We start from the raw sequence: 285419 nt of genomic DNA, 5'->3' as shown, positions 1-285419 counted from the left end.
TTATAGTATCAGTTATACAGTAGTATTATTATGAATAGCTTCGTAGCGACAAAACTTTGACCGAGGACAACTTTGAAGACAATTCCAATTTAACTTGTCAAGTAATACTTAAACTTGGGGTCTAACTGTTTCGTGATGCTGGCTATTTTAATTCTAATTACGAAAATAATTATATAGGTTCGGGTATATATATCGAAAAGCTGCGAGCCCCGACTTCGTAAAGATAATATTAAATAAACTGAAATAGCATTTAAATATCCAATTCTTGGGCAAAGTGCTTTTCATATAGAAGAAGAATTAATTGAAATAAATTGCTTGATGCTTGATGAAAAAAAGAAAAATGCCTAAACCAGAAACAAATATTTTTTATAACAAATTTCAGCACGAAGTTAGAATTGATTTCGTAGACGTCAGCATTAATTGGATCTTTCGCACTATACACCATAAAAAGAAAAAAAACAAAGAAAAATAAAATATTTGGGACATCACAACGTTGTAGGGACTTAACGACAAAAATATTTATACTGAAAAAAAAAACAAGATAAATACTGTTAAATAAAAAAATCCATACAAACGTAATTATAAAAAGAGAAAAGTAAAAACTAAAGGAGGAAAAACAATCTAATCCAAAATTAAATAATAATAACAATATTTTAACAATGTCTACAATTATGTGTTGTGCAACAAAAAGGTGAATCGCTCAGCTTAAAATTGGGTTTGAGAATCCAACACTCCTATAACCAGTGTTAACATTCAGTGTTTATATACATATATTTATTATATAATACATATATTTATTATATAATACATATATTTATTACTTATTGAAATACACGTTGGCATATCAAAAATTATTAAACGTAATAATTTATTACGTTGCTACAATAATTGTGTTTGCAGGCAAACGAAAAAAAACCGACTTCAATTACATCGACTAGTAATATAACGTAGGTAGACGAAATAATTGTCAAGTAAATACGCATTATCAAAGATTACTCCAAAAGTTGTAATCATATCTCGATGAAATTTAAATGTGACCACATGATAAACATTGGGTTCCGATTAAATTAAAAATCATTAAAATCGGTACACCCAGTAAAAAGTTATGTGGATTTTCGAGAGTTTCCCTCGATTTCTCTGGGATCCCATCATCAGATCCTAGTTTCCTTATCATAGTACCACACTTAGGATATCATCTTTCCAACAAAAAAAAAAAATTATCAAAATTGGTTCATAAACAACGAAGTTATCCCCGAATATACATATATATATATATATATATATATATACACGGTCGAATTGAGTAACCTCCTCCTTTTTTGAAGTCGACTAAAAAATACGTGACAAGAACTGCCGAAATAAACTTGAGCTTTTTGTATATAAAAACAACGTTTCGTAACTTTTGGTCGAGTTTCTGAAACTTTCTTTCATACTAATCGCTTAATTGCCATGACTACTTATTACTGACAATTACTGGCATCGAAACGAGTGATCACCTAACATGCGATAATCGATTTTTAATTATATATAGACCTATTAACCTAATAAACTCATGTAACATAATAGTTTTAATGTAGTTTTAATAATATGACAGAGAATTAGGTTGAATAAAACATCTAACTTGCATTATATACTCGTATATTATGTGTATTTAAAAATAGTGTTATTATAAATGTATCTGTATTATAGGTTTCATTTTAATCGCTCGTTCACTCGACACCTTTGCTTCGTGTATCTATTGTTTATATCTCGTCAGTCGACTGCTGAAAGACGTTTTTGCAAATGGAATCAATATATAACCATATCAACAGAAGTTTACGCGATTATCATTCATTATAATGAAAAAACTTTTTCAGATTTTATCGCGGCTTATTAAGTTTGTTAAATGCCCGACGTTTCGGATACTTTACAGTAACCATGGTAACGAGAGGACTATATTAATAATATATATATGAACGAGCGCAGAGCGAATTCTCAGGATAGTCCGGACCCTCTTGCTCATGGTTATTCATAGCGGGTGCTTCCTCAGAATCGCCCATCATGGATGTTGTTTTACAAAGGTTTTAAAACAAATAATTATACCACTACGAAATATTATCGAACTAATTTTAATTGGCAAAATAATTTAAGAAACTGAATTTGAGAAGATTACCAAGAAACAAACTGATTTGGAGCTGATAGGTTTGCGAGTACATGTCATACGTCCGCTCACAATCCAAAAAGTGACCGCGACTGAACTGACACCTGACTGACAACTCCATCCGGTGTTTTCCCGCTCCAAAATACAATAATCGTAATAAAGTAAGTAATTCAATTTATTAACGTAAATGATTTCAAATGGCAACAGTATCAATGAAATCAAAATTTAATTATTTCCTTTAAAATATAGTATGCGCCGTATTATATGCAAATTTTCAGCCAGAAGAAAACGAGAAATGGTTATAATTTTGAAACGTTTTTTACTACATTTATAACATACTAGCTGCGCCACGCGGTTTCACCCGTTTAATTTTAGATTCCGTAAGAATGTCGGAATAAAAAGTAGCTGATATTAAACTTTTGTTTCGTTTGGTCATCGCTGGTACAATTTATGTTTAAAGAATTGCAAATAAATCTGATAGGAAATTCTTTGTACCGTGTCTTCAAGTTCTAACAAAAACAAAACATTTAACTAAAGAATTTACTAACCTAACTGTATGCACATATATTGTGAAACTAAAATAAAAATAAGCTGGACAATCAATTCGCTGTATTATTTTGAATCTTCAGCTAGCAATGTACAGTTTCTTTAAAATCAGTATAGTGGTTTTTGCGTGAAAGGGTAACAAACATACATCCATTCTCACAATCTTCCGCATTTAAATTATTTGTAGGATTTTTTTGTCTTGTTTCCATTATTTTTGTTATCTCTTGATCATACTTGATGGATCTGATTTAATTTTTGGAGCTTACTCCTAATGAATCGATAGTCATTTAAGGCGCCCGGTATGAAAAAAAAATATGAAGAGTAAAATCTACTGAACTAATGACCTCGTTACGTTTCTCGTAACGCCATCTATCGCGTAAAGTCTAAAGGCGTAACGACGTTTTCTAATAACGCCATCTCGCCGTAACTTATCATCGATAGATGGCATTATTTGATTTGTTTATTTACTCACATTTGATATCGTATTAATCTTTTTCTTAAAAGCCTTTTTTGTGCCTATTTAGACAACTGATCAGAAGGAGTAAACAGCAGTCATGCGTCGGAGCTGACCCACACACATTTTTTTACTTGTGACATCGTCATTAAGTTATTTTAATCTATACTTAGTAATCTGAATTTTCATTTTTTTTTGTCTGGTTTTCATTTTCAAGGCAGAGTTGCTTACCATTAGCCCAGCCATGCTCATGAAACAAACGTACGTGTATTATTGGACAATTTTTATTGCATGATCAGCAACCATTAGTGAAATAAATAAATACGTACCATATTTACTTACGTTGAATGGCAAAAACTCTGCAATCTCGCAGAGGAGTTGCGAGATTTAATAGTAGCAATATCAGTCATCCTCTTACTTGGAGTAAGAGACTCAGCCGTGGGATGAGTCATCAATATCAATATTAGTACATTAATAGTATTTAATTGCAACAAAAGGCTTGAATAAAACTTTCTTAATCTCGTATAGCTCGTAACCGAAGAAACAGATTAAGCTCTAATGTTTCCCCCACGTGGAATAAAGATTTTTGTCCTAATGTATGATTTTTTTAGTTCAGTAGATAATTCAATACATATATAGACTAAAAAAAGTGCGTGCGTTCAAAGTACACATGTCAGAAGTGAAACTTCTTTGGCAAACTAATTTCTAAGTCTCATTATATTTATACAAATCTAAAGCTTTAGATTTCCGTTCCAGCGCCATCGACAAACGTTGCCGTTTCATCACAACTTTGTCGTTTCATTCGTAAAAATTTTACCCTCATGGCCTAAACAAGTTTCACTCACTCAAATTTAAAAAAATTCTGTGAATGTTGAAGCGTTCTAATAAAAGTAAAATATATATTTGTTTAGAAGACGAGACTCAATTCGAGCTAAAAGCTTCATACATCGCTCTAAAACTTTATTTTATTTGTTTCTAAAATATTCGTTTGAGTCGAGTTTATTCGTTTATTCGTGTAAGTCGTAGAATTATTTTGTATATTTACTGAGAAATGTTATACGCACGGGACGTTATAAAAACCCACTCTACGACTGCAAGAAGCGCACCTATTAACTCCAGGAAATCAGAATTGAAATGAAGTAGAATGAATTGAAGTCATTTATTTCGCCACAAGATAATACATACATAACGATCGTCAAAAAATCTACACTTTAAAAATCACAAAATATTGTTACACAATAACATTAAGTACATAACATACTTAGGTAATACACCCAGTGTTATGCAATAATCTAATTGAAATACTATTGTGATTCAGGGAGGAAATAATGATATGAATGGAAATATTTCCATAATTCTTGTCATAACTTAAATATAATAAAGACGCCGCGTTGGCGCAATGGTCACAGCAATGGTTTGTGACTGTTGCGTTGGCGGTTGCGAGTTCGATCCCCGCATATAACAAACATTTGTATTGGCCATACAAATGTTCGCTGCGGTCTGAGTGTTTGTGCAGTCCTTGTGGGGTCTCCCCACCGTGCCTCGAAGAGCACGTCAAGCCGTCGGTCCCCGTTGTTATCATGTACACCTGATAACGTTCGTTACTCATAGTACGCAATTTATTCGCCAACCCGCATTTGAGAAGCGTGGTGGATTAAGAGGAAAGGGTACCGGCTCTTTCTCCATACAAACGTAGTCGACTGTTTTCTCCCTGGATAATGACACTAGATCAAATATTTTTGTGTCATAGAACTCTTTGCTGCCATGACCATGCCCCTATGTTTTGATTTTTTTCATATTCTTATTATCATAGGAATTAGGAGACTTCAAAAACTCGAAATCTTGCATAATTTTTTGTACATTTTCAGACACTCATTAAAAAAAATATATGCATATTTTCAAAAAAATGAGAACATAGGGGCATAGCAGAAGTCTTCTTTTATTTTCTAAAAAAAAATTAAAAAAAAATTGTCATGTTTTGAGGAGAAAACAGTCGACTACGAAACACTGTTTTGGTCAAAAATTATCTACCTAAAACGGTCTGAGCTGCAGTTGTCCCTTTCTTGCTTTTTGGGGGATAGGTCTGGGGGAGGGAAGGGTCAAAGCAATACGTATATACGCCAGCGAAGTGATGCCTCATAGTCGATAATTATATCGATACACTAGTGATGTAATTTTTAGTCGATATTTTCTAAAATTCGTATTAACAAAATTAAATAATTACTCTTTTCATAACTACAATAAAACCGTATTTGTATAAGCGGTTTTTATTGTAACACTGTGTAAACCTGGGCTAACGAAGGGTTTCGCTAACAAATAACAATGATAATTATGGTAAATAACTGTGTTGTTTGTTTTTGGTATCAAATTAGAGGGCTCAATACAAGGATTTCAAAAAAGTATATTATGATTATTATTACCGTAATACTAATAAAAAATAGAATAAGAAAGTTTAAAAAATTAGGACTCTGCTCTTTCCCATGCCTATGCCAAGCAAGCTGCGAGCCGCGCTTCTTCCTCGCCTACTAGGCGAAAAACAACTTCGGGGTTTACTCTTTCCAATATATTTTTTTATCAATTTCGGAATACTCTGTAAAAAGTTCATTCATTCATTACAGCCTATACAGTCCACTGTTGGACATAGGTTCAAGTTCACGCCAAAAACAACGTGAACCCATGTGTTTTGCCCATAGTCACCACGCTGGGCAGGCGGGTTGGTGACCGCAGGACTGGCTTTGTCGCACCGAAGACGCTGCTGCCCGTCTTCGGCCTGTGTATTTCAAAGCCAGCAGTTGGATTGTTATCCCGCCACCGGTCGGCTTTTTAAGTTCCAAGGTGGTAGTGGAACTGTGTTATCCCTTAGTCGCCTCTTACGACACCCACGGGAAGAGAGGGGGTGGCTGAATTCTATAGTACCGTAGCCACACAGTACACTGTAAAAAGTTATGCATGGTCAAACATAAATAAATATAGGTACGTAGCGACTTTAGAACCTTCTCTGTTTTTTTCATCGGTAAAAAATTGCTTAGTTGTTTTCTTGACATTACTGAGGAGCAGAGTATTAAATTAGGTCGAATCTATGTACCCATGCGATTCGTATTTGGACTTCGCAAATAGAATCATATTTCTGAATTGCGTAAAAAACTCAAGTGGTACCACTGGCGTAGCATTCCTTGGAACCCCGGGAACCTTGGGGCCCTGTATCAAAATTAGTGGGGGGGGGGCAGGCAAATGATGGGTAAAGATTTCTCACAAAAAAATGCTTGCATTGAATTAAAATAAATATTTATTGATTATAAGTTATTACTTCCTCCTAGAATAGACAATAGTGAGTGTAGTCTGCTGTAGCTGTTCCTGTTCCATCGAAATCCTTAGTTAATTTTTTATCAGTTTTAGTTTTGAAAAACATCAAGTTAATACCTCCGGAAAACTGGATGCAAGGTTATTGAATTTTATCAGTAATAATTCCACGAGTTCTTTAATGGAATGAATGTTTTGAATTTCGGATTTTAAGCTAATTTAAAGAGCTTGTAGTTCCAAGCTGGAGAGTTATTAGCCTTGACCTGCAGCAATAGATGCGGGGGATCGTTCGCTTCAGCCTGTGAGGCCAATACTATTAGTGAATTCCTATGAATCTTCCGCATCTATATGGGGGATTCACAGGCGCATAACCTGAAGAAGAGATTCAACGCTGCCCCCAGGTCTTACAGGTAGTAAATCGCTAGGGCAAAGTTCAAACACAGCAGAATTGGCGAGAGACTATTGGGCTTTCCAAATGGAACCCGTGCCTTTTGTTTCTTACAAAAGCTGTCGAAGGTAACGTTTTTTAGTCTACACTTCCATCATTGCGCGAACCTGAAGGCTCTCTGGCACATTATGCGAAAAAGTAAGCGAAAATTCTTTGCACTCTTTTTGCGTCGAATTCAACTCTTGACGATGAGGAAAAAGCACCATCGAGCATTCCACGGTGCGAGCACGCGATGCGTAATGTGCACTATGAGCAGTGTCGTTTGTCGTGTTCTGCATTCTTTCGATGCCAAGAAGTCTAGTGGTGCTAATAGTATCCACCAGTGGTTTGCAACCAATGTGTGAGCTTCGTGCGCATTCTTTCCGCGTACATTCAAAGTGTGGAATGACCTTACTAAAATTTGGGGGTTTTCAAGCGTCTAGTGTCTACATCTTTTCTCTAAAGGCCATGGGCGACGGTAGCCGTTATAAATCAGATGGCTTCGTCTGCTTGTGTGCCCCATTCTTATATAAAAAAAGATTAATTCATTGTTCATAATGATTAACTGAATCCCGAAATAAACGATACAGAATGTTATCCACAATTGGGCGCACGCTTGACTTGGATAAAAGGGGATTGCTTTTCAGACTTCAGTCATTTCTGAAGTGAAAACTCTATAGGTATGTATGCCATTTTTTTATTCTTTTTTCCAGGAAGCACAAGATTAAGTGACATTGTGGATAATATTTTACTAATTTTTGCTTACACACCTTACCTGTAATACCCTGTAAATAAGGGGCCCCGTATCATTGATACGGCTGATACGGCAGTAGTTACGCCCTGAGTGGCACCCAATTCCCTACTGCGGGAATACGTATATTCTCAACTTACTTTACTCTATTCTTTTTAACCCTGTTGTACCTGCTTATCTAAAACGACGATTTAAATTTCTTAGTGATTCCAATGAACGCAGTCTTCGTTCTGAGGAAAGCTTACTTCTTGAATTTCCCTCTCACTCCTCTTTCTTTTATACTAAATCTTTCACTGTTCAAGCTTGTCGACTTAGGAATTCTATAGACGTGTAAGATCGGTTTCTATTTTTAACCGACTTCCAAAAAAGGAGAAAGCTCTCAATTTAACTGTATTTTTTATGTATGTTACTTCAGAACTTTTGACTGAGTGGACCGATTTCAACAATTTTTTTTTAATCGAAAGGTGGTGTGTGTCATTTGGTCTCACTTAAGTTTATTTGAGATCTAACAACAACTTTTCGAGTTATATAAATAATACGTTTTTACTTGACTATTTTCGTCGACCTACGTTGTATTATACTGATTTTGATGATTTTTAATTTAATCGAAAGCTGATGTTTATCGTGTAGTCATATTTAAATTTTACCGAGATCTGATAAGAACTTTTTGAGTAATCTTTAATAACGCGTATTTACTTGACTATATTTTCGTCTACCTTTGTTGTATTACATGTCGATGTAATTGAAGTCGGCTTTTTTTCCTTTGCGTACAAGTCGAACTCGGTCCACCCAGTCAAAAGTTCTGAAGTAAAATATATACAAAAAAAAGAAAAATACAGTCGAATTAAGAACCTCCTCCTTTTTTGGAAGTCGGTTAAAAATCAATTTGATACGTATTATTATTTTCTGTTGGTGTACAATAAAGTGTATTGTTATGTTATGTCATGTTAATCAACCACTCTTTAAAAAAATTGAATAGATTACGTAATTTGCCTAACTAAAAAAACATAAATAAAATAATAATTGAAAAAGCCGCCTTCATGATTTTTGTGAGTGTACAGTACATAATGTGTGAAATTGTTGTGATTTATTTAGCTATCTTTGTGTAATTATTGAATTTTTATCTTGTTCAGGCCTTTTTAGTTGACTTTCTAATAGTTGTTCTTCACGCAGGCGGCTTTTCTTGTTTTTTTTTTTTCTTAAATTATAATATTATTTTTAACCATTGTTATATCGCCGCAATTATATGTTAATTAATACATATAACCTATACCTATGTACTAATAACTGCGACAAACATGAGACATTACAAATTATATAGGTACTAAGACAAACGTTTTATACTATGTATGTACTACATTACATAATATATATATTATTCTTACACTTATACTATATACTACATGTATACACTATAATTATGTATGTATCTCAATACCCATTCTTACACACACCTCAACCATGTAATTACATACCTAATCCATAAATAAAGTACCTAAGTATTTCGATAATTACCCACAAAAATATAGTAATGTATCAAGTCACAAAGAGTATCCAAGTCAAAATAATAAAACATAATAATTAGTAGTTTACGAAATCCAATAATAGTAAAGCCGAAACACAGCAATACGATGCAGAACAAATTCAATAAAACAAGCCAAATTCAGAAAAATAGCACTATGCGCTATATGTACTTACTCGTTATAGTCAATAAGAAACGAAAGATGCGAATACTCAAATATCGTCAACAATTAATAGCTGAATAGCACGCACGCACACTAAGAACGCGACAGTCACACGTAGAAAAAACGGAGCGGAGATGGTGCGGGGCGCGGTAGCGGCATGCAGCGCGACAGAAACATTTTATTCAAATACCTATTTTTGAAAAGTCTCTTCGGTACCCTTTCCTCTTAAGCTCTGATTACAGGCTGAAGCGCGTCATAATTTCTCCCAGAATTCGTACCACAATTATCCATAAATATGTTTAAAGTTTTTCATTATAAGCATGTATAATACTGTAAATAAGTGAAATGATAAATAATAATGTCACAAGAGTTAATTTAATGAGTCAATCAAAATATAATAATATAATATCAATACGAATAATATGATTTATTTTTCGTTCATTTTTTTTTTTTTTTTCTTTCTTTGTTTCTTTTAGTTGCAAAGAAAGATTATTTGTATTTGTATTGTAGAAGTATTGTTGTAGAAAAAATACAGTTACAAACATAAATGAAAACAAAAAAGTATGTATGTGTGTACCTTATGTAAGCACGTAAGGAGTTATACTTCATTGGCTAGCTAACTTCACGTTGCTAATTCTTCTTCGTTGACTGGCTAACTTCAGGGTGTCGGGTTTTTGTGACGGTGAAAAATTTACTCTCACCAGTTTTCCTTAACGCGCCAAATGAAGTAAAACTTCAAAAATAGTCGCTGTCAAACTTTTGATACTGAAAAAAGTCAGTATTAAGAGACCCTATTCATAACAAGACACACTTTTTTTTTTTTTTTTTTTTTTTCTTAATCTAATTATACAAGGCTATAATAGGAAATACAGTGGATGAGAAATATGAGAAAGGCAATGCGAGAGAGAAAGAAAATTTCAAAGTTATGGTAAAATCATTAACTCCCATGAGACACTCATCTGTATTGTGCATGTATGAGATAATTTTCAGAGTACTTGGCGGATGCATCATCAACTATATATGCAAATGTTCGCTCGTACGTTCGTATTACATCGCTGGGGGTCACGAACATTAATATTTATGACGTTACTAATGGCGTTGAATATTTGGATGTACTGTGTGCTTTTAGTCTGGTGGTCGACGAAGTAATAGCGCGTGGAATGATATCGCTTCACATATCTGCGGTAGTCATTAGAAATACAGTTGAATTTGATTGTCTAAATTCTGTGGTTAGTTTTTTTTTTTTTTTTTTTTTTTTTTTATTGCTGCTATTGCAATATATATGTATATATATATATATATATTGTGTGGCTACGGCAGTAAAGAATATAGCCACCCCATCTCTTACATCTCTTCTCGTGGGTGTTCCACAGTTCTACTATCACCTTGGAACTTATAAAGCCGACCAATGGCGGGATAACGACCCAACTGCTGGCTTTGAAATATACAGGCCAAAGACAGGCAGCGGCTTCTTCGGTGCGACAAAGCCAGCCCTGCGGTCACCAACCCGTCTGCCCAGCGTGATGACTATGGGCAAAACACATGAGTTCGCGCCATTTTCGGCGTGAACTTGTGGAGGCCTATGTCCAGCAGTGGACTGCGATAGGCTGAAGTGCTCACATATAAAAAGATCATTAATAATCATGATATTATATCTTTAACCTGCATGCACAAACAAATTAACAAAGTCAATAAAAGTAATGGTACACCCGTATAGTCGTTATACCCGGAATATTACACATTTTTCGGAATAAAAGATAGTTTATATCGCATTCTGGAGGTAAAGCTATGTGCGACCAAATTTTATGGCGATTTGTCAAACCGTTGAATATCAAACAAAATTATTTATATTCAAATTTATAATATGTGTTGACTCTGTACTTTGTGTTAAATCTAAATAGAAGTTCAAAGGTGGGTTGAAGTAGGGGATAAAAGATTTGTACGGGGCACCCATCTGGGCGGACGCCCTCGGTCGCGCCAACAAAATCCAGCTGCGACGGCCGCAGCGGGTCATCGCGACGAGGGTGATACGCGGTTACCGGACGGTGTCCTGGACGGCGGCGTGCGTGCTGGCCGGCGATCCCCCCTGGGAACTGCAGGCGGAGATCCTCGCCGAAACATATCATTTTGTGGCGGCGAGGAGATCCCGGGGGGAGTCTCCTACGTGGGAGGAGCTCGCACGCATGCAGAGGCTGGCGCAGGACACCCTGTTGCGGCGGTGGACGGAGGACTTGGCTTCGCCAGTCCCCGGGCAGTGGACGGTGGACGCAGTGAAGCCGGTCCTCCGGAAGTGGGTGAGGCGGCGGTTCGGGCCGCTGACCTTCCGTCTGGTGCAGGTGCTTTCCGGACATGGGTGCTTCGGTAAGTACCTGCACCAAATCGCGAGACGGGAGGCGACTCCAGCCTGCCACGAGTGTGGAGCGCCAGAAGATACGGCGCTCCACACGCTGGAGGCGTGCGCCACTTGGGAACCGCAGCGGCGCACGCTTTCAGCGGTTATCGGACGGGATCTCTCGCTGCCGAGTGTCGTAAAGGCCATGCTTGACAGCGAGAGATCGTGGCAGGCGGTGGTCTCCTTCTGCGAAGAGGTAATGACGCAGAAGGAGACCGCGGAGCGGGCCAGAGAGGAAGACGCCTCTGCTGGCCCACTCCGGCGCAGACGTACGGGGGCAAGGAGAAGGCGGTTTGCCCACCTCCTCCCCCCCTCGTAATAGTGGGGTCGGCGGCCGATAGTCGGGGGACTTCGGCCGGCCGGACGACACGACCCCATACGTCTGGGGGTGGCCTTGTTGTGAGCGAGGCCACCCCACCATCATGCCGGGGCCCGGAAGCTTTGTCCGGGCCTACCGCTGAGGCGAGGTGGCGAATGCTAGCGCGACCCCTCTCGCCCCACCCAGGCGGATGACTGCTAACACGTGGTGGTTTTTAGTCAGTAGGAGTCTGACATAACCCTCTGGCGCCCCTGCGCTGGAGGGTATCCATGATGGATTTTCCCCCCGGAAAAAAAAAAAAAAAAAAAAAAGGGGATAAAAGATTAGGTGGCGAATGGTAGTGCAACCCCATCTCGCCCCACCCAGGCAGATGACTGCTCAAATGTGGAGTTTTTGGTCAGTAAAAGTCTGATATAACCTTTCCAGTGCCCCCACGTTGGAGGAGTATCCATGAGGATTTTCCCCACGTAAAAAAAGGGTTTTAGAATTTTTGAAAATGAACAACCCACGAAAACTTTTACGTAGGAACAAGATAATAAGCAAGTTCATTACTTACAAATATTATTTATAAATTTATATGTAACGATTTCACGCAGAATAAATGTCGAAGGACGAAGAGCGATCGGCAGACCGAAAAAGCGATGGATGGATTGTGTGAGTGAGGATTTGAGAAAGAAAGGAGTAAGCGCTGAAGAGATGAATAACAGAGAGGAATGGAAGAGGAAAACATGTTGTGCCGACCCTACATAAGTGGGATAAGGGCAGGAAGATGATGATGATGATTTCACGCAGAATAAATCGCGGGAAAAAGCCAGTAAGGAATAAAATAAATAAATCTTGATATAGCGTCCTGTTTACAATGATGGCGATGCATTATGAATATGATAATATTTTTACGTAATAGCGAGAAAACTTATTTAGTATACGACTGGGATAAACCATTTATTAAATGATTGTAAATGTTGTTATTCTAAACTTCAAAAGTACAGGTTTATAAATCATATGCGACGCATTTGGAACGAACATAAAATATTTAACACGTAATTATCACAGTGAATAACGTTACGATGTTTACAAGGGTGAACACGGAGAGAAATTGGTAAGTATTATGTTTTTTTTTTTTATAAAATTACACTCCGCCAAATAGTAAGAAATTACCGTAACCTACAGATGCCGACAATAACCCTCTTTTTTTCTGACATTACGCTCGAACCTTACCACAACTTACTTACACACACACAAACTTACTTACCACAGGAACACAACAATACGACATTTGTCATTGATCTTCTGTAATAGTCTAATATAATAACAAGATGATCTTCGCCCATCTGCTTAATAGATAAATATGAAATAATTATCTTTTTTAGTTTGTTAAAGATAAATCGCGAAAAAGTTGGCTGCAAATTCCTGGCTGTGTTATATTATATTCGGCAAACGCCATTCAAACAAGACTTTTAGGACGCAACTCTATGTCATCGTATTCGCAGAGAAACAGCACTTATTTTGATGTAAGATTTATTTATTAAACAACTATTTAACTGTTATAATTTAGATTTATTTATTAATTAACTATTTAACAGTGCTCATTTCGATGCTAGATTTATTTATCAAATAGCTTGAAAGTAACTAGAACAATATATAATGTTAGAAGAAGTGAAGAACTTTCAAGTTAGAAGGGTGTGAAGCGAAGTGTACCTGTACATGTTGTGACGTGTTTTCTACGTCACAACATCACGCGATCATCAGGCGATCATTAGGCGATGCATGCAGGAAGTGAAGACTCAGGTCGACGACAACACATCAAACACGTTGGAACATCATTCTTTGGTGGCCTCTCGGCTAGTTAACTTTTGTCAGACTTTATCATTTTTCATTGATTTTTTTTTTGTAATTTGACAATTTTTCTTTGTCGATTATTTTTTATGAATTGTAATTATTTTGTGAATTTTAGTTTTTATTTATTTTAATAATCCGCTCGATTCATAAGATCAGAATTATAATTAATTTGTGAATTTTAGTTTTTATTTAAAAATCCGCTCGATTTATAAAAAAAAATATTTTAAACCTGCCAACTAAGTAGGTGGTTATGCCAGGAAAATAATAAAAACATAAGATTAGGTATTTTGCATTTCCTACAGGCTTCATACTGTTGGTAAGTATTAAATTTCCAAGCCAACCCTTACGCGATTACTTTTCGAATATACTAAAAGAAATATAAAATAACTGGCAACCTTCGTATCGCCTTATTTTTTTTCTTAAATATAATAATTACATATATCAAAATAAAATATACCCTATCTTTCAAGTTGGATAAAACTGCACACGGTGTGCAAATTTGATTAAAACCGGTTAAGTAGTTTAAGAGTTCATCGCGGACAAACATTGTGACACGAGATTTATATATATTAAGACTAGCAATACCCGTGCGAACAATTCGCACTAAATCCTACTAATATATAAACGCGAAAGTTTGTATGTATGGATGTTTCTTCCTCTTTCACCCAAAAACTACTGAATGGATTTTAATGAACGTTTACAGTAATATAGCTTAAATATTAAAATAACATATAGGCTATAATTTTTAAAGATAAGTGTGTGAATTGTCCAAAATACGAGTATAGTGATAATTGTCAAGTAAGTCGAAAAAAAAATCTGCAATCTGCGAGCTATTCTGGCGTGCGCTGCAAAAACTGTAGAATTTACACGTATATAATATATAAGAGAAATGTTTATCTTAATTAGTCCTACAAAACAAGTCCGCGACAGTATATATCTAACTTTTATGAGTACGCTATTATCGCAAAAACAGTGAACCATAAATACAATAAAAATTGATAATATATTTCTAATGTACATTTGGTAGTAACAAATTGATAAATTTTGCTATAAAGATAGATATTGAGAAGATATTAAGCTACTCGAAGTACTTACTAAGCCTGCGCAGACGAAGTCGCGGGTACCAGCTAGTGATTAAAAAAAATTACCGATCGTTAACCGAATCGTAATCAATTGAAACAACGTCAACATATGTCATTTTAATAATTAAGTAATTTACAAAAACAAAAGCAATAATATATTTTTTTAGTTGTGGATGCCGGTAGAGCAATTATCTATAAAATGATATACAATTCATGTGGAGTAATTGTGAGGTTTTTTCTAAAAAGGGAGGCAAACATGACAACCTTAGCGTAAATATATATGATGATTTTCATCCACTAAGCCGATGGGTGAATTTCGTCTCTAGTTCGAATTTCCTACTATAATGTTGAAGTTAGAGAAATCCCAGTTGTGCTTTTCCAAATTTTGAGCTTGCTTAAAATATGTCATGCTTTACCCTATCCAATCAAATGACAGTAAACTACATGTCGTAGAATTATTATATCGTAGAATTTGACGACGCGTTGGCGCAACGTCACAGCACTGGTTTATGGCTATTGCACTTGCGGTTTTGATCCTCATACATGAAAAACATTTTTAACGGCCATAAAAATGTTCGCCGTGGTCTGGGTTTTTGTGCAGTCCTTGTGGGTCTGCCCACCCTGCCTCGGAGAACACGTTAAGCCGTCGGTCCCGGTTGTTATCATGTACACCTAATAACGATCGTTACTCATAGTAGGGAATATATCCGCCAACCCTCATTGGAGCAGCGTGGTGGATTAAGCTCTGATCCTTTTCCTACACGGGGAAAGAGACCTATGCCCAGCAGTGGGCTACCACAGGCTGCAGCGAAGAGTTTGTACATAAAATTTGCTTAACCACTTGGCACCAAAACCACTCCATTACGATCAATATTCGGTATGCATCGAAAAGTTCGAATTTCATCCCTCAAATCATATTAAAACAACTGCTCTTGTGCACAGATGCTTGAAAACTTTTTTAGCTTCTACACAGCCAGAAAAGCAAGACTAGGCCTTAATCAAATTGTACTTGCGACAAAGGGATTGCCATTCAGAACTTTAAATTAAGAAAAGTCTGACAAACTTCTAAACAAGACACTTGAATGGTCCTAACGCTTAATACTCATTATTGAATGTTGCGCTAGCGGTGACTTATGAAAAATTCTGGGGTTATTTATAGATTATACAGGTAGTATGTTCAATATTCTGCCTATGTCTACTTCTTATGTATGATTGGTGACTGTTGATTTTTATACATTTTAAATATGTTTTTTTTTTATATTGGAATGTAACGCTTCTTTTTGCATGTGGTGTTCATCTTAATAAATTGTAACACTTAGCTCTAAAGTATTTATTAAGATTAGGTTTACGTTATTGTGTAATTAGTGTTAACAATTACTGGTGATCCTAAATAAATAAATAAATAAATAAATAAATGTCTATGACAAAAATTGAAAGCATTAAAGATAAAATATCCCTGAAATATTTTATTTTAAAACAAGTACTGGCAAAGTTAGGAGTTTTTTAAATAAAATTTTAAGCTTACTAAAATTAGCTGGTCAAAGAGACTTCCCGACGAAGGTAGACTAAAAATAAAGCAAAAAATTGAATTTTTAACTTTCAGTGGATGTCGATGTCCATTTAACAGATACTATTAAATAGTATTTGTTCTAACACAAAAAAGTCGACTTCAATAAACATCGATGAAAACATACATTTATTTTACTTAAAACTTTATTGCACTTTTGAGATTATATAAGGAAGTAACAATATTATAACTTCAGAAAAAGTAATATAACGTAGGTAGTGTATGGTAAAGTAAGTATGATAGTCAAATAAATATGCATTATGAGGTAAACTCAAAAAGTATTACGACAAGTATCAGCTTTTGAATAAATAAATAAAAAAGAATCGTTAAAATTGGTACATAATACCAGAAAAAAGTTATTTTATTTTATTTTTTTTAAATTTTTTTAATGTTTAATTTTTATATATATGGGGCAACACACGTAAACAAAATATAGTCGAATTGAGTACCTTTTTTGAAATCGTTTAATTAAAATAACAATTTTTCTAATATTTTTCCACGATAGTTTACTTAAGATCGATCACAGTACTGTATATTTGAAATCGTTGGTAATCTGATTAAATTATAAGCAAAAATACAGTCTGCAGAAGTTACACAACACATCACTAACACGTGACGATAATCTTCTAAGAAACTCGTAATATAATAAGAGACAACCAGGTAATAACAGAAACAATACAATAATACGGAATACATGTCTCAGTGTGATTCAGTTACAACCTTTGCTTCAATATTAGGTTGGGGATTTTTCTTCGTATTTTATATAGTAATTCAAGGTACGATTATTAAAGGTAGGTATGTACCTACCATTTTGTTCGATAACTTGCCGCTATCTAGTACTAGCAATGCTATTTATCTGTGTAATTCTGTAAGGTCAAGGTACTCCAACTGGGCTGCTCCAGATTTAAAGCAGAATATTTCCTGCTGTGCCCTACCTCAGGTAAATTCAAGTATTTAAATGTTTTAATGCTGGTCAAAGTTTCTTTTTTCTATACCTACACGAAAAGATTTTTAGATTTTGAACTCTCCACTTCTGGTCAGAAGTTAGGCGGCTAAGAAGCTGTAGGACTATTGTTGTCTAAATTATAATAACAACCAGAACCGACAACTTCTCGCGTTCACCGAGGCTACGTAGGAAAACCCAACACACACCATATTCGAATGAGAGAAGAATAGTACAAATATGAAATAAAACGAGAGATCATTGAGATTGATAATTTTTTTTATCACTACAGCAAGGGAATGGTGGTTGAAAAGGTGTTGTACGCAAAAAAGTAAATGATAAATAAAAAAGGAGGGAAATACAAAAAGAAGTACAGGTGGACAGAACTTACGAGCGTATACAACAGAAGAGAGTAGTGAGAGAAGAGTATTTAGAAAAGCATAGAGAAAGATTATTGGCTTCCAGCATTTTTAGCTTTTTAGCTATGATGCTATAGCAATGATTTGTGTATGTGTGTGTGTGTGTGTGTGAGAGAGAGAGCGAGACATTTTACTGACATTTGGCAAGCTTAGTTGTCTTATCATCTACTATTTAGGCTATTATCACAAAAATTTGTTAATTTGCCTCTTGGCAACGTCAAATTTGCCAACCTTTGCCTTGTCAGACAAGATGGCTTTTAGATTTCTTTTTTATTCGTCCAAAAACTCTAACACAGTCTATGGTTAAATAGTAAATATGGTATGAATAACGCGTTAAAAGCAAATTTGATTAACTCATTCGTAGCAAGTAAATAAAACCATTTTATAATTGTCGTTGGTGATCACTATTGACATTAATTTGGTAATTTAAAGGATAATTTAAAATAACAAATGAATGTTAATTTCATTTTAAAATAATTATTAATTTAAATTACGTTTTAGCTTCGATGGTTGAGCGTCAACAGTTTTTCCGCATATTAATTCTGGTAAGGACGTTCTGGGAATGCTTGACAGTAGCACAAAAAACTCGGAAATTGACTGAATTTTCAATTTACTACAGAAAATTTCGTATAGTAACGAGTTACATTCAAAGTTGTGTACGCATAACGACATTTGCTGTGATTAATCCCATTGGGAAATAGTAAATAATTATATGTAATTTTATCTATATACTGGTTAGTAGATTTTATTCATATATTTATTGGTGGCCAAGTAAGTTTATAGTTACACTAGCTGTGCTCGCGACTTCGTTCGCGTGGAACTTAGCAAAAAAGTTATTTTTCAGTTTGCAGATTTATAAAATAAATAAATTTCTAAAATAAAATTAGCCAAAGTTACTCCATATTACATCAGCTATCTGCCAGTGAAAGTCTCATGAAAATCGGTCCAGCCATTTTAGAGATTAGCCCGAACAAACAGACAGACAAACAAAAATCCATATCCGTTTAGTATAAAGCGGTTATTTTATTATTACAAACAGACACTCCACTTTTGTTTATTTGTATAGATTTCATATCATTTAAAATCGATCAAATTCAAATAAAACTTTTACTAGATTTAAAAAACTTTTTAATCTTTTTCTAATTAATTTAAAATTGAAAAGTCTTAAACAGAACAGAGAGACGTAGACAAGAAACTCGACTCGAACTAGAAGGACTTTTGGAACAAAACGTTAAGCCTCCACTCTGAAAGTTTGATAACTGACTAAACGAACCAACGCCTGTAATTTATAGCGGTGTGTTACTAAACGGCGGATCTGAACTCAAATTCATGAGGATATAACGACCTCATACATAACTATAATAAAACTATAAGTGCTATGTACGTAGGGATTATTTGATACAAAAATGTATATAGAATCTTCATTGGGTCAATAAAAAACTAAAATATTATTTTTAGAATTTTCCCGTCTGTCTATTTTTTCGCATTTTCTAGCAAAAACTAATGGAATTTGACGCAGTTTTCGCATTTGGACTACTAGAGTTCTAATATAAGAATTATAACTTAGTTCTTCATCATCATCATCATCATCACGAATTTGACGCAGTTTTCGCATTTGTACTACGAGAGTTCTACTATAAGAATTCTAACTTAGTTCTTAGAATCTGAGATTACATTTACAGCATTTCACACGAATGAAGTCGCTGGCACAACAGGTACTTAAATATACCCGTTTCTCCCCTCGTATTTTCAACTAGTTAAAAAAGAAGAAGATTCTCCATTCGATAATATTTTTATGCATGTTACGCTTACGCTTCAGCCTATATGATCCCACTGCAGGGCATAGATCTTTTTTCCCGTGTAGCAGAAGGATGTAATGAAGCATGTGTTTCCACACAATTTTTTTACTGAATGTACCGATTTAAAAAATTCTTTTGTTAATCGAAAGCTTATGCTAGTCGTGTGGTCAAGATCCAGCGAGTGGTTTTTGGATAATTTCTAATAAAACAATTTTAACTATCTACGTCGTGAGAGGCGACTAAGGGATAACACAGTTCCATTACCACCTTAAAACTTATAAAGCCGACCGATAGCGGCATAACCGTCCAACTACTGGCTTTGAAATACACAGGCCGAAGACGGGCAGCAGCGTCTTCGGTGCGACAAAGCCAGTCCTGCGGTCACCGACCCGCCTGCCCAGCGTGGTGACTATGGGAAACACACATGAGCTCGAGCCATTTTTGGCGCGAACTTGTGGAGGCCTATGTCCAGCAGTGGACTGCGATAGGCTGAAGTGATGACATCGTATTACTTGTCGATGTAAATGAAAGGCAGGTTTTTTCTCGTTTGCGAGCAAGCTCAATTATACGCTGAAAGTTTTCACCCATCAAATACTGCGACAGACATAACAGGAGGGACGGATTCTAGATTATTTCGTATCAAACGCACGGAAACCTAGACACTGTAGTTTACAAAAGGGACGTTGAACAAACAAAAAGCTTGCATAATGGAGCGACCTGACTTTAGGCCGGTTTTAAATTTCGTTTGAAAATGAACTTTACCGTTTTGTGTTAAGATTTAAAGTAGAACGAGTTTTAAATATCTGATTTGCCGATATGCAAATTCGTAGGTTTTGGAATTCATGAAGCCTTCACTCGTGCTTCGTTGTAGATGTTTGTCGAGTGTTTAAGTGCTGCGGTTCAGTTCCGGTTTGCTATCATTATTTTTATTATTTTTGGCCGAAATTTGCATGTTTGAATAAGCGTAAAGATCTATAAATTTTAAATATTTATAGAATAAAATAATGAAGCTAAAGTTTAAATTACTTAAAAACACATCCCTTCCATATATAATTTATTTATTTATTGATTTTTATATTTATTTATTTATGTAACACCAACAATATAAACACAGAAAATAGACAGTTATAACACAACTAAAGTCCTTACAAGCTAAGTCTGTCAGTCAGTCAGTCACTTTTAAAAGTTACTTACTTACTATTTGCTTTCGTGTTACACTCATTCTAATTAATTAAGCACATATAGATGAAATTACAGTAATAAACAATATTTATTTATTTATTCTTAATGTATACCGAAATACAGACACATATAAAGAAAGATACAATACAAGATGTACAAAGGCGATCTTATCGCTAAATAGCGATTTCTTCCAGATAACTATTTAAATATAGTTGAAAATCATTTCCAAAATAGTTTTAAAAAGTCTTTATCAATTGACCATACTATTAAATGGATAAATAAAATTTATGGCATTATTTGATAACAAAATTAAATTGATATTAATGATTGTTATTTTAAAACGAAATAAATAAAACTAATATAACTACTAACTACTAATATAATAAAAATTTGTTGGGGGTTGGTGGATATATTCCCTTCTATGAGTAACGATCGCTATCAGGTGTACATGATAACAACTAGGAAGGACAGCTTAACGTGCTTTCCGAGCTTCCGTGTCTGGAGACACACAAGGACCAACAACTCGACCGGAAATAAATATTAATAATATTTGTATAAACATATACACTCTGAGCGGGAATCAAACCCATAACCGTCGGTGTTTAGGTGACGCCGACACGGCTCACGCACCATTACACCAGAGCGGTCCTCGACGGCGGTGGTGGTAACTGAAAACCAAATTTTAATTTGGGTAATTGTTGTATGTTAATGGTTTCAATTACGGTTTTTTAATGTACATGCGTAGCGTGAGTATATATGAGAAGTGAAGGTCAAAAAGGTTGGCAATATTGACACCGGAATCAGCCATTCTATTGTCCAGTTCATTGAGGCGGGTAAATATGAATCTTCTCTTCTTAATAGTTTGAAGCTACAGAATTGATTGGAATTTAATAAATGTTTTACTCAGTTTTGCGTTAATATTCTTAACATAAATACTAGATCGTTCAATAAGTCCCGAGACTAACCTGGAAATGGCGCATATATTAAAAAGTACTGGCTATCAATACAAGAATATGTGTCAAATTTTTAAAAATGGGACAATAAAATTATTGATTTTGAAACATTTAAGTGACGCTACGGTTGTAATTTCGATACAATAGAAAAAAACGAGTTTCGCGTGTTAATAAAACATTGTTTTTTAATGGGAAAAAATACCGTTGAAGCACAGCAATGGCTTATAAAATGTTATGCAGGATCAGCTCCCTCTAAAGCAACCATTTGTCGGTGGTATGCCGACTTCAAACGCGGTCGCATGGACACCAATGATGGGGAACGCTCAGGTCGTCCAAATGAAGCAGTGACTCAACAAAATATTAACCAAGTCCTTAAAATCGTATTGGAAGATCGGAAGGTAAAAGTGCGAGAGATAGCCGAGATAGTGAAGATTTCAGCTGGTAGTGTTTTCACTATTTTACATAAAAATTTGGCCATGAAAAAGCTTTTTTCTAAGTGGGTGCCGCGTTTGCTTACAACTAATCAAAAGGAACAACGTATCAATGATTCAGAGCGATGTTTGGCGCTGATGAATCATAATAAAAAGATTTTTTTACGTCGGTATGTAACAATGGAGGAAACCTGGATATACCATTTCACTCCGGAATCCAATCGGCAGGCAGCGGAGTGGAGAGCGGCTGGTGAAAGCCGCCCGAAGCGTTCAAAGACTCAGAAATCGGCCGGTAAGGTTATGGCGTCTATATTTTGGGATGCGCATGGAATACTTTTCATCGACTACCTTGAAAAGGGGCAAAATATAAATAGTGACTATTACATGTGCTTATTGGAGCGATTGAAGTACGAAATTGCGGATAAACGGTCTCACATGAACAAAAAGAAAGTGGTGTTTCACCAGGACAACGCACCTTGTCACAAGTCCGTGAGAACGATGGCCAAAATTAACGAATTGGGCTTCGAATTGCTTCCTCATCCCCCTTATTCGCCAGACTTGGCCCCCAGCGATTACTGGCTGTTTGCAGACCTCAAAAAATGCCTCAGGGTAAGAAATTTGACTCAAATAGTGAAGTTATCGCAGCAACGGAGGCTTATTTTGAAGCCAAAGACAAATCGTTCTACACACATGGGATAGAAAAGTTAGAAAAGCGTTGGAGGGACTGTATCGCTCTTGGAGGAGACTATGTTGATGAATAAAAATTAATTTTATAAAAAAGACCTTTTTTTAGTACTTAGTCTCGGGACTTATTGAACCACGTGTTATAGTAGAGTTTGTAACAGCGTCTTTTGAATGATAAGACATGTAGTAAAAACTCTTGTTATAACTATATGCATACAATCGATGTGTTCTTTCGTTCGATGAAACTTTTTAGTGAAACATTTTTGGGTACATTTTAAAAGTAGCCTGAATATAGCTCACACTAATTAAACGCGCACGCACGGCCCACTCGACCTGAAATATGATAGAACAGAGCAGGGACCTGGCAGCGCTTTGCACACATATATTATTTAGTAAAGTATTCACTGATAGAACAATGCTGAAGATTTTGTTTTTATATGTTCATGTCAAATTATTCGCTAGCCCGCAATGGAGCAGCGTGGTGGATTAAGTTCCACTTTCTTCAATATGGCGAAAGAAGCCTATGCCCAGCTGTGGGATGTTACAGGCTGAATCGTTATCGTCATAGTCATCGTCATTTCGAATCCCTCAAGAATCTTCAAAAAGTTAATTAAGAAACTAGAGTACCCAATTCCTAAAACACTTATGTATAGAAAAATAATAAAATAATGATTTTCAAATTGGTCAAGCCGTGTTTAAGTTTGGCTAGATTTACTAACGACGATTTTCATTAGTGACAACTAACATTCGCAGCACCAGAAGAGCCACAGTACGTTGCTAGCTAAATAGAACAAGAAGGGAGTAAAGGATGTAGATTCGATTGGGTTTGATTCACCCTTTGACATCCCACTGCTGAGCCTAGGCCTCTTTTCCCATGTGCTCTGCTCCACTGGGGTTGACGGATATATTCCCTACAATGAGTAACGATCGCTATTCTGTGTCTATGATAACAACCGGGACCGACGACTTAGCGTGCTCTTCGAGGTACGCACATACAGACAACCAGAGCAGAAATAAATATTTGTAAAAATGAAAATATGCATCCCGAGATTGAATCGAACTTGCCATCGCCAGTGAGTGAGCACCCACACGGTGCACAAACCACCTCACCAGAGCGGTGGCAATAAAACCGGTACATATAGATAAAAGAAAAGTAATGTTGGCCTTAGCTCTCTTATTCATCATATAAACTTTTATGATTTACATTTTACTGATTTCGGCAGAACTTTAAATTGTAAATAATATATTACTAAGTAAAGTAAGAAAATGTTCTGTATTTCAAATATTATATAACTCATATACTTAAATATTTGTCGCAGTGTGGACATTTGTTTGTTTTGTATCCGTTTCGTGACTTCATACAGGATTTTCATCCCTCTGGGTACCATCGAGAATGAAACGCTTATCATTTATTATTTTAATTCATATAGACTAAACTGCTAATTTCTAGACCTAACGAGTACTATTTGAGTTATTCCTAATATGCGTATTTAATTGGTTATTTATTCCCACGTTGTATTACTTGTCGATGTAAAAAAGTCGATTTTTTTTTCGGTTGCGAGCAATAACACTTATCTATACTAATATTATAAAGAGGAAAGACTTAAAAATGGTCAGGCTCAACCAGATCATGTATCTGAACCAGATCAGGATAGAATGAGGCATGCCAGATCCGGCAAGCTCTATCAGGACCAGGTCTAGTCCAGACAAGAATAGCCTGATGTCAAATATAATCAAGTATGGTAAGGCATACTGGATCAGAACCCGGTCCGTTCCAGATAAGAACAGCCTGATGTAAAATATAATTAAGTTTGGTAAGGCATACTGAATCAGAACCCGGGCCGGTCCAGATCAGGATAGCCTGATGTAAAATATAGTCAAGTATGGTAAGGCATACTGGATCAGGACCCGGTCCGGTCCAGATCAGGATAGCTTGCAAGAAATTACGCGAGCCTGAATCGCGCTATCAATGTTTTAGAGTACACTTAGTGCACGTGTATACAGTTATCAGAAAGGTCTAACAGGGAGTCCATCTCTACACAGTGGAGCAGTCGTAAGTAGAAGGAAGTAGTTAATTAGTAGTTAATTATTAGAAGTTAATAAGTAAAATTTAATTAATAATAATAATATAAAAATAAATAAAAATAATTGATATTTAAAGTAAAAACATAAATAAATAATACATTTAAAGGCGAGGGGTCGCCATTATCAGGATCAGCCATGTTAACGTGGGCGTATATACAGAGAACAAAGTTCAAGTTCGATCTTTAATCACTTTAATACACAAAATAATTAGAGTTATGGTTTAATTTAAAATCAGTTCACTATAATTTAAATTATCACTTTCACTATAACAATCAGTAACAATTAACAATAGATATCAAAAGATTACGCGGAACAAAAGCGATTCGTCGACTCGGTACGTGGTGCGCTTGCGATGCGGTAACAAAAAGTAAAGTTGCCAACATGGCCGCGCTAACCAACGCTACGACGCTCCGCCAGACGACAGCACTGCAGCTTGTCAATCTAGTTCCGGCGTAATAAAACATATGACGTTTCGAATGCGCCGTCACGGCCGGACTGACTTGCGACCGTCCCCGGGCGATTCTAATTGCGGTCCTGTAACAAACGAACAAGCATCAGTCGTCCACACTACCACACCGCTCGTCCACCTTGACGTATGGCCCGGATGACACTGTCCTTTCGACCAACGCAAACCAACAGTATGGCCCGGACTGATGTATCCCTTCAACCAACCGCGCACGGTATGGCCCGGATGACATTGTCCTTACGACCAACGCAAACCAACAGTATGGCCCGGACTGATGTATCCCTTCAACCAACCGCGCACGGTATGGCCCGGATGACATTGTCCTTACAACCACCAACTCAATTGCATTTTGAAGACAAGGCATTCTCACCTACTAATCGGCTCTGTCTATTTCAGCATGAATTTCTACATCATGTTGGAAATCTTCTTGATGATCATTGGTAACAGAAAGCGTATCTGAATTAGTGTCAGATCCAGCAGTCATTGTGTCAGATCCAGCGGTCATAGTATCAGATCCAGCGGTCATAGTATCAGATCCAGCGGTCATGGTGTCAGTTTCGGAAGTCATACTATTCAGCCTGTCGAGGCGGTTAATGTCGAGTTCTACGTCATCTGGCGCCGTCTCGGCCTCCGCTTCATTGATTAAATTGTTGCTTATTTCAAGCAATCCTTCATGACCCGGGGGTACTGAACGCAAGTTCTCATGTGCATATTTATAAGTATGATGAGAATTACTAAGGCTTCTAAGTTCATATCGATCGTGCTCTAATACCGCGGTAATGATAAAGGGACCTCTAAACTTTTTATCTAATTTAGTTTGATTCCGTTCACTGTTTTTAATAAAGACAAAATCCCCCTTTGAGAATGGCTTAATAACAGCGCGACCCCTATTAAAGCGTTCAACTTCTGATGCAGCTGCTTTTCTTATATTTGCCGAAGCATCTTCCCTCACAGAATCTAGATCTAATCGGCTTCGATTTTCAGAGCTTGTAGGGCTAATCTTTGATAAACCTAAAGACTGTGCACGAATCCCAAACATTAATTCAGTTGGTGTATATTTTGTAACGGTAGATCGCGTACTATTGAGCGCTAGCTGAACATCACCTAAATGATCTCGCCACACTTTATTGGAGTCGTTCTCGATTATAGTTAGCAAGCTTTTAAGTGTCCGCATAACGCGTTCTACCTGGCCGTTTGCCCTGCTGGAGCCCGTGGCAATAAAATGCAAGTCAATTTTGTGTTCTGTGCAAAAGGATTTAAATTCTGAGCTAATGTAACATCGACCCTGATCGGCAATAATACGCTTTGGTGCTCCAAAAAGACATACAGCATTTTTGATGGCTTGTACGGCACTAGCGGCATCTAGTGAACACGTGTACTCCAATAAAACGTATTTACTAAAGGCATCGATTATTACTGAGCAATATTCCTTCTGATCACTCTTCCCGCTCAGCTTGCCAGTGAAATCTACATGGATAGTATGCCATGGAACGGAAACCTTCGGAATAGGGTGAAGCTGAACGGGTTGAGCTCCAGAGGGACCTTTCGAGGCTTTGCAAATTATGCAAGAATCGATAAACTTTCTAACACATTTGGCCATGTCAGGGAACCAATACTGCTCATACAGTTTGTCTAGAGTTTTATCAATACCTAGATGCTGTAATTCATTATGGACATGATTAATTAACGTCCAAATAAGGGAGCGAGGGACGATTGGTAGCCATGACACAATTTTATTTCTAACTACTTTTCTATACAGAATGCTATTCCTAACGTCATACGTACGGCCTACAGTATCAGGAAAGTCATTATTGGAGTGTTTCGTTATTAAATCTTGTATCTCACTATCACGCTTTTGTTCCACGGAGAGCCAACCTTGATATAATTCTACAAACTGGACCACTTTATGTGCTGGTGTTACAAGAGCTTTAGATGTAGATTTCTCGTCAGTAGCGGGTGAGAGATTTCTAGAAAGAAAATCCGCGTGTTCCATTGAACGACCTTCGCGGTAGACGATTTCAAAATCGTACGCTTGTAGGATTGCCCACCAGCGATATATGCGAGGTGTAAGATCCGTTTTGGACTTAGAGGCCTTAAGTGAGTTACAGTCCGTGAAAACTTTGAAACCTCTACCATATAAGTAGTGCCGAAAATGTTCTACCGCTCGTACGACTGCGAGTGTTTCCAGCTCGTACGAGTGGTAGCGAGATTCTACTTCAGACGTGCGTCGGCTAAAATATTCGACAACATGTGGGAGATCATTTTTCCTTTGAATAAGTATCGCCCCATATCCATCAGAACTGGCATCGCAATGCAACTCTACAGGCAAATCGGGGTTGAATGGAATGAGCTGAATTGTACTGGGGTTTGAATTACTACTGGCAGTTTTCATCTTCGACAACTCATATGCTTGTGTGAAAAGCGCTTGCATACTGTTTAGTAACTTAACTGCATTACTTTCTTCCGGTAACTGTTGTCTTTCTTCCTTTTGTTGCTCCGCGTTACATCCCACTTCTGATAAAGGCGAGGGGTCGCCATTATCAGGATCAGCCATGTTAACGTGGGCGTATATACAGAGAACAAAGTTCAAGTTCGATCTTTAATCACTTTAATACACAAAATAATTAGAGTTATGGTTTAATTTAAAATCAGTTCACTATAATTTAAATTATCACTTTCACTATAACAATCAGTAACAATTAACAATAGATATCAAAAGATTACGCGGAACAAAAGCGATTCGTCGACTCGGTACGTGGTGCGCTTGCGATGCGGTAACAAAAAGTAAAGTTGCCAACATGGCCGCGCTAACCAACGCTACGACGCTCCGCCAGACGACAGCACTGCAGCTTGTCAATCTAGTTCCGGCGTAATAAAACATATGACGTTTCGAATGCGCCGTCACATTAGAAAAAATAAACGGAAATAAATATCATAATAATTATGTTAAGTAACATATTTATAATATCAATTCGCTTATTTTATTTAACAAATTTTTCAAGAACATACATTCGTGTTTTTAAAAGGACCGGGTCGAACCGGCTGATCAGGATGAGATGAGATTTCCTGATCTGGACCCGATCAGGAAATCTCATCTCATCCTGATCAGGTCCGCACAAATCTTCTGCGTTACATACCTTACCCAGTCCAGATCAGGCATACCCGGTCGGGTCCTTCTAAGGAACACGAAAAAATTTCTACTCGGGTTTGTTTTTTTTTTTTATTTGAATAGGTTCCGAAACTACTGAACCAATTTGAAAATTTTTTTGACTGTTGGGGAGCTACACTGTCCGTGGATGACGTAGGCTTTATAATATTTTCAAAAAAATAAGAAAAAAAATAATTTGAAATTTTTGTTAAATTCCAGTGCGAAGCCGTAGGTAGGGTTGCTAGTAATTCATACATACAAAAGTGCTTGTTTCACGAACTATTTCGCTATATTCTTGTTTGTTTTGCATTTATTACTGAAATTATTCCACGGAGCTGGGATAATTCTAATTGCTTCTGACCCATCTGGACATTATATCGCGCTATAATTATTCGTACACATTAGTCTGTATTACCGTGTCATAAATCTTCAGCACTTTGGTCGTTTGTACTAACGCAAGTTAAACATACTGTAATTATATGTTATCTAGTAATGTTAGTGTGGGGAATTTCTTCGAAACGAGCGATTTACAAATACATAAATTAAGTCTGTTTGTAATATTAAAATAGCCGCTACAATATATAATACAATACATGCATATGGATGTATATATGGTACACATAACACAATACTATTTTTTACAATTTTTGCCTGTCTGTCTGTTTTTTGCTGGACCGATTTTGACGGGACTTACAACTGGCAGATAGCTGATGTAATAAGGAGTAACTTAGGCTACTTTTATTTAGAAATTTATTTATTTTATAATTGCGAACTGAACAATAACTTTTTTGTTAATTTCACGCGAACGAAGTCGCGGGCACAGCTAGTAATACATATAACATGGCATACGTTTGTGGTTATTTATTTAATTACGTACAAACGGAATATAATCAAGAGCATTTATTATAATTTGTTTAAAAATAATTCTCAGCTAGATTAATTTTTATAGAGATGTACGTGGTGAATACGATAATTTTATCAGATATTTTTCAGAAATAACTCACTAACAAATGAATATTTAATGTAGTAATAACATGATTAATCTATATTTATAATAAAACCGTTCTATTCTATAGATTGAATGTATTTCGAAAAACGTTTTTTGGGACACATAAATCAATATCGAAGCCTAAAATGTAATTATCTTTTTTCTGTCTGTATAATGGCGAGCCGCGTACGTCAAAACTACTGAATGCAGTTTAATAAAATTAAACACCATTTTATTTTATTTCATTTTATTTTATTTAGATAGCTTACAGCTTATTATAATTTTAGTTCATAATACGAGCTACACTGGGTACCCTTCTTTCATTGCAAATTACAACCGTTCTTAGTACTTACGCGCGCTCATTTGATGGCTTATGTTGAACTAACACACCTTAATTTATTATTCAATGTTGTCTGGATCAGATTTCATCAGGCGACATATCAGATATATGACGATATACTCGTATGTATTATCTTGCATATGTACTGGATCATTTTCTTTAAACGCGTGAGGGTATATATTTCTTATCGGCAGATCTCATACTATCCTGAAGAATGATACCGTGATATCTAAAAATATATAAATCGCTTTTTCGCAAGAGACGTTGTTTATTTATTAACCGACTTCCAAAAAAGGAGGAGGTTCTCAATTCTATTATATATTTTTTTAAAAGAGTACAGAGTATGTTACTTCAGAACTTTTGACTGGGTGGACCGATTTCGATAAATAAAAATTAATCGAATGGTGGTAAGTACGTGCCATTTGGTCCCATTTAAATTTGTTTGAAATCTAAAACACTTACTTTTCGAGTTATATCTAATAATGCGTTTTTAGCTGACCATTTTTTCGTCGACCTACGTTGCATTATACCGCATAACTTTTTACTGGGTGTACCGAATTTGATGATTTTCAATTTAATCGAAAGTTGATGTTTACCCTATGGTCACATTTAAATTTCATCGAGATCTGATTACAACTTTTGGAGTAATCTTTGATAATGCGTATTTACTTGACAATTTTTTCGTCTTCCTACGTTGTATTACTTGTCGAAGTCGGTTTTTTTTTTCATTTGCGAGCAAACAATTTTATTATTCTCACGCTATTTCACTCTTTGTATTTTCATGCCACGAGCCTCATATCGTTTTAAGGAGTAAACTCAAATAATTACCACATTAAAATAAATTCAGACTATCCTCATAGTCTAAAAAGTGTGGAATCGTAGGTATGTATCGCGTTTTTTAATTTATATTTATTAGTTTTAATTTTTTTTTAATTATGAAGTTTTTTACAAGTTTGTGAAATTCATACCAAATACATTTAAAAGGACGCTTTAAAAGCAGATCGTTGTAAATGTGGATTTGTATAGTAACGTGGTGTATTATTAATGTGAACAATGAGGGTGAAACTATTCAAATCAAGACAAAGCTATGTTATGTTAAGTAAAGGCATTCGGAGAGAATTATATTGTGTAAAATACGGTTATCTTACGTATATCTACTGCTATATTTATTTATTGCTACCATTCCATATTATACGATTTCGGCTGTTTTTTTTTAAATAAAAATATAGAAGTATAGTTTTTATATAACTAGGTCGGGAAACAAGCGTACGGCTCACCTGATGGTAAGAGATTACCGTAACTTATAGACAGACGTCTGCAACATCAGAAGCATCGCAAGCGCCTTGCTGACGGTATCCCTAATTCCCCCCAGGAGCTCTGGTCACCTTACTAACAGAAACACAACACTACTCGAAAACAGTATCATTTAGCTGTGATCTTCTGTGTAAGGTCGCGGTACTACCCCAGTCGGGCTGCTCCAAATTTTGAGCAGGAAATTTCCTGCTGTGCCCTACCTCAGTTAGCAAATATAGACTATGTCACTCTCAGTGATAGCGTAACATTCTTCTGGTAAAAGAATTGTTAAAATTGGTCAAGTGGTTTTTGAGTTTATCCTTTACAATCATTCAAAATATAAAAATACCAATATTATCTCGTTCTAACATAAATTATAGACGATGTTAGATATCTACGAACACGTTATCGCCTCGTAGTTATCAATATAAATAAACATACAAATAACAATAATGTTACAAAGTAGGTATATCACAATCACACGCTAACTTGACACGCAAGTATGATACTTCTTTTTAATGCTTATTGCTTACTAGTAAGTAGTAGTTTTAAAGAACAGTACAATTATTAAATAATTACTCAATAACCTAGAAAGTAAAAATACCAACAACTCAATTTCAATAACAGTGTTACGTATAATAATCGTGCTTGTTCTCAAACAAAAGAAAACTCATTAAATCGATTAAATCGACATTTAATATAATGAGGACATCATCGTTCAAGTAAATTAAAAACGCATTATCAGGTAAGTAATTAAAAATACTATAGCCGTATTGTAAACCTCCTTCTTTTTTGGACACGCTTTAGCCTGTTTCCCACTACTGGGCATAGACCTCTTTCCCCATGTAGGCGAAGGATTAGAGCTTAAATCCAACGGATATATTCTCTAATATGAGTAACGATCGCTATCAGGTGTACATTTAAACAACCGGGGCCGACGGCTTAACGTGCTCTCCGAGGCACGGTTGGGGGACCCACAAGGACTGCACAAACCCCCAGACCACAGCAAACATCTGTATGGCCAATACAAATGTTTGTCATGTGCGGGGATCGAACGCGCAACTGCCAGCGCAACAGCCACAAATCAGAACTGTGACCGTTGCGCCAACGCGTCGCGAGAAATAAAACAATAATAACTATAAATACTGATCGCATTGTATGTCACTGCCCTAACTGTAACTTAACAAGTGTAGCAGTGGCAGGCTGTGATTCCACTTACCACGAGAGCTCTCGTGACGTTTGCGAGATTTTACTTTTGTATTTTTTGAAAGTGACAGCGAAAAAGATTTTTTCATTTCATGTTGTCTTTTCTTATAAACGTTTCGCCCGTGCCTCGAGGGCTCCACGAGTGGACCGGTGGCCAGTTTGTGAGCTACGATTGCACTATCCACTTTATTTAGTTACCTATATTCTTTTTTTAAACTTCTTGTAGAGTTTAATTATGTACTAATTACATTCACAACGGCTATAATGTAATTTTCGATTTAATAGTAAAACACATTTTTTTAAATAGTAACTACGGAGTTTCTTGTCGCTCCTTCTCTGCATATTTTCACTCCGAACCTGTATTATATTTTTTTCTTTAATTAATTCTCTAATTTTATATTTTTAGGCCATTCACGTGTTGGCCGAGGTCTGGCCGTTTGACTTGTGTATCGCGTGAGTTTTTGGAATCCCGTCACAAGTTCCTTTCTCGTGGGTGTTGAGTGTGGCATACCCACAAATATATGAACTTTTTTTATATTACCCCGAGTAGAAATTTTTTCGACTTCCTGAGAAGGACCGGACCAGGCATGCCTGATCAGGATTAGATAAGGCATGTAACGCAGATGATTGGTCTGGACCCGATCAGGAAATCTCATCTCATCCTGATCAGCCGGTTCGGTCCGGTCCTTTTAAAAAACACGAATGTATATTCTTGAAAAAATTGTTTAACAAAAAAAAAACGACGATATTATAAATGTTACTTAACATAATTATTATGATATTTATTTCCGTTTATTTTTTCCAATGTATTATTTATTTATGTTTTTACTTTAGATATTAATTATTTATATTTATTTTTATGTTATTAATTAATTATTATTAATTAAATTTTATTTCTTAACTTCTAATATTTAACTACTAATTAACTATTTCCTATTACTTACGACTGCTCCACTGTGTAGAAATGGACTCCTTGCTAGACTGTCCTAATAACTGTATATATACTAAGTGCGCTTAAAAACTTTAATAGCGCGATTCAGGCTCAGTTCGCGTAATTTCTTTCAGGCTATCCTGATCTGGACCGGACCTGGTCCTGATGAAGTATGCCTTACCATACTTGGTTATATTTTACATCAGGCTATCTTTGTCTGGACCGGACCTGGTCCTGATCCAGTATGCCTTACCATACTTGATTATATTTTACATCAGGCTATCCTTGTCTGGACCGGACCTGGTCCTGATCCAGTATGCCTTACCATACTTGATTATATTTTACATCAGGCTATCTTTGTCTGGACCGGACCTGGTCCTGATAGAGCTTGCCGGATCAGGCGTACCTTATCCTATCCTGATCCGGTCCAGATACATGATCTGGTTGAGCCTGACCTTTTTTCTACTCGGGACGATGATATAAAACATCATTTTGTTTTTATTCTTTAATAAAAAGAATTTTTTTGATAGATTTCGACAATTTATATTTTTCATTGATTGATTCCCATTTATGTTTCGCTATGGTACTTTTTAGTTATTTTATCCCTTAATCAAAAGTTAGCAAATATTTTAAGAATATTTCATTATATTGCCACTAAAAGTATGAGGAGTTTATATATTTTATTTGTATAGTTAAAGTATATCCTGAACAAATAGTATGTATTATGTGTATATTTTTATTTTTATAAACAACATCGTACTAATGAACTAAACATCGTTCTTAGTTATTCAAGTTACAAGCGCCAAAGAGTTCGGAAAAAGTGATAATTAGGTTAAAATCCATGGTGTCGATTTTAAGTATTACATGTAGTGAATGGTAAAACATTGACGTTGATAAGGGATGTTTGAACGGTTTTAGAGTTTTTGCTAATGCATTTTTAATAATACTAGGTGCCAATAAGTGTATTTAGTCTACCTGGTAGGTAATATCGGGAGCTTTGCCAGCTCTATTCTATGCTGCTGGAGCGCTGACTGCTTTACTCACCATTAGAATTCCACACTGCTGAAGAACAGTATTTAGCTGTGATCTTTTATAAGGTCAAGCTACTTCTCCAGTCGGCCTGCTCCAGATTTTGAGAAGGATATTTCTCACTATGCCCTACCATAGTTGAATGTTATGTTTATTATGTGGTCCCATTTAAATTTAATCGAGATCTGATAAGTACTATTTGAGTTACCTCCAATTCCGCTGTGTACTTCAACAATATCTTTTCTTGACGTAGTTTTATCGCTTCAGCCTGTATATATCCCACTGTCAGGCATAGGCCTCCTTCCCCATGTAGGAGAAAGATCAGAGCTTAATCCACCACGCTGCTCCAATGCGGGTTGGCTGATATATCCCCCTATGAGTCACTATTATGAGTAAAGCTTGATGTAGGTTTGAAATACTTCATATTTGTTAACCGACTTACAAAAAAGGAGGAGGTTTTCAATTCGACTGTATTTTTTTTAATGTATGTTACTCCAGAACTTTTGACTGGGTGGACCAATTTCGACAATTTTTTTTAATCGAAAGGTGTTTCTTGCGTGTCATTTGGTCCCACTAAAATTTATTTGAGATCTAAGAACTAGTTTTCGAGTTACATCTAATAATGCGTTTTTAATTGACTATTTTTTCGTCGACCTACGTTGTGTTATACCACATAGCCTTTTACTGTGTGTACCGATTTTGATGATTTTTAATTTAATCGAAAGCTGATGTATCATGTAATTACATTTAAATTTCGTCAAGATCTAATTACGACTTTTTGAGTTATCATTCATAACGCGTATTTACGTGACTATTTTTTGTCTACCTACGTTGTATTACTTGGCGATGTAATTGAAGTCGGTTTTTTTTCGTTTGCGAGCAAATACAATTATTCCTTTTTCCGTTTGTTTGTCAAAATATTTCAAATAATAACTTATTCCATTTTCGATACGCAAATAAATATAATAAATATATTAAAGGTATCCGTAAAACATCTCTATTTCTATAAAGAAAATGAGTCAGTCCGATTTTAATTAAATTTAAAATGGAGGAAGTCCAAAGATACGACTGTTTAAAAATTAATTTCCAAGAATTTATAGGAGTTGTGAAATTCGAAATTTACTCCATAACATTTAAGATTAATTATGAAATTAATTGAGAAATATTTTGTTGTTTTACGGAACTGAATTCTCATTATTGGAAAAGTTACCGATCTTTAATATTCTTATTTCAGACTTTAAGCGCAAGTAATACTAATGTAGTAAGTAAATTTAGAAATCGCATTCTGTTATAATTTCCATTTTACAAAATTTAGCATTTATATTTTTTTTTTTACATTTATGTCATTTCAATGTTTTTTTTAATTATATGAACTCGAGTTAGTCCGCGGTAGCTTTACTTTAAAAAAATAATAAACACGTTAACATTTTAAATTGTAAAATGAAGATTCAAACGTGCTTTTGAAGCCTATTTTAATAAAGTTGTTTTTAACGGACTTCAAAAAAAGGAGGAATTTACTCAATTTAAAGAAAAAGAAAAAGAAAACTGACATTATTTTAAAATTTTCTGTTTTTTTCCCCGCAGATCTAAAAATAAAATCTATTTTGCTAATCGACAAATGCCCTCTTCAAAAGCATTTTTTATATATTGAAATATTTTTTTCATCAATATTTTTTCTACGCGACCAGTCGGCAAAACCATGCGACGCAGCTGAAATTAATATTAAATTTCAAGAGATCGTCGCTTTTATGTTATCGCCATCCTAAATACATAATTTTATGTGAGCCCGGGGTCGAGGATAATTGTCAGATGAATCTTTGACGTTTCTCCTTTGATCTGCGGCTCTCCATTGAGTGACGACGAGGAGCACGAATAAAAGAACAATTAAAAACACTGGTACCCTACATTTACCCGGATTGACTCAGTAAGTAATTGTCAAATGTATTTTGACCTCTATAGGTCTAAGCAGTTTATATGAAGATAATAAGTTCGAATCAGTTCCGATACGCGCTTGAAGTTTACTCCTTAATTATAATTACTTTAAAAAATAAAACTTTAAAATCAAAACATAAATTAAGTATTGCCATTTGAATCGGTACAGTAAATTCTGGAATACTATTATATAAAGCGCTAAAAGCGCTGTAAATGTCTGTAATCGTTGTAAATGCTGTTTCGTTATTTCACGCGATTTTATTCCCCTATTTTTTTTTTCACACCGAGCCCACAAAATTTACGTAAGATTTTAAGTCGGACCTCTAGGAACTGAGAAAACCGCATTCAATCTCGTTTCGCCGAATATTGACGCGGGCTTTGGCTTCATAAACATATTTCCTGTACAGATAATATCCGGTAACAATTTTATAATTCGTATTAATTTATGTAAAAAGTCCCCAATAAAGATATTAAAAAAATTAATTTATGTAACGTTTATAAACGGATTTATTGTACCTAAATAATAATGTATATATATATATATATATATATATATATTAATAGTCAGTAATAATAAAACTCGGAATCTGAAGAGGTCTCTTGGGAAATGTAATAACACATTAAAATAAGTTTCTATTATGACCGATAATTATTGTGTATTAATTTTGTGAGCGTATCTGTAACTGACATTTCAGACATGCTATTTGTGGCTAAGGACTTGTGGCGTTGACACCAATATGTGTAGACATCAAAAATCATGTCTATGAAAAAGATGTTAATTGGACGACAAAGACAAAAAAAAATAAAGTACTAGAAATATACAAAGTATATTTGGCTTCATACCGAGTTTTTAATATTACTACAACTACGTTTTCTTCATACCGAATTTTTAATATACTACAACTACGTTTTAACGTAAATTCATTGCATGCGTGCATCATCAAAATTTGTACGCTCAGTACAAAGTTATTTGAAACTCACATAAAACATCAATCGATTGAGAACCTCCATTTCTTGAAGTCATCATATTCATAGTTAAAAATCTTTATTCGGTGTAAATTCATATAAAAATATAGTATGGGTTATATCCGGGTCTATGATATAAACATTACTACGAAGTTTCGTTCCATACCGATTCCAAAGTGCAGCATGATTTATTGACAGATTTTCATTCCTTCAGACATTCAATGCATGTTTGAAAATTGGAACGCATTTTTTTTCTACAGAAACAGGCTTCTTACTCAAAACACAAAACTTTATTAATCGGTACTGTAGGTAGTTTTATGTTATACTAGTGGTCACCCAGTGATCGAGATTTAACCATAGTTAATTTGAATTCTAAGTTTGAACATTATTAGGCTCTTGTCAAAGACTATACTTCTATAGTAATAAAAAAAAAGTATATATGCGTGTGTGAGTCAAATACATGGTAGTGTGTTTAATGCTTTTTATTGATTAAATCTATTTTTTACACAAATATAGTAAGTATTCTGCAGTCCTTCTCTATAAATTATAAGCTATAAGTGTGCGAAAATTCAATTCATAGTCTTCAATCCGTGCAATTTTCGAAAAAAAATGGTACAAGGACTTTGCTTCACGTACTAATATATAGATAAACCAAAAACAACAAGTAACTGTCAAATCAATAACCTACACCAAGAATAACATCACCAGAGTAATATCCCTGAAGGGGCAATTAAGGTAGCACACAGCAGCAAATAGCTTATTTAAACTTCGGAAAGCTCGACTAGGGGCCTTAAAACCTTACAAACGATTTATTTATTTACAACTAGCGACCCGCCCCGGCTTCGCACGGGTGCAATGCGTATACGAAATACTATCATCAACACAAGATGCGTTAGAAATCTCTAAAGTCTAAAATTATCAGTGTTGCTCTATCATGTTAAGCATATATTGTACAAACAGACCTTCCTCTTGAATCACTTTATCTATTAAAAAAAACCGCATCGAAGTCCATTGCGTAGTTTTAAAGATCTAAGCATACAGACAGCGGGAAGCGACTTTATTTTATACTATGTATAGATTTAGCAATTTGCAATTTATATGTCTTACTAGCGATTGTGTTAGTAATAATGAAAGCAGTCAGTCGCTTTAGGAGATATATTAGGATAATTAAGTACCACTAGTAGTATATCGACATCAACAGTATTACTGAAATCAAGTAAAATTAATACTGTGATAAGTTGATTGTCCACAAGATCATAGCTAAATAATACTGTTCTCAATTAATGTTGTTTTCTATGGATAGTAAGATGGCCAGAGCTCCTAGGAAGGATATCGGGGAAGTTGGCAAGGCACATGCAATGTTCCTGATGCTATAAGCATCCATCAGAACGATCGTCACTCAACCTCATTAAGCAAAATTATTTGAGATATAAAATCCCAAAAAACCCTAATGGAGGTACTCGGCTAATTAGTATAAGTTTTATCGATTCAAAGTTGTATATCGGGATCTCTCAACTCATCTACGAATCAAAAGACGAAATTAAAAACATTTCTGAAATGAAAAGAAACGTCCCAATTTATATGGGCAAAGTTTTTATTAGATTATTGGTAGGAAATTCGTTTTGTAGCGGACGGCGGAATTAATTTATTTCGAAACTTATTTAAATGCTCGATTGATTTCGTTCGAAATACTGATCGTTGATTTGCTGTTACAAATCAAATTTCAACGTACGTTCTGATTTTGACTACTTTTTTTATTGGCAATTTCATCGGCATTTTGGAAACCATTAATCCAAATTGTCTATTTTTTGTTAGAATAGATTGTATTTTTTTGTACATGTTCATGATTCCTCCTCAGGACAAATATTTGTATTTTCACAAAACTTTGTTTCTGGTCTGAATAAATAATCAATTAACTCATTCATCTTATTTCACCAAACCCTTTTTATGAGAACGGTATGTCCCGAGGGATATAACTACTTTATAATTATTTTTATTATATGATAAAAAATATTATTATTTATAAATATTAAAACATAGACAAACATGCTATACTTCATATATAATACTCGTATACATTTTTTGAATAGTAAAAAATTGATCCATAGCTGTGACTATTGTAAGCTTAACTGAGGTAGGGCACAGCAGGAATTTCCTGCTCAAAATATGGAGCAGCCCGACTGGGGTAGTACCTCGACCTTACAGAAGATCACAGCAAAATAATACTGTTTTCAAGCAGTATTGTGTTCCTGTTGGTGAGTAAGGTGACCAGAGCTCCTGGGGGGATTGGGGATTGGGTCGGTAACGCGCTTGCGATGCTTCTGGTATTGCAGGCGTCTATAAGCTACGGTAATCGCTTACCACCAGGTGAGCCGTACGCTTGTTTGCCGACCTAGTGACATAAAAAAAAAGAAGCACGCCATCCCATTAGTCCGAATACAACAACGTATTTATAAGTATTATAAAGGCAAACCTGTTATTGGCCTTATTTTTTGTAATTACTTACAGTATGTAGTAACTGAAACGCTGTTGGTATTCTTAATTTAAAAAAAAAATTACAAGGTGATGGGTAAATTGTGCCATATTTTTGTGCTGATGTGAATTTCGATGAAAGTTTGTATTCAGAAGCAAATATTAAGTAACACGTTTAGATTTGACGTGTTGTCTAAGGTATTGTATAAAACCATTACTTTTAATATTATACCGTAATTTATACTTGAAATAAATTGATATGATTTTGTATACTTCAACTTAATTTGATTTAGTCAAATAACGTTAGATATTTTTCTTTTTTCTTAGTTTATCGGTCTTCGGAAAAGTAGATTTTAAAAAAGTTAACGAACGTTGACACTCCCAAGGTAATATAAAAATCTACGAAAATTTTCATTAGGACCTGAAAAAGTCTAAGAAAAAAGTTCGGCCAATTATTTTTTAAGGTCCATTAAAAGCTTTCTGGACACTCACTCTCACACTTGAAAATCTTATCTATACAAATAAATAAAATTGGAGTGTCTGTTTGTAATATTAAAATAGCTGCTTTTACTTAGTTCATATTATGTACACGGTACATATACCAAAATAAGTTTGTTTATAATTTTTGTCTGTTTGTCTGTCTGTCTGTTTGTCACGGCTAATCTCTGAAATGGCTGGACCGATTTTGACGGGACTTTCACTGGCAGATAGTTCATGTAATACGAAGTAACTTAAGCTACTTTTATTTCAGATTTTTTTATGACTCTGTGAACTGAACAATAACTATTTTGTTAAATTCCACTTGGTCGAAGTCGCGGGCACAGCTAAGTTATTAATATAGAAACTTTTAAATCTAGCAATAAGCTTCTTCATCGAAATTATATTCGCCTTAGCATTATTTATAATTGCTCAAAATTTTAAGTCAATTCAACTTGGAGCAAATTTGGAACCATCCAAATTTATTACGAATATCTTAAAAAGTAATTTGGCTATAGGATTTTTCCTTTAGAACTTTCGTTTTATGGGCACAAGCTTAACACGTGAATTTTTAATACACAATTTTCAAAAATTAAATGAAATAAAAAAACCATAGGCATTTGTACATCGGGCCAGCTATCGTTATTTAACATACTTCCAAAAAAGGAGGAGGTTCTCAATTCGATTGTATTTTTTTTTAAAAGATAGAAGTTCCCAATTTGACTGTATTTTTTTAAAGCGTTTTAATTATTCTTTTTTATTCGAAAGTTGGTGCTTGTTGTGTAGTAGAATTTAAATTACAGTGAGTTCTGACGAGCAGTTTTTGAGTTATTCCTAATAACGCTTATTTTATTAATTAATTTCTGACTACCTACATTGATGATGTTCTGTCAATGGAAATTGATTGATTGATTGAGGTTTTTTTGTTTGATAATTATAACAATAACTAGGTAATGTACATTTTACTTAAGGGGTAGTCCATGAATCAAGTGATGTTTTTTAAAAACTGTTTGAACCCCCTTGGTGATGATGGGTCCCTTTGTGATATTTGGTGAGGTTTTAAAGTAAATAACAAGATCACGTGTATTTTTTTCCGCTAAGTGAATTGTAATTCTCAGAATATTGTATTAAATACAAGTATAATCTGATTACATTTTGATAAATTAAGCAATTAAAAATCGCGCGTTTCACGAAAAATAAATACACCTGATATCTCAATGTAACCCCCTCCCTCCTCGTGATATTTCGTGACGTCTCGCCCCCCTCCCGTCCTTCGAGCTTCACGTGATTAATGGACGATCCGTAAGTCACTTAAATAATTCATTTAAATACCAAATGAATAAATGAAACGAATTAGTTTAAAAGAAACATTGAATACATGCTTAACTCCCTGAACGATCTAGATCACAGATCTCCATCAGTCTCGATCGCATTAGCTTTGATTAAAGACTTAAGGAAATTGAACCTTTCAAGATAAGAAAAATCATAAAATATGAATATTAGTACATTAAGATCGTTTTTAAAAAGTGAGGATAAAATATTTTAGCAATTGAAACGTTAAAAATTTTCCTTTGAAATAATATAAGTGATATTTTTCTTTTTACAGCTAGAAGACAAACTTGGTTTCACCCGTGTTTATGATAACGTACTAATTCACTATCGAAACGTAATATACCCACCCAACCAAATATAATGTTTAGCATTTAAAAAAAATATTTCATAAAATTAAATTAAAAGTTTGTGCGATTTAAATTTGTGATCATCCGTAAAAGTAAACACACACACACACACACACACACATATACTTCAGTCTATCGCACCTCCACAAGTAATGGCGCTAACTCATGTGTTTTGCCTATAGTCACCAAGCTGGGCAGGTGTTGGGTAGTTGACCACATGACTGGCTTTGTCGCGCCGAAGACGCTGCTGCAGACGCTTTGGCCTGTGTATTTCAAAGCCAGCAGTCGAATGGTTATCCCGCCATCGGTTGGCTTTTTAAGTTCCAAGGTGGTAGTGGAACTGTGGTATCCCTTAGTCACCTCTTACGACACCCACGGGAAGAGAGGGGGTGGCTGTATTCTGTACTGCCGTAACCACACAGCCTCGTATAGTAAAATTTTCAATTTATTCGTGATTTATTATAATTGAAAAAAAACGAATCCTCTCCACATTTTTAACCTGAATAAATAATAACATTTAACCTTACCCCATAATCATGTTGTTTTGTTGTTGTTTCGACTTCATATACGCATTATAAGGGATTAAAAAAGGACTCCTTAGATCTCGACCAAATTTAAATGAAATCACGTGAAATATCATGGAAATCGTTATTCACAGTAAAAGTTATATGTATAATATGGATAGTACCTGGGTGACGGAAATCGTGTGTTTTGGAAAGCATATTTAAATACTAATTGCATATTGATAAAATATAAATAATATTTTTCAATTTTATAGACATAATAATAAAAAATATGAAATGGCTATTTAAATAAAAAATAACGAGTGCCATTAGAAAAAAAAAGAAAAAATAATAATCGATCCATGTTTCCACATGAGGATTTGAACCGTTGTTTTTTCGGTCGATTGCGACCGGCCGATTTCCAACCTGAGCTCTTACAACTTTATGTAAAACTGAATCCTAGCTAGATTTATTTATCTCCTCCGAAATCCCCTGCATACCAAATTTCATGAAAATCGTTGGAGCCGTTTCCGAGATTCTTACATATATATAAATACATTAATTGAATATATTTAATAGTATTAGATATGAGACACATTATAAATACAGCCGAATTAAGAACCTCTTTCTTTTAAGTCAGTTAAATATTAAAACTTATTTCAGCCATAACACTAAGTAAAATTTTTAACAACATCAGTAGATTTAACTAACTAAATACATTCCTATATTAATGTGATCACAAATTGACGTATATAGGTTGATGCACATTATCTTATTATCTCGGTGGATTAAAATTACATGTTAAAATGTCTAACAAAGTATACTAATCTCCGGTTTACGATTTACTTAATAAACCTCTGAGGACTGATTGATTTTGATTTTTAAATATCTTTATTAAATCATACAAGTACACAAAATGTTTACAAAAGCATCACTTATTGTTAACATCATATTTATTAATACATTTTTAGGCTAACTCACCTTTACAAACATATACGTTGAACCACAAAAAGTAATTATAACATATTTACACAAAAAAACACTTCACATGTATGAGTAGTACAATTAGTACCTAATTTTAGGTATGTGCCGTTTGTAAAACGTTGCACATTTTTAAAATTTACACTTAATACTTATTACACTTAGAAAATGAGTGTAAAAATAAAAAATAAAGAATAGATTTACAAAAATATATGTACTTATTAGTTTACAATTTTATAATAGAAATAAAAATAAATCAATGTGGGTATGTAGAAATATTTACTGAGCTTTGGATCGACATACGCAACGCAAGCCGGTCGCTTGTTGATTCATTTGGTTATGATTCATCAAGAAAGTAGTGATGTGGTAACCTGTACCTGTTGTATGTATCGATATATGGTAATGTTCGAAGTTTGCTACGACAAATCGATGAGACCAGAATATTAGGGTGACCTGGGATTTTATTTTTATAGAAATTGCGAGATATTTTAAGTATATAATTTTTTAAACTTGGATAACTAATATGTTTATGTAATCTTTTGAGGTTAGTCCGAAATGGGGTATTATAGGCAATTTTAATAGCTTTATTTTGAATGGTTTGTAATTTATTGTATTTTGACTCTGGTATACTACACCAAACAGGAGCAGCGTATGTTAAGCATGGTCTTACCAACATTGAGTACATTTTCATCTTAGTGGACGAGCTAATTTTTGTCTTTCTGTTAAATATGGGCCGTAGTGCGTTTATAGCCTTGACACCCTTAAGAACCAGATTATCGGTGTTTTTACTCCAGTTAACTTTGTCGTCAATTATTGTACCAAGATATTTGACTTGACGACTCCAAGGGATGATATGATCATTTATTTTAATTTTCTTAGATGGTACCGAACGTCGTCTAGAGAACATTATACCTTCAGTTTTATTGGAGTTTAACTTTAGCTTCCACTTGGTAAAGAAGTCACTGAGTAGATCAATGGAAAGTTGTAGCCGACCGATCACCAAATCACAATCCTCCGATGTTGTATATGATGCTGTGTCATCAGCATAAATAGCGAGTTGTGTATGTGGCTGTTTGGGGATATCGTTTATATACAGTGAAAAGAGGTATGGACCCAAAATTGAGCCCTGAGGTACACCAGCTGGTATATGTTTAAGAGAAGATCTATGATCGCCAATGGCTACCGAAAACGAACGGTTGACCAGATATGACTGAACCAGTTTTACAAGTCCTGTTGGAACATTGTACATTAATAGCTTATGCAATAGTCCTTCATGCCACACCGTATCAAATGCCTTCTCAATATCTAATAAGACCATACCAGTACACTTCTTTTGATTCAAACCATGAGTTATTTGTTCACTTACTCTAGCTAATTGTTGCGTGGTCGAATGATTACGACGAAAACCAAACTGTTCCGATATAAGTAAATGATCCGTGAATTTTCGAAGGTGCATTAGGATTACTGATTCAAACAATTTGCCAAGGCTAGGTAGTAAACTAATGGGTCTATAACTTTTAGGACAGGAATCGCTTTTTGCCGGTTTTTTAATTGGTATCATTTTTGCGGTTTTCCAAGAAGATGGATAATAACCCAATATTAAACATCCATTAAATATTTTGGTTAGTAAGACAAGACCTTTTTGTGATATATTTTTTAGCAGGTAGTTTGTCAAATCATCTATACCAGGGGCCTTACGAGATTTGAGTTTGCTAAGTAATCTCTTTATTTGTGATGGCGTAACTAGTTTCTCAGGTATAAAGTTATGGGTAGATTCGAGACCCTTGACGGACTCAGCAACTCTGTGTTCAGTTTCGGAGTCACTGTACTAAGACTTTGTAAGGTTCATGTTTTCCAGGAATACATCTGCCAGCACTTCGCACTGTTCTTGTGTGGTGGAAGTAGTGTGACTATTGCTTATTTTCAATGGAGGTATGACATTTGGTCTAGGGTTAATTGATTTGACAAATCTCCAAAGATCGGATGAGGGATTATCTACGCTTGCTAATTTCCTGTCCCAGAGGCTATCATTAAACTCCTTTATTTTATTGTCGATTATATATTGCAAGTTATTAAATTTAGATAAGAGATATCGTCTTAATCCATTGTTGTCTGCCTTGAGAGAAGCTCTGCGGCAAGCATTCTTGAATTTAATTAGTTTTCGTATGTAACGAGGAAGCGAGATTTTACCGTAAGCTTTAGTTACAGGAATACTAAAATTACGGGCATTGATAAGGGTGTTAGACAAATGTTCTATGTTGTAATCTATTTCAGACACAGATTTGAATGGTAAATTATCAAGAGTGATATTTTGATTGATATAATTTCTATAATTATTCCAATTAGCCTTAGTATAGTTAAATGCGAGGTGAGATTTGCGAGTGTAGTTACTATTAATCATAAAGAAGACAGGAAGATGGTTCGATGATAAGGAGGTGTAGGCTTTTACTTCAGATATATCTTGAACGCCTTTAACCACGATTACGTCTGGTGTTGATTGGCTGTATAAAGCATTATAATGAACTAAAGTTGGAGTGTTAGGTGCAAAGATGTCATATTCATTGTTAATCATATGATTAAATAAAATATCGCCATGCAAATTCGCCGCAGAACAGTTCCAGTAAGGATGCTTTGTATTTAAATCACCCATTAGAACCACTGAAGTATAAGAATTCATTATAGCATCCAGGTCACTACACAACAACGGGAGGTTCGGAGACTGATAAGCAGCAATAAAGGTCACCTGGCCACAAGAAAGCTGTAACTGTAGTCCTATGCACTCTAGATTGTTTATTTGGGGGATTTTTATTGGAGTATGAGGAATATCGGTCTTTATTAAAATGGCCACCCCCTGCCCCCTCCCTTCGTCTGTCTTGTCCTGTCGGTAACAATGAAACCCAGGTGTTTTAAGATTAACATTGGGTGATATTCTGGTCTCGCATAAGGCAATAATGTCTATTTTAAGAGTACTTACCAAATCCCAGAGCTCAGTAATCTTTCTACGAATGCCATCAGCATTCCAAACTAGTAGGCGTAATGTATTCGCACTAAACATATTGACCTAGATGGGTTAGGATAAGAATAACCTTATCCATCATGTTCGTACATGCGACAAATTCATTTTTAATTGATTTAATTGCCTTAAAAATTATTAGCATATCTAAGGTTGCTTGATCATCTTTATTGGAGAATTGAGTACCAGTGGGATGTTTTTGGTTCTTTAAGGCTGCTACTTCATTCCAGGGGCGACCATCAACGTGTCCACCTATCAATGATTTAGGTAAAATTTTGGTAGTTTGAGATTTTAAATTTTTCTCCTGGATAAATCGAAGGTAGTTCATTCGTACACTGCACTGTCGATAATTTGCAGGATGACTTTCTCCACAATTACAACACTGAGCTGGTTGTGTGCGATCCTTTTTGGGCAGTCATTAGTAAGATGTTGTTCCTTACATTTGACACACCGGGGAGTAAGATTGCAGTTCTTCGATGAGTGTCCAAATCCCTGGCAACGAAAACATTGAGTTCCGTATAGGTTTTTAGATTGGTATTTACGTATTTGAATTACACAATTGCTAATGTATTTTATTTGCTTGAAGCGCTTAATATCACTACCAGGAGGGAGTTGAACAAAATAAGGTGGACATGTGGTATTACTTCCATTCGGTGTTTTCATTTTGCGAACAATGACATCAGCAAACCCAAGAGCGTTGAGCTCTTCCTGTAAGTACGGCTCAACGTAAGCTGGTAGTCCAAAAATCACTGCTTTAGAAGTTCTCTCATCTTTGCGTGAGAAAGTGTGGTAGGGAACATTTTCCGACTTGAGACCCTTTTTAACGGCTTCGTGACTTTCTGGGGAGTAACAACAAACTGCAACTCTGTTATTGCCTCTATATTGTAAATGAAAGGTTGTGCTATATCTACTGATAAGAACCCGAATATCTTCGTGACTCCATTCTTTTTTGAGTTCTATTACAATAGGTGGGGTCTTATGTATATTCTTACGGGCAGTAGTAGCATCTTGAAGTCGTTTGTTTGGGTTATCTGCCGATGAGTTATTGGTTTCCAAAGGGGTGAACCGATTTGTGGTGTTTGTTGGGACCGATGCATTTGCTTCCGCCAGACGTGCAGGTCTCTTTGGTATTTCCCAATGCGAGGTGTCACTGGGAAAATCGTTAGGTCGTTTCCCAAGTGAATTCGATCTTTGCAGAAAACGCTCCATGATAACAATAACCTAATCAAAAGTATCGATATCGAGGAGCGTGTTTCCCATCACTAAATTTTTTTTGTCACTAGTTTTAATAATTGGCTTAGCAAACACGTACGACTACGATGAGCGCGTACCATATACTGAGGACTGAATGACAGGCTACTACATAAGACTTATACATAATATATAATACTAGCTTGTACCCTGTGGTTGTTACACTTGTTAGTTTGAGGTTTCTAATTGAGGACTCGTTAATAAAAAAACCTATAGCCTTCCTTGGTAAATGGGCTATCAAACAAAAGAATAGTGTGTGCTTAAGACCGCACGGCAGAAGTGAAAACTTTATTGGGAATCGCAATCAAGCAATAACACAATAAGTCCCGAGTTCACCTGATCGAGCCTTTCACCCCAGAGCCTGACGGATCAGCTTAACTTACTACTAATAATTGTGTTTGCTCGCAAACGAAAAAAACCGACTTCAATTACATCGACGAGTAATATAACGTAGATCGACGAAAAAATAGTCAAGTAACTGCGCGTTATCAAAGATTACTCAAAAAGTAGTAATTAGATCTCAATAAAATTTATATGTGACCACATGACAAACATCAGCTTTCGATTAAATTAAAAATTATTAAAATCGGTATACCCAGTAAAAAGTTATTGCGGATTTTCAAGAAGTTCCCTCGATTTCTCTGGGATTCCATCATCAGATCCTGGTTTCCTTATCATGGTACTAAACTTGGGATATCTCTTTTCCAACAAAAAAATAATTATCGAAATCGGTACATCCAGTAGAAAGTTATGCGGTATAATACAACGTAGGTCGACGAAAAAAGCGTCAAGTAAAAACGCATTATTAGATATAACTCGAAAAGTAGTTGTTATATCTCAAATAAATTTAAATGGGACAAATTGGCACACGGCGCACGAAAACAACTTGGCTATTATGAACACCTTTTTCAAAAAAAATAACAAACAAAGATGGACTTGGAGATCACCTAACGGTATAATAAAGAACGAAATAGATTACATTCTAACAAACTTACACAGAAACATATACAATATACAGGTTTTAAACATTACCTACCCTTCGGATCACAGACCAGTGAGAGCAGCATTAAACATTCTTCCCAGAACAAAAAGTCGTAGTAAGTTCGGCCAATGCCTAAGATTCCAATTAAAGAACGAAGAAGAAACGCAAACATACAAAAGATCGCTTAACATCTGCTTAACAAACCTACTAGAGAGCTGGAGAGACGAGGACACCGTTCAGAAGCGCTATGACGACATAACTAACGCAATAGACATCAGCCTGAAAAGAACTCACGAGGTTTCATGCAGTACAAATCCAGGGAAAAACCAAGCACTTTCAACTCGCACAAAGGCGTTAATCTGTAGAAGACAAGAACTACAAAAGATAAAACCGAAATCAAGAGCCATGAAAAACGAACTAAAAGCACTTTACAAACTCATAAGTAAACGTATCCATCTAGACTATAAGGCGCACCGTACAAGAACAATCGAAAAACATCTCAATACAACAAATAGTGTCAAGAAAGCATACAAGGAACTGAGAACACATAAACTATGGATTGAAGAGTTGAAAGACAAAACGGAAAATACCCAAAATAGAACAGAAATATTGAAAATAGCAACAGAATTTTATAAGAAACTATATAGCGCACCAAATCAACATCCATATGAATTACCGAATATAAATAGAATAGAGGCGAGAGCAGTCATAGATGAATCAGAAGTGATCAAAGGGATTAAATCACTAAAATTGGAGAAAAGTCCAGGCCCTGACCGGATCACAAATGAAGTCATAAAGGCTGGATGTGCGTATCTAGTAAAACCACTAACTCTACTTTTCAATCTGATACTGAACAACTCGCACACTCCTCGTCAATGGTCCGAATCTGAAATCATCTTGCTCTATAAAAAAGGAAACCCAAATGACATAAGCAATTACAGACCAATAAGCTTACTACCTTCACTATATAAACTATTTTCCTCAATAATAGAGAAAAAAATAAAAGAACGCGCAGAGAAATACCAACCTATTGAACAGGCGGGCTTTAGAAGAGGTTTTTCAACAGTGGATCACATACACTCGCTAGAAATGTTGATTGAAAAATACCAAGAGTTCAAGAAACCACTCTACATTCTCTTTATCGACTACCAAAAAGCATTTGACTCTCTGCTCCACTCATCAATATGGGAAACATTACTCTCTCAAGAAGTGCCCCTAGACTACATCAAAGTCCTAAAAAATATCTATGAAAGCAGTACTAGCAGAGTGAAGCTGGAAACTAAAGGACCACCCATACAAATAAGTAGAGGTGTACGGCAGGGGGACCCACTCTCGCAAACTATCTTCATAGCGGTGCTAGAGGCCATCATTAACGAACTAAACTGGGAAAAATTTGGCATAAATATAAATGGATGTTACTTAAATCACTTGAGATTTGCCGACGACATAGTCCTTCTATCAGAAAGTACAAATCAACTGCAAGTAATGATAAACACTCTAAACGAAAAAAGTCGTAAAGTTGGCTTAATAATCAATCTAACCAAAACTAACATCATGACGAACCATACTAAAAGACCTATATATCTCGAAAATTCACCTTTAACATATGTCGATGCCTACATCTATCTGGGAAAGCAAGTCTCATTCAACCAAAAAAATCACGAACTGGAAGTGGAGAGAAGAATCAACATCACGTGGAAGAAGTTCTGGAGTCTCAAAGAAATACTCAAAAGCGATATGACGATACGGATGAAAACTAAAGTCATGAACACCTGCCTACTCCCCTCATTAACATATGCTTGCCAAACTTGGAAATTCACCAGAAAAACAAAAAATAAAATTACATCCTGCCAAAGGAGTATGGAGAGAAGCATTTTGAAAATTAGAAAAATTCAAAAGATCCGCCACACTGATATAAGACAAAAAACTAGAGCCATAGACGCTCTCAGCTATTCAAAGAAACTTAAATGGCGATGGGCTGGACATGTTGCGAGACTTAGCTATAATCGCTGGACTAAAAAGACAACAACATGGGTAGGTCCACAAGGACAGAGAAAAAGAGGAAGACCATACGCACGCTGGGTAGATGACATCATAAAAGTAGCAGGTACTCAATGGTTGCGAACGGCAGAGAATAGAGAGTACTGGTCATCTCTGGAGGAGGCCTTTACCTTTCATTGAGAGGGTTCTTGCCAGGAAAATTACTACTATTTTAATGAAATACTATGATCTAATAAACTAAAACAATACATACTAATATTTTTATTCTAAATTTACTATTTATTTAACCATATCAATTTGTGTTTAGGTACTTAACGGATATTTTCTTATTTTTTATTGTTTACTTTTTTTACTATTATTTTTTTTACTTTTTTTAAAAACGTTTTTTGTATTTGTGAATAATTTTGCATGCACATTGGTATTAAGATTGTAATATGAAAAAAGCAAGAAATAAAAGGCTTTTTTATTTTTATTTTTTATTTTTATTTTTATTTTATTTTAATTGGCACACACCATTGTGCTGTGTGGCTACGGCACTAAAGAATTTAGCCACCCCCTCTCTTCCCGTGGGTGTCGTAAGAGGCGACTAAGGGATAACAAGGTTCCACAACCACCTTGGAACTTAAGAAGCCGACCGATGGCGGGATAACCATCCAACTGCTGGCTTTGAAATACACAGGCCGAAGACGGGCAGCAGCGTCTTCGGTGCGACAAAGCCAGTACTGCGGTCACCAACCCGCCTGCCCAGCGTGGTGACTATGGGCAAAACACATGAGTTCACGTTATCTGTGGCGTAAACTTGTGGAGGCCTATGTCCAGCAGTGGACTGTATAGGCTGTAATGAATTGGCACACACCACCTTTCGATTAAAAGAAAATTTGTCGAAATCGCTTCACCCAGTCAAAAGTTCTGATGTAACATACATAAAAAAAATACAGTCGAATTGAGAACCTCCTCCTTTTTTGGAAGTCGGTTAAAAAATGTGTGTGCGCCAAAAGAAGTTTTCACTTTAAAAAGATTTTTAATATAAACCAGTAGCTACTAATATTAGTGCGTTTCAAAATCAAAACAAAACATATATTTATGCAAAAGGCTTCAAAAGCACCATCTAATCATCGTTTTAAAAATTAAAATTTTAATTATTTTTAAAAGATTAGCTAAGACCGGTACGGAATGAAGAAACTGCAGAAAAAAAATGGCAAGAAACTCTTCAGTTACTCTTTAAAAAAATTAAAACTGTGTTTTAATTTTAAAACGTTATAAATTTGGTAATTAATATCTTACATGAAATTCAGCGTAACGCACAAATGCTTTTCAGCTTTATAATATTAATATACATGTAGATATTTTGTATTTTAAATCGACTGCAAATAAAGGAAGAGGTTCTTAAAATGGGTGCTTTTTTTAAGTTGCTCCAAATTAGACTTCTGATTATCGTTAGATTATTTTTAATCAACTTCAAAAAAGGAGGGGGTTACTCAATTCGACCGTATATATTTTTTATGTATGTTCGGGGATAACTTCGTCGTTTATGAGCCGATTTTCATAATTCTTTTTTTTTTGTTGTAAAGGAGATATCCCAAGGGTGGTACCATGATAAGTAAACCAGGATCTGATGATGGAATCCCAGAGAAATCGAGAGACGACTAGTGCGTTTGTTAATTTTTTTCGTCTACTTACGTTGTATTAATTGTCGATGTAATTGAAGTTGGTTTTTTTCGTTTGCTAGCAAACACAATTATTCTAAATCAAAAACTTAACTGTTTCTGCTTAAGACTGTATTCAATATAGAAGTTTTGTAATTTTCCATGTAAGATGTTCGCATAATTTATTATACACAAGATATTAACTTAGCAAGATAGAGAACCAGAGTTTGTTAGGATAATGCATAATTTCTTAACTTTAAAACAGTTTTTCCTCTGTATATTTCCTGTATATATGTCACTTTAGGTTTTATTTCCTTTGAGGTGCAAAATAATGTATGAAGAATTTAATATTTATTCGGGCGTGTAATATGCAAGAACAGAAAAAAAAATACTCACAATACTCTCCTCTGTTAAATTTCAATAATTATTTTACACAAGAACAATTTAGTGTCGAAATACTATAGTTTCACACTCTTTTAATTGTACCTACATGGTGTTTTATAGCACACGACTTTTTTAATAAACGCATTTTTTATAATAAATTTATATTCGTTATTGGCCAAGTAAATTTAAGATTACCTCGATCAAACTAACTAAGGACGTAAAATTTAATATTTAAATTGGATAGGTGATGCAGTATCGATCTAGCACTTCGGGTGTGCAGTAACATCGTTCACCCACTGTTCCGTGTTGTTTGTTTCAGAGGGTGAGTAACAACCTACATGTACGAAACGTGATACACGGTCATGCGTATGTTACCGTTTATGCTGTTATTTTGTTGTTGACTGGAATCTATAAACTGCAAATCTATACTAATATTATAAAGCTGAAGAGTTTGTTTGTTTGTTTGAACGCGTTAATTTCAGGAACTGCTGGTCTAATTTGAAAAATTCTTTCAGTGTTAGATAGCCTATTTATTGAGGAAGGCTGTAGACTTTTTTTTTCAAATTATTGCATGTGAAACCGTGGGGCACAGCTAGTTGTCAATATTTTTTATAGTTTAGGAATTTTCAAAAGTTGTCATCTACAAATTTAACTTTTTTTTAACAATATTTTTCAGATTCTTCTACTGATTATTAGTCAATAGTAACAATTCGACAATTTTAAACAAAGTATAAGTTAATGCAAACTCCTTGAACATAACTTTAAGTTTGTCCCTATTCTGAAAAATCGCCTATCACAAAGGAATTTTCTTAATAGAAATGAAATTATAGAAAAATAAAGATGATTAGTTTTGAAAATTACGTACTGAACTTAATTATTATTTTTTTCTTTTGTACATACCATTAAAGACTCCAAAACCCTAATCAAATAAAAACCGGCCAGGTGCGAGTCGGACTCACGTTCCGAGGGTTCCGTACAAACAAATTAATAAAATTTATTAAAAATATTTTTATTGTATGATGTAACTTAAAATTTATGCTTTGTGCAATTTGTCCTTTATTTGTGCTATAAGACGTTGCTTCGTACCAAATTTCAGATATGAGTTCACGTAAATTACTCTTTGATTCCCTTGCGAGTGTCTAAAATTTGCAGCATAAACGGCTGTATCTTTTGATTGCGTTGGTTTAGAAGTTTGATTTTTTCACAGCTCCAAGGGACAGTAGATTTAAGTTTTTGATATGAATTTCAGCTTGATATCTTTACGCGTTCCTGAGAAAAAGGGTATTGACAGACAGACGGGCAACTAAGTGATCCCATAATGGTCCCGTTTCTTCCTTTTGAGGTACGGAACCGTAAAAACCACGGATTACTTCATCTGTTCACCAAGTAAGAACGATTCGTACAATATAAATATAGCATATCTAAACTACTTACCAAATTCAAAGGACAGATGATCGTTATATCCAACGCGACTGTCGTGAAATTATTTATGCTCTGTTAGCACCATTGAAAGCCTTTAAACCAAATAAATGAATGAAATGTACCTAAATATTTTTTTTTCATAATTGCTAAGAATTAAAGTAAATAAAATTAAGCTTGCTATTATATATTTATACAATTTGGAAGTCATGATCTGGCCAAAATTTAACAAGCATCTTCTTATCTTGTGTATACAATACTTGATCTTTACAAAAAGTACGCAATCGTTAAATCCGAGCTTGCATAACTAAACATTTAATCATTTAGGTTTCATATCGTTCACTGGTGGTGAGTTGGCAATGATTTCACCAATGTCGTTTAGAAAACACTAAATATTCAAACGCCTTATAGGCAAGATTAGAAAAAAGGTATCTTTATTGAGACATTTTTAAATTGCTCCTTAAATAATTGGGTATAATATGCTCCTGGGACAATATTTGTTTTGGGTAAGATCATAATATGTAACTTCTATAATGTGACTTAAGCCACTGGGTACCGTTGAAAACTAGTGTTGGATTCAATCCAACTAAGTGGTGTAACATTTGGGTCAAAGTGCAATTTTTTCGTATTGTTACAATGAGAGTTTTTATGCTTTCTCTTTTTCCTTCTACTAAATAAGGTTTACTCTATACATATCAGGCAAATATATCAGCGAGGTATAAATAAAAAAAGAATAAAGTAATTCATAACTTTTTTAAACACAGATAAAACCCTCAATATTCAATTTAGTTTGCAATCTCAACCATGCGGGTTATTCTCCTTTATGTTTTCTCTAACCTACGTGACATTGGCTACACAGCCTACTAATACAACGGAATGACGTACAAAAGAATTATACTCTTCTACCAATCAGCAGACAAAGTCACAACTATAACGGTGTGATTTTTTTAACATACACACATGGTCATCCACCTATATGGTTCCTATGGTAAGCAAATTAATGGTTGTGTAACAGCCGGCTGATATAGCTAAATAATTTTTTTAAGAAATATACATAGAAATATTACATATATAAATATAAATATTACCCATACTCAGGCGAGACTGAAACCCGCAACCCGCGGAGCAGAAAGCAGGGCCACTACAAACTGCGCCAACGAGCTAGTCAAAGAGCTAGAATTAATCATATAATGTACACAAGTTCCTTGTCATACAGACTTATATATATTGATTTTATTTAATATCTATACATATAATAAAATGGTAGGAAAGTCAAAACTGTACATTGAATATTTTTTTAAAAGAATACTTGGGGTGTGATCTACAATCGATAACGAAGCCAAAAATATAGTTTTTAGAATTTTTGTCTGCTTGCCTGTTTGTCTGTTTGTCTGTGTGTATGTCCGGTATGAACTCAAAAAGTACTGCACGGATTTACTTCAAATTTGGCACGAATATTATTAAGAAATCGGGTCAACATATAGGCTACATATTATCATGCTATCACCTACCAGGAACGAGCAGTGAACCTTTATTTCCTCAACGCATTCTATACCAACGTGTAATCTAACGACGCATATTTGAATGTTGTTGTTATTATGTTAATAACCATACTATATAAGCTAGCTTCACACTATAAATAAAGACATTCTGTAGTATATTTAGTATCAGCATTGCACCCGTGCGAAGCCGGGGCGGGTCGCTAGTAGAGAATGATAGTTCATCAGTTTTGATATTACGGATCACATTACGGATAGTAAATTCCTTTGGGAGTTCATTTATATAGGATGCTGAACTTGTGTATATATGTAATACTGGCAAATGCTCAACTTCATGATGACTTGCGAAGCGCACTGACGAACAATATGTATCGATTTATTATACTACACGTCCCTCTCGATTTCATCCACCTTGACATTTACGGCTTCTGTGCTACGACGAAATACAAACATTTTAAAGTTGAGCTGCATTTAACATGAATGATAACTGATATATATGTAAGTTCCGACTAGTGCGGGTACTATGAAAATGATTGTATTAAAATAATATTATGCTCAATGTAGGTAACTCAGTTCCGCATTAAATGTTAACTAGCAGCAAGTCTTTCCTTTGGTTCCTATTTTTTAATATTATTGAATACTTAAATATTTATCAATAACCATAATAAAATTTGTTACTTTTTATACCATTCGGTTAGTGACCACCATCTATACTAATATTATAAAGCTTCTAAACTTTATTCGTTTAAGCGTGTTAGTCTCAGGCACTACTGCTTCAAATCGAAAAATTATTTATACGAATAACGGAAGGTACATTCGCTGAGGAAGGATATAAGGCTATTTTTTTTTCTTAAATCAACGCGGGTAAACCCGCGGGGCACAGCTGGCCCTTTTATAAAGTGCCCATCAACTAGTATGACACAAGAGCGCTAATAACATGGCCATTTTCAAAAAATATTATTAATATTTTATATCGCACTGAATATAATTGAAGAAATAATAATCACTGAATAATATTCACTGAGCGCAAAAAAATGTAAATATGATACAGTATAACAATTTTAAGGATACAAGGACAGAAGAACCCGGATTCGCATACATATTAGTATAAAAAGAAAAACTTTTATTTTGAATTACTTAACAAAAAGTTATTCGCATCTTCAAAGCGTTTCGATAATTCGATAATTCGAAATGCGATCAGAATTTTAACTTTGTTCAGACAATTTCTGTGAAATTCTATAAATGGCGACACTAGTAATGTCGTTATAATGTTATATTGTTGTTGAAGTATTTCGTTAAGTGCTTTCGGGATTGAAATTCGTTTAAAGTCCTGTCTTGGGGCTCGTTGACTTTAGTGATTTTATGTCTTTCTACACTTAAGAATTTTATCGTTATTTTTCATCATCATAAATTCCAGTCGACGACGCGTTGACGCAACGGTCACAGTACTGGTTTGTAGCTGTTGCGCTGGCGGATGCGGGTTCGATCCCCGCACATGACAAACATTTGTATTGGCCATACAGATGGGGTGTGGGTGTTTGTGCTGTCCTCGTGGGTCTCCCCACCGTGCCCTGGAGAGCACGGTTGTTATTATCCACACCTAATAGCGATCGTTACTCTTAGTAGGGAATAAATCCGCCAACTCGCTTTGGAGCAGCGTGATATGTTTGTACACTACAAGGTACAAGCAAGGTACACTATAAGATGGAGGAGTCTATAGGCTACGGTAATCGGCTACCATCAGATGAGCCGTAGGTATGTTTCTGGCCTTTGTTGTGTAAAAAAAGTTATAGGTTTTCGTCCCAATAATATTCGTATTTCCCGTACCGGTAAATCCCGTACAATTCAAAGTGTTCATAGTGATCGTGAAAATTAAAAAACTTATACTATAGGATCCCCGAATACAATAGCCCGTGACTAGCCCGTTGGCGCAGTTTGTAGTGACCCTGCTTTGTGCTCCGAGGGTTTGTGGGTTTCGATTCCCACCCCAAGTCTGGGTGTAATATAAATATTTATTTATATATGTATTATTTATAAGTATGTTTATCGAAAAAAAAATGTAGCTATATACCAGTCGGTTGTTACCTATAACACAAGCATTAACTTGCTTACTTTAGGAACAGACGACCGTGTGTGTATTGTGTATATATAAAAAAAAAGTCAGCACCGTCCATCTGCCGCCCACCGCGTGGGTATCGTTAATCGAGTACGACTAACAACGCTGAGCCTCTGACGTAAAACAATGAACCCATCCTCATGGTGCAACGCTATAGTTATATTTAATCCAGTCGTTCTTATGGTAAATCTTTGAATTGTATCATTTGAAACTGTTTTTTATGCTAATTAATTTTTTTTTATTTTTTTCCATTTTTTGGAAACTGTTATGCCCTTTAAAACCTTGATGTTGGTTTTAAAATTTCAGATTTCAAGCTATCAAGTTACTCGTTAGGATGAGGCCAAACAAGCGTAATTTCTGCTGCATTCCGTTTCATACAAAACTGTGAGTCGGAACACAACTTATTTTGCGTCGCCGTGTGGCACGAACTGGACTTTAGTATGAAACCGAATGCAGCAGAAATTACGCGACCGAAATGACAACCCACAAAATTACTCTCGTTCGGCCTCACTCTTAGAGTTACTACTATAACTTTAACATTTAATTATTTATTTGAATAAAGTTAAATGACTAGCATTTCTTAAACTTTCTTGTAGTATTAATGTAATTATTAACAAGAAATTTTGTCCCAAATTTATTACCTTTTGCAAATTTGTACAGGACCTTTCTAAATATGCAAAGGAAGCTTTCTGGTAATGCTTACCTGTTTTAAGCGCTCCTTTCCTCTTTAGTTAATTTACCATAGTAGCTGAATTATTTGAAGGGCAAATTTATCAATAAAATATATCTATAAATTAAACAAAATCGGAGTGTCTGTTTGTAATATTAAAATAACCGTTTTTAGTAAATTCATATGTGTGTATACACGGTACATATACTAAAATATCATTTTTTATAATTTTTGTCTCTGTCTGTTTGTTCCGGCTAATCTCTGAAACGGCTGGACCGATTTTGACGTGACTTTCACTGGCAGACAGCTTATGTAATAAGGAGTAGCCTAGGCTACTTTTATTTTAGATTTTTTATTTTATTTTATAACTCTGCGAAGTGAACAATAACTATTTTGTTAAATATCGCGCGGCCGAAGTCGCGGGCACAGATAGTAATTCAATAAAATAAAAAGTTCATAAAACTAAATATAGGTAAGCTTTAATACTTTTGGTTATTTTTATATATTTTTTTTTTGAATTAAATGAATTTTTTGAATGAATGAAATAAGGCCTATCTTTAAGAAATGTGAGAGATAGAAGGCCATAACAAGACTAAAGAGTCTTAAATGTATTAAAACGAGACGAGATGATTCAGTGAACTTAACATCAGATGCAGTGAACATCTCAATTAAAATGTCAATGCTTTTTATTCTAGGCTAGCATGGAAATGACTACATTTATTTCAAGATTCATTCAATACAAGGTTAAGAAAAATATCGTTTAGAACCGTTGATTTTATTAGAGAAACCCTTTTATTTCTGGCCTTACTTGTTCCCGGTCTGGTTTGCCCTTGTCAGTATCTTTATGATATCTAAGAGAACTCTTAAATTTATGAATCAAAGCTATTGTTCGAAATATTAGGTATCCATCGTCACACCTGACAGTAAATGAAATAAGATAGAGTAGAAATATTCATCAATGGACCGTTTTCATAGCGGATATGGTATCAAGTTAAATAAATAAAATAAATAAATATCCACACAATACACACACGGTCGTCTCTTCCTAAAGTAAGCAACTTAATGCTTGTGTTGTAGGTAACAGCCGACTGGTATATAATAATAATAATATTCTTTATATAACTAAGCAGTGACTCATTTTGGTTAGTAAACAATATTTCTTACATACTATGTTAGTAGAATTACGAGTATAACAATTTTCTTTTAAATAAATAATTGTTACAAATAATTGTTACAATTAAATGTTACAATACACACGAATCACCGCTGCACTGTTCCATTTGCAACGGCACAGCAATGATTTATGTATATGCAATCCACTGTCTACTGGATATCATGCCCATAATTCTGTTAGCACTACCCCGTACACTACGCACCAGAGACCCACGTCTTTTTCTCATGAAGGCGTAAAAACAATCAACACGCGCTTCAGCGAACATCCCTGAGGCGCAGCAGTATCGAGGCAGCCTCAACAGCACCCTGAACGCGTTATTGTATTGAGCGCGGAGAGCACTAGAACATTTTTGAGTATATCCCGCCCCCACGTGTAAAAACATCTACAATATGCTAAATAATATGCTAAATTATCTTAACGTTGAGAGAACTACCGCAAAACTACGAGCATACTCGTTCTCGCCGACAATGCTCTCCGCTCCCGTTCAATATCAGTATCGTCTTTGAGATCGGAAGTCAGATAGTGTCCGAGATATTTGAAAATATGCAGCTATAAACTATATACTTATTATATTTTTTTAAATAAACATACTTATAAATAATACATATATAAATATATAAATAAATATTTATATTACATCCAGACTCGTGGTGGGAATCGAACAACCCTCGGAGCAGAAAGCAGGGTCACTACAAACTGCCAACGGGCTAGTCAAAGTCAAGTTATAGCTAATGATATAATAAGATTTAGAATTATCCAGTAGTGGGAAATGCTGTGGTGACAACTGTTCTAGTGTAATAGTGTGTATAATTGCCTAAACGCTGGTGGTCGCAGGCACGATGCTCGCTCGAGGCATATTAGTATCTTTGCAAGTATTAGTATTTGGTCTGGCCTATTTTCTTGTTAATCTTTTCGTCGTGCTTTGGAGAGCACGCAAAGCTGATGGCCCTAGTTTTTTTTTTTTTTTCATAGAACCTGATAGCGATCGTTACTTGGAAACTTGCAAACGTGCAGTAATGTAGCGTGACGGAATAACTCAACCTCTTCTCCTAAATGGAAAAGAGGCTTATGCGCTACGGTGGGACCTTTATACTAAATTAATATTAGGATAATGACTACCCAGTTAACCCCTACTACTGGTGACTACCTAGGTAAAGACGAATTTAGCGCTTGAAAACTCAACGGAGTTATCAAGTGCTAATTTTTTTTTTTAAATTCATTTTATCGTGTAAACAGATATTCGATCCGGTCTCGATAAAGCTGCGGCGCCGTCTGCACGTACCCATAAATGTCAAGGAGAAACTATGAGTGACGTATGGTGCCTTAAAATGCTGCACACGTATTTAGAACTAAAGCACCCGACCGGCTTCACAAGGGTACAAATTACGTTATTGATAGGACACGGCGGGAAAATTCCAACCAACTTTGTCATTGTTAACGTTTTTGTTTTTTATTCCTAGTTCGTTTTTAAAACGTGTATAATGCTAACTACAATATGCTTACACTTGTGCTATGTTTAATCTATACTAATACTAGCGCCCCACCCTGATTTCGCACGGTTGCAATACTGATACTAAATATAAAATATAAAATAAATATTTGCAATGTAAGCGCAAAAAAAAATTTTTATTTACGACATCACATTAGAAACCTCTAAAACTATCAGTGATCCTCTACTATATTATGCACGTATTAAACATATAAACCTTACTCTGGAATCACTCTTATTTACTTAAGAAAACCACATCAAAATCCGTTGCGTAATTTTAAAGCTCTTAGCATACAGACAGCGGGAAGCGACTTTGTTTTATACTATGTATGATTATAAAGCTGAAAAGTTTGTTTGTACTCTTTTTTTAAACCGCTTATCTCAGCAGTTACTAGTTGGATAGCCCATTCACCGTGGAAGGCTATAGGCTATATTTTCCTTAAACTAATGCATGTGAAACCGCAGGAATCAGCTAGTATATGTAATAAGATATTTAGATCTAATTAGATATCTCTCCACAATACATAAATGTAGTTTAAAAAATTTCATATTCTGTCATTCGAGTATCCCGCCAACCCGCAGTGGAGCATCATGGTGGATTAAGCTCCAATTCTTCTCCTACACGGAGAAAGAGGCCTATGCCCAGCTGTGGGATGTTACAGGCTGAATACGTGCGTGCATGCGTGTCATACGAGTGCAGGAGTCACTTTTGGTAACATTAGTTAATACAACATAATATTATTGTTATTTGAAAATTTAAAGCTGCTACTAAAATCAAATATCAATAAAACTATATTTAAACGCGTATACTTACATTATTTCTTATCAATCGTCAATTTTTACGAGCTAGCCATTTATTTGTAAACTTATAAAAATGTGAGTAAAGCATTCCCTGAAGCTGTTTGGCGTTAATTTAGCTTTTATTTATAATTATAAGTAAGTATTTTTGATATTATAGTTAAAGTCATAATAGAAAAGTGGTTTTTGCACGACTATTGATTTTGCCATATTTTAATAAAACATTTATAATATACTTTCGAAGTGAAAGAAAGAAACTTTCTAAAGGAAAAGACATCAATTAATTGAATGCACATAATTATTTGCCACATTAAAAATTAGTACACCCGAGACCTGTATCACATGGCTCTGTTCCAGATCAACAAATATTCTATCCTTAAATTTTCTATCCGTTTAGCTTATTTGTATGCCTGAACAGACTGAGGTGAAAAATGATTCATGATATTTTTTTGAGTTATACGTATATATTATATATGCTGTGTGGTTACTGTAAAAAAGAATATAGCCACACCCTCTCTTCCCGTGGGTGTCGTAAGAGGCGACAAAGTTATAACAAAGTTTCACTACCACCTTGGAAGTTATAAAGCCGACCGCTGGCGGGATAACCACCCAACTGCTGGCTTTGAAATACACAGGCCGAAAACGGGCAGCAGCGTCTTCAGTGCGACAAAACCAGCCCTGCGGTCACCAACCCGCCTGCCCAGCGTGGTGACTATGGGCAAAACACATGAATTAGCGCCATAATGTCTAGCGCGAACTTTGGGAAGCCTATGTCCAGCAGTGGACTACGATAGGCTGAAGAGAATTATTGTATTCACGAACAAGGCGGTACCAAAATCGCCAGGTCAGCTACTATAAATATAAAAACTATAAAATTGACGACCGTGTGTGTATGTTATAAAATATTTATTTATTTATTAAAAAAAGTAACGAATTTTGAAATAAATTAATTGTGTGCGATTTGAAACTTTTTTTTTTTTTGATAAAAATATATTATTTAGTTAATTCGAAATGGTAAGTATAAAGTACACATTACATTCACAGGAGTGAAGTGGAAATCACGATACCTCTAGTACGATACAAAGCTACGCTTCAGCCTGTATATATCCCACTGTCAGGCATAGGCCTCTTTTTCCATGTAGGAGAAGGATCAGAGCTTAATCCATCACGCTGCTTCAATGCGGGTTGGCGGATATATTCCCTACTATGAGTAACGATCGTTATCAGGCGTAGATGATAACAACCGGGACCGACGGCTTTACGTGCTCTCCGAGGTACGATGGAGAGACCCACAAGGACTGCACAAACACCCAGACCACGGCAAACACCTGTATGGCCAATAAAAATTTAGACGGTGTAAATAAATAATATTGTTCCTAAGTAGTGTTATGTTCCTGTGGTGAATGATCTCATTTCAGCTATCTAGCTAGAGCTCCTAAAGAGAGTCGAGGGAAGAGTCTGCTTGCAATGTAAATACTAGGGGTATTACAGGCATCGATAGGCTAAGATATTCGCTTACCATTAGGTAGTTCATAAGCCTGTTTGCCACCGTAGTAGTACAAAAACAAAAAATTAATAATTGTGTTTGCAGGCAAACGAAGAAAAACGGACTTTAGTTATATCGACAAGTAATACAACGTAGGTAGACGAAAAAATAGTCAAGTAAATACGCATTATCAAAGATGACTCCAAAAGTAGTAATCATATCTCGATGAAATTTAAATGTGACCACATGATAAACATCGGCTTTCGATTAAATTAAGAATCATTAAAATCGCTACACCCAGTAAAAAGTTATGTAGATTTTCGAGAGTTTCCCTCGATTTCTCTGGGATCCCATCATCAGATCCTGGTTTTCTTATCATGGTACCAAAAAATCCGATTGTACCGAAATATCTCCTTTCCAACAAAAAAAGAATTATCAAAATCGGTTTATAAACGACGGAGTTATCCCCGAATACGGTCGAATTGAGTAACCCTCTCCTTTTTTTTTGAAGTCGATTAAAAAAGAAAAGGAGAAATCATACTTCAGTTGTATTGTATAGAATAATTTCTTAACCCTAATCTTGCCATAATGCTACAAATGTGATTTACATTGTAATACGTTCACCAAGCAAATGGCTTAAGACTACTTTATATAATTGAATTTATAAGAAAAAAAAAAAAAAAACAGCAAGAAACAAATGATATAAAAAAGAATATGTCTCAATATAGCGCGTCTGTAAAGTCAGTAGCGAAATTCCTACGCCCTACAGAAACCATTCAAGTACCGTGTCGAATAACGCGGTCAATCCCTTTTTGATTATCAGCCGTACCTTGTAAACTATAAAACGCCACGTTAGATTGTAATATTGTAGGCTTGTTTTACTTATAACTAATCTGTACTATAATAGCCTATTAAGCCCACGGCTGGGCTTCTGAATAGTTTGAGTCGTTAATTTTTAGTTCCAAGTTCTTTGTAACATATATACGGTACACTGTAAACCATATTTAATGGCGCAAATATTATTTCACTCATAAATCTAAAATTCCTGTTGTCAAGCTACAACTACTACAACTCTCTAAGTAAGAATATTACAACAGTTCTTTAAAAATTTAAATCGGCGACAATAAATTAACCCGTGCGACCACCCGTGGCGGGCTTGTGTCGCTATCTGCGAGGAATACACATGGTACCCGGACTCCTGATTCTGCGTCACTTGGACTCATAAATAAACTTGAACCTAAATTCAGGGACTCACTAAATGGAAAATGAAAAACATTCTAATTTTAAACGCGCTGGACGGTAGCAATCGTCTAGAATTGTAACCTTAGTACAGTAGTGGTTTTTTGTTGTACTGAGTAGGTCTAATCTATTGTGAATGTTATTGGTAATAAATAAAAAGATCAGTTGTTTAATTGCTTATTTTTATATATATATTTTAACTGACTTTCAAAAAAGGAGGAGATTCGCAATTCGATTGTATTTTTTGTTTTTTTTTTTATGTATGTTACTTCAGAACTTTTGACTGGGTGGACTGATTTCGATAAAAAAAAATTAAGCGAAAAGTAGTACGTATCATTTGGTCCCATTTAAATTTATTTGAGATCTAACAACTATATTTACTTACAACAACACTATATTTACTATACTACTACACACCATATCAACTATATTTACTTACATACAACTTATATCTAACAACTACTTTTCGAGTTATATCTAATAATGCGTTTTTACTTGACAATTTTTTCGTCGATCTACGTTGTATTATACCGCATAACTTTTTACTGCGTATACCGATTTAGATGATTTTTAACCGACTTCCAAAAAAGGAGGAGGTTCTCAATTCGACTGTATTTTTTTTAATGTATGTTACATCAGAACTTTTGACCGGGTAGACCGATTTCGACAAAGTTTGTTTTAATCGAAAGGTGGTGTGTGCCAATTGGTCCCATTTAAATTTATTTGAGATCTAACAACTACTTTTCGAGTTATATCTAATAATGCGTTTTTACTTGACGCTTTTTTCGCCGACCTACGTTGTATTATACCGCATAACTTTCTACTGGATGTACCGATTTTGATATTTCTTTTTTTGTTGGAAAGGAATCCCTAGTTTGGTACCGTGATAAGGAAACCAGGATCTGATGATGGGATCCCAGAGAAATCGAGGGATACTCTCGAAAATCCGTAATAACTTTTTAATGGGTGTACCGATTTTGATAATTTTTAATTTAATCGAAAGCTGATGTTTATCATGTGGTCACATATAAATTTTATCGAGATCTGATAACTACTTTTTGAGTAATCTTTGATAACGCGTAGTTGCTTGACTATTTTTTCGTCGATCTACGTTGTATTACTTGTCGATGTAATTGAAGTCGGTTTTTTTTTTCCTTTGCGAGCAAACACAATTATTTAATCAAAAGCTGATATTTATCATCTCACATTTAAATTTCATCGAGATCTGATTACAACTTTTTGAGTTATCATTCATAACGCGTATTTACTTGACTATTTTTTGTCTACCTACGTTGTATTACTTGGGGATGTAATTAAAGTCGGTTTTTTTTCGTCGCAAAGACAATTATTTCTTTTTCCATTTGTTCGTCAAAATATTTCAAATAATAACTTATTCCATTTTCGATACGCAAATAAATATAATAAATATATGCGAGCAAACACAATTATTTCATACGTGTTATCACATAGATTTAATATATTATAACTTCCCGTGTTTAGCTATTAATTTCGTTTTTATTTTATTATTTCTTTCACCATCTGCCCCGACATACATATCTGCCACGATTATACGACATCTATGACATGACCAGTGGCTCCTTAGTGAGATTTTTAAATGGTATATCAAAAAACTAATATTATATAGCTGAAAAGTTTGTTTATATAAAAGTGTTAATTTCAGGAACAAGTGGTTCGACTTAAAAAAAATATTTTTGTATTTTTACGGCTTTAGAGTTTAGACTATTTTTTACTTTCAAATAACGCCTGTGAAACCGCGCAGACCAGCTAGTTATTATATATACTCAATGATGATGTTCGAATATCGCCAATATCACAAGATAAATACGTGAAATTCTATTAAAAATCCACAAGACCAAAATTCTATAGGACACAATGGACACGTTCCCGAGTACCCGACTTTAGAAAGCATCAAAGACTAAGCTCATTGCATATACGAAAGAGAATTTAGCTTTAGTGTAAGTCCGATAAGAATTGCTGAAAGGGTATAAAGAAAAGTTATTTTATTTACTTTATAATTTTTATATTTTTTGTCTGTACCTCCAATGTTCCTAGGCAGATATTGGCATCTGTCAGTCAATGTTTTTAATCATATATATTAATACGCTAAGGTTAAGATGTTTGCCTCCCTTTTTAGAGAAAACCTCACAATTACTGCACATAAATTATATATCATTTTATAGATAATTGCTTGCTCTACCAGCATCCACAACTAAAAATTTATTATTGCTTTTTTTGTAAAGTAATTAATTATTCAAATTATATATATGACGGCTTTAATTTTGAAACAAAGTCAACATGATTGACGGTCGGTAAATTTTTTACTTATTTAGTGCGAATTATTCGCACGGGTATTGCTAGTATTCTAAAATTCCGTATTATTTTTCATTATGTGACAAAAATTCAGATAACGGGCTTAAATCCACTTAACCGTAATTTAAAAAACATAATGAGTCGTATGTTACGCTATTTATTTATTTTAGTGTTAATATGATTTTTTCGGATGAAAATAGTAAATTTTCTTAATTCAAATAAGCTTCAAAATTAGGTTTAAATCGTTTACACTTCCTACATATAATACGCGAAAAGCGTTAAAAAACTTTTCATTTCATCGCTTTTCATTCCTCGCGAAACCCGTTTAGAAATTCTTTGTACAAATAAACTTGATACTTTGCCCAGAGTCGTCGCGTTTTATCAAACCTTGTAAAGAAAAAAATGTTTACCGAGCTTAAACTTTTGCCGGTACATTTGTTAAGTCATTTTATGAAAAGTTTATTAATAACATATAATTGGTTTCTCTTGAGTCTCGGAACTTATTAAATGATTTAAAAATTTTAAATAGATGAAACTGTATAAGTAAATAAATAAATAAAATAAAAATAGGTACATACACAATTATCTCTTTTCGAAGTGATAAACTTAACGCCAGCATTTTGGTAAAGACATGCTGATTTACCTATTTTACTAAAGACATGTAAATTAATAACCGACCCGCCTGCCCAGCGTGGTGACTATGGGCAAAACACACGAGTACACGCTATTTTTGGCGTGAGCTTGTGGAGGTCTGTGTCCAGTAGTGGACTGCGAAAGGCTGCTGTGATGTAAATTAATATATGTAGGAAACAGCCGTCAGGATTATGCTTGAACGTCTGTAAGGCCGAAGCCAACGCAGCTGAATCCGGCGAATATATTGTTCACTGTGAGGCAAACTTTTAAGCATTTATTCAGTAAATAAAGAAAAAACCTAATATCCACGCTTCCAAGATGTTTCCTTCTGACTTCTTCATAATCCACGATACCTCAACATCTAGTAAGAACGCGTCAGCCTGTAATATCCCACTTCTGGGCATAGGCCTCTTTCCCCATGTAGGAGAAGGATCAGAGCTTAATTCACCACGCTGCTCCAATGCGGGTTGGCGGATATATTCCTTACTATGAGTAACGACCAGGTGTACATGATAACAATCGGGACCGACAGCTTAACGTGCTCTCCGAAGCAACGGTGGGGAGACCCACACAAGGACTGCACAAACACCCAGAACACGACAAACACCTGTATGGCCAATACAAATGTCTGTTATGTGCGGGGATCCAACCCGCAACCGCCAGCGTAACAGGTACAATCCATGTCTGTCACCGTTGCGCCAACGCGGCGGTCTAGTAAGAACACGGTATCCGAATTATCGAGATAGTAGTAGATTAGTCCACCTCTCAATATTGGTAATTTTTTTGCCAATTAAGGTGCCCAATTAAGCATACTGACCACAAGATGAGAAGTGGTTACGGTAGCTTATTGTAGACGTCCCTGAAACAACAGAAGCATCGATAGCACGTTGCCGACACTATTCTCAACCCTTCTTAGGAGCATTGGCTTAATTGGCTTAATTGGCTACCTTACCACAGGAACACAACATTATTTGAGTACGATATTATTTGCCTGTGATCTTATGTAAGGTTGAGGCACTTCTCAAATCGGTTTGTACTCGATTTTGAGCAGGATATATTCAGTTGTGCCCTACCTCAACGAAATGTAATGAAAATATATGAAAATCATAATAGGAACGTCAAATCTAGGACTACACGTTAATCACTCTTCCATTGAGGTTCACTACGTGTTTGCCAGCTTTGTTTTTTTTTTACAATTTATAAGTCACCGATGACACCGTGCTTCATCGTCACTATTAAATATTTCCTACATCTAATACATTAGGACTGACTTCAGAGAGTAGGTGAATTCTCCAGCTTTTCTTAAAAACGTTTATTGGTTTGTTGGATCGGTTTAGGGAGTTCGTTCCAAAGAGTAGCAGCATGTACAGTGAAAGAGTTAAATAGGAAATTGGTGTTATGGGGGGCTAGGGACCTGGAGCATCGTTGTAATGCAAGGACGCCTAGAGCGTGATGAGGGGGGAAGTATCTGGAAGCAGGATCGAAGGTAAGAAGTTATCCCCGAACATACATAAAATATATATATACAGTCGAATTGAGTAACCTCCTCCTTTTTTAAAGTCGGCTAAAAAACAAAATTTTAAATTGTTTGACCAGTATATCTACTGTTCCTATGCTTACCTATTAGGTACATAGTAAAATATTCAGTCTTCTAAAAAAGATATATTTGTAAAAAAGGTTCGGCTAAGCAAGGAAACCGGATATCCGGGACAGCTCAAATTTTCAGTCGCCAATGCCAGGTAGGAAATTGATCCTTTGTTCAATGTCAATTGTTCACGGGCAAAGGTCCATTTTATATCGCGTACTTCCTCAATTACTTTTAAAAGAGTTTCAACTCAATAATAAAAATAATTCTATACACAATTCTTACAGCGTACTAGTAGGTACACAAATCTAAGAGTCTCTCTATATAAATAAAAATACAGCTAAATGTGTTGTAAGTACCAGAAGCAACGCAAGCGCATTGCCGACCCTATCCCTAGCCTTCCTGAGAGCTCTGGCTACCTTACTCGCCACAAGAATACACCACTTGATAGAGGAATAACTTGGCTCTGGTCTGTAAGGATGAGATATTGCTAGGATGCTTCCTATTGTGCCCTACTTATATTTTATATCAATTGATCATTGTTGAAACGCAGATGTAGCAAGTTAATTACTGTGATAACGACTGCAATCTGAGCTCGCTTTGCTTTACGAGCGACCTAGTGATATATTGGCTTAGAATAATCCCCTCATATAACCTTTACGGTTATTGTGTACGATAAAATGGAACGATGAATTAACAAAATCAAATAAAAAAACGAGTGTAATTAAACTACACGACTGAAAACTTCTTTAGCTCCATCTAACTTTTATCTCCCTTTCAACTTCCTCTCGCCTCATCCGGTCACACTTTTCGTAACGCTCTCGTCACACATCACCAACTTACTCCCCAAGTTATGCAAAGAAGTTTTACTTCAAAAATCCTTTATTCTCGCAGACTCTAAAAACATTTAAAAGTTGTGATTTTATAAAAATTAAAAATAAAATAAAAATCGACTTGTGACACATGCTGTTGTCTCTTCTATAAGTATTTAACTTCGTATAGCTGTATTTTTGGATACAGACACATATTTTATATTATATATACATACTAGCTGACTCGGCAAAGTTGTATTGCCGCTAAACGCTATTTAAAAAAAGGGGTTGGTGGTAGAAGGGTGAAAATTTAGGGTTGTATGTATTTTTCGACGCCAAATCATAATAAAATAAAAAATAAATAATTTATCAAAAAATTAAAAAAAATTAGGGGTGGACTACCCTTAACATTTAGGGGAATGAAAAATAGATGTTGTTCGATTCTCAGACCTACTCTATATCCACACAAAATTTCATGAGAATCGGTCAAGCTGTTTCGGAGGTGTTTAATTACAAACACCGCGACACGATGGCTATGCCCGCGACTTCATCCGCGTGGAATTTAACATAAAAGTTATTGTTCAGTTCGCAGAGTTATAAAATAAATAAATGTCTACAATGAAAGTAACCTAAGTTATTCTTTACTACATCAGCTTAATGTTTAAAGCGCGAGTGAACAGGCTTTTTCGCTCCATCTTCGACCTCGTCTGTGCTCTAGAGCTAGACTGAGGTCAAGAGTAAGCCCATAACATAATAAAAAAGAAAAAAAAGCTATCTGTCAGTAAAAGTCCCGTCAAAATTGGTCCAGCTATTTCAGAGATTAGCCAGAACAAACCGACAGACAGACAGTCAAAAGTTGCAATAAAATTTTATTTTGCATGTACCGTGTATACATCCATATGAATTTAGTAAAAGCGGTTATTTTAATGTTACAAACAGACACTCCAATTTTATTTATTTGTACAGACGGGAATCGAACTCACAGAGCCCGAAGCAGAAAGCAGATTCACTGCAAACTAAGCCAACGGGCTAGTAATTATTTATTTATTATTTATTTTATACTTTATTGTACACCACAAATATATTACAAACAAAGCATAAAGATAGTTACAGACAGTGAAGTACAATGGGCGGACTTATGGCTAATTATTTGAAAATATATTATATTACTTATTTGAAAATAAAATAAATAAAATAAAATAATTAGCCATTTATTATGTTATCCTTGATAGATTAATTAAGGGTAATGTGAAGCTACCGCCGATTTAAAATATAGATTTTGCAGAGAAGTATTCTAAAACCTTGTTAGCCGAGATCGAAAAAGGAAAGCAATTGATTTTTTTTTGTATTCATAACTTTTTACTGGTGCTTTTCGTGTGGTCCCATTCAAATTTGATCGAGACCTGTTAAATTCTAATTATGCTTTACAATGCTTTGACTGATTCGATCATAAGCTACGGTATCACGACCTATGGTAGAACCTTTAAAACTTATCTTAACACTATACAAAGTTTACAAGTAAGAATCCTAAAACAAATCGTAACTCCTAAAATAAAAGAACAATATAAAAATGATGACAATAAACTTTTTAAGCACTGCAACGTGTTACCGGTAGAATATAAATTTCAATATAACGTATTAAAAGAAAACTATTTTAATATGGACATACAGCACAAAATTCATCATAAAATTAATACACGACAAATAACAAAACAAAAACTTATAACAACTGCAACAAATAACGTATACGGTGAAAGGACCACTGAATATTTGAGTCCTCGCTTGTTGAATGTATTAGATGTGGCATTTAAGAAAAGAATCACTACAAAAAATTTAAGAAATGAATTGAAGTCGTATTATCTGAACATCTTGTAACTGTTTGTAACAAACCGGTTTTGCGTCTCGATCGCCTTCTCTGCGTACGCATTTACACCGAATCAAAAGACTACTTACTTTAATTTGTAGAACTACCCACTTAACACTCCGGACAAATCTCGGCGATTTTTGGAGTGTATTACTATAGAGTAATACATACATATTACTATAGAGTAATACATACATATTACTATAGAGTAATACACTCCATAAAAAATAGTTTTTTTTTTAATATATAAAATGAGTTTAAATAAATAAATAAAAAAAGTAATTTTTGAGTTATTCCTAATAGTGTGTATTTAATTGACTGTTTTATTGACTACCTACGTCGTACTTGTCGGTGTATTGAAGTCGGTTTTTTCTTGTTTGTGAGCAAATGATTGATTGATAGATCTACTCCTCATAAATATGCCTCAGCTATTGAGTACATTCGAAAATAGTATGCGATATTTCCAGTAATGTTAATAGAAAGCGCCATTATACAACATGTTATTAAACTACCGTCCTTTCGTTTAGAGACCTTTTTCATGAATTAAATTAACATGGGTAACTATGAGTAACGACCGCTATCAGATATTTACGATAAACGGGATCGACGGCTTAACGTACTCTCCGAGGCACGTACAAATACAAATATCCATCCCGAACGGGAATCGATCCCGCAAATTGTCGGTGTTTTGGGTTACTACACGGACGACTACACACAACACTGTACCAGAGCGATGTGTAAGTAATAATTATTTTATTATTTATTTTAATTATTTTTTTTTTAAAGTTGTGTATTGAGGCTTATACTATCGATTTTGATATCGCAGTTATATGGAAAGTTATCAGTTGAGTAATACGTTGTGTGTAGGTACACAGTTGCTTAATTTTCGAAATAATATAATCACAACAAAGAGGGGATGTAAGCCTTTAACAACTTTATATTCTGTTTACACCCTCATCAGCTCCGTACCGAAATTAATATCTATTATTGTGATACAGTATACAAATAAATAAAATTGGAGCGTCTGTTTGTAATTTTAAAATAACATATACCAAAATAACATTTTTAACAATTTTTGTCTGTTTGTCTGTCTGTCTGTCAGGCTACTTTTATTTTAGAAATTCATCTATTTCATAACTCTGCGAACTGAACAAAAACTTTTTTGTTAAATTCTACGCGGACGAAGTCGCGGGCACAGCTAGTTTTGTATAATTGTCATGTATATAGAAGCTATATATGTGATGTTTCTAAGTCGAGTCGAGTATGTCGAGTATAGAGTGTTTATAATTGGGTAACACAAACACATTGAAAAACAGGGTAGTGTTGTAACATTATCTCTATTTTTTAACCGACTTAAAAAAAAGGAGGAGGTTACTCAATTCGACCGTATATATATATATATTTTTTTATGTATGTTCAGGGATAACTCCGTCGTTTATGGACCGATTTCGATAATTCTTTTTTTGTTGGAAAGGAAGGAAAAGGAAAGTTTGGTACCATGATAAGGAAACCAGGATCTGATGATGGGGTCCCAGAGAAATCGAGGGAAACTCCCGAAAATCCGCATTACTTTTTACTGGGTGTACCGATTTTGATGATTTTTAATTTAATCGAAAGACGATGTTTATCATGTGGCCACATTTTAATTTCATCGAGATCTAATTACAACTTTTGGAGTACTTTGATAATGCGTATTAACTTGATATTTTTTTTGTCTACCTACGTTGTATTACTTGTCGATATAATTGAAGTCGGTTTTTCTTCGTTTGCCTGCAAACACAATTATCATACTAATATTCCCTTATAATATTATATAAATATGATAGTTAATCTGTATGGGTGTTTGGCTGTCTGTAGTGCTTAGTTTAGTTAGTGTCTAAGCCACTAAACAGATTTTGATAAAATTTGACTCAGAATTAAACTAGACTTTGGAAGAGAATATAGGGTAGAGAAGGGAGAACCAGTCGAAGAAAACCCATAAAACTTTGAGCACTTGATAAGACGTTAATGCTTATAGATTAAGTATTGTATTTGTGTGCTTGCAAATAAAAAAAATTCAACTTCAGTTTACGACGACAAGCAATAAATACTATGTTAGTAGTCAAAAAAATAAGCAATTAATAATGCATTATCAATTCTAGTATTATAAAGCTGAAAACTTTGTTTGTTTAAACACGATTATCTGACGAACTACCTGATCAAAATTTATTTTTGTGTTGTATAGCCCATTTATCGGAAGTCCATAGGCTATTTTTTTCCTCAAATTAACGCGTGTGAAACCGCAGAGTAGAGCTAGTTAGGGATAACTCAAAAATTCGTCAGATCTCGATCAAATTTAAATGGGACCGTGCGATTAGCTTTTGATTCAAGCTCTGTAAAAAGTTATGAGGTATCACGCATTAAAAAAAAATACCGATGAAATGAGAACCTCGTTTAATAATAAAAAACACTTCCCAGTCTAACTATTTCACTATTGGGAAGTCGTAAACAAAAACTAGTAATATGCCTATTATTTGATATCCCTACTAATATTATAAATGTGAATGTAAGTTTGTTTGTTACGTTTTTACGCGAACTAATTAACTGATCATCATGAATCTTTGTACACATATTCTGGAATGTATTAGAAGTAACATAGGATACTTTTTATTAAAACAAATTCAATGTGAACGAAGTCACGAGTAATAACCATTTTTTTATAAATATAGAACTTTAATAGACTAAATATTTTTTTCTTTTAAAAGTTACATTTTTTGCGATTTGTGATGGATTTTTACCCACAACACACAAGTGAAAATCTTATTTAATGCTACCTCATCATCATCATCATCATCATCATCATATCAGCTTACGGACACCCACACTTTAACTTTTAATATCCCAGTACTGGGCATAGGCCTCTTTCCCCATATTGGGGAAGGATCAGAGCTTAATCCACCACGCTGCTCCAATGCGGGTTGGCGGATATATTCCCTACTATGAGTAACGATCGCTATCGGATAACAACCGGGACCGATGGCTTAATGTGCTCTCCGAGGCACGGTGGGGAGACCCACAAGGACTGCACAAACACCCAGACCACGGCAAACTCCTGTATGGCCAATACAAATGTTTGTCATGTGCGGGGATCGAACCCGCAACCGCCAGCGCAACCGGCATAATCCATGGCTGTGATCGTTGCGCCAACGGACGCCCACTGCTGGGCATAAACCTCTCCTAATGCTATACACGACGCATCCAACGGCTTCCCGCGATCCTAACCAGATTCGTCGGTCCAACTCGTAGGGGCCAACGCTGCAGCGCCCGGTACGTGGTTGCCACTCGACCAACTTTTTCGCCCCATAGTCCATCTGTTCTTCGAGCTATGCATTGCCACTTCAGCTGTACGATCCTTCGAGCAATGTCGGTTATCTTGGTTCTCCTACAAATATCCTCATTTCTGACTCTATGACGTAGGGAACCTACTATCAAATAATGTTACTATTCGTTTCAACTACATTCAAACAGCACACAAACAACAAATAAATTGAATTCCACGAATAAATCGAACGACAGTAACACGCACACATTCAAACACTGAATGATTTTATATATGTCGCGTGATAACACTGAGTTTGTGTTACTGATACACATACGAAATCAATTATGATACGTGTGTATAACGTACAAAAGCTTGCTACAAGAAATATGGTGCGATCAAAGATGGCGGCATTTTCTCGATAAGAAAACGCGACTTTTCCTGTTTATTTAGTCTATTAGAATCCAATTTGTACAAAATACAAACAAATGCAAGATATATGGTATAAAAAACACGCTTTATTTTCTTAAGAAAAAACTTTGGTTACTTATTTCTTTCAGAATTTCGTGTCTACCATACTTTTTACGCTAGACTTAAGTACAAAGATACCTGGAAGAGATTGCTGTGTTAGCGATAAGGCCCCGTTTTGTATCCGATGCAAGTTAACTGTGTATATATATATATATATATATATATATATATATACGTGGTATATAGTATTGTGGTCTATAGCACATTCGTTTTTATTTAATTATTTGTTATTTACTACATTTCTTACTTTTAAAATGCGCTTTCAAACTCCACTTTTTGGTCCTACGCACAAGCATGTGATGCACAGTGTCCACTCCATTGTTTCGACTATCAGGACATAATATATAATTAAATCTCCAAGTAGATAAATTCAAAATAGCTGCCATCAGGTACACAAAGATATATTTATTATAAACATCACTATTTAAGAAACTCACCAAAGCAACATCATGATAATAATATACATATATAAATCCACCATTTTAATTGTTAGCACTGCCTTTAATTTTACTGGGATGTCGATATCATCGTGTTTGCTACGAAACAAAACAGACACTTCAATCTACATCGACAAATAATAAAATGAGAATACCATTGAGATAAGTAGTCGAAAAGATAATTAAATACGGATAATAATAATACACATTATTGTACACCAAAAACAGAAATAATACATAGCAATGAAAGATTTTTTTTTAACAATATATTCTTTAGGTACAAAGGGCAGCCTAATAATAATATACGCTAAAATAATAGACGCTAAAAAGATCATTATGGATAACTCAAAAAATACTCATGATATTTTGTTCAAACATCGGACAATTCAACAATCGGACTACACAACAAGCACCAGCGCCCAAATTACAATAATCAAAATCGGTACAACTAGCAAAAAAGTTACGAATTGAGAACCACCTTCTTTTTTGAAGTCAGTTAAAAACAGATTACAGTCTTAGTAAACATTAAATTGCTGGACAAGAATTTGAGTAAGTATAAAAGATTTTTATTTTTGTTTTATAAACTCAAAGAGGTAATTTTCAAAATGTTCATCTTCTAATTTAAACTTTTCGAATAAAATTCACCAAATGCTACTTCTGAGGATTGGAACCAATTTAATTTCTTTCAAAACAAGTCTAATGTAATGTAAATTCTTAAAAAATATAAGTTTGTTTATATTATCAAAAGTAGCATTAAGTACAAACGAGTTTACTTTCAAATGTCGTCGTGAAGGTGAAATTATGGACTTGATTACTTTAAAAATTATCTCCTCAACTTTTTTTTAAGGAAAAATCTTTTTTTATATAAAACTAGGTCGGTAAACAAGCGCACAGTTCACCTGATGGTAAGTGATTACCGTAGCGTGTAGACGCTTACAACACGAGAAGCATCGCAAGTGCGTTACTGACCCTACCCCCCCCTAGCCCAGGAGCTCGCTACCTCACCAGAGGAACACAACACTGCTTGAGAGCAATGTTATTTTAGCTGTAATCTTCTGTAGGGCACTTCCCTATTCGGGCTGCTCCAGATTTTTAGCAGGATATTTCCTGCCGTGTCCTAACCCAATGAAATTTATAGCTATCAAATATTAATGTTTCATTTCCCAAGCCATTATTTAAACTATTAAAAGCAAATTTAGCATTAAATAAAATATCATATCCGTCCTGGCTTTCTGTTAATGTTGAGGATTCTTTTAATAATAGAATACGTATAACTTTTGACATAAGTGATATTTGAACGGAAGAAAACAAAGCAGCTAAAATCATGTAACCCATGAAGGCACAGCCGCGGTCGAAAAATTAATAATGAATACGATATGATATCACATTTTTTCATAAGATCCGTGAAATTTTTCATTTGCATTCCTTTCTCGCATTCCTCGTTTGCAGTCTTGGAGACTTTCATTTGGTACCCATTTAATACTCTAACTTACACGTAGATTTCTGACGTAAGTAGAATGCGCTTATGACATCTTTAAATGGTAATTGTATATTGCGAGTATGTTTATATATTTATTAACTTAAAAATAAACCACTTGATCCTAACTAATTCATCATCATCATCATTACAGCCTATGGACATAGGCCTCCACAAGTCCCCGCCAAAAATAACGTGAACTCATGTGTTTTGCCCATAGTCACCACGCTGGGCAGGCGGGTTGGTGACCGCAGGGCTGGCTTTGTCGCACCGAAGACGCTGCTGCCCGTCTTCGGCCTGTGTATTTCAAAGCCAGCAGTTGGATGGTTATCCCGCCATCGGTCGGCTTTATAAGTTCCAAGGTAGTAGTGGAACTGTGCTATCCTTTAGTCGCCTCTTACGACACCCACGGGAAGAGATGGGACCAAACTAATTATCAATATTTAAATAAGGGTTTTCAGCTAAATCAACTAAATTCATCTCTTCTAAATTACAATAAAAACGCTGGTTTTATACTTGTATTTTTCTTATAGAACTACGGTAAACAAGCGTACAGCTTAACTGATGGTAAGCAAATGTTAATATGATAGATAAGGTTGTAAGTACCTGGATGACTAAGCTTAACTCGGTATTTTTTTTTTTTTTTAGTAAATCGTGTTTTTTGAAAATCATATTTAAATACGAATTACATACTGATGAAATATGAATAATATTTTTCAACGACTTACCGATATACCTAAGAATAAAAAACATTAACTGTTTTTTTTTTTTAATATACTTAGATACGAATTAAATGCGTTGATAAAGGGCTCCCAATAATAGTTTTTCTGACAAAAAAAAGGAACTTGATAAAAAGGGAAAAAGAATCGGACTGGAGACGTCCGGACTCGAACCGAGGTTTTCTCGTTTCGGGACCGCCAGATTTTCCACCTGATAAACTGGTAGGTGGTGGCGAAATTTACCTTCGTATTTTAATAATATTGTAGCGGTTTTTCATTGCCTGAAAACACGGATAAAACGACAGTTTCTACAAATGAATCCTAGCTAGATCGATTTATCGCCCCCGAAACCCCCTGCATACTAAATGTCATGACAATCGTTGAACCCGTTTCCGAGATTCAGATTATTGTATATTCTACGCAAACGAATGCGGTTCCTTTTAAATAATACAATGTCAATCTGCGTAGTCTGGATCGAGCATAAATATACACTCGCCGCTAAATAAACGGTACACGACTTGAATAGATGAACAAGAAAAATCATGCACAACTCACCATGCTCGACAGGAACGGAAGACGGAGTGGTTCTTGATACCTAATATCGTTGCGACTTTTAGGATGAATGCCGGCTGGCCACGTTTTACGTATGAATAGTCCACTAATCACGCCACACACAAACTTTACTCAAGAGGGAGTATATTTAAAACAGTCAGGTTTAATTTTCGGTTTCAACGGCCGCAACGGCGACGCGCGCGGTGTGATGATAGACGTTGTAGTTGTTGGCCGCCGCGGGCGCTGCTTGCTGCGTGAGGCTCGATTGCGCATGCGCGCCCGTGATTCGGGTGCTCTCATTGGTCAAATACACAAGAGGGCATCATTTGAGACGGCATTTTGATATTTCATTGGTTGAATTAATAAGTGCGCGGAAAGTTTAAAATTATATAACATTTAACGTTGAAAACGGAATATCTACGAGTATACATATATACAAGAATTGTTCGTTTAAAAGTAGGTGTGATAGATACGTAAGCAATAGTTATAGTAGTAGTAGTACCTAATAGTTATTTTGCTATTTATTACAAACAAACAATAATTGTGTTTGCTCACAAACGAACAAAAACCGACTTCAACTTAAATCGACAAGTAATGTAACATAGGTAGTAAAAAAAAAAATCAATAAAAAACGCATCGTTAGGGATCACTCAAATAGTACTAGTCGGATATCGATCAAATTTAAATAGGGCCACAGGACAAGCATTGCCTTTTGACTAAAAAAAAGTTTCATCAAAGTTTGTTGGTACACCTAGTTAAAATTATGATACCTCACTCATACACACGTAAAAAAATGAAAAAAAAGTACGATCTAACTGAGAATCTCCTCCTTTTTTGAAGTTGGTGATAAAATCTAATCTTTCCTTATCCTTGTAATAATACTTAGTATCTAATTATAGACATTTTGAACTATAGGTACATGTACTATACACGTTTTATCATCATTCATCATCATCATCATCATCATTTCAGCCTATCACAGTCCACTGTTGGACATAGGTCTCTACAAGTTCACGCCATTTGTAGCGTTAATTCATGTGTGTTTCCCATAGTCACCACGCTGGGCAGGCGGGTCGGTGACCGCAGGGCTGGCTTTGTCGCACCGAAGACGCTGCTGCCCGTCTTCGGCCTGTGTATTTCAAAACCAGCAGTTGGATGGTTATCCCGCCATCGGTCGGCTTTTTAAGTTCCAAGATGGTAGTGGAACTTTGTTATCCCTTAGTCGCCTCTTTTTATCAAATATGTTTTATTAATTAGTCTAAATTCAAACAACAAAAGAGCCGGTTTTTTTTGTTCTGTTATATTGCGAAAACTACTGAACCGATCGGAATAATACTTATATAGACACAGATACAGCGTGTTTTGCAGGAGGTTTTAGTAAATGATATGTTGTTGATTACTTATCGTGTAAAAATATAATACATACCAAAACAACGTTTCTATAAATAATAAAGCAACGAATACAACCGCATGTACTCGAACTATCTCTAAAAATATAAATAATAAAAATATTTTGCTTCCTTTAGTATTTGTTGATAAAGCACATTGTGCCCCGCAACAGGATAACTGGAGCAAAGCTTTTTTATCGCGCAACCTCAATTTTTAGAACAGTGCAATAATTTACATACAAATACGATGGCAACACTCATTCTTACCGAAGTATATTATTCAGTTCTAAAGTATGTCTAGTTATACTAATATTATATAGCTGGAAAGTTTGTTTGTTTGATAGTGCTTATTTCTGGTACTGTTAGTTCGAGTAAAACTTTACCGTTTTCTTTTTTAAATTTTTGTTGTATTGACTATCTTATCGTTTGAATATCATCTATAATATAAAAATGAGTCGCTGAATGTGTTGCTAAGCGCAAAACTCGAGAACGGTTGGACCGATTTCGCTAATTCTTTTTTTAAAATATTCCTTGAAGTACGAGGATGGTTCTTACGGAGAGAAAAATTATAGAAAAAAAAATAATAAAATTAAAGAATCGACTGTTAGGCGATACGAAGTTCGCCGGGTCAGCTAGTTGTTGATATTTTCAAATTTACATTACTTGTTACATATTGTTCTTTATTTGTAATAAATGTCGTCCAAAGAATATCATTTAAATAAACACTATTAAAATATAATATCTATTTTTATTTTAGTTACTGAATAATGGCTTTAAACAAGTAAATACACACAACAAATATTTTCACATATGTGGTCATGCATGTATATATTCACCCACCCCGTTGGAAATATGGCCGATTTCTATTTTTTTTAAACTGAACATTTTTTAATATCATATCAAAAATCGACCGTTCAAGCGGGGATCGAACCTGCATCTTGACTGACCGTGTCGGTGTTCTAGCCAATTAAGCTATGGAACGAGTCAGTCGGAGATTCAGATTCGATCCCCGCTGGAACGGTCGATTTTTGATATGATATTAAAAAATGTTTAGAATTTCCTAATGTGTGGGTAACGCAAAAATAAAATCCTTTAAAATAATATTTATCGTTTATTGTCTGTGTATTTTTTTTTTTACCTTTATTATAAAGATAAATAGCAACTCTTCATAAAAGAATGTTAAATCTTGCTTTTTTAGCTTTGTTATTATAAAAAAGCATAACAAACCTTAAGTTAGGCATATTCATACCCAGGTACCTTATTTGAATAATGATTAATATCCTGTTTATAAAAACACCTTCGCAAATAATGCATTATTTTAGAACAAATTTGGTTAGCATAAAAAAGTTATAATGAGCGAACCTTTAAAGTATTAAGTATATATACTATCGCAGACTTTTTTTAGAAATTCCGTCATACATGATTTTTGCGAAACTTTAACTGCTTACGCAGCGCACGCAGCGGAAGCTCACGAAATGAAAAAAAAAAAACCCGATTTTTAAACAATTTTCATTGGTGCTCCGCTCCTACTGGTCTTTGCGTGATGATATATTATAACCTTCCTCGATAAATGGGCTATCAAACACTGAAAGAATTTTTCAAATCGGACCAATAGTTCATGAGATTAGAGTGTTCAAGAAAACAAACAAACTAACTCTTTAGTTTTATAATATTAGTGTAAATAAAAATTCTGAAGAAATTTTGCCAAGTTATTCGTTACATAAATAAAAATGTTATAGATCGATATTTTGTGTAATGGTCCCTGTTACATTTGCGTCTTGTATTACTCACTTTTGATTTATTAATCAAAAACAGGGCAAAGCTATTTTCCTCAATAAAGATAAAGATACCAACTGAGCTTAATCCGAAGTTTTTCTTAGCTTTAGCTTTCAAACTAAAATACCAGATTTATAAGTATTATTTTAAGGATGATTAAATGGAGATATAATTATAGATTTAAATTTGTTTTTTTTTTTTTGTTGTTAAATAAACCCTTAATCATAAACAAAATTGTAATGGTACATCTTGGGAAAATTACCTTATGTTTACTCGACGCGTTGTGACAACAAAAAAATTGTAGTATACGAGACTATCATTAAACAATTTTTTATAACGATCTATCATTTACACTTCAATATATCTCGTTAAAATGTAAATTGATACCTAGCGTATACCTAAGGTAAAGAAAAAAATATTTTTAAACTATATATGAGCCAATTATCGTAATTAGCTAGCGCTTAAATCGAGATTTGAAATTGAAATAGATCACGTTAAAATCACATTTATTATCCGCGATGCTCGCCGTTGTGCACGTTCGTCAGAGAGGCTTGATATTATTACGAGCACCACTCGAACCAGCACTGCGTTCTGCGATGCGACAGCTGTCATTAACGCTGTAAATATCATCAAGCACATTGAAGTACCTATCTATCTGTCAGTTAGTAAAAATTTCACCTTTCATTTGTTGCCAAGGTCAAAATTTATTATTGTGGATACAAGCAGGTTCTACCATGATTTGTTAACGCTACATTAAATATTTGGTAAGTGCTGCAAATCAAGGATAGTTTTTGCTTCCTACTCTAGCACATACCGTATCGCTATTGTATGCGCTGAACAACGTGTATGCCAATTATATACATACCTATAAGTCATAATTTAATTGTCATAGCAAATTATTCTAGTGATACAGACTAAATATTGATTATTTAAGTAACCGTCAAAAATAACCTTCTATGGAGTAATTATCAAACGGCCCATTATAAAAAACGTACGTTTAAAAACTTCCAAAGTCCTCTTAGTTACCTCTACTAAGTCCTAAACTCTTTAATATCTATATTTGTTCTTAATTCAGTGCAACGTCAAAAATAATTAATTTAATCCATTTTATTAATATTAGTTTTTATTATTATAGATACTATACTTTATTGTACACCACAAATACATTACAAACAAAGGATAAAGATAGTTACAGACTGAAGTACAATGGGCGAACTTATGGCTAATTACCCATTTCTTCCAGACAACCCAGACATAAAATGAAAACTTATTATCTAATTAATAAATACGTCGAAATTGTATTACAAGTACTTTATTACGGTAAATATATATTCCTACAATGCACCATTAGCATGAATGTACTTATAATACTGCTGTGCACCTTCTTTTTTACAAAATAGAAAGATTGAATTGTAATTTGTCCCACTCTAGTTGGTCCCGCGTACTTTTTCTTTCGTAACATTTAAGATAGATGAATTTTAAAAACAAATACTTGAGATTATATAAATGATAAACGATGGCAGCACAGTTTTACTCCCACGAGCATTTGCTTCATTCATTTATTCACTTACAAATATACAGCAAAAATTAAATAAAGCCCTCTCCTTCGACAAGAACAACGACATACAATGTAGATTATGTATCTACATGCAACCTCACACATCCAAATGTATAGTAAACACTCTTTGGCAGCCTTAGAGTTGTTGTCTACAAATTAAATGGACATTTTCTTGGATCTTTGCCGAGTTTTTAACAAATTTGGCGCTTCGAGGGAAATTCTTTTAAGATGCAGGGTAACTGGTGATGATAATTTAAAAGTCATTCTATAACTGAATTACGTAGCTATAGTTAAATGGTGGGTAAAGCTTAGACGTGATGCAACTTAATTGAAGATCTGATCGCTAATCAAATTAATTGAATCTGGTTATCCAATTTTGTAAGGTCTAATTGTCCTATAAACGCACTAAGTACTCACATTAGCCGTGTAAAATGAAGATTTTAAATACAATTGATATAATTTCAATAAATTAATATTTTTGTTAAAAATAAAGCTTTTAGAGTCAGATAAACCAAAATCTGGAAAGCAAAAATAAGTTTCTTTTTCTAGATGACATACACTAAGGAAACACGGTTTTTTTAAGGAAAACCGACTTCATAAAAATGCAAAATAAAAAAAATAAAAAACAAAATAAAAATTTGCCACATTAAGTTTTTCGGGAAAAAATATTTGATTACCATTTCAAAAACCAACGTAACGTCTTTTATTGTAATACTAGCTGTACCCGCGACTTCGTCCGCGTGGAATTTAACAGAAAAGTTATTGTTCAGTTCGCAGAGTTATAAAATCAATAAATTTCTAAAATAAAAGTAGCCAAGTTACTCCTTATTACATCAGCTATGTGCTAGAGATTAGCCGGACCAAACAGACAGACAGACAAAAATTATAAAAAATGTTATTTTGGTATATGTAGCGTGTATCATAGCGCATGTATCATAGCGTGTATCATCCATATGCATGTAGTAAAAACAGTTATTATCAAAAGTGTTTAGGGCTTACTGTAACTCTTATTTTGAAGACATCAAAAGAGTTGTGGAAAGAATTTTACGGATAACTTTAAAATTAATTTTCGATAATATTTACTTAGGGACCTTTAAATCATAAACAATCGTTTACTACGTGAATGTGTTACATAATATTTTTTTTAGTACCTGACTCGATGATATTTTCTTTTTCGTAAATCGATTTATTTTGTGAAAGAATTTTTCAAATCGGTTTAGTAAATTCGGAGCCTATTCAGTGCAAACAAACAATCAAATCTTTCCTCTATAATATTAGTATAGATACTTAATATATAAATTATTCTAAAAATACTATTTTTAGTTTAAATTAATGAATATTTCAATAAAATTTTCCCTACATCTACGGATCTACGAGTATCGTAATAGTTTCTTTGTTTATAGCGAAAAGAAAAATTGGATAAGCTTAAAGATTTACTTTTTTCAAAGAACGATTTTCTCAAAATAAATCTAAGCCCAAGCAAACTGCGAATAGAAGATAATATAATATATTGACTTACACTATCGTTCAAATAAGCCTTTAAACCACATCTGCGCTTTGCTCCATTGTCTGACAGTGATCGATGTATCTTGGTGGGAGAAAGTGTGGAAGTTACAATTATTAATTTGTTTAATTAAAAACGGAGACGTGTGAACATTTGGAGTTAAAACTGTCTGTAGCATTCCTAATTAAATCTTTATCACAATATAAACGAACATTGGTTTTTTATAAAAATAATTGAAAACCATTTTTTTTCTACAACTGGATTGGGCAAACAAGCGTACAATCATTATGATGGTAAGCGGTTGCCGATCCAATTCGCCCCAGGAGCTCTAGTCACCTTACTCACCAACAACACAATACTGCTTGAAAGCTGTATTATTTAGCTGTGATCTTCTGTGAGGTCGAGGTACTACCCCAGTCGGGCTGCTCCATTTTTTGAGCAGTAAATTTCCTGCTGTGCCAGTGCTCAGTGATTACACCATTTTAGCACTACACCAGCGGTCCATTGAGTTCTGGCAAGTAAGGTGCTGTGTGGCTACGGCACTAAAGAATTTAGCCACCCCCTCTCTTCCCGTGGGTGTCGTAAGAGGCGACTAAGGGATAACAAGGTTCCACAACCACCTTGGAACTTAAGAAGCCGACCAATGGCGGGATAACCATCCAACTGCTGGCTTTGAAATACTCAGGCCCTAGACGGGCAGCAGCGTCTTCGGTGCGACAAAGCCAGTACTGCGGTCACCAACCCGCCTGCCCAGCGTGGTGACTATGGGCAAAACACATGAGTTCACGTTATTTTTGGCGTAAACTTGTGGAGGCCTATGTCCAGCAGTGGACTGTATAGGCTGTAATGATGTAATGATGAAGTAAGGTAGAGTGGAAAAAACGGCTGTAATTACGAAGCTATTCTTCACAGATATCCGCCTGATTCATTACACACTCAGGAAACTAAAAATTGATAATATTTACAAATTTTCACAGGCATAAGGCTAACGAAAACTTAATACTAATTTTATGTGAATGTCCTTTTTTTATACCCGTATCATAAAAGGATATAGGTATAATCATTACCCGTTACGCCTGTGTGAGCTTCTCGCCCAGTGAAACACTACTTGACCGCCCAAGATCTCCATGTTCTGTATTGCCTTTTTTATTTCCACAACTATCGGGTTAAGGTTGTTTGGATTTCCAATCGCTTCAATTGCTGAACGGGAATCTGAAAAAAATGTCACCACTTTTCTCGGTTATGGTCGTTTAGTGAGAAGTCTACAAGCCCCCAGTAAAGTCACCAGTTTCTATTGAAAGACGGAATATTTGTCGCCAAGTCTAAGTGTGGTGGTGGTGGATCTACTTCATTTTATAAAAGCTAAAGTTTCTCAGTGTACATTAGGAGTATATGAACATATTACAAAAACAATAATTATCATATTCGATTACATTTAAAATTATGTTTCGCTAGATGGAAGTGAGGAGCGTAAGGGCGTAATTATAAAACACATACTTGAAAACAAAATATAAAATGTAAATCGTCTAAATCTCTCGACGTATACCTCTTAACCTTTACATAACACCAAAATACACTTCCAACGCGAAGAAAATAAAACAAGAAAAACATAAATATAAGCAAATCTGATTGATTTTGTCGGCTTATTTAGACTCTTATTCAACCAAAAAAATATAAACCTCAGATAATCCTGCCCTTGATGTATATTTTATTTTAACTTTCAATTGCGTCGAAGCACGTTTTACTTAGAACAGAAAATTAAATACGAAATTTCGAAACTTGCGCAACAGAGAAAAAATGGCTACAAATTATAAAATATGCCTTTATGCTAAATACTATACTATTTATTTTATTACAGAATTTACAACCGCTCTGGTGTAGTAAAGCGGGTAGGTGCCTAATAATCGGGGATGCAGGTTCGTTTCCGCTCCATTCCAGTCTGGGTGTCTGATCTTGTGAGTCAACCCATAGTGTCTCGGAGAGCACGATATGCTCTGATTGTTTTCTAAACGGAAAAAGATTGCTATCCAGCAGTGGGTGGTTAACGGCTGAGTCAAACTATACTTTGATACCAGCGTCTTTTTGTCGTCTTCATCACGTGACTGCCTTCCCTTCCTTTCGGTGAACCTTCAAATGTTTACCAATCCCGCGTTAACGATAAATTACTTAAAATATAAAAATCTCGAATCACGGTGTTTTTCGTAGCAAACAGCGTGATGACGTCCGAAAAGGCTTGACCGATTTTTATCAATCTTTTTACTTATTTACTTTTGGTAGATATGATATGATGATATCTCATAAAATATATTTCAAACCGCTAGATGTCCATATCCATATTTTCTTATTTAAACTTCGCGCGTATGTATTTCAAAAGACAGGAAAAAGTCCGTCCGGTCAGAAAGTACTATTATAAAAATTGACAGTTACAACTTAACTTCCTCTATAATATTATTTACAAAGCGATCCCCCGACACGACAATGAGTGGAGACGTACAATTCACGAAATAGAAAGAAATTCATTAGGTGTACTAAAGTTTTATGGCGGACCGTATAATAAGGACTCCGTAATAGAGTCCTTGAACTGAGTAAGAGGCAAGTGTTTGCATTTCTGCGAGATTTTATTATGTAAAAAACGTTGATTTCGCATGGATGAAACATTGAAGTTATTAAGTTTTTCTTTCACGTGTCGCATTGATTGCGTATTTGTATTTGCGCTTTTTAATCCTTCTAAAAGATATCAATGAGATAATCTATACAGGTTGACTGGTGAATTACTATGAATATTTAAGGACGTGGATAATGGCGATTATATATGACAAAATAATAATACATATAATTGTGTTTGCAGGCAAACGAAGAAAAACCGACTTCAATTATATATCGACAGTAGGTAGACGAAAAAATAGTCAAGTAAATACGCATTATCAAAGATTACTCCAAAAGTTGTAATCAGATCTCGATGAAATTTAAATAGGTCAAGGCCGCACGCGCCGTCATTATGGCTGGAAATTAATGTGTTTACATTTCATTTATTTAAATTGAAATGTATGGGAAATTGGTAAAAAATTAAGTACCTTTTTTTTTTACATAAAAAATTCGAATGAGAATCATGTACCGAGCGAGTATCGTCCTTAAATATTGAAAGTAATTCACCTGTCACCTGTATACGCGAAACAAACTTTGTACCTCTTTTTACGAAAAATAGAACGGAGGAGAATAAAATTTCACACACACACACACACACACAAGCTCGTCAACACGCCAACACACCAAGACGCTTACAGACAAACATGCCAACTGGTCAACAAGCCAACACACCAACACACCAACAAGCTAACAAACAAACATGCCAACTGATCAACAGTCCAACACGCCAACACACCAACACGCTAACAGACAAACATGACAACTGGTCAACAGGCCAACATGCCAACAGGCCAACAGGCCAACGTGCCAACACACCAATAGGCCAACACGCCAACAGGCCAACATTCCAACATTCCAATACGTCAACATGTCAACACGCCAACATGCCAACAGGCCAACACACCAGCAGGCCAACATTCCAATACGCCAATACGCCAACAGGCCAACACACCAATAGGCCAACACGCCAACAGGCCAACATGTCAACACGCCAACGTGCCAAGAGGCCAACACACCAACAGGCCAACATTCCAATACGCCAATACGCCAACAGGCCAACACATCAATAGGCCAACACGCCAACAGGCCAACATTCCAACATTCCAATACGCCAACATGCCAATAGGCCAACACGCCAACAGGCCAACATTCCAACATTCCAATACGCCAACATGGCCAACACGCCAACGTACCAACAGGCCAACACACCAACAGCCAACATTCCAATACGCCAACAGGCCAACGCACCAATAGGCCAACACGCCAACAGGCCAACATTCCAACATTCCAATACGCCAACATGCTAACACGCCAACGTGCCAACAGGCCAACATACCAATAGGCCAACACGCCAACGTTCCAACATTCCAATACGCCAACATGGCCAAGACGCCAACATGCCAACAGGCCAACACATCAACAGCCAACATTCCAATACGCCAATACGCCAACAGGCCAACACACCAATAGGCCAACTCGCCAACAGGCCAACACACCAATAGGCCAACACGCCAACAGGCCAACATTCCAACATTCCAATACGCCAATACGCCAACATGCCAACACGCCAACGTGCCAACAAGCCAACACACCAACAGGCCAACATTCCAATACGCCAATACGCCAACAGGCCAACACTCCAATAGGCCAACACGCCAACAGACCAACAATTTAACATTCCAATACGCCAACATGCCAACACGCCAACGTGCCAACAGGCCAACAGGCCAACACACCAATAGGCCAAAACGCAAACAGGCCAACATTTCAACATTCCAATACGCCAACATGCCAACACGCCAACGTGCCAACATTCCAATACGCCAACACGCCAATAGGGCAACATGCCAACACATCAACGTGCCAACACGCCAACACGCCAACACGCCAACACGCCAACACGCCAACACGCCAACACGCCAACTCGCCAACATATCAACATGCCAAAGCCACAACACGCCAACACGCCATCACGCCAACGCGACAACACGCCAACAGTCCTAATTCCCCTAACCTCCCCTTCCCGCCTAATTGGTCTTTGTAAGAATCGACAATATTGTATATTGCTGTTTGTTTTAATGACATTATCAGACATAGCAAAGGCTACAAAATCAATAAATAGGTACTATACCAATCATTAAGTACCTAAATCGTCTGTCTACCTGTATGAATATAAATTAACTACTGACGGTACCAATGTCTGATATCTTAAGTGACCAAAAAGTTCAGTAGGAAACCGTACCGTGTACCTAGGAGTACCGCTAAAAAGTTTTGCTATCCTTATTGCATTACAGAATTGCACCCGTGTAAAGATAAGTAAAAGATAAAAGATAACTGAGGTAGGGCACAGCAGGAATTTCCTGCTCAAAATACGGAGCAGCCCGACTGGGGTAGTACCTCGACCTTACAGAAGATCACAGCTAAATAATACTGTTTTGTGTTCCTGTTGGCGAGTAAGGTGACCAGAGCTCCGGGGGGGGGATTGGGTATTTGGTCGGCAACGCGTTTGCGATGCTTCTGGTGTTGCAGGCGTCTATAAGCTACGGTAATCTCTTACCATCAGGTGAGCCGTAAGCTTGTCTGCTGACCTAGTGATATAAAAAAAAGGATCTTAGGTTTGCTATTTATCCTGTAGCTTCATTTTATAAAAGAGGTACACAATTAAGTTCTTTGATATTATAAAGTACTAAATATAATCACGCAAAGTTCTAGAACACCGGAAATCCTTTCTCTCGAGCTCAAAAGTTTCCGTTCATGTTATTGTCTTAAATGTAGAAAGGTTTTTCAAACTGGCAACCTCAATTTTCAAAGTTCAAATGTAGAACTACATTGAAACTTTGGATACAAAACGAAGGGAAGAAATATAAAAAAAGTTGCTCTTTTGACACGATTCATAGACAAAATGTTTATCTAGGGAATAAGAAGATACATTTTTCTTTTTCTTTGACATATTTCGAAGTCTGGAATTTAGCTCGATCCTTGTCGTTTTTTAACCGACTTCAAAAAGGAAGGAAGTTTCTCAATTCGACCGTATATTTTTTTTTAATATGTGTTCGCGAATAACTTTGTCGTTTATGAACTGATTTTGCTTATTTATTTATTTATTTTTTTGATAGAAAGTGGATATCCCAAAGGTGGTACCATGATAAGGAAACCAGGATCTGATGATGGATTCTCAGAGAAATCGAGGGGAACCCTCGAAAATCGTAGTGACGACTAGTGCGTTTGTTAATTTTTTTGGTCTTCTTACTTGTCGATGTAATTGAAGTCGGTTTTTTTTCGTTTGCTGACAAACATAATTATAATGGATTTATTGTGGATTCATATTAACAAACAGAAATATTATTTTATTAGCTAACTAAAAATACTTTAATACTTTTTTTGAGACTTTATAACACACAAGCTGTGTCCCTCGGCTTCACCCGCTTTAATCTGTAATATTTAATAGCCTTCCTTGGACTATTTATTCAACACAAGTTTTCAATTCGAATAATTAGTTTCTGAGATCAGCGCGTTTAAACAAACAAACTCTTCAGCTAACTAACTTTTATAAATTTATACATTATTGTTATACATTTTACAAAAATACACATATAAGTAAAATTTTATCGTTGTGTAAAATTCGAAAGCGACTGACTTTTTTTTTATTGTTTACAAATACTTTTTTCAGAATTCTTACGAAATTAAAAATTAGGAAAATACATAGAAATAGGGAAACGTTTAGAAAACGTACGCCTAAAACTTCACGCCTTTCAACCCATTCGAAAGATGTCGCAGGACAACCGATGTCGATTCGGCTAGTTATTTTTTTTAAACAACTAGATCGGCAAACAAGCGTAAGGCTCACCTGATGGTAAGCGTTACCGTATCCTATAGACGTCTGCAACACCAGAAGCGTCGCAAGTGCTATGCCGACTCTACCCCCAATCCCCCCAAGAGCTCTTTACCTTACTCCCCACCTTCACCTTCTGTAAGGTCGAGGTACTTTCCCTGTCGGGCTGCTCAAATTTTAAGCAGGATATATGCTGCTGTGCCCTAGCAGTTACCTACTTACCTTACCTTTACCTTACTTTTGTTAAACTATTTTTACGCACAACCACTCAAACAAACGATGATGATCATGTGATGATGATCGAAAAATTGACAACACAGAATTGATAGACTTAATTTAAGATACAAAGTTTATTATACTAATAGTTGAAAACCGATCATAATTAATTTAAACTAGCTATGCCTACGACTTCGTCCGCGTGTAATTTAATAAAAAAGTTATTTTTCAGTTCGCAGAGTTATAAAATAGATAAATTTCTAAAATAATAAGTAGCCAAGTTACTATCTGCCAGTGAAATTCCCGTTAAAATCGGGGTCAGCAGTTTAAGAGATTAGCCGGAACAAACAAACAGACGGACAGACAGACAAAAATTGTAAAAAATGTTATTCTGGTATATGTATCGTGTATACATCAATTTAGTCAAAAGCGCTTATTTTAATATTTTATAAACAAGACACTCCAATTTTATTTATTTGTATAGATTATAAGTTTGAAATTCATTAAGGTTTTCTTGTCAAAGACTTCTGTAATAATAAACGAAGAGTAGATATATATATGCATATAGTGTGTGTCAAATACATGGTAGTGTGTGTAATGTTTTTTTTATTACTTTAATAATTATAATAATATTTTTATTTGCAAGAACACGGTGTTGAAGTTATACAAGTAACATTAGTATAGTCCAAACATATTCTACCTTACGGTGTGCAAATATTTATGATCAAGGAGGTTCAATACAAAATATTTTTAACATTATTGAGAATAGATTATATTATTTATCATCGAATTATTTATACATTATTAATATATGATATAATATTTTCTTAAAACGATATAATTAATATTACCATGACTGAAATGTTTCTTAAATGTCACGTTTAATTAACTATCTTTAAGGTCATTAAATTTGTATTCTTTACTCCGTGTAATAAAAAATCATTAACATCGTAATACATTTTATCCAACAGCAGATCAAAATTTTTTCTCTTAAACATTGCAATAGTAAGATCTTTTAAGTCAGTCAATATATCCATCAAAATCTTAGGAACAGACGACCGTGGCTCTAATAATCTCTATATAAACCTCTATATAACTTGTCATGTCTTGCTAACTATCAAACGCGTGAAGTTAATCGTTAGTTTTTTCTTAAAATTCTTTGTTTATTTAATTTTTAATAATAATTATTAGGAAAAACTCTGGTCGATTCAGTGTTGCCGTTCTCGAGTTTATAAATTATTATAAAAATTACAAACATTATTATAAATAATGTACGTAAAAACAATTTATATTTGTTCTCTAACCATGTTAGGTCATGCATTAAAATAATATTTACTACTGTTCCATTCGACCCAGATACGAGCAGCGAACCGGCAGTTCCTAATATTACTCCTTGTAAATAGAGAGCGTTTGAAACGAAGCGACTTGAAAAATTCGTAAAAAGTATTGTATTTATTTTCAATAAAATGTACAGAAATGGGCACTTGCAAGCTTTCAATATTTTAAATATTATATTATATGAAAATAATTGTGTTTGCTGGCAAATGAAAAAAAAACGACTTCAATTACATCGACAAGTAATGCAACGTAGGTAGACGAAAAAATAGTCAAGTAAATACGCATTATCAAAGATTACTCCAAAACTTGTAATCAGATCTCGATGAAATTTAAATGTGACCACGTAATAAATACCGGCTTTCGATTAAATTAAAAATCATCAAAATCGTTACACCCAGTAAAAAGATATGCGGATTTTCGAGGGTTTCCCTCGATTTCTCTGGGATCCCATCATCAGATCCTGGTAGGATATTTCCTTGCCAACAAAAAAAGAATTATCAAAATCGGTTCATAAACGACGAAGAAATCCCCCGAACATACATTAAAATATATATATACACGGTCGAATTTTCGGCGCGAGCATGTGGAGGCCTATGTCTATGATGATGATGACTCGTGGTCTTTAAAAAAATCTTTTCAAGTATTATCTTAAAGATTTACTTATAGAAGGTCAAGTCTTTTTACTCTTCCATAAGAATTATTGGAACAATTTAGAATGTTTTGGGAGTTAACGGATTTTGAAACAAAATTGTTAATCGATCGCAATTGAATCGCAACTGTGAGCAATTCAACAATGATCGTATTATAGATATCGTGAACGATCCTGCCGCGGTTACGCCACAATAGAAGTAACTTAGCGATTGATCGAAAATTCAAATTCTGTAGAAATAATTATTTTAACTATAAGATCTGGAACGTTTAAACAATGTCTCCTTGAGCTTCTTATGTCACAAATCCAGATATTTGTTTAAAGAAAGTGAAATAGGCGTTATAATATAGAATATTGAAATGGATTTTTGGAGGTAGATTTGAAACAGGAAATAATAAAAAAAATTTTTAGCAAATTAATGGCCAGACTAATATTTATATGGCCTGTACAAATATTTATTATGTGGGGATTGAACCCGCGACTGCTTATTCGTGATCCACAATAGTTATATCATCGTGAATAATCACAAAAAATATATTTCCAGTCACACCCTATTTGTAGTCGCTCTTTTGCAGTCGGTTTTTCAAAAAAAAAGTATTTACGTTTTTCCATGACCAACTTTTACAACAAAATCAAAAAGAGTCATAATACAAAAGCCTTCTCCCATGACACAGTCAGACAGACGTCAAGAAATAGTGAAATGTGCTCTGAAAGTTGTACGTAACTTTTTCAAAGCTACCATTATGACAGTCACAAAGCTTTGATTTTCGTGACGGAATCTTTACAAGTTCCGACAATTGCAGTTTTGATATAAGGAAAATTAAGCATGGGTTTCATACGCCATATGTTGCTACTATTAAAAACTCGCTTTATTTTCTACGGCGCAAGGAATACTTTACGATTCAACCTGTAACATCCCATTGCTGGCAATTATTCTCTTTCCATCTAGGAAAAGGATCTGAGCTTAATCCTCCACGCTGCTCCACTATGGGTTGGTGGATACATATGTTCCCTACTCGTAAGTAACAATCTTTATCAGGTGTATATGATAACAACCAGGCAGCTGGGAACACATTACTCTCCGAGACATGGTGATGGTAGACACTCGCAAGGGCACACAATTTTAAAGTGTTTATTAAAAATAAATTAATAGATAAAACTTATTGTTCGGTGCACGATTACATAAATAATAAAGATGTGTGGACTTAGTGACACTGTATTTCACGCAAGATATTACTAATTTTGTACGAAAACACAGTTTTTATTATTTTCAAAAGAGTAACTGTGGAGTTTCTTGCTAATTCTTCTCTACATAATTTACATTCCGAATCGGCTGTAGTTTACTATATATAGTAAGCAAATTTAAAGTTAAATAGAATATTGAATAAGGCCGTTAATCTACATTAAAAACCTACAATTTTAGAGTTGGCAACGCACTTACAAAGATCCTGATGCCGCGGGCGTTTATAGGCTACCGTTTTACTATGACAGAGCGCAGCAGAACATATTTTACTCGACCCGACTACGGAAATACCTCAATCTTACGACGATCACAGCTAAATACAAACTCTCAACTTATTGCTGTGGTGAGTAAGGTTAAGGGTTGGGGTAGAAGTAAGCAGGCTACAGTCTGGTGTATCGTACACTTTTTTGCTTTTCTTGAGATATAAATCGGCTCTAAGTCACTATTGTTAATTTACCGACTTTAGGAGCACGCTCATATCTATTCAACAAAATACACCACAGCTGATTTTCATTTTTAACCGATTTATAAAAAGGAGGAGGTTTCTCCATTCGACCGTATATATACTTTTTTTAGGTGTATTCGCGGCATCCTTCGTCGTTTATGAAGAAATTTTGTTGATTATTTTTTTGTTAGAAAGGAGACAGATATGCCAAGGTTGGTGCAATGTTAAGGAAACCAAAATCTGATGACGGCATCTTAGAGAAATCGAGCGGCGACTAGTGCGTTTGTTAATTGTTTTCGTCTACTTACGTTGTATTACTTGTCGCTGTTATTGAAGTCGGTTTTTTTTTCGTTAGCGAGCAAACATATTTATCCTACATATAGTTACGCACCTAAAAAAACATGTCTTTAAAAAAATTTGCTTTTCGAAAAAAAAGGCATTTTTCTGTACGTTTTATCAAACGTGATTGGTCCATGAAAATAAACCTTAGATGAAGTTTTTTCGCATCAATCGATTCAGTTTTATGCGAGTATCATTGCATTGTATACCAGGAAAATCAGGATCAGTTACACTATTAGAGCACCACTCCTTTATTGAGTTTTACCAATTTCTTTGTTTTTAAGGAAAACTCCTCCTATGGTTTTTTTCTTATTATTTTCCTACTACTTACCACTATGAGGCTAGAGTAACTAAAATTTTATTTTATTTAATTTATTTTATTAATTTTTTATTTATAAGGAATCTTGTTCCAAAAAATATTCCAATATATAAAAATCTGTAAATTTTATGAAAATCGCTTAGACATACAGCAATTATCGAAACTTTTTTTTAAAGTTTTTCTATATACCAACGATAAATTGAGATGGCGTATAATTCCTACGAGGTGTCAGTTTACGACCCGTTGGCCCAGCGGTCACATCACTGGCTTGTCGCTGTCGCGCTGACGGGTTCTATTCCCGCATATGACAAACATTTGTATTGGCCATACAGATATTTGCCGTGGTCTGGGTGTTTGTGCAGTCGTTGTGAGTCTCCCCACCGTGCCTCAGAGAGCACGTTAAGCCGTCGGTCCCGGTTGTTATCATGTACATCTGATCATTACTCATAGTAGGGAATATATTCGTCAACACGCAGTGGATCAGCGTGGTGGATTAAACTCTGACCCTTCTCCTACATTGGGAAAGAGGCCTATGCCCAGGAGAGGAATATTACAGGTTGAAGCGCGCGTCAGTATTAGTTTTCCAATATTTTTTAGAACACAACGATTCCTCATAAATATAAATAATAGTTAACAAGTAGCCCGCGACTTCATTTACAATTATATATTTTGACTTCCTTTCTTCCACAAGAAATGTACCGAATTTCAGGATAAAAATTGAGTTCCCTACCTGGTAATCCATTCGTATTTTTGACATGATGAGACAATTAAAAAAAATGGTAGTTTTGTCTTCAGTATTGGTCATAAAGAGCCATCGAAAATAAAAATAATTATCGAATAATATAATAACAATATATAATCTGCAATAATAATAACATCACCGCGTAGACTATACATTAGATATTGTATAGTCATCATACATGAGTATACATAAAAATGTTACGCTTTTTTTAACTTTAATAAAAGAATCTTCGATGTTATGAATTTTACTTGTGTGTACATTAGATAAACAGCGCAAAATAGAGTATTTTAACTATTAAATTAGTTTAAGTTAATAATTCCTTCTCTTATGAACCACAACAAGATGTTTTATAGCCTATAAACTTCCTAATTAAACAGGTGTTTGAATTTAATCTCAATTACGTACATTTCGTAGTAAAGGCATTGATGGTCAATGTTAATAAGTAGTTTTATTACAACTGTTTATAGAGCAACAATTCTTAACCCAGACGGTTTAACATTTCAGTCTGAAACATCCCTCTGCTGAGCATTAGGCAATATATCGTGTACATGATAACAACCGGGACCGACAGCTTAACGTGCCTTCCAAGGCACGGTGGAAGACCACAAGGACGGACACCCAAACCGCAGAGAAATGTTTTGGTCGCATACAAATATCTAACCCGAGCGGGAATCGAACTCGCAAACTGCCGCTGTTTAGGCACGTACATGGCCCGAACTACTACACCAGAGCGATTATTCAACCGCATCTAATTTCTTAGACTTTATGTTAAGCCTTAACAAACATACGGTCATATAGACAGACAAAAATTACAAAAAATAATTGTTTCTGGCTTGATTTCCTCTTATAAAGACCATTATTCATTTTTCTTTAATATCTCATGTACAGACACCAGTCTGTTACGATTTCATTATACGCAGATTAGCATTTTAAAGTTAGTTTGCAAGTATCCACGCAAGATCTTTGCAATATAAACTCTTGATGCAAACTTTGCGGAGTTGGTCTATCAGTTAGTTTTTTTAGTTTAGACTTAGAATCTTTGCATATTTTGTAATATCATCCACCTCTGATCGCATAGATAACTATCTGTGCCCGCGACTTCGTCCGCGTGGAATTAAACTTAAAAGTTCAGATCATTTCGCATAACTATAAAATAAATAGATTTCTAAAATAAAAGTAGCCTAAGTTACTCCTTATTACATCAGTTGTCTGCCAGTGTAAATCTCGTCAAAAATCAGTAGAGCCGTTTCAAAGATTAGCCAGAACAATCAAACAGACAGACAAACAGACAAAAATTGTAAAAAATGTTATTTTGGTATATGTACCGTGCATACGTCCATATGCATTTAGTAAAAGCGGTTATTTTAATATTACAAACAGATACTCCAATTTTATTTATTTGTATAGATGTATTGATAAGGCGGATTAAAACTATTTAGTAGAGCGTTTTATTAATTTTTATAGATCCTTAGCTGTCATGGGCTGATAACGTAGGTAATAAAATAAATATTAAAATTAATACTTAGAGATAACTTGTAAAGTACTCGTCAGATCTCCACCAAGTTTAAATCGGAGCACAGAACAATCACCGCCTTTCGATTAAAATAAAGAATGACTAAATCTTACTATCGGTACACCCGTAAAAAATGACACGCGTACTCAGATAGAAAATACAGTCGAATTGAGAATCCCTTCCATTTTTGAAGTCGCTTAAAAAGTGAATGAAAGTAACTAGCACAAATAAAGAATTATTCAAATTATATCAATCGTTCAAATCAAGAACCTTTTCCTTTTTTAAAGTCTGTTAAAATGTATTCGCGAGTAATATAGCGGGAAAGAGTTAGTAGGTTATAAATTATCTACGGCTCATCCAAGCGAAGAGACCACAAAGATCAACCAACCAAGTATCAAAATTGAATATGGAATAAACGTGTATGATTTATTTACATTCAAAACACATAAACGGCTTCAACTTTATTTATTTTATATTTATTTGTAAAAAAAAAAAAATAATAGATTTAAACGACTTACCTGGTTTTTCTTATGTATTTTTTTTTTCATAATGCCAAGTAAACATTAAACCTTCGTGTTTATTATTAGTTTATACTTTACTTAATATATGAACTATAAATTAATGTTTGAGTACGTATCGATTTTTTTTTTTTTTATTAATATTTTTTTTATTTCGGCTAGTATATTTTAATTCTTTTTTTTTGTGCCTGTAAGCGTAGGATACTGTCTATTTAAGGAATAAAAATACCATCTATATTACCATTTGGTTGAAAATTATCATATAATTTTTTTTTTTGATAGTGTTTATTTTATTGTTGCATGGATTAGATAATTAATGAAAATAAACGTAGCGTTTTAAATGTCAATTTTTTTAAAATATATATCTACATATATATTTAATCGAAAGGCATTCAATATTTTATAATTTCTTTTTTATTATTATTTAATATGCTGCCTTGGTAATACTATAACGAAAATAACATTAAAATATATTTTAATTCATTTTATATATTTAATAGAATTTAAAAAATGATTATGATATTTCATCTAGGTGTACAATAAAACAAACAAGGCCAGACAACCCAGACATAGTGTTGCGCCAATCAAGAACTTACAAATCTAATTATCGTCGCTAATTATCAGACGAAAATCGGACAAAAAAATGACAATATTAAAAAATATGTTCTACTCAATTCAGTTATAATATACATATCATAGCTAACATACCATTAATAATCTTCCTTGTAATATCAGCGACATGAAATCATTAATTCTTCTCCATCACTACATTTTTCATACTCGAACCATTTTTACAACACACACATTTAAATAAATAACGCACACATTAAAAATCGTATATTTACACATTATTTCATATAAAACGTACACGAAAAATTGTCACTTTATTGCAATCACAGTTTTGAGGTTCGAAATCGCGTCAGAGATACAGTCCTGCGAGGCGGAGAAACTCCTACTGATTATTTCATAGAAATACATAGTTACGATTATGTAAAATAACATAAATGTATCATGTACAAGGGAATATAACTCTTAAACATAGACGTCTTAAGTTAATATTTATATGAACGTTGTCGGGTGGTGGTTCCTCGTCCTATGTAGGGGTGAGAGCGAGGGATGTTCTTGAAAATTTTGTTTGAACGTGACAGAAATACATTTTGACTTTACGTTATTCTTTTATATTGAAAATATTAACTGTTAATAAATAAATGCTTTGGAACGTTATTAATATAATAATAATAAATTACAAAACAAGTAAGTATAGTAACAGAAAAAGTTAATAATTCAATGATTAATTCTTTCGATTTTCATTGCCTAATAAAATGAATATCAACTGTTAAATTATATTTTAAAAAATAATTAAAAATTACTATTTACGACATAAAATGAAACCACTGACGAGTTATATAGTTGTCTTTTATTTTTTGATTGAGTAATAAATAATATTATTTCGTAACAATGTAGGTACACATTTAGTTTCACTAGCTAAACTATATTCAACTTTAATTATAAGAAAATGTCTAATAACATTTTAAAAACTGTTCAGTCATATAGGACATCACTATTGCGCTCGATGCTGCCATGTCATAAAATTTATTTTCGATTTAAATATTAGTAAAATACTCATACATTATAATAGTTTAATACGGTATGTCTGATATGATGTCGGTCTGATATGATATATTATTATTTCTAATAAATGGACCTATTGATCGAAAATAAATTAGCTTGTACTTTTGTTGTTTTATTCATTTTAAGCAAAAATTGGGGTGTTCCTACCCTAAGTTTTATGGGATTTTATAAAACGTGTTTCAATTTAAACTTTTCTTAGTGTTTCCATTAATTGTTTAGAGATTTGAAAAAATGTTCATTAACTTGAAAAATGTATAAGTAATTTCAAACTAACTTAATGTACTTATTATTTTATTGTGCTCTTTAATTAAGTAGTAAATTTTGTGATTATACTTGTGAACAAACTTATTACCTAATATTGTCTTGACATTACTGACAGTAATTTTAAACAACTTCCTACATAGAGATAAGGCCCAGACCCATCTATAGTTATAAGCTAAGTCCATATATAATACGCATTATATATATTATACGCATCTAGCTCAAATCTAAATGGAACCGCGTGTCAAGTAGGTACTAACTTTCAATAACAAAAAGAACCATCAAATTTGGTCCACCCGGTACAAAGCTATGAGATAATAAAAAATGGAATTGAGAACTTCCTCTTTTTTAGAAGTCGGTTAAAAACTATATTACATTACCTTCTTTTGGATTTATGGTTATCAATGGGGTTAAAAAGGCATAGATGATTTTACCAAAAATTACGTATAATGAAATAAAGCACATTGTGGCAATAACTATTTTCAAATGATAATATAGATACGTTCCATTCTTCATCACAATCACGCTCACGACCGCTGTTTTTCCCGCTCCACTTGCTTGTGCTCGTTATAATCATAACGAACCGAACCCGAGTGGAACTATGGAGCGTTTTAGCCGTTTATGTTATGTATGTTAAACACTCGAAATGGTGAGCTTCAAAATAAATCAGAAACGCCAGACACTTAAACAGGTTATGATTTAATTTGTTAGCCTTATAATAAACTTTAATAATTATTAATCAGATTTATTTATATTAAAAAGAATATGTGTATAGTGTTAGCAAAAATAATGACGTCATTGAAAGCGGCTGAAGGATTATTTTTGAGGATTTTTCTACGTGACATTGGCGAAATCACCTGTGCTCATTTGGCACTATTGAAAGCCATTTTAACCTGAAGAAGAAGAAGTACTATTTTGATCATTGTGATTGTCAAGTGGAACGCAGCCTTAGGTATAATGTCATTTAAATATGTCAAAATAACCTTCAATTTTCTAAATAAACTTATGTAAAAGAATAATGTTTTAAATGCTATAATTATTAATGTGTTACAAAATATTTCATAATCCAATTCTAAAGTAGTTCATTAAATATGAATATCGCTCGAAAATTATCGTCAGTAATACCCTACCAAAATGCCCGGAAGATGTTGTATAGGAAATTTCGGTTTTCCGCTGCAAATTTCGATACATCAGCTAAAACACAGCCACAAGTTCAAGAAGAAAAGTTCGATTTCGAAGATTTAAAAGTTCTAGAACGCGTTGAACGAAGAAAAGCAAAGATATCGCCTTTTATGAAAGACGTTTTCATGTCTATATTCAATCGAGAATTACTCGCGTATCCTGAAATAATAAATAAAGAAGAAGCGGCGGCTTTAGAGAACAGAGTTGCTGCGTTGGAAAAAGTGTTTTTTGACAGCAATAAAACGCAAAATGATCGTAGAAATATTTTGCGACAAACTGGAATGTACGGAGCTCCAACTAGTCTTACAGAAGGTGGGCTAGCGATGAATTACACAGAGAGCTTAAGGTATCTAGACGTGATATCGACAGATCTAGAACTAGCCCAAGAAATAAGTGACCATTGGGTCTCTTTAAATGTGCTAAAGTTGGGTTTAAATGCAGATATTTACCAGAAGCTAATAAATGATTTAGCGTCTGGTGAAGAGAGTATAAAGATATGTGTGCGAGAGAAGATTCCAGAGAGATTACTGCAAGCTGATTTTAGAACAACCGCTGAAATGGATGGAAAAGGTTTTATTTTTATTTTATTTTTTTTTCCATTAAATGTATAAAATAGATAAATCACAAATGAAACATTTAATTTATATGAATGTTTTAATATTAGAACTTGATAATATATAATCATAATCACTTCAGCCTCCACTGCTCCACTGCTGGCCTCCACAAGCTCGCACCAAAAATGGCGCAAACTCATGTGTTTTGCCCATAGTCACTACGCTGGGCAGACGGGTTGGTGACCGCAAGTCTGGCTTTGTCGCACCGAAGACGCTGCTGCCCGTCATTCGGCCTGTATATTTCAAAGCCAGTAGTTGGAAGGTTATCTTGCCATCGGTCGGCTTTTTAAGTTCCAGGGTGGTAATGGAACTGTGTTATCCCTTATTTGCCTCTTACGACACCCACGGGAAGAGAGGGGGTGGCTATATTCTTTACTGCCATAGCCACACAGTAGACTTTATTTTACTAAGCATCAATATATTATGTATCATTGGTGAGCAACATACTACTTAGAACCACATCTATAATATAAAAATGAGTCGCTGAATGTGTTGCTAAGCGCAAAACTCGAGAACAGTTGGACCGATTTTGCTAATTCTTTTTTTAAAATATTCCTTGAAGTACGAGGATGGTTCTTACGGAGAGAAATATTCAAAAAAAAAAATTTAAAATTTCCTGAAAAAGTCTAAAAACAACATTTTTCTATACTCCCATACAAAAGATTTGTGATAATACTTAAAAGTCAATTTGTACTTTAATGCCATACGATAAAGTTTGTGCTAGGCGATACGAAGTTCGCCTGGTCAGCTAGTAGGACATAAATATATACACAAGTACTATAAAGCCTCCAGCATTTTCTCTTGGCTCCAGGATTTTCTTCTGTATCAAGGATCCCAAACTTACATTGTGTATTACATAAGTGCAAATGCTCAGACCACGACAAATGATCGTCATGATCAAGACCCCAAGCGCTTACAGCCAGTGCTGTGCCAATGTGTTGTCAGTAGAACCTTTTTGTGTTAAAATGTTTCAACAAAAAAATGTGCTATTCATGTTTTCAATTTTTTCTTGCAGGTGTTTGGCATATAAATGGTGAAAAAATGTGTATAAATGCAAATGGTTACTTGCTCGTCCTGTGTCTGGTCGAAGAAACACGGTTCAAAGCACTCCTTGTACATCCTGGAGCTCCAGGAGTAAACAGTGAAAAGAATTTTGTGAGCTTCCGAAATACTCCTGGTATGTATACTATCTTTCTCCCAAGGGTGTAGCCACGGTGGGGTAAAGTGAAGCACTTGCACCACCCTGACTTGAAGCCAATAATTGTAATTTTAGATTTTCATAAGGAAATTTTTGGCAAATCTAGCCAAAACATCCGCAAGTTATTATTATAGAAGTGTAGATAATTAAAGTATTACATTAGATACAGTCTAAGTAGCTACGGACGGACTTATAAAACATACACTGAAAGAATCTTGAAACTTCAAATAAAAATAATTAAAGCTATTTTAAATTTTAAGGATAGACATAAACACTGTGATGATGACCTAAATTTTTTTAAACATTGTAATATCTTACCAGTTAATATTCAATTTAAGTATATAATGTTAAAGGAAAATTATTCAAATCAAAAATTCTGGCAACATATTAAACACCCTACTTACACCCGTGCTATCGCAAAAAACCGACTATGGACTACTAGGCGCATACACAACACATATGGTGAGCGAACTACCGCTTATTTAGTGCCTAGACTAATAAATGACTTACCATCAAAATTGATTGAAAGTATTACACCAATTAACTTAAAAAATAAACTTAAAAATTACTTTCTTGATACTATTGTGACTTGACATATTTAGTGGTGTGCATCTTTTTATTTGAGTTTGCCAGCTTGCTTCTAATAGGAGGGTGGATAATTATGTAATTATTTTATATATATATTTAGTTCATTGGTTACTAAATAGCATTGTCATAAACCTGCGTGGTTTTTAATGCTATTTATATTAAATATGTACAATATTTGTTTATTTGATAAATAAATTAAAAAAAAAAAAAAAATTTAAATGACAATTTGCAGTAAATAAATAAAAAATTCTACAACTTTTCGAGATTTACATTTATTTTTCGGCTTCTCCTATCCTCCTATGCTCTCCTGATATGTATATGTATGGTATGCATACACATTGCTACTACTAATTAAGGTTAAACTACAAAGTAATCAAAACTTGTTCAGGACAAATCTTTTTTTTTTGGAAAACAAAAATAGTAAGAATTTGTAAACAAATTATTTTATTTCAAACCCCACCAGGTTTTTTTTTTGTAAAAAAAATTTGAAATCGTACCATATTGTATTTTACTTCTTGTATCAGAATTTCGATCACTTAACAACTTTATTTCTCATGTTCCCAGCGACCCCATTAGATGAGATGACAGAAGGTATGCTCGCACAAGCCCTTTCAGTGACAAGACTATATACAGCTAACTTGTGCAGGAACAGTCTCAAGAATTCCATGCAGGCTTGTATAGAGTACATCAAGCCGAGGTTCTTTTCAGGTAAAGATTTATACTGTACTAGCTGTACCCTGCGGGCTTTTCTACGTTTTTTTTGGTCGTACCAACTCAGAAACCTTTGTGGTCTCATGCACAACACTGCTCATAATCATGACATGATCAAATGCGTAGTTTACGATTCTATAAAGGACATACAGACAAACATTCATTTATATATATATATATATATATAGATATCTTTTTTGATACTTTGTTAAGTTGATTAAGCGTAAGTATTGTTACATGATTAAGTTGCTACTGTAACTAAAATATTTTAATACAGATTAGGGTACAGTACCCGACCATAAATAACGCAGAGACAATCGGCTAATTTCGACTTCGTAGTGTGTTTTGTCTCTGACGCACAGTACCAATGTGACGTATCAGACTCAGTAGTTCATATGACAGATCTAATAATCGTAAAATGGTTTAATTTTTGATAGAATAAAAAAAAAGTATTTCATATATCTATAACATTCACGAACGTCGTCTGTTTCTGCAATACTTATATATGAATTAATACATAGTCATCACATCACATCATCACAAGTCCCGGAGCAGAAAAGCCACTGCAAACTGCGTCAATGGGCTGGTCAATGTATATAATGTTTCAGGCCGACCCCTTAGAGAAATTTCAACAATAAGAGCTAACATAGGAGACACAGTCGTCAACATATATGCGAGTGAAAGCGCTGAATATTTCACCGCTGGCCTCCTCGATGGTTACTTGGAACCAGATGCAGAACTAGAGGTTGCAATGTGCAGGTAAGTTAATAGGAATAGACAAAGTCAAAATCAAACTTGTAGCGACATCTATCTCGCAACATACGAACTAAGAACTGACGTATCCTACATCGCGATATTAAAGTTATCCGAGCGATTTAAGACCCGACAACAACCGTCGAGGGGCAGTAGCCCACCTGACACAACACCCGTCTGGTCGGAAGATCCTCCCTTTGCGATGGCGGACGGGGAACTTCACATCCTGTCCCCCCCCCCCCCCGCAACTTTTCATCATGAAAATAATTTTATTTTAAAAATACTTATTCCAATAGGCTTCAAAAGAACTTTTGAAACGCCACTTTATAAATTTAAATTATACTAGCGACCTCACAGTCTACAGTAATCACCAACATATATACTAAATAAAACCTCCAAAACACGCTGCAGCTTATGGTATACCTAAGTATTATTCCGATCGTTTCAATAGTTTTCGCAGTATAACCGAACAAAAAAATAGTTCCTTATTTGTTAGTATAGATTTGACTTAAATAATTGATTACCACCGATTCGGAATGTAGTAGATTATTTAGAGAAAAATAGGTAAGAAATTCCGAAGTTACAAGTAATTTAAAGAGGTTCCAAAAAAACTTTCAAAGATTATATCTGGCGCAAACGGGTTTGATTGTCCATTCATTCATATTTCATATATGAAATTACTAAATTTCGTCTACACACAATATAAGACTGTATAGTCTATTTCACGTAGGATGGGTACGGTGACACATGTCAAATTAACTCTATAGTGAGGTGACCATGCATAATTAATTGATGTAATTCGATTATCGATTACAAATGCGGTTAACCTTTAATCGATTATATAAAAAAAATTTTTAACTGCTTATTAAAAATTAATCATCGCTACAGTGAATAAATAATATTTTAAGGGTGGTGTTAAACACGAGAAATGAGTTATCGACAAACCCATTAACACAGCTCACGTGGCAAATTATTAGTCGTTCACCTTTACCCTCCGGTACTTTAGTCGAAGAATGAGCAGTGTCGTCTGTCCATACTTTGCCAATAGTATGATTGGCGTTCAACCATGTCTAGTCAAGGAATACTACGTTGTTCCAATCCCTAATGGCTTTCGCCTTTTCTAAGAATGTCACAAAGTTTTCACGCACTTTTCCGTTTGTTAACTTTTTTTATTTTATGGAAATCCAATTTTATTTAAAAGTCGCCATAACGATGTCACACTTCCATTAAATAATTTAGCACCTTTCAAAGACATTAATTATTGTAAAACTGTGGGCAACTCATTTCTCCGCTAATAATCATATTCAACCTCAACGACCAAACATTTATTTCCTTTGCCTCTTTTTGGAAGTCGATAACTTATTATCTTCCATATTGGTGTCACCATACTTTTCTTTACTTATTTTCGACACTAAGCTGTGTGGCTACGGCAATAAAGAATATAGCCACCAGCGTCCCTTCCCGTGGGTGTCGTAGGAGGCGACTAAGGGATAACACAGTTCCACTACCACCTTGAAACTTATAAAGCCGACCGATAGCGGGATAACCATTCAACTGGTGGCTTTGAAATACACAAGCCGAAGACGGGCAGCAGCGTCTTCAGTGCGACAAAGTCGGCCCTGCGGTCACTAACCCGCCGAGCGTGGTGACTATAGGCAACACACATGAGTTCACGCCATTTTTTGGCACGAGCTTGTGGAGGCCTATGTCCAACAGTGGACTGCGATAGGCTGAAGTAATTTTTGACACTGTATTACGCCTAATTTCAAGTGCCTGTGCAACTCGATCCACTATGTGGTTGACAGACAATAATGGACCGCTATTTTCTCACTCCCGTTCAAAGTATTCCCGAAAGCGGACAACCAATTGACTGTTTGAAACGGTCTTCTTTTGTTCTTTTCGGCATTTTACAGAACAGAACACACACACAAAATGAATAACTAAAAAAAATAATAACAGAACTTAACAACAATAAAACAACAACAAATACAACTATAGCAACTGGCAAAACCAAAACACGGGAAGCATACAAGAGACAGAAAGTACTGATTGAGATATCTCGAGTCAGTGAGATAACGCGATTCACAAGATGGCCGTTACGATTATTTATTTTAGCCGATTACTACGTGTCAATCCCTATCATTAAACGTTTCGTTTCATGCCTGTAATTTTAAGTTATCATTTTTTCTGTACCTTTTTTATTTTGTTTAAAATGTAAAAACGCATATATAAATACAATTTCAATCTAATCAAGCATTATTATTTGCTTTGGAAACTAATTGGTGATTTTTAAAAATTTATATTTATCAGATTTGTTGAAAATAGTGAGCGTGTATTGAAACATATCAAATGTCACCGTACCCATCCTATGTGAAATAGATTATAGTTGGTATGTTATCGATTCTTGTATTGTAATTTGGTAATATATTTTTTTTATATTTCACTATTTTTTTTAATTGAGTTAAATGAGAAAAAGAACGAAAACACACAGAAAATATAGAGCATAATGAATAATTGTAAACTTATTTTTTGAGACATTTCAAAAATTCTTTCTTTTTTACTATACAAATCAAATGAGGTTTTATGCTAAGACCGTAAAAAGTTTATTAAAAAATAACGAGTGTGCTTTAGACCACACGACTGAAGTAAAACTTACTACGACTTACTTACGAAACTCTCTCTACCTAACTTATATCTCCCTCTCAACTACCGTTCGCCTCGCCTGATCACACTTTTCGTAACACTCTCGTCACGCATTCACCAGCTTACTGCCCAAGTCAAGCGTGCGTAAAGAAGTTTTACTTCAATAAAAAAAGAAAAGGAAAGAAATACAAATGTCCATCCCGAGCGGGAATCGAACTCGTAATCCACCGGTGTTTAGGTGCGTACACGGCGCACGCACCGCTACAGAACAGTTGTAAATAGTAAATAAATAAATCAAATTATAACATTACATTCTCCATAACAAAAATTTACTTTTTTTCCGGTCTTTATATTAATTCTTTTATTTACATGATTAAATAAGAAACATTTTTAAATGTTTGTCTATCTATCTACATATCTATCTCAAGAACGAGTAAAATAAGCTAAAAGCGGTCTCTTAGCAACATATACTTTTTATCCCATAATTCCCACGGGGTCAGGATCACGCCGTTAAAAAAATAAATATCCGTTACAGCTTAGTGATTAGATAAATATTAAAGAAAAAAAATAATTCTTTGTAGAAATTTCATTGCGAACCACGCACAAGAGCAGTTATTGAAGCTTCTAGCGATACCAGGAGTGGAAATGCAGGGAAAGTGTCTCCAACTGTTGGAGGAGATGAGGCTTCTTACTCTACGGGGAGAAAATTTGGACAACGTCAATATGTTTATAGGTAAGTGATACACAGACATAATGTTTTTCTTAAACATACTCTAATATTCAAATTGTATCTCTTCGCGCTTAAGCCTGTAATATCCCACTGCTGGACATAGGTCTTTTTCCCCACGTAGGAGAAGGATCAGAGCTTAATCCATCACGCTGCTGCAATGCGGGTTGGCGGATATGTTCCCTGATATTCGCTATCAGGTGAACATGATAACAACCGGGACCGACTGCTTAACGTGCTCTCCGAGGCACGGTGTGGAGACCAACGAGGACTGCACAAACACCCAGACCACGGCAAATATCTGTATGGCCAATGCAAATGTTTGTCATGTGCGGGAATTGGCGTCGTCTATTTGTATCATTTAGAAAAAGTCAATCTGAAAATCATGTATTATGTGTTAATACAAATGAAAATTATGTTATGTGTGTAATAGATGACAATGGATTAGTCTATTTTATAATATTCTTGAATTTAGTTGAGATAGGGCACAGCAGGAACTGTCTTGTCCGAAATTTGAAGCAATTTGACTGGAGAAGTACATTAATCTTACAGATCACACCTAAATAATACCGCTCACAAGTAATGTTTGTGTATGTATTGCGGTGAGTAAGGTGCTCTGAGCTTCATAAGATAATCAAATGAAATTAAATTAAAACATTTATTGCGCCATTAGGTGATACACACACTTGAGGGAAGTCAAAATTATTGAGATTTTTATAGGCGTCGTTATCAAGAATTATTGACACTGAGCTATGAAATAAGAACACGTTCACTGCGTATCTTTTATTATATTATAAACTTAGTTAATTAAGAAATATTATACGTTCACTTTATTACAGTCGTGTCACAGAGAGGGAAGACGGAAGAGTACTATCATAGATAATAAATAGCACAGATCATAGTATATATTATGGGGCATACACACAATCTAACAAAAATAATATCATTTACAAAAAAAAAAAAAAAAAAAAAAAACGGACAGTAATAAAAGAAAGTTAAGTTAACAAAAATATCAAACAATAAAATAAAAATGTACATACATCTTAACATTGGGTACATTACAATCTTAGGTAATGAACCGAACCCAGTGCTATAACACTGCAACCTTAACTTAGTAAAAATATTTAGTTGCTCATAATTTCTAATGTCTCTGTAAACAATGAGAATACACTATCAACAGCAAGGGTGGGATCCTCTTGTTACAGTCGTCCACACAGTACGCTACCATCAGGTGGACTGTACGCTTCTTAGCCACTAGCGGTATACAAAAACATGAAAGTATATAATTATAAATCTTTTACAGCTCTAAATGGCATACACCACGCCGGCAAGACGATGGCGACCGAAATAAAACAAATTCGCAACCCACTGTTTCATCCTTCGTTTATTTTCAAGAAGATGATTACGGACAGACATCAAGTACGTATTTATTCAAGTAACTATAATGTAATCTCTATTTCGCTTAGGGTTTTTTAATATTGAAAGAGAGAGTACTATTCCTAATCAAAGTCAATTTTTCACCTAATCCTTTCCCCTTCCTTGTAAGACAAAATAAGGGTGTTTAAAAAAATGGTTTCAATTACATTGACAAATAATACAACGTAGATAGACGAAAAAAATAGCATTAATAATTAATAATAATATGAATATTATTGAATATATATAATTGAAAGAAGAATATATAATTGAATATTATATATTACGCCGACGCCGCGTTGGCGCAACGTTCACAGCCATGGATTGTACCTGTTGTGCTGGCGGTTGCGGGTTCGATCCCTGCACATGACAAACATTTGTATTGGCCATACAGGTATTTGCCGTGGTCTGGGTGTTTGTGCAGTCCTTGTGGGTCCCCACCATGCCTCGGAGAGCACATTAAGCGGTCGGTCCCGGTTGTTATCATGTACACCTGATAGCGATCGTTACTCGTAGTAGGGAATATATCCGCCAACCCGCATTGGAGCAGCGTGGTGGATTAAGCTCTGATCCTTCTCCTACACGGGGAAAGAGGCCTATGCCCAGTAGTAGGATATTACAGGCTGAAGTGATGAATATAATAATAATAATAACAGTCACGCTTTATTAGAGATTACTCAAAAATTAGCCGTCGGATCTCAATCAAATTTAATGGGAATCACATGACAAACGAGGTAGAAGTTTTAACTGAGGTAGGGCACAGCAGGTAATTTCCTGCTCAAAATATGGAGCAGCCCGACTGGGGTAGTAAGTACCTCGACCTTACACAAGATCACAGCTAAATAATATTGTTTTCAAGCAATATTGTGTTCCTGTTGGTGAGTAAGGTGACCAGAGTTCCTGGGGGGGATTGGGGATTGGGTCGGCAATGCGCTTGCGATGCTTCTGGTGTTGCAGGCGTCTATAAGCTACGGTAATCACTTACCATCAAGTAAGCCGTACGCTCGTTTACCGACCGAGTTATATATATATTGATTATTGTTTTGATTTAAAAAATGGTATCAAAATCGGTCCATCCATTGATAAGTTAATACACAGTTGTAATTTAGCATATTCTCTGATATACTACTGATTAGGTAAAAGATAGTAAGTTGACGCCATTACTTTACATTTGATACCTTGATGATTAAAACTATAAAATATATCCTTAAACCTATTTTATTCCACCTACGGTATCATGATACTAATATCATGACACCGGGTGCCCGCATCCGTTAAATTTTCTTTTATTGCGTTATACCTAAGCACGGCAGTGTAGATACAGAGGCTTATCTTTACACAGGAGAAGGACGCGCCCAAGCTTACGCTGTACCTGTCTGAGCACCTGCACCCCTCCCTGAAGAAGCCGGCCGAGCAGCTGGAGTACTGCGTGCTGCGCATGCGCTACATCTGCGAGACGCTCATGAGCCGGCACGGGCAGGACGTCGCCACCGCCTTCACGTGAGTGTGCAGTGTGGATGGCGGGGGGTATCCGTGGAGTAGTGCTGGGGTATCCATGATAGTCCTGTATTACGCTTAGTAGTTATGGAGCGTCCATTTAGTAGCTGTGAAGTGTCCATATTAGTCTTGGAGTAGTCATGAAATACACACACACACACACATAAGCCTATCGCAGTCCACTGCTAGACATAGGCCTCCACAAGGTCTCGCCGAAAATGGCGTGAATTCATGTGTTTTTCCCATAGTCACCACGCCGGGCAGGTGGGTTGGTGACCGCAGGGCAGTCATGAAATTGTCTTGGAGTATCCTGTTCAGGAGTCGTGGAATACGTATCCGTTTAGTAGACTTTACTTGTTTTCTCGTTATTGTTTCAAACGGTTTCACGCACTATATTTTTTGGAACTTTGCTCCATAAGAATCGATTTTCATATAAGACCCCCGGTATGAAAAAATACGAGTAGTAAAATCTACTGAATGAATAACCTCTTTACGTTTCTCGTGACGCCATCTATCGGAAATATAAGTTACTAAGAAAATGTCGTCGTCTATTGGAACCCTATGTATTCCGACGACGTTTTCTAATAAGGCGTTATTCGATCGATCGATAGTTGGCGTTATTTGATTCGTTTATTTACCATTTGATACGGTATTAATCTTTTTCTTAGACTAGTCAGCCCTTTTGTGCCTATTTAGACAGTCGATCTAAAGGTGTAAACTCCAGTCGTGCGTCGGAGCTGACACACACACTTTTTTTTCATACCTTGTGTCTTACATTGTTTTTTAATTAGTAAAATTCAATAATAATTGTAGATTATAAAGCCATGACATAATTATAAAGGAAAACTATAATTCTGAAATAATCCTGGTTTAATAGTCGCCTCGCCGGCACTAAACCTGTATTAAATCTATCAAAAAAAATTTTTTCAGGGAATTGACGAGATTCGCCGAAGCCGCAACGGAAATTTTAGCTATGACAGCTGTATTGGCTAGAGCGTCCAGGTAAATAAAGAATAATTTGTAATTTTCTGTATTTAAGTAAGCTTAAAGATTTTTTTAAGATAAAATATTTTAATTTGTGTAGGTATTTTTGTAGTTCTATTATTGCTATTTAAAAAAAATCTACAGGAGATTAGTAAGATTTCTCGGTTCTAATTACGGAATGTATAATAAAACAACGCTTGCTTTTCCAAATCATTAACGACTTACTTTTAATGTTGGTCAGTCAGAGATGCAGGTTCGATCCCGTTGGAACGGTCGATTTTTTGTATGATATTAAAAATGCTTAGAATTCCTTCATGCGTTACCCACACAAAAATAAATTAATACTCCCAAGTAGTATTGTGTTCCTGTGGTGAGCAAGGTGACCAGAGTAGTTACAGATAGGCTATGGCGTCCGCTTGCCACAGGGGGACTGTACGTTCGCTTACAAACCTAGTAAGATAAAAAATGTCAATTTTCTGTGAGGGTGTGAATTACGGTCCCAGTCTAATCAGCTATTATAGAATTCCAAGAACACTACTTTTAAACAGCTGTGTGTTTATTTTTTCTATCTTCGTTTTACCGAAAAAAAGTATTGAAATAATGTTCTGCAAGATAAATACCATGTCCACTACTATATGTACCTACAGTTTGATAAAATCCTCAATTAAAAGTACTTTTATGAAATATTTACAGATCATATTGCATCGGTCTACGCAACGGCGAACTAGAAATGAAACTGGCTGCTTGCTTCGTAGAGAAGTCGAAGGGAAGAGTCCAGAAGCTTCTGCTAGAAGTGAGCGACGGGGAATATTTAAATCTAGACCACTTCAGGATCCAATTCGGGAAGAAAGTTCTAGATTCTAGTAGTGAACTTGTTGAAAAACCAACCGAGAGGGTGTTCTGGTGAAATAAATGTTAAGTTTTAAATTTTGTTTTATTTGAAACGACAGCTAGGTTTAAATAAACAATATCCATAAGTATGTTCCCGCTTTCCTGCTGTTTATTTGTTTATATATATCTATATGTTTTTAATGTTATTACTGTCCGTGCTGCACCACTTGTTGTTATATACACGGTGCTCACTGAAAATCAGTGTTGTGGCAACGATGTCTCAATGATACTGAGTGGTGAAATTACAAATTTTTTTTTTTTTTTTTGTATATAGCTTTGTAATTTAGTATTAGGATCGAATATTGTTGTATTTTATCTATGTAAGCAATGTTTGTTACCAATAAAATTTATTTTATTTTATTTATATCTACTGATTAATTATTATGATTTTAAAGTAATAAAAAATACTACTATATACTCTAGATTTAATTTTTTTTTTACGCGCGACATACTCATTATATAACTCAAAATGTACTTATTTGATCGCAATTAAATTTAAATAGGACCAAACGACACACACCACCTTTCGATTAAAACAAAAATCATCGAATCTGCCCAGTCAAAAGTTCTGAAGTAACATGCATTTTTTTAAAAATAGTCTAAAAAATAAAAAAATTGAGAACCTCTTTCATTTTTAGAAGTCAGTTAATAAAACTGCAGTTATTAAAATCTATTTATTACTTCTAATAAACAATATTCACATGATACATCTATCTCTAAATACATACATACTGTGTTAAATGCTAATTAAAAACTTAGGTGCAAGCATAAACTTACATACTTTGATATTTAAGGGAAAAAATAAGCATCGATAAACTTTTAGCCAAAAAAAATAAACTTATTTACGGCCTGTATGTGCTTCTAGGATAAACGCTAATATATGATATGCCTTTATCGGCCGGCTTGAAATGTTCGCCAATTGTAACATTCTTAACAATGTTATTCTTCTTATTCCTTCTTCGCAATTTAGTGAGACTTTCCGCCACCTTCTTAGTCCTCTTCTTGGGTTCGACAAACGCTTCTCTTTTCTCAACGGTCGCGTCTACATTCTGTACTTTATTCCTTTGTTTTCTCTTGTAGTAGAAAACTTCCCAGGCCAGCGTTATCATCGCTAGTCCTAAACCGAATAATGTTGCTATAAAAACTCCTCCTGTAAAATATAAATACATTTTAATAATATATTCATTCTTATATACCAAAACACAGACATACACAGAAGAAAAATAAAAAAAAAACTCTTAAGAATCGATTTTCATATAAGGTATGGTAAGTGTGGAGAAAAAATATGAGGAGTGAAATCTACTAAGCGAAAGACCTCGTTACGTTTCTCTTAACGCCATCTATTGGAAAGATAAATTACTAAGAAAATGTCGTCGTCTATCGGAACCCTATTGGATTTCGACGATGACGATTTCTACTAACGCCATCGATCGATCGATAGATGGCGTTATTTGATTCGAATAAATTTGTATAATTGTATTAATCTTTTTCTTAGATTAGTAACCTAGTAAGCCTTATCGTGCCTATTTAGACAGTCGATCTGAAAGAGTAAACTCCAATCATGAGTCGGAGCTGACACACACTTTTTTCTTAAATATGTCGAGTTTTTTTTTTTTAATTTATTTGTAGTATTATTTTTGTAAATGACATTATTTTGACTTTCGTTAAGTGTGTATAACCTTATGACGAAATAAATGTTTTCATTTCATTTCATTTCTGTCCTAATATTTTATCCACATACCCAAACTCTCTAAAGTAATGCCTTCCGATTCGTCCGCATCCGGACAAGCTTGCCGCGCTGATTCGTTCCAGTACCTGTTGATTATAATTTGTATTAAAATATTTTTCATTATTACAATTAAACAGGACATAGGCACATAGAAATAAAGTGAAATCTTCAATTGCAAATAGAACATCAAGTTCCATAGTAATAAAATGTATAAGATGTTGCGTTTGCCTTGAAATATAATTTAATTGGATATCTGCATTTGAAAATGTGGAGTATTTCTTTCTTTTCCTCGCATTTACTTTGTATTTGTTAATTAGCGAATTGGATTTAAAAATTATTTATTGTTATAGTATCCGCATAGCTAGCTGTTTATAACTTTTCAATACTGACAAGTCTTTTAGGTACCTACTATTAAATAGTTAAGTAACTATTAATTTCTACTACTACTTACTTCGAAGCCAGCTGTTCCAAAAAACGCTCCTTCTGCAGATCCAGGAGAGTCCGTGAAAGGTCCTCCTGCAGCCTCGAACCTTGCTGTACAGCAATAGCATAGGGTTGTTCTGCAAATACCTCGCCTACTTCTGTTAGGTTACAGTTGCGTGTTATTTCGTATCTGTGGAGAAATGTTACGATGTAGCCAAAACACCAATTTTTTTTAAAGCTCAAACAAATTACATGCTTAATTTTGTATAGCTAGCACGTACTTTGCGGCTGTAATGGTGCATTCATTTATCATCAATCAATTTTCTATAAATTATTATAATAATTTTAACTACCCCGTTGGCGCAATTTGTAGTGCTTTCTGCTCCGCGGGCTGTGGGTTCGATTTCCGCCTGAGTCTAGGTGTAACATTCGTATTTATGTATTTATATTTGTATTATTTCCATATATATTCATTAAAAAAAATTTTGCTATAACAGTCGGCTGTTACCTATAGCATTAAGTTACTTAGGTACTGTAGGAACAGACGACCGTGTGTTTATGTTATAGGATATAAAATATATATAATTATGTATAAAATAAATACAAAAAAATATTAAAAATAAATTATTTATAAAAAAATCAGCTAAAAGTACAATGATAAAAACAAATAATTTCCCAATTCGGCCTTACTTTATTTCAGCTGAATCATGTATGAAAGCGAAATCTGCTTCCGCGTGTTCATTTACTTGCTCAAAACCAGTCTTCGCGTCTGGAACTGGTCCTAGAGACAGTAAGCTATGATAAGTACCAATTATGCTTATACTTATTTTACAACTAAGGCGGCAATAAAGCTTTCGATCTGCGTAATGATAAGTTACTTTGGACTATGGACACCTCCCTGCTGAAAGTTCTAAATAAATCCAAATAAAAACGATAATTAGTGGGAAGTTATTGTAAACAATTGTGTGTTTGAAACAGGGGTTCCAAATACTTTATTTAAATTTGATACGCTAAAATACAATCTTTATCTGGGCATTTTTCGATCCAGATAGATCTATCAGGATCCCCAATGGAACTTAACATTTTATATCAGAGTTTTTCCACAGGGCTGTCTGACCGATACTTATAGTAAATGACAATATTATTCGACTATGATATTCTGAGTGCCTAGTGCGAGTTTTGTTCACAGAAACATGACAGAAACGCATTTATACGTGAAGATTATTTTGTATGGGAATTTAAACAGTGCAGCCTAGACGATAAAGAATAGTATACAATACAATCGATACAGAGTCATCTAGCGGCAAACGCGAGAACTAGGTTGAAATCCCGAATTTCCCATACAAAATGAAGTTAAAAACGCCCGTTATTGCGAGACGGATTAAACAAAACTCGCACTAGGCACTCTGTAAAGTTTAAGTACTTCCTCGGTCGAACTGTTTTAGACATTTAACAATATATATTTTCTGTCGTGTTCTAGCTTATATAAGTATATTTTTTATCCCAAATTAAGAAACAAAAATAATAAAGTTTTGAATTAGACGATTTGGCCCGTAATATCCCACTGCTGGGAATAGGCTTCTTTGGATTGGAGTGGACATTGCTCCACTGCGGGATGGCGGATATGTTCCCTACTATGAGTAACGATCGCTATTAGGTATTTATGATAACAACCGGGACCAACGGCTTAGCGTGCTCTCCGAGGCACGATGGGTAGTCCCACAAAGACAGACAACCAAACCGCAAATAAATATTTGTACAAATACAAATATCCAGCCCTAGGGCCAAACGACAAACTTCAACAGTTATATTTAGTTAGAAAATATTTACCAGAGGCATTGATAGCTAACAGGATGTGGCCGTATTGCTCCCTGATCGGGTAATCCCAGACCCGATACTGCGCCTGGTCTGACGTCGCGTTGAGAGTGATCTCCTTCCAGACCCTGATTTCAAAAATAATTGTAATACATTAGTAATTCTATACAAAAGAATTTCTAAGTTAATTACTACTGTTTTTTTACATTTGAATAATTAAACGAAGCTGTCAATTTCGACTACACTGATCAATCTCCGTTGTGTGTGTGTGTGTGTGTGTATGTGTGTGTGTATGTGTCTGCCTGTGTGTGTGTGTGTGTGTGTGTGTGTGTGTGCATGTGTTTTTTAGCAATATTGCTAAACCAAATGATTATAATTTTATTTTATTTTTTATTTATTTATTCTTAAAGTACCTATACCAAAATACAGACACATATAAAGAAAGATACAATACAAGATGTACAAAGGCGATCTAATCGCTAAATAGCGATTTCTTCCAGATAACCTTTAGGCACTGGATAGGATCATAGTAGTAGAAAATAAATAAATAAAATAAATAAATAAACCATCTGAATGTATATTAAAAAATGTACGTGGTTGTTTTACGCAACTATGTTTCTAAATGTAGATAGCGTAAAATCGACTAAATTATATAGTCCTAAATAATAAGGCCAAGGGACATTTTTTAATCTGTATATTGGTATAAAAAAAAAACAAATATTTCGAAATAATCTTTACTTGTCTATTCTGTACATTTTATTGTACAACAAGAGTATCAAACATGCTTACGGTCCGTCTGATAGTAAGCCACCAGTACACCCTAACCCTTTCCCCAGGACCTTTTGCTCCCTTAATCATCACAGGAACCAAATACTGCTTAAGAGCTGCATTATTTGTACAGAAAAATAATGCTATATTTTTTTTTCTTTTATATAGGAACAAACAGTTGTATACAATGTAAAAAAAATACATATATGATAATAATTTTAAACCTATAGTTCCCTGAATTTCCATACAAAATAAAAAAATTAAAATATGAAACTTCTACAGCTAGATACTTACATTTTTAAGAGAAGAAAATATTTTATTCATTCAATACTCTAATTAGATCTTTTTAAAGATTTTTTTACTCATACCAAATACCAAAAAAATAATCTTCTAAATCTAAATAAAAATAATCTTTTGTAAGGTTGTGATATAAGATAGTTTTAGCTGTGCCGTACCTCAATCAGATCAGTCAAATCAAGCCAGATCTACATTTTGATATAATTCTATTTGTATTTTTTCTCTCTCTCTCTCTGTCTCTATCTCTCCCTCTCCCTCTTGCTTCCTCTCTCTCTTTATCTATGAAAACATACCAATAGGTTCAAATGAAATATCTCATCAGAGAAACTAATATTCTCACCTGTAAAGCGTGTCTTCCGCGAACTTCATGTTGATGAAGTACTGATGTATCGACGAACTCTCGACTACGGTGTAGTTGATACGAGACTGCCTCGCCAATTGTTCCAGTGAGGATACGGGCGTCTAGGTTAATTTGACACCGAATTAAATTACTTTAAAATGTTGTTGAGAGAGAGTGTTACGAAAAATGTGATTGGAAAAGGCGAATAGAGCAAGAGAGAGGTGTGATCACACGTTTACATTCTCTCTTACTGTCCTAACCAGTTACGTTTCGTATATCTAAAACACAGTGCAGGTCTATTGTGCCGGCCTATTGCTAAATAAGCTTCACTTCAGTCGTGTGGTCTAAAGCACACTCGTTAATTTTTTTTTAACAGAAAATAATTATTATTCATTGGACACCAATAGCAATTAAAACATGTAAATCGGATTTTTATTTTATTTTATTTTTTGAAAACTCAGTCTGTTAAATTTCTATACATTGATTATTTATTTGAACAAAATACCTCTTCGTATAACTAACGAGGCACATCTTACGAGAAATGATCATTTTAAAAGTTTTACCTTTACCGTATCAAATCAGACTAAATTATAATTTAATATTTTAAGACCAAAAAAGTTATTTTAAATTATCAGAAAATGGCGATAAAAGTTTAAAATATCGCAGCCGGTAGGATTCGAACCTACGCTCCCAGAGGGAATCTGATTTCGAGTCAGACGCCTTAACCACTCGGCCACGACTGCGTCGTATATACAGTACAAAACACTTTTTACCACTGACAGTTTTAGAGAGCCTTAAAAATATACATTACTAGCTGTACCCTAAGCCCGTTGCTACGGTTTTTTTTTTTTGGTCGAACCAACTCAGAACCTTTGTTAGCTCATGCACAACACTTTGCTGATAATCATGACATGATCAAATGCATAGTTTACGATTCTATAAAGGACATATAGACAAACATTCATTTTTATATATATATAGATATAGTTCTTTTGGGATGATTTTCCCATTAAAATTTTCATTTCGTTTTATTTCTTTTTTAATGTGATGCAATACATTGTCATTTATCTTTGTATTAGAGAAATATACAATTGATTTCATTTTCTACTGTTAATTTAATTTGACTAGCCAGTTGGCGCAGTTTGCAGTCATCCTTCTGTTCCGCGGGTTACAGGTTTGATTCCCGCTTAAGTTGGGTGTAATGTTTATACTTATATATTTATATATGTATTATTTCTATGTATATTTATAAAAAATATATTTAGCTCTAACAGTCGGCTGTTACCTATAACACAAGCATCAAGTTGCTTACCATAGGAACAAACGACCGTGTGAGTTTGTTATAAGATATTTATTTACTTATAATTATATTTATTTTAATGTCTGTGAGTCGTGTCATTGCAACAAATAAATATTTCTTTCTGTTTCTTATAACCCCGATTCGTAAAAATTCTAAGATAATGACATCGTCTAATAGTATTCAACAATTTTCTTGACATCATTGACGCAAGCGCATTAGCATTTGCGATACTTCTGTGTTTTATTATTTATCTCTATCTATATAAATAAAAAAGAATCGCTTAATGAGTTGGTAATCGCAATACTCAAAAAACGGCCAGTTTGGCTAATGTTTTTAAAGGTTTTCAATTTACTTATTTGCTACTCTTATTGTATACAAAAGTATTTTATACATAACATTACAATGTTTAAAATCAAACAAGAACCTTGCAAGGGCAATTTTACATTTCAATATAATTATAACTTTTATCTATTTCAAAGTTACAAATTTAAATACGATTAGTGTTGTTTATTAATAAGTAACTTTTTTATTATTAGACTATTACAAACTATTTTTTTTTTATTTACAAACTTAAACTAAATCTAATAAAACACACAATCTATAGATACTAGTATTATAAATCTGAAAATTTTGTTCGTTTGTTTGTTTGAACGCGCTAATCTCAGGAACTACTGGTCCGATTTGAAAAATGATTTGATTGTTAGATAGCCCATTTATCGAGTAATATAATTTTTTAGTGTCTCTTTTTCCTTAAATTAACGTGGATGAAACCGCGGGGCACATCTAGTGGTTAATATAAGTAAATGAGCTACGTCATAAAAGTTAATAAAATAAAACTTGCACAATTCAGCAAAATCATTCTTGACTAAGTATCAATCTTAATGTTATGGCAATTAACTTTACTTATAAAAAAATTACGTATATATAATAATTAATCAAATTTTTCTCAATACTACACAGAAAAAAACTTTATAATTTTGATTACCTATATTATTTACATTAATTACTTTATAGAATCAGAAAATTTCAGAAGATGTAAACATTATTTCAACTTCACACGTTTAACAGTTCGCAAGACAAGCAACAGTCTGGATCGGCTAGTAATAAAGCTAGTAATAAAAAAAAAATTTATACGTTACCTGCATCCTTTCAACTGTGAGAAAAGCAGCTAAGTTAGCGGTAAACGTCGCTAACATGAGCACTACGAACAACCAGTAGGCAGCGACTAAGGTTCTCCCTGAAAGCGCTTTAGGCGCTTCACCTCCGCCTTGAGGGGTGAACGACGTTAAGGCGAACCAAAAACTCTCTTTTAAGGTAAACTCTCTAAAACAATTAAGTTGTCGTCAAATACAGTTAATATTAATTTCAGGCTATTGTTGTATATTATAAAATAACATAATTTTCAGACAATCGAAAAAAAAATTGAATTAATAATATGTTGCGCGAAAGACCTACCAATCAACCTGAAGACGTACAAAATAAAAACTAAAACGGCGTTGAGTAGGTTTCTACAATAATTATTATAAAAACCCCTTTTTTGTATGTAGGTATATCTAAAGTTCAAATATTTTAATTATTTATGATTTTTTGTGCTTTTAATCATTGTATTCCAAAGTGTTATACCAAAATAAATTCAACAAAAAAACTCTCTAAGCCCACCTGCACGGATAAGGGTACGCATCGGGGTTGTTCCTCGCGGAGTAGGGCGAGTACTTCTCTAGCAACCAGATCATGAACCCTGTCAGCAGAAGCGCCGCCACGATGCTGAGCCACACCTCCGTACGAAGTACCGTCATAAATTTGAAAAGAGATGTTTTGCGGATCGGCTTACGGATTACTGCCAATAAATAAAACATTTTAGTTTTTGAGTTAGGACAAAGCAGGATATACGATTCAGCCTGTAACATCCTCCTGTCGGGCATAAGTATCTTTCTTCTCTATTTTCCATGTAATTTCTTCATATGAATTTTTTAACCAAATGATTACTCTCAGAGTAATGTATTTTTATCGACATTGTAAATTTTAATTATTGTATTTTGATAAGATTGTATATTTCTAATTCTAAATTTTTCATTATTTTCTTCATTTGTCATACCTGTGTTTTTGCGTTTTTTTTATTTTGATTGACTTACTTGTGTCTGGAGCAAAGCTCTGTAAACCTGTATGTATGAAACAAATAAATGTAGGAGAAGGATTATGCGGGAAATATCCTGCACGAAATTAGGAACAGCCAGACTTAGGTTGTATCTTACAAAAGATCACAGTGAAATGTATCTGCTTTCAAGTAGTTTTGTATTCCTGTGCTGAGTACACCTTACTCTAGCTCCTGGGGAGAGTCGCAGTTGGAGCATTACGCTTGCAGTTCTTCTGATGTTGCAGATATCTACAGGCTACAGTACCACTTACCATCAGGTAAACTGTTCGCTTGTGTGCCATCTCTATAGTACGAAAAAGGAGTACTTTATTTAAAAAAAAAAAACAGTTTCAAACCCTTACCAATAAGAATGCCAGTCTGTTCGAAGTAGGGCGCCACGAAGTCTATAACTTCTTCTCTTTCAGCTGTCATCGTTAATGCGGCTACTGCTATATCTGTTTCCTGTTATAGATATTTAATGTCCTTAATAAGAGTTTGTAATTATAGAAAAACCTCCGCAACCAGGACTCTTTGTGCAACATTTTTGACTGTGAAATTGTTACAACTTTTACATTTATTATTAACGTAAGTATTTTAGTTAGATTCATAATTTAAGTCTATTTGCGTTAAAAAAATAGTGACTCATCGCTTTTTCTCAGCTTAGCCACGCTTTGACCATTTATACCGTAGTAAATAAGAACACCTGTCTGAAGGCTCTAGTTTGCTACGATATCATTTGTCAAGGGGCATGGCTAAGCTGAGTGACGATAAATCATAATTTTCTTAACGTGAATCAACTATAAAATCCAAATCATCTAAAATATTTTACGATTATTATAATTGAAAATTGTAAAGTACACCAAAGATTCATTGAAGGCACAGCAAGATCCGGGTCAAAATCTGGAGTAGTCCACCTGGGGAAGGACCTTCACTTACAGAAGATCACAGCTAAATAATACTAGTGTAACTATAACAGTAGTGTTGTTCTTCTGCGGTGTAAAAAAGGTGGCCAGAGCTCCTAAGGCGGAGGTAAGTTCGGTAACGCACTTGCGATGCTTCTGGTATTGCAGGCATCCATAACCGCTTACCATCAGGTGGGCTGTAAGCTTGTTTGCCGAACTAGTCGTTTAAATAGATAACGATCACAAATACTCACTCCAGTCATCAAATCTCCAACGATTCCATCCCAAGAGCCATTTGGTAATCTTTTACCGAACGTTCCAGATTTCGGGGTTACTATCTCGTAGTCGAAGCCCATTTCCTGGTCAAAAAATTTGTACTCTATATTTTTTTGTATTTTACTTCTCGAGAAAATATATAAGGCGCGCATAAAGAACAAAATTGCAATATTGCTGATATTCGCTTTTCAGCTCTTGGTAGTAGCACGATATAAAAATTAACCAGCATTTAAATACCAATACGAATAACAATGATTTATGTTTTGATTTCTATTTTAACTGCGCTGGCAGTTGCGAGTTTGATCCCCGCACATGACAAACTGTATCACATATATAAAAGCTGTATCACAGTTTATACTATTACGGCTGCCAACGTTAACTTGTATATGTTTCTGTTTAAAATGTGAATACTTAACGTACAAATTGTTTTGTTAAAAGGAGTGAATAAATAAATTATTATTATTATTATTATTATTATTATATTAATACGTATATTTTAGTGTTGATAAATGCACGTGTGTATGCGTGTTTATATAGAAATACTAGCTGTGCCCACGACTTTATCCGCGTGGAATTTAACAAAAAAAATATTATTCAGTTCGTAGTTACAAAATAAATAAAAATTTTAAATAAAAGCCTACGTTACTCCTCACTATGTCAGTTATCACATGGCTATCACTGGTAGTGAATGTCCCTTCAAAATCGGTCCATCCGTTTCAGAGAGTAGCCGGAACAAACAAACAGACAGCTAGACGGACAGACAGACAGACAAAATTGTAAAAAAGCTATTTTGGTATATGTACGGTACCATAATGTGCAATGTGCAATGTACCATGTACCATAATGCATTTAGTAAAAGCAGTTATTTTAATATTACAAACAGAGACTGCAATTTTATTTATTTGTATAGATAAAGTATGTTCATGTACATATTATCTAAAAGTATAGTGATCAAGCATATTCGTATGTTCAGGACATCAAAATTAATTAAATATAATTGTGTTTGCTCGCAAACGAAAAAAAAAACCGACTTCAATTACATCGACGAGTAATACAACGTAGATCGACGAAAAAATACTCAAGTAACTGCGCGTTATCAAAGATTACTCAAAAAGTAGTTATCAGATCTCAATGAAATTTATATGTGACCACATGACAAACATCAGCTTTCGATTAAATTAAAAATTATTAAAATCGGTACACCCAGTAAAAAGTTATTGCGAATTTTCTAGAATTTCCCTCGATTTGATTGATCTTTTTATTTTTTTTAGTTTTTACTATAGATTTATCATAAAATAATCTATATAATTTAATTAATTCTATATCTATCATAAATTAATCTAACATCTTTGATATAATTAAACAATAAAATAATAAAAAATAAAACTTAAAACTTTTTGAGAACTCGACAAGTAATTCATTTTTAACCGACTTCAAAAAAGGAGGAGGTTACTCAATTCGACCGTATATATATATATATATATTTTTTTTTATGTATGTTCGGAGATAACTTCTTCGTTTATGAACCGATTTGGATAATTCTTTTTTTGTTGGAAAGGAGATATTCATAGTTTGGTACCATGATAAGGAAACCAGGATCTGATGATAGGATCCCAGAGAAATCGAGGGAAACTTTCAAAAATTGTAAGGGTGACTAGTAAATTTAATCATGTTTTCATTAAGTACTATAAAGCACTACTATTTAATAAAGGTCTGGAGTCGATCTGATGATGGAGAAGAAAGATAGTCGAGGGAACTCTTCAACAATTTATAGCAGTTACCTGCTTTTTGAATTTAATTCGTTTCTATTGATGAGAACTTTGCACCTGTATAAGCTATAAGTGCCATTACAGTCTGATGATGGAGACAAAAGTTAGTCGAGGGAACTCTTTAACGATTTATAGCAATTACCTGCTGTTTGAACTTAATTCGTTTCTATTGATGAGAACTTTGCATATATATGAGTTATAAGTGCCATTTCAGTCTGATGATGGAGACGAAATATAGTCGAGGGTACTCTTCAACGACTTATAGCAATTACCTGCTGTTTGAACTTAATTCGTTTCTATTGATAAGAACTTTGCACCTATATGAGTTAAAAGTGCCACTAAAGTCTGATGATGGAGACGAAAGATAGTCGAGGGTACTCTTCAACGACTTATAGCAATTACCTGCTGTTTGAACTTAATTCATTTCTATTGATGAGAACTTTGCACCTATATGAGTTACAAGTGCCATTAAAGTCTGATGATGGAGACGAAAGATAGTCGAGGGAACTTTTCAACGTTTTATAGCAATTTACCTGTTGTGTGATCATCTGTGTCGCAGGACCAGGTTTGATGATGGAGCCCATAAACACTCGAGGGAATTTCTCAACAATTTACAGCAGTTACCTTTTGCTGTTTGACGACCGCTTTGATATAATGGTGCATGTGCCGTGTCGGCGGCGCCTAAACACCGACGGTCGCGGGTTCTATTCCCGCTCGGAGTGGATATTTATGTTTATACAAATATTTATTTTCGGTCTAGTTATTAATCCTTTGATTCTCCCAATCGAGCCTCGGAGAACACGCTAGGCTGTCAGTCCCGGTTGTTATTACCTGATCGCGAACTTTACTCATAGTATGTCGACGCGTTAGCGCAGCGGTCACAGCACCGGCTGTTGCGCTGGCGTTAGTGGGTTCAATCCCCGCGCACGACAGACATTTGTATTGGCCATATAGATGTTTGTCATGATCTGGGTGTTTGTGCTTGTGTATTGTGTATGTTTCCGAACCCCCGACATAAGAGAAAAAGCGTCCTTATAAATATAGCCGTCCTTATATATATAAGCCAGGTTGTTGTAGTAAATACTACAACAACCTGGCTACAATAACAAATACAAACAACACACACACACAACAAACAAGTACAAAAAATATTATTAGATGTGTCAAAACAATAACAGAATAATAACAGTATTCAACCTAATAGTCAATGAAACAAATTATGAAAGAAAACTGAATACAACTTACGAGTAGATACTAGAGTAGTTATTGTTTTACTTGGCACCGACTTCAAAATTAAAAAATATTTATTTAATCATTTCTGATTAACTAAATCAAAATACGAATTACTTTGTACTAAGTAAATTTATTTTTCACTTTTTAGTTTCCTTTTTGAAGTCGGTTTTTTTTTGTTAAAAATTATTCAATTTATTTTTTGGATTTCTTATTTTATTATCATAATTTAGTTTTCGAAGCCAAACTATTCTATTAAATAGTTTAGTAAGATTGCCGGTGTAGGATGGATGAGGATTGCGGAAAACCGGGATCTCTGGCGCGAACTTGGGGAGACCTATGTCCAGCAGTGGACTGCGATAGGCTGAAATAAAGTGTGAAGTAAAGGTTTATTAGCTCATTGAGCATAGCTTGGAGTGATCCTGCTTTTTTCTCTAGTGGTCGTAGACTCGATTCCCGCCCCTTATCTGCATGAATACTGTTTAGTATATTTATACTAAAAAGCATTTACTTACATCAGCAATTTTGTCAATTAGGTCTATACAGTAGCCTTCGTACAGAGGCTCGCCATTATCAGTGAATATCTGTTCGCCGGTCTCCAGGTCATATTTCGGTAACGTCCACGGTACTGCCTTTAAACAAAACTTTATCTTTCAAGATTTAAACATATTTTAGACAGTAGTCTTATACCGAAAACAATTTCACAAACCAACCTTTTATCCAAGTATTGTCAATGTAGAAAAATGTGTTTAAAAGCAATAAAGATAATGAACCATTTAAATTAAATCCTACCCATAATAAACCACGACTTTTTGAAATACATTGTTAAGTTAGTAATATTCTATCAAAGGAAAGCTATTTTATACATTTATAACACTTATTATAATAACCAAGAATGTCCTGGTTTTCCGTTAAAGTGATTCCTTTTTTATGAAAGTTCAATTTACTTTAAAAAAAGTATTTATACATACCGCAGATGTTCCGATCCTGAAGAAATTCCTCAAAGGATCTAAGATCACCCGCGGTAATAACTTGTACTCCTCACTAGCAGACCAGACTGCTACTCTCTGGAGACCATGTTCTGGTTTAAACGTGGATAAGATGAAACGAGACCGTAGGAAAAAACCATTTCTGTAAAATTTTCATATCTTTGCAGTTGCTAGATAACGCGTTGGAGCAACGGTCAGTACTGGTTTGTGGCATTTGCGTTGACGGTTACGGGTTCGATCCCGCACATAACAAACATTTGTATTGGCCATACAGATGTTTGCCATGGTCTGGTGTGTGCAGTTCTTATGGGTCTCCCCGCCGTGTCTTGGAGAGCACGTTAAGTCGTTGGGCCCGGTCGTTATCATGTACACGTAATAGCGATCGTTACTCATAGTAGGGAATATATCCGCCAACTCGCATTGGTGTAGCGTGGTGGATTCAGCTCCAATCCTTCTCCTACATGGGGAAAGAGGCCTATGTCCAGCAGTTTAATATTATAGACTGAAGCGTAATAAAAAAAAGTTATACACAAAATAATTATCTTCTTTATAACATAGGGTTTTATTTTGTTATTATAATAACTGACAATTTATTAAAAATGGCGTACGAACATCAGTATGAGCAAACGCGCGTCATTTTTTATCATTACTAAGTACTATATTACTTTTAATATATACACAAAGGTGGCACCTGATAGAATGCGGATACCGTACATTATGGATTCCTGCAATACCAAGAGCAATACAAGCTCGTTGCCGAGCCTCTCCCCAACCCTCCCCAGGTCTGGTCACCTAGCAAGAACTCTACCTTCACCCCCCCCTCGATCTTTTACTCACCACAGAATCAAAACACTACTTCTGACGCTACTGCTGACGCTAGACCATTTTCTTTGCCCTAAGGTTGCCTGGAAGAGATCGCTTTTTAGCGATAAGGCTTAGCTTTATACCTAATGAATGTATTGTTAATATTTTTCTTTCTTTGCTATGTATCATTTCTGTTTTTGGTGTACAATAAAGTGTTTTATTATTATTATTATAATTATTATTTAAGAGTAGTGTCATTTAGCTGTGATCTTCTGTAAGGTTAAAGTGCTTTCCCAGTCAGATAACCCTTCCTTAGTCTTTCCTACTGTGTTCTACCTAAGTATAAGCCGGATAGTCCCCATGAAGGAGAAGTCTGGCCTTTTCGCCGAGGCTAGCCGGTCGCTGGAGGGATCCTGTTGCCTTCAGATCCGGGACCCTCCAATTAAAGCGGCTGAAGGCTCCCGCAGCGGTTTGGTCGGTCCTACCTGAATATGCTATGTACTGTGCCCTATCTCAATGTGTACATCGTAATCCTACCTTTCAGAATCCCAAAAAAACAAAGTATCATTGTTAGTCGAGTCTTCTTCCAATATTTGATTGAATTTCTCTTTGGTTACGTTCATTTCACCATTCGGACTCTCGCAGTTGATGCTAACGAATTTATCGTTGTCTAATCTTAGTAATGTTTCCGCTACGTAATAAATCAAGTTATTGAGAATATATTGCTTTTTCTGGAAAAAAAAGTGAGTGATGAGTATAAATGTTCAGCTTTGTCTTTTTTCCAACGCTACTTTAATTTATAGCAATGGTAATTTTATTAAAAAAGCTGACTTCAATTACATCAACAAGTAACACAACGTAAGTAGACGAAAATAATTGACGACGCATTGGCGCAGCAGTAATAGCACTGGCTGTTGCGCTGGCGGTCGCGGGTTCGATTCCCGCTTACGAGAGACATTTGTATCGACCATATAGATATTAGTCGTGGTCTGGGCGTTGTATTTGTGTATTGTGTGTGCTTCCGGACCCCCGACACAGGAGAAAATCCAACCGGGGGTGTGTTGCCACCAATGCGTTCAGTGTGAAGCGTTTATTAATTAATTATTATTAATAACTAGCTGACCCGGCGAACTTCGTATCGCCTAACACAAACTTTATCGTATGGTATTAAAGTTCAAATTGACTTTTTAGTATTATCACAAATCTTTTGTATGGGAGTATAGAAAAGTGTTGTTTTTAGACTTTTTCAGGAAATTTAATTTTTTTTTTTTTAGAATTTTTCTCTCCGTAAGGACCATCCTCGTACTTCAAGGAACATTTTAAAAAAAGAATTAGCGAAATCGGTCCAGCCGTTCTCGAGTTTTGCGCTTAGCAACACATTTTGCGATTCATTTTTATATATAAGAAGATTGTTTGCTCGCAAATGAAAAAAAAACCAACTTCAATTACATCGACACGACATACAACGAATTTTAAATCATCTAGTTTTAAAACTCTTATAGCGTATAGTACAACATAAATACAGAGTAATCAAAATGAACCAACCGGCATACTCATAGCACAACTGCATCTTTCACTCAGACCTAGTAATTTGCAGCATTCCCCAATATCGGACTGCAGGATAAAAGTCGGGAGCACCAACATATCTGTGTCAACACTGCCGTAATCCGTTATTACCAAATTCCAGCGGTAACTTCTCTTGACAAGTTTTTCCTTAACAGCCTATAAAAATTTAACCAATCTTTTTTTTTAAATTATATTATGGGCGATGGCGAAAATTGCGCAGACGGAGGAGTATGAAATTTCGCACACTTATAGTTTATATAGAGAAAGAGTACAGAATGCTATTTTTTTATTATTTATGCATTAAAAAAAATACATAAAATCAATTTTAAAAAAACATTACACACACTGCCATGTAGTTGACACACACACGCATATATGCTCTTTTGTTTATTATTATAGAAGTAGTCTTTGAAAAACGAACCTTAATAATGTTCAAACTTATAATTTAAATTAATTAAGGTTGAATTTCGACCACTGGGAGACAACTAAGTATAAATAAATTGTCTAATTGGTCTAAAAGTGCCTAAACGAGTAAGCTTGATCTTCACTTATGCCAAATTAATGTCAAGGAATAGATACGATAACTTTTAAATGTATAAATTTAAGTATGTCTTCGGGCACAGTTTAATATCACATAGATTGACAGATAGACATAAGTTCTGGTATTTGTAGGTCTGTGATAATAATAGTAGGTCTATGAGTATAATAAATTGCTACAGGAATAGTTTTTTAGGCACAAATTAAATCAAACTGCTGGGTAACTGGCTGAGTCATTGATGAGTAACCTATTTTAGAAATAAGTCTTATATATTCGTGCATATTAATAGTCGCACATAGTCTTAATTAGATATATATTTGCAGATACACAGCACAAATTTTCTTAATATATAACCTATGCACTAAAATTTAAAGTCGGTATAAAATATGATCACTCCAATTCGAAGAACTAATACAACTATCAAACAGATATCGTATTTATTCACTAATTTAATGTTACCTCTGAAGTCAATTATTTCAAATGTAAACTTATAACATACCCTGTTATACGTCGCGGTGACAAAAGCGCTGGTTCCCATGATAATGTAGAAGCTCGGTTCAGGTCTCATATTTTTAAGTGCTTTCGCAGAATCTCTTGTTAAGCCAGCGTGCACCCACACACGGACGTGTGACCTACCCATAAGCTCGTACAGCGTTCTATCAACATCTGTTAAAACAAATTAATCTTATGTATAAAACTCTCGTGTCACAATGTTTGTTACAATATTCGTCCGAAACGGCTGGATTTTTATGGAATTTTGTGTGCATATCGGGTACGTCTGAGAATCGGCCAACATCTATTTTTCATACCCCTAAGTTATAGGGGGGATTAAGGGGGTTAATAACATATATGGCAAAACGACGCTTGCGAGGTCAGCTAGTAGTAATATAATGATATAAATGGTGTTTTACTCCTAACTGCGTTCCTTCAAATGAGATGTTCTGTAGGTGTTCCGTGTAGAAAAAAATTCTTAACCTTTTTAAAAAATTTTTTTTTTTTTTTTTTTTACTTTGTCTTAAAACCTATACGAGCTATTATGGCAGTGCTTCTGCATAACCGTCCAATACTATTTTTCTTAGCCCTAAAACTGTCGAAACAGCGAAACATTAATTCTATACGACTCAATCAAAGTAGCTTGTCTATTTAAACAAAATCAATTTATTTTATTTTAATCCCTTCTCCCACACGGAGAAAGAGGCCTATACTAGGCACTAGGATCATCGAAAGCACGTTGCTTACACTAAACCCTTACCCTGCTCATGAGTTCTGGTCACCTTACCACAGAAACGCGACACTATTTGAAACCAGTATTATTTATTCAATTAATCTATGAAATTGAGGTACCTCCTCAGTCGGGCTGCTCGAAATTTTAAGCAAGATAATCGCTAGTGACTATTAACATCGTCGGAACTTCAAAATCGCATTTTTTTGTTTATTTCATTAAACGTTCCCAAATAACCAAGTCTATCATCAGCTAAAGAGATTTTTTTTTATTTTATGGATATATTATTTAGTTGTGGTACTTCTGACAAATCAGTACCTATTAGTCTTAACCCATTAAAAATGTAACAAGTGACTTTTTTCATATTTACACATTAAATACCGGCTAGTAATAATATTAAACATAAATAGCCTGTACAGCATGACTTTAAAATTTCATGATCCTGCTTAAAATAAGTAAAAAGATACACGCAATTTACACTTTGAATCGCTCTTCTATAAAGTTGCTGTTTTTCACATCCGACGTTTTTAATAGTCGTGGGCGATTATATCCTGCTGTCCTCTACCTTAATAAATAACAACCAGACTGAACCACTGCTGTTCTAACCCTGCCTGTGTTGGTATAGACTGCTCATCTTTTGCGCCTTCGAATTAGGCAAAAACATTGTTTTTTATGTAAATGCTCTTAAAAGTTTTAAATTAAGAATGATTCCATAACATTTCAGACTAGTTTTTGACATAGTGTTGTAAGTTTAAGGTTTTACTGAAATTTTTTAAGATTTACGGTTGCTTTAACAATATATTTTATTATTACTCACTAACCACGCTTTTTTGTTATGTTGGTTGACAGGTCAAGTATGAGACCAGGCATTAATAGCTCTCATTGTTTTAATCTTTTGCTTATTTCCTGATAAATAAACTGTTAAACTTAAAGGGTCAAAAAATACAAACCAATCTCGCTCTCCAGTATTATAGCGGCGTCTGTAGCATTCCTCGATTCTAAGTAGCTATCCAGGGCTCCTATAAATTGCTGCGACCCTAGTAACGATCGAACCATTGGTACACCAGCTGAAGATGACACCTCTTCAGCCATCTCCCAAGGTGACCAGGACAGATCCATAATGATGGATACTCCTTTAGATAGGGATGAGCATACTAAAAATACGTTTAATTTTATTGTAAATGTATTTTTCTTCTTATATTTATTTCTATTAGAAAAGGCACAATTCTTTTAATCCTTACATCGTCTAAAGCTATCGTCTTCATTTTCTCTATCTAGCTGTATGATTTCATCAGTTATGGTCAGGCCTGGTTTTTTTTCCTCTGCTTGCTTTATTGCACTCCCAATTTGCTGAGGCAGGTCCGTTTCATAATTTTCCGTTATTATTACTAAAAGTGTGTACATATATGTATTTATTTATACAATAATTGTGTGTGTTCTGAACAAAAAGCGACTTCAATTAAAAACGAAATGTTATAGTACAATATACACTATTAAGTAAAACTCAAAAATTAAAATCGAAACTTACTCAAAAAAAGATCATCGAAATCAACGTAACCAGTAAAAAGTTATGAGGTGAGTTGATTTGAGAACCTCCTCCTTTTTGTCAAAGGCAGGTTAAAACAGCACTAGTGATTGCTATTTCTTTTAATCATCAACTACAACTACATCTAGCCGAGTAAGAATGTGTAATAATTGTAAATACTCCTAGGAAGGTATTGGGATACTTACTGGCTAATACTATGAAGGAAGAGAGAGAAAAGTAAAAATGTTTTAACTTGTAAATTATTATTTAGCATTGAAGTCTTGCCTGAAATGGTGCTCTTTAGAATATAAATAGTTTTGGAGTTAGTCTATTTCATCTATTTCCCTTTATATATCTAAATGTATGTAAGTTACGAATCAAAACATACCTAGAGTAAGTTTTCTTATAATGTAGCTCGACTTTACGACTTTATCGTTAACAATAAGTTATCCTTGTATTGCTTTGCAGAGATATTTTTTCTTAGGTAAATTTAATAATCTTTTCCATTTATTCATTTGTTTTATGATTACGATTGCCAAGTTAATTTAATATCTATCGATAAAAAAAATTCTTTCTTCTTTATTTCAACGGTCATAATTATTTTTGTCCTTCATACAAAAATAAGCATTACAAATAAATTTAGGCATAGAATAATTACTTACCAAATCTCAAACTAAGTTCTGTAACCACACAGCTTATATTTACGAAGATAATAATTAAGAACAGAACTTGTATCTCCATGTCTAATAATTCCTGCAAGATCTACAGTTGTTGCAATTACCCACTTTACTTAACAGGATCGCGGAGATGTATTCTTGCAGTAAATACGGTATTAATAACGTTAAGAAAATATAAAATAGGGTTCTTAATTTTTCAAACATTATTTAGCCTGTCATCATATTTGTTTTTAATTTAAAAGTGCGACGAAATTAAGTAACTGTACTACGTAGGTTTAATTTTATTGACTGAATATTATGCTGTCTACTCTTATAACGATGACAAAAGGCCTATTAAATTATTCATATTTCGAAGGGGTAAATCATGCTTAAACAAAGCTTTACTATTAGGCGTAACTGTTTGACATGCAAGTACAGTCGTAGAGAGTATCGACGTTTTTAGTTAGTTTTTTCCTTGTATGAGTTTGAACAATATTATCCAATTATCTGGTTAATATAACGGTTTTTTTAAATCCAAATGAGTTCGTTTAATTTCTTTAATATGCCTGTATCGGGAAACTGCATCCGTAGATACGTAGATAAACTTTATCTGATATTAAGTGATTATTGCTGGGTTATTATGTTATCTAATGCAACCATAATCTATCTTTCACTAAGTGCAACGGTGATTTTTGCATGTGGTGTTAGCCTTTAGATGGTTGTTGCACTTGTGCTATGTATTAATTATATTTAAATGTTAAATGTCTGTGAATCAGTGTAAACAACTGTTGGCTAACCTAATAAATAAAATAAAATAAATAAATAGATAGATACGCATATCTACTGGTAAGCGGTTACCGTAGCGTAGTTAGTTGACCTACGCCGAGTTGCACAAAAAGAAATTAAAATTTAAGTAGTGATTAAACTAATTTAACCGCAAGAATTGTATGAAATTCTTGTGATTAAATTAGTTTAATCTCTACTTAAATTTTAATTTTGTTTCGTGCAACTCGGCGCTAGTCGTATAAAAAAAGGATATACGTATAAAAATACATTGTGTGCAATTCCCACACAGTAGAAGTTTAACTTTTGCAAAGTAGTCTATAGTCCGTTGCGATTTGTTCTATCGACGATGATCATGGTCTCGTGAAAAAGGTCGTAAGTCCCATGCAAAACGCGTCGCTTGAGCAGTTATGTATTCTATCTCATTCTCTCCTATAACTCTAAGTGTTTTTTTATTTATCGTGAATTTTTCGTTTTATCGAGTTTCAAATCACTACGATTCTAAAAAAGTTTCACTTCAAAAAATAATCATTAAAATCGGTACAACCAATTAATATTTACGAGGTAACATAACAAAAAAACCACCAAATTAGGAACCTCCTCTTTCTTATACATTATCATCATCATCGTTTCAGCCTATCGCAGTCCACTGCTGGACATAGGCCTCCACAAGTTCGCGCCAGACATCCCGGTCTTCCACAATCCTCATCCAGCCTACACCGGCAATCTTACGTAGATCGTCGGTCCAACGGGCCGGAGGACGTCCCACACTGCGTTTGCCAAGACGCGGTCTCCACTCCAGGACCCGTCTACTCCAACGGCCATCGGTCCTGCGACACAGATGACCAGCCCACTGCCACTTCAACTTGCTAATTCTGTGGGCTACGGCGGTTTCTTTCGTTCTCTCGCGGATAGTCTCATTTTTAATCCTATCTTTGAGAGAAACTCCAAGCATAGCCCATTCCATTTGCACGTTGAGCGACTTTAAATATGTGGACTTCCCTTCGTCAGTTTCCACGTCTCGGCTGCGTATGTTAACACAGACAGGACGCATTTAAAATAAATGCATTGAAAACTTTTTTATACGTCGTTAAAAAAGTTTTCAATGCATTTAAAAAAAATATCTTTATATAGAATAACGCCATTGCATTTTTCTTTCCTCGTTTTTAATATTATTAGAAGACGTTATGAACTCGTCGTTACATCTCATAAATTATTACGTCAAGACGTCGCACGTAACGGTCTCTGATTTTATGAGACAACAACCGTGAGACCACACAAGGTATTCGTGATTTATGGATGCTCCTGATATAGATGCACGCGATTACTATTCAAGGGCGTGTTTAAAATTTTATAAAAATGTTTCTGTATTTGTCTTTTTATCATTTCACTTACACATTTTACTTAAGTTTTATCTTCAATTTATATTTGACTAAGTACATACTTTATTAGTTTATGTATATATTATATTTTTATTAATATTTTTATTTATTTATGTAACTTCTATAAGTATTGGAGTGTAGACATTTGTATGTAAGTTTATTATACATTCTACACCACCTACCCAATTTAGTAAAAAAATAATTGTGTTTGCTCGCAAACGAAAAAAAAATCAACTTCAATTACATCGACGAGTAATACAACGTAGATCGACGAAAAAATAGTCAAGTAACTACGCGTTACCAAAGATTACTCAAAAAGTAGTTATCAGATCTCAATAAAATTTATATGTAACCACATGATAAAGATCAGCTTTCGATTAAATCAAAAATTATCAAAATCGGTACACCCAGTAAAAAGTTACTGCGGATTTTCGAGAGTTTCCCTCGATTTCTCTGGGACCCCATCATCAGATCCTGGTTTCCTTATCGCGGTACCAAACTAGAGATATCCCCTTTCCAACAAAAAAAGAATTATCAAAATCGGTACATCCAGTAGAAAGTTATGCGGTATAATACAACGTAGGTCGACGAAAAAAGCTTCAACTAAAAACGCATTATTAGATATAACTCGAAAAGTAGTTGTTAGATCTCAAATAAATTTAAATGGGACCAATTGACACACACCACCTTTCGATTAAAAAAAAAATTGTCGAAATCGGTCCACCCGGTCAAAAGTTCTGATGTAAAATACATAAAAAAAAAAATACAGTCGAATTGAGAACCTCCTCCTTTTTTGGAAGTCGGTTAAAAAGAGTGCTTTAGGCCACACGACTGAAGTAAAACTTCTTTAGCTCCTACAGTAATATACGAAACGTAACTCTCTCTTTCTCTTTCTATCAACTTCCTATACAATTTCCGTTCGCCTCTTGGTTATTAATCAACTACAATTTTGTGGCCATACGTGACATGTTCCTGATTTGATTTAATCAAATCACTGTTAGTAGTTTAGGGCCTGGAACTTCACCATCAGAGGGACCTTCATCAGACTGGGTACTAGTCGTTCTAATTTATGTGATTTACCAGTTTTTTGTAAAAATGACTTTTGTAAGACAAATCTATACTAATATTATAAAGCTGAGGAGTTTGTTTGTTTGTTTGTTTGAACGCGCTAATCTGAGGAACTAACGGGTGGTCCGTTGTGAAAAATTATTTTAGTGTTAGATAGCCCATTTATCGAGGAAGGTTATAGGCGATATATCATCACGCTAAGACCAAAAGGAGCGGAGAACCAATCAAAGTTTCCAAATCGGGGGTTCTTTTTTCCTTTTGAGGGCTTCCGCTGCGTGCGCTGTGAAAACAGTTAAGTTCGTTTAAAAAACTATTTACGTATAAGTATTGCGCGCGCCTCTGTTTCACGCGGACGAAGTCGCGCGCAGAAGCTATTGTTATAATATATCGTCATAGCAGAATAAAATTTTTGTGATGTCGTCATAATTTCATTATTACCCCCAGCAAATATTAGTCACAAAAACTAGGCCTCCTCCCCTTATAAATTACATTTTACTGTCTTCAAAAAATTCAAGAGACATTACAGTTAAGAAAAAATCCAAAAAAAACTATATAGCACGTACGTCACGTTTTCTTACGGCCGAACCCAATATTCAATCTATCTCTGGTTATGTCCTACTAGAGACAGAAATATCTATCTATCATTCATTTTACTGACCCAATAAACTTGTCGACGATAGGCAATCTTATCCTTCAAAGCTGTCTATCGACGAGAGGGAGGATAGCTTACTAGAGATAACAGTTCGTATGAAAATGACAGTGTAAGCGTCCCAATAATAATAGAGTTCTATCTGTCAGTAACGTTGGTTAGGTTAGGTTAGGATCTATAGTTTTCGGGGGATAACTAAGATTTATTAATTGAAAAAGTATTTTCTTTGTTTAAAATAAAATTAATTTCGAGTGAAAAATAATGGCAGACTCAAGTTCAAGTAGCAGTTCAAGTGATATTGCTCTTTTGCAACAATTAATTGAATAAAAATAATATGTTTCTTGTGAAATAATACTTACTTTACCCATCTTGTGAATAAAACAAACAATTTGGTGAATGATTGTACCTATAATTTGCAATGATTTGTATAATTTGAAATTTGATTTGTAAAAAAATTATACAAATTCAAACGAAACAACGATTCAATAAAGCGTAATGGCGTCGTAGCGTCTTTTCGTGTCGTGTTAAAACGTTCCGTTACTAGATTTACCATGGATTCCATATTAAAATAATGTCATTTATTATAAATTAAAAAGTCTGTGTAAAAATTAATTTGTCCATATTTTTATAAAACAAGACTACTTTAATATGAATAAAATTTGTATGACAAATTTAAATACTACAAAACATCTGTGTAACATAACTGAGGCCGTCTGTGACGCTGCGTATACTGGAATGTAAGGAAGAGTTCAGGTAGCCGGTCTATCTACAGCTAACTGGAGATAGTAGTCCCCTATGCGAATTATTGGGACAACTACAAAGGATAGATAGTTAGTTATTAGCAGTCGATGATAACTACCTATCTCTATCTTTAGATTGAATATTGGGTTCGGCCGTAAGTATACTGAGTCAACTCTACTTTTAATAACTTTATTTTTTTGTTACATAGGTAGATAGGAAATCAAGTAAATGTTATTAATATCTTAAAAAATTAAATTATCAAAAGTTGTTAGTTGACTCAGTATACTTAGGAGCCATCGAGATGACCGTGTGTGTATGTTGTAAATATTTATTTATTTATTATTTATTTATACCTCTTGCGTCACATCCCTAGCGGTCAACTATAGACGACTTCGGCGTTCGGGACATATCATTTACGTGGAATAAGAATGCATGTTTTTATTTCAATGTTTCTCAGTACGTGTAGCTCTAAAAGACTTGTTTTTTATACTCAAATGTAGCGGGGATATTCTATTTTCATAAATGTTGAGTTAAAATACTAGAAACATTTTTTTAATAATTTTATTTAATATTTTTTTGGTCCGGGTTTTTTGTCACCTATAGACGTCGCTGGCGCACAGGACTCGCGAGCCCTTGTCAAGTATAGGTGACTACGGCGGTCAAAAGGTTAAATAGTTTTTTAACCGACTTCCAAAAAAGGAGGAGGTTCTCAATTTGACTGTATTTTTTTTTATGTATGTTACATCAGAACTTTTGACTGGGTAGACCGATTTCGACAAATTTTGTTTCAATCGAAAGGTGGTGTGTGCCAATTGGTCCCATTTAAATTTATTTGAGATCTAACAACTACTTTTCGAGTTATATCTAATAATGCGTTTTTACTTGACGCTTTTTTCGTCGACCTACGTTGTATTATACCGCATAACTTTCTACTGGATGTACCGATTTTGATAATTCTTTTTTTGTTGGAAAGGGGATATCCCTAGTTTGGTACCGTGATAAGGAAACCAGGATCTGATGATGGGATCCCAGAGAAATCAAGGGAAACTCTCGAAAGCTGATGTTTATCATGTGGTCACATATAAATTTTGTCGAGATCTGATAACTACTTTTTGAGTAATCTTTGATAACGCGTAGTTGCTTGACTATTTTTTCGTCGATCTACGTTGTATTACTTGTCGATGTAATTGAAGTCGGTTTTTTTTTCGTTTGCGAGCAAACACAATTATTGAATGTGACATTCTCAGCTTATATTTGAAACCTGAGCCTGAGGTATTGAATGGTTTCCAACACATCTTTACTCAAATTCGTGATAGCTGTATTAAATTCTGGTTTGTCTGGAAGAAATGGCCCACTGTACTTCACCGTCTGTAACTATCTTTATGCTTTGTTTGTAATATATTTGTGGGGTACATTAAGTATAAAATAAAATTATAAAATAAATTATTTTAAAACTGTTCGACTAGCCCGTGGACTTAGTTTGCAGTGACCCTGCTTTCCGCTTGCATTTATTTATTTACTTAAGCTATGTGTTAGGGATCATCAATAAAACAACTGATTTAATATATGATAACTATTTAGTAAGTGTATAAACATACATCGATGAAAAAAATAATTCATTTACCTAACTCACGAAAAAAAAATGAATTAAGGAAACGTAATAATAATACCTTAAAACATACAACCTCACACTACACGTTTTTTATTAATTTAAATTAAAAACCAATTTTTAAAATATTTTTTTGTTGTTTACCTTTAAAAACAATTTCATTCCAAGTCGCATCGTGGAAATCTATTTTTTTAAATTTTACACTAATACTTAATAACTAATCTTTTAACTCTGCGTAATTTACATTATTGGGTCCTTTTAGATTTCGATTTTGAAAAAAAAAAATCAAAAATATATATTTTTTGAAAAAAAAAAAAACAAAAATTAGGGTCCAATTTAATTTTATTTACATATCGAAGAACGAAAAGGTTATGTTCAGTCGAGATTCAAAAACTTCAAGATATATATTTTTTTTTAATTACTAAAAGGAGCCAAGTAGCCGCAGAGCTTTGGACAGGGCGTTGCCCTCTTACCTACCTTGCCGAATCTCGCTAAGAAATAGTCTAATTTATACAATTTTCCATACACCCCGAAAAAAAAAAAACTATTCTATAAAGATATCAAGATAGAAAAAAAAATCTATTACGTCTATCTCATGGTATAAAATTTCATTTCATAAAAACTTTTCGAATAATTTCGAGGTGCCCAAAAATTATAAAAAAAAGGTTTTTCCTAAAAACCGGAAAATACCATTATAGTACTCTCCCCTTACTTCGTAAAACCAAAAGTCCGGTACGCGTTACTCACTCCTTAAACGTCAAAATAATTTTTGGGCACAATATACTCCGCTAGTGTTTCTAAGATTTTTTTATCGCTTGATATATATTAAAAATTCATTATTTAACATGAATAAATGCGTTTTCGGACCGACGAGGAATTACATTTAATCATTATTAAACTAATTCTATCGTGAATCCGAAATAAAACTTGAGTGCGACCAATTTGACATTAACTCATTTCTTGATAAAAAAAAAATACATATTATGTATGATGAATTATATAATAGTAACAAATTTGTGAAATTACGATAAAAAAATAAACAATTAAATGTTTTTGTATTAATCGGAATATTTAAATGAGTAACACAGACTGGTCCCACGCTCGACGCACCGAAATCTTACGAAAAATAATATTCAACTTATAATAAAAAAATACATATCTAGGAACATTAGAGCTTAAATCAAAATGTAAACTAAATAATTTACTTTTTAAGACAAAAAAAATATTGGAAGTATATTTTTTTATTGTTAATTACCTCTAAAATATCATGTACATTGACGAGTGCACAGAATAAATATTTAATATTAATATTAAAAAGTTATAAAAAAAAAAAAAACAAAAAATTCATCACCCCACACACTAAGGAGAGTCGATATTTAAAAAAGTTGAATATTCGTATAGATACCGGCACGGATCTTGAGCGCTTGACATAATTTCTGTCTGCGCAGATTTAAAGGCGTGTTCTCAATACCCGTGTCTGTAATTATACGAAAAAACAAAAAAAAAAAAACGTCAACTATACATAACAATAAATTCATTATACATTCGTCATTTCATATTTATTTAAGAAAAATTATTTACTTATAACGCACAAGAGAAATCGGTGCGTTTCAAACAATTCCATGATTTTATTGTAATTTTACAAAAGATTAACGTATTATATTATACGGAGAAATTAAAAAAACAATAATTTAATTTAAATCAAATAAAATTGATTTAAAATTAATTCAAAATTGAATTGCGAACAAAATATGTTAAAATATATGCTATATATATTTATTAAAAAAATATTTATCAAAGTATTACAGTTAAAACATTTTATCATTAATTAAATAAAATATCAATTCATAATTATGTACCTATGTATACATATAGTATTATGTTATATTCGAAAATATTCTATGTGGTAATATTATAATTGGGTGTACTGTTACAAAGAAAACCATTCAACTATTACAAATAGCGAGTGACGCATTTTCGGTGATACCTTTTGATACAAACTAAAAAAAAGTAAGTAAGAAAAATATCATATCCAAAAATAGATTAAAAAATATGGCTTGATGATACATTTATTCAAAATTAATTTACTTCGCCATATTTTTTTCGTCAATATGTAGATTTTTTTCTTTTATATAAATCATAATCTGACTACAAAAAATACAAAAAAAAAAGAATTATCCCAATAAGGTGCCAATCCAAAAAATCGTTCGTTACTTATGCGCATTCATACATTTCGGCGATGTAAAGATATAAAAAAAAAAAACTAAATTAATAATTGTACAAAACACAGTCGAATTGATCCTTGCTTTATGTACGGACAGACAGACATTTCGTTACTAGCAATTTCATATTTCTTTTTAATATTTATATTTTAAATTACAATAATTAACTTTTGAAAACCAAGTTAAAGGTAACGGTGCGATCACGAGCGTTCTACGATAGTGTCAAGGCAAAAAACATCGTTTCTGCACAGGTTGAAGGTCAGCGCTCAATATACATGCCGATAACTATAAACGTATGTATGGTTCGAAATCGAGTTGCTTTAATAATAAACATCCTGCATACCAATTATAAATAATCAGTCAAATAGACGCAGTAGTTTTGGAAAATGGTTGACAACTGAACTTAAACTGTTTCTATTCGACTAAATATTTGTAATATAGCAATGAAATGGTAGTATATGTGATTTAATTTAATACCCATTAATTTCGCTCTTTATATTTAAAGTAATATTTGCAACGAATAGCCGATACGATCAGTCAGTTTAAAATTTGTCAAACAAAAAGTATCACCGAAAAGTATCATCAAAAATTAAAATAATTACAGCTAATAAATAATATGCGAACGACAGAAGCTAAGGAAGAGCTTAAATAAATCCGTAGATCAGATCGTTGGAACGCAATGTACCGTCGACGCGGCAGCCTCACAAGGTCGATATAGCCATACAAAACTCGCAACACGCACCGAGTAAGTACAAAACCGAGGGCGGACATGCACGATTTCATAATTCGATATCCGTAAATCACTTTAACGATTACGTAAACGATTATCCGAAAAAAAAATATATGTACGTAAAGTTTCAGACAAATGCTAGTGACGTGGTAGAAAACAATTTTGAAAACGAAAAATTACTATCAGTAGACGATTATCAACTAGTATCCGTAAATTGGGGGCTAAATGAATATTCGGAAATCAAATTAGAAAATCGAGCTTGTGCGGACATTTTGTACTGTCCAGCTCAAAACTTTCCAGCGAGATTGTCCGACAGAGGCCAGTATAAAGACGAGTCGACGCAGTATCAATATTTTCACTGCATGAAGTAGTCCGGGTGGTCTGGATCTTTCTCGAATCGTTTCGCTTCTTCTTGCATACTCTCTTTTATTTTCAAGATGGCCGCCGACTCAGTCTGGTCGTTCTGATCGCCTCCCGGCCCCCCGAAACCTTCGGCGAATACAATCAAACTTTTGTACACATTAACTATTTCTTCTATTTCGTTATTTTATTATAAATCGATGGATCCCGTGACCGATTTTTTTTAAAGAACTTTATTTCTTTAAACGCTTCAGCCTGTAATATCCCACTGCTGGGCATGGGCCTCTTTCCCCATGTAGGAGAAGGATCAGAGCTTAATCCACCACGCTGGTCCAATGCGGGTTGGCGGATATATTCTTTAAAAGTGCAGTATTAATTTAAATTTCACTCTAAAACATGTTTTGCTCATTAAAACTCTAATCACTAAAATTTGGATGTTTGTATAAGGGATCCATCTTTTTATTTTTCGTAATCAATATACATGCAAAGTTATTTCGTTTATATTAATTAAATAATCTTACTTTGTATAATATTAAACAAAGAATAAAAATTGACTAAATAATTATTATATAACTCAACGTTGACGCGGGGCTGTGTGGGTACTTGATGCACTTCGATTTGTTTGTGTAAATGTCACACTGTGACAGTCGCGCGGTAGATGGCGCTCGAGTAACACGTCTTGTTAGCATAACTTAACTTAAATGTGAAAAATAAGTCTTTACGATATATTTTAATTGCAAAAAAAAAACTTACTTAAATGTACCTAGTTTGACAGGAACGAAGTTGCCGTATCTTTAAAGCTCACACAGCAACGCGTCAAGACGGCTTAGAATCTAAATGGGGATAAACCGTGAACCCTGCCCTGATATAAGTGATGCCACAATTGTATGAGAGATTGTAATGAAACTTGTTTCAAAAAACGCCTTTTTCAACAAATGAAATGAAACTAGTGTAGCGCGCGTAGTCATTTAAACGCCTACGATCGCGGGTCCGATTTTCACACTAGACATATGTATATTTATATTTACACAAAATATATCTTTGTGGGTCTTCCCACCTTGCCTTGGAGAGCACGTAAACACGTCTGTCCCAGTTGTTACCATAGACAATCTGATAGCGATCCTTATTGACAGTAAGGAAATTATTCGTCACAAACAATGAAAGCAACTTGATGATATACGCTCCAACCATTCTATATGGAAAACGAGAACTTTGTCCAGCAGTGAAAACATTACAGAAATTAATCATCACACAAACAGAGAGGGCGCCACTGTGCAACCTATCCTTTCTAAAACATTACCTTTCGTTCTAAAACATCGTAACCGATATAAATCTACTCTACTCAACTAGATACTCACTTAAGTTATAATCACCCATGCCGGAGCCGGAGTCCTCGCGCGGCGTCCCGGGCCCTCCTCCGCCGACTCCACCCGGCGACGACTTCATGCCGTCCACGCCGCCCAGCCCTGGGCCCGATACGATACATATGAAGCTTCTGTGCTGTTGCCACGCTAACTTTGCTACTACTGACTTTTCTTTACGGTTTTATGGCTTTGCTAATACTGACGGCTTTACGGCTTTATGGCTTTGCTAAAACTGACTTCTTTACGGATTTATGGTTTTGCTAATACTGACTTCTTTACAGCTTTATGACTTTGCTAATACTGACATTTTTATGAATAATTCATTTATTTATTTGAAGTAGTAGCTTCTAACAGTGCCAAACTAACACAGATGAGTTCGCCAACGTCACGTAGAATGAACAATTATTATTTTACTGTCTCCATTTTTTATGTACGAAATTGTACCATTATTACTTTCGAAAATAAGCTTACTTAATTACAGTTTTCAAAGAAGATTCTTCGATTCTTTCCAGAAGCCTACGCAGTGATATCACTAACAACAACATACTTTCAATACACACTAATCTCATGAATTTTAAGAGTAATTTATTACAAAAATTTACGATCAACGGTGTTTCTTACTAACACATTCTATTTTAGTAAGTCAAAAATTGCTAAATTTTCATTATTTAGGTAAACTTCTTCACAAAGTGTAACACTGGATCATATAAAAAAATCGAATGCTTTAGACTATCTTCTACAAAGTAAGTGAATCAGTCAGTGTTGTTTTATTAGTTAGTAAGTTAGTCAGTAGTTTTTATTTTGAGTTTATAAGTAATATTTGTCAATAATTAGCCTAAATTTGAATACAAAGTTATCAAAACTTTTTCTCGTAGCCTTTTAATTAGAACCATATTTTAATAACACGTATTAATCATATTTCTAAACTCGAAATTTGCGTAACCAAACAGTTATATAAAAATATTAACAACTTGACTGGGGCCGTAACAATATTCGGTTTGCTTCATTCTATATCATACAATTATACATTTCAATTATACAACTGGTATTTGACTTGTGATGAAATATGAAACATCACTAACAATACATGCTTCGATGAAAAAAAAATAATAATAATAAAAATGATGACTTTTCTGGCGACAAACTACTACGTAGAGAGGACACTTTCTAATCAATAATAACTTAAATTACTTAAAAAATATTTTCAACACTGGCATCCCCAGTCATTTTTTAATACAATTAACATATGACATCTGTATTGACATTTCAATTTGGCGGGAAATATTTACACTTTTTTTATCGCATTTTAAACATATAACATTAAATAATATCTTCAGACATTAGTATTATTATATATATTTTTATTGATTATTTTAACAAAGTTGTAAGTCATCAGTAGGTAACATTTCGGAGCCCTATTACGTTAGTAACCTTCGGCGGTGGAGGTTTGAGGCAGGTGCTGCGCCGGCGGCCCGTGCTCCGCGAGCGGGTACTCCGCCCCTAGGGCTCCGGCGCCCACGGGCTTCATCAGCGTGTACATGTTGTCGCCGCCTGCCGCGCAATACGGACGCGTCACGTTTCGTAACATTCTTTTCTCATACGTTTACGACGTAGTCTATCTTTTTTTTTTATTTTTTTTTTTTTTTAATTTTCGTGACTTTTTTAACATTTATTTATTTGAACAGAATTATTACAATTCGAATTAAAAATATTAATATCTTCAAATTTTTTTGTTTCAAACTAAATTGAAACTACAAAGTGCAATGAAAAATGCATTTTTTCCAAATCATATTCGAATTAAATCATTTTTTTTTTCAAAAATTAATTTTTTACTTATACAGAAAAGCAAATAATTTTAATTTTTTAACTTAATTAATTTTAGCACCATAAATCAGAAGTCATAAAACTAATCAAAAAATTGATAGTTTTACAATAAAGAATTAGGTACGTTTAATTACAGAAATATATATATACCTAAACAGTGTCAAATCTACGTAGTAAGTTGTTATCAGTCATTTCCGAGTTTTGTATGAAGCATTGTATATTTTAAATTACATAATATACAAAATTAAAAAAAAATCATCCCCCTTAAAGAAGTTTTCATATTATCAATTGGTTTTATGACTTCTAGCTGGGGATTTTTCAAAATTGTAGTTTCCCAAAAAAAAAAAAACAATCGCTTCGCTATACAAATATTCGAAACAAAAATTTTTTTTCGTGTCTAATTCAACTTAATCAAAAATAGGGATTACTTTTTGACTAATATTAACAGAAATTTTTACAAATATTCACAACTTTAAATTTGGAAATCTACAATTTTAAAACAGAATATCACAAACAACTAATAAAGACCATTAGAATAATAATTAATTTTAAGACCCAAAATATCAAACAACAAACTCTTTATTACTTGTTTATAATGAAAGATTAAAAAAAAATAATCACAAATGTAAAACAGAAATAAAATGAAGCACGTCACCCCAAGCGTGAGTGAATAAAGCTAGAATGAAGCAAGCGGAACAGAAAGATAATTAAAAAAAATGAAGTATAACGTTTGGAAAAGTATTATTTTTAGTATTTTTCGTAATTTCTTTTTACATTTCTGAACGCTTCAGCGAAATTAAACATCTTGTGCCACTTGTCAAATACCTGGTTTAGTGATGTATTAAATAAAACCTGTAAATCTATTTTTTATTTTTTTTTTCGTTAAAATCACTTTTGAATAAAAAAAAATATTTATTTATGAAATAAACCGAATATGTCAATATTAACAGCCCGGTTTAATTTTAACGTGTTAAACATTTTAGCGCACCCTTAAAAAGTGTTGTTAACATTATTAAGTTTTAAGAAAATTTATACGTAAGTAATTTATCTAGATGGTTTTTGGCTGTACAGCAAAATTAGGACATTTTTTTTTTATATTTGAATAGAAATTATTAAATATTATGTTGATCAAAATCTGAAACACTACTTATTTGTTTCTTAGCTAAAATATATCATGTCGTCCCTTTTAAACACAACATTAATTACACGGACAGCATCAGAAAAATAATAAATTAAAATTGAGAGTAGATTATATTTAAGTTTATTTAAGTCCTCTTACTGATGACGTTATCCAAAAGATAAAAATTAATGATTTATTATTCTTTTTACGATCGAATTCAACTATATTTACAAGATATTTCTATTCGTAAATAATCAAAAAGTTGTAATTTATCGATTGAGGAGAAACAGATCCTATTTGGCTATTATGTCCCGCTGTTAAAAGTCTATACGCAACTTATTCGCAGGATAAGGTTTAACCACACCCGGTGAAACCTAAAAGTATTATTAATTAAAAAAATATTTATCGTTATTTCAAAACCAAAAACCCACCACCACACCGTCACCATTAAAATGTCTTACCGGAATTCGACGAATCCTGGGGGCTTGGCATTATCGGTGTCGGGGGCCCGGGGGGCCCGTTAGAGCCCGGAGGCGCTCCGTACGCGCCGGGCGAGCCCCCGCTGTAGTTGAGAGGGGCGGAGCCCCCAGCGGCACCCCCGCTGCCGCCGGCCCATGCGCCTCGTGGACCCATCCCCATTGGTGGCATACCTGATTATGATTTTATTGATTACTTTATTATTTTTAATATATTTATTGACATTGATTGGAATTAAATTTACCAATATGCTTATTTTTTTTTTTTTTGATTGATCGATTCAGAAAGGATATTTGTAAGGGAATTTTACTCTTATCAATATCTTAATATGGGAGAGAGGAGAGAGAGAGACGAGAGAGGGGAGAGAGAGGGATGAGAGAGGGGGGAGAGAGGGATGAGAGAGGGGGGAGAGAGGGATGAGAGAGGGGGGAGAGAGGAGAGAGGGATGAGAGAGGTAAGGAGAACCGTCTCTACATGTTAAATTCTCTGCATGTAAGAAACTAATTGTCAAAAGGTGGACTGGGTGTTTGTGCAGTCCTAATGGGTCTCCCCACCATGCCTCGGAGAGCACTTTAAGCCTATCGGTCCCGGTTGTTATCATGTACACCTGATAGCGATCGTTACTCATAGTAGCATTGGAGCAGCATGGTGGATTAAGCTCTGATCCTTCTCGGGTTCGATCCTCAAACATGACAACCATTTCTATTGGCCATACACATGCTTGCCGTGGTCTGGGTGTTTGTGCAGTCCTTCTGAGTCTCCCCACCGTGCCTTGGTGAGCACGTTAAGCTGTTGGTTCCGGTTGTTATCATGTACACCTGATAACGATCGTTGCTCATAGTAGGGAATATATCCGCCAACACGCATTGGAACAATGTGATATTTCTCCTAAATGGAGAAAGAGGCTTATGCCCAGTAGTGGGATATTCCAGGCTGAAGCGATTGAAGCGAGTCAAATTGTAGTCAAAAAGAATTTAAAAAAGGTTCTCTATTTTCATAATTTTTGGTTTTCTCTAATTTAATCTTTTAAATAAGGTCGAATTTCGACCTCTGGGCGACTACTAGTGAGAGTTATAAGACATTAAAGTTTTAAGTAACTAGTATATTACTACGAGACAGTTTTTAACAATTTTTTACCTATTCTCTATATTAAAAATTTAAATATTGAAATATGAATGTCTTACCTGGAGCCTGCGGCGGGGGGCCTCGCATGCCGGCCGCGTAGGCCCCCGGGCTCATGGGGCCCATGCCGGGCCGCGGGGGCGTCATGCGGGGACCTCCCAGCATCGCGCCACCGCCCCCGCCACCACGCTCCAGCGAGTTCCCCATCATACCCTGGCCTGGGGGTGGTGAATTACATAATAATACTAGCTGAGCTTTTAATAGGGCACCGCAGGATATACCCTGAAAAAAAGCTCTGGACCAGCCTGTCTGGGAAGTACCTAAACATTACATAGGATCACAGCTACATAATACTGCACTAAAATAGTATTGTGAGTAAAATAGTATAGTAAGGTAGTCGAGCTCTTGGAGAGCTCTTCGAGAGCTTGGGACTCTTGGCTTTTGGCTTTTTACTATAATGTTTTTTTTAATTTGCCTTTTAACACTTTTTTGCCATTAATACTGTTAAAATTATATTTTACCAGATATTAATACAAAAATTTTTTTATTAATAAAAATATTGTTCTAATACTGTGAGTATTGCGCATGTGTAGATATAGGTATGTATTTATATGGTAGTATATATTATAATAATTATAGATTATATTACATTTTTAAGCTGCACAAGCCCTTAAGTTCAACAAGCTTGTTTCTGGTGGGTAGTCTGGAAGAGATCACTATCTAGTGATAAGACCGCCCGTTGCATGCGATGTAATTATTATTTTTTCCCTTTAAGCTTTATTCTTATGTAATTGTTGTACATTACTGTGTGCAATAAAGTTATTTATTATTATTATTATTATTACTATTATTGTTGTATAACCCCTTTTATAAGAAGAATAAATCTATATTTATAAAATTTAAATAAGACCTGTTAGTCGCAAGAGAATGTCTCGACTGATAATTTTGATTTTTTAATATTTGTAGAAATCCAAAGGTTTAAAACGTGAAAAAGATGAAAAAGAATAAATAAATTTGCGAGGAACATAATAAGATTAACAATTTTATTTTCCCATACAAACTTTCAACCTATCTGTGTATGTATCTGCATTCAGTAATTATAAGCTGATGTGTACAAATATGAATTTTTTGTACAAAATTTTTCAGCTAATTTTTTTTTCTTTTTTAGTTTTCTGTTAATTTTTAATTATTGAACTTTGACAATATTTAATTCTGAGGCTGTAAAAAGTTCTCCAGGTCAACTTAGTCAGTAGTCTTATAACAATTATTATATTTACCCTACATAAATAGAATTTCTTCTTTATATCATACCTGGAGGTCCATTAAAATCGTTTCCCATGCCCATCCTGACTGCTGATCTCGGTCCACCGGAGTACCAAGGTCCGATAAAGGGTTGTCCTGTCCCCATTAGCTGAGGCTGTGGTCCATGAGGCGATGGTTGTGATCCTGGATGCGGTGCGGGTGGGGACGGCCGGAGCGAGGAATTGGGGAAGAAACCCGGTGGCATACCACCTCCACCCATTCCTAAAACATTTATTTGTATTTTTATTAACATGTTGAACGCCATATGGGACACCGGTTGAGCCTCACTTGTTTCCATGGGGCCAGTTTAAAAGTCCTTATTTACAAAATTTTTATGACAAGTTTTTATTGCACTACCATACCCATCTTAAGGATCTTACTTATTTTCCTTACACTATTTGACATATTTATAACTTAAAAAATTGTGTGTCGACTACATGGTGTCTACATGGCCCAAAAAGAAAAACTAAATAATCAAGGAGACGTTCAACGTGTTAACAACACTATAAAAACACTAATAAACGCAATTAGTAACTAAATGTTTATTTTATTTAATTAATTCTTTGACAGTAGTCAAATTTGGTAGATTTTGAGACTGTAAACCAAGTCTTCTCAACCACAAGTTTAATTTTGTCTAGTTTTTGAACATAAGATACTCTTTTTTTTATAAAAGTAAAAATTACTAAAAAAATATACAATAATTATTAATGTAATTTCTTAAATTTGGGGTTTTATTGCGAATGTATTGAGAGTAATTAAAGTAGGAATTGCCATTGTCGTTTGGCACGACTGTTAATAAGGTTGTGCAGCCTTGCTATAAAACATACTTATACCAAATGGAAACAAAGTAGAACATTAAATTCTTGAGATCATTATTTATTACACAGTATCTAATACTACCTGAGCATTATGATTTCTACCAGGTAATTTCCGATTTAGTGGCAATGTAGATAAACATGTGTATTATTCTGAATGCACAGCAATCTATTATACAAAGTTCCATCACCATCAGTTCAGTAGTTTATGCGTAAAAGAGTTTATAATGTTAGTAGGAAAAGCAGGACCCAATGTGTTGTTAATACTTGAAATAAAGAAACAAAGCAAACAATAATGTTTAATACAAAATTTTAACTGTTTCCACTGTCTTTATCTTATGTTATTTTTGAAATTTTGTTTTTAATCTAACTTTTACTACTAACATACATGAATTAAATACATTTGGACTATTTATATAAACTATTATTATAAAGAAATAATTGTACAATGTAGATCGACGAAAAAATAGTCATATAACTACGCGTTTTCAAAGATTACTCAAAAAGTAGTTCTCAGATCTTGATAAAATTTAAATGTGACCACATGATAAACATCCGCTTTTGATAAAATTAAAAATTATCAAAATCGGTACACCCAGTAAAAAGTTATTGCGGATTTTCGAGAGTTTCCCTGGATTTCTCTGGGATCCCATCATCAGATCCTGGTTTCCTTATCATGGTACCAAACTAGGGATATCTTCTTTCCAACAAAAAAAGAAATATCAAAATCGGTACATCCAGTAGAAAGTTATGCGGTATAATACAACGTAGGTCGACGAAAAAAACGTCAAGTAAAAACGCATTATTAGATATAACTCGAAAACTAGTTGTTAGATCTCAAATGAATTTAAATGGGACCAATTGGCACATACCACCTTTCGATTAAAAAAAAATTGTCGAAATCGGTCCATCCGGTCAAAAGTTCTGATGTAACATACATAAAAAATAAAAAAAAATACAGTCGAATGGAGAACCTCCTCCTTTTTTGGAAGTCGGTTAAAAATTGATTTCTTTTGTAATGGAATAACTCTTAAAAACTACTGGACCAATTTCAAAAATTTGTATAAAGTGGTGTAAAGTCAGTTCTATGTAATATTTTTTTATAAACTCGATCGGCACATGTGACACAACTGATGGTAAGATATTACCAAAGCTTATAGAGGCCTACAACACCAGAAGCATCACAAGAGTCTTGCCCACTCTATCCCCCAGCAGCTCTGATCACCTTACCCACCACAGGAACACAAAACTGCTCGAAAATATTCATGCAAATAAATGTGTTTTCTTTCAAGACCCAACTCAAATTTGCCTTTTTTCATCTGAAGAGTCGGGCAGTAACTAACAAAAACTATATAAGCTTATGGCACTGCTCACACATTACCATTGCATTTGCAACATCGCCGAAACATTAGAGACACAAATGAAAATCAATAAGCATGGTACATGCTCTTTTTTAAAGATTAATAAAAAACTGATGTCTATGATATTTCTTCTGTTTCTGTACTTTATAAATAATTTATTATATTATAAGTAAAATTATATAATTTAAAAGATTTCTATTGTACTAGTAGTCAAAAATGTATAAAATGAATGGGATTGGGGGCTTATGGTGAACACATGTTAATTATTAAAATTTACTTTTCATGTGTTAAATTTAGACAATATTCTGTGCATCTCTAACTTAATTTAACAAGGTTAGTTAAATTAAACATAATAATTGAATATTTATCATCAATTAATATGTCTTTTTTGATAATTCCATCCATTTGTACTACACATGGCCTTCACATGTTACTGTGTCATTTCAAACAATTAAATAGCTTTATTAGATTGTGAGTGATAAGCAAGTGAGATTACAGTACTAGGTCTTTTCGTAACACGTTAACACAGCCGTATTTACTTAAAATGATAAGAAAAAATTTGCCCAAGAAAGTGTGACACACAATATAAAAACCGTATTTCTTGCCATTCTACTTATGAAACAAGCAACTTACCGTCGTTTGGGGGCGCCGGGCCGGCGTTGTGGCCGATACCGTTAACACCATATCCAGAATTAACGAATCCATAATCGTGGAATGCTTTTGCTTCAGAGGAGTGCTCGCAAGTATCTCGCCTCTCCGGCGCCGCGCAGTATAGGTCCCAGAAAACACACCACCACGAATGGAGGAACCCAGGTGGCTCGCCGAGGGTTATGTTCTTCTCCCATCGTATTTCTGAAAGGAAAGTCTGCGCCGCTTTCTGGGCCCCGACGTGTAGCAAGTATTCGTAGACATATAGGGCCAGCTTTTCGCGAGCCTGAGCGTCCGAAGGTACCGTAGAGCCTTTGCCCTTGGCATACATATCGACTGGAAGCCGACGTTTATGTTAAAATTGTTTATTATTTACATTAACGCTTTATATCAATAAATTCAACTTCACAAAATGTCATTGATCGATGGCGACATTTGGCGTCTGTGGCATAGACAATCAGATTGTTCTCAATTTCAGGAGCGCATCTTTTGAATTGTCATTTTCTATACTCTATGATGCATACAGTCAAAAAATATAAATAAAATACTAAACGTTTACTGTGTCACATAATACTTACGGCTCTAATCAGTTTCTTGTTTTATATGATATTTCACCAATTATATGCGACTCATTTTTAAAGTGTTGAAGTTTGATTATAGCGCTAAAACTTAGTAAATAGTCTATATACACTTGTATAATTACTCGTATTTAATTATAATTGCGAAATGCGAGAGAATTTCATGTTTTAATAACTGTATTAATTATGTTTCTGCATCTTCATAGTTAATAATTACCGATATCTCATATGAAGTACAAATATAACATTTCTCGATGTAGAACCAATCAATATAACTGTAATACATTGATTACAGTACTTTCTACAGTTAGAGCCTGTTTCACCAGTTGTGGATAACGCTATTAGATGAATGACGATTGAATCTCAATTGAAACTTATTTCGAATCGAGTTTCACTGTATTTATTAGATATTTATGATCATAAATATACCAAAAACTTGTAGTTTATTCATTGAGGTGAAAATCTTAGGATGGCCCTATTCTACCTCCTGCTGCTAAAGTTTAATCGTAACTTATTTGCAGGATAAACTTTATCCACAAGTGGTGAAACAAGCCCTTAGCCTTTAAACTTTTAAACATCATAGACAATTTTTATTTTACGTTTTTATTGACATACATTAAGACTGACAGTGAAAACGCACAAAGTCTAGGAATATTTGTACTTGTCTATTCGTTCTTCCTTTTCGTGCGGCCGTGTCACCGCGTGGTTCGCAGCCGCGTTTCGTGAAAGAAACAATTTCAAAATGGCTATCAGACCTGTGTACAGGCCTAAAATCGTCAAAAAAAGGACGAAAAGATTTATCAGACATCAATCTGATAGATATGACAAACTTAAGCGTAACTGGCGTAAACCTAGAGGTATGTTTAAATGTTTTTGACCGTATACCAACCAACTGCCAGAACTTTTTCATTGGTGAAAGAAGACTAATACAAAATGCTTGCTTAATATTTCATTAGTATTTTTAGCAAATCATTTATAATAAGCTGATTAGTAGCTATTACCTTATAGGGGTTGCGACCAACAAAAAGAATCCGTTCGTTTATAGGTTATAATACTTAATGTGTTTCGTGATTCAAAAGTTAAGTCGATCAACTAACTTAATATAAATGCTTTTTAAATTAATATCATTAGTAAATAACGCAAGGGCACTCTGTTTTATTCATTTTCGATATGAGATCGCAATTTGTAATCTTGCAATAGCATTATATGTTAGCCCGCCTCCGCGGCTCCGCCAGCTGAACGCTAAATCTGTTTGTTGACCGGTGGGACTCGCCACTAATGTATCGACGGGTCCAGATTCATTGAAAACCAAATTGTGTTATAGTGTGTTGTACTAACATTAGTTTCTAAGTTTTTATATGTTACTAACATTTTTATGGATGTTAATCTGAAATAAATAAATATTATTATTATTAGTACTATTATACCCTATTCTGGAAGCCTTAACTATCCTCATTCACTCATAATAATAGTTACATTCGTCGAATAACTTGAGCACTCACGTTATAGTGTTCTAAAATTCCAAAAATACAAATTCAATATACATACTTACCAAAACTTTATTTTTAAGTTTTAACGATTTTAAAATAATGTAGAATAAACAAGTGCCTATTTGCCGATATAACTATTATTTGTTGGTATATTGATTTTTGTATTTCAAAATGGCACATGTTTATAATTTCAGGTATTGACAACAGAGTGCGTAGGCGTTTCAAGGGCCAGTACTTGATGCCCAGCATCGGTTATGGTTCAAATAAAAAGACCCGTCACATGCTCCCCAACGGCTTCCGTAAGGTGAGGATATAATCAATTTTCAATCTGGTATAGGTCTAATAGTTACCAATAGCTTACAATAGTACCAAGTGTTTCAGAGAGCATATTAAGCTGTCTTTTCTGGTGGTTATTATAGCAATTTGGCTTATTGTATTCAAAATATGAGTTTTTGGAGTGAAACTTCTTTAGAAGCGTTGTGATTCTGAACTTGGATGACACGAAAATGCATCACGATGCAGAAAGATACACATAAATGTATAGGAGAAAGAATACATTACTGTTCAAAATGCGTAAGCGACGCTTTTTACATGGCGCTTACAACCTTTTTCACGACACCGTGATCATCGTCGATAAAACAGATCGCAACAGCCTCCCTTCCTACGATTTTTCACAAGTTTCACTTCTGCCGAATTTTATACACACAAATTTTTTTTCCATTCAAATACACGAGTTTGACAGTTTGCGAGATAAAAAAAACATCTGTCGAGTTATAGCTAGTTATTTTATAGTATTTAATAAACTTTTTGCAAGGGCACTCTGTGTTAATCATGTCTCATATGATATCACAATTTGTTACCTTGCTATAGTAAAACTATTATACCCTATTCTGGATGGCTAATTATTGTCAATTCAGTCATAATAATAGTGACATTTACTCTAATACAAGCTGACACGGCGAGTTTTGTACTGCCATTTTTTATATGTAGCAGGATAAATACAAAACGAGTCAAATCCATCTATTTAAATAAAAAAGAATCTAAGGAAAGAAAAGGAACATGTCTAAGATAAATGTTCTGTTCTGTAATTCAATAAATTATATGTTTACGACAAAATATGGCGGTAGGAAGTTCAAAGGCTTATAAAAATTAAATATATATTACATATAGCGAAAATGATCAAAATTATAATAATTTCAGGTCCTCATCCACAACGTTCGAGAGCTCGAAATCCTCATGATGCAGAACAGAAAATACTGTGCAGAGATCGCCCACGGAGTATCTTCCAAGAAACGGAAGACAATCGTTGAGCGCGCCCAGCAGCTCAGCATCAGAGTGACCAACGCTGCCGCGCGTCTCCGTAGCCAGGAGAGCGAATAAACTAAAATAAATTTATAAAAACCTACACAATCGTTTTTTTTTTTTTTAATCCTACATACTGATCCGACAGACGTCATTTCTTAATTTTTTCACTATAGCAAAATAACAAATTGTGATATCACATAAAACATGATTAACACAGAGTGCCCTTGTAAAAAGATAATTAAATTCTATAAAATAACTAGCTATAAATCGACAGATGTTTTTTTTACCTCGCAAACTGTCAAACTATTGTTTTTATAAATTTAAATGGGAAAAAATGTGTGCGTGCAAAATTTGCCCATGAAATTGGATTTTGTTTATATTATTTGTATAATAATAAATACAACAAACATTTTAAACAATCTGTTTTAAAATTTTATAAATAATTTCAATTATATAAGAAATATAATTAACGAGCTTTATAAAAAAACATTGATAATTGAACCATCAAGAAAACTTCACGTTAAGCGTAAACTATTGTTGTAATTTTTCTTTAAAGTAGATATATTTTTTTTTAAATATTGCGCACTATTCCGTAAATTCAAAAAAATTCGTAAAAATTTGGAGCTTACTGTCTTTATCTTTCTTAATTCAATTCTAATCTCTCTCTATTCTAGTACGTAATGAGCCTGTGAATGTGATGATGATTTTTTGTTCGATGAAGGAATTAGCATCATTCTGTTTCTCTCTTCACAATGAGCTTCCATAGCCACCGTAATTTTTTATTTTTATTATTTTCTTTGGCTGCATCAGCTTTTAATACGAAAGCCAAACATTATTAGGTTTAGAATTCGACGCCGTTTATTATTGCACTCGGATTTACATTTATCTACCTTTTCTGACCTGGCTGCAGGTAAGTATGGCAAATTGGCAATCATAGAGATGGGTGCCTACTACAGTAAGGTATATAATATAAAATATTGACGGTTTTAGCTTACTACGTGTAATTAACATGAGAGGCTAAAAATTATATAAAAAAATAGTTGTTAATTAAGTATCATTAATTGCAGCTGACTCGTGGTGGCAGAGGTTGTTTTTATACATTCATAATATTAAAATGAGCCCATAAAAAAATGTTTCATCTAATTAACAGATGAGGGTATATTTTTCTAATCCCGAATCTTAGACCAAATAGACAAGTACAAATATTTAACCCTTTTCACCGCCTGAGTCGGATTCATCCGACAAAAAATTTCGAGTTATTCCACCTCAGTCGGATTTATCCGACACAAAACCCTGTGTACTATATACCTATTCAATTCCTAAACGTATTATGATGTTTTAGCCTAAAATACATTTTTTTTTTTCGAAAGTTACCTATTCAACCTTTTAATTAGTGTTACAAATCAGATTTACTATATAAAGAAACAAAATAAAATATTATTTCAATTAAGGTAAATTTACTAACATTATCCCGGAGAAAGTGTATTGACTTCCAACGCCCATGTCGTATTTATCCGACAGTAGAGTGAGACATAATCTTAGAATTTATAAGATATGGAATATTTATAAACAAAAATATTATAATTTATTACCAATTTTTTATACCAAGTTATTAAACACGACCGTTCATGACGTCACAACCGTAAGGAATGTTCCATTAGTGTTGTGCGTGTTTTTATGATATAGTAGTGAGTTAGTAAGTTTTACGTTCGTGTTTTTAAAATTGAAATTTACCATAACGACTACTGAAGGAGAATTAATACGAATTCTAGAAAGTGATGACTATGACGAATTTGTGTCAGACGAAGAATTTGATATTGATGAAGAGGTAATTTCTAATTAATAAATCTTATTAAATTGTTTTATTTAAATTTATTGTGCAGTGACAATAATGTTCTATTGAATATCATTGTGCAGTGAGAAACGAACATCATTTTAATACGTAATGCTCGTGCAAAAGACGTAACACAAATTAACACAAAATCAAGAGACTTTCAGCCCGTGTCCATCTCCAGAGTATTAATTTTTTTATGAAGAAATAACAATCAAGACTGATTAAGTATGTTTAAAGACTGATTAACGTATGTTTGAAGATTAATTTATGTGCGGTACTATACTTAATAAAGAAATTAAACCTTTGATTAAAATTTTGTAATTTTTATTTATTTCATTACTTTGTTTATCGATAATTATACTTCATAACATTATGCAAAATTGTACCTAAAGGTTGCTGGGCGCTACAGGCACTTCACACGAATGATGACATGGCGGTTAAAGGGTTAAAGCTGTAGCAAACCGTTTGTATGCGACTTTGGTATGCGGTACTGAGTAACGAGGGCCCCATCTAGTACCGAGTCACAAAACGTTACATACGAATGCATTTCGTTACTCGCATTTTTCATAGTAAGTATAAGTACCGTGTACAGTACCATTGATCCGTGTATTGAAAGTTGAAACATTAGCTGATCGTATGTTTTACGCATGCGCACGTTTATTCAAATTGGTAAAAGTACCTATGTTTACAAAGAGCGATGTTTGTTTATTAAGTAAAGTATAATTTGGAATTTCATTTTAAGAACAAAAGATTTTTGGTGTTATTTTAATTTCGTTTGAAACATGTTTTATACAGTTTTTTTCATTCTATGTAAAACTATTTTTATATTGATTTATAGTATAAAAGTAGCCTAAGTTACTCTTTATTACATCAGCTATCTGCCAGTGAAATTCCTGTCAAAATCGGTCTAGCCGTTTCAGAGATTAGCCGGAACAAACACAGACAGACAAAAATCGTAAAAATGTATTTTTGGTATATGTACCGAGTATACATCCATATGCATTTAGTAAGTAGTATTTATTGTTTTTATTGAGTTTTTATTAGTTACGTAGAGCTGTCCCTGACCCTAAAAATTAGACTACTACCTTCTCGGCTTATTCGGATTAATTCGAACCTTTGTGAGGGAGACAAACAGTGCTTGGGTTGCATGCGAGTGAAAGGACGGAGAAGGAGAAGGAAAATGCCAAGTTGTCACTACTGGACTGGACATTTGTTTTATGCTTATCTTCAGTAACAGGATTGGGGTCTTCCTCTGCTCGAGCCAACAACGCTAGTACCAGGTTATCTGCCCTCTGGGTAAGCTTGGTGAACTCAAATAAATACTCGATAATCAGGGTGACGCGCGTTCGGGTATCTCTCCCGACAAAGTGCTGCGGCAGCGCTAGCATTGCCGTTTACATTCCGTTAATAAAATGCATGTAAGCATACTCTCGAGGTGTATAAATTCTTCGCGACAACATACAGTCTTAATGATAAGTTCCCCGCACCAAGATGACAAAAAATTGTATTGGCCATGCTGATGTTTGCCGTGGTCTGGGTGTTTGTGCAGTCCTTGTGGATCACCCTACCGTGCCTCGGAGAGCACGTTATGCCGTCGGTCCCGGTTGGTCTCATGTACACCTGATTGCGATCGTTACTCATAGTAGGGAATATATCTGCCAACCCGCATTGGAGCAGCGTGGTGGATTAAGCTCTGATCCTCGTCCTACATGGGGAAAGAAGCCTATACCCAGCTGTAGGATATTGCAGGCTGAAGCGAGCGTTTACCTGGTTGATCTCAACTGATAAATTATACTTAGGTACCTATTACTTAATAATAATTTTGTTAAAAAAAATATAAATATGAAATAATATGTGACGTGTCACATAAATTAGAAGAGAGTAGACCTAAGGGAAGACTGGTTTTCGCGTGGATAATTCTATGTAGAGATATCCTGTAATCCTGTTCGAAAGTAAGCTTTGCTTTTGTAAGCAGTCTGGTCGCTCTAACGAACAAAAGTCGAACTATAAATGTAGTGTACAGAGGTCCTAAATTAACGTAATCTTTCTAATTGTTCACTATTCAGGATCTGTTGTAAAATATAATCAATCTCTACATGAATTAAGCCGCAGACAACAACTAGTAATATATAATTCTATATTTTACACAATTTTAGTGTCGATCCAGAGAGTTACTGAACTATTTCGGTATCTATAGGTGTAGTAGTAAATTTATCATTATTATTTTACATTTATGTAAAGTAAATCAAGTCAAAAAATCAATTAAGTATGATCGCTTTATCGCTCTTCGCAATTTTAACTAATTTGTTATATTTGAAATTTAATATTTAAACTTAATTGAATAGGTACATAGTTAACTTATTTTCGAAACAATTTCGTAATATGTCTAAGCTGATTATTCGCCAATAGTGCGTGTTTCTATTCGCGTGTTTGCATGTAATAAGTCTCCCTTTGCCGAACAACTTACTGTCATAGGAGGACGGCATTATACCTTAAACACCAAGCAAAAATATTTAGAATATATTTATGAGGCTTTTTCAAATAACTAACATCATGACTTAGTATAAAACAAAGTCGCTTCTTGCTGTTTGTTTGCTTAGATCTTTATAACTACGCAACGGGTTTTGATGCGGTTTTCTTTAGTTAATAGAGTGAGTCCAGAGGAAGGTTTATATGTATAATACATGCAAAATATAGTAGAGGGACACTGATAGTTATCGCAACCATGCAAAGCCGGGGCGGGTCGCTAGTCAGTACTTAAAATAAATGTTTTTTAGCGTGCCTTAGTATTGCTCTTGTTGTCTTTTACACTACAATTATACAGACTATACAAAGGAAAACCTTACATGTAAATATTAGCATCAATACGTAGATACGAAGTAAGCCTACAGGCTGTACAGCCTGGTATAGCCCTGTAGGGTTGTATTACATGTATTATAAACCTTAATATTTACAGCACATAGAATTTGTATTGTATGTTTGGTGAATAATTGAAGCCGTGTACTTTTCGAAAAAGTGGTTTTTTTAATGTTACAAACAGACATTCCAATTTTATTTATTTGTATAGAAAATGTGATTCACAATTTGTAAATGTTGATATAACGCAGTCGTGGCCGAGTGGTTAAGGCGTCTGACTCGAAATCAGATTCCCTCTGGGAGCGTAGGTTCGAATCCTACCGGCTGCGATATTCTTTTGACAAATAAGTTTGTGAATATAATGTAAAAGCTATACTTGTTGTACACCTATAAAAATAAAAACAAGAATGGAAAAAGAAAGACGACCTTAAAAAATCAAAGAAATCTTAAAAGGGTCAAAGAGGGATTAATGATGCTACTTCAATAGAGGCCGGCCGTAAAATAATACGTCATGCGGAATTTTACTGTTTTGGAGCCCCCGTGTCATACTTTTAGTGACTCCCCGACAAACTTAAGACCCCTATAAATTATTAAAAAATAAGACACATATATGAACATTTGTTTTTTTTTTTTATTACGAAGATAAAAAACAAAGCTCTCAGTGAAAGAAAACTGATTTGCGAACTTATTTTATGGATAAAACAATAGGATTCGATCGAAACTCTTCGCAAACCATCATAAAAATAACTTTTTACTGTTGCATAAAACCATCCAAATATGGCAGATCATTGGCAAACGGTATGATTATGATTTTATTTTTTACGATGCACGCGCCCGTACCAAGTACGGCTCGTTAAATTTTTCGTAAAGGCTGTTCTTATAATTAAAAAATTTATTAAAAAGTAATGAAATTATCAAAAAAAAAAAAAACAGCTAGCTGAAAATAAGTTGTTAAACGATGACGAAAACGGAAGATCTCGATATATTTTTTTTGTGCGTGGTATAACTTTACCGGGTGTAGGTGCCGGTTGTTATGGTTCTTTTTTTTTTATTCGAAAGCTGTCGTCTGTCGTATGGACCAATTAACTTTGATTGATATCTGGCGAGTAAGTACTTTTTGAGTTATTCTTAATAATGCGTATAAAAAAATATATGTATAAAAAATACAGAAAAAATCTCATAAAACATGGACAAATGCAGACCAAATTTTCATACTGAGTTATGAGAGTCTATGAGGCGATGGACTATTTTTCGATTACCTACAATGTATTACCTACTAGCCAATGTAACCTGAAGTCGGTTTTTCGTTCTTTCGCTAGGTAACACAATTATCATATGTACAAAATATATTCATTTAGGATTGGCTGTGTTTCACATAACCGCCGGCTGATATAGATATATATCTTAATCAGTACAAAACTAATAATTGTCCTTGCCCGCAAAGAAAAAACAAAACGACTTCAATTACATCGACAAGTAATACAACGTAAGTAGACGAAAAAAATTAACAAACGCACTAGTCGTCGCTACGACTTTTGAGGGTTTCCCTCGGTTTCTCTGGGATCCAATCACCAGATCCTGGTTTCCTTATCATGATACCACACTTGGGATATCATCTTTTCAACAAAAAGAATGATCAAAATCGGTTCATGAACGACGAAGTTATCCCTGAACATACATAAAATATATTGACTATTTAGAATATTTGACTAGCCTGTTGGCGTAGTTTGTAGTGACCCTGCTTTCTGCTCCGAGGGTTGTGGGTTCGATTCCCACCCCGAGTCTGGGTGTAATATAAATATTTATTCATATATTTATATATGTATTATTTATAAGTATGTTTATGTACGAAAAAAAAAATGTAACTATATACCAGTCGGCTGTTCTCTATAACACAAGCATTAAGTTGCTTACTTTAGGAACAGACGACCGTGTGTGTATTGTGTAGATATTTATTTATTTATTTATTTATTATTTATATTTATGGTCGAATTAAGAATGAACCTCCTCCTTTTTTGAAGTCAGTTAAAATTATAATTTGATATACCAAATAATTAACAAATTACAAAATAAACTATATCAACCTGTATAAACCACAATATTCGTCTGCTGTCTCAATAAACGAAAATCTATGCAAAATGCCATACAGTGGGAGGTACTTGCTCCGCATGGACTAGGTGAGTGCGCAAAAATTACTATCTAATGCTTTAAAACGAAAATTTTCAAACCAAGTAACTATTTTCCTAAAACATGGGTGTAACATGTGAACTTCCAAACCAAAAACGCGAACAAAACCAAAATTTTGATTTTGAAACTGACTGAAGTTTTCGGCCGTTTAAAAATCGAAATATTGTCGTACTAGCGATATAGCAGCATTACTAGATTCAACTTTTACACTAAGTTAAAAAAAAGCTTAAATATCTAATAAAAATCTGAAGGGTGAGCTCCCTAAGTTGTATTAATTTTCGATTTAAATTAAAGTGGTTTTTCTTTCGTTTGCAAGTAAAGACAATTCGCCGAGTTCACCCCAATTTTGATGTCTCGGTATCACGTATTATCATCATATAGAAATATATATATATATATATATATATATATATATATATATGGATTTGATACTAGTATATATATATATATATATACTAGCTGACCCGGCGAACTTCGTATCGCCTAACACAAACTTTATCGTATGGTATTAAAGTTCAAATTGACTTTTAAGTATTATCACAAATCTTTTTTATGGGAGTATAGAAAATTGTTGTTTTTAGACTTTTTCAGGAAATTTAATTTTTTTTTTTTTTTTATAATTTTTCTCTCCGTAAGAACCATCCTCGTACTTCAAGGAACATTTTAAAAAAAGAATTAGCGAAATCGGTCCAACCGTTCTCGAGTTTTGCGCTTAGCAACACATTTTGCGATTCATTTTTATATATAAGATATATATATATATCGTATTTAAATAAGAATAAGTGAAAATTGATGTGATTTTGTTTTTCTGTAACGTTCGATTAAATCGAAATAAAATTAACAATATTTTTTTCTTAAAAATTTCTGAATATGAATCTTTAAGTTTATCGTTAAATGATGTAAAACAACTTTTTTTATTGATTTAATAATATAAGTATTAGTATAAATACGCTAAGGTTAAGATGTTTGCCTCCCTTTTTAGAGAAAACCTCACAATTACTCCACATAAATTATATATCATTTTATAGATAATTGCATGCTCTACCGGCATCCACAACTAAAAGATTTATTTTTACTTTTGTTTTTGTAAATTAATGAATTATTAAAATTATATATATGACGGCTTTAATTTTGAAACGTCGACATGATTGACGGTTGATAAATTTTTTATTTATTTAGTGCGAATTATTCGCGCTGGTATTGCTAGTTTTTATTATTACAATTATTTTTATTCATTATTAGCCGTACCCTACGCGCGTTGCTACGCTTTTTTTATTTTATTTTTTTGGTCATACCAACTCTGCTGAAGATCATGACATGATCAAATGCATAGCTTACGATTCTATAAAGGACATACAGACAAACATTCATTTTTATAAAATATATAGATTACTGTTCCTTTTATAATTTGTAGTTTTTAGTATGCAATTATAATTTGAGTAGCATAAATCATAATTAGAGCAAAAACAACTTTTTTGCACCTTTATCTACAGCCAATGCTGTGTAGGTTAACTACTCATTGATGTACCTATACCTATACATATTAGTGAATGTTACATCTTATTGTATTTATTAAATATGTTACGATATGTATTTTGTTAGTGTGTTACGTAAATAAACAAACAAATATGGCATTTAATTTATGACATATTTTATATTTCCATGTATATTTATTAATTAATACGGCATTTTCAGAGACAACCGATAAATGAAAATGTCCCTGAAAATACTTAACTCCACCTCACAGAGGCCAAGGAACATACACTGCGTTAGATTTTCTGGAGATGATATACCTAAGTATAAAACTATGGTAAGTCGAAAATTGTTCAATTTTAAATTAGAAAACAAGAAATATAATGAAGTCCTTTGTAAAGGTTGTGTAGATGATGATTTTACTTTTTAGCGCAAAAATTACTAAACTAATTGTAATGAAACTCAGAAAATAGATAGATGGAGATCCAAATTAAGAGGAAAGGGTACCGGGTCTTTCTCCATACAAACGTAGTCGACTGTTTTCTCCCTGGATAATGACACTAGATCAAATATTTTTGTGACATAGAACTCTTTGCTGCCATGACCATGCCCCTATGTTTTGATTTTTTTCATATTCTTATTATCATAGGAATTAGGAGACTTCAAAAACTCGAAATATTGCATAACTTTTTGTACATTTTCAGACACTCATTAAAAAAAATATATGCATATTTTCAAAAAAATGAAAACATAGGGGCATAGCCGAAGTCTTCTTTTATTTTCTAAAAAAAAAATTTTAAAAAAATTGCCATGTTTTGAGGAGAAAACAGTCGACTACGAAACACTGTTTTGGTCAAAAATTATATACCTAAAACGGTCTGAGCTGCAGTTGTCCCTTTCTTGCTTTTTGGGGGATAGGTCTGGGGGAGGGAAGGGTCAAAGCAATACGTATATACGCCAGCGAAGTGATGCCTCATAGTCGACAATTATATCGATACACTAGTGATGTTATTTTTAGTCGATATTTTCTAAAATTCGTATTAACAAAATTAAATAATTTCTCTTTTCATAACTACAATAAAACCGTATTTGTATATGCGGTTTTTATTGTAACACTGTGCAAACCTGGGCTAACGAAGGGTTTCGCTAACAAATAACAATGATAATTATGGTATATAACTGTGTTGTTTGTTTTTGGTATCAAAAGGGCTCAATACAAGGATTTCAAAAAAGTATATTATGATTATTATTACCGTAATACTAATAAAAAATACAATAAGAAAGTTTAAAAAATTAGGACTGCTCTTTCCCATGCCTATGCCAAGCAAGCTGCGAGCCGCGCTTCTTCCTCGCCTCCTAGGCGAAAAACAACTTCGGGGTTTACTCTTTCCAATATATTTTTTTATCAATTTCGGAATACTTTGTAAAAAGCTATGCATGGTCAAACATAAATAAATATAGGTACGTAGCGACTTTAGAACCTCCTCTGTTTTTTTTTCATCGGTAAAAAATTGCTTAGTTGTTTTCTTGACATTACTGAGGAGCAGATTATTAAATTTGGTCGAATCTAATCTATACTATGCGATTCGTATTTGGACTTCGCAAATAGAATCATATTTCTGAATTGCGTAAAAAACTCAAGTGGCCCCACTAGCGTAGCATTCCTTGGAACCCCGGGAACCTTGGGACCCTGTATCAAAATTAGTGGGGGGGCAGGCAAATGATGGGTAAAGATTTCTCACAAAAAATGCTTGCATTGAATTAAAATAAATGTTTATTGATTATAAGTTATAACTTCCTCCTAGAATAGACAATAGTGAGTGTAGTCTGCTGTAGCTGTTCTTGTTCCATCGAAATCCTTAGGTAATTTTTTATCAGTTTTAGTTTTGAAAAACATCAAGTTAATACCTCCGGAAAATTGGATGCAAGGCTATTGAATTTTATCAGTAATAATTCCATGAGTTCTTTAATGGAATGAATGTTTTGAATTTCGGATTTTAAGCTAATTTAAAGAGCTTGTAGTTCCAAGCTGGAGAGTTATTAGCCTTGACCTGCAGCAATAGATGCGGGGGATCGTTCGCTTCAGCCTGTGAGGCCAATACTATTAGTGAATTCTTATGAATCTTCCGCATCTATATGGGGGATTCACAGGCGCATAACCTGAGAAGAGATTCAACGCTGCCTCTAGGTCTTACAGGTAGTAAATCGCTAGGGCAAAGTTCAAACACAGCAAAATTGGCGAGAGACTATTGGGCTTCCCAAATGGAACCCATGCCTTTTGTTTCTTACAAAAGCTGTCGAAGGTAACTTTTTTTAGTCTACACTTCCATCATTGCGCGAACTTGAAGGCTCTCTGGCATATTATGCGAAAAAGTAAGCGAAATTCTTTGCACTCTTTTTGCGTCGAATTCAACTCTTGACGATGAGGGAAAAGCACCACCGAGCATTCCACGGTGCGAACACGCGCTGCGTAATGTGCACTATGAGCAGTGTCGTTTGTCGTGTTCTGTATTATTTCGATGTCAAGAAGTCTAGTGGTGCTAATTGTATCCACCAGTGGTTTGCAACCAATGTGCGAGCTTCGTGCGCAATGTTTCCGCGTACATTCAAAGTGTGGAATGACCTTGCTAAAATTTGGGGGTTTTAAAGCGTCTAGTGTCTACATCTTTTCTCTAAAGGCCATGGGCGACGGTAGCCGTTATAAATCAGATGGCTTCGTCTGCTTGTGTGCCCCATTCTTATATAAAAAAGATTAATTCATTGTTCATAATGATTAACTGAATCCCGAAATAAACGATACAGAATGTTATCAACAATTGGGCGCACGCTTGACTCGGATAAAAGGGGACTGCTTTTCAGACTTCAGTCATTTCTGAAGTTAAAACTCTATAGGTATGTATGACAGTTTTTTTATTCTTTTTTCCAGGAAGCACAAGATTAAGTGACATTGTGGATAGCATTTTACTAATTTTTGCTTACACACCTTAGGGGCCCTGTAAATAGGGGGCCCCGTATCATTGATACGGCTGATACGGCAGTAGTTACGCCCTGAGTGGCACCCAATTCCCTACTTCGAGAATACGTATATTCTCAACTTACTTTACTCTATTCTTTTTAATCCTGTTGTACCTGCTTATCTAAAACGACGATTTAAGTTTCTTAGTGATTCCAATGAACGCAGTTTTCGTTTTGAGGAAAGCTTACTTCTTGAATTTCCCTCTCACTCCTCTTTCGTTTATACTAAATCTTTCACTGTTCAAGCTTGTCGACTTAGGAATTCTATAGACGTGTAAAATCGGTTTCTATTTTTAACCCACTTCCAAAAAAGGAGGAAGCTCTCAATTTAACTGTATTTTTTATGTATGTTACTTCAGAACTTTTGACTGAGTGGACCGATTTCTACAAAAAATTTTTTAATCGAAAGGTGGTGTGTGTCATTTGGTCTCACTTGAGTTTATTTGAGATCTAACAACAACTTTTCGAGTAATATAAATAATACGTTTTTACTTGACTATTTTCGTCGACCTACGTTGTATTATAAAACTTACTAACTTTTTACTAGGTGTACCGATTTTGATGATTTTTAATTTAATCGAAAGCTGATGTTTATCGTGTAGTCATATTTAAATTTCATCGAGATCTGATAACAAATTTTTGAGTAATCTTTAATAACGCGTATTTACTTGACTATATTTTCGTCTACCTTTGTTGTATTACATGTCGGTGTAATTGAAGTCGGCTTTTTTTTCCTTTGCGTACAAGTCAAACTCGGTCACACAAAAAAAAAAGAAAAATACAGTCGAATTAAGAACCTCCTCCTTTTTTGGAAGTCGGTTAAAAATCAATCTGATACGTATTATTATTTTCTGTTGGTGTTCAATAAAGTGTATAGTTATGTTATGTCATGTTAATCAACCACTCTTTAAAAAAATTCAATCGATTACGTAATTTGCCTAACTAAAAAAACATAAATAAAATAATAATTGAAAAAGTCGCCTTCATGATTTTTGTAAGTGTACAGTACATAATGTTTGAAATTGGTGTAATTTATTTAGCTATCTTTGTGTAATTATTGAATTTTTATCTTGTTCCAGCTTTTTCAATTGACTTTCTAATAGTTGTTCTTCACGCAGGCGGCTTTTCTTGTTTTTTTTTTTATTTATAATATTATTTTTAACCATTATTATATCGCCGCAATTACATATATAACATATGTTAATTAATATATATAACCTGTACGCGCACAAGCAAGCGCGATGACGTCACGGCGACCGGCCTGCGCCGCCGCCACCTTCACCGCGCCCCACCGTGTCCTTCTTTCCCCCTCCGGGCTCCCGCGGAGTCGAACTTTGAGCGCGAGACTCGACGCACGTTACTTACTCATTTTAAATTTATTGTCTGTTTAATACGCAATAAAGTCTTTATTATTACTAATTTTGTTTTGCTGAATCCATCGCAAACAAAGTGGCGACCGTGGCAGGATACTACAACCTACAGCAGTCTATAAGGTCATAACAAGAGGTCATAAGGACATACTTAGTGCTAACGGTCAAGTAAAGGGACTACAACGGACATCAGCTGCTTCGCAACAGGGCCTGGCGGACTATTTCGTGCACGATTCCGGATCAACCTGAGGGAAGTGATCCGTTCCTATTTTTCCTTACTTTAAATTCCGTTTTCCTTTTTTTTCTTTTGTGTAAAAAGCGTAGCTATTTCCTTGGGCATATTATTGAAGTATCTTGCTTTATGCGTACTTTCTCCGCCTGTTAGCTAAAGCTTTTACAAAGTGTATATACGCTGTCGCTTGCGCTCATATACTATTCTTTTTCTTTCGACTCGTAAGCTAAATTATTTTTGAACAATAAAATCGTTGTTATTGAACTAATATTAATGTACTGAATGATTTTACATTTTAAATAAAATAATAATTCTTAGCTTATATTACTATTAATTTCTACTTAAAACTAAAGGTCTTTTATTACTTGCATGAACAATAAGGCTGTCTACTTATCTGCGTTTGCTATTTTTGTGCTTAATTAATTACCGATTGCTTAAATTAATGCGTTTTAAATTAGATTTTATCAATAAAAATTAATTGTCGTATGCAACAAAATTCCCATAGCAGATTATTTTCTACCCGCTTTTTAAAAAATAATTATTTCTTTGTTCCGCATTATTAACGTATTTTGCCGAACATTCCAGGGACTTCGAAGCGAGTACCTACCACCTACTCGTGGTGTATTTAGCGTGATCAGCGCTGGCGGAATTGGAACAGCTGCGGCGGGCTACTGCGATAACTGGTTTGAGTGAACATTTTTACTTTATTTAATTCATTCTTTGTTCTATACAATGCCGGAAACTGAAATGAGTGGTTTGAAAGAACTTTTAAAGAAACGTAGTACGATTAAAGGTCGTTTAACTAAATTTAGAGAATATATAACGGTTTTAAATCAAATTAAACCTGCAGATTTAACTGGTGCTCAAGTAAAAGAAATTTCATTGAGATTAACTAAATTCCAAGAGTTGTTTACTAGTTTTGATGAATTGCAAGATCAAATTGAACTTTTAAGTACCGACCAGGATGAACAAATTAGAGAAAGAGACTTCATAGAATCTCAATTTTATTCCTTGATATCGACTGCGCAGGAAATAATCGATTCGATTTCTCAAAGCAGGGATCGAGCCGAGGGTTCTGTAAATTCCAAGCCATCAGGCACTTGTTCTCATGCTCTTAATACAATCAAATTGCCCACGATTAAACTCCCGAATTTTGACGGGAACTACTTAAAATGGCTGGAATTTAGAGATACGTTCGACTCGTTAATTAATTCTAATGATACTATACCTACGATAAACAAATTCCATTACTTGAGGTCTGCTTTAGAAGGCAGTGCTACTGTTGTTATAAAATCCATAGAATTTACCTCTGCGAATTACAGGGTTGCGTGGGATTTATTATGTGAAAGGTATAATAATAAAAATATTTTAATAAACAATCATCTAAAGGCATTGTTCAACATCGAACCTATAACGCGAGAGTCTTACAAAGCTTTGCGTTATCTTATTGATCAAGTATCTAAAAATTTAAGAGCACTCGGAACGTTAGGCTTACCTACTGAGCAATGGGACGTTTTGGTTATATTTATGATGTCATCTAAATTAGATATTAATACAAATAGAAAATGGGAGGAATACAAGGGTAACCTCTCCGATTTACCTACGTTACTTGAATTTAAGACTTTTCTTCGTAATCGCGCGGATGTGTTAGAAACCACTCAAGGTACCCGCTCGGATAAACACACCCATGACTATAAGTCTAATTATAAGTCACAACAATTTTCTAAATCATTAGTCGCTGCTAATACGGAAGTGTCAAAACGGATTGTATGTAGTATATGTAAGAAGGACCACCGTGTGTATTTGTGTCCCGTCTTTTTAGAAATGAGTTTGGAGGACAGACAGAGTGAGGTAAATAAATTAAAATTATGTTCAAACTGTCTCCGCGAAGGGCACAATGCGCACAGGTGCCGTTTAAAGGGTTGTTGTAGGTCATGCAAAGGGAAACATAACAGTTTACTCCATAAAGAAATTTCAGAGGTTTTGAAGGCTGCACCCGTCTCTTTGGCAATAGCTGGCGCAAAAGAAGTACTACTGTGTACCGCTCTTGTAGATATAGTTAATCCACAGAACAATAGCTGTCAAAGGGCTCGAATATTATTAGATACTGGGAGTCAATCCTGCTTCATGACTACTAATTTCAAAAATAAAATGGGTTTATCTGTAAATCGAGTGAAACCTGTAAACGTATCGGGTATAAATAATATCGGTTTTGATATATCTGAGCGCTGCTGTGTACAGTTAAATTCTAGAGTATCTTCTTTTAAGGCTAAGTTGACATGCCTCATTGTACCTAGGATTACCGGTAACGTGCCTAATAACAAAATTGAATTGCAGAACTTGAAGTTACCATTAAACATCGAGCTGGCCGACCCTGCATTTTATCAACCAGCTGATATTGACATACTTATAGGCGCAGATGTTTTTTGGGATATTATAGGTACACAACAGATCAAGTTAGGTCAAGACAAGCCTACGTTGCTAGATTCGAAATTGGGATGGCTTGTGTCTGGCCCAGTAGGTAAAAGTACTTGTAACGATAATTTTATGTGTAATTTTACTCAATTAGATATTTATGAAAGTATGAAAAGATTCTGGGAAGTAGAAGAGTTACCTACGACCAAAGATAATTTATTCTCTGTAGAAGAGCAATTATGTGAAACTCATTTTGTAAATAACACTTCAAGGTTAAGTAATGGTAGATTTTCTGTTAAAATGCCGTTTAAAGAATCACCTGAAGATTCTTTGGGTGAGTCATTTTTTTTAACTGAGGTAGGGCACAGCAGGAATTTCCTGCTCAAAACACGGAGCGGCCCGACTGGGGTAGTACCTCGACCTTACAGAAGATCACAGCAAAATAATACTGTTTTCAAGCAGTATTGTGTTCCTGTTGGTGAGTAAGGTGACCAGAGCTCCTGGGGGGATTGGGGATTGGGTCGGCAACGCGCTTGTGATGCTTCTGGTGTTGCAGGTGTCTATAGGCTACGGTAATCGCTTACCATCAGGTGAGCCGTAAGCTTGTTTGCCGACCTAGTGACATATAAAAATAAAAAAAAAAGCAGTGAACGCGGAAGATTCTTGAACCTTGAGAAGAAATTGAATAAAAATTTAAATTTTAAACAAAAATACGTTGACGATACCACGCCTTGAGCTATGTGGTGCGTTGCTAGGGGCACGATTGTGTGCCAAGGTTATAAAATCACTTACTTGTAATATTAGCAATAAAAAAATATGGACCGATTCTACGATTGTGCTAGGTTGGCTAAACACTCAATCCCGAAATTTAAAAACCTTTGTTTTAAACAGGGTAATCGAAATAAACGATCTTACTAAGGGATTCGCATGGATGCACGTACCAACAGACCAGAATCCTGCTGATTTAGTGTCCAGAGGGATTGACCCGCAACAGCTTCAGGATTCTACTTTGTGGTGGCGAGGTCCTTCCTTCTTAGCGAAGGAAGAATCTGAGTGGCCTATTCAAGGGTCCTTTGCAACTAATAATTTACCAGAGATAAAAGTATTTACATGTACGAAAGTGGACACTAAAATTAATAACTGTTCACTTGTAAAATTTGAAAAATATTCTCGATATGATAAATTAAAGAGGATCGTAGCTTATGTCTTAAGATTTATAAATAAATGTCGTAAAAATGCTGTAAGTAATGATGTAATTGAACCTGAGGAACTGGAGAACTCGTTAATGTTGTTAGTCAAGCAAGCTCAGTTAGAATCATTTGCTAATGAACTTTATACTATTGCTAAAGATAAAAGTTTGCCTCTTAAGTCTAAATTACTGCCTTTAGATCCATTTATAGATACGTTAGGAATTCTCCGAGTGGGTGGTAGGTTGCAAAATTCAAAATTTGATTTTAATAAAAAGCATCCTATTTTATTAGACGGCAAACATCATTTTTCTAAAATACTCATGAGGCATGAACACTTTCGTTTACTTCATGCTGGTCCACAGTTATTACTAGCTGCGGTACGCGAAGAGTTTTGGCTTATCGGGGGCAGAAACTTAGCTCGCAGCGTAACGAGAAAGTGCATTGTTTGTGCGCGTATGCGTGGTCAAGTGATAAAATCTATAATGGGTACTTTACCGTCTGTAAGAGTATCTTCAAGCTTCGCTTTTGATACTTGCGGAATTGATTTCGCTGGGCCCTTTTTAATTGCTAGCAGAAAGGGTCGTGGCAGTAATATAACCAAATGTTTCCTTGCACTGTTTGTTTGTCTTCAAACAAAGGCTCTGCACTTAGAGACGGTGAGCTCAATGTCTAGCGATGCTTTTCTTCTTTGCCTACGCAGGTTTGTGTCTCGAAGGGGCAGACCTCAAGTAATTTACTGCGATAATGTTACTAATTTTGTGGGTGCAAAGAATGAATTAGGTAGGGTTATTAAAGCCAGCCGTCAGTCCGTGTCCGATTACGCAAGCGTTGAAAAGATTAAGTTTGTATTCAGTCCCGCATACGCGCCTCATTTCGGAGGAATCTGGGAGGCTGGTATTAAGTCAGCAAAGAGCCATTTAAAACGTGTAGCAAGCAATGCTTCTCTGACGTTTGAGGAACTAGCGACGCTTTTTACCCAAATAGAAGCAATCCTTAATTCCCGCCCGCTATCTCCTCTTTCGTCAGACCCCACCCCCATCTATATCCATTGACTCCAGGACACTTTTTGATTGGGCGACCTCTGATGTCGGTGCCGTCACTGCCTGTCACCACTAAAAGGCCTAACAGATATGAGTTTATTGAGCAGCTGAGACAACACTTTTGGGAGCGTTGGCGCAGGGAGTTCATCGCTGAGCTCCAGCAACGAATGAAGTGGCGAACTCGGCAGCGTGACCTTCAAATCGGCGATATGGTTGTCCTGAAATAAGACCAATTACCTCCACTACGATGGCGCCTTGGGCGCATTACTCGATTGTACCCTGGTCCAGATGGCATAAACAGAGTAGCAGATATCTTCACAACAAAAGGAACCACGAGGAGAGCATTCAATAAAATATGCCTTCTTCCAACATCTCCGGATGCCTAACTAGAGAAAGCGAGAGAAGAATAGTTTGAAAACGTCTTTCAACGGGGGCAGTATGTACGCGCACAAGCAAGCGCGATGACGTCACGGCGACCGGCCTGCGCCGCCGCCACCTTCACCGCGCCCCACCGTGTCCTTCTTTCCCCCTCCGGGCTCCCGCGGAGTCGAACTTTGAGCGCGAGACTCGACGCACGTTACTTACTCATTTTAAATTTATTGTCTGTTTAATACGCAATAAAGTCTTTATTATTACTAATTTTGTTTTGCTGAATCCATCGCAAACATAACCTATACCCATGTATTAATAACTGCGACAAACATGAGACATTACAAATTATATAGGTACTAAGGCAAACATTTTATACTGTGTATGTACTACATTACATATATATACTATACTTACACTTATACTATGTACTACATGTATACACTATAATTATGTATGTATTTCATTACCCATTCTTACACACACCTCAACCATGTAATTACATACCTAATTCATAAATAAAGTACCTAAGTATTTCGATAATTACCCACAAAAATATAGACATGTATCAAGTCACAAAGAGTATCCAATTCAAATAAGTAGTTTACGAAATTCAATAATAGTAAGCCGAGTCACAACAATACGATGCAGAACAAATTCAATAAAACAAGCCAAATTCAGAAAAATAGCACTATGCGCTATATGTACTCGTAGTCAATCACAAACGAAAGATACGAATACTAAAATATCGTCAACAATTAATAGCTGAATAGCCGGCGCACGCACACTAACAACACGACAGTCACACATAGAAAAAACGGGGCGGAGATGGCGCGGGGCGCGGTAGCGGCATGCAGCGCGACAGAAACATTTTGTTCAAATACCTATTTTTGAAAAGTCTCTTCGGTACCCTTTCCTCTTAACACTTAGGATACTATTTTTCCCGATACTCCCACAGGATTGATAATTACGCGGGTAAAACTGCGGGGCGTAACAAATGTCCCTTTTTATCTCTATGGTTTTCCAAAATGTACTTATCGTTGGTGTAAACTTCGACTTTAATAGTGTATATATACTCGTATATATCTCATTTTAATAATAAGTTGTCTACTGTGCTCAAAATGTTTTTATTTTACATAAGTATTATATTTTTATTTAATTTATAAGTTCGCAGAGGCAGAAATGAATAATTGCTTGATATTTCTTGAAATCTTTTAAAACAATTCAAGGGTTTTTTTTTTATGTCACTAGGTCGGCAAACAAGCGCACGGCTCACCTTATGGTAAGCGATTACCGTAGCTTATAGACACCTGCAACACCAGAAGCATCGCAAGCGCGTTGCGGACCCAATCCCCAATCCCCCCAGGAGCTCTGGTCACCTTACTCACCAACAGGAACACAATACTGCTTGAAAACAGTATTATTTTGCTGTGATCTTCTGTAAGGTCGAGGTACTACCCCAGTCGGGCTGCTCCATATTTTGAGCAGAAAATTCCTGCTGTGCTTTACCTCAGTTATGGGGTATGGTTATCTTTTAATATTTGAAATATTGTCTACAGAATTCAGAAACTCATAATTCGTATGCGCCACAGTCGCTATTGAGCGTGGACTCCGGAGCTCCGAGCCCGGACTCCGGGTTCCAACCGGCAGCACAGCGGTACCGCATCAATGAACAAAGTATGACAAGCTAATGCAACCGCAGTTGACTTACGACTATTATCTACAAGCTTTCGAAATAAAGTCCATAAAAATCTATCAGAAATATAGCTGAACTGAACTCAATTAATGTAATAAAAAAAATCACAATTCCAGGAATCTACCCTTTTCATTGTGAAAGGAAAACTTTTAGAAGAGTGAAAGACAATAAATGGCCTCGTTATTATTATTTAAGTCATCACTTCAGTCTATCGCAGTCCACTGCTGGACATAGGCCTCCACAAGCTCGCGCCAAAAATGGCGTAAGCTCATGTGTTTTGCCCATAGTCACCACGCTGGGCAGGCGGGTGGGTGACCGCAGAGCTGGCTTTGTCGCACCGAAGACGCTGCTGACCGTCTTCGGTCTCTGTATTTCAAAGCCAGCAGTTGGATCGCTATCCCGCCATCGGTCGACTTTTATTATTTAAGTATCTAAATCTAATAATTACGTCGTCTAATCGCACTGAAATCCAGAAGGATGAGAATTTTATTTTGGACATTAAGAAACTCGCTGAATTTATGCATAAATACATGGAATAAGACAATACCTCTATACCTTATTGTACTTTAAAATTTGTCATTAGCGGGGATCAAACTCATAAAATTTGGAGCAATTGGGTATACTTTGGCACAAATCTAATATTATCGCACTTAAGCGGCAAAGGGAAAATACCAGCGAGTTATTGCTACGAGAACGCAAGCAACAATCTGTGTCCTGTCCTAAAAAAATTAAACCGTTCCTTAAGATAAGTGACTGTGAGGGTAATAATCGTTTTTAGTGAAAAGCCTTTTTAACTCTTTGTGTTAATAGGAATCAAACTCCTCACTGCTATCAATCAGATAGTACAGCAACGAGCTGATCTCGAAGCGAACAGAGCCACACTCTCCAGCATGCTGGAAGAGCTGAAACGAAAGCTGAAGAGAAGAATCGAGGAGTGTCACTTTGAGAAGAAAGAGAAAATGAAGGTACTCGCTGTTGTAAAGCAGAAATTATATTTCTTAATTCTCTTCAAAAAGTTGTCTAGCTATGTTTTCATTGACTTTCCTTCCCTAAAAATCTTGGAAATTGTAAAGAAGGTATAGTAGCATATAAGGGTAAACCCACATAATGATAATCTTTGACCAGGTTTACTGTGATAGTGTTATATTTTTCGCCCGATACATGCATCGGCATACATAATCACGACCATTTTACCGCCAAGCATGTTTTTAAAAACTTAAAGTCTTTTAACAAATCGCTTGTGGGACAAGCGAGATACATCATGTGATACAAAACTGAGGTTAGGGTACAGCAGGAATTTCCTGCTCAAAATATGGAGCAACCCGACTGGGGTAGTACCTCGACCTTACAGAAGATCGCAGCAAAATAATACTGTTTTCAAGCAGTATTGTGTTCCTGTTGGTGAGTAAGGTGACCAGAGCTCCTGGGGGGATTGGGGATTGGGTCGGCAACGCGCTTGCGATGCTTCTGGTGTTGCAGGCGTCTATAAGCTACGGTAATCGCTTACCATCAGGTGAGCCGTACGCTTGTTTGCCGACCTAGTGACATAACAAATAAAAATAAATAAAAAAAAAAAGGCAAGGGCAAGTTAGAGTCTGTGGGTATTAATTTTAATTAAAAAAAAATATAACCTAAACCTAAGTGGGCATTTGAAACACGACCATTGATTCGATTCTTTGATTCATACATCATTGATTCATCTTATTAAATTTTCCACTAAAATTTTTCTTCAGGCTTTAAAAGTAGCGAATCAACGGTTAGAAAGAGAGAAATTCAGCATTATGACTGAGATGGAACATTTAAAACGACACTTGGAGAAAGAGGAGGCACATCATTTGCAACACGCGAGGACTGCTGCTGCACAGGTGCTTATAATAATTACAACTGAACAGTTTTTCGACTGTCACCTTTACTGAAATATTTCTACTTCGAAATACACATGAACAATTCAGCTTTCATAGACTATATACTCCAGATAATTTACATTTTTCTCAGCAAATATACTTTATTTTACAGGCAATCCAAGGCGTAACTAAAACATCAGATTTATTTACACCCTGTTCAGTAGCAGATCTGCCTAATATCGTTAGTCGAAACGTAGCGAAGAATGCTCCTTCACGAGTTGTAAGTTACCCTATATTTTAACTCATTTTCTCTTTTATCTTTTATTTCTTGTATTCCGAGATCATAGCGAAAATGACGTCAATCATTACAGCCTATACAGTCCACTGCCGGATATAGGCCTCCACAAGTTTACACCAAAAATAACGTGAACTCATGTGTTTTGCCCATAGTCACCACGCAGGGCAGGCGGATTGGTGACCGCAGGGCTGGCTTTGTCGCACCGAAGACGCTGCTGCCCGTCTTCGGCCTGTGTATTTAAAAGCCAGCAGTTCGATGGTTATCCCGCCATCGGTCGGCTTTTAAATTCCAAGGTGGTAGCGGAACTCTGTTATCCCTTAGTCGCTTATGACACCCACGGGAAGAGAGGTTGTGGCTATATTCTTTAGTACCGTAGCCACACAGAAAATGACGTCGAAATAGTTAAAAACACGAAGCTCAGAGTCGAGCTACTGGCGGCTTGTAGATATAGGTACGTTTACTGCTTCAGCCCATCGCAATCCACTGATGGACATACCCCTTCTCAAGTTCGATATACCTCATCTCGGTTCTCCGGCAATCACGTTTAGTTAAAAATGTAATATATAAGAATATCGTGTCACAGCGTTTGTTTCCGAAGTCCGGGTCCTCCACGGTTTGACTGATTTTTATGAACATTTTTGTGTATATTTGGTGGGTCTGAGAATAAGTCGTTGGCTATTTTTGAAGTACTGCTACGCACGCTTGACTTATGTGTAAGCTGGTGAATGCATGACGAGAGCGTTACAATAAGTGTGATTGGGCGAGGCGAACGAAAGTTGAGAGGAAAATATAAGTTAGCGAAGGTAGAAAGTTTTATTTGAGTCATGTGGTCTTAAGTACACTCGTTTTTTTTTACTTCTAAGTGATAAGGGTGGCCCTATCCATATGGCAAAACAAAGTTTGCTGAGTCAGTTTATAATTAAAAATAAATGTTTTTAGGCTGATAACAAGCTGGCAGCCGCGCGTTTGATGCGCGACATCGCTGAGCTGCGGCAACGAGTGGCGCAGGTCGAGGCGAGACTTGCCAATGAGTTGAAGGTGAGTCAAGACTTATATATATTTGTATTAATTTTAACAGGCAGCTGAGACAACTTTTATAAGCCTGTATCCCATTGCAAGCTATCAATCTATTTTTTATCGCAGATATATGTCCAGTCTATTCTTAATGTTTGTAATTTCATACTGACAATCGGTTTTACGTTCAATTTTATCTTTTTAAAATTTTGTCTATCTATACAAATAAATAAAGTCGGAGTGTATGTTTGTAATATTAAAATAACCGATTTTTACTAACACATTTTTTACACATACATGTCTATACATGGTACATATACCAAAATAACTTTTTTTTTAATTTTTGTCTGTTTGTTCCGGCCAATCTCTGTACCGGCTGTACCGATTTTGACAGGCCTTTCACTGGCAGATAGCTGATGTAATAAGGAGTAACTTAGGCCACTTTTCTTTCAGATTTTTTTATAACTGCGTACTGAACAAATTTTTAATTATTTTGTTAAATTTCACGCGGACGAAGTCGCGGGCATAGCTAGTTTTAAATAACATTGGCGAAATTAGTTGTGGTATTTTGACACTTAAGAATTTCTGCCTGACAAACTTCTACAGGACGGATGATTATTATATTAATATCGTGTGAAATATGATAAAAAATAATACATTAGTGTATTTCCAGCGTAAACGGCAGGCTGAAATCGACATTGTGCGACTGAGAAAGGAGCTGTCGTCTACAAAGAGCTGTGTGGCTTCACTCCGGATGCCTGCGCAGAGGAAGCAATGCTCAAAATTCGCTTAGATGTACAGAAAGTACAGTTAAGCTGATTGCAGTCCATTGCTGGACATAGGCCTCCCCAAGTTCACGCCAAACTTCCCGGTTTTCCGCAATACCCATCCAGCCTACACAAGCAATCTTATAGATGTGTATAAAAAACTTTAATAATTTATTTATATATATACTAATACAAAATAAAATGTTTGATTTTTGTTCGTTCGTAACGGTAAAAAATAATTTAAAAAACAACGTGTCTAATTTTTTTTTTTACAATGGACATGCTACGTTATCACTGATTGACATGGACATTTTAACTTCAAAAATCTTGAACATTCAAAATCGTGAAATTCATGTGGGCGAAGCCCCCGTTTGAAAGCTAGCATCATTTTATTATTATACTTTTTGGCTAGCATTAATTAAATTCTGTAATTTTAATGGTGTTAATAGTGTTTCCATACTTAAAGTTTAAAAAGCAATATTATATAAAAATTTAGTATCTGGTAAAACGAATAATAAAAAATAATCGACGATTTATAATAAACGAATAAATTATATAAAACGTTTATTTATAACACGTATTAATAAATAATAGAATGTATGTAGAATGGATCTGTAATTTTTGTAGAGTAGAAGGTACATTTTTTTATTATAAATTATTCATCGGTAATTGGTAATTGACTTTGTTCTTATATTTTTATGTAGATAATGAAGCTAAATAATATTTTATAAGCTTAAATGTAAAAATAGTTTGTAAATAAATAATTATTTGAAATGAGTCATGTGTTCCTGTTTTGAACTAAACCAAATAATAATAATAATAAAGCAAAAGGGCTTTAATAAATATAAAAACAAAATATATATATAGATCTAAAACCTGTTTACCCGGCAGTAAAATTCGCGCCAAATTCCTTTTCATCACATCCACAAATAATGCGAATCGCAGATAAAAAAATACATAGCTGTTATAAAGTTGTATCAATTTGCGCCACCCAGACTCGCAGCTAATAATAGACATTTTGGATTTTAATAAGTTTTTAGATTGATTTTTTGGCCATACAAAAATCTGGGTACGCTCAAGGTATCAATATCCATTAAAAAAGAAAGCAGAATCAAGGAGTATTTATATCTTTCTTTCTTTTTTAATATCTGTAGTCTGTAGCTAATTTAAAAATCCAAATCCTATATATAACCAAAAAAGTTTCTACTTCCCGTGCGTCAAATAATGTGTCTGAAAAAGTCGTTTTCCTTTGAATATTCTCATGCAAACATCACAGCGATATATCGGCTGGCCAGTATGCATTCTCATGTGCCTTTCTAATAATTCTTTAGACTTCATGTCTTTACCGCACACCGCGCATAGACAATTTGTGCTATTTTTATGTACGCTGCTAACGTGTTTGGCTAAATTCTGAGCGATTGTATATTTTCTTGTACATTGACTACATTGAAATTTAGGTTTTATGAAACTTTCATTTTTTATTATCTGTGAAGGATTTTTCGGCAAGTTGCTGAGCCTGAAATAAAGAAAAACTTTTCGTAAACACACTATTATATAAATATTGAAAATTTCGGTAACTTAAGCTTAACATCGTAAATACTTTGTTTTCGTTCTAATGGTACAAAAATAAAAATTATGTGGTGTCATGGGACACCAGATAGGAACGAAGTTCCTTCGGATAGTATAGAAGCAACACAATTTGGAATTTTATATATATTTTCTAGTTCTTGATTTTTTTTTAATTTTGTTGATTGGTTTTTTATTAAGTACATAAAAGTATTTAGGAAATTTAGTATTTTATAAAATAACAAATACCGTAAAATAAAATAAATCAAAGAAAATAATAATAATAATACATAAATGTATTTAGAAAATTTTGTATTAAAGAAAAATAACAAATACCGTAAAATAAAATAAATCAAACAAAATAATAATGATAATAATTCAAACTATTAAGTGACATAAAAAAACAACTTTTTACAAACGTCATATTATACAGTCGTGTGACTGATATTACGTCACTTCCGTTATATATTTTTCTTACGGTTTTAGTATCATATTTTTTTCAGTTCGCTCGCCCAGCCAAATGTCAAGCCTGCCGTAAGGAGCTTCGTTCCAATATGGACAATTTTAATTAGAAGTATTGTATCGTAACCGTATTAAATAAACTCTAAATATTAAGGAAAAGGATTAACAGAATCAGCAGACTAATTTACGCTACTCCTATAAAATGATAAAAAATGTGTTAACCTATTTTTAGTCCTCAAATCAGCTTTTACATGTATCTCCAAGTGTTCCCTCATCATACCCGCAGGCACATTCATATTACACTTCCTGCAGACACTTTTGCGAGGTTCACAATTCTTTTTACATCGAGAACATACAAATTTTTTCCATCCTTCAAATGGTACCAACATTGGGTATCTTTGCTGGCACATAGTGCACGCGATATTCATCCTTCTAACTTGGACGTTAGAGTTCAGAATTGACTTGTGCTCGTTTATCTTTCGTTTCCGTTGAGGGTTGGATATTGTCGTCCGCGTCATCTTCTTGAGCAGTTCCACGTTGGACTTTGCTTTGTGCTTGTTCTTTGGTCGCGAGGAACCCTCGCCGACGCCCATGTGTGATTGATTCATTGAAACTAGAATTAAACTTAATTTTCTTTAATATAATCTTGATATAAATACATATGTAATAGCACTATATGTCTATTATTAAATATTGTTAACATTCAGGCTGATTTAAGAATCGCGCTGACCGCGCGCTGACGAACGTGGCTTTACACACACTGTGTGGCACTGCACAAATTTTTACGCATCGAGCGTCGACATCACGTAGCTGTCAGCGCTTAACTTCACACATGCTTCCGTCTTAATAATAACATTCTTGTGTCTACTAATGCGTTGTGTTATTTTGCATCTGTATTCCGCAGCAATAATAAAAAGTTCGATGATGATCGCATGACGACAAGCGCCGACGTCTGGGTGCGGTCAGTATGAATCAGCCGAATCTCTTAATTCTAATCCTAGCGCATGGCATTGTTATTGGACTGGAAATAGGTACGCAACGCGTCTCATTTTTTAACCGACTTCCAAAAAAGAGAAGGTTCTCAATTCGACTGTATTTTTTTTATGTATGTTACATCAGAACTTTTTGACTGAGGTAGGGCACAGCAGGAATTTCCTGCTCAAAATATGGAGCAGCCCGACTGGGGAAGTACCTCGACCTTACAGAAGATCACAGCTAAATAATACTGTTTACAAGCAGTATTGTGTTTCTGTTGGTGAGTAAGGTGACCAGAGCTCCTGGGGGGATTGGGGATTGGGTCGGCAACGCGCTTGCGATGCTTCTGGTGTTGCAGGCGTCTATAAGCTACGGTAATCGCTTACCATTAGGTGAGCCGTACGCTTGTTTGCCGAACTAGTGACATAAAAAAAAAAAAGAACTTTTGACCGGGTGGACCAACAATTTTTTTTTTTAATCGAAAGGTGGTGTGTGTCTAGTTATATCTAATAATGCGTTTTTACTTGACGCTTTTTTCGTCGACCTACGTTGTATTATATCGTATAACTTTGGAAAGGAAACCAGGATCTGATGATGGGATCCCAGAGAAATCGAGGGAAACTCTCGAAAATCCGCAATAACTTTTTACTGGGTGTATCGATTTTGATAATTTTTAATTTAATCGAAAGCTGATGTTTATCATGTGGTCACATATAAATTTTATCAAGATCTGATAAATGCTTTTTGAGTAATCTCCGATAACGCCTAGTTACTTGACTATTTTTTCGTCGATCTACGTTGTATTACTCTTCGATGTTATTGAAGTCGGTTTTTTTGCGTTTGCGAGCAAACACAATTATATATTATCTTAATATTATAATCGCATCTGTGTTTAAAATGACTGTGAGCACGTGTACAAAATTGTAGAAGGCTTTGGGACAGGTATTGAAGCCAAATCAACCATTTTTAGATTTTACGTCTGTATGTTAGTGGCGGTATAGAAATGAAGTTTATATTCTATAAATAATTGCAATGAAATCCTTAAATATTTCGTTCAAGCTGTAACGTAAACGACGATATCGATTAGTGGGTACTTAATATTTCGGGACGTACAATACTCACATTCGCTGGGCGGATTAGCGAAGGCCGCCTGAACAAGGGCGCGGAAACGCTGAGTATTTCGAAGCTGGCGAACGCAATGATCACAAATCATACTGTCGGTTGGTATAACCTGAAATTTATTTACTTTTATAAGCATAAGGTACCGTACTATGCAATTATGGTATACCACTAGAGAGGCAAACACTCCTGCTAGTATGCCCATCCCTAGGATCTCTGGCGTCAAGTGTAGGTATGCCTGCCAGCCTACCGGCTAGGTTTAAACTACTTTTTTTTTATATCACTAGGTCGGCAAACAAGCGTACGGCTCACCTGATGGTAAGCGATTGCCGTAGCTTATAGACGCCTGCAACACCAGAAGCATCGCAAGCGCGATGATATGATAGCAGTTTATTAATTTTCTGCGATCTTCGTTAAGTTTGAGGTACTTGCCCAGTCGAGCTGTTCTAGATGTTGAGCGAGAAATTGCCGGTATCTATGTTATATGTATCTATGTTAAATCTATGTATCTTCTATGTTGCATAATTTAATGATAAATTAACAATTTATTGGAACGAAGTTCCTTACGGCAGGCTTGACATTTGGCTGGGCGACCGAACTGAGAAAAATGTAAGACTAAAACCGTAAGAAAAACATATAACGGAAGTGACGTAATATCAGTCACACGACTGTATAATATGACGTTTGTAAAACTAAAATATTACTAGTAAACTTTTTTTTAATTATTTATGTAATTTTATACTGTCGACAAAAATAAATAAAGATACATGTTTTTTTTATTTCACTTATTAGTTTGAATTATTATTATTATTATCTCTTTCTCCATAACAGTAACTAACCCGAACTCCAAAACAGTCGTACAAGAGCTGATCGTATCGCTCCTCAGTCCCCTCCCACACGTAGGTGTCACAGAAGCACCGTAAGTTAGCGTCTCCCCCACACAGCCGACAACAGGGAATAGGTGCGCGTGCGTCACCGGAAGCATGAGCGGTGGTCAGTGGAAGAGAATCCTGAATGTTTAGTAAAATCTTATGACATATATACATACGGTCGTCTGTTGCTACGGTAAACAACTTAATGATTTTACTATAGGTAACGTCCGATTGATATATGAAATTATTTTTTTATAACTAATACATATATGTAAATAAATACAAATAATGCACCCAGGCTCAGGCGGCTTGAATCCACAATCCTCGGAGCAGCAGCAGCAACTGAGCCAACGGGCTAGTCAAAATTGAGTAATAAGTATTACTTATATTATACTAGCAATAACTTTATCATATTTTAATATCAAACGGGGCTAGGCCTTAGATTAAGAACCGTTATTTTGAAGTTAGATAGGTTAGGGTTATTTTTTTTTTTATAGTGAAATTATGTCGATGAACGGTCTAATTTGGAAGTTAAATAGGTTAAAGTGAAATTATGCCGATAAACTCTCAAATTTTGAGCTAAGATAATTCGACGGTTATTAATCTAAAGCCAACAATCTTTTTAAACGATATAAAAAAAACCCTTACAATTCCTTAAAAGTATCAAGATGATAAAGCTAAGGCGCAAGCTGCTTCAACTTAATTTTATTACTACTTTATGACTACTATAGCTATTTATTAACGAATACAATTGTTTTTGTAAATAAATTTTTAATTGCTATGAAATATTACGACTCTTATTAAATTATTTTTTGAATATATATATATTTGCTTACTTTACTAAAAATTTTTTGTAATCTTTCTTTCGACCACAACAGATCCATTGCTTTTATAGCTCAGTAATTATCAATTATAACTTTTGTTTCTATAACCCTTAAATTTTGTAATTTTAAAGACCTTTATGATGTCATACGTCAGTAAAAATGACTTTTTAATTTAGCGCAATTGAATAGAATAGTAGATATATTTTGTACAAAAAATAAACGAATTAATATTTTTAAAAACATATTTTCTGATAATAAGACGACTAGTAAACTCAATAAATTTTTATCTCTTTGTATAATAATAGCGATTGTAAAAACGCAATATTACTTAAGTCTCAAGATCTTTTCACCATTTCGTCATAGGTAAACCAGTTTGTATAATCTAGAATTATTACCAATAATTAAGTCAAGAGTGAATAGGCATCTTCTAGGCAAGCGCGCACCACCACCTTAGGCTGCATCTTCACTTGCCATCAGGTGAGATCGCAGTCAAGCGCTAGTCTATATATTAAAAAAAATACCAATAATTTAAAAAAGGTATAAATAGCTAGCCGACGCTATGGATTGACATTTACAAAAATACATCGATATTTTTTTCGATACAAATATACAATGTACCATAAGTGATATCGATGTATAATTGATATATATATATATATATATATATAATCCCCTTCAAACTTTGAGATTGCTGGTTTAGAAGAAGCTAGAAACGCTTTCTTAATTGCACGCCCAGGTCAAAATTTTCCAGTTTCTCCAAATTCACAGAGGAGCTGGGACGACATAAACTGCAAATTGCCTTATGACAATATTTTAAGCTGTAGTACAGGTTCCACGCGTGCTAGGCTTTTGGCCGTGGGTACGCATGAGGCTGGCTACTGGCTTCACGCCCTTCGTCAAATACAGGAACATTTCTTGAGCCTGACACGCTCCGAATCGCAACCTGTCTACGGCTTGGGGCGGTCTGCGCTCCTCATAAATGTCCATGTGGCAGTGATTTCGACAAGCTAGGACATCACGGTCTGTCATGCCAAAAAAGCGCAGGTCGCTTCTCGAGACATGCCGCACTTAACGATATCATACGCCGGTTCCTTGCCACCGTCAACGTGCCAAGTCTACTTGAGCCGACTGATATTGCAAAAGACGATGGCAAGAGACCGGACGGTATAAGTTTGATTCCATGGAAGATGGGCCGGGTGCTGGTATGAGATGCAACCTGTTCAGATACGCTGGCGCCTTCCCACCTACATGGAACCAACAACAGCGCTGGTGGAGCTTGTGAAGCGGCTGAAAAAATAAAAGCAGACAAAAATACAAGGGTCTAGGCTCCGAATATGATTTTGTCCCATTCGGTGTCGAGACTCTTGGTCCGTGGGTTCCTAGCGCTGTAAGATTTTTTAAGGAAAATGCAAAAAGGTTATTCGACGTCACAAGAGACCGAAGAGCTATTAGCAGCTACTTCGGACAAAGAATTAGTCTAGCTATTCAAAGGGGGAACGCTGCCAGTATCTTCGGAACCTTGCCTAAAGGGACTCCTTTTAATAATGTTTTTTAGTTATTATATTATGTAAGGTTTTTTAGTTTAATGTAATTTATCTTATTATAACTATTAATATAGCACATAATACGTAAGTTAAAAAACCTGCTGTGTGGCTACGGTACTAAAGAATTTAGCCACCCCCTCTCCTCCCGTGGGTGTCGTAAGAGGCGACTAAGGGATAACAAGGTTCCACGACCACCTTGGAACTTAAGAAGCCGACCGATGGCGGGATAACCATCCAACTGCTGGATTTGAAATACACAGGCCGAAGACGGGCAGCAGCGTCTTCGGTGCGACAAAGCCAGTACTGCGGTCACCAACCCGCCTGCCCAGCGTGGTGACTATGGGCAAAACACATGAGTTCACGTTATTTTTGGCGTAAACTTGTGGAGGCCTATGTCCAGCAGTGGACTGTACAGGCTGTAATGATAATACGTTAGTTAGGCAGTCAGTCAGTCAGTTCAGCCTATTTCAGTCCACTGCTGGACATACAGCCATCGGTCCTATGACACAAATAACCTGTTCACTGCCACTTCAACTTGCTAATTTTGTGGGCTATGTCGGTTACTTTCGTTCTCTCGCGGATCTCATTTCTAATCTTATCCTTGAGGAAAACCCCCACCCCCATAATACGTAAATAACGTAATAATATCGTGGAGACTAGTTAGACTTACAAAGAGATAAATAACATAGTACTAGCTGACAAGAAACTTATATATCTTCCTTTCCTTTTTTATTTACACGTTTTATTGTAGATACTGAATTTAATTTAGATAGATGAATGATTAATTTAAAGTAGATGGCTGTAATTGACCTTAATTATTATATTACATTTTGTTTCTTTTATAACCTTTTTTGTGCTGTGTACCATGGCTAATAAATAAATAAGAGAATCATTAAAATTTCAATGTTTAATTATTCATTTATTTATTATGTGTTTTATTATCAATGAAAAACGCAACGATACATCGAGTATTTCGAGTTTATCGATTTGAGATCGATTTATATCGTCGTCCAACTCCAACTGACGTTGACAGTGGCATCCAAAGCTGTCAATATTTAATTTCAATTTCTTTTATGTTATTGGCTTTGTTGATGCGTTTGATAACTTGTGTATAAAATCATTTACTTATGAATACTTAGAATATGTATCGTTAGATACTCACTAAAAATACTACAAAAAACTAAAGGTACATAAATTACTAAACGTAAGCGAATTGTACTAGCTCAAGAAAGAGGAAGAAGTTATAACTTAAACTACCTCACAACAAAATGGGAAAGGCAGAGAAAGGCACTCCTAAGTACATAGCCAACAAAATAAAAGCGAAGGGACTGCAAAAACTACGTTGGTATTGTCAAATGTGTCAGAAACAGTGCCGAGATGAAAATGGATTTAAATGCCACACTATGTCGGAGTCACATCAAAGACAGCTTTTGCTGTTCGCAGACAACGCTTCCAAGTACATCGATCAGTTCTCCAAAGAATTCTGTGATGGCTATCTAGAGCTATTGCGACGTCAGTTCGGCACTAAAAGAGTCAATGCAAACAAAGTTTATCAGGATTATATTGCTAATAGGTAATTACATGTTTCTCTATTTTGTTTTGTTAGATATTAATCTTAACAAGTTGTTTTCTACTCGATAATGGATAATACAAGTACTATTGATTTCTTTTTATGTATGTGACTTCAGAACTTTTGACTGGGTGGACCGATTTCGACAAAATTTATTTTAATCGAAAGGTGTTGTGTGCCATTTGGTCCCATTTATATTTATTTGAGATCTAACAACTACTTTTCGAGTTATATCTAATAATGCGTTTTTACTTGATGCTTTTTTCATCAACCTATGTTGTATTATACCACATAACTTTTTACTGGATGTATGCTTCAGCCAGTAATATCCCACTACTGGGCATAGACCTCTTTCCCCATGTAGGAGAAGGTTTAAAGCTTAATACGCCACACTGCTCCAATGCGGGTTGGCGGATATATTCCCTACAATGAGTAATAATCACAGTCGAGTATCAGGTGTACATGATAACAATCAAAATTTGAAAATAAAATGAATGTTCCCAAGCTATAGCTTGTTGGATCATAATGTAGAGCATCCTTAGTATAATCTCTTGTTTAAAATCTCCTTTTTTCAGGGACCATCTTCACATGAATGCAACCCAGTGGGAAACTCTCACAGAGTTTGTGAAGTGGCTCGGCAGAGAAGGTAAATGTACTGTAGATGAAACGGAAAAGGGGTGGTTTGTTGCTTACATTGACAGAGATCCAGCGGCAATAGCAGCACAGGAGGCCAAGGCTAAGAAAGAGAAGTTGGATAAAGATGATCAGGTGATGCTACAAAATTATTAATTAATGTAATAATCTTTAATTTTACAATATTATACTTTGAGATTCAGAAATGGTAAAAGATTAAAGTAAATACTAGAAAGAAGGGAAAGTTCTTTATTGGCAAAATGTTTTTAACAATTTTATAACAACAACAACAATAAAACAAAAAGAAAAGAAAACGCACAAGGCTTAGAAAAAAAAGTAAGTGTCAATCTCAGTCAGGACTCTGCTTCTGCATTGCCTTAGCAGCAAATGTTTGCTGCAAAAGTACTGTTGTACTGACAGAGCCTGACTATTTAGGGGATTATAATTTTACTTACAAATAAAATAATTTTACGTGTATACAATTCAAATTAACAATCAATACACAAGTGCAAATAATTAAAAAATCATTAAAATAATTTAATAAATGGTTCACATCAATTGTGAATGCTTGTGAACAGTCATTTTTTTTTTTTTTTGTTTGTTTTTGTAAAAGTTCAACACAAATTTCATTGATTCTAAAAATTGTTAATTGTTGGTATTTGCAAAGATGTGCGCATGCATGTAGCCTCTAACATTCCACTGTTGCATAAGATTCTTTCTCCATGTAGGAGAAGGATTGGAACTTAATCCACCACACCATTACGCTGTGAGTTGGATGATGACTGAATCAATAATAAATACTTATTTTTTATAGGAAAGAATGTTGGAATTCATACAGCGGCAAGTGGAGAAAGGCAAGAAAGAGTCGACAAAAGAAGAAACAACGTACACAGAGTTCAAACGAGAGAGCAGTCAAGAGAGACTCACCTTGAATCTCAACTTGAAGCGAAAGACTGAAGGTTTGTTCAAAGTTTACACAATATTGCCATAAATTTATCCTATAATTTATATTTCATAATCAAGAATAAGAATAAGAAAGTGTTGTGTTCCTTTGGTGAATATAGCGCAAGGCTCTTGAAATGCTTCTGGTGTTACTGTGCTATTGGCTACAGTAGCCGCTTACCATCAGGCATACCATACATTTTTTTTCCACTCTAGTGCAAGCAAAATAGAAAACTGTGTGAAAAAAATTAATTATTGTTATTTATTTATTACAGATAAAAAACCCGACGCCCTCGCAAAAACTCCATTTAGTTTAAAGGTAAAAGAAGAATCATCCAGCAAGAAACAGAAGACGGAGAAGAGTAAACAGTCGGCTCTCGATGAAATAATGGCAATGCAGGAGAGAGAGAAGGAGAGAAACAATAGGTCAGTGAAATAGACGTTTGTAGTTAAAGAAATATCGTTTTTATTGTGATTTTTTATAATAAAATTATTCTGTATAGTGTTAAGAATCAGTACGTTCATCTGCTCCTAAGGCAAGCAACTTAAGAGTATGTGCTACCTCAAATTGCTTATTTTCAACTCGGCAGGATGTCATTATCTTCCAAACTACTGAATATTTAAGTTTGAAATTTATGTATTTCATATGTTTCGAAAACACGATTCCATAAAATTTTCTCGATACAAAAAAATCGCAAAGTTACCTCTATTTTTGTATTAAAACCTTAATATCTCAGTAAATATAGAAGTTATGGACTTGAGATTAAGCATGGTAATTGAAATAAGTATGAAGAACATTTTATATGATGCGTTTTTTAAAAAATAACTATTGGTAATGTTTGTGGGGAGAAAATACATACAACTGAGGTAGGGCACAGCAGGAATTTCCTGCTCAAAATATGGAGCAGCCCGACTGGGGTAGTACCTCGACCTTACAGAAGATCACAGCTAAATAATACTGTTTTCAAGCAGTATTGTGTTCCTGTTGGTGAGTAAGGTGACCAGAGCTCCTGGGGGGATTGGGGATTGGGTCGGCAACGCGCTTGCGATGCTTCTGTTGTTGCAGGCGTCTATAAGCTACGGTAATCGCTTACCATCATGTGAGCCGTACGCTTGTTTGCCGACCTAGTGACATAAAAAAAAAAAAAATACATATAATTCGCGCGATGAAAAACCAAGCGCTCTCAATTCTCAAGTGTGTTAGTACGGGTGAAATCTGAATTCGAGCTAAGGTAGTGTAGCCCCTTAATGCTAGTGTTACAGGTAACAGCCGACTGATGTAGCTACATATATTTTTTGATACACATACATATAAATCTATAAAATAAAATCGGAGTGTCTGTTTGTAATAAAAAATAACTGCTTTTTACTAAATGCATATAGATGTATACACGGTACATATTCCAAAATAACATTTTTTACAATTTTTGTCTGCTTGTTCCGGCTAATTTCTGAAAGGGCTGGACCGATTTTGACGGGATTTACGCTGGCAGATAGCTGATGTAAAAAGGAGTAACTTAGATTCGTTTATTTTAGAAAATTATTTATTTTATAACTGAATAATATTTTTGTGTTAAATTCCACGCGGACGAAGTCGCGGGCACAGCTAGTATAGACATATAATTAAACATATATATATAATATATATTACATCCACACTCGGTGTGGGAATCGAACACGCAACCTGCCGAGCAGAAAGCAAGGTAACTACAAACCGCACTAAAGGGCTACTCAAAATTTTACATATATAGATTTCGAAGGTTCATTTTCATTGATATAGTTTTTAACTTTACAGGAAAGACTACTGGCTGACGGAGGGAATTGTGGTGAAGATAGTGACCAAGTCACTCGGAGAGAAGTTCTACAAACGTAAAGCGGTTGTGGAGAAGGTGGTCGACAAGTACGCTGCTCATGTGAAGTTAACAGACGAACCCGTCAAGCTGAAACTAGATCAGGTAATGGTTATGGGTAGTTTTTGGCACGGCTTGGAAGTACTGAGGGATTATTGCATAAGCACGTGAGTGTGAGTGGGGAAAAACATTACAAAATTTCACAAGCAGCTTTTTAGCTTTTCAAAGCAAAAACTAGCTGCGTTGTTTAATATTTTCTTTAGTGTCTTAAATGTTTTTATTATTATTATTTTCCTTATAAATAATGATAATAATAATAATAAATAGTTTTTATTAAATTAAATGTATTTTATTGTGATTTTACTAATTAAATTTAATTTACACACAACATTTAGTGACTGCCTATAAAAAGAAGTACAATAATCATTGTTTACTCAACTATTATGTATTAAGTACTCTCTTCCCGTGCGTGTCATAAGAGGCGACTAAGGGATAACACAGTTCCACTGCCACCTTGGAACTCAAAAAGCCGACCGATGGCGGGATAATCATCCAACGGCTGGCTTCGAAATACACAGGCCGAAGACGGGCAGCAGCGTCTTCGGTGCGACAAAACCAGCCCTGCGGTCACCGACCCGTCTGCCCAGCGTGGTGACTATGGACAACACGAGTTCACGACATTTTTGGCGCGAACTTGTGGAGGCCTGTGTCCAGCAGTGAACCGCAATAGGCTGGAATGATGATGATGACGTATTAAAACATTTATATTGTGTCTTCTGTTGGTTGTACTTAATAAATAAATAAATAACATATATATCTGTAAATCATTGTAAATTACAACCGTACTTAGTACTTACGCGCGCTCATTTGATAGCTTATGTTGAACTAACACACCTTAATTTATTATTTAACGTTTGTCTGGACCAGATTTATATATTCAGATAGATCTATATTATTTATGTCGATATATACATTACCTTGCATATGTACTGAATCATTTTCGTTATACACATCCGATTATGTATTCCTTATACTGTATCTAGTAATATTATAAATTTTTAGTTAATCAGCTTTTATATGTCATTACATAGTTTAAAACAAAGTACCTTCCCGCTGTATGCTTAGATCTTTAAAACTACGCAACGGACTTTGATGCAGTTTTCATTATTAAATAGAGTCATTCCAGAGGAAAGTTTATATGTATAATACATTCATAATATATAAGAGGAACACTGATAGTTTTTGCAACCGTGCGAAGCCGGGGCGGGTCGCTAGTAAATGTACAGCATTTAGCTGTTGTTTTTTTGCAAATCACACAGAAAAAGAAAAATTATTCAAGTCTGTGTAGTCAAATTTATTTATATCAAGTTAATTATTAGAGGTCAGTAACAACTTTTTATGTTATTTAATTTCAGAACCACGTGGAAACCGTGATACCGTCCCCGGGGCGACACGTGCGGTTCGTGAACGGAGCCTACCGGGGGCAGACCGGGCTACTGAAGACCCTCCGCACCGACCAGTACTGCTGTGATGTTGAGGTCAGTGCCACTAGCTTGTTAAATTATTTAATCGATAAAAATAAAAATTATTTGCTACATGTGTAGCAATTACTCATAAAACAAATCTACGTATATTATTGGGTAATACTTATTGTTTGTTAGGAACCATCCTTACTAATATTATAAATGCGAAAGTAACTGTCTGTCTGTTGCGATTTCACGCCCAAACTGCTGGACCGATTTAAATGAAATTAAGTACACAGATAGTCTAGAGCCTAAGAAAGGACATGGCTAATTTTTAATAGGAAAAAAAGGGGTGTAAGGTGTTGAAAAGTGGGGATAAAAATTGTATGGAAGTATCATTTCATTTCATTATCAGTCATTTTAGAACTAGAAGCTTGAAACACATTTTTAGACTGTTTATTTATTTGAATTTTTGATTGAAAAAAACAATAGGGAAAAGAGGATTAAAGTTTGTATGGAAATATCTAATTAGGTTTATATTAATGTTTTATAAGTTTGCGACCAGAGACAAAATATTTGCGCTATTCTGATTTTAAAAAATGCTGTCCAAAGTCACTATTCCACGCGGACGATGTCGCGGGCACGGCTAGTTATTTAAATAAATAAATAACTATTAATAATAACTCGAGAAGGACTGGACTGATTCGGCTGTTTTTTTTTTTTTTTTTGAGCTGGCTTTCGTGTTGCTGCACGCTTAGCAATGTTAATGACTATCATTTAGGTAAAAACTATCAAAATTGCTACACACCTATAACCTCTGTACATCTTTCTATATATGCCCAAATTAATATGTAATCTTTCAACTCAACTATAAATTGTATGTATTACAGTGTTCTAATACTAGTAATAGTCTAACCATTTTATATTTTGTTTTAAGGGTCATCCATTACTCACTCGATGCTTTTAGCAACGTTTAACTCCTTACCTCTCGCTCTGGTGATATTTGTTAAGCTTTTTCCCCCATTAAGTATATTTTTTGGTACAGAAGTAACGTGATATTTTAGTATCCGTCTCTTTCGAACCTCACCTTAATGGCCAACCCCTTGGATATTTATTTATTTTATTGTTGCAGATTTCGGAGGGACTGCTCAAAGGGAGATTGGTTCGAGACGTACAATATGAAGATATCAGTAAACTAGTGACGTGACCTTATTATATTAAATAAATTATATTTTACAAGAAAGTTGTGTTTATATTCAATTATTAAATTTCCTTGAATGTGAATCAAATCTTAAAACTTCGTCTGATTAATATGATAAAAATACCATTGTTGTCAGACTATGGTATAGCATTTCTAGGCAATCTTGGAAATGCTTTAGTGCCAATTTAATAAAAAAACGAATGTGCTTGAGACCACACGACTGAAATAAAAGTTACGATTAGTAAAAACGTACTTTCTCTTTCTATCTTCACTAATTTATATCTCCCTCTCAACTTCCGATCGCCTCGCTCGATCACACTTTTCGTAACGCTCTCGTCACGCATTCACCAGCTTACTTACCGAATCAAGCGTATGTAAAGAAGTTGTACTTCAAAAACGCATGATAATAAACAAAATTTATATTGTACAAAAAAGGCACGGGCCTCTGAGCCTTTGGTTGTTGTGTCACTTAATTTAAAAAAGTATGTGTCAGCTCCGACTTGATATTTAAATTGGAAATATTCTAATAAATGAATCAAATTGTAATTAATTTAAAAAAAATAGAGAGAAATGAAACGCAATCAAGCAATAACGCTCAAGCAATAATGCAATGTAAGCGTCACTCGGCGTCGCTGCTGTTTCGTTGTTTCACGCAATTTGATTGTATAAAATGTCTGTGATCTGTGTAATGTCCCAAATAAATATGCTTCTTTCATATTTTTTCATACTTGCGTCCTATATCGTTTTTTAAAAAGTAATTAAAAAAACGAATCTCATTATGAATAATTTCATGTTTAATTTTACATACCTACAATTATTTTATATAAAAAATATGATTATTCAAGTTTCTGCAAAAAAAATAATAATCAAATGCAATTTTGTACATAAAAGACACAATTGAAAAGTAAACTTGACAAAAAAAACTCTGTGCGGTCTAATGGAAGGATTTTTAACCTTGGAGTTACGTTCTTCATAGGGCTAAAATATCCGCAGTATTAATTAACGAGTTTGACCAGTTTTGCAAAGTACGCAACTCGGAGAGACCCTCACTCCGAATCTCGTTATTTGCGTGAGCACTCGAGCAGTCCACGTTGCCATGGTCATCTATAGTCTAGACCAAAGAGTATAACCTCCTGGGGTTCAAAGTGATAATACTAGGACAAAATCAGTTTGCAGTGAAGGCTCAAGTATGAAAACAGAGACTTGGAGTAATGGCCCACTGTGATAATACTAGAACAAAATATTTACCGACACCTGGTATGTTTAAATTACAAGCCATGTCATGTTTTCGCTGTCGGTTAGTTTGTGGATATATTAGGCATTATGGCAGCACTGCATAAAGGGACCGGGAAGGGGTATCTTCGGTCTTCTGTCACCAAACGTGGCAATGACGCGTGTAACGAGAAGAGGTTACTTTAACTTGTAAATATCTTTACAATCTTTACCTAATACTTACTGTATTTTTTATTGTTTTAGAGATAAAGAGTTAAATTATGCGTAACAATTGTTAGTTTACCGTAATGACGACATTTTCGACATGTGTTTTTGATGATAATTTTTTTTGTACTAGTACTAGTACGCCGGGCGGGTATAATATAAATTGCTTTTTTTAATGGTGTTGCATCTCGTTCATAATAATAAGGTTTGGCATTCGTGTGATATAGAAAAAAAGAACAGGATAATTTTTTTTGTACCTAATAGTTTAATTTGTAATAGTATTAGGTCATCAGGCACATACATTTTCTTTTTTACAGCGCTAAAAGATTGTCAAGTATTATAGTTACAAATATTGTTAATAAAATTGAACGTTTTTTATACGCATTATCAAAGATTACTCCTAAAAAATTTAATCAGATCTCGATGAAATTTAAATGTAACCACATGATAAACATCGGCTTTCGATTAAATTAAAAATCATCAAAATCGGTTCACCCTGTAAAAAGTTATGCGTCTTTTCGAGAGTTTCCCTCGATTTCTCTGGGATCCCATCATCAGATCCTGGTTTCCTTATCATGGTACCAAACTAGGGATATCTCCTTTTCAACGAAACAAGAATTGTCAAAATCGGTTCATACACGACGGTGTTATCCCCGAACATAAATATATATATATATATATAGTAACCTCCTCCTTTTTTAGAAGTCAGTTAAAAAATAGACTAATTATGTTAAATAGCAGTATTGTTATTGTGCACATTTTTTTATTTTTTGTTTAGATTCCTATTCGCTGTGGGGTTTTTGATATTTTTTTTTTGCAAAAGAAGGCTAATAATGAAACATAAATGGTCTAAATAACATTTTTAAGTTAATTTAAATTTCATTTTTTTCTTTTTTAAATGTGATTATTGAGTTATTTTTGTGAAAGATAACTAATTATTGCAACTTCTATGCAGCTAAAGGTTTATTTTGTTGATCTGTACTACTTTAAGTGTTTAAATACTAAGTTTTCATAAGATTTCTAAGACTGTTCAGTTGGCTTTAAAGTTAATGTAACAACCCAATGTGATAAATAAAGAACAAAAGATTTTGGTATTTTTTCTTTTTGTCTGACAAGCTTAAATCAATACTATAATAGCCCTAAAATATGACACCTGTAAATATTGGGATTAACCAGATACAAACAATTTTTGGTCTGGGCGTTCAGTACTTTATTAATTAGTTCTAATATTAGGACATTGGGTCATCCTCGGAAGTCCCCTCTATTAAACTGGGCCGCAGGAGGATAATAATAAAATACACACTTGACTTGCCGCAAGACTTGCAATGCTGTTGCAGACTGAGTGCCTATAAATTATTACCCCATGGCACAGTTTAGTTGCAGTTGTATGTAAATTAAACCTTAGTATACATTCGGTAGAACAAAACTAACGCGATTTAGGAAAGAATCAAGGTATATCAATTTCATAGTGACATTCACAAAAGTTGGTAACGCCATCTAGTTAAAATATCAAAACTATGACTATTGATTTATTAAGCTATATAAAAATGTTTGTAAGTAATACATAATGTTTTTCTAATCGTTTATTTAAATTGCTGAATCTTAGTGCATGTCATTGTTAAATGGAAAAACAGTACTGTAGCACCATAGTAGCAGTATAACCAATTATCTGTTACTATACCCTGCGCGTATTGCTACGCTTTTTTTTTGGTCGTACCAACTCGGCAACCTTTGTGGGCTCTTGCACAACACTTTGCTGAAGATCATGACATGATCAAATGCATAGTTTACGATTTTATAAAGGACATTAATTTATATATAGATGTTGTTCTATAAATTGTAGTGTTTAGCTTGAATAGTTGTGTATCAAATTCTATTTTGTAAGGGCCTATGTTTAATTATGTTGGAGATCCGTATCGAAAAATAAACAAACGTCTTACACTTAATAGCTCTCAGTAGAATGAAATCGAGACCAAAACAAGCATCTGAATGTCTACACAAAAATTTTTCACAAGCATGGACCTGTTGCCAATATAGAGGGCGTGCCCTTTTCCAAGCAATGGGTCAATACAGGCTGATTCATTTCAGTTTATCGATATAGAGATCGAATCAACGACTGCTAATGCATAAGCCAGTTGCTGTGACCTCTACGCAGAACAAATGTTGCCTGCCTTCAAATTTTCTTAAGCTTCTCTTGGTGCATCTGTTTATATTCTATTTAAATATTTTTTTCTGTGCCTATCTGCGATCAGCCTTAGGCTATGAGCGGTTTTGTTGTAAGCCGTCCATGTCGTCGTTTAATGCAGCTAATGTTTGTCAATGCGGCAGCCAGAGCATTTGGGTGATTTCCCAATCGAGTTCTGTACTTTTTCCCTGTTAACTTTAACTCCTCTTTAACATTTGTTATGTTCATCGCTTCATGGATCTCAGTGTACGTTACAAACCATGGTGCATTTGCTATGGTTCTAAAAATGCCATTTTGCACTCTTTGTATAATGTTTAAACTGAAGTCGCATGGACTTCCCCACAGTTGCATTCCATAAGTCCATATTATATTCTAGTCAATAATCTACATATATATAAAAGCGAAGGGTCAGTCACTCGTCACGAAATCTCCGAAACTATAACACCTACAAACTTGAAATTTGGTGGGTAGGCTTCTTAAAGGACGTAAACACCGCTAAGAACGGATTTTACAAACTCGACCCCTAAGGGGGTAAAACGGGGGTTCTAAGTTTGTATGAAAGTACTATGTTTTTGAAGTAAGAGAGTTAAAATTTAAAATGTATGCTCTATAGATGGTGAGGAGGTGTCCAAATAATGCATCGTAATCTATATATAGATATATATAAAAAAGAAAGGTCACTGACTCACTCATCACGAGAACTCAAAAACCGCTGGAGGGTCCATCCATCCAGGATGGACAAAGATGAAATTTGGTAGAAAGGTAGATTATAGTTAGTAGACGTCCCCTAAGAACGGATTTTGCGATATTCCACCGCTAAGGGGGTTTAATTGGGGTTGATAGTTTGTATAAAACATATACAGCAGATATAAGTGCGTGAGTGGGCAGGCCCGCCTGCTTAGTGACCAGGCTAGTCGCCAGGTCATTGTCTAGTAATTAGATGTGACATGACTAGATTCTAGTAGTCTTATATAATACTTTTACTATTATAACAACTCAAAGTAGTCGCCGCGTCGATGACATCTACGATATTTTATGGCAAGTCCCGTATAATTAAAAGCGATCATGACCGTGATAACTTAAAAACTTATACATATTTTTTATTTTATTTTAGAAGGTAAAGTAATAAAATAAACTTTATTGCACCATATATATATATTTATTATAAAAATGTGACATTGTAAAACAGTATATTTGGTTCACAATAAACATAATTAAACGCCTTTTGAATAGTTTACATACGAATGTTAGAGTTTTAAAATATTCGAATTTTTTTAAACATAGAATGACAACTGTCTATCAATGTTGCCATGACTACGATTAAATATAAATCGTTAAAAATACTTATTTTTTAGGTTCTGGATGTAAAAAATAAAGCACCAGTGTTTTTCTTACAATAAGGCACGTTGGATAAGGAACACAGCTCATGTACACATTATTTGTACTAGTCTATTAAAAATTCAACAATTTCATAATTATTTGAAGGTTTAACTAACAAAAAAAAAATGCACCCATATTTTTAATCACTTTGCGATCATCAAAGCATATGTATAAATATATATAATTATATACAAGAAAAATGAATTTTTGCATTGGATGGAATTTGTACGAATTTCTTTTTTGTTTAATTATAATAGCATTCACATATATCAATTATTAATGTGCTACATAAATTTTGTGAACAACCAATAAGCTATGTATAAAAAAAAGTAAATTAACACGTAAAAGAGGCGACACTGTAATGCGTTATTTGAAGTAAAACTTCTTTACGCTCGCTTGACTTGGAGAGTAAGGTGGTGCGTGCGTGACGAGGGCGTTACGAAAAGTGTGATCGGGCGAAAGGAAGTATAAGTTAGTGAAGATAGAAAGAGAGAGTATTACGTTTTGTATATTACTGTAAGGGTAAGAGAGGTGCGAGCACACATTTTCTTTCTCTCTCTGTGTCATATATTATACATACATATAGATGGAGTTAAAGAAGTTTTACTTCAGCCGTGTGGTCTTGAGCACACTCGGTTTTTTTTTAAAACCTTTAAAAAAATTAAAAAGTATCCTAAAATGAACATAAAACGTGTACTTAACAACAATATTTATTAAATATGAGAAAAAATAGCCAGATTTTATATAATTTCGTTAAAAACGAACACTTTATGCGTCATACATCACTCTCACAAAACATCGTTCAAATTTAAAAAAGTACAAAAAAGCTATAATTCAAAAAAATCACCGTAAACATAAAACACCTTTTTACTAAAAGTCAGTTAAAAATAAAGTTCTACTTACAGACTATTTTACAAAAACATAAATATTTAATAATGTGATGCATTTGATTTTTATTGATACATACAAATTCCAATAAAACGCAAAAAATGGCGCCTCTAATAAAACCGCGACAAACCAATGTCGCCAACATAAAAAAAACACGTAATAAGTACTTTTTCCTAAACCTACCTCTAAAGCTAGATGTTAACGCAACAAATGCACATTAAATACTAAACAGAAAAAAAAATTAGGGCTGGTTTCGCTGGTAGTGGATAAAGTTGCTATATAAAGTAACTGAGGTAGGGCTCAGCAGGAAATTCCCTGCTCAAAATATGGAGCAGTTCGACTGGGAGTACCTAGACCTCACAGAAGACCACAGCCAAATAACACTGTTTTCAAGCAGTATTGTGTTTCTGTTGCTATATAGTAAGGTGACCAGAGCTCCTAACCTAACCCCCCCCTCCCCCCGGGTTGGGTAATAGGGTGTTGCAGATGTCTATAAGCTATGGTCATCGCTTACTATCAGGTGAGCCATACGCTTGTTTGCCGACCTAGTTATATATAAAAAAAAACATAAGCTTCGAATAGATTTTAACAGCAGAAGTAATAGGCCATAACTTTTAGATATTGGAATTCGATTTTTATCTATTGGATACCAGCATCCGTTATCCACAGCCGGTGAAACCGGACCTTAGACTTATATAAAACTGTAATACGAATATTATAAATAACATTAAGCTTTTCACCGCGAAATTGTCATACATGGTACTCGGCAGTGTCGCCCGTCGTTACAACTAATTCTTGATGTCAGTTTCTATTTCTTTAAAAGTTTCTCCTCTTCCGAGTTATGGTCGCCCTTGTCGATGGGCTTGAAGGTGGAGTTCGTGTGAGGACTGGCTGATATCGGTGTAAACTGGAAAAAATTGCAAATATGTTAATTTTTAATAATTACTTGTAATTAATAACTAAGAAAATACCCTTACGCATTCTGCCTGTAACATAGGCTGGGCATAGGCCTCTTTCTCTATGAACGAGAAGGGTTATTTGATAGACACTTTCTGTATTTACCTTTCATGAGCACGTAAACACGCCTTTATAAGGAAAATTTAACTAACAAGAAATAACTCTAAAGAACTGCGTATTGGATCGAATTATTTTCCACGTAGAATGTCATTTATTGTAAATTATAACCGTGGTTACGCGCTCATTGGACGGTTATGCAGAACTACGTTGCCAGAGTAGCTCACATATTAAGACGAAGTGAAATTTTACAAAGGCTTTTTTTTCATGTGGTAAGTGGTCTATTACACCTACAGAATCCTACATTTGAAGGATCGAGCCCCTTGTATAAATAAATATATATTACACCCAGACTTAGAGCGAGTCACTTAGTACCTGGAGTAGAAAGCAGGATTACTGCCAACTGTGCCAATAGGATAGTCACAATTACCTACATATTAAAATATTCACCTACCGTCATTTACCATCAGTATCTAGTTTTTGGGATATCCAATGTCTGACAGCGTGTAATAAGAAAAAAACATATTTGTAATGATTTAATTAGGACTTTTATTGTTTCTAAGATACCAGACACGGCTATAGTAGCCAATCAATAAATCGGGAGTTAATTTCCAAAACTAGTCAAGGTCACTTTTCCACAATTACTACGACAACATGGCGATAAAACTCTTTGACGCGTTTTATAAGACCTTTGTACACAACAGTAATATCAAACAAATAAATTGATTGATTGCATTAATTTGGTGCTACAGTAAAATTTAGTTTGAGATGACTATTTTTGGAAATGTCCTCCTGATATGGTAAGCTTTTGGTAAGCGTTCGGTAACTTTTTGATAGGCTTTTTGACGATTCTTGTCTATAGGATCTATATTTCGAATCGGTGATAGCTTCAGAATGAATGACAATTCACTGTGTGGTTATGGGGGTAAATAATATAACCACCCCCTCTCTTACCGTGGGTGTCGTAAGAGGCGACTGAGGGATAACACAGTTCCACTACCACTTTAGAACTTAAAAAGCCGACCAATGGCGGGATAACCATCCAACTGCTGGCTTTGAAATACACAGGCCGAAGACGGGCAGCAGCGTCTTCGGTGCGACAAAGCCAGCCCTGCGGTCACCGACCCGCCTGCCCAACGTGGTGACTATGGGCAAAACACATGAGTTCACGCCATTTTTGGCACGAACTTGTGGAGGTATTCAATAAAATTATTATATTCAAATAAGCTTCAAAAGCACTTTTAAATCGTTATTTTACAAATGAAAATACAAATAATATATATATTCAATTAATACAAATAATATATATAATGATATATACATTCTTCAATCAATTTATTATGGTGAAAGTGCAACTACCGCCGATTCCGAATGTAAACCGCAGAGAAGAATCGGCAAAAAACGCAGTTACTCTTTAAAAAACCCATGTTTTATTAGATCTAGTCGTATCTTTTTTGACGTACATCGCCATTAAACCCATATATCTTTAACGGAATTATATACTTTAGCTACTAAATTATTTAAAATAGTATGCAATAATATACCTGTTTAGATGGCGATTTTTCTTGAGTTTCAACTATCTCATCGAGCTTGTCGCCTTCGCGGAGAAGCTGGAAAAATAAAATATATATATAAATGTAAATGAATTGCCGAAATACATACAGACAGGTATGTGACTGTTCGCTCGCTTCAGGCTGCAAAAACCCACTGCTTGGCATAGACCTCTTTCCCCATGAAGGAGAAATATCAGAGTTTAATCCACCACATTGTTCCAATGCGTGTTGGCGGATATATTCCCTACTATGAGCAACGATCGTTATCAGGTGTACATGGTAACAACCGTGACCGACGGCTTAACGTGGACGTGGACTCACAAGGACTGCACAAACACCCAGACCACGGTAAGCATGTGTATGCCCAATACAAATGTTTGTCATGTGCGGGGATCGAACCCGCAACAGCCACCAACCAGTGCTGTGACCGTTGTGCCAACGCGTCGCCACGTGAGAATGTTATAAGACATTTATTTATTGTACAAGACAGTCTGTAGCTATCTCATAAAATGTTTATTGTGTACATGTGGTTGTGGCGTGTTGTAGTACCTTATCGACTTCCGGTTCAATCTGCTCGTTGGTTCCGCCCTTGTTGAGCGCGCCCTTTTCCATCAACGTAGCGCGTTTCGCTGCTAAGTACATCGATCTGAAACACGATATTTAACACCTTAATGTGGATGGTTGAGAATAAATGGCAAATTTGTAATTTTTTGCCAAGTTTTCGTAAGAATTTTTGTACTAGGTATTAAGAAAAGTTGAAAATATCGGTTACATACACCTAATCTGTACATACAGCAATTCATTTTTATGTAAATTATACAGAAGAGACAACGAAACGTAATTTGTTACCAAACACTAGTACGAAGACCATATGTAACAATATTGCCTTAGTATTTCAGAAATGTAAGTCAAGATAAGACGTATGACTAATTTTGACTACAGTCTATTTGTATTAAGAAAATAATGACTCATCGCTGTCGCTGAGCTTACCAAGCTAGCCTAGACCAATTGAACCATAGTAAGTTACTAGGGCACAGTAGGAAATGTCCTGCTTAAAATCTGGAGCAGCCCGACTGGGGTAGTGCCTCGACCTTACAGAAGATCACAGCTAAATAATACTGTTTTCAAGTAGTGTTGCGTTCCTGTGGTGAGTAAGGTGACCAGAGCTATTGGGGGGAATAGGGGATAGGGCCGGCAACGCCCTTGCGATGCTTGCATTGCAGAGGTCAACAGGATACGGTAACCGCGCAATACTTGGTGGATTGTTTGTTTGTCGACCTAGTCATATATACGGGTGTACCTCTTAATGGTGAGGTAGTAGAGTTCGGCGATGGCTCGCACGGAGTAGTCCGGCACGAAGGTGTGGCGCAGCATGGAGTCCATGTTCAGGTTCTGCAGCGAGCCCAGGGTCGACGGCGCCGGGGACTCAGCTGGAATTACAGAAAATCGCTTATTTACTTGACTACATTAGCTGGTGTTTTCAACAGACTTGAAAAATGGATTCTCCTCATTTTTTGAAGTCGGTTGAAACTCTCATTGAGAGTATAGTGTAACTTAGATATAATTTAAATTATATAATTACATTCTTTTTTAAATTTTTCCAGCTGACAAGGTCAATTATAAAGCACATTAAAATATTCCGTTATCTAACATCTTATTCATAAAGTTTATCTGACATTTAGAGATAGTGTTTTGACAGTCTTTCAAATTAATCAGACTCGACGACGCTTCTTCAAATATTCACTACTGACACATTTATAATTATTAATATACCTAATGATATTAATCAATTCATAATTTTTATTAAGAATTGTTAACCGACTTTTAAAAAAAGGAGGAGGTACTAAATTCGGCCTTTTTTTTATTATATTTGTTACCCCATAACTTTTGATTGAGTGGACATATCTCTATAATTCTTCTATAAATCAGTTGCTTGTCGTGTGGTCCCATTTAATTGGCGTTATATATAATTAAATTGACGTGATAATATGAGGGGTATTGTTTCAAAAACAGCTAAGTCCAATGTTAATGATTTTAAATAAAATGAAATAAACGTTTTCCTCCCTTCATCATAAAGTAGACTTTACAAATTTATTAAATAATAAACCAAACAATAACAATACAAGTCATAATTATTATAAAACAACGTATTTATTGTCCTAAATATAAATAAAACACTAAAAACCAATGGACTTTGCGTTTTTTGAAACTAATCTGAGGACAATGCAGGTTTTGAATTAAACTTTGATGGACATTGCTGATATTGATTATACTATTTTAGTATAGTGCAACTTCTATAGATAGTTTGATACTTAACGAATTTTTTTAAAAAATTACATAAGTATCTATAAATTACATGAATATGAAGGGGCAATTGGCATGTTCAAATTGATATAAATAAAAATATTAAGTATGATGTAATTTATTGTTAAACAAAAACTTTTACTAATTTATCAATTTAAATTTTATAAAAAAAAAGAATAGAACGTCAAGCGATTTTTTTTGGAAGTAAGTAATAAAGGATCTAGAAAGGAAATAACTGTATTGCGATTATTTAATCAAATTCGAACATCAGGTAGATCAAAATTTTCTTGACAAGATGCTTCTTCGTCTTCTTCTTCATGTAGTTCGCATCTTCCGCTATCTATATTTTGAGGTATGAGCTTATCATAATAGGACAATGTGGGAGGTAGGCAACGTATTTACATAACCTCTGGTTATGTAAATACGTTGCCTAAAATTACATTATTTTTGATCTAATAATATCTGATGTAAGTTGTCTAACGGTTAGAAGTTAAGGTCCTTAGACTCTAACCCAACAGTCGTCTCGTCTTGCAAACTTAATTTATTTTTATTTATATAAATAGATTGTCTACGATTCAGCCTGCAACATCCCACTTCTATCGTACCATGAATAATATAAAATATACTAAGCTTAGATATAAATACATAAATTTCCTATCTCATATGGTATGGTATGGTATGGTTAACACGGGCTGGTTTCCGCAACTCGACGACTTTGCGCCTATTTTGCGTTTCCTATCTCATATTATATTGTTTACAACAAAATTATTAATGTCCGTATTAATGATAATAATTGAAATGTACTTTATTAACGGGTGGAGACCTCAGACCTGGTGTCCTGAAACAAAGGCTTCGAGCCTAGCTTAGGCACCAGTCTCCTACAATGTTAGTACTCATATTATGTAAGTACCTATCAAATGTCATGTTTACAATACCGTGGTGAGAAAATAAATAAATCTTATTATTATTATTATAAGTTCTGAGCATAGGCCTCTTTCACCGTGTAGGAAAAGTATTAGAGCTTAATCCACCACCTGCTCTACTGCGGGTTGGCGGATATGTCCCTATTATGAGTAACGATCGCTATCAGGTGTTTATGATAACAGCGGGACCATGGCTTAGCGTGCTCTTCGAGGCACGATGAGGAGACTCACAAGGACAGAGATCCAAACCAGATAGAAATATTTGTACAAATACAAATATCCATCCCGAGCTGGAATCGAATCCACATGCCGTGAGTGTTTTAGGCGTCTACACACACCACTTCACCAGAGCGGTTGTCTACATCTATAATACAAAAATGAGTCGCTGAATGTGTTGCTAAGCGCAAAACTCGAGAACGGTTGGACCGATTTCGCTAATTCTTTTTTTTAAATATTCCTTGAAGTACGAGGATGGTTCTTACGGAGAGAAAATTCTAAAAAAAAAAAATTTTAATTTTCTGAAAAAGTCTAAAAACCACACTTTTCTATACTCCCATACAAAAGATTTGTGATAATACTTAAAAGTCACTGTTAGGCGATACGAAGTTCGCCGGGTCAGCTAGTATTTGAATAATTCTAATATCCTCTATCAACTGTTCCTAACCCAAAACTCACCGAGTCCAACGTTCTGCGTCAAGGCCTGAACTCCGAAGTACGTGAAGGGCCCAGCTTCGAACACCAGGTTCTCCCGACCCACCGTCACCTCCACGCGACCCTCGAGGATCAGCACGAAGTAGTCCACCTGTTTGGGGTTAAAGGTAGATTTAATTAATTTAAAAAATTTAAGAGGTTTATTAGGTACAGACATATTTCATTGTAAGGCCCTGCTTCAGTTGTGGATCACGCTATTTGACGGATGGTGATATCCAATAGATAGAGTTTTTAATGTACCTATTATTCTTTTTCATTATGGAATTTCTATGTATTTATGAGATATTTATATTCGCTAATACGTATTTAAATTTTTTTTTTTATTTGAGGTGAAACAAGTCACAATATCCTCTTCTACCTCCTGCTAATAAAGTTTAATCGTAACTTATTACTTAGTTATCTTACATACGCTATAATTAGTATATACACTTCCTGTAATGTAACACTGCTGCCTCACATAGGCCTCTTTCCCCATGTAGGAGTAGGATCATATCTTAATCCATCACGCTGTTTCATAGAAAAAGAATCAGAGCTTAATCCACCACGCTGCTCCAATGCGGGTTCGGATTTATTCCATACTATAAGTAACGATCGCTATCAGGTGTACATGATAACAACCGAGACCGACGGCTCAATGTGCTCTTCGAGGCACGGCAGGAAGACCCACAAAGACTGCACAAACACCCAGACCACGGCAAACATCTGCATGGCCAATACAAATGTTTGTCATGTGCGAGAATCGAACTCGCAACCGCCAGCGTAACAGTCACAAAAAAGTGCTGGGACAGTTGCGCCAACGCGTGTCAACGCTAGTTATCCAGAGTGAACTACACTTTTTGAAGTAAAAGTTCTTGACGTACGCTTGACTTGGGATAGAGGCTGGCGAATGCGTGACGGACGAGAGCGTTACGAAGTGTGATCGAGCGTAGCGAACGGAAATATAGGCAAAAAAGGAGATAGATAATTAGTGAAGATAGAAAGAGAGAGAGTTACGCTTCGTAAGTTTTACTTCAGTCGTGTGGTCTAAAGCACAGTTCAGTTTTTACTTACAATAATCCATTCGACTACTTACTGATTAACTACTTAACTAACAACCTAGTGAGAACAAGCTACCTCTCACAGGGCTACTTGGTGCACCACATTCTACTCACCGGTTTCCCCTCCTGGAAGACGTATCTCTTGGGGTCGTTCTTCTCCTCGTCACCGCGCAGCTTGATGTGCTGGATCACGTCCTGCTTCAGCAGGCGACGCAGGACTGTCTCCGAAATCATATCTGGACGGAACGCGTCCACACCTGGTGATTTTAATTAAATTATTTTAATAAAGACTGAAGTAAGGCATCGCAGGAAATATCTTGATTAAAATCTGGAGCAGCCCGACTGGGGTAGTAGTACCTCGACCTTACAGAAGGTGACTGTTAAATAATACTGTTTTCAAGCAGGGTTGTGTTCCTGTTGGTAAGTAAGGTGACCAGAGCTCCTAAGAATAATCGGGGATAGGGTTGGCAATGCGATTGCTGGTGGCTGCATGCTTCTAGTATTGCAAGCGTTTATAAGCTATGGTAATCGCTTACTATCAAGTGATTGGTACGCTTGTTTGCTGACCTAAGAAGTGTTGTGTTCATGTGGTGAGGTGACCAGAGCTCCAAGGAAGTTAAGGCCGTCAACACACTTGCGACGCTTCAGGTTGCAGGCGTCTACAAGCTACGGCATACGCTAGTTTGCCGATCTGGCGGTATGACGGCGGACAGCGCCCAGGCGCGGTACTCACTGGTGCTGAGGAACTGGAAGGTGGCGAGCACGAGCTGCGGCGACACGTGCACGCGCTGGTGCTGGTGGCCCGCGAACGCCGCGATGTCGTGCAGCTTGTTGGTGGGCCGCGTCAGGCGCTTCTTGGTGCGGTTGTCGCCTGGGGGACGAGCGCACGGTTGTGGGAAACAGTCATGGTCACTGAGCGCGGAAATAGCAACAGTGCCGAAACATCAACTCAAAATGACGAACCACAAACATGGTAGACATCTCGTTACACATATATATCGGCGATACGCCAGAGTTTCCACGCTGAGAGTCCATTACAATGGACTAATTTAATCACAAGAATTTCACAATTCTTCCGATTAAATTAGTTTAATCTCTACTTAAATTTTAATTTTGTTTCGTGCAACTCGGCGTAAGTATTTCTTAGTTTATTTACAAAACGATCTTTACATAACTCAACCGCTTTTATTGTTTCCTTACAATAGATATCAAAAACAACTTTTTTTAAAAAGAATAAATCAAATTAAGTACTGTGAAATAATTCTTAAAATACAGCCTAATATTTATAATAAATGTTTTAATGAATTTCAATATCTTCAAATGATTTATATAATTACAAAGGATTTTTAATTGGATTTGAACATACATTAGTCAGTGTAAAGATGGCGCTGCAAGCAAGATTCGAAATGAAATTAAGAAAAACTTATTCCATAAAATAATTAAGTTTAGTAATAATGATATTAATTCTAATAGTTATTAATTCGAACATTTACACAATAAATTGAGTATTTTAACAATAAATGAAACGTCAAACGTCTTCAAAATGTTCAAACAGTCGAAACAGTGTTTATTAAGTATCAGATCTCAATCAATCAATAATGTTTATAAATAACTTATATATATATCATAAAATATATATAAATCTTATATATTTCAGATATTTCTATCTTAATATATATAAATCTCGTGTCACAATGTTTGTCCTCAATGGACTCCTAAACCACTTAACCGATTATAATAAAATTCGCACACCATGTGCAGTTCGATCCAACTTGAAAGATAGGCTATATTTTATTTTGATATATTAATTATTATATTTAAGAAAAAAATAAAGAAGGCGGTACAAAGTTCGCCAGGTCAGCTAGTAATAATATATTCACATATTATAGTTGCCAATCGTTGGCGATTTGCGCCCATATATATGTACCTACCTGACAAAAAACATTATATGTACCTGCCAAAAATAGTACGCACCGCCTAAATTTAATGTATATTATTATCTCATGTATATCATTATCTCATTCTATCTATCAATGTATAAGCCAAACCTGAAGCAGTCGTGACGAAAATTCATTGTTTTTCTTTAAACATGAAACCCTTAAAACAATGTCGTAAATATAAGCAAGGAAAGCAGAGGAAATGATTTTAGGGGAAACCCCTATATAATATATAAGCTGGACAAAAGTTATTTCATGTTAGTAATGATACGGTACGATTCAGCCGGTAACATCCCACAGCTGGGCATGCCTCTCCCTCCATGTAGGAGTAGGCCACCGCACTGCTCTACTGCGGGTTGGCGGATGTTAGTTAGTAATGACAGCATCATTATTTCATTCCAACGTAATTTAGAATAGCAAACTGTAATCCTACGCGATAAAATTGTTCCATTTAGTTTGTGTGTCAGTGTACATGTTACCATTATGTAATAGAAATCCGGTCAAACTGCTTTAGAAGTATTCCATTTACTATTTTCGCAAGTATAACGCAACTACCATTGAATTTTAAACTTCATTGTCCAGTACTCTATATATTAGTTTAATACCATAGTATCATTAGTGTTAAAACTATAATCAGCCTATCAGCAACATATGTGGTAGACAAATATTATTTTATTAATTTATCAATGACCGAAACATGAAAGTGAAGAGCTGTGTTCATAGCAAGTCTAGCGATATTGGCAACCGCAACAATAAACAGTAATCCCGTAAAAGCAATAAACATGGATTACTTAAATTGGATCTGCTATATTATTTAATTATCAATTTATTGTAAAAAAAAAAACTTGAAAAATGGTAAATTGAGAAGAATTCAATTAGTAATTTTTTTAGTCTTAAGCAATTGTAGCATATACAGCCTTATCTTATATACCTATAGAATTCTCGTGTCACAATGTTAGTTACCATACTCCTCCGATTTTTATAAAATTTTGTGTGCATATCGGATAAGTCTGAAAATCAGTCATCATCTTTTTTCATACCCCAAGTTACAAGTAAGGGGGGGGGGGGGATCAAGGGTTAATAATATATACGGCTAAACAACGTTTGCTGGGTAAGCTAGTTTGTCATAATAATACTAATTAGGAGTAATATCGACCTGTCAGGTAGGTATGAAGAGTATAGTATAATACTTAGATAGGAAGAGCATGAAATACACTGTTTAAAATCTGGGACTGCCCGATTGAGGAAGTGCCTCAAGCATGCAATTAAAAAAGATCAAAGCTAAATAATACTGCTTTCAAGCAGTGTTGTGTTCTTGGTGATTAAGGTGACTAGAACCCAGAGATTTCGAGGGTAAGGTCGGCAACACGCTTGCGATGCTTCTGGTCTTGCAGGCGTTCATAGGCTACGGTAACCACTTACCATCATCTACCTAGTCGTATATTAAAAAAAAGTCATACAATCTGTACTCACTGAACACGTCGGTCTCGTCGACAATCTCCGCCTGGATCATCTCCTCGATGACGTCCTCCAAGGTCACCAAGCCCACCGTCTCGTAGACAGGGTCACCATCGCCTTCTTCGATTCGTTGAACGAACGCCATGTGTCCTTTGTGACCTGGAAAGAAAAAAAAGCTTAGTTGTCTATGATTCATCGTATCGCGATTTTTTTCTTCTTCTCGAATTTCGATTTTTTTTTTAACTTTTTTTTGTGCTAAAGTTCTCCTTACAGTAATGAACACAAAAAAAGACTCATCCAGTCGGTAGTCATTCGGAAGTTACACGCGTACATTTGGGCCAAGACTTAACGCTTTTGGATACTTATATGAATTTAGAATTCACTTTAATTTTATCTTGATATTACTTTAGTGTCCATAAAATATATTTTTTCGTCACATCTTACTAATAAAATTAAGACGAACATAGCAACACCTTATATGTTAGACGCTAAATTTGTGGACTTGTCTAAGTATTAAACATGTCCATATTTTCAGTTTTAAAGGACATAATACCTATTTGCAATTCTCATATTAAAATATATATTTAGAACATTAAAAATAAAATAGTTATAAAAGTTATAAAGCATAAACTATTTTTTAGCTTTTAATTATTAGAGTTGGCAAACGGCAAACCGATACGATCTACCACTATATTATTTTACACAGGATAAAAAAATTATATAAGGATTTTGTGATTTACAAAAACATTATTATCAAAAATTACAATTTATATAAAAATTTCAAGAACAGTATAATCTACATCAAATTTACAACCCTATAGGGTTGTGTTCTTGACCAAAAAAATAAAATCGAATTGAGAACATCCTCCTTTTTTGGAAGTCAGTTAGGAGGACATTCCCAATCCGACTGCATTTTTTTTATATGTGTTACTCATAACTTTTCACCAAGTGTGCCCATTTTGATGATTCTTGTTCTAATCGAAAGCTGATGCTTGTCTTATGATCCCATTTAAATTGAACGAGATCTGATGACTACTTTTAGAGTAATCTTTGATAACGCTTATTTACTTGACAATTTTTTCGTCTATCTACGTTTTATTACTTGTTGATGTAATTGAAGTCGATTTTTTACACAATTATTTTTAAGTCTGTTAATAGCTAAGAATCAATTTTCATTAGAAATCGGTTAAAAGAATTATTTCACTTGATACGTTAACCTCGGTTGCCGCAGACGCGTCAGACGTTATTATATAAATAAACATCCGACTAACCGAAATATAAATCACATGAAAACGCCCTATTTCTCATTTTAAAATTTTTTGGCACGCCATGCATATCTTTGTAATTAGTGAATATTTTCGTATAGCGGATTTGCTATTACTAGTGATCGCCCGATGGTTGAAATTCGACCATAATTAATTTAAATTATAAGTTTGATCATTTATGTATGTTGATGGATAACATCGTCGTTTATGAACCGATTTTGATAATTCTTTTTTTTTTGTTGGAAAGGATATATCCTAAGTTTGGTACAATGATAAGGAAACCAGGACCTGATGATGGGATCCCAGAGAAATCGAGGGAAACCCTCGAAAATCCGCATAACTTTTTACTGGGTGTGCCGATTTTGATGATTTTTAATTTAATCGAAATTTCATCGAGATCTGATCATATTTACTCGACTATTTTTTCGTCTAGCTACGTTGTATTACTTGTCGATGTAATTGAAGTCGGTTTTTTTTTTCGTTTGCCAGCAAACACAATTATTATCGATTTAATATATTTTTATGCATAATTTAAAAAATATATTAGCATTCTGCACTTCTTCTTGCTACGTGCTAAAAAATTGTTTGCTGGGTTAGAGAGTCACCCACAACTCCTAACACGAGACACAAGAGAGAGAGTAAAAAAAATCCTACAGAATCTTAATTTTTTTTTCAAAACACACAAAATCAACTTACACTTAAGCAAAGCTTATACCATAAGAAACTACAATGACTCACCCACAATAAATTGCACTCAGATCTTAAGACGGCGAGAGAATCCAACCCAAAAAAAGAGCAAAGAGCAAAAAGGCCCGCAACACACGTCCTGAGCCTTATATACAGCAAACCCAGTGTGTCGCGACACAACTACCCCCTAAGGTGCACCGCAACGTAATACGATACGAGGGTATTCCAAAAAATTAAATCAGTCGCCTAGAAAAAGTAAATAGCAACGCCAGTGCACAACAGTGCTATTATACATCAGCAGGAACGAAACTACGTGCTAATAAAAATATATGCTACATTCTCTATATAAACTATAAGTGTACGAAATTTCATACACCTCCGTCCGCGCAATTTTCGTAAAAAGGGTTACAAAGCTTATGCTTCACGTACAAATATATAAATACTGTCTCCGTTAAATTTGGTCCTACCTTCTTTGAATTGCTTCAACATGACGTCGAGGGTGACGTCCTCGAAGACGAAGTTGCAGGGGTTCTGGTAGTACTGGCAGAGCGTGCGCAGCGGCGTGTTGTCGTCGGGGTCCACGAAGGCCAGGTCCTTGATGAACAGCACCGTCACTATGTTGCCGCGGTTCCCTTCGTACACCGGGATACGGGAGTAGCCTAGGAGGGATTTTGGTCTTTATTTAAATGATCATTGCGATTACATTTGTTTGAGTTATAACTTTGAAATTTTATGTGTAAGATGCTTTAAAAGTTTTTTGATGTTTTTTTTTTTAATATAAAATTAAATCTACCCAATTTCGAATATCTTTAAAAGATCTGCTTTTTGTTCAAAACATGAATGCAATTACAAGCTAAGAGCACATTTTTAATAGCTCGTCCTTTTTATAAGGTAACACTGCTGCTAAGCTGGGTTTGTTTCCAGTCTGGGTCTCTGTTTCCATTCGACGACGTTTTCCGGAGACCTTGGGTTCGTAGTGACGTACATACACATTCAGGGGTGCGTGGTGGCGTACGTAACCAGCGCAAGTTGCTACAAGGGCGTATGTTAATTAAGCGGGAGATTGTCTCAGGACGACAGTGCGAGTATTGGACCTGTCCTTGCCGTCCGAAACAATCTCTGTCACTGTACCTTGGAGAGCACGAGTTTGGGAACGCCTGAGGAACATGGTGTTGAGTCCCTCATCCCCCATCGAAAAGGGAGGATCCTCCGACCAGACGGTTGTTGTGTCTGGTGGGCTACGGGCCCAACGGTTGTTGTCGGGATCTTGTATATATACTCAATCACTTTGATAACTTTGATAGCGCGATGTAGGATAAGTCAGTTTTTCCGTAGTTTGTATGTTGCGCGATAGATGTCGCTACACGAGGTTGTCATTATATACAGCTGATAGCGATCGTTACTCGTAGTAGGGAATACATCCGCCAAACGGGCAGTGGAGCAGCGTGGTAAATTGAAACTCCAACTCTCCTCCAATATGGAAAAAGAGCCCATGTCCAATTGCGGGTTGTTACAAGTTGAATCAATCAAAAAAAGTAGCTTAAATGAACTCAAACCACTCACCAGACTTAACGATCTCAGTCATGGTCTCGAAGTCCAGTATGCTGTTTATAGGCAGCATGTAGCAGTCATTCAGTTTGGTCATCACATCCTTCACCATCTTCTTACGAAGGTCGAGGGCACCGGAAATGATATTCACTTCTTCCTTGTCCAGGTCGTTCACGTGATTTGTCACCTTCGGGTAAAATTTAGAAATAATTAAAAGACAAAGAAAAGTGGGGCAAAGGAGTGGGGTAAGAGGAACATTGGCTTCCTACTCTTTCACTCAGCTTGATACGCAGCTATAGAAGTGACATCGAGTCATTTTTCTTTGACTTTTTTACCAGTAGGATAACAAATAAGCTTAGAGTCGACCTGACAGTAAGCGATTACCGTAGCCTATAGACTGCATCTGCAACACCAGCAATCTGGTTACCGTACTCATCGCAGGAACATTACTTGAGAGTAATTTTACTTGTCGTATCGACGTACTTCTCCAGTCAGGCTTTTCCAGATTTTACTTGAGGTATAAGAACTTTCCTGTTCAAAATATGGAGCAGCCCGACTGGGGTAGTATCTCGACCTTACAGAAGATCACAGCTAAATAATACTGCTTTTTAAGCAGAGTTGTGTTCCTGTTGGTAAGGTGACCAGAGCTCCTAAGAATAATCAGGGATAGGGTTGGCAATGCGTTTGCTGGTGGCTGCATGCTTCTGGTGTTGCAGGCGTCTATAAGCTACGGTAATCGCTTACTATCAAGTGATCCGTACGCTTGTTCGCTGACCTAGTTGCTTAAAAAAATTGCCAATGGCCTTCTGTGCGCTACCTCATAAACTTCAGTAAGTTATATTAAGAACTTGTTTCAACAAGCAACCGATTCTATAAAAATGATACTATTTAAAAATAAAGAAGTATCTCTAACATTACTCAACTCACCTTGACAAGTTCCTTTAGCCTCTCTCTATTGTAGTGCGTACCAATTTCTTCACCTAAGAAGTAATCCAGAAGCTTACTCGTCGGCCACGCCAATGGTGCGCAAATACCCATGACAATCTGTGATCAAATAATATGGTAAGACTTCTTTCAAACACATAATACCTGCCTGAGAAGACTTCAGTATGGAAACAACTTGACATACTCAATTATTGCACAAACAAATAAATTAGGAAAAATTATTAAGAATGAAAATTTTCTTGTAATTTCTGAGAAATTAGGAATAAATTTTCGGTTACATTTTAGTTTCGAATAATAAAATCACTAATAATTTAAATTTTCTTTAATTAAACTTATTTTGTGTTTTTTCTCAGTGTTTATTGATATACATTAGTTGCGAGATGTTTGCAGTTCAGGGGCCAATTGAAATTAATCGGTACTATAATATTACACACCTTCATAATCCAAATACTCTTGGCACCAATGAAGAGCCCGTGTCTCGCACAGATCGCCTGCGGAGTAATCTCAGCGATAAACACGATCGCTAGAGTAGACCCAATAACAGCCACCAGACCAGAGGTCAAATCATCCAAAATTACAGTAAACGTACTGTTCACGGCAACGTTACTCAGTAAAATCGTACAAAGCAAGTAGTTTCCATGAGCGCGCACTGGCATAATAGCTCTAGCATACTTTCTTTCTTTTTCCGTTCCTGTATTGGCTATAATCCTCAGCTCAGTTCTGTCTAGCGCCATCAGACCAAGATTCAGACCAGAAAAAAGCGAAGCCAGCATCAGTAAAATGACGATTAATATCAAGGAAGCCCAAAGTGGTAACAATTTGTTGTGCGTGCCCAAAATTTTCCATTTCTCATTCCCTTGGTGCACGAAGTCCTCTGTTGGTGACCTTTTCGTGCAAATATAGAACTTGTAATCTTCTAATGGAGGGGGTGCGAGCAGTTCGAAAAGTGCTGAGTCTCCTTCTACCAATTTGACCTGGTAACCATTAAAAATTATGTTTAGTAAAATAGCTTCACTTGATAAAGATATTGAATAATTTAGATTTAAACAAGGTGTAATAATTACTGTAATACAGGCGAAGGTTGAACAATTAAATGCTAAAAAATGATAGAGAGATAATAAAAAATAAAAAAAAATGATCATGAACGCTAATTTGAATTTTAAACTAAGTAAGCTATGTTTTGCGTTTTCTGAATACAAATGTATGCTGTTACAATTATTACAGCGGCCTGACGTCAAACGCCTTAAAGAAAAATTTAGAAAAAAAAAAAAACAATTTAGAATGTAAATAAAACTAAATACACTATGAGAAAAGGTAGGAATATTTTTCTGAACTTTCTGATCTAGACCAAATACCAAATCCATTACAATTCTCAATGTTCGCGATCGTTCTGTTATTACTACGTAATAGTTCATTTGTTTTTTACAATATTTCAAACTTAAAAATTGCATATAAGATTCAGCCATAAAGCCACAAAAATTACATTACCTTATACTCTCCAGTGATTAAAAAGTGGCAAGGTGTCCCATACTTTTCAGGCATGTGTGTGAACGCTATCACAGTGTCATCAGTGAACCCTTCCCCAAACAGTCTCATCGTGAACAAAGTCTCCCGCAACACGCTCGGTATCACCTCGTCGACAAGTTTGGGTTCCTTCGTGGACTCCTCTATCCTCAACCCCATTACTCTTACCGTAGCGTTACTTAAATTAGTAGTAGCAGCAATAGCAGTAGTAGCAGTAGTAGCTTTAGCACCTAAGCTAGATTCGGAAGCATTCGGTGTCGCTGTCGAAGTTTCGGTCAAATTAGCTTCAACCTCACGTTTGACTCTGTGGAATCGTTCATTGGGATTCTTATATAAAAAGGTTTCAACGACTGCGTCTTGTACTTCATCGCCATATTTGTTGACAGCAATGTCTCTGTAAATAGTCTTTGCTTCATCATCATCTGCGAGATCTTCTATCTCTTCACGAGGCGTATCTTCGACTTCATTTTCGGATATTCTGAAACAATTTAGCGATAACTTTAGTTTTTCTTTTGCAAAAAAAAAAACAATAAAATATCACTAAAAATAAATCTAAATGTTTCGTTATTTTTATTCACGACTGCTGTAACATTAAAACACTTTTTGAAGCAGTTTAATACAGTAGCTCTGGCCACTTTTACTAACAATAGGAACGCTATACTTGATAGCAAAATTATTTGACTGTATTGTTAATTGGACTTTTCCAGTAGTATTCCAGAGGCAACTGTCTTCAGGCTATTTACAGCCCTGCCTCATAATCAAATTTATTAAACAAAAACTTATTAATCGACAAAACATTTATAAAGATACGTTAGTAAGTATAGCTTTCTGTGGTCTTAAAAATTATCTTGAGATTGTAAACTCTAATTCACCGACCAGTCTCCTGTGTCTTCTCCATTGCATCAATGTGATATTGCCGAAATTACAGGGTGGACCATTTAAAGTGGAAGCATCGTGCAACCCTATATCTTTAACATTAGTTATCAGATCGATTAATGACATACTGTATTGGAAGCGTATTTCAGTAGAATTTTAACTATGGAGCAGTACACACCAAAAGAAGGCGCTGAAATTGTTCAGCTGTACATTCAAAATTACTTTTTAATCGTGAAAATAAAACGTGCGTTTCGTAAAAAAAACATAAAGTGAAAATTGCTCAAGGTAATATCACTATCAGACGTTTATACGCAAAATTTGTGGACACCGGTAGTAATGCCTGACACCTATCCAGGCAACGAACAAGACGTTCCGATGAAAATATCGAAGCCGTACTAGCCAGTATTGAAGAGACTCTAACAACATACGGCACCGTCAATGGTGAGCGTTATCGGGTCATGATATCGGATTTTCTTATGCCAATTATTCGTGAAAATGACATGGACGATTACTGGTTCCAACAGGACGGTGCCACATGCCACACAGCTCGAGTAAGAATCAATTTATTGCGACCATTGTTCCCTGGGCGACTGATATCGAAAAAAGGCGATTTTGACTGGCTACCGAGATCACCAGACTTTTTTTGTGGGATTATTTGAACTCCAAGGTATACGCTAATCAGACAAGGACTCTAGTTGCCTTCAAGAACAATATTCATCAAGAAATTGCCGCCATATCCGCCGAAAAATTGACCAACGTGATTAAAAATGCCGAAAAAAGGACACATTTGGTTGCCAAGGCCAAAGATGGCCATCATTATAACAAATCTACTTCGATCAAAATAAAATTATTTTACAAATAAACAACAAAAAAAAAATATACTTTTTTATTTTTTTTTACACTTTAAATGGCCCACCCTATATGTATGCTATTCTAGCACTAGTGAAAGTCATTAATCCATTAGTAAGTATAGTTATCCTAACTATATTGTCTCCATACCAAAGGTTCTATACAAAAAAACGGGTGGGCTTTAGACCACCCGACAGAAGTAAAACTTACGAAACGTAACTTCTCTAACTATCTTCACTGATTTATATCTCCCTCTCAACTTCCGTTCGTCTCACCCGATCACACTTTTCCTAACGCTCTCCTCATGTATTCACAACAAAGTTATGGCATCCAAGATCATTACCAGTTAATGACTTCTGAATACCAAGTTACGAAATAACACTTAACCCATAATAACAATTGAGTCATTGTAACACGAGCAGTTGACACAGATCCGTGTGTTTGCCGAACACTATCGGTGAAATTAAATGATGTTAAGTTGTGTATTTAGGTAGATATCGTTAGTAGCTTAGATAATGTTTATTGTTATTTCAAAGTATTTACTTAACAAGGAATTATTTATTGTTGGATTTCTATTTTTACACTTCTGTATACCAACAAATACCCGCATAAATAGAATACCATAGCCTCTACAGAGCCTGCAACACCAAGAGCATCGTCCGCTCCTACACTCCTCCCCAGAAAGTCTGGCTTCTTTTTTTATCACAAGAACACAACACTACTTGAAAGTAATATTATTTGGCTATAATCTTTTCTAAGGTTAAGGCACTTTCCCAGTCGGACTGATCCAAATTTAAGCAAGAGACTTCGTGCCGTGCCATATCTCAGTGACTTCATTGTAATGTACAGTTTTTGAGGTAAAGTAACGACTCTTTTTTTAATAACTAGGTCGGGAAACAAGCGTACGGCTCACCTGATGGTAAGCGATTACCGTAGCTTATAGACGCCTGCAACACTAGAAAGATCGCTAGCGCATTGCCAACCCTATCTCCTATCCCCCCAGGAGCTCTGGTCACCTTAATCATTAACAAGAACACAAAACTATTGAGAAGTATTATTTAGCTGTGATCTTCTGTAAGGTCGAGGTACTACCCCCGTCGGGCTGCTCCATATTTTGAGCAGGAAATTTCTTGCTGTTCTGTAGTTACAGCATTTGTTGGCAGTAGTAGATTATTTTTGCTGAGCTAAAGAATTTAATCTCAGGCGTACACAAATAGTATATTAAACTACTGTTAAAGCCTTTTTAAGGGAATTAAAAAATAGAGGATTCTCTTCTCAATTCGACTGCGTTTTTTAATGTGTGTTTAATCTCATAACTTTTTACTAGGTGTACCGATTTTGATGATTCTTTTTTTAATCGAAAGCTGGTGCTTGTCGTAAGTCGCGGGGTAAAATTAAAATTTTATCAAGATCTGACGATTATTTTTTGAATTATCAAAAAAATATTTTTATATAATATAAAAAAAAACATAAAATGAGGTTTATTTATTATTTCGATATAAAAAGTCTATATATGAGTGGATACGCTTCAAAATTTATTAGTCTATACTAATATTATAAAGCTGAAGGGTTTGTTTGTTTGAACGCGCTAATCTCAGGAACTACTCGTCCGATTTAAAAGATATTTTCAGTGTTAGATAACCCATTTGAGGAAGGCTACAGGCTATATTATATCATAACAGTAAGACCAAGCGGACGAAGTCGCGGGCAGCAGTTAGTTCAATAATAATTTCAATTTAGGTAGGGTAAGGCACAAAATATCCTGCTCAAAATCTGAAGCAACCAGAATAGATAAATAATACTGGTTTCAAGCAGTGTTATGTTTCAGTGGTGAGAAAGGTGACCAGAGCTCCTGAGGTGGGGGGTAGGATCACACATAGGTAACACGCTTTCAATGCTTCCGTTATTGCAGGCGTCTATCACCTAAATAAAATATATTATTTTTTACAACACGCGTGCAATTCGATAATACAGATATATCGCGATAGTAACGTTTACATGATAACAGTATTAATACGCCGCTGTACTTATTTATAATAGAGTTAATGTTAAAAATAAATGCCTGATAAAAACTAGAGGTTGGTCGGAGAAGTGTGATGCATTGTCAGCGATGAACATATCAAAATTATCTTCTGGAGATTGATCGTTAACAATTCATGATAACACGATCTTTGTCATTTATACTAATATTACAAAGCTAGAGTTTATATGTAAACTAGCCGTGCCCGCGTGACTTCGTCCTCATGGAATTTAACAAAAAAGTTATTGTTCAGTTCGCAGTTATAAAATAAATAAATTTCTAAAATAAAAGTAGCCAAAGTTACTCCTTATTACATCATCTCTTTGTCAATGAAAGTCCCGTCAAAATCGGTCGAGCCGTTTCAGAGATTAGCCGGAATAAACAAACAGAGAGACAAACAAAAATGGTAAAAAATGTTATTTTGGTATATGTATCATGTGCATTTAGTAAAAAGCGGGTATTTTAATATATTACAAACAGACATTCCAGTTTTATTTATTTGTATATATTTATGTATAGATTTATATTTGTTCGGATGCGTACCACGTTTATTGTTTTTTTAACCGACTTCCAAAAAAGGAGGAGGTTCTCAATTCGACTGTTTTTTTTATGTATGTTACATCAGAACTTTTGACCGGGTGGACCGATTTCGACAATTTTTTTTTTTATCGAAAGGTGGTGTGTGTCAATTGGTCCCATTTAAATTTATTTGAGATCTAACAACTACTTTTCGAGTTATATCTAATAATGCGTTTTTACTTGACGCTTTTTTCGTCGACCTACGTTGTATTATACCGCATAACTTTCTACTGGATGTACCGATTTGATAATTCTTTTTTTGTTGGAAAGGGGATATCCCTAGTTTGGTACTATGATAAGGAAACCAGGATCTGATGATGGGATCCTAGAGAAATCGAGGGAAACTCTCGAAAATCCGCAATAACTTTTTACTGGGTGTATCGATTTTGATAATTTTTAATTTAATCGAAAGCTGATGTTTATCATGTGTTCACATATAAATTTTATTGAGATCTGATAACTACTTTTTGAGTAATCTTTGATAACGCGTAGTTACTTGACTATTTTTTCGTCGATCTACGTTGTATTACTCTTCGATGTAATTGAAGTCGGTTTTTTTTCGTTTGCGAGCAAACACAATTATTGAGATCCTGTTCATCATCATCATCATCATCATTACAGCCTATACAGTCCACTGCTGGACATAGGCCTCCACAAGTTTACGTCAAAAATAACGTGAATTCATGTGTTTTGCCCATAGTCACCACGCTGGGCAGGCGGGTTGGTGACCGCAGTACTGGCTTTGTCGCACCGAAGACGCTGCTGCCCGTCTTCGACCTGTGTATTTCAAAGCCAGCAGTTGGATGGTTATCCCGCCATCGGTCGGCATCTTAAGTTCCAAGGTGGTTGTGGAACCTCGTTATCCCTTAGTCGCCTCTTACGACACCCACGGGAAGAAAGGGGGTGGCTAAATTCTTTAGTGCCGTAGCCACACAGCACAGAGATCCTGTTGCTTTTCAATATTTGCCATCCACAAGCACCTTACGTCAGTCTCCCCGTAATCATGGCGATTGAAACATTGCCGAAATATGGGGATCTCAATAAAAAAATAAACGTGGTAAGCACCCGAACAAATATAAATTTAAATATGGAAAGGTGATAGACGTGCGAACTTAAAGTACGCGGTTTTTAATATCTCGAACTTACTCGGCTCGACGTCGGTGACACACGTGAAGCTTACTCAGTCTGTATTGCGATGTCATCGACAGAAGAAGCTTTGTATTACTTAGGAATTGTATCGTATTACATTTTAAAAATCAAAAGAAGACGAAGTTCTGAAAATAATTCATTTTGGGTAATTTCTCAATCAAAAGTAATAAAAATTACAAATACCTACACTACAAGCGTTGCGCGTACACGGACTAGAGAAACATAATTATGTTTAAAAAAAACCGACTTCAATTACATCGACAAGTAACACATCGTAGGTAGACGAAAAAACAGTCAAGTAAATACGCATTATTAGATATAACCCAAAAACTACTTATTAGATCGCAATCAAATTTAAAGGAGACCACACGACACACACCACCTTTTGATTAAAATAAAAATCATGAAAATTGAGAACCTCCTCCTTTTTTGGAAGTGGTTAAAATTGGTGGCTCGCGACTCGCATTGCTGCCACACGCACGAGCGGAGGCGGGCTACGAGCAAAATTTCAAACTTGTCGGATTGCCAATGAACTTAATCGGCGATTTTAAAGTACGCGTATTTATATAGGGTGACAAACCAACGAAAAAGGTCGTCGAGCCACAAGTTCGCGAACTTGCTCGCATGTCTATCCACCCTTAAAGTTTATATTATACGAGCTCAGAAACCACTGATTACTATCGAAAACTTATTTTAGTGTTGCATAGCTCACTTATCAAAGAAGGCCGTAGACTATACAATGTCATTCCTTGTTCATGTTCATCTATAGGAGCATCGGAGCATCTATCCGACACCGTTTACTCCTTGAAAACGATGATCGAAATTTAAAATCAGATGTTATGCTGTGTGGTTACGGCAGTAAATAATATAGCCATCCCCTCTCTTCCTAGACTAAGGCATAACACAGTTGCACTACCATCTTAGAACTTAAAAAACCGGCCGATGGCGGGATGACAATCTAACTGCTGGCTTTGAAATACACAGGCCGAAGACGGGCAGCAGCGTCTTCGGTGCGACAAAGCCAGCCCTGCGGTCACCAACCCACATTCCCAATGTGGTAACTATGGGCAAAACACATGACGCCATTTTTGGAGTGAACTTTAGGAGAACTATATCTAGCATTGGATTGCCTGAAGTAATTGTGATTGATTGAAAATCACATTTATTACTGTCTCACAAGAAGACCTCAAAACTTCACTGTCTGGGCAGATTGAGTTACTGTTTCATACCATTTCACTCCCAATTTGTTTTTCATATCATTTGTCTTCTTATATCGTTTTCAAAATTCACGTTAACTCTAAAAATATAACCCACAGACATACAAAGTTTATTCCGGCTTCGTGCAGCCGCAGCCATGCTCAGAAGCTTGTGCATAAATGGGGAGTACCTAAATGAAATTGGCGTCCTCCAATTACCACAGAATTAAATGTTTATTGGGAATAATTGTCAATCAAATAAACATTGGAAGATTATTGGCTAATACGTTCGAGAGGGCATGATGATAATTGGATCTATCCGAAGTATGATAATCTCGACCTTTTCCTGTGTTGTATGTGCGTTTAATTTAAAAAATGCTGATTTTTATTAAGTACTGCAGGACCTCACTGGAGAAGTACCACAATCTTTAGATAAGTAGAACTCCTGTCAAATATTGTTATGTTCTTGTATTGAGTAAAAAGCCAGCTTCTGTTATTGCAGACGTTTCAGCCTACGGTGACCACTTGCAATCACGGGAACAGTACGCTTGTTGCTAGTACTATACTCAATAAAATTACGAACCCCACCTAAATCATAAAAAAATAACAAACGATCAACAAAAAAACAATTAGTAAATTACATTGTATGATAAAAGTTGCGTGTTTCGATCGCTGAGCGGTCATAACAAAATGGACGACGACGCAGCCGGTCGCGTGACAGCCATTAGCTGACCTGATTCCTTTGATAAATATTAAGCGTGTACACTTCGGGAATTGGAATTTGTGCACATATTTGGTTAATATGATTATATTTGGCTAATACTATATGTTCTAGTCCCCTTGTCCGGCAGAACAATATGTAAATTTTGAAACTATTCGTCTTTATAAATTAATTAATTATACACTCGCGAACAAAAATATTGAATTACTTATAAAAAGGCGTTTTGAGCGATTTTGAAAATTAAATTAGTATTGAAAGCAAATATAAAAAGAAAAATAATATTATGTGGTGTCATGGGACACCAGGAACGAAGTTCCTTCGGATAGTATAGAAGCAACACAATTTGAAAATAAAATGTTGAATTTTATATATATTTTCTAGTTGTTGATTTTTTTTTTTAATTTTGTTAATTGGGTTTTAATTAAGTACATAAAAGTATTTAGGAAATTTAGTATTTTAGAAAATAGCAAATACCGTAAAATAAAATAAATCAAACAAAATCATAATAATGATAATAATTCAAACTATTAAGTGAAATAAAAAAACATATGGCTTTATTTATTTTTGTCGACAGTATAAAATTACATAAATAATTGTTAAAAAATTATTGTAATATTTTAGTGTTACAAACGTCATATTATACAGTCGTGTGACTGATAGTACGTCACTTCCGTTATATATATTTTTTTACGGTTTTAGTATCACATTTTTTTCAGTTCGCTCGCCCAGCCAAATGTCAAGCCTGCCGTAAGGAACTTCGTTCCAATAATTTTAAAGATTAAACTAGGTGTCAAAGTCAATTTATATCACGAGAGTATTTGAGCTGCTATCCGGGAATAAGGGGGCGTCCATAAATTACGTGAGGTGTTAAGGGGGGGCGGGGATTCGAGTCAAATCTCATCTAATCTTACGTTGGAGAGAGGGGGCCTCGGCAAATATCACGCAATTTTTTTTTTGATTGAAACAAAAAATATATACTATTTTGGTCCATTTACTCCAGATTTTACATGCTTAAGATTTAATCTTAAGCGTAATCGTAATACGATTAAGATCATTCACTAATTCGTTCGAAAGAAAATAATTTTATTCATACTTAAACGTTGATTAATTGATTTTTCACGGGCTATTCTCCGCAACTCGACGTCTCAGTGCGCCTATTTTGCGTGGTAGGCTGGGGCCCTCATTCATACCAGTCTAGCTCCTTGTGGAAGCCTAGCAGACCCCTTAAACGTTATACATCTACTGACTGTCAAACCACCATATTTGTTTTATACCAAATAGCTCAATTTAATCTGAATTTACGGTACAGTGTAGCCCGTCCTTTGTTTTCGCGCTACTGTCAGCCGAACGCGCGACTCGATGAACGATGATACAATAACAATCCAACGCGTTTACGTAAGAAACCCACATTTTAAAAAATCTCACGTGAGATTGGGGAAAGTGGTTGAGTAAAATCTCACGACATCTCACCAGGGGGAGGGAGGGACAGAAAAATTTAAAAAAACACCTCACGTAATTTATGGACGCCCCCTAAGTCAAGCAGTAACGAGTACGACATTTTTTAATTTCTCGATACGTCGCGAGTTGAAGATTATTGATTATTGACGTTTTATCGGATTTTTTGTCGATCGGCTGTGACATGTTGACCGGTGCAGATCTCCGCTAAATTCGATTCTTGATCTCGTTCGAAAATTGATGCTACGCCTATGAAAATAAATGGTACGTCGCGCTGAAACTTTTTTAACTAAAGTAATAGAAAAATTATATAGAATCTCAGTAACGAAAATAGTGACTTTGGCGTACCAAAACCCACTTGCGACTAAACGAGATTGCGACCAAAAAAATCTGAAAATATTTTGAGCATAAAATTGACCTCAACGTCAGTCAGTCAGTCAGTCAGTTAGTTCAGTCTAGTGCAGTCCACTGCTGGATATAGGTCTTCCCAAGTACCTCGACGCAGTAAAAATAATTGAATTCACATTATTAGGGGTAATTAAAAAACGTGTCATCAGATCTCGCTCAAATTTCAAAAGAACCACATGACAAGTATCAGCTTTAGAATAGAAAAAGAATAATCAAAATCGGTACACCCAGTAACAAGTTATAAGGTAACACATAAACAGTCGAATTAAGAACCTCCTCCGTTTTTGATGTCAGAACGAAACATTATTACATCAACGAAACAAGAAAGTTAACACACAAACAAAACAAAGTGAATCAGAGTTGCGGGTACTTACAGATATTTTGTAACGAACGAACGCGACGATGTCGTTATTCTAAGATAAAGTTCTGTAATTTTTTTAGGAGTGAGAGTTCTAAGTTTGTAATGTACCTAATGTTAATGTGTAGCAATTTTTATATTGATTCTATGTGACCTTGACCTTTTTTCAAGTTTTCGTTGTTTTTTTTTTGACATTCGTTAAGTGTGTATGTGTGTGCGTTGTGTGTGTGTGTGTGTGTGTGTGTGTGTGTGTGTGTGTGTGTGTGTGTGTGTATCACCTGCAAAGCAACTGCAAGAACTGTTCTCAAACAAGGCTATTTTTTACTTTTTCCGATACTATGAATGTAGAAAATTCTGACGGAGTGGAAAATTAAGAAAATTGCAATCAAATTATTTAACCTTCACGCGCTTCAAAGTTCGCAATACGTGACAACCTCTGTCTAGTCAGCTAGTAAACTCATAAGTTTCTATTAATATTTTAACAGAGCACATCGTCACTTAAGCAGTGGCGTGGGGGGGGGGTGTACAAGGGTATCATGCCCCGGGCCCTACACCCAAAGGGGCACCAAATGGTCCTCAAAACAAAAAAAAATGTTGGACATATGGTTTTCAAATGGGGGGGGGGGGGGCTTTCAATGGCTTAAAAGGTATTGTGCCACGGGCGCTAGTTACTACACTTATGTATATGTATGTGTTAAATATAATTTCCGATGACGTGAACTAGTGAAAGTAAACGAAAATACGACAAACTAATTACTTTCAATTCATCGCGACGTAACTCTTGAAATACCGTCTGTGACGTCAGCCATGTTGGCTGGTCTCCAGAGCTGTAAAACGTGAGGCAGTCTGCGGCGCATTTGCGGGGACCCACTAAACAAATTATGCAACTGATTGTTTGGTTGCCATACATTTTAGAGACATTTGACAACAGCTCTGGTGTATTGGTGCGTGGTAGGCGCCTGAACACCAGCGGTTTCTAATTATATATAGCTCAGGGATTAATATTTTTACAAATATTTCTGTCAGGTCTGGTTGTCTTTGAGGATCTTCCCATCGTCCCTCGGGAACAGGTAAAGCTGCCTACAACACACTGCTAAGAGTTAGACAAGAAAGCGTTCGAGACCGATATTGAGAATGATGCTCAAGTTAACCTTAGAGAGATCACTGCTTTCAAGTAGTGATGTGTTTCTGTGGTAAGGTAGCCAGCCAAATCATAGATAAAAGTGTGGGCAAGCGTCGGCAATATGCTTACGATGTTTCTGCGTCTCTTTCCCACAACTTAATCATAATTCATAAATAGCGCAGACCGTTTTATATCTCCATTACAGATGATTTTATGGCGGGCATAAAACTAAGATGGCGTTTGGCGCGATATTATTTATTACGTCTGTCATAGGTTTTTAACTCAATTTTAATGGATCGTTTTGTTTATTATTCGAGTATTGAGGTCACTTGCTATTATCGGAAGATTCGCGAACTTCAAGAACGTTAGCTTTAAATTAGGATGTAGCCTCGTTCCATAATGTAATAAATGACACAACTCTTCCTCAAATTAAAAGTATTGCATATTTGTAGTGGAACAGATTGAAACAATAGCGTCTCTATAGTTCTCGTGTAAACAAAATTCAAAACTGATCAACGATTTTTGGACTTTTGACTTAACCAATTGAACTACCGATTGTGGTAAATTTTAAGTTTACAATCACAGTATAATAAAGTTAATCTATATAAATTCTTCCCGTAGGGGTCGTGAAAGGCGACCGAGGGATAAACCTGGCTCAAAATCATCAAGGTCCTGGAGAAGGAAAATTTCATTTGAAACCCGGAATAGGGTCTCCGTCAAACATTCGTAGCATAGCTCTAAAATGCGAAAGACTGCTGCAGCCGAACTGGCTCCACACGTATCGACTCGTCGTTCCTGTGGGCCTAGCCAGTGAGGTCGAGAGGGTGGTGCAAAGCTTAGGCAACTCTGCGTTTTCGTGAAGAATGTCCTAGGCGACACAGTGTCTGTCTGACACTGTCTAAATCGTCTGCAATAGACGGACTAAGGCCAATGATAAATAAAAATGAATCACCGCAGACGAATGCACCTAATCTATATATCTCTAACCTATATATAATATCTCTTTAACCGACTTAAAAAATTAGGAGGTTCCGAAGTTCTCAATTCGGTTGTTATTTTTTTTATGTTTGCACCTACATTGATTATGCCGAGATTTCTGATCCGATGGGATAGTTACCACTTGGTCCCTTAAAAATTTTATTCAAATTGGCTCGGTAGTTTTTAATTTATGAGCATTTTTGTTAACTTGGACTATGCAATTTTTATGTGTTAACACATTACTTTTTACTGGGTGTACCGATTTCGATAATTCTTTTTCGAATCGAAAGCTGGTCGTTGTCATGCAGTCCCTATAAATTTGATTGAGATCTGGCTATTTACATGACATTAAAAATATATTTAATTTAATCTGTATAATTATTTTGTTATTTTATTATGTTTATTTCTATTTTTCTTTTTACTATGCTGATTATTTTGTATGCTGTTTTTTCATTGTATGACCCTTGTCTGAAAACAACGAATTATTATTATTTTGTCGTCTACCTTCATTGTGTTACTTGTCGATATAATTAGTCGTTTTTTTTTCGTTTGCGAACAAACACAATTGTTTGTTATTGTCAGAACAAGGTTTGTATAAAACAAAATTTTAAAAAATCGATATAATTCCGAAAAAATCTGACAGCAAGCGAAGTTCGGCGCGTCAGCTAGTATTAAACAAAAGAATCGGCAAGACGTTTATTTTATTTTTGGAAATAAAATATTTAATAATAAAATTAATTTTAAAAACCGTACTAACGTTCAAGTAATTAAACAATATACTATTTATTCGTCAATTTAAATTAGCATATACCTAATTTAGTTTTTTAACTCCTTCATTGTATAATGTTGTTTGTAACTCAAACAGAATTGGATAATAATAACGCGTCACGTGATTATGAGTCAGCTAGCGATAAACAACGCGCCTACACAAAATGTATTCGCGAGTTGTTATTTTTTCATAATATAAAGAAGTGGAGCAGCCCGACTGGAAAGTACCTCGAGCTTACAGAAGATCACAGCTAAGTAATACTGGTAATACTAAGGTAGAGAGCTCGTGGGGAAGATCGAGTGTAGGCCGTAGGGTTGCAGGCGTCTTTAAGCTACGGTAACCACATACCATCAGTTGCGCCTCACGCTTGTTTGCCGATCAAGTAATATAAAAAAATCTAAATTCTATTTCATACTGTGCCCTACCTCATTTATACAACAACGGCTGAGGTAGGGCACAGCGAGAATTTCCTGCTCAAAATATGGAGCAGCCCGACTGGGGTAGTACCTCGACCTTACAGAAGATCACAGCTAAATAATACTGTTTTCAAGCAGTATTGTGTTCCTGTTGGTGAGTAAGGTGACCAGAGCTCCTGGGGGGGTTGGGGATTGGGTCGGCAACGCGCTTGCGATGCTTCTGGTGTTGCAGGCGTATAGATGTGAGCCGCACGCTTGTTTGCCGACCTAGTGACATAAAAAAAAAACGGCTACTTATGTGTAGTTGGTTAAAATTTTAATATCAAAATCTTTATAAATAAGAAAAGAATAGCTAAATGTATTACCACGAGTATAAGCCTTAAACTAGAAAACTTCTGGACCATTAATAAACGATATTTTTTAATTTTCTCATACTTTGTAGTACTTTATAATGGTATGTTAGGAAATTAAGCAGAAATTTCGATTTGGATTATTTCAACTTTATACGTTTGACAATTCGCAGAGCCGTCGAGTCTGCTTAATTTGAAAGACTGTCCAAACACTATCTCTAAATGTCAGATAAACTTTATGAATAAGATGTTAGCTAACGGAATATTTTAATGTGGTTTATAATTGACCTTGTCAGCTGGAAAAATTTAAAAAAGAATGTAATTATATAATTTAAATTATATCTGTACTAAACTATTCTCATATTGCGGTAGGTTATAGGAAACATCTTGATCATAACCTGAAGTAGTCCAACCGGGGAAGTACCTATTAGTTCTTACAGAAAATTATTAAATAATACTGCTTTCAAATAGTGTGTTCTGTAGCAGGGGGGGGCAGGGCAGAGAATCGGTGGTAGGGTCAGAAACGCGCTTACGATGCTCCTAGTGTTGCAGTCGCCTAATATAAGCTACGGTAACCGCTTACAATCAAGTGAGCCGTAAGCTTGTTTACTTCCCCAGATGTATATAAAAAGAGGCCTTTGTCTAGCAGTGGGATGTTAAAACCAAAATCAATCTATACAAATAAATAAAATTAGAGTGTCTGTTTGTAATATTAAAATAACAGCTTTTTACTTAATTCATATGTATGTACACACGTTACATATACCAAAATAACATTTTTGTCCGTCTGTCTGTCAGTCTATTTGTTCCGTCTAATCTCTGAAACGGCTGAACCGATTTTGACGGGTATTTCACTGGCAAATAGCTGATGTAATAAGAAATAACTTAGGCTACTTTTATTTTAGTTTTTTTTTATTATTTTATAACTCTGCGAACTAAACAATAACTATTGAATTTATTTAGAATATTTGTAGGCATCCCCCTACACATTACTTAATTAAATATTATAAATATATATATGCATATATATAATTATCTAGTATATACATTTACAACTTTTTTTTTTTAATTATCTACAGCCATGTTTTTAAATATTTCAAAATTATGTGAATATTTTATGACTCACAGAACAGCATCGTATTTTTTAAATTATATTTGTGTGTTTATTGTTGTATTTGTTCTCTTTATAAGAAATTATGCATCATGTAATTATCTTTTTTAAATTAAGAATTATCATGTCTTTAATAAATTCTCATCCCAGGAGTTTAAGAAAATTCAATTTTGCGGTTTTTCATCGAGTATTTGAACATCTCGATGGTCAAGCGAGTTGATTGCCTAGTTGGTGCTTTGTTTAGACGCTTACCGCAAATCGAGTGCACGGTTAGGTATAGTTCGCGTCATGTAAAAAGAACGCTGGCCTTGAAGCTGCGCAGAAGCGATTTATCGGTCTATTTGGTGGTACGGGGTAGGGGGACGGGAGTGTTTATCACTGTCGCATGCTTGCCGGTGTGCTATTGGTTGACAGCGGTTGACAGTTCGACGTCGACTCAAATTATTATCGCGCACAAAAGTTTTAAATTACAAAATTCTCCATTTACTATTTATTTCACTAAAAAACAATTATCAATTTATCATTTTAAACACATAAAAACTATTAAGATACGAATATCGAGAGTACAGATAATTATTATTTTTGAATACGACATTTCAATAACTAAAAAATTTGTTATTGCTTTTGTTTAAAAAAAAAATTGTGATTTTGTAAAGTGATAATTATTATACTTATTTAGTCCGAATTATTCGCACTTGTATTTCTAGTATTTTTTTAACGTACCTACCAATAACCATTAAACGAAGCCGCGAGTGAAAGCCTAATTAAAAAATAAAACAGTAGTACTTGTGCGCGAGTATACCCATGCGCAAACGCACCCCCTCCAGTTTCTTTCAGCGTTCTTTTTACATGACGCGAACTATACACGTTGTTGGCAAATAGTGCAATAACGTATTGTATAGAAATGTATTTTTAAATAAATAATAAAATAATCTAGAACTTATATAATCTTGTACTATAATACTACAATAAAGAATACATCACATCTTTTGACTTATATATATATATATCGCTTCAGCCTGTTATATCCCACTACTGGGCATAGGCCTCTTTCCCCATGTAGGAGAAGGATCAGAGCTTAATCCACCACGCTGCTCCAATGCGGGTTGGCGGATATATTCCCTACTATGAGTAACGATCTTTAAAAAAAATATATTTTTTTTTTTAAGAAATTTATATTTTTACTCCGAAAGCCTAGTGTGTTCATATCAAGACACGCAACTAACAGTAGCTATAAAACTTACTACATATTTTTTATTGAATTTCACGCAGACGAAGTAGCGGACACAGCCAGTAATAAATAAAAGAATCACATAATATGGCTGACGATAAGAGATTTCACACAGGTAAAAGCGTGCGACACAACTAGTCGATTGACACAAAGTAAACAGATGTAGTCGTAAACTGGAAAACGCTTACATTAAGCCATCTGTAGGTATAAAACAATTGTGAAAAAAACAACTGACTTTTTAATTGTTTTTAATCTGTTGTACACAGGGTTGCCAGAAGTGATATTTTAAACTGGACCTCTTAAGTTTTACGTTTTTTACCCGACTTCAAAAAAGGAGGATTTCTCAATTCGACTGTATATTTTATGTGTGTTACTTCATAACTTTTTACTGGGTGGACTGATTTCAATGATTTGTTTTTTAATGTGGTGGTGGTTGTCATCTGGTCTAATTTAAATTTAATTGATATCTGACTGATAATGCCTTTGATTGCGATGAATTAAATATTTTTTCGTCCACTTACGTTATATTACTGGTCGATGTAATTTATGTTCGTTTTTTCGTACGCGAACAAACACAATTTTTAAATTAATTAATCATACAAAAAGCGAGTCAGCTGGACGAACACTAATTTATAATAAGAGTATGAACTCATTACATCATAAAATGAAACCCAAGGCAGGTGAAACCATAGGGATTGTCTAGTTCAAGAATTAATGAAATACTGTCATCATTGTAATTACGATTTTATCAAATTTTATCTTGCTGTGATAACACCCTGACATTTTTTCATATTAACGTTAAAAAAATCATTCGTACGCACAAACACATACACATAAAGATATACATATACACACACAGACGCACATATGTCAATTAGTTTAACAGATATGTTTAATTAGTTGTTTGTGGGGCTCTCGTTTGTAAAGTTGGAATTATGCATTTCGAACGGACTTCAAAAAAGGAAGATGTTCTCAATTCGACTGATTTTTTTTTTTTGTGTATTACCTCATAACTTTTTACTGGGTGTAGCAATTTTTATTACTCTCTTTTAATGGACAGCTGGTACTTGTCCCACGTGTCCCAAATGTGGGCCTTTAAATTTGATCGAGATCGGACGCTACTCGTCAGATTTAAATTGAAGATACTTTTTTGTTAGCGAGCAAACACAGTAATTGTAAATACGCTACATAATTTTAATTAGGCCGTTGGCGCAATTGGCAATGACCCTGAGATACACTGAAACCTTAAAACAAAGACACTCATAAAATTAAACGCATAACAATCTTTTTCGCTGTCGGGTAAATATACCTACACAATCTATTGTCTGTTCTATTTACGAGTTTGTCTGGTAAAAATCAGTTTGTGTTAGTAGCTATTTTTTTTGCGAGTTTCTCTTTGTTGTATCTCTTTGGAATTTCCTTTGTTATTCTGCTATCCTGGTAACTTTTATTGTGTGTGAGACAAGCTCCGTCTCGCGGATTCACCCTCGTAATTTCCAATCCCACTGTTTATCACACAAATTAGATTTTTGTTTCTGTAAATAAATAGATAATGTGGCAACAAAAATCTCCTTAATACTATTCTGGGACTCCAGCTACGCTAGTCTACGTACCAAGTTTCATCACAATATTTTAAGTTAATATGGTTATTTTATTGCTAAAATTATTCAAAAACGAGACTTTTACTGTGTTTTTTATTTTCATTGAGTCTCGAGAACAAGTTTTAGGAAGTTTCGTTACATATTACAATCAGCAGTTGTTGCGTGAAATCGTAACAAACACCTAGCCATTCATTTCAACATAATATTAGTAATATTATTTTACAAAAATAACTGTAAATTAAGTCCGACGTGATAATGGTATCTGTAAAGTATCCGAAACTTCGGGCATTTAAAAAATTAATAAACAGCATAATATCCGAAAAAGTTCTTTCATTATAAGTAGTTTTTCGGAAGTAATATTAGTATTCGTAGTATTTGCTATACGAGTATATTTCGGTCATTCGTTTTTATTTATATGGAAAATATAGAAATATAGAAATATAAACTCCATCAATTCTTTCGAATACTATTCCGTCGATGACACATCAATTTCCCTTCAAACAATATAGAGGCAATCATCTTTATTAGCCAATATAGGAGTTTATTTCTATAGGGGAGCCGTCTAACGTCGTCTAGGAGCTGAGGTAGTCAAATAATAAAACATGACTGTCAAGTGACACATAATACGAAGTTCATCGTGTCAGCTGGCGTTTTAATTCAGACCGACACGTTGTTGGAATGGAGAGCCGGGTTTTACGTTCGGTTATACAGCGAAATCTACTGAACCGATCGGAATAATACTTATACTATAAGATGCAGCGTGTTTCGGAGAAGCTTTTAGTATATGACATGTCGGTGAAAACTTATCGTGTAAAAAAAAAATGGACGGACAGATGTTGCTATCGTTTATCATCATCATCAATTCAGCCTATTGCAGTCCACTGCTGGACATAGGCCTCCACAAGTTCGCGCTAAAAATGGCCTGAACTCATATGTGTTGCCCATAGTCACCGCGCTGGGCAGGCGGGTTGGTGACCGCATGGCTCTTACGACACCCACGGGAAGAGAGGGTGGCTATTTTCTTTAATGCCGTAGCCACACACCATGAGAGGCCGCTAGTGAATCTATAACTAACATATAGTAATACTTTTCAAAATCTAGATGGTATTGGTGTTGATAGTAAAACTGATAAGATGGTTTAGACTGAGTGAACGTTATCTGGCACATGGTATGAGGAAAAATATAAATGTATGTAGGTACTACTTTGTATCTATAAGTACATGAGCGATCGAGATACTTAGGTCGAAAGGAACGTTTTCAGAAAAGCACAAATTTTTTTCTCTTTTTTTTTATATCTCATGACAGCATGAACTGCGAACCAGATTACGCAGGCAATTTTTTTTAAATATGGAACTAAAGGAAATTTTCCAGATATGAAACCTCTTTGCAAATAGAACAAATTAAAAAAAAAAAACTGCCAATGAAATTACCTTTACATATATCAGTGAAACTGTCAGATTTCGTTCTAACCCTCCTCTTGTATCGTGAAGGTTACTGACCAGCAGTACGACTTCAAGATGGTCGCCAAAATGTCATCGAACAATGTTATAAATTGGAAGCAATGTTCGGACAACTATTTGATCCAATTTGAACAGATACAAAGCAATCAATTTAAGTGTGCGTGTTGAGTAGTTATATAATTGGTTTATATTAAAATATTTTAGGGCATGATGAACTTATTAAAGGTATAAAAATAAACTTGGATAAAGGAGTTATTTTTGGACCACTTTTATATAATTAGGCTAAAAGCAAATCTTGTAATTTTTATTTATTGAACAGTTACCATGATGGTATGTGTTATACATCATTATACAACCAATAACATGTTATGTTCGTGCGAAGCTACTACCGTTCGTAATGTAAATTCTGCTGTATAGAGTCGGCATGAAACTCAACTCAACTTACAATATTAAGTAAGTATACGTAAAATAATATTAAACTTACAACAAACATGCATATGATACCTAAAAAATAATAATGACCAGTGGCACTAACAGTGACGTCTTACCGCAAAGCGTCTCTTGCGAGAATGAGATAAATATATTTTTAAATATCACAGTAATAGTTCTTAAGGAGTAAACTCCAGTCCACACATACACACGAACACACACATACACACACATGCGCACACACACACACACACACACACAAACACACACACGCACATACACACGCACGCACACGCACAAAAAGCACGCACGCACACGCACACACACAAGCGCAAGCCCACGCTAACACACGCACACACATACACACACGCACGCACGCATACACGCACACACACGCACACACACACGCACGCACACACACACACACATTTCTTATTTCTTATTTTCCATGAGGCGTCGAGGTCAATTCGTCGACAAGATATGATTTATCGAACGAGTTAAAACTTATACAAAACAAACAAAACTGCAGACAGGTGTAAGTTTTAGACCAACGTTCTCATTTTATATTCATAATAATATCTAATTTTATAACAGCAACAACTGCTGTACATTTCCACCGATCGACGTATTGTTTTCCGACTATACCATTGTAAACGCAGCACGTCCTCAAAAGCTTTAGCTATCTTACTCACCAGTCACAACAGAAACGAAACTACTTGACTAGTGTATTATTTGACAGTGACCTTCTTTAAGGTACTTTTTCAATCGAGTGCTGCAGTATGTAAGCGTTATAATATATCCCTTGCTGTGCCTTAATTTAAAATAAGCTTTAAAGCTAAAAACATTAGTAACGTCTCTACTTTCTCCAGTTTTGGCGGTAATCCAACTCGTAAAGGACACTCCGACTTAACGGAATAATTTTCAATCTAAAATTCCTCACGTGTGCCAAATGTTTTATTTTTAACTGCCGGTTATTCGTCGTCGCGTATCCTAAAGTTTTTATAATTTGTTTGCTCAGACAAACATACAGATCTATGTATAGATTTCATGTTTATATAATGTTTCGAGAGGAAAATAATACAGTAAATAATATCAATGTGATTTGATTTAAGCTTAATACGAATTTCTATGCTTCTGTCAATGTCACTTAAAATATTTTTTCTTTTTTAATCTATAGACTATTATAATCTATAGGCTTTTAATAGCTTTGTTTTTAGCAAACAGTATATAAAATAAACAGATGAAGCACTTACTATTTTTGCTTATATTATTATATTTCAGCGATCCTACAGAAAATAACAAATGTTTGCCGTTATGAGCCTTACAAAAAATTACGATAGGTTTAAATTACGTCTGATTATTTTCCTTATAGATATTCAAATAACGACTCGTTTTATTTACGAACTGTTTCAATTTTGATCACGACACCTTAGTGATATGGGCTTTACCCATTTTTTTTATGCCACTAGGTCGGCAAACAAGCGTACGGCTTACCTGATGGTAAGCGATTACCGTAGCTTATAGGTGCCTGCAACACCAGAAGCATCGCAAGCGCGTTGCCGACCCAATCCCCAATCCCCCCAGGATATTTCGTAGATATTTTATATTTTTTTAGACAAGGTATAACTCAAAAAATAAGAAATCTCTATTCAATACAGTCATTAAAAGTAAGTAAATAAGGTAGATTAAAACCTCACCAAATATCACTTTGGGGGGAGGGGGTAAAGGGGTCAAACGGTTGCTAAAAGCATCACGTAATTAGGATTTTTTATAAGCCTAGGTATTATGGTGTATCTATCCGTATGGCAGAACAACGTTTGCCGTGTCAATAAATATGTTTAACATCGACAGTTCCCCAAGCAACCTAACGCCTGTGCTTTAGATAGCAACGAAATAACTTTAATATAATACAGCCTAACCTCGCTTTTAAACGCTTTACTATCTTTATATTACAAAGTTTCACTCGTATGTTATCTTAAATAAATATTTAATTTATTTAGATGGAATTCACGAGGTTTTCGTTACGAAAACAAGAGATTTAATTACTTGATATTAATCATGAGATAATGTCATTTATATTATTACACTAGGTAATGCCCGCGACTTTGTTCGTTATGAAATCTATCCCAGAACCGTGCGTTTTTTCTGTGATTAAACTTATTTCTGATGGATTGTTTAATTGTTTGATTCAAGCTGTGACGTCCGATAGCTGGGCAAAACTCTCTTTCTTCTATAGGACTTTGAACTTCATTAAAAATGTAGCTCCACTAGGGGTTTACTATCAGGTAAGCCCTACTATTCGACTGTCCCTACGTATAATATCGAAATTGAAAAAAGGCACTTTACATTTTTTACCCTGAATGACTTGTTAAGTATCGATATTGAGTATAAACTCATGAAAAATGTTATTTTATGTGTATTTTATAGCATTTTCGCTTTTTTCTTTGAAAATATACATAAAAAGTAGTTTTATCATGAAATAAAAAAAAATTGAAAATTTTCAGTTTCGATACTGTACGTAGGGACAGTCGTATTGTTTGCTGACCTCGTTGTATAATGAAAAAAGTGTGTGCGTATAAAGTACACATGTCAGAAGTGAAACTTCTTTGGCAAACTAATTTTTAAGTCTCGTTTATATTTATACAAATGTCATCATTATTATTAATGAATAAAAGAGAAATAAAAAAAAATTGAAAATTTTCAGTTTCGATACTGTACGTAGGGACAGTCGTATTGTTTGCTGACCTCGTTGTATAATGAAAAAAGTGTGTGCGTATAAAGTACACATGTCAGAAGTGAAACTTCTTTGGCAAACTAATTTTTAAGTCTCGTTTATATTTATACAAATGTAAAGCTTTAGATTTCCGTTCCAGCGCCATCGACAAAAACGTTGCCGTTTCATCCGTAAAAAACTTACCCTCATGTGCCTAAGTTACACTAAAAAAAAAATAAGAATCAATCCCGCGACCATCAACGTTAAGGCAACATCTACCACCACTAAACGTATACGGTTATCTGCGTATGAGTAAGCACCAAAATAACCTGACTAACTCCAGCTCGTATATTCTGATGATGGAATGACTATTCTCAAATAATCATATTAGCGCTACATTCACAACCAGTTAACGATCTACATGTGAATTGACGCTAAATATATACGGGCAGTGAACGCATGGCTCGATTGACTCACATACAAATAAAAATGATGACATTTTCCATTGAAGATACCAAAAAACCATTGAGTTGTAATGGGGTACTTTATGGAAGTAGGGAATTATGTAAAAAAAAAGGATGAAAATTTAATCGTAGGTAAAAAAAGAATCGCTAAATATTGCTAGGTGCCAAACCCGTAAAACGACCGTTTTTTTTTTTAGTTTTTATTACTTTTTGACGGTTATTTTACGACCATCGAGCTTGACTGGAGAAGTACCTTAACCTTACAGAAGACCACAGCTTAGTCATACTACTCTCAAATAGTTTTGTGTGCCTTTTGTGAGTAAGATGGCCAGGGCTCCTGGGGAGGGTCTCGCAGGGGATCAGTAGGGTCGGCAACGCGCTTGCGATACTCCTGATTACGGCCGTTCATAGGCTACGGTAACCGCTTACTATCCGCGGCCGTCCCCTAGTTAACTTCGACAGTGATATAAAAGAAAATGATAAAAAGAACCAACGTGTCGCTTCAGTGATTTTAAAATTACTTCACGGTTGACCGTCAAGATGTAATTTAAAGTTTAAATGTTCCGAACGTGATTTAATATGTTATTGTTTCGTGTTTTTACATAACAATACGATATACAAATGTCACAATTAGTTATCGAGTTAACTGTTAAATAATTGTCAATTATGTACGTTAACGATTTCCATATCATATATCAATCTTATATACCTCAATTCTGATCACAATGGGTAGACTGGACTGGTAGATCTCTTACAGAGATAAGTTCGCCCTTCCCAACTTTCTTTTTAAATTGGAAAACAACTTTATTTTGCCATCGTTACCAAATTAATTTTCGTTAATAAAACTCTCAAAAAGAATAAATAATCAATATAAATAATCATAAAACAAAATGGTGTTCGCATGTATAATAAAAGCCGACTAACAATTTTGGAATTGTCTCAACAGAAATTTTAAAGTTTTTATAAAAAAATAATAGATAAAGCGTATTATTCGTTGCAGTAATACATACTTGATAAAGATGTGTGGACTTAGTGACGCTGTATTTCATGCAAGATATTAATAATTTTGTACTAAAACACAGTTTTTATTATTTTCTGAAGAGTAACTGCGGAGTTTCTTGCCGATTCTTCTATGCAGAATCTACATTCCGAATCGATGGTAGCTTTACTTTTACAAAAATAATAATCGATTTAAAATTTTAATTTGTAAAATGACGATTCGAAAGTGCTCTTGGGGCCTATTTGAATAAAGCTGTTTTTGATTTTGATAAATCGCCGAAATGTGCGTACGCGCACAACTTCGGAACGATAGCAAATTCGATATATTTTTTTTGTGTTCACTAGATTCAAGACAAGATTAATCATAATTCTAACGCAGTTGTACATTACCTAGGACACGATTTAAAATGCAACAAGTAAAACTTGCTTTTGAAGTATGACGTCACATACCACACTAGGGTATTTCCCGAGTACAGAATGAAACAAGTTACCCACTGTAGTTGTATTTTATAGAATTTATCACGACATATGTATAATTTATATTTATACTTAAAATAAAACTATAATTGGTCGATTTATGTAAATTGAAAATAGTTTTTAATGAAGCGTTGGCGTAGCAGTCACACCACTGGCTGTTACATGTTGGCGGTCGCGATTTCGATACCCGCATACGGTAAACGGTGTGCGTTTATTGTTTAGTGTTATATAATATACATATTTCGAAAATTAAGACCTTTTTTTGGTATCGTGGGGGAACCCATTTACGGGTGATATCCAGGGCGCCCGGGCAGTCCTAGACCGTATGTCGGCTTCAGCACTTGGGGGTGCAATACCGACCAAACCCCTGGTGCCTTCAGCCGCTTTAATTGAAGGGTCCCGGATCTGCAGGCAACAGGATCCCTCCAGCGACAGGCTGGCCTCGGCGAAAACGCGAGACTTCTCCTCCATGGGGACTGTCCGGCTCACCTCTGAACAATACCGTTACTGACCCTTGCTTTGACTCTCCCCAGCCTATTACGATACGTAATGATAATTTATTAAAAAACACTATTATAGCCATATATACTAATTTTATTAAAGGTTGTCTGGAGATCGCTATAAACGATAAGGCCGCCTTTGCATACATTATTTGTTTTTGTATCTAATCGCGTTCTAAAATGTATCCTTTTTTTGTGTTTGCAATAAAGTTTAATAAATAAATAAAATAAAATAAAATAGCTAGGTGATCTATAGCCAACATTATTATAATTATATTGAATTAAAATTAAAAATAAAATACATTCTCGTATTAGTGATAAACATCATTCTGTTTGGCAAGCGACCAGACAGACAGGCAGTTTAAAATTAGTTTACGATCGACCGATACCGATGTCGGATGAAGATTCGTTAAGAAATTTTGGTAAAAACATCATTAATATTTAAGTACATTTTATACTTTGTGAAAAGATATTTCTTTATATAAATCTAATTATAAAACTTAACAGGTTAAAGTCTGTGAATTATCTGGATTTATTAAAAACAATTTTTTTACGACGCGTTGGCTTTGGTATGTGGCTTTTGGGCTGGCGGTTGCGGGTTCGATCCCCGCACATGACCACCATTTGTATTGACCATACAGCTGTTTGCCGTGGTCTGGACGTTTGTGCAGACCTTGTAGGTTTCTCCACCGTGCCTCTGAGAGCACGTTAAGCCGTCGGCCCCGTTTGTTATCATGTAAACCTGATAGCAATCGTTACTCATAGCAGGGAATATATCTGCCAATTCGTATTGGAGCAGCGTGGTGGATTAAGCTTTGATCCTTCTCCAAGGGGAAAGAGCGAGCTGAAGCGTTTTTTAAACGTTAATACATAATGTTATTAATATGTAAATAACTCATTTTGACGTGACAACGTCTAATAAATCGACGAACGCCGGCTGCACGAAAAAAGATGACTCAAATGTCCCGTTACGCTCATTGTACGCTTACGCCGCATCTATCTCTCTTCCTCTCGACTGGCCTCTGCGTCCGAGGAGGTTTTGTTATGGCGCTGTCACGTTTAACTATCGTCCATAAACCAACTTTACAGACAACCACTATTTATTGAGTTGTTTATTGAAATTAAAAGTAAAATTTGTTGCTCTGTAAAGAGAACAACATTTAAATGTTTTGTTTCCAACAATCTTTCAACAAAGACAATTATATTTCTTTTCAAGGCGTTTATTTTTAATGCAGTCATTATATATTATAAAAAAAAAACGAATGTGCTTTAGATCACACGACTGAAGTAAAACTTATGAAACGTAACTCTCTCTCTTTCTATCTTCACTAACTTATATCTCCCTCTCAACTACCGTTCGCCTCGCCCGATCACACTTTTCGTAACGCTCTCGTCACCCATTCACTAGCTTACTCCCCATGTGCGCAAAGAAGTTTACTTCAGTGAGCGTAAATCTTCTAATCATAGAACAAAATAACTGATTATGATGACAATTTAACTGAGGTAGGGCACAGCAGGAATTCTCTGCTCAAAATATGGAGCAGCCCGACTGGGGAAGTACCTCGACCTTACAGAAGATCACAGCTAAATAATACTTATGGAGCAGCCCGACTGGGGAAGTACCTCGACCTTACAGAAGATCACAGCTAAATAATACTGTTTTCAAACAGTATTGTGTTCCTGTTGGTGAGTAAGGTGACCAGAGCTCCTGGGGTGGGATTGGGGATTGGATCGGCAACGCGCTTTTTTTTTTTTTTAAATATATAGACTAGCGCTTGACTGCGATCTCACCTGAAGGCAAGTGAAGATGCAGCCTAAGGTGGTGCGCGCTTGCCTAGAAGATGCCTATTCACTCTTGATTTAAAGATACCCAAGTTATAGTTCGTTGGAAAAACGGAAGCCGGAAGGGCATTCCAAATGTTTGCGGTGCGTATTAGGATGCGCTTGCGATGCTTCTTGTGTTGCAGGCGTCTATAAGCTACGGTAATCGCGTACCATCAGGTGAACCGTACGCTTGTTCGCCGACCTAGTTATATAAAAAAAATCTAACCTGCTTAGAGGTCGTACATAAAATACGTTCATAGTACGAACTTCGCACATAAGGGGGAGGGCGGGTTTTTCTTATCGTGACGAATTCTTACAATAGGGAAATGGGACTAAGGAAATGGGGTTTTTTTAATCTGTTTTTATTTTTCATAACTTTTCAGTACTTAAATTTTTTTGATGACGATAAAATATTACTTATTGTTAAATACCCATATCTTAATATATATAAATTACGCTTCACGTTGTTTGTCCGCGATGGACTACTTGATCCAACTTGAAAGATAGGCTATATTTTATTTTGATATAATATGTATTTATTACATTTAAGAAAAATAATTGTGTTTACTTGTAAAACGAAAAAACCGACTTCAATTACATCGACAAGTAATACAACATATTAGTAGACGAAAAAAATTAACAAACGGACTAGTCGTCACTACGATCTTCGAGGGTTTCCCTCGATTTCTCTGGGATCCCATCATCAGATCCTGGTTTCCTTATTATGGTACCACATTTGGAATTATTTCCTTTGCAACAAAAAAAAGACTTATCAAAATCGGTTGATAAACGACGAAGTTATCCCCGAAAATACATAATATATATAGGTCGAATTAAGTAACCTCCTCCTTTTTCGCCAGGTCAGCTAGTTTATTTATATAAATGTATATTTTCGAAACAATAAAATTTACATAGGTAAAATTTTCAAGCTGGTGTGAATGCTTAATGAATGGTGGTAATTGCTGGAGGGTCGCTGAAAGTAAGACATACAAGGAGGGTGGGGACCAAAATGGTAAAATTTTGCGTGGCGTATTTAACGGATGGCGTCTTTTAAGTGTTTATTTATTACTTATTATTCATCCGTAGTAAAAAAAATCACCTGCTATTACCATTAGTGCGAAAACAGTCTGTAAAGCACCCACACGACACAATGCCACACTACAGACACACGTTCGTAACAGTCAACGCCCACACAAAGCACAATCACACGACAAAAACGTGCGTCCGTAGTCCACACACCCACTCACACACGTCACACACGCACGTCACACACGCCCGTGACACAAACATATTATTTAAATACTCTTTAAATATATAATAATAAACACAATTATGAAGTGGATTTATTCTTTTATACACCCTGTGTGGCAAGCGTCCACCTGATGGCAAGTACTTACGGTAGCCTATGGACGCTTGCAACACCAGAAGCATCATAAAGGCGACTCGCTACAAGAGCGCGCTACGCTACTTAAAGCTATTGTCATTTTGAATCTTCTTCTTTAGCATTAATGCCTGACAATATTGCCAAAGGAGCAGAGATCATTTCGCCAATGTCACGTAGAAGTTAGCTTGAAACTTCATTCCCGATATATCGGCGACTGTCACGTGACCACAGCGCCTGCATTGTCGCCGAAATATCGAAAGTTCCATAATGAGAAACGCGGTAATACTCGTAAGAGTAAGAATATTCAATTCGCATCTGTTGCCTGTGTTAAAAAACGAGAATGATGAGATACACAGACAGACCAGGTTACAGTTTTCACTACAAAAATAAACACTAATAAAAATAATAATAATACACTTTATTGTACACTAAAAATAGAAATAATACATAGCAAAGAAAGAAAAATTTGAACAATATATTCATTAGGTACAAACGAAGGCCTTATCGCTAAAAAGCGATCTCACCCAAGCAACCTTAGGGCAAAAGAAATGGTCTAGCGTCAGCATAGGTGTATAAGTTACAACACACTTAAGGGGATCCCAGACAAATTCGGCCGTTTTCATGTGCTATAAAGTATACGTTAAAGTTACGTAAAAAATATCAAATAAATATATGTTGTAACTCGGATTCAGTTTATTAATGTGACTGTAAGATAATTGTATAAAATTCTCTAAATAAAGAGAAATAATTGTTTACCTGGACCTCCTTTCGCGTACAAAAATCGTATAGGCTTTCTAATTTTACTACTTACAATAGTGAATATTTTTTTTATTAATTAAGAATCCTGTACTTAATATTTCTACAGAAGGGTTTTTTATTAAGTGCAGTATTTTATTAGAAAATCGTAAAAATATAATTTTTGGTTATTTGCCGGGCGACAGGCGGACCGCGGCAGACGGCCAGAGGCCTTTGTACGGGGAACTTGTGTCGCTCGTCATCGCACGCTGCTCTTGCTTACGCGCAAATCTATTTACTTTTTTTAATCCAAGATAGGCATCAAAATGTAACAGGTAGACACTTACTGTTGAATTTTGCAATTGTATTTACTTCAAATAAAAAAATAATTTAAATTATTAATTTTGAGCTGTGTAAATGTAAAGCTGCTTAGCTTGTGGTCTAAGATCCGAACCTAAAGTCGATCTTCACCGAGCCGATAATAGAATAAAATATAAATTTAGTATATCTATACAAATAAAATTGGAGCGGCTGCTTTTAATATTAAAATAACCGCTTTTTACTAAATTCATATGGATGTATACACGATACATACACAAAAATAGCATTTTGACAATTTTTGTCTGTCTGTATGTCTGTTTGTTCCGCCTAATCTCTGAAACGGCTAGACCGATTCTGACGGAACTTTCACTGGCAGATAGCTGATATAGTAAGGAGTAACTTAGGCTACTTTTATTTTAGAAATTTATTTATTTTATAACTGCGAACTGAACAACAAGTAACAACTAGTAATTAATATAATTTTATAGCCTAAATGATCGACACGACAAGAAGAAAATTAAATAATAATTATGGATGATCACAACTTGTACGCAAGCTCTTGCTCCAGGAAACGGATCAATCGCATGTCCTAAGTAGTACAAGCTAGAGCCGGTAGATGGCCGAGTTTAATAACCTTTGCGTAATACTGATCAGGTGAAGTGCGGGTGGGTGGGGTGTGGCAAAGTCTAAATGCTCAAGGTCATTGAGAAGGGGGAGCCTCTTAAAATAAAAATTCAAATAATTAAACGTATACATACTTACTTACATACATACTTTCTAACCAACATACAACACTACTTTATATTAAAACATTAATCACCCGATAAGTGAATTAATTATGACAAACACAGCTATTAGTTTTACAGAAAATTGTATTTTTCTGTGCCTTTTTTGAAGAATATTTACGTAGTGGCCTTGAATTAGCGCGTTCAATTTATAAATCACTAGCTTCTGCCCGCGACTTCGTCCGCCCAGACTGCGCTCCTATTGGTCTTAGCGTGATGATATATAGCCTATAAGCCTTCTTCGATAAATGGGTTATCTAACACTGAAAGAATTTTTCAAATCGGACCAGTAGTTCCTGAGATTAGCGCGTTCAAAAAAACAAAGAAACAAACTCTTCAGCTTTATAATAATAGTATAGATTATAATAGATGATAATTTTATACCGATAGCATATATTGTAATATTAATTAGTGTATTTGGCTCCATATTTTCATTCATAAGATCATATTTGAACAAATATTTGTGCCAATATTACAGCCAATCTTACATTCGATTCCAATGTCATTAAATCTACAAGTGACGTAACGCTAATGGCGCTAACAACTATAAATACAATAATTTACCTATTATTACTACTACTCCATTCATAAATAACCACGATAAAGTTAAAATACGATATTTTGTGTGTTAATATCAAAAAAACATTGTAGTTTTCTACATTATTATCTATCTTTCCACCTGTATCTAGCATTACGATAAGAATCACGCTGATACCTTAAGGCGCCTCCCTGACCAAAACGCCGCGCTAGCCGTTTTTTGTGCACTTTTTTGGAGCTATCTACTTGTTAATGGAAAGAAGAATCAAACTAATAAAAACACAGTTAAATTCTGCATAATTTTAATTATACAATGGTAGATTTTTTTTTTTTTTGAAGGAATAGATGTTAAATAATCTCCTTACAACGATACCACAAAAATGAGAAATAGTGATTGATAATATGCATCTCCTCGTAAAGTAAACATTATTTTATTTTGCAACCGACACCAATGGATTGACAATTTAATACTGAACAATACGTAAGAATTTTTTTTTTCAAAAGACCCAAATTTGAATTTTTATAGATTTTTTTCTAAAATCTGGGCGTATTCACTACTGTAACTCAAGCACAGGGTATCGGAATTCAGTCTGCCGCAAGGTTTGGAGGGAGAAGCTTGTGTTGTTTGTCACCGTGTCGGCTAGCGCACGCTCAATACACAATATCAATTAACAATAATAAATTTATTAGCATCTTGTTAGCATTTATTGTTGAAGTTTATAAAATAAAATTTACTTTGTTTTAAATAAAAAAAAAAGTTGTTTGTTAAAAATAAAATATTTTTCTACTTACACTGTCTGAATAATAAAGATAGATTGCTTTTTAACCGACTTCCAAAAAAGGAGGAGATTCCCAATTCGATTGTATTTTGTTTTAACCGACTTTCAAAAAAGGAGGAGGTTCTCAATTCGACTGTATTTTTTATGTATGTGGACATCAGAACTTTTAACTGGGTGGACCGATTTCGACAAAAAAAAATTTAGTCGAAAAGTGGTGTGTGTCATTTGGTCCCATTTAAATTTATTTGAGATCTAACAACTACTTTTCGAGTTAGATCTAATAATGCGTTTTTACTTGACGCTTTTTTCGTCGACCTACGTTATATTATAACGCATAACTTTCTACTGGATGTACTGATTTTGATTATTCTTTTTTTGTTGAAAAGGAGATATCCCTAGTTTTGTACCATGATAAGGAAACCAGGATTTGATGATGGGATCCCAGATAAATCGAGGGAAACTCTCGAAAATCCGCATAACTTTTTACTGGGTGTACCGATTTTGATAATTTTTTATTTAATCGAAAGCTGATGTTTATCATGACATTTAGTATCATCATATTTAAATTTTATCGAGATCTAATAACTACTTTTTGAGTAATCTTTGATAACGCGTAGTTACTTGACTATTTTTTCGTCGATCTACGTTGTATTACTTGTTGATGTAATTGAATTTTCGTTTGCGAGCAAATACAATTATTAGCAATAAGATCGCCTGGTTGAACAATTTATTACTATAATTGCTTATTATGTAAATTTTGTTCTTTATTTACATGTGCAATAAAGTATATTATTATTATTATTATTAGGACCTGGGTGACCGAGCTTAGCTCGGTATTTTTAGTAAATCGTGTTTTTTGGAATTCATATTTAAATTCGAATTACATATTTATAAAATATGAATAATATTTTTTTTAAAATAACGAGTGCAATTAAAAAAAAGGAAAAAAATAATTGATCAGGGACATTGGGATTTGAACCATGATCTCCTCGGTTGATCCCATAGAGCAAAAACAAACTTTGTTTTTGCTCTATGGTTGATCCCGACCGGCCGATTTCCCACCGAGCTATTACAACTTTAATGACAGTTGCGAAATTTACCTTCGTATTCTAACGATATTATAGCTATTTTTTCATTCCCTAAAAACAGGGATTAAACGTCATTTTCTAAAAGTGAATCCTAGTTAGATGGATTTATCTCCCCCGAAACCTCCTATATACTAAATTTTATGGAAATCGTTGGAGCCGTTTCCGAGATTCAGATTATATATATATATATACAAGAATTGCTCGTTTAATAGTATAAGATAGATAACTCGCCTTCAATCCAAAAAGTCAACACCAAACGAGTATCATGAATACTTATACTTCACTACATAGTATAAAACAAAGTCGCTTTCCACAGTCTGTATGCTAAGATCTTTAAACCTACGCAACGGTAATATAATAATGTACTAATATATAATATATACATTATAATGTAATACAATATATTTTTTATATATTAGTATCTTTTCATCTATATATATTTTATATTTAGTATCAGCATTGCACCCGTGCGACGCCGGGGCGAGTCGCTAGTATTAGAATAAAAGTTGTAAGTATTCATTATGAACGTAAGTGTAGTGACTGAATTCATTACCAAAATTATTTATGCACCAATTAAATAAAATTAATTTACTTTTTATTGTACACAGCAAATATATTATATATTATATTAATATTAAATAAAATATATTTGTAGTACATATATATATATATATATATATATATATATATATATATATATATATATATTTATTAACGTAGGTGTTGTCACTGAATTCATTACCAAAATTAATTTACTCACCAATTAACATTTCTTTCTTTCTTTAAAAAAAAAATTTTTTAATGAATGCCATGTCTACGGACTCCATGATCTATATTTTTTACGCGTATTCGTAAGTTGTTTACCAAATAGCGCTAGTAGTGTTTTACGAAGTATTGTAGAGGTGGGGTGCGGCAAAGAGGGAACGAATGCTCAAGGTTATTTGGTCGGGGTAGCGCCTTAAAGGCCTTCTACACGGTCGGGATCGACTGCCCAACATCGTGTCCTTGGTCGGGTTGATATAAAAATGGACAGTGTGGAAAACGGTTGACCCGACCAATATTTGGTTGATGTCAACGGCCTTGGTCGCGAGCGCATCTCTCGCGACAGGCTACGTTCGTGGTCGGTCCCGACCATGTCCCGACCGTGTGGAACGCTGTCGGCCGACGCGAGCGCTTCAGTTTGCGCTTGTCAGTCGTCACGGGTAGCTAGTTTAAGTGTATTAACTATGGTCACGGGCGCATGTCATCACGTATTGCAATGGATTCGCAAAACGAACGCCACGAACGAGAGGTTCTGACCGAATTTATATCTTTATATATTGATTTGCCATGTCTTTGGGACATTGGATCCGATTTATACAAAGAAAAGAACCAAAAAACTTCACTTCACTTTATCATAAAAAAGTTATTGCCAAACCCACCTTCTGTTACTTTATAATTGTGTTTGCTCGCAAACGAAAAAAAAAAACGACTTCAATTACATCGACGAGTAATACAACGTAGATCGACGAAAAAATAGTCAATTAACTACGCGTTATCAATGATTACTCATAAAGTAGTTATCAGATCTCGATAAAATTTATATGTGACCCCATGATAAATATCAGCTTTCGATTAAATTAAAAATTATCAAAATCGGTACACCCAGTAAAAAGTTATTGCAAATTTTCGAGAGTTTCCCTCGATTTCTCTAGGATTCCATCATCAGATCCTTTCTTTATCATGGTACCAAACTAGGAATATCCCCTTTCCAACAAAAAAAGAATTATAAAAATCGGTACATCCAGTAGAAAGTTATGTGGTATAATAATACAACGTAGGTCGACGAAAAAAGCGTCAAGTAAAAACGAATTATTAGATATAACTCGAAAAGTAGTTGTTAGATCTCAAATAAATTTAAATGGGACCAAATGACACAAACCACCTTTCGATCAAAAGAAAATTTGTCGAAATTGCTCCACCCAGTCAAAAGTTCTGAAGTAACATACATAAAAAAAATACAGTCGAATTGAGAACCTCCTCCTTTTTTGGAAGTCGGTTAAAAATGCAAGGAGCCATCGCTTCAAATACCAGAGAAGAACTAACAAGTTGAGTCAACCACCGACCGTGTAGAATGAATACAAAAATTGGTTGACCCGACCAAGGACACGACGGTCGGCGGTCGGTCCCGACCGTGTAGAACGCCTTTTAAGGAAAAAATCTTAGAAATCCTAACGGACAAATGCAGACCAAATTCTCATAGATTCATAGTCTCTCATAGCTCAGTATGAGAATTTAATTCGCATTTGTCCAAGTTTTAATGAGGTTTATAAGACTTTTTCCATAGGGTATTACTATACTAAACGACTTTTTTAATGTAACCTACAATTTGAGTCCATACGAGGCAGAATTCTGGACAATTTTCGTGGCCATTTTATTCTGATTTTCTTGTGAGGGTGTCACAAAAACAAAAGTAAACTTGTAGTGGAGCAAACTAAGTGGATTAAACTGCCGGCTCCTATATCGAAAGAGGCCATTGTCCAGCAGTTGGATGATACAGGCCAGATGTTACAGGCAAAATCAAACAATCAATCAAAAGCGAAGAAGGTTTTATATAAATAAAAGTGTATTTTTTTTTAAATATAAAATGCGTATAACGTCGACACGTGTAAAAATAGGGGAGGAAACAGGGCGTGACAAATTGACATTAAACCTATCATTAATGCATTTTAAATGTCGTTCAACCAGTCGATAAATTTAACCGACAGATTGAAAACCTGTTACAGCTTTTGATATAAATTAATAGAATTTTAAAACGACTTCAAAAAAGTGGAGTTTCTCAATTCAAATTTGCACTTTTTATGTGTGTTACCCAAGTGTTTGTTACCTAATACTTTTTAATGGTTGTAACGATTTTGATGATTCTTTTTGTATTCAAAAACAAGATCTGAGGAACAGTTGTCTAATAATGCATATTTTGAAGCAAAACTTCGTAAGCCGGTGAATGACGTGATGAAAGCGTTACGAAAAGTGTGATCAAGCGAGGCAAACGGAAGTTGAGAGAGAGATATAATTTATAGATAGAACTTCAGGAGGATAGGTCTTAGGATAAGAAAATATGTTTTTATAGCACTGAGTTGGTAAACTAATAAATGGTCCACTTGATGATATGCTATATCTTATGTGTAGCAGCTTATTTCTTGAGTAAAAGGTTGCAGGAAATATCTTGTCAAAATATGGAACAGATCGTATAGGGGAGTAACATAAACTTACTAACTAATATCGCTCTCAAGCAATTATTTTCCTGTGTTCCTGTGGTAAGATAGCCAGACTTCAAGAGTCTGTAGTACGGTCGGCAACGCGATTGTGATTAGCCTGGTGTTGCTGGCGTCCATAGACTACGGTGACCGGTTTTTTTTTTCTTTATATATAATTAGATCGACAATCAAGCGGCTCACGCGATAGTAAGCGATTACCGTCGCTTATAGAAGTCTGCAACACCAAAAGCATCGAAAGCGCGTTGCCGACCCCTACCCCCAATTCCCCCCAGGCGGATTGTACGCTTGTTTGACATCAGCAATACAATTATCTGTAGGACCAAACCAACCAACCAACAGGACCAAAGGTTAAACGCCTGGTTTGCGATTCAGCAAGAGTAACGTAAATACATTTGCTTGCATTCCCAGCATTTCACGCAGACATTATTTGCTGTTATTATCAGTAAACATATATTTACATTAAGCTTATGATAAATATATCGTGGTATTTCTTAATATATCTAAGTAACCACGTGTGAGACTCTTGTTTTTATATGGACCTTCAAGACATACTACTCCAGCTTAGTAATTGTAGATTTAGGCCCAGTTTCACCAATTGCTGTTAAGCTATCCGACATGTGACGGTATCCTACAGATACAAATTTATATATTATATATATTGAAGTGAAACTTCATTAGAATCGTTGTGATTTGCAACTCGGTGAAACGAAAATACGTCATTATAAAGAAACAAACACAAATGTATGTATATAGAATAATAAGGAAATGTATATATATATATAATAGTAATTATACTTTTTCTGTTCCTTTTAGTAGAAATCCCAAAATAAAGACTATATTTGCGTTCTCTAAAACAAGAAATTAATTTCTATTATTACATATTTTCTATATTTACAATTAGCATTTAAATTACATTATAATTACAATATTCACTTACCTAAAACAAGAAAAACAACATTTAAAGCCTTTATTTAAACTAATTTTCTTACAATCTTAATGTAAAAATATTTCTGTCCTGACATTAAAATAAACAAAAAGAGTCTAAAAAAACAGTAACGAAATATAACGTGTTGTGTTTATATAATTATATATATATATATATATATATATATATATATATATATATATATATATATATATATATATATATATATATATATATATATTTTTACATATATATATTGAAAATAGGGATCACAAAAAAAGAAATATCCAATTAGGTGCAGTCGTATGAAAGTTATGCGCGTGCTAACGTTTCGGCCCGATTTTAGCCGACTTCCAATAAAGGAGGAGGTTTTCAATTCGAATGTATTTTTTATGTATCTTACCACTTTTGACTAGGTGAACAGATTATGATTTTAAAAAAATTATTGAGAGGTGGTACATTTCATGTGGTGTGTGGCGTGTGGTGGGTACTTTTTGAGTAATATTTATTATTTTCATTATTTTTTCGTCTACCGACGTTGCGAGCAAATAAGATTATCTAAAATATATAAAATTCTCGTGTCGCGGTGTTTGTAGTTAAACTCCTCCTAAACGGCTTCACCGATTCTCATGAAATTTTGTGTGCATATCAGGTAGATCTGAGAATCGAACAACATCTATTTTTCATACCCCTAAGTTATAAGGGGGGGGGGGGGGCCGAACCAAATTTGTAGGCCCAATATATTATGTATAGATCGACAGTAGTTACAACATATTTTGTTAAGTGATGTAATCACATTATTAGTTTTAATCCTTATTACCAGAATTGACAGTAATGAGTTGACGCAAGCCTTATTTCACTATGTTTATAATGTTCATATAAATGTATTTTAGTTAATTGTTGAAGGACAAAAACTAATTTATAAGAAAAGTGTTGCGTAACATTGTTTTGTTCGCGCGCTCTTCCCGACTCTTTCATTTATACTAACTAGTGGTCGCCCAGAGGTCGAAATTCGACCATAATCAAAAAATTTAATTAAAACCAAAAAATAATGAAAAAAGAATATTTTTAAAATTTTTCAATTTGACTACAGATTCTGACAATCAACAAAAAAGTATAATATGCGTGTGTTTGTCAAATACATGGTAGTGAGTAATGTTTTTTTATTGTTTTATTATGATTATTTGCTTTTTAAGCATAATTTAAAAAAAATATGAGCATTCTGCACTTCTTCTTTATATAAACTATAAGTATAAATTTCATACACCTCCGTCCGCGCAATTTTCATAAAAAGGGGTACAAAGTTTTTGATTCACGTATGAATATAATATATAGATATTAAAAAGCTGAAAAGTCTGTATGTTTAAACGCACTTATCTACTTCTTTGTATTGAAAAATTATAAACATTTTTGAATATCATATCAAAAATTGACTGCTCCAGCGGGATTCGAACCCGCGTCTCCGACTGACCGTGTCGGCGCTCTAGCCAATTAACGCCCAGTTGCACGAAAAGAAATTAAAATTTAAGTAGTGATTAAACTAATTTAATCGCAAGAATTGTATGAGATTCTTGTGATTAAATTAGTTTAATCTCTACTTAAATTTTAATTTTGTTTCGTGCAACTCGGCGTAAGCTATGGAACGATGTACCCGCTAGAGCGAAATCTTTGATATGATGATTTTTATTTTCGGTTTAAGCGAACCGTGGCGCCGTCTATAGTGAGTTCTGTACAGAGACCCGTAACTATTCAAAGTTTCATATTACAATGAAAATCTTTGACAGGAGACGACACCATGCTATTTTTAATATGTACGATTTTTATTTTTGTGTACCCACACATTAGGAATTCTAAACATTTTTGAATATCATATCAAAAATTGACCGCTCCAGCGGGATTCGAACCCGCGTCTCCGACACGGTCAGTCGGAGACGCGGATTCAAAAATGTTTAGAATTCCTAATGTGTGGGTACACAAAAATAAAAATCGTACATATTGAAAAATTATTTTTGTGTTGGATAACCCATTTACCCAGGAAGGCTATAGGGTATTTTTTTCCTCAAATAAACGCGGTTGAAACCGCGAGGCACAACTAAATTTGTTTTTAAGCGCAACGCTCGAAAACGGCTAGCCCAGTCTAATCTTCTTTTCAATGATTTTTAAGTTTTAACACATTGTAGAAAGTTCTTACGGAATTAAAAGTTAGTTGGTTAAGAAAATTATGCAGAAATTCGGGTTTTTATTTTTATTTTATTAAACGTTTAAAAGTTCGCAAGACAAGATAGTGTCTGTCGAGGACTCGGCGGAGGAGTTGGCTAACTGAACGTCTTGGTAGCTGAAGCGGCTTTTTTTACCAACCCTATCCTTACAATAACGAACATGAAAGAATTGTCGAGCGTACATATACTTCGGCGATTGATGTTTATTTATATGGATAGAAATTCTATAAAGAGATGAACTTATAGAGAGATAAACTTATTTTTTATAACTGGTAACTTTTTTTATTTTTTTTATAAAAAAAAGAACCTTCAGGTAACTAAGAAATCTTACGGTAGACCAAGTATCGATCAGAAGTATCTTATTTTGTCTTTGAAATTTAATATCATATACCATATTTTACACATTGAATAAAAAATTTAAATTATTTCGTAAATATTAAATTCAAATTAAAAGCTATACAGGACGATTTCAAACTACGACACAAATTTAAGTCGACTTCACAAATATTTGTCACTATGGGGGTTTAAACTCGCGACCGCTAGCATAAAAACCAGTTACCGTGACCACGGCACCACCACTATAGACAAATTTGACATTCAATTGTCACTTAACACATCTACAATCTGAACTGAACTAAGCACATGTACAATTACTAATATGACAAACATTATCAATGACAAACACGACACATTTTCCTGTCAAAATTAAACGAAGTTAGACAAACCGACATTTCATCAACATTTGACAACAAATACACCATCTTCCTCATTATTTATGATGTGAATCACACATCATCTTTCATTGATATATTTAAAATAATGAATAAGTAATTAGAATTCATGAACATACGTTCTTACGTATTGTAATACGAAATCAAATCCATTTAATAAAATAAAAATTATAAAAAAAAAACAAAAAACCCGCCTACGTGAAGAACAACTAATAGAAAATCAACTGAAAAAGCTGGAACAAGATAAAAATTCAATATGCACACAAAGTCAGCGAAATAAATAGAAACAATATCAAACATTTTGTGCTGTACATTTAAAATATATTAATACGGTAGTCCTTCGAAACTTTATGCAACGTCGTACATAACATGCAGTCGGAGACATGCACAAAGAGAGAATGATTTGACTTATCCTTCAATTTCATGCCCCCGACTGCATATTATCTACGACGTTGCATAAAGTTTTTTGCGAGAAAAATTTTTTTTTTTCATTAACTACAATGGCTTCGCGCAGCCGCCATGTTTGATTTTTTTTAATGTCACCTATCTAAGAACACTTGGGCAGCTAAGACGAACCTAACGATACCTCAATTATGTAAATCCGTTCAGTGGTTCTGGAAATATGAGGTAGTAAAGAATATTACATACAAATATACATACATACAAGATACGCGCGAAAAACATAACCCTTCCTTGGCAGTCGGGTAAAAATAAGCTATGTATAATTATTTTGGAATGTATTCCTAAAAATGCCGTATATTATTTTTATTCAAAGTAATTTCATAAAAAGTCAATTGTACAAAACCTGTGACTAATTTATGGGGTTGGGGGAGAAGGGTGAAGGGGAGGGAGGGAGGTTGGTTTTTTTACCCCCCGGACAACTATTATCGTGTAAACCCCGTGGTTACGGAGATATCGTGGTTAAAGTTTTGAGATTAAATTTTTAAATCGGAAAAAATAACCTACCACCTTTGAGGTTAGAATATCGCTTGGCTCCGTTGGCTCCGGCTTAAAAAAAAAACACTCTTGGGGTAGGGCAGACCAAGACCACGTGGACAATGGGGTGACGATTCGGTTTTGGGTATTTTTCGAATTTCTATACCTATATTCTAGCACGAAATGTTACTAATTTTATTAGAATATTATGTCTGACGCGTTGTTTAAAAGTGTCTATTTTTCAGTCGTTAAAGGTAGATTCGTACCGTAATGTTGATCTTCCAGTAGAGATCCTTTTTACGTACATTTGTTCGAAAATAACGTGTGAAAGTCGCGGAACGGAGCATGAGTGCACTTCCCGCAGCACTCGAATTAAGGTAGAGTCAGAAATAACCAAAATTTAACCTCCCATAAATTAATCACCGGTTATGCACATCATAGCTCATACAAATAACTTTTAATATGTACCTACAAAAATATTTTTCCTTTTACTAAAACACGTGTATAGAAAAAAAACAAGTTAGACTAACCGACTGAAGTAAAACTTACGAAACGTAACTGTCTCTCTTTCTACCTTCACTAACTTATATCTCCCTCTCAACTTCTGTTCGCCTTACCCGATCACACTTTTCATAACGCTCTCGTCACGAATTCATCAACTTACTCCCCAAGTCAAGCATACGTTAAGTTTTATTTAAAAAAATATATAATATTCCTTATAAAACAAAATAAGAATGAATTCATAACATTAGTCATTCAAATTTGCATTGAATAAATATTTGAAAGGTTACCTAACTCGGTCGTTACAAATAAATTTTAGCACTCACCGTTCCTTGCGCGAGATGACGTCACCGCCATCCAAATAAATATCCTGCTGGTACCACCCACCATCCTCACCCCTCGCACAGAAGTACAACAACGCAGATCTATCAACTTTCAGCTCCACATCAACACCGACAACATTGATGTCCGAAGGTGAAACGCAATCGGCCGGCTCAGAGGTTAACGACCAAGCATCAAATTCCCCGTTCACTCGCAACAAATAATCACAGACAGTCTCCGAACACGTATAATTCTTAACATCAACTGATAATATCCATGGCGGCGACACGGCGAGCGTGTTTTTTATTAGAAACAACAATAAAATTACACCACTAGTCCGTAACACACGCGCTTGAGCCATGTCAACCGGCAGTTGTTGAATGAGGCAATTGGAGGCAATGAACGAGTTGTGCTGTATGATTCGCGATGTTGCCGCGTTGTATTTATCTCTTTTACCCAAATTTTATGATAATGTATTATCTGATTATATAATATATTATAGGTATAAACACGTTTCATATAAGTGTTTACTTGTTTAATAAAAAGATTTTACCTATATTTATATTTTATATTACATTATTTATATATTTTGGGAAACATTTGCTTTATTTTCTTATATTAAGAAATATGCATCTATAAATTCACTACAAATAATTGTATTATAGTTGTACTTCTTTTTTTATTCCCAAGTGAACAGTTTAACTAAAGAGTTTAAATAGTTTGAACATTATTTTAAGTACTTTGAAATAAATTTTATTTTGAAACACTTTATTACACATTATGAATTTTTTTATTAAATTTGTTTTGAAACACTAATTATACATTTTATAAGTTTAAAAACAAAAAGTAGTTACAATTAAACTATTAACAAAATTAAATATATCTTACATATGGGGAAAAATCTCAAACGTGGCAACATTCCAACCCAGATAACTAGTGATGAGTAAATAATAACATTGCTTTTATCGACTATCGATATACACACAAGAATTTCGTATAAAAATAACACATATTAACATGAATCAACCCGGAATTTTGACTGTTACATATCTGATATTAATTATCATAATTGCAATGCGCTGAAGACATCGAAGCATGAGTAGATAAGATTTAAGCATTAGATAACATACTATTTCACGTATAAGAGATTATATAATTGGACTATTTTATTTATCAAAATTGATTTATCTAAGTAGTGGCATATTATCGGTATAAAAGATCTGATAGTACATTAGTAAGTCCTAGATAACACACTCTAATAATTATATTAGAGCGTGTTATCTAGGACTTTTATCAATCAAAGTAGTTACTGTTCATCGATCTATTAAAATGTACATCTAGATAATGCCCGTGATTTCATTAGCTTCCAGCCATATCCCATAAATATAACTTCTACAAATGAAGCATTTTTATGTCAAGTTATTTCAGTGCAAGTTTCTTTTAATTTAATTTGAGATTTTGCTCTGACAATATGAAAATAACAATATATCCAAACTTGTGTATTTTTCTGACGATAAAAAAATTTCAGTTACTTTATTATTTAGTTACTAATACATTATTTTTTATATCCAACGAGTCAAGAAGTAGGTCAGTGTTTTTCATGTACATATCACTCTTTTTATATCCATTTAATGTTTCTCGTAAACCTTTAGTTGCCTCTACAGTTATATACGAAACTTAATTCTCTCTCTTTCTATTTTCACTAACTTATAGATATCTCCCTCTCGACTTCCGTTTGCTTCGACCTATCCCACTTTTCGTAACACTCTCGTCACGTATTCACCAGCTTAGTCCCCAAGTCAAGTGTGCGTAAAGAAGTTTTACTTCAAAAATCATGATGATTTTGCCACCCTTTTCGTGTGCCGCCTAAGGATATGGCCATCCTCAGCTACCCTTGCGCTACGCCACTGAACCATAGCAATACGAAATTTATTTCTTTTCTATGCTTATTTCCTTAAAAAATTAGTTGAAATTAAAATAAGTATTTTATGCCTCTTTTTAAATACTTAATTCTATACTGAGATAGCATTGACAAAGTCTTATGAAAATATATTATTGACAACATACCAAATAAATGATACTAATAATATTAATAAAATCATCTCATGAGCTCATGTTGTTTATGAGAATCACTATTAAAATATTTTTGATAAATAGACATGACATGATAATATGACATTGACAATCTAAATGGATCACTTTAATCGGTTTATGACGTCAACATTCTAAGATCGTAGATAAAATAAAAAATTAAATAAGATTTTTTTTTTAATTGTTAGAACTAATTTTAGAGAATAAAGTATATTTCAACTGACTATAAAAACACTATATACACTATGATGAAAATCTCATAAAACGTTTTCCAACCGGCTTCAAAAAAGGAGGAGGTTCAACAGATGGCAGTATTTTCTCTTTTTTAGTCGCGTAAGCTGGTACTTATTATGTATGAGAAAATCTTGAACACGTTGATGATTTTAACATTTTTAATGGTATAATGTTCGTTACTCATTAATGATACCTAAAACTGTAAATTTTGTAAATTTTATTTGTATAATTTTTTATCTTTAAACCTTTTTCATCCTCTATTGGCTATAGGCATCTCTGAGGACAGATCGCTGACTTCGAATTAGGTCTTTCAAATAATAAATTTTAACTAAAGTCAACTTATCGATAACTACATACAAGTCACAAATTTACATCACTATAACATTTGTTTACGAAAAGGCAACTTTTCATTCGCAAAATTAAAGCGCCATCGCTATGACGCACTACGTGGAATTCGTTTACAAAAGAAAAGTATACGTTGTTTTTATTTAATATTTGTAATTTGATTTAAACTGTTTTGCCAAGATGATCTTTATTTTAGATTTTTAATCATATTGCCATGATAAGAACTTCTTCAGTCGGAGATGCAGGTTCGATCCCCGCTGGAACGGTCGATTTTTGATATGATATTAAAAAATGTTTAGAATTTCTTAATGTGTGGGTAACAAAAACAAAATCGTACTAATTAATAAGAATTTATTAAAAGAAATATAGGGTGTTAGACTCCTAACTGCGTTCCTTCAAATAGGGGTTCTATAACTGTAATAGATCACGGTTCTTATGAAAAAAATTCCTAGCACGAGCTACTTTGATAGACTCGTTCCGTATAATATTTTTCGTGAGGGCGTAGGTACGCACGGCTATCGCTTCAGCCTGTAATATCCCAGTACTGGGCATAGGCCTCTTTCCCCATGTAAGAGAAGGATCAGAGCTTAATCCACCACGCTGCTCCAATGCGGGTTGGCGGATATATTCCCTACTATGAGTAACGATCGCTATCAGGTGTATATGATAACAATCGGGACTGACGGCTTAACGTGCTCTCCTAGGCACGGTGGGGAGACCCACAAAGACTGCACAAACACCTAGACCACGGCAAACACCTGTATGGCCAATACAAATGTTTGTCATGTGCGGGGATCGAACCCGCAACCGCCAGCGCAACAGGTACAATCCATGGCTGTGACCGTTGCGCCAACGCGGCGTCGCACGGCTATAATTTACACTAAAATCATTCTACTAGAAAAATAATTCGTTTTTATATGCGGTTTTTTAGTTGTATGCGGCAGTCTAAGAAAAATAGTATGAATAATAATAATAATAATTCTTTATTTATTTGATCAAAAATACTGTACAATTATCTAATCCGCCAAACTGCGTGACAGTTTATCAGCGGATGGCTATGGAGAAGTATGTTACCAGAGGAGCAACTTGTATAAAAAGGATGATCTCCAGCCCTTAGTAAATAAATAATTATGGCTACTAGCAAACGAAAAAAAAAAAAAACAACTTTAACAACATCGACAAGTAATACAAGGTAGCGAGCCGAAAAATTAGTCATTATTTACAAGACTATTTTTTCGTCTTTAATAAATTTCTCAAAAAGTACTCATCAGTAGACTAGGCGACAAGCAACAGCTTTTGATTAGAAAAAGAATCATTGAAATCGGTTCACCTAATAAAAAGTTATGAGGTGTAAAGTGTAATTTGTATTCGACGGTCGACGAAAAAAATGTCAAGTTAATCGCTTAATTGGAGATAATTCAAAAAGTACTCGATGGGACGACATGAGACGCGCCGCCTCTCGATTATTTTTTTACTAACGACCCGCCCCGGCTTCGCACGGTTGCAAAAACTATCAGTGTTTCTCTACTTTATTATACATGTATCAGGTCATCAGTACAGCCTAATACAGTCCACTACTGGACATAGGCCTCCACAAGTTCGCACAACAATGGAGTTTTTTTTTTGCCCATAGTCACCGTGCTGGGCAGGCAGATTGGTGACCGCAGGGTTAGCTTTGTCGCATCAAAGACGCTGCTGCCCGTCTTCGGCTTGTGTATTTCAAAGCCACCCAAGAATGGTTATCCCGCCATCAGTCGGCTTTTCCAGTTACAAGGTTGTAGTGGAACATACATATAAACCTTCCTCTGGAATCACTCTATTTACTAAAGAGAACCGCATAAAAATCCGTTGCGTAGTTATAAAGATCTAAGCATACAGACAGCGGGAAGCGAATTTGTTTTATACTACCTATGTAATCATTATCGTAATTGGTCCACGCAGTTCAGTTCTGAGATAACATACATAAAAAAATAGTCAAACTGAGAACCTCCTCCTTTTTTGGAAGTTGGTTATCTATCGACCAGGTTGCCTATCAAAATCTGGTCGCTAGTATTTTTAAGTAAATTTTTGTTTATTGATTTTTGAAACAATAAATTATCATTGCCCCCTAGTGGATAATACAATAACGCCATCTCGTTACAAGTTATTTATCAAATTAAAGCTATTTTTTTGTTTATTATTATATATGGCTGCCTAATTAAATATAGCCGCAAATAAGCGTTTCTGGCTGTTGAAAATGGTAAAATAGTCGTTGTCGTAAAAATCAATTTAAAAAAAACTATACACACGCATATACTCCTGTTCTTTGGTTTAATGTTCAATAATAATAATAATAATTTTTATCTGGGCTATCTGGATCCAGATAAAAACGGATACAAATTGTGTAAAAATTTTGGAGTCCCTGTTTCAAACACAATAGTTTACAATACGGACTGTTCAGCAGGGCACTGGCGGACCGACGGGTATGACTCACCCATAGGATACTCATGTAAAAAGATTGGTAAAGTAATTTTTACTGGAATGGAGCATCGAGCGAATCTACGGGCTATCATATTCCCTCGAACCGCCAATGCCCTGCGCTCCCACGCCAGATCGGCGTCATCGGACAGATTATCCGTTACAACATGCCGGAGATACCTAAAACTACCCGCTGCAATCGCCCAGCATACAATTCAATAGGAGGAAAACAGACCGGCATAGATACAATTAGTTTACCCTTAAACAGGAGTATTTTGATCAAATTGTTAATTTAAATAAATTTGGTCGAATTTCGTCCACTGGGCGACCACTAGTAATTAGAACTAGCTGACCCGACAGACTGATCTCGTCCTGTCTTGCGAACTATTAAAAGTGTAAAATATAAACAATCGTCATATTTTCTTAAATTTTCCAGTTTTCTCAATTTTCCCTCCACAAGTATCTTTTTTTTTATGTCACTAGGTCGGCAAAAAAGCATACGGCTCACCTGATGGTAAGAGATTACCGTAGCTTATAGACACCTGCAACATCAGAAGCATCGCAAGCGCGTTGCCGACCCAATCCCCAATCCCCCCAGGAGCTCTGGTCACCTTACTCACCAACAGGAACACAATACTGCTTGAAAACAGTATTATTTTGCTGTGATTTGATTGATCTTATACAAAGCATTAAAAAAATGTTAAATCAGTCCAGTCATTATCAAACTTTTCACTCAACACGTTAAGTATTATAAAATAAAATAAACAAACTGACTCTATTACAATTTTATTATATATAGATTTTAAAATAAAACTCAAATCACAAATAGAAAATGAAAGATTTATTTAACAGTATTATGGTATATTCGCTAAGTAGTCTTTAACGTGCGCGGGTTCCAACCTACGGAACCCGTTAGCATCACAGATCCCGACTTCAATGTTATCGGCCGTCATTTGTCCTTCAAAGCCTTCCTTCAACGTTAGGATCGCTGTGTGAACGGCGTCATCTAGTTCCAACTCTTCTGTGTATCTGGAAATGTTTTAAAAACGATTAAAAACTACCACTCATACAAAGTATAGTGAGAGATATAGTGAGGATTGCGGCGTGTCTCACACAAAAGGATAATTAAAACAGATCTATTTAATTTGCTTTTCTGTATAATGTATATATATCTTATCTGTAAAATTCTCTTATCAATTCAATGTTAGTTACAATGCTCCTCCGAAATGTCTGGACCGATTTTTATGAAATTTTGTGTGCATATCAGGTAGATCGGCCAACATCTATTTTTCATACCTCTAAATTATAAGGAGGTTCTTAAAATATATGGCGAAACAACGTTTGTGGAGTCAGAGAGTATATATGTATATAGTTTTTGTAGAACATCTGTTTCTGGTCTGGATATATATCATTGTGAGTTTGCCCCTCAGTGTCTCAGATAGCATGTAAAGTTGACAGTCTTGCTTGTTATCATTGACACGTGATTCATCATCATCATCATCATCATTTCAGCTTCTTTCAGTCCACTACTGGACATAGGCATCCACAAGTTCGCGCCAAAAATGAGTGAACTCGTGTGTTTTTTCCATAATCACATCGCTGGGCAGGAGGGTTGGTGATCGAAGGGCTGGCATTGCGCACCGAAGACGCTGCTACCCATCTTCGGCCTGTGTATTTCAAAGCCAGCAGTTGGATGGTTATCCCGCCATCGGTCAGCTTTATAAATTCCAAGGTGGTAGTGGAACTGTGTTATCCCTTAGTTGCCTCGTACAACACCCACGGAAAGAGAGGGTGGCTATATTCTTAATGCCGTAACCACACAGCAAACGTGACACATGATTATGATTGTTTCTCTGCCAACTTACAGAAGAACAGGATGGTGGATAATGTTCCTTTTTCTACTACGGCGGAGAGACCTTTGCACAGCTGTGCGATATTTACGCTCTTATTTATTTCATAGCCATTCAATTTACTATTGTTCGCCATTTTATATTGTTTTGTATTATAACATATATTACCTCTTTTCTAAGAAAGTTTTTCCATTATTGAAATTCTTCCCCATAGCCGTCGCCTTCCAAGCAAAGTAAGCTCCGGAGGGATCGCACTGGAACAGGTATGGGCGACCGCTATCCCAGCCACAGATCAGTAGGGACACACCAAATGGACGGACACCTCTATAACAAAAAAAATTATGTAGAGAGCACAGAAACGAGATGCATTTAATGAAACCGTATATACTAGGTACCATTTCTAACCTACATTCAAAAATTACACATTTGAGACTAGATATTTATATACAAGATTATGTATTTTTGCTGTATGGTCTACCGTACTGTACCATTTAAACTCATGTCTTTAGTGGGTGTAATATATCAATTCATTACATTACATATCAAACATTTTGAAATAGTTTATGTATAAAGGGTGAAAGGGTAGCCTCTGTTGAACGCTGCCAGTTTCCCTGATACGATGGTGTGTAGCAAAGACTCTATGACTTGGCAGGTGACGATTTGGAAAACGTAGCTGATATTCTCTTCATACTTGTGAAGAATTTCCACAACTAAGTCCATAACAATAGAAAATGTCAGCTTATTCTTCATTACTGTAATCCACCATTGAAATTAAATTTATTTGGTATGGAAATGAAAAACTTAAATTGAAATTTTAACTGTCGTATTGACTCATTAACTAGGCCTCACATATCCTGCTGGAATGCGGTGGTGTGGCGAACTACAGGGCACTACACCTTGGGACACCGAGGTTGCTCCAGGAAGTCGTCGGCAACGTGAAGGGTCTGCTAGGCTTCCTCAAGGAGCATGGCTGGCACGAATAGTGCCCACCAGCCGATCACGCAAAAAAGGCGCACCAAGACGTCGAGTTGCGCATAAGAGCCCGTGAACAACAACAACAACAACAACAACTCATTAACTAAAAATGACATTGCACATGTTTAACAATGAACTCAATATCTAAAACGACAACAATAAACTCGCATGTGTTACTATAAAAACAAAAGGGTCAACATAAGGGCCGGCGCGGCGTCTGCTTATATGAGTCTCTGCAGTTTGATATTACACGGTACATGGTTTTATTAGCAAGTATTTTTGTCTTAATTTTATAAACTTTATGTACTTTCAGGTACTTCTTTATGTGCTTTATACGCGTATTTTTTATAAATAATATTTTATTTTACGATTAAATAAAAATGAAAGTATGACGCCTTATTTTTTACTTCTCACTTTCAAAGAACCTAGTTTAAAAGTTTTAACCTCTAAGTGATGATTATTAATTTAATTTAATAAAACAATGATTAAACAATAATTATCACAATAAAATTTGTGTAGAAATAAGTAAGAAATAAAATCATCGACTTTTTTCCTACAAAATCAGGTTTTTTTTTTTAAATATTTAAAAATTAATTTACTCCAGAACCATTCATTGTTTTTGGATGGGGCATTCCATGCATAGATATGATACGAGCCCCCTTTCACCCCGTATAAAAAATGAATTGCTTGTGCACTGTGCTATGATGCACTGTAATATTGCTAAGTGCAAAACCCAAGAATGTCTGGACCAATTGGGTTAATTTTTTTATTAGGCGTTCTCAATTTCTAATAATTTAAATGTAATTCGGTTTTATGGAATGAAAAATTAATAAAATTCAAAAACAAACTAAATGATTATTTCAAGTTAATGCATTAGTCAGTTCGTAAGACAGAATGTCTGTGGAATCAGCTTGTATAAGATACTATCTGTTAATATAAAAGCTAATTAGGAGGTAATTCTACAGTTGCGTCTGTAAATAATTGACTTAGACAGGTAAGTTGCACAACAAAACTAACACTTTAATTAATAAAATATATAAAATTACCCAGACTGGGTGTATTCCTGCATCACAGTAGCCACCCGCTGTACAAGCTGTGCCGTTGGTATCGGCTCGCGGTACATGAGGAAGTACTGCTGAGCCATCTTGCGAGCCTGTGTTACCAGCAGCCGGTAGTCGGGGCCCATGCCCGAGTACACCATACCTGGAAATTGTTTAAAAGTCAAGCTATATGATTCATAAACTAACCAAAAATAATTGCTGTATATAGAGTATGCACATGAATAAAAGAACATAATCTATATAAATAAATAAAATTGGAGTGTCTGTTTGTAATACTAAAATAACCACTTTTAACTAAATTCAAATGTATGATGATATATATAGACGATACATATACGTACCAGAACAACATTTTTTATAATTTTTATGTCTGTGAGTCTGTCTGTCTGTTTGTTCCGGCTAATCTCTGTAATGGCTGGACCGATTTTGATGGGACTTTCACTGGCAGATAGCTGCTTCTTTTATTTATTTATTTTTTATTTTATAACTGAGAACTGCAGTAAATATTTTGTTAAATTCCACTCGGACGAAGTCACGCACACAGCTAGCAATATTAATAAAAATAAATTGCCAAAATGTTTGTATTTCCAAACAACTGTACCAAATTATGTAATTCCTCTTTGTTTTCAATATCTTCAAGACAAAGGGAGGCCTATGTCCAGCAGTGGACTGCAATAGGCTGAACTGACTGACTGACTGACAAGACAAAGGTTATATAGAATAAAATAAAAAAAGAAATAGATAAATGCATTCACAAAAACATTAAAATGGTCATACGAAGTTCACTGAGTCAGGTAGAATGCAATTCATCATCATCAGTTCAGCTTATCGCAGTCGGCAGTGCAATAGGCTGAAGTGATGATGAGTGATGAAGCTTTGTGAGTTGTTTTTTTTTCTGATTGGAACAATAGGACACAGGAAAGTGTATTAAAACTACTAATCTCTATGTTTTGTTATTACCCCTTTCAAGTTGTTCCTTTTAGTGCTGTTAACAATGTGACATATCATGCAGAAGGCCATATTCACTTCAGTGCTATATAACAGCCTTTTTTTCACTCACCAATATGTCCAGTAATCATCTCGACTTTGTTGACACTGTGCTCATCATACAAAATACTTTTGTGCTTATTTTCTGTTGCAATCACGACGCCATTTGACGCTGGAATTGTTAGAAATGTTTTATTTAAATGTGTATTTTAATAATAATTTATACAATTATTAAATAAGAATATTTTTTTGTATTTCTAAAATCATTTAATTATAAAAAAAAAAAATTGAATACTTTATTTTTTATAATTCTAGACAGTTTCTTTTTATATGTTTTTTTTTTTTCATTCAAGTTCTAAATAAATACTAATAAGAAAACGATGAGTAAGGGAAAACGTAACCTGTAAGCAAAATATATTTATATATGTTACCTTTAATACCGACGGAAGTACCGCCGGCGGCTACAGCAGCTAGAGCATACTCGATTTGTACCAATTTACCAGAAGGGCTGCAATTATAAATGAATATCTTAATTAATTTCACTTAAATTACACTAAAAAGTTACTTTGGTCAAACACCGGCCAGATAAGTATTTAAGATTTTTTGTGATATAAAACTTTCAGTAACATTAAAGCACTGTAAAATAGTAACTAAATAGATGTAATTTTAATATTAAACACATAAATTTACCTAAAAGTTGTTAGAGAAAAACTATAACGTTCAGACGCCATGATTACAAAGCAAATTGTCAAAACTCAGTGAGCAAGTCAAAATCGCTTGATCATATTGTCAGCATTGCATATAGTTTAAAAATTGTTTAAAAATATCCTTATCATAAAAAAAAATGTTAGTTGTTACAATATCCCATAATTACATATATCATATTTTGTATAGATTAAATTTCTTTAAAAATATCTAGTATATGTCTTAAATTTGTTATTGAAATACGATTTTATTTTATTTATTAGCTTGGACGTATGGCATATTGCTCATAAAATGGTTTTATAAGCAATATGCCATACGTCCAAGTTGACACAGATTTCGATTGGTTAAAAATGGACCAATAGCATTAGCTAATGTTCGCTCAATATTTTGATTGTACTGCCGAAATAATTTGGTCTATTTATAATTTTACCTAATTTATAGAAATTACCTGTGGTTATATACAACGTTGATACAACGATGATACCAAATCTTCGTGGAGCATCACCCTTATCAGAAGCGATGTCGGACACGACTCTAGAGAGAAATAGGGGAGAAAAGGCGTTATTAACTAAAACGCCCTCTCAAAGCCAAGTATTTTTACACAAAACAACTACAAACATGATGAAAAACTACTCCGATAAGAACGGAAACGATGTGACGAAGTCTGTTCATAAGGGACGAAGAACTTTCGCGTTTTGGACAATCGTTTGCTTGTTATTTATCTTGGCGATCGGAAATTTAGTACTGACTTTTACGATACTCGCAGTTTTGAGGCTTGGACAAGGTATATTTTTGTGTTTTATATAAACATAACTTCGAAATAATGTTAATATTACGCTTTAGTCTGTAATATCCCACGGCTGGGCATAGGCCTCTTTCCCCATGTAGGAGAAGGATCAGAGCTTACTCCACCACACTGCTCTAATGCGGGTTTTCGGATATATACTATGAGTAACGATCGATAACAACCGAGACCGACGGCTGAACGTGCTCTCCGAGGCACGGTCTGAAGACCCACAAGGACTGAATGTTAGTATTATTAGAGTTTAATTAAACAAAACAAATTATCAGTCTTCTTGCACAGTGAAATTTTTTAGTAAACTAAAATTTTTAACATAAATTTTTTATATAATTTAAACAATAGAGGAGGCAGACATTCATAATGTATCAAAATATATTATACTACTGCATAATATACCAATTATAATTGCATACTGTTCTTTTACAGGCCTTGAAAGTATGGAATTTCTCTCCGAGCACAAAGCCATCAAATTCTTTGGATTGACAGATTTAGACCACATTTATAAGAAGGACGGGATAATCGACAGCTTTAGTGATACTCCTATGAGTATTGTGAGTGAAAATGGTTCTGTGCTGTTTAATTTACAGACAAGGTAAAGGAAATGTGATAATTATATAGATATATGCCCTACAAGCAATCTAGTGTAGTGGTGTGTGAATGTAACTAGACAGAACCGGATTCAGGGCGGGCAACCGGGGTTACAGCCTCGGGGCCTCCACAAAAGAGGGGCCCTACATTAGACTTCAGAAAAAAATAATTTTAAATTCAGACTAGTAAATAAGACTTTCATAATTTTGCGCATTTTAGCTTTTAAAAAATTGTCTATTTTATTTGGAAAATAGTTGGGGGCCAAGGGGCCTCTACTACTTTGTTGCCCGGAGGCCTCCAGACCTCTAAATCCGGCCCTGTAACTAAATATTGTATTTTGACATTGTAGTTGGTAGTTACAATGTCCACATATGAATTTCTTATCCAAATGATTGATATTTAATTCTTATAATATTTAATCCACTGACAGTAATGTATTTTTATTGACATCATAAATTTTAATTGTTTTATATTGTATTTTGATAATATTATATATTTCTATTTCTACATTTATCTTTTTTTTTTTAATTTTGACATAGGTACCTGTGTTTTTCCTTTTTTTTCTGATTGACATTACTTGTGTCTTAAGCAAAGTTCTTTAAACTTGTATGCAAATAAGAAAATTAGATAAATCCACTTAAAACCAGTACTCTTGTATTTGTATTGTATTATTTCAGACTATCCCGTTCAGATACAAAGCTGGTGGTGAACACATCAGGAGTCTTCGTAAAGGGGGTGAACTCGCTCGAGCTGACCGACCCTGACTCAGGCGAGCGGGTGTTCAGTACGGCCAGCCCTGAGATTACCATTTCAGAGAGTGTTAACAGTTTGAGCGCTAAGGTATGATAATTATTACTAAAATTATATATTAATATTTTTTTTTACAAAATTTTTAATTCTTAAACTAGAAACAATCCAATTCCTTTTAAAACAAATCTTATAAATGTAATGTTTCAAGTTGGTCCTTATTTATAGACGTAGCCTATTACAAATGAATTTTCTTGCAAATGTTATCATATGCTCATGATCAAATTGTTAAATGGACAAGGCTAAGATTGAAATTTACCTTCTGAAAAATTTTTGCTATATGTGATGTGAAAATCTTATTTTCTGATTGCACCCACCACTGCAATGGTTGGTTGCTGTAATAAATGCCTCACACTCAATGGCCTTCACTATGATTTACTGCTATGTCGGGGGCTTGGAATCACACTACACAAGCACAAACAGCCAAACCACGATAAATGTCTGTATGGTCAATATAAATATATGACATGGGAAGGGATCGAACCCGCAAACGCCAGCGCAACAGCCATAGGCCAGTGCTCTGACCGTTGCGCTAACGCTTCGTTAAAATCTCTCTGTAACAGATAAAGTCTCTCTGTAATGGATAGTAAGGTAGCCAGAGCTCCTGGGCAAGATCGAGGCGTTGCAGGCCTCCATAGGCTACGGTAAGCGTTTACCATAAGGTGGACCATACGTATATTTGCCATCCTAGTTATTAAATTATTTTTAATGCCATGCCATTAAAAATAAAATAATTTATTTTCAAATTCTATATAAATATATGCTTGCGAATCATTATAAAAACAGCCTTTACTTTGTTTTAGTCTAGTATAGGCCTAACTTTTTACGTCAAGTCTTGGTTCCCCGCAGTCATCATCCAGTATCCGTCAGCGAACTTACACATCCTTATGGGGACGTTTAAGTATTACGTAACGCAATTTTGGGGAGGGGGGGTCTTGTAAAACGTTACGATGCGTTACAGGGGCGGGAGGGGGGTTTGAACAACGCGTTACGTAACACGTATTTTATTTAAATAAAAAAAACTAGGGTATTAAAATCTCCCAAGTTGGCAATCCTTTTCGTTTATGGTTTACGAGGAATCCCCCGATTGTATTGTACGACATTTTTATTTTGCTCTCCCAAGTTGGCAACTCACGGAGAATCCCTCACTGAATTGTTACGTGTAAGTTTATTAGGACTTTGAGCCAATTTAATATATTTGAAACTTTAGTAAATGTTTATTATGTGCGATTATTTATTAAATAAATATATGAATAAATAAAATACGCATCTATTGCGAATTAGAAATCTAATGTTTTATTCATTAATTACTACCGCAAACGCGATTAGAACAATAACAAAAGTAATTTAGCGACTTTCCGGCAGTTTGTTCAAAAAAGTTGTGACATTTGGATAAAAATGGTCAGTTGGGTGTTACGTAACGTTTATGGGGGAGGGGGGTGCAGGAAAACGTTACTGCGCGTTACATGGGGGGGGGGGGGGGGGGGTCAAAAATCTTCAAAATTTGCGTTACGTAATACTTGAACGCCCCCTATACTATAAACACATTTGAAGTGTCTGTTTGTAATATTAAAATAACCGCTTTTTACTAAATTCATACATATACCAAAATGTCATTTTTTATAATTTTTGTCTGTCTGTCTGTCTTCTTGTCTTGTTCCGGCTAATCTCTGAAACAGCTTGACCTTGATGATTTTGACGGGACTTTCACTGGCTGCTATCTAGCTGATGTAGTAAGGAGTAACTTTATTTTGTAACTCTGCGAACTGAAAAGAAATTGTTTACTAAATTGCGACCAAACGAAGTCGTTTTTCGTTTTTTTAGATAAACCTTGTTTTTTCCAGACAATAAACACAAAAAGAAAAAAAAAGTGATACTCTTACGTACGTTCCCGCGAATCATTTTTATTTATGCACATACATTTTTTTACAGCAAGTATCAACAAAACGCATCTCCTCGCCAGTGGATGAGGACCTGACCTTCCGTTCAGAGACCTCAGCTTATCTACGTGGAGCTGAAGGCACCCACATGGAATCCAAGGAGCTGTTCTGGAGTGCCGACCAAGATATCTACTTGAAGTCCATCAACGGCTCAGTAGTCTTAAGCGGGAAGGAGGGGGTCTTCATAGATGTCAGATATTTACCCATAGCTATACCATTGAATAATGAGAAATTTTACGGCGCGAGCCAGTTCAAGGTGTGTGTGTGTATGCCTCAGGGGAAGTTATTTCGGATAGCTGTACCTAACGGACAGAAGGTTACCTGTTCCCATGTCAATATGACCGGAGAGCTTAATCCGTGTGTTTAATAAATTTTCATATATTAAATTATGATTATATAGACTTTTATACAGAGTGATGCAAATATAACGCATTTAATTAAACCATATATACTGCATACCATTTCTAAGAAATTTACAAACAAGATATTTAAATAAAAATTAACGTCAGTACCTACTTAGGTCCTATTTAAATTTAATTCACTTCAGCCTGTCGCTATCCACTGCTGGACAATGCCTCCCCAAGTTCCCGCCACATTATGGCGTGAACTCATGTGTTTTTCCTATAGTCACCACGCTGGGCAGGCGGGTTGGTGACCGCAGGGCTGGCTTCGTCGCACCGAAGACGCTGCCGGTCTTCGGCCTGTGTATTTCAAAGCCAGCAGTTGGATGGTTATCCCGTCATCGGTCGGCTTTTTGAGTTCCAAGGTAGTAGTGGAACTGTGTTATCCCTTAGTCGCCTCTTATGACACCAACGGGGAGGGGGCCACCTTCGTGTGGTTATATTCCTTACTGCCGTAACCAGACAGCGAAATTAAATTTGTTTTTCTTTGTTTGTTCATAGATCTCATAAATCGGTATGAGAATTTGGTCTGTATTTGTCCATGTATTAGGTTTATGAGATTTTTTTCCATGGAGTTTAAACACGCTAATCTCAAAACTAATAGAACATTATGTTTGTATTGCATAGTCTTTTTACCGAGAAGGATATATAATCAAATGTTAGTAGGCTTTTTCTCAAATTAACGCGAGTGAACCCGGGGACACAGCTAGTAAATAGGTATAGGGAGAGTGTGAACTTATATATTAAACTGAGGTAGGGCACAGCTAGATATATGTCTCGACCTTTCAGAAGATCACAGCTAAATAATACAACTGTCAAGCAGTGTTGTATTCCTGTAGTGAGTTAGGTGACCAGAGCTTCCCAGGGGGGGGGGGGGGTCGGCATCGCACTAACGATGCTTCTAACGTTGCAAGTGTCTATAAGCTACAGTAATCGCTTACCATCAGGTGAGCAGTACGCTTGTTTGCTGACCTAGTTGCATAGAAAAAAAGTGTGTGTCAGCTCCGACGCACGACTGGAGCTAAAGAGTCAGTCAAATAGTAGGTAAGGCAGGAGATATGTTTACTGAAATTAAACTAGTGCTTACTCAGTGGCGTAGGGGGGAGGGTCATCATGCCCTGGCGCTACTAACACAGGGGTGCCAAATGGTCCTAAAAACAAAATATTGTCGGACATATTATATGGTTTTCGAATTGGGCTAACAATGCGTCGTGCCCCGGGCGCGAGTTAAGCTCGCTACGCGTCTGTGCATACTCATATTTTGTACATATCTTAGAAATGTTATGTGGTTTAATTTTACGCTTCTCGTGTCCATCTTTACATATGTAGATGACGACTATATTGTAGGAAGTATTTGGTTGTCGTGTGTGAAAATATTTCGAATGTTATATCTTAAAGAATCTGCTTGTAGACAATGGAAAATATAAAATGCTAAAAGTATACAATTGATGACATTTTAGGTACCTACTTGTACTTAACGAGAAGTTTTTTATCTATATTTCACGGTGTTTTTATTTTCGCTTGTATTAAATAAACTAAAAATAAAAACTATCGGACCGATTTTAAAGATTTTTTTCATAGAAATCCACGTGAATAAAAAACGCGGGTCGAAAGCTAGATCTATCTTATTATTATTATCTAACTAACGGTATGCTAAGTTATACAAAGCTTAAGTAATTAGTACCTTAGCTACTTAACTATGATACAATGATTTTTTTTTCATTCCAAAGCATTATTTTTTAACGATTGTAGAACCAAGGCACGAGCGTAGGCTCGCGTAGGCGATGTATTAATGAATTTGACTTTATTTTTGTCATTTTATTGTTATACATGTATATTTTACGTACTGTACTGGTATAAGGAGTTCTGTTTATCTAGTATTGTAAAACAAAATAAATGTTATGATATTCTGGTCAGACATTCATTGGAGAATTAGCAGTTGGACTTCGTAAGCACGGCTTAAGTAAGTTGTTACGAATTGCATCTAGTCAGTATTATTTAAAACTTATTTATTTTGAACTGTATAAATGAATAGTTGGAAATGAGAACAAAATATAATTTATAGATTTTATAATTTCGCGTTTTATTTATGTGTACCTTTTCTAATGTAAAGCTAATAAAGTTGACGAGTTTGTTTCAAATTGTTAATCTTCTTTTATAGTACTATACTGCCCTGATAATTGTACTAGCAGTAATCGACATTTTTGTGATTTTCACTTTTTTGCCACAATGACATCCCAAGGAGGTAATCTATAGGTAAAAAATATATTTACAATTTTTACTTATTAAAAACACGTTTTTTATTTAACGTGTAACACAGTACTTGCACCTAAATTTTAACTTTGCTAAACATATCTGCAGCATTAAGCTTGTGCTAGAATATGCAGTACTTGCTACGTTTACTGTATTTTCATTCAGCGTATAACTTTTTTGCAGCGAATACTAACTAAGGCCAATCGCAGTACTCACCATTACTGCATTTGAATGTAGCGAGAATAACAGAGCGCTACTCTTGCGAGTTGCGACGCTAAAACTAAACGAAGTATTCACCATTACTGCATTTTCGTGTAGCGAAAATATCAAAAACCTACTCCTGCAACGCTAAACCTGGACGCAGTATTCTACATTACTTCATTTAAGTTGATGAAAGTGCAGTACTGAGCGTTTTATCCAAATAAGGCAATAAAGTCAAGAAAAAAATATGTGTGTAGAAAGCTCGATTTTTTTTTACTATTTTTAGGTTACACTTTTCAAGTTATATAACAGAGATTTCTTGATTAGATATCAAGAAATATGTTTATCGCGTTTCAAAACTACCATTTAGCAAGTACTGCGTTTGCAATAAGGAGGACAGTTAGTGGTAAACGCGAGTAAGGTAGCCATTTGATAGTAAACGCTTAAAACTATGGTTTTGTCTACTATGGTTAGTCTATATGGTATGTCATAATTATAGATCTGCAACATCACTACTTGAAACCAAGTGTTTTTTTTTTCATTTTGTCTGCGATCTTCTGTAAGGTTGAGGTACTTCTCCAGACGGGCTGATCTAGGTTTCGAAAATACATTTCCTACTTTACCCTACCTCAGTAAGCCAATTCGACGGCTATTTATTCGCGCGTTGACGCAACGGTCACAGCACTCTTCTGTAGATCTCGCGACGACGGTTGCGGGTTCAATTCCCGCACACGGGAAATTGGTCATACAAATGTTTGCCGTGGTCTGGGCATTTGTGTATTGTGTTTTTGAACCCTCGACACGAGTAAATCCTAGTGGGAGCAGTTGAGTGTGAGCAAGAGCGGATCCAGCTTTGGCGCCAGGGGTTCACAAAGTCGTGGTCAAGTCACAAGAAGCTATTTTTTTTATTTATAATAATAGTTACAGGTATAAAGTAGGTATTTTATTAATGTAGTAAGTACCGTACTTAAAAATATCTATATTGTGACAAAAAATATATAAAAATATGGCTCGATAATTTTAATTAATTGTCCACCTAGGTCTTGGATTGGTCTATCCTAGCCTAGGGGGAGGTTTTGACCCCCATGAACCGTTACGTTAACGTTACGTCTTTTTTTTCCTGAAAGAGTAACAAACAAACAAAGATACATACATTCATACATCCTCACAAACTTTTGCATTTATAATAATAGTAGGATTTAAAGGTATCTATCTAATATTCTGAAATTTTAATTTACTTTAGACAGAAAAAACGTGATTTTTGGGTATGCGGGTATTGGGTAGAGGTGGTCTAAAACATCACCACGGGGAGGGGGCTGAGGGCAGTAGCATAAAAATCTGCTAAAAACATCACGCCATCCTCGTCTAACGAGTGACGTTCTACGATAGTTCTCTTTCACTTTATCTATTAAAAAAAAAAAAAACTAGTACATGCTATGAACGAAAAATACAGCAAATTATTACCTGTTAACATCTGGCTGCTAAAGTAGTTGCAGCCGAATGGGCATCAGCACCCACGGCTTTTCAAATTCTCTATATTATGTATTGCTGTGATGTGAATAATATTTCATTTAATCAAGAAGTTAATAAAGTTTTTTTTTGGAAAATTAATTAAAATCATTTTAATTAGGTAAAAGTATTTGCCGGCACTTTAAGACTGCTGTTATCAATGTATTTGTCTATTCATAAACGTTTGTAAAAATATAAGTTGGACTATTATTTATGTGATGAACGTAATCATTTTGCAACGGGATCTTAGGCTATAACGGCCACAAAAAAAGAATTATCCCGTACATACATTTCGAAGATACATTTTTATTAATAAGGTATAAATAAAACACTAAAATACAAAGTAAGATCTTTATATCTTGTAATGTTGTAACAATAATTTACTTTTATTCTATAGACAAAAAAAAATTATAATAAAATAATAAGGATTAACATTAAAAATGGCTACTGTACTATCTGGTATTTAATAACGTTTGCAAATACTGTGGTAATCTCAGATGAAAAAAATATATATGGAAATGCGAAATTTACAGATATTTTACTATCTAAAAATATAATAAAAAGGTATTTTGGACTTTCTTCTAGATAAATCTACGAACACAATCATAGAAAAAAAATACTTTTTTTTTATCTGGACAATTTTGGCGGATACCTTACGCAGGTGATGCGGACGATTTTATATTAAATATAAAAATATGGTTCGGTGCAACAAAATAAATAATGTTAATTTTTTTTCGTTGTACATAATTTTTAATAATCTATTTTATGGCATTACACCACACACGTAAGGTTTCTAGGCTTACTATTAGATATCTAGAGGTATCTAAAAAATAAACCCCTTTATTAAGTAGTGACCAGTAATAAAACGGGAAGAATACTCGGAGCAATTTCTATTTTTTGTACATAAGACCTTTTTAAGCGTATTAGGATTATGGACAATAAATATTACGACTGGATATTAAATTAAATGAATTAAAATTCCCGCCATTTTTTGTTACAGATACATAACCAGTCAAGAAATAAATAAATATTAAGTATAAAAAAGATACAAATATTATAAAAAAATATCCGATTAAAACATGAATTGCCTTAACATGAATTGACAATTGTCTTTGGTTTACCATAATTACTATTTAATGAAAGACTGGCGGGAAAAATAAAAATAACACCATAGAGTTTCAAAGACATTTAAAAAATAAGTGGTTAGTTTTTTTTTATACAAGTAAAAAATAAAACCTACTTTGTCTCGATCTTGAATTCATACCCACACTAAAAGTCTTTTATAAATTAAGTAGGCACATTTAAACAATTAATATTACACAAATACTGTACATGAAAAAAATATTTCTTCTTCTATATCTACATGTCAGTTCCCACTTCCTCTGTCTGACTTAATTTCAATTTTTTTGTCCCTAACAACTGTACAAAATATACAATTCGAGTTTTTTTTTTAAAGATGACTAAAATATTAATGACATATATGTGTAAGCAATTTCATTATCTAAAATAAAGTCTTTGTTATTTATCCCTTAAAGCAAAACATTAATAATAATTGGAATATCCAAAAAAAAAAAATGCTCGAAAATCACGTGTCATCAGCCGAATAAATCTAAACCTCCGAACGAACTACCGCACTTACTGGACCTTACGTCCTCATAATCACTCAGGCCATTTCTGACTATCAAATATTGCCACTAATGAAAAATGACCTAATTTTTTTTAAAAGCTACAATTTTTATTTTACTTTTTTAATAAAATGCTATAAATACATTAAAATTGCATTTACTTATACTTACGTATGTTCCCCTTTTCCTACGATCAATAACTATTTTCCTCAATATCAATAAAATACTAGATTATTTGACATCGCGAGGAATTTAATATGGCGGACGTTCTACGTTACAGTAAAAAATTTAAAATAATTTTTATTTTAAAAAATATTTTCAGCTTTTTAGAATAAATTTAGGTCATTTTTGCAGTTATGGTCTACCTACATACAAAATCTAGCTCAAGCTATGCTAAATTAGAGCACCACATTGGTGTTACAAGCAAGCAGTCTCCTAATGCGCTCAATAGAAGCGCGGCATTCTTTAGCATTTCAATTCCTCGTTCCTTACAATAATTTTAATCATAAGACTGAATAAGCTTCTTAAATTTTAAATGGACGAAGAATCAATTTTCATCGCCAGCTTTCCTAAAATCCTAAGTAGCCAAATACTGGTTAAAATTTTTAAGTCTTAAACACTCACAACAATTTTGGCACTTACTTTTTTACCAAACATTGTATTTAAAATAAGCTCAAATCGCAATTTTGCAAAACTTAATTTTACCTATCAAAATATTGAACTGACTACGCGATGGTCATTCACAATTTAATATTTATTTTACAAAATAATGAACAACTAAAGGCAATTATTACTATAATACACCCAATACGTAATAGGGGACTTTATTTCTATTCGCAATGACACCGCGTAGATATTTCTAACCGTCAATAAATTGACGTTAATTTTGACAGTCATGACAAGCGACATTAGATCCTGCTTAATTTTTTTTTTTATTTGTATTATTTACATTAATCGTAATGGCTGGACGTTAAGCTTGTTCGGGATGAGTGTAGGGTGGAGCTGTGCTGTGGCATGCTGGACGTGGGGGGCGGGAGGCGGGCGTTCGCCGCCAATCTCTCCTGTTCCTCGAGTTGACTTGTGAATTCTTCCTCTAAGGCCTGTTTGATCGTATTTATTTAATGTAAAAATAAAAAATATTTTGATTGAATTTTTTTTATCCACACATTTGCAACTACTTTTGTTTTATTTTTAAAAATTTTATTCCACACAATTTCATAACATATCATTTTTCAGAAAGGCCTTTTTAAATTTTGTTTATTTATAAAATAATCTTGATTTTCGTGTCCTCGTACTAGATGATACAATATTTTTTTCACTTATCTGCAAAATCAGTCTCAAAATACGATTCAGAAATCTTTGGCGGTAGCTAATATATATTTTTTTTTAAATTTACGTTAGGGCAACATTAAAACTGAATATTGCTAGGTTTAAAAAAACATGAGATGATAAAAAAATAGCATATGCAGTTCAAACACAAATTTTAAATCAAAATCACATTATTTAAAATGTAAACAGGCAATTTTTACATTACATGCACAATAATACATAATAAGAGACATACCATGCAGTCCAGCGGTGGGAAGTAGGTCCAGGAACGATGTTAGGATACCTTGGAACCTTATTAGTTACCATGCTATTTAAAAAGCGTTATTTTATCTTTTAATATTACTATTTATATTATATATACCTTACTAGGATTGAAAATACTCTATTTGACTTAATTATGGCGTAGGTACCTATTTAATAAATTCTAATAGGGAATGGATGAAGGTTACATGCTGTAGGATATATTTAAGAATGCCTTGTCACTAGCTACGAAGCATACGGTACCTCAATACCACTTTGAATTAAGAATACCAATCTATGGATGAAAGAGTACGTTTTTTAGGCTTCCATTATGATATATTTTTGTAACGTAGCATATCTGTGCAACCTAATTCTATGTAATTTAAATACATATTACCACAATTACTTTCCTGTACACACATATGACGGGATTTATCAGCGTGGTACCATTTAAGCTTAATTATTAATTTATAAAAATGCAACATAATTATGTTATATCATATATAAATAAAAATAAATGTTGCTAAGCGCATAACCCGAGAATGGCTCGACCAATTCGGCTAGTTTATTTTTTTTATGTTTCTTAACGCCCACGGAAGGTTTTAATAGTAAAAAAAAAAAAATTTTACTATAAGCTTTTAACAGAACAAAGTCTGTTCGGGGCAGCTAGTTTATAATAGATATCCGAAGAATAAAATGTAATAAAGCATTTTTTTTTTGCATTTTATTGATTGAATGCTGCAATCAGAATGATTGTCAATACGGATTCTGATGATGTCAATCACAAAATGTTATCAGCTCTATTTCAAATTACATACATTTGCTACTTAGTATAGATGTAGCCATCTATACAGGCATCATGTAAGTTGGTAACTACCCACATAAATACTGCATTAATTCTATCTATCGTAGATGTACAGAGGAACTACTGAAGAAAAAAAATATATTGATATTTGCTACGTCACTAAGGCAATTTTAATAAAACTTATAGATTAAGTAAGCATATAGTAGTAGTAGTAGTAGTAGTAGTAGTAGAAACATAACATAACACATTTATGAGTGGTAATACATATAAAAAGTATTCAATTCCTCGTAGTAACTTTTAATATGATCTCAAAATTTGTTCATGACAAAATACAGCCTATAATTATAGAAGTCAAGATTTGTTGTAGGCCTATCTTTTGCCTGAACTACTGCTTATCTTTTATAATGTAAGTATGGGCATGTAGTCTTATTTCCCTACGTGGCCCCACTATTGTACAGTAACCATATAACACTACTCTTATAACGCATTTTCATATTACGCGATTTCAATCCTTCATATAACACGGATATTCCCCCATATAACGTTATATTTGATTTGTACCGTTCATAATTAGTTCGCGTACCTTTCCACGTGTGTCAATTGTGTTATTGTATAATAAAATTAAATTATTTTATTAAATTTGTATTCCTAGTTTTTGAATTGTAAAAACTGGTTATAACAAAATGAAAAATAAAATTAGGAGCGCTGTAATGTCTATATCGTAAACGTGAATCATTAGTACATAGCGCGTTATACGAGAGTACTCCTCGCGTTTTCCTATAACGCAGAACGAATCTACCGTGTTATAAGACGGTTTACTGTACCTGTATATTTATTTTTTGTATATGTCGCCAGCATTATCTTTGTTACCTTTAATATATCAACTACACAAAATAATCAAATAAAAAAAATTAAAACCCCAATGTTTATTTATAATCGGTTTTTATATATCCTTAAAATATAAAGCAATTGTTATCGATATTAAGAAAAAAAAATAAAAATTATTCACCAAAATATATTTTTTGGAATATGTAGTTAGTTTATTTTTTATTTTTTTACACAAAGCATGATTTATGTACAGCATAAAATTAACATGCATTAAATAAGACAGATTAAAAGATAAAAATTACTTAAAAATTAAGCGTTAAACATAATTTAAGTAACAATAAATGGAAATGCAATTAAATTATTTAAAATGTTTTTTTTTTTTAAACAAAATGCAAAATGATTAATACATATTTTCCAACGTTTATTCATTTTATTTCAATTTTCTTAAAATTTTAAAACACAAGGGCCCAGGGCCCTTTTCACCATTTACTGATGAAGCTATCAGACTTATACAGGTCTAACATTAATTTATAACATTTTTCTATTACATCATCGAGCGCCAGTTCATGTCTGATATTTCAATGAACTTGCAAATGCAAAGTTATTATATAGTTTATAAGTTCAGGTATAACAGACCCTAAACGCCTTCATCTCCTACTGATAAGATTATCAGTAGCATATGTGCTTGATAATCTTAATCAATAATAATCAATTAAACACACCCTAACAGTAATATGGAATATTTCAATTGGAATGAATCTTTATTACATCATACACTTATTACTATACAATAAACTTTGTAAAACATTCAACAAATATAATCAATAAAAACAATTTTAAATGCTAACAAACCGTCAACATGTTTAGGCACATCGAATCTTATAATAATAATAGTTTTAAACTATTTACTTGTCTAAATACTACAATGATTGATTTGAACATTTGTGGCAAGTTTCGTTATTCGATGAAGGTCAATTGTAAAAAATACAAGTCATTCAGGATAGCATGATACGGCTGTTTTCTGAACGTGACTTTCAAATGTAATCCAATATATATAAATTTAAGTTAAAAGTACGATTATCTACGCCTATATATGCCAATACCTTTTTCAACAAGCCTCGTTTATATACTACTCTGATGGTATATAAATTATAATTTTATATAGTTTTAATATACAATTTTTACACAAAAAAAAATTGGTCTGATCAATATTTGCGACAGATTTACATTTAAAAGTATAGCTTTTTTGTTACTATTTGTAGAAAGCTTAATAAAAATCACTAAACGAAAGCATAAAATAGAAAATTATTGAAAATATATTGTAATTAAAACAAGGTTCATTTTATAAGTAAAAGATGGATATGGTGGATATGGTGTACATTTGATTATTTTTAAAATTGCCATAACACGTTAAACGCCGGCTCGATTTTGTTGTTTTTAGTTTTTCTGTTTGGGTCATGGGGGACACCACAATTTTTCCGTTGGTGCCGCGGGGGACACCACGTAAACGCGTGCCAGAGGCAACTTAAAAAAAATATGACTTAAAAAAATATGTCATATAGTGTAAGGAAAAATAAGTAAGATCTTTAAGAATGGGTATTGTAGTATAATAAAAACTGATCATAGATTTTTTGTAAATAAGGACTTTTAAACTGGCGTTCAACGTATTAATTAAGCGGGATTTTTGATTAGTCCCGCACATATGACTATGCCAATACATGTTACAAGCTAAAATATTACTCTAATTACAATAACGATTTAAATGAATTTATCACAAACTCAGTTCATTATTATAATTATCGGGAAGAATTTATATGAAAACATGGAGGGTTTTGATGAGCAAAACTGTTTTAAATCTATTTTAATGTCAATAATTGGTATAATTTAACCTACTTAGTTACAGCGAGTACTACTCAATGTAGAATAAGATGACGCTTACAACTTTATGATAAATTTATTCTAATTTATTTAATGGCTGAGACAGGAAATGCTTGGAAGTCATTTATAAAATATGTCCATTATGTGTTTGTTTCTTTCTCGTGACCCATTTTCGTTTCATCGAGTTTCAAATCACAAAAATTCTAAGAAAGCTTCACTTCACTAATATCGACTATTTTTATGCGAAACCCGTTCCTAATCTATTTGTGGTACATATTTTATGACTTGTTAGAAAATTTAAAAATTTGGTTAGTAATGGAAGCATGGAATAAGCTAACAAACTCT

At 34.8% G+C, this 285419-nt stretch overlaps 10 protein-coding genes, 1 long non-coding RNA gene and 3 other non-coding genes across 14 annotated transcripts; 7 read left to right on the top strand and 7 right to left on the bottom strand.

The window, feature by feature from the left end:
* Positions 1-25166: 25166 nt before the first annotated feature.
* On the bottom strand, positions 25167-26171 carry LOC123667049. Its single transcript, XR_006745364.1, has 2 exons — positions 25835-26171; positions 25167-25532 (listed from the first exon to the last, which is right to left on the bottom strand). It is a non-coding gene; the product is annotated as an uncharacterized LOC123667049 (long non-coding RNA).
* Positions 26172-101660: 75489 nt separating this feature from the next.
* On the top strand, positions 101661-113974 carry LOC123666672 (complex I assembly factor ACAD9, mitochondrial). The gene is made up of 9 exons (XM_045600740.1): positions 101661-102486; positions 103546-103707; positions 104881-105024; positions 105636-105786; positions 109005-109156; positions 110454-110569; positions 111909-112066; positions 112994-113065; positions 113741-113974. Exons 1-9 carry the CDS (start codon positions 101826-101828, stop codon positions 113952-113954), a joined length of 1830 nt encoding a protein of 609 aa, XP_045456696.1. The 5' UTR covers positions 101661-101825; the 3' UTR covers positions 113955-113974.
* A 624-nt stretch (positions 113975-114598) lies between these two features.
* On the bottom strand, positions 114599-134318 carry LOC123666673 (glutamate receptor ionotropic, kainate 5). The gene is made up of 18 exons (XM_045600741.1): positions 134228-134318; positions 133282-133428; positions 132991-133194; positions 131318-131484; positions 130260-130436; positions 129252-129445; positions 127893-128052; positions 127437-127553; positions 123901-124005; positions 123107-123206; positions 122270-122447; positions 121750-121933; positions 119311-119432; positions 117921-118033; positions 116781-116871; positions 116119-116280; positions 115680-115753; positions 114599-115088 (listed from the first exon to the last, which is right to left on the bottom strand). The coding sequence occupies exons 1-18, from the start codon at positions 134304-134306 to the stop codon at positions 114781-114783; spliced, it is 2682 nt and encodes an 893-aa protein (XP_045456697.1). The 5' UTR covers positions 134307-134318; the 3' UTR covers positions 114599-114780.
* Trnas-cga lies at positions 119972-120053 on the bottom strand. Its single transcript has one exon. It is a non-coding gene; the product is annotated as a tRNA-Ser (tRNA).
* A 9442-nt stretch (positions 134319-143760) lies between the features above and the next one.
* Positions 143761-154206, bottom strand: LOC123667028 (single-stranded DNA-binding protein 4). Its single transcript, XM_045601037.1, has 7 exons — positions 153784-154206; positions 150984-151196; positions 149735-149890; positions 148535-148723; positions 146561-146680; positions 145124-145231; positions 143761-143894 (listed from the first exon to the last, which is right to left on the bottom strand). The coding sequence occupies exons 1-7, from the start codon at positions 154127-154129 to the stop codon at positions 143761-143763; spliced, it is 1266 nt and encodes a 421-aa protein (XP_045456993.1). The 5' UTR covers positions 154130-154206.
* An 818-nt stretch (positions 154207-155024) lies between these two features.
* LOC123666671 (60S ribosomal protein L32) lies at positions 155025-157271 on the top strand. Its single transcript, XM_045600739.1, has 3 exons — positions 155025-155233; positions 156061-156170; positions 157067-157271. The coding sequence occupies exons 1-3, from the start codon at positions 155119-155121 to the stop codon at positions 157244-157246; spliced, it is 405 nt and encodes a 134-aa protein (XP_045456695.1). The 5' UTR covers positions 155025-155118; the 3' UTR covers positions 157247-157271.
* LOC123667331 lies at positions 156675-156810 on the top strand. The gene has a single exon (XR_006745422.1). It is a non-coding gene; the product is annotated as a small nucleolar RNA psi18S-841/snoR66 (small nucleolar RNA).
* Positions 157272-162108: 4837 nt separating the features above from the next.
* On the top strand, positions 162109-162190 carry Trnas-cga. Its single transcript has one exon. It is a non-coding gene; the product is annotated as a tRNA-Ser (tRNA).
* Positions 162191-165756: 3566 nt separating this feature from the next.
* On the top strand, positions 165757-180812 carry LOC123666858 (major antigen-like). Its single transcript, XM_045600881.1, has 7 exons — positions 165757-165858; positions 176712-176829; positions 177659-177813; positions 178582-178713; positions 178865-178972; positions 179930-180028; positions 180678-180812. The coding sequence occupies exons 1-7, from the start codon at positions 165757-165759 to the stop codon at positions 180795-180797; spliced, it is 834 nt and encodes a 277-aa protein (XP_045456837.1). The 3' UTR covers positions 180798-180812.
* Positions 180813-181322: 510 nt separating this feature from the next.
* On the bottom strand, positions 181323-186649 carry LOC123667019 (zinc finger protein 652-like). The gene is made up of 5 exons (XM_045601028.1): positions 186602-186649; positions 185733-185903; positions 184897-185005; positions 182988-183412; positions 181323-182256 (listed from the first exon to the last, which is right to left on the bottom strand). Exons 1-5 carry the CDS (start codon positions 186647-186649, stop codon positions 181975-181977), a joined length of 1035 nt encoding a protein of 344 aa, XP_045456984.1. The 3' UTR covers positions 181323-181974.
* A 2537-nt stretch (positions 186650-189186) lies between these two features.
* Positions 189187-195834, top strand: LOC123666819 (DNA/RNA-binding protein KIN17). Its single transcript, XM_045600844.1, has 7 exons — positions 189187-189706; positions 190279-190471; positions 191151-191295; positions 191554-191704; positions 193074-193233; positions 194544-194666; positions 195724-195834. Exons 1-7 carry the CDS (start codon positions 189402-189404, stop codon positions 195796-195798), a joined length of 1152 nt encoding a protein of 383 aa, XP_045456800.1. The 5' UTR covers positions 189187-189401; the 3' UTR covers positions 195799-195834.
* Positions 195835-202490: 6656 nt separating this feature from the next.
* Positions 202491-259524, bottom strand: LOC123667018 (unextended protein-like). Its single transcript, XM_045601027.1, has 14 exons — positions 259169-259524; positions 218553-219066; positions 217499-218038; positions 217047-217163; positions 216135-216306; positions 215039-215230; positions 212635-212778; positions 209958-210095; positions 209339-209481; positions 208152-208278; positions 205550-205679; positions 204799-204895; positions 204241-204306; positions 202491-202589 (listed from the first exon to the last, which is right to left on the bottom strand). The coding sequence occupies exons 1-14, from the start codon at positions 259522-259524 to the stop codon at positions 202491-202493; spliced, it is 2835 nt and encodes a 944-aa protein (XP_045456983.1).
* A 5585-nt stretch (positions 259525-265109) lies between these two features.
* LOC123667173 (proteasome subunit alpha type-2) lies at positions 265110-269956 on the bottom strand. The gene is made up of 6 exons (XM_045601142.1): positions 269854-269956; positions 269595-269671; positions 269237-269335; positions 268162-268318; positions 266309-266464; positions 265110-265319 (listed from the first exon to the last, which is right to left on the bottom strand). The coding sequence occupies exons 1-6, from the start codon at positions 269892-269894 to the stop codon at positions 265145-265147; spliced, it is 705 nt and encodes a 234-aa protein (XP_045457098.1). The 5' UTR covers positions 269895-269956; the 3' UTR covers positions 265110-265144.
* Positions 269957-270345: 389 nt separating this feature from the next.
* Positions 270346-274428, top strand: LOC123667166. Its single transcript, XM_045601134.1, has 4 exons — positions 270346-270652; positions 271097-271262; positions 271936-272098; positions 273998-274428. Exons 1-4 carry the CDS (start codon positions 270346-270348, stop codon positions 274370-274372), a joined length of 1011 nt encoding a protein of 336 aa, XP_045457090.1. The 3' UTR covers positions 274373-274428.
* Positions 274429-285419: the final 10991 nt, after the last annotated feature.

Source organism: Melitaea cinxia, chromosome 27 (assembly GCF_905220565.1).
Source record: "Melitaea cinxia chromosome 27, ilMelCinx1.1, whole genome shotgun sequence".
Classification (NCBI taxonomy): domain Eukaryota; kingdom Metazoa; phylum Arthropoda; class Insecta; order Lepidoptera; family Nymphalidae; genus Melitaea; species Melitaea cinxia.
The sequence above is the reverse complement of the archived record's forward strand: the minus strand, read 5'-3'. Positions and strand labels throughout refer to the sequence as shown.

Bases quoted from the DNA above. Each gene is read 5' to 3' on its own strand.
- LOC123666819 (XM_045600844.1), top strand. From the start codon at position 189,402: ATGGGAAAGGCAGAGAAAGGCACTCCTAAGTACATAGCCAACAAAATA. The intron at 191,705-193,073 runs GTCAGTGAAATA...TTAACTTTACAG, and splicing joins GAGAAGGAGAGAAACAATAG to GAAAGACTACTGGCTGACGG. The intron at 194,667-195,723 runs GTCAGTGCCACT...TTATTGTTGCAG, and splicing joins AGTACTGCTGTGATGTTGAG to ATTTCGGAGGGACTGCTCAA.
- LOC123666673 (XM_045600741.1), bottom strand. From the start codon at position 134,306: ATGGAGATACAAGTTCTGTTCTTAATTATTATCTTCGTAAATATAAGC. The intron at 133,195-133,281 runs GTAAGGATTAAA...ACGTATTTTTAG, and splicing joins AGACGATAGCTTTAGACGAT to TATGCTCATCCCTATCTAAA. The intron at 130,437-131,317 runs GTATGTTATAAG...AAATTTTTATAG, and splicing joins TCACCGCGACGTATAACAGG to GCTGTTAAGGAAAAACTTGT.
- LOC123667019 (XM_045601028.1), bottom strand. From the start codon at position 186,649: ATGGATCTGTTGTGGTCGAAAGAAAGATTACAAAAAATTTTTAGTAAA. The intron at 185,006-185,732 runs GTTAGTTACTGT...AATAAATTTCAG, and splicing joins ACGACTGTTTTGGAGTTCGG to GTTATACCAACCGACAGTAT. The intron at 182,257-182,987 runs GTAAATTAGTCT...AATCCTTCACAG, and splicing joins TATCATTTTATAGGAGTAGC to ATAATAAAAAATGAAAGTTT.
- LOC123666671 (XM_045600739.1), top strand. From the start codon at position 155,119: ATGGCTATCAGACCTGTGTACAGGCCTAAAATCGTCAAAAAAAGGACG. The intron at 155,234-156,060 runs GTATGTTTAAAT...TTATAATTTCAG, and splicing joins TAACTGGCGTAAACCTAGAG to GTATTGACAACAGAGTGCGT. The intron at 156,171-157,066 runs GTGAGGATATAA...TAATAATTTCAG, and splicing joins TCCCCAACGGCTTCCGTAAG to GTCCTCATCCACAACGTTCG.
- LOC123666672 (XM_045600740.1), top strand. From the start codon at position 101,826: ATGAATATCGCTCGAAAATTATCGTCAGTAATACCCTACCAAAATGCC. The intron at 105,025-105,635 runs GTAAAGATTTAT...ATAATGTTTCAG, and splicing joins CAAGCCGAGGTTCTTTTCAG to GCCGACCCCTTAGAGAAATT. The intron at 105,787-109,004 runs GTAAGTTAATAG...AATTCTTTGTAG, and splicing joins CTAGAGGTTGCAATGTGCAG to AAATTTCATTGCGAACCACG.
- LOC123667166 (XM_045601134.1), top strand. From the start codon at position 270,346: ATGATACCAAATCTTCGTGGAGCATCACCCTTATCAGAAGCGATGTCG. The intron at 270,653-271,096 runs GTATATTTTTGT...GTTCTTTTACAG, and splicing joins AGTTTTGAGGCTTGGACAAG to GCCTTGAAAGTATGGAATTT. The intron at 272,099-273,997 runs GTATGATAATTA...ATTTTTTTACAG, and splicing joins TTAACAGTTTGAGCGCTAAG to CAAGTATCAACAAAACGCAT.
- LOC123667018 (XM_045601027.1), bottom strand. From the start codon at position 259,524: ATGGCTCAAGCGCGTGTGTTACGGACTAGTGGTGTAATTTTATTGTTG. The intron at 208,279-209,338 runs GTGAGTAGAATG...AACCCCAAACAG, and splicing joins TCTTCCAGGAGGGGAAACCG to GTGGACTACTTCGTGCTGAT. The intron at 202,590-204,240 runs GTATATTATTGC...AATTTTTTCCAG, and splicing joins AAAAATCGCCATCTAAACAG to TTTACACCGATATCAGCCAG.
- LOC123666858 (XM_045600881.1), top strand. From the start codon at position 165,757: ATGAAAATGTCCCTGAAAATACTTAACTCCACCTCACAGAGGCCAAGG. The intron at 176,830-177,658 runs GTATGACAAGCT...TTGTGTTAATAG, and splicing joins GTACCGCATCAATGAACAAA to GAATCAAACTCCTCACTGCT. The intron at 178,973-179,929 runs GTAAGTTACCCT...AAATGTTTTTAG, and splicing joins AGAATGCTCCTTCACGAGTT to GCTGATAACAAGCTGGCAGC.
- LOC123667028 (XM_045601037.1), bottom strand. From the start codon at position 154,129: ATGTATGCCAAGGGCAAAGGCTCTACGGTACCTTCGGACGCTCAGGCT. The intron at 148,724-149,734 runs GTAAGACATTCA...AATCATAATCAG, and splicing joins CCCCCCGCCGCAGGCTCCAG to GTATGCCACCAATGGGGATG. The intron at 143,895-145,123 runs GTGAGTATCTAG...TATTCGCCGAAG, and splicing joins CATGGGTGATTATAACTTAA to GTTTCGGGGGGCCGGGAGGC.
- LOC123667173 (XM_045601142.1), bottom strand. From the start codon at position 269,894: ATGGCGTCTGAACGTTATAGTTTTTCTCTAACAACTTTTAG. The intron at 269,672-269,853 runs GTAAATTTATGT...TTATAATTGCAG, and splicing joins TTTTCTCTAACAACTTTTAG to CCCTTCTGGTAAATTGGTAC. The intron at 266,465-268,161 runs GTAATTTTATAT...TTTTTGTTATAG, and splicing joins CAGGAATACACCCAGTCTGG to AGGTGTCCGTCCATTTGGTG.